Genomic DNA, 217,995 nt, shown 5'->3' with positions numbered 1-217,995 from the left:
ATCTCAAGCAAGCAGAGCTGCCCGTGCGGCATTGCCTAACACAGGCAGGAAAAGGTGACTGTGGGACTGTCGGCATCCTGGGAGGCTCTGTGCCAGTAACATCTTGGTAATGCAGCATTTTTCACAGATCTTAGCCCTTCTGAGGAGCCATTAATTAGCCCTTGCCAGGGAGGATCCGGGACAGTTTTTTCTGCACTGCTTTCCAGGTTCAGTTCAAAGCTCGTTTGAAGTTAAAACCTCCCACAGACTTGGGAACAAGGACCTAAAAACCTGGTGGCAGCTTTACCTGAAACACTGAGCTGAGGGTTTTTCGTCTTTTCCCTCATTTTCTAAACCCGCCTAACAGCCAAGGGCAGGACAGTTGTTCTCAGCGCTTTGCTGAGAGCAGCCATCCCTGCACACCCCCCGCACAGGCAGGTTATCCCCGGGGACCGCGCGGCCCCAGGCTGCCCTGTGCCAGCTCCCGGCCAGCTCCCGCGGTCCCTGATTGCTGCAGGTCCCAACAGGGAAGAGCACGAGCAGAACGTGCTCTCCTGCTCACAGATGGACAACTCTGCACTGCAAGACATCTTCTTGCAGATTGAAACCTTCGAGTCTTTCACTTGGCGCAGATTAGAACAAATTGCAGGCCAGACCCAACTTAAGCTAAGTGCCAAAGGGTAAATACCTGTAAGTTAAATGGATAAATACCTGGATAATACCTGTAAAGTTACCTTTCGGTGAGCAGGCGGAGCGGGAAGGTGCCTGCGCAGATATTTACCCCCAGCATAACACAATGCAGTCTGCACTTTGCCAAAGAAATCACAATGTAGGTGCTTCAGCAAGAGTTCAGTCATGTAGGGAAAGTAACATCACACTTAAATCTTGTTTTCTTCTTTTCCTTTAATCTGCTCTAGGTGTGTCTACATAGGCATGAGATTAAGGAGACCCTCAACAGAGGCAAAATCACCAGGACACGACTGACTTCCCTCAACAGCGTACGTGCCCTCTGGGTGATGTGCCTGCTGCCTGGGAAACCCAGCCCTGCAAGGTACGGTCCCCAGGGCACCAAATCCCCAGCAGAGTTAAGACTAGTTGGCCTCAGCCCCAACTCAAAGCCTTGCTCCTCTGCTCTCTGCAAACACAGATCATGTCCCACTCCTCCTCCTCCTCCTCCGGCGGCAGCGGTCCCAACCCACTGTGCAGCACTTAGCCCAGCACTTGCAGCAGATACTTGCTTGCCTAATAATAAAACTAAACTATGGAAAATGATGCACGTGAACTATGCAGGTTTTCACTACAGTTATTTTCACTAAAATACTATACCAAAAGTATCACAGAGCTGTCCATGGTCTATTGGAGAGGTATAGAAATTAGAAATGGAAAAGGCCTGTTCAATGACAGGCCCAAGAAAAAGACTTGTTAGCTCAGCTCCCTGCTCTGCATACTGGCATAACACCAAAACCTTGTGTCTGATAAAAGAAGGCATGAATGAATGTCTGAAACACATTTAAGCAACTTTCTAGGAAGGATTTTTTTCTCTTTTCCAAAAATATGATTAGGATTCACTACGGTTTTGGGACTCTAGTCCAACATTTTCTCTGCAAATCACTAGCCAAGTGGGAAGCTGATGAATGGAAGTTTTTGGTAGACATGGAGAGAGGCAAAGCGATTTCACCCTTCATTGAACTCTTGCAACTTTCCAAGGTGTCTCTCTCAAAGTCCAGCTTTGTAGAATCTGCTGGAAGTTTTGAATTACAAAATCCCGCTTCTCAGTGCAGGGTACGGGGACAGAGCAGAGCTGGGCATCTCCCAAGGATGCGCAGAGCTGTCCCTTTCAAACTCAGAAGCAAAGAAATCCAGCTGACATGCTGCGGGCTGGCTGTGGCATGTCACACGTAAATAAATACAGCACAGCTGACTGCAAACATAAGAGCAGGCATTTCTAGGTGTGAGGGCAAAACACTGTCTCCCCAGCGAACAGATTTCTGGGTGGTGTAAACCAGCCTGGGTGCTGATTTCAGTGGGGCGACACTGATTTCTATCATTTAAAGGTCTGTCTTGGACTATTTAGAAGTGGGTCTCTGTTAGAGCAACTCCCAGGGTACCTTCATGGCGTAACACACCCTTTCCCAGCAAACCGTCAGCCGGTAGCATGAGTTATTTCAATGGCTACATCACTTCAGACAAAGCCTCCACCATCTGCTCTACCCTCTAATTACAAAGGCAGAAAACATAATTCACAATCAAATCACATAAAAAAAGGAAAGAAAATGAGCAATTAAAATGCACATCCTGCCAGGCAAATCAACCTTCCCTTCCCAGCCACGCTGTACCCACGACTGCTCTTGGATGTAACAGGCAGGGTCAGAATTAGTCCTGGACCACTGGAGACTTCAGCCCTGCTGGTTTCTCTGACAGCAGCCTTCCAGGCTTGATCTCCTCATCTACCAGGGACTCTCTCCAGCTCCAGTCTGCTGCAGTATTTACTAGTGACTTGCTAACCCTCGGGATCATTTTTTCTGAGAGAGCCATTTACCTTTCCAATGTGCAGACATAGCTGTTATTTCCCGCTCCCTGCCTCTCTTCTGGGGTCCTCCTGGCTCACGAGACAACAAAAACTTGAGTGTTTCGGGGGAATAAGCAGGGATTGATGGTCGTGCGTTTGCCAGCAAGCACCCCAGGCTGAATTCATCTTTGGTGCAACATCGCTGCACTTAGTGAAGTTATCATCCACTCCGTAACGTTCATACTGAAATGTACATTAACATTCAGGGATCATTTATACTCTATAAGTAATTCAAGCCTACAGAGGCAAGTTCTTGCATGTTCAAAATTCAAAGTTTCCTTCTCTAAGGAAGGTTCGGAAGGGCTGAAATCCAGCTCTGAGGCCGGAGCGAAGGGGGGTCCTTGGAGAGGGATGCTCTGCTGGGGAGAAGCATTTGACTGCCGTGCCTTACCCCCGCGTACCTGACCCGTGAGACTGGAGGACAGACAGCTCTGTCAGTCAGTCTGTCCATCACTGATGCAAGGGCTTTTAGGAGCAGCCCGAAAGCCCAGCAGGTCCATCCCAGAGGATCAGGGTCAGCGCCCTGCAGTGGTCCAGAGCAGGGGGAAAATGCTCCTCTCTCTTAGCTGAAAGGAAAATGTCACTCCAGGAATTCAAAGCTCTGCATCCGACGTGTCTACAGAGCCTCTTCTCATGGCACATACTCCCACTCCTGCCTGGGTGGAGAAAAACCTCTTTGTAAGCCAGCACTGCAGCCTGCTCTTCCTTCCCTCCCATCCCTGCTCAAAGCCCGCAAAAGGCTCGCTCTCGCTTTTTGGCAACGCTCAGGTTTCCCCGATGGGGTCAAGGCACACACAGCGGATGGTACCTGCTGCGCCCTCACTGTGCAGCTGCTACGTGGCACGGCCAGAGGAGGGGAAAGGGACGGGGCTTGGCTCCACGGCCGCGCTGCCAGCCCCGCTCCCGGGTGGCAGAGCCCCCCGCTGCTGTGGCACTCTGCCACTGCAGGGGCTTCATCTGCACTCGTCTTGTGGAGCAAAACTCCAGCAACAAGCGGGCTGCCACAGACCCAGGCTGAGGGGGGTTCCTGACCAGATCACACTGCTAAATAATTTCTAATTTTCCTTTTAAAAGCCTGCTGCAGTAATCTTCCTCCCCTGCCTGCCTTCAAGGCTGCTCCACGAGATCCTCATTGGCAAGGAGAGCACAAGGCGCTGATATTATTTTGGAAATGTTTCAGTGCTTTACAATAGTTTTACAATATCTTGCAGCAAAGTGGCAGATGGGATTCTGGACTAATCAATAGACAAAGCAAAGCCAAGTGCCGGATCACTGATCTGAACTGAAAGAGTAAATAGTAAATCAAAAGAATACAAAAGTACCATGGGTTCTGTAACACAAGAAGATCTCTAACTTGTTCTGCAAGCAAGTCCGTTCCCAGATTTGCAAGCCCGTACTGTGAGCTCAGTATGATAAAAGGAGGCGGCATTTCTCTTCCTGCACCGGCTGCTGGAGGCAAGGTGGAGAAGGAACCGCAGCCCTGATGGCTGCTGCGGCTGATCGCAACCGCAGCTCCTTGCGAGCTGCCTAGCGTGAGGCTGAACGCGGGCAGCCTGAGCTGAGCGCCGGGCTCGGGCAGCTCGCCCCAGCCCAGTTCCCAACGCTGTGTTCGCCTTCCTTGGCTTGGCTTTGCTCTTCATGAAGCAAAACGGTATGATGTTACATGAGAAGTGCTGGATGCAAGCAGCAACCCCGTTGCAAGCAGCCACCCAGCTGCAGCTGACTGGTGCATCACTTCGGAGGCAGCTCTGTAGCCTCCTCCCTCGGGGAGCAGCAGTTGCCATCAGACGCAGCAGGCTTCTCCGGCAATTAGCAAACGGGGCTGAGACGATTCACAGCTCCCAAGTGCCCTCAGAGCCATGACAAGGCCTCAACCAAAAGCCAAGGGCCACATCGTCGCTGCTGGCCGATGGGAACCGGTGGCCAGGAGGTTGACTGGGCCATTAGGCAGCTTGCCGTTAAGGGACGAGTGACCAGCTGCCTGGCTGTAAAACCTGTGACACGCAGCTCGTGTGTCGGAGACGCGGCACAGGGGAGTCATGGCCGCTCACGCAGCGCAGGGGCACCCGTAACCCCCCCCTTCCCTCTCCTTTACAGCTACAATCTTAATTGAGGACTTGCGTCCTTAATTCAGGACTTGCACCCCCATACCCTGCTGACCCAGGAAAACCAAAGCGCTCCTAGCAGGGCAGACGGGGTCTGTCCTTCCATGTGCTCAACAGCCCCTGTGCCCAGGGATGAGTCAATACCCATCACCTATTATTGCACAAGGATTTTTTTTTTTAATATTTAGAGATTATAAAAGAGATGCAACAGGTTATACATTCAAAGGAGCTCTTTCTAAGTGCCAAACTGCAGCTGAACTGTAGTTATGGTTATTGTACAGAAACAGACATAAAACTATAATGTGGATCAACACATTTTATCACAGTCGTTCAACAAAATACTGAGTCCATGCAGCTTAGCTATTACCTTTCTACAGCTCTGAAAGATTTACCGTAGTTTCAGCTTAATCTGGAATTTTATTATGTAGTTATTTTAATCTCACTTTATTTTATCACTACTTGGAGTCCTATTATCAAAGTAAGATCATGTTTAGATATAGCAATGATGAATAGTGTTAGAAACAGCTAAAACAGAAGCAGAATCCAGCTCTGTTTTGCTATACGCAGTGGAAAAGCATCAAGAGAGCCTTTATGATGCATTACAGAGTGATAAAGGGGTAGTTCCGACTGGGTGGCTGGGATGAGTGTTTAATTGGATGTTCCCTCTCCTCGTTATTTATCTGTATAAGCATCTCTCACCCATCATCAGACTGAAAGCCAGAAGAGACCGTGAGACTATCTTCTCTGAGACCACGGCTGAATCATAGAATCATAGAATCATCAAGGTTGGAAAAGACCCTTAAGATCATCGAGTCCAACCATTAACCTAACGCTGCCAAGTCCATCTATACCATGTCCTCGAGCACCACATCTATCCGTTCTTTAAATACCTCCAGGGATGGAGACTCAACCCCTTCCCTGGGCAGCCTGCTCCAGTGCTTGACCACCCTTTCAGTGAAGAAGTTTTTCCTAATGTCTAACCTAAACCTCCCCTGGAGCAGCTTGAGGCAGTTTCCTCTCATCCAAATATATCAGGCACTAGCCTCGGTTTTACATGCTCTTACACACATTTCGCTGAGATAAAGTACTTGTTCAGCAGAAGAACAAACCCACACCAGAAGATCCTTCTCCCCTCGTTTTCCCCATAACACTGACGTAGGCTGGGACTCTCATCTGCAGCCAGTGACTCCTGCCAATCGACATGAGAACATGACTTTCACAGTACGGTATTGATAGAGGACTAACCATGCCCTAGGCTCAGAGCTGACCGCATAGGCAGGGTCCCAGCACACCAAAACCAGCCCTGTCCCCCGGGGCGGCCCTGGGGATGGAGGAGCTGGTCAGGCACAGCCTCCCTGCCAGCCGGCAGAGCCTCTCCGGCAGCTTGCCTGCAGCGAGTGCTTGGTCCTGCCGCGGGGTGTCTGGAGATGGAGCTGCTGCTTGGCTGAGGGGACCTCTGAGAGCAAGCCTGGCGCCTGGGGCTGCAGCGTTGGTACGTCGTTCAGATGGCCTCTGCTGGGTGCTTTGCCACCCCCTCCCTCAGCAAGGAATTCAGGGGAGCATTAAAGACAGACCAGTACTCTAAAGCACAAATGTACATCTCACCTGCCAAGACATTTAAAGCATGTATTTAAGTGCTATCCTGAATCAGAATCTTTTCCTAAATTGGGACTAAAAGTTTCTAGGACATGGTTTAAAAACATAAGGATGAACTGCCACACGTGGCTACTTTGGGAAGAACCGGGAGAAGGCTGCTCACGCAGCAGAGCGATGTGGCACCGGCAAGCAAAGCGTTCACTGACACAGGCTGCCATTGCAACCGGCGACACACGTGGCACCTGGATCAAAGGAGGCTTGGAGTCTGCCTTATCGCAGCCTGTAAGTGCAATGCTGGGAGAAGAAACCGGCACCATTCATTCCAAGTACGATCATCTCCTTCCCCGACCTCGCACCAGCTGCGGAGCCACCTGTGAGACAGCCGCAGGGAGAGAAAGGGCGGACACCGGCCCGGGCCACCCTGCCATCACCTCGCACCAAAACGCAGCCTGGCACGCTGCGATTTTTATTTCTGCCTCCTCCCTTTTCAGCATCCTCAGTCCCACAGAGCCATCCCCGCCACGGCACAAGGGGATCGCGGCCGGGCGGTTTCTTAAGTGGGCCCACCACAGGTCCCGCTGTCCCCCATCTCTGGCGTGCTGGGGTTTACTCTCCTGCGTGGCTACGCGTGTCGCACGCCGGCGCTGATGCTCCAGCCCGGGTGGGCACCTGCGTTCCCAGGGGAGCGGCAGGAATCGGAGGCTTCGGTTTGATCTCGGCGCAAATGGGACGTGTGTTCCCTTCCCTGCACAGACAGAAGCGCCAGGCAGGAGCCGTGCCTTGGCAGCACGCTGAGCAGAGCCGCCTGGCCCGGTCTGCACCGTCCTCTAGTGGCCACCAGCCCCGATTCACTGGCCCGGCTGTGGTGCCCCAGGGCAGGGGAGCAGGCGAAGCCCCCGGGCAGCGCTGGGCCAGGTCTGCCTGCAGGGCCCTGGCTGCACCCCTTCCGCGCAGCCCGCGCCTTCTCCATCGCGCTGTGCCCTCCCCGCACCGCGTCCCCTCTTTCCCTCGCCTTCCCCCGTTCCGTTGGGCCTGGGACTGCCGTCATTGCAGTAACGGCGACTGCAGCTCTCGTGCTAACCATCAGCAAGGCTCCGGTTTCACCCGTCGCCCCAAGAGCAGAGATGGGGAGAGCACCCGCCGCTATTTCTTCCACCCTTTCCAAAGCTGAGCTCCATCCCAGCAGGCAGCCAGCCCCGCAGTGCGGGAACGGGGTGCTCAGATCTCGGGGGGCACCCGGATGGGAAAGGCCACTGCGATGGCAATGCAGATCCTGGGCCGGTCCTGAGCGTGCTGCTCTGGTCTTCGCGCCCTGCTAACATGACAACGTCTGAAATTACTTCCCACGACTGCTCTCTCACCCCTCCTCGCTCCACGCTGGCTTCAGCGTGGCTCTAGGACAAATAACCAACTCAGCAGGGTCTTCCTACACCAGCGAGTTTCCAAAGATCCAGTTCCCCCGTCCCCCTGCACACATCGGACGTCCTCTGAGACCAAGTGACCTCACCCGTCTCTGCATGGAAACGGTGGGACACCAAACTGATGTTACAAACAGACTCTTAACTTTTCTTTCTGATCCCTGTCTTTTCGTTTCAAACCAGAGATTTTTAATCTGTTTTTCTCCACGATAGCGCACGCTGCCAGCTTCTAAAAGCAGATGCTTTTCCATAGTCTTGTAACAAGGAGATAAGAGACCAGCAGGGGATGGAAGTCCAGCATAGCAATCGCCTGCTTCCCAACTCTGCACAGAACACCCGGGGCGGCATTTCCCTCCAGACAAGGCGATGAGCGTGCGGGAGCGCAGCTGGGAGGCCCCCCCCGGCTGCTCCCCGGGGCCTGGGTGCTGCTGAGGACCACGCAGGATGGCTCCCAGCTTCGCTGGCCTGTGGGACACAGCCCGGCAGGCTCCACACCAGCAACTCAGACTGCCAGGAGCAAAGCCCCCAGGCAGAAGATGCCAGTAACAGCAACAGCCCCCGGGAGGAAGGCGAGGGGCTCCAGCCTGCCACGCCTGGCCACAGAGAACAGGGAGGATTTTTGCTGGGAAAACAATCTCTGCTGCCGAGTGTGAAATAAAGAGAAAGTTTGAAGTAAATCAGGCCATAAATCTCTCGATAAGCTGAAAGAGAATAAAAGCTCCCATCAGTATTTATACTTGGCTCCTCAAAGACAGCAGGAGTTCATTTACTAAATACCTTTGAAAAACTAAGCCTTCGGGCAGACACGGTCCAGAGGAAACATTTCGGCCAGGCAGGATGCTTCAGGAATCATCTTAACAAGGAAAAGCTTCACAGGAGAGGACTGTATCTCTGGAAGGAGCCACGCGCTATAGCTTTAGACACGATGCACTGAGCGCAGGAAGCCAAGCCCTGGGACAGGCTGCAAAAGCGGATCTGTTCCAGCTCCCCTTGGCTCCACCGAGGCTTGGAGCCATCCCACGGAGCGCATGGGGCTGGTGGGTGGGCAGACCCCCTTCAGGCATGTATCAAACGAGATGACTGCCTGCTGGCCTGCGGATCCAGCCAAGCACACAGCTAACGGGAGCCGCTCCGCTGGGCCCCACAGCAGAGCCCCAGGGCACACGCTGGGTAACCCGCAGCGGCTGCGGCGATCCCTGCGGACATCCCTGCTGCCTGCCCACAGCCCCCAGGGCTGGCGCGGGGGTGGGACTTCACTTACTGCCTGCATCCCTCGCCCTGGCCTCCCCCTGTAAGCCTACCGGGGTGACACGGCAGCAGATTTCACCTACAGCTTCTCTCAAGGCTCACTCAGCTCCAGGAGCCATTGCCCAGGTTGCAGGAGGACCTGATCTGGGCAGAGCAGCGCACCCAGCAGAGCCCCATCTCTTCACCAGCAGACGAGACTGAAGGCCTTCCGCTTGGGAATTGCAGTTCTTGGCCATCAAGCCTCTGTTTCGTGCCACAGCACATGGTATCTCCCGTCTCCAGATGAGATAACTAAAATGTAAATCCTCACTCTCCCAATCCGCAGGAAACTGATGTAGGCAAAAGGGATGTGATGATCCATTCACTTCGTATCTCAGAGCCCAACACACTTTCCCCAAGAGCAGCACAAGAACGCACCTTGCCACCCACCTAAATATTTGATAAAAGTTAAATACAACCACTTGTGATTGATGCTTCTCCTCACATAAGCGCTCCAGCCAAAATCTGGATAACGCGTGGTGTTATTAAAGCATCAATTATCTTTAGCGCAAGCGGAGCTACATTAGCAGGACTGCAGTCTGCTCATTTTGATAAGGTTCGCTCTGTTCATTTATCAACAAAATGCGGATACCAGCAGGCCACGGAGTCTGCAGGTTTTAACGCTGTTAGGATGGAGCTGACATTCACATCCTCCGTGCGTGCAGATCAGCCAGAGCATCCTGGCTCTTGGGGCTTACTTCTCAGGAAGGCTGGCACTACGGCCCACGAGGAGCTAGTGGCCACGGCTGGCAGATACCCACCAGCTGTAGGACGCAGGGCGAGTTCCCCGGGTCCCGGCGGCGTGCTCCTGCCTGACAGAGTGCCTCAGGTACCCCAGCAAAGCGGCCGGAGAGCTGAGGCTTGCTGCTGAGCGGGTGATGTTCCCAAACAGCTCAAGTTTTGCTCCTCTCATGTGCATGCAGGATGGCGGCTTAGAAAATCACAGGAGACCAAGACAGTTCTCTCTGAAGCTGGCTGTACGCTAACCCAGCTGCAGGTGCCTTCCACCAGCTCGGAAGAGAAGTTTCCCTCTCTTTTTCTCTCTTTTGGCTCTACCCACATGCTCCAGTTCTCTCTTTTCAGAGATGCAAGCATGGCCCAGGGACAGGGCTAAGAAACTGCAGAAAAGCAATTCTTTTTATTAACAGACCTAAAATTTCCTTCATAAACTACACGAAGATAAACTCTTGGCTTATTAACAGCAGTAAATCTCCAAGTCCAACAGACTTCAGTTAATGAATATTGATTATGATAGTGCTGGAGAAGGCTGCTGTCAGTCAAACGGAGATCCTGTAGCCCTCTTCGCCCGAGCAGGGCTGTAAATTACCCGAAGGCTCAGTTGTTTTTTAAAACTAGGTAGTGGAAAACACAGGGGTTATGGCTGCACTGCAGCTTTCACTGTCTCAGGGCTGGGAAACCACCTTAATGCTAACAGCAGCGGGCCAGCGGGGCTAGGCATTTCTTACTGGGCTTTTTAAGCACTTGGGAGTCTGTGGATCTGGCCCCTTTGGAGCCACAACAGGATTTATCAACTCGGTGTCCAGCTCCTGCACGCTGAGAGGAGCTTACGCACCCACAATTCAGAGGAGCGGAGGCGGACTCCCGGGCGGCTGAGAGGACAGGCAGGGGATGCCGGTTAGGCAGTTCCTAACGTCCACTTGAGATAGCTGAATGTACGCTGTGAAAAGTGAGTTATTTTTGCACACGGAAGCCTAATTTCTTGGAGAACCACTGCCAGCCTGCAACCAGGTGTACCTGTGTCCCACCGTGCTGGAAGAGGACGGGCACTGACTGCCCCAGGGCAGAGATCCCTCTACCTCACTGACTGCCCCAGGCCTCCGGCTGCCATTTGCACTCTTCCATCTACTTAGGGATGCAAAGCACGCTTCCCTCTATCCCCCAATGAGCATCTTAACATTCGAAGCTGATTAACACAAACACCATGGTCACTTGGACCTTTGACTCACAAGGCAAATCTCATCAAGCTCTCTCTTTTACCTTCAGGCTAGGATGACTTTGAACAGCCTTTAAATGAATGAAAGCTGAGGAAAATAAACCAAGGGCAGCCCGCAGACCTCATCACCCTCCTCTGGTGGGGGAACGAGGCAGTGATGGGTGGGGAGGGCGGGGGACTACGTCCATGTTTTCATAAAACTATCTTTTATGCTCACTGAAATAACCCAACAACAACAAACCCCCCCAGAACAGCCCTCTCCCTCCTCCCCGCATCTGATAAAAATCAAATAATAACAGGAGTGACTTATGCACCCTCTGCCTGGTACTTCAGTCTGGCCTTCCAGTTAATAGACACTATGATTAAAGCATCTATAATCTGCAGTCTGGGGAGACCTGTAGAGCAGCAGCGGCAGCGGGTGTGCAGCCTGATAAGGGTTGTTCACTCAGTGCAGATGAAACTTTTAATATTTATAACTGCTGATTTTTTTTCCTGATGCCTCCTATTGAGGGGAGGGGGGTGAAAGTTGAAAGATAAAAGCTTGATGAAAGACCAGGTGGAATGTTTTTCCAAGGACAGGCAGGGGCTTAAAGCTATCTCCACCTAAGAGCTGGTTTAAGAAGGCTGCTTAGGCAAGTGCAGCATCAGAGATGGGGGATGAAGTCTCTGGAAGACCTTCAAGGCTTGTCTAAAGTGCACCCAGGCTTTAAGCCGTAAGCTCCTCTGAGCTGTCTGCATCGGTCTTGTCTGCACCAAGCACAGCGGGGCTGTGTCTGGGACTGCTAGGCATCACCACAAAATAATTAAGTCACACCAGGTCAGCTGCACATACTTTAAGTAAAGTGCTAACAGCATTTCCAGCTCAGCACTGAAATACGCCAAGAGCTGAAAACACACTGTGTCAGCCTAACCTCCGTCTCAACGGCAGCGGGAGCTGCAACGGTCAGCACACAGGGCACCGGGAATGCACTTGAAAAAACAAATTGCATCTTGCTCCTATCAAATCACCGTTAATTGCAGTACAGCACTTAGGATCCCCGGCTGGTGAAACACTGAAGATGCTGGGGCCTTTGCAGTCTTCCTCCTGGGAAAAAGCAAAACCCGCTTCCAGTAGCGTCCCTTTTCCAAGTGTATTGATAATAGTTCAGTCTGTGGTCATCGGGTCCCAGAGACACAAGGCTCTGCCCACGAGGCAGCAGCCGGCCGTATCCGAAGGCAGAAGCTGCCGCTTTCCTCCGCTCCCCCCGGCTCCGGCTGCCCCGCGCGCAGGCTACCCTCGTTCGGTGCCGGGGACGCCGGGCGGCAGAGGGAGGCGCAGAGGCGCGCAGCTCACGCAGCCCGGCAGGCGCCCTGCTGACAGAACGGCTCTGCTTACCCTCCCTCCAGACAGAAGAACCCAACCAACTCCCTCGTTTCCAACACCGCGAGACCTGGACATGCCCCATGCCCAAATGGTTTAACGCTTGTGCATTAAAAAAAGAATCTAACACTCCTGGAGTGTCAATATTACAAAAGATATGAATGACATTGCCCATCAGTAATTTCAGACGGCTATAACTGGGCCAACCTGAGGACAACAAAAAGATGCAGAGAAAGGTATTCAATATATATATTCATTCATTTCACCTGAAAGATGATACTTACATACTTCTTTCAAAGGCAGCTACGTGGTCCTCATTACTATAGCATCAGAGCACTTCAAAACGTTTACCCAACACATACAGACAACGTACATATGATATAGGGAAACACGTTTTAGAGCTGAAATACAAGGCTTGGGTGAACCTGAACGGAGGTCTCTCAAGTTGTAAGTTATCATCTCAGCCACTCTGCCTTCCTACCACAGACACCAGAAGCCAAAGAAAAAAGAAAGGCAGGCTGGCCAGGGAGGAGACAGGATTGCTTTTTCACCAGAGAACAACAGAGAGTGAGACGATTTTTTTTTTAATTTTTTTTTTTTTAAGAAAAAAAAATTGAATCATGAAAAACACCCCACCTGAATTCAAAAGCATCTTGGGGGTGGGGGGGGGAAGGAAGAGATAGAGCTCTATACTCTGAGGACATGTCCATTGTTTGCAAAGCATGAAGAAAACATAACACTGTGTCTCCAACAGAGCTGCAGTTTCCCTTGGCTTAAACAGACTTGTCTGCCAGAAATCACATTTCTTGGCCTCCACTTTGACTGTGTTTTTCTCCTCCACAAAACATGATTTCAAAATATGCAAGCAGAGTTAAAGTCTAGTGAGACAACAAGTTGTTGAAAATGATTACGAAAAAGAAGTTCGTGAGTTTATCTGTCCTTAATAAGGGTTGATCTAAAGTCTGCATGACTTTTGGAACTATATGAAAAAACCAAACTAACAAAACCACCCAGTATCACTGGACTAGTTAAAACTTGATTAGCACCTGGATACCCAGTGGCCAGAGCTCCTACAATGCTTGCAGGCTGCAAGCAAAGCTACGTTAAGCTGTTTATCGTTCTGAAGCAAAAATCAGGGATTAGACATCCCTCCCACTGCACATCAGCTGGCCTCCCGAGCTACAGCAGTCACCAGGATTATGCTCATTTCCAATGCTCATGAGCATTTTGAATCAAGCAACCTTACAGCATGAGATGGATGTACACGAAGGAACATCAGCAACACTTCATAGATGGAATTACTGAGCATCATCTGTGAGTTGGTTTTGACAAACCTGAGCTTTCAATGCCTCAAACGTGAGGCTTAAGACTAGCACATCGAAGCTGAACATCCCTCTGAAGACGTGAGCTCAAAAGTGTATATAAAAATATAATTAGAATATCATCAGGTGTTTACAGCTATGTATTGAAGTCACTTGCTACAAACAGGTTATCAGCTCTAGTATGAAAGTAACACATCTGAAAAATAAGAGTAGTAGTCAGAGACCACGCTTCCCCTCAGTCCCATCAAATGGCAGCCAGATGGTTTGTGGATGCAGTCACTGACCACAGCCAGCACCAGCAGCTTTGGAGAAAAGGGATGGAATCCCAGCAATGAACAAGTCCAGAAAAATTTGCACTGATGGAAAATCCCTCCCAAGTACCAGGCGGCAACGTGCAAGCGTGAGAAACAAGAAGCAACAAAGGAAAGTCCATCCATGGGTAGCGGCAAAGGTCACTGAAGAAGGCTGCACCCTTCTCAAGCAGTCCAGCTCTCATCACATGGAGATACTTCAAAGGCAGAATTGCCGAGCACAACACGTGAGCCTTGTGCGCGTCCCTAAGATCAGTCAGCTGTGCAGGTGTGTTTACAAGAGATCATGTCAATCTAAAGTGAAGTGCTCTGCAAAAATATCATTTTTCTTCCCAAACAAACCTCGTACTTGCTCAAACTCCAGGGGCACATCAACAGCCTTTTTCTTTACTTCTTTATCAAAAAGCTACAAAGAAAAAAATAGAAGACATTGGCAAAACTCAGTACAAGCTCTTCACCCTGGCTGACACCACTGCTCACTCTAACCTCTTAAAAGATCCAGCAATAAACTTTTTATATAAAAGCCATCCCTGTCACCACTGCTGCCTCATGGTCCATCATTTAACAGACATTTTCCCATTCTCCCTGGCTCTGGGTAACCAGAAGCCAGTCTAGCTCCCTCCCCACCAGCAAGGCTGATGAACAGGACACAGCTATTCCGTCCAGGAACCAGTCTCCTTTCCTCTGGTTCCAATCATTCAAAAAGGCAGAGCAACGCTACCTCATAAGCTGAGAGCTCCAGGAGCCCTGATATGTCATCCTCTATTTCAGACAGCGACTGGTTCAGGATAGCAGCTGCCTTGGCCACATCTGGGTGATAATGGTTTTGTAGAGCCTGCAAAGCAAGACAAATAGGAGATGGTCTAATAAGTACAGGGTAACAGACACCCATATGGATTCCCACCCAGGCAGCTGCCCCTTTGTTGGTCAGATCTTCAGTGAACATCAAATTCTGGCAGAGGCAAGTTTGCTGTACTGTGCTACTACAGAGCTTCAAGAAATCCTGATTTCAGCCATCTTTCAAAGACGCCAAAGGCCGCTCTCACCCGGTTCACATCCAGCTCAGGACAGACGGTCTCCTCCACAGGCCATACCTACAATGCATAACCCAATTTTGCTGTCTCCCATAGCCCTGAGGCTTCATCCCAGCCCCCACTCTCTGGCCTTCCTGCTCCTGCACAGCATTCTTCTTGCTGCTTCAGCCCCTTACACAAAACCCTTGTAGCATTTAAATGGAAAGCGATAACCCTGGCATTAAGGTTTTCGAACCATCAGGAGTAATTTAACCAATTTCAACCTTCATACACAATCCTACAAACGATCCAGGTGAAAGGTGAACGTTACAATCTCCCCTAGCATTTTTAAACCCATTTCTGCAGGATGACCTAGCTGTATCCAATTAATTTCCATCAGTGCTCAGCAAGTTCCTCTCTCCCCTCTGAAGCAAATAAAAAGCCTCAAACGTTTGCAGCTATTTAGTCTTTCAGCTGTTAACTGCACACTTTTCAGCCGCACAGTCAGATGTGCGCTCACAAGTCACCTAGTAATTAGCATGAATTTCTCCAGTGTGTGGAATCCTTTGCCTCTTATGCTAGGACAAAAAAGGATGCAGAATAAATCATCAGCCAGAAACTCATCTCATTTGCAAGACGTACGTCAGCAGGTTCTTGTAAGTGGGACTGCCCACTGCCAACATGTGTCAAGGAAGCAGCAAGGGTGAAAGAAGCCCACACCAGATGCAGATGTTCCTTTTTAGCTGACATACCTGAATCTCCCAGAGAGAGCTCTCCAAAGCCCTGCTTTCAGACGGGTCCTCCTCCTCCATAATATATGGATCTTCTGACATATCTAAGGAAACAGAGATACTGAGCTAATACCTTCTGCGTGATGTACATGACCCCAAAGGGAACACAGAAACCCAGAGCAGTGCTGCAGCCAGAGTTGCTCCCTCCCAAGACATTGAGGGCCCAGGAACAACCTGACACATCCCAGCACAACCCAAGAGTTGCTGTTTGCAGCACTACAGAATCATATTACTTTCGAAGAGCACAGGAAGTAGGGCACAAAGAACTGGAATAGTCTGATGCAAAGGGCATCTCAGACAACTTGGAGCGGTCGCTACTGATGTCCAACACTGATCAGTTAAACCACAGGGAGATGAAGTAAAAACTCGGGAGACTGCAGAGGCCCCCGTGGGACCACCTACACAAAATCCCTACAGACTGAAATCAAAGAGGTCTCTGGTTTCTGCATCCATTTTCTTCTCATTTCTTGAGGTGACCAAGACAAGCTCCGTGCCTCCCGGCCCTTTAGCATTTGTAAGCAGCCTGGGTCAGTGTGCCAGGCTCAAAGCAGCCTTCTCCCAGGGAATCACAGAGGCAAGGGAGCCAACTGTGAGGCCTAAGGTCAGAGAGGAGCAATGCAGATGGGTCTTCACAGTCAGAGAACTTGCAGGAGCAGCCTGCTGGCTTTCCACAAACTCAAGGGACAGAGGGATCCTTCTAAACCTCAAAGCTGGGGCTGGGATCTCCCCTCCTCCTCCACAGGAATCCTGCTCTTTATGATATCTACAGGCATAACGCAAAACTCCCCTGCCCACCTCCCCTCTTACCTTCTGGCCCATTAGGTCTGTGTACTAGCACTTTGCACGCCGGGTGCCTCCGAAAGAGATTACAGATGAAGGGAATGACCATGAGCAGAGCCTCGGGAGGAGCGGTGAGGGCCAGCCGGGAGAGGCGCTTTATGAACGCTGCCACCAGGTACGCCGGCAAGTGACTGTTGGAAAGGAGAGAGAAGAAACCAGCACGTCAAAGCCCTAGCGAGTGAGCCAGCAGACTCACCAATCCAAACAGCATGTGAGGTTAAAGATGAGTGGGGCTCTTCAGATTTTTTGGGCTACGGAGTAAAGAGAAGCTATAAGAATCCTGGTTTCAAGCAGTAATAGAGGGGCTTGTGCACTCTCTGGAACAAATCTGGGGCCATTCCCATTCAATGCATGAATAATCTCAAATCACTCTGATTCAATCCAGATGCATGGCACCACTCCAGGCACTCGCCGTAGCCAAGCACAGCTCTTGCACACGGTCATTCACATGGCAGTCTTTATTCAGTCATTTTATAAACTTCCGAGTGCTTGGCCAGGCAACCTTAATTATATTCTTCTAATGCCGTTTTGTGGGTTTAATTAATACAGGGCCCATGGTCCTAAATTTACATAATACTTCCAGGACTAAAGCAAGCAGTGCAGCTGTTAATGGGAACATAAAGCTGCTGTAATGTAAATGTGCAGGACAGTTCTTTTTTTATGGTAAAAATGCAAATTTCTAACAGCAATCAGCTCATCTAGGCACTTTCTTCAGGTCGGAAGAGCCGGGATGAAAGATGACAATTTTCAGCCACTCAGCCTTCAGCCCTAGGGCTTGCTACACCTGCAAGGCTCAGCAAAGCCACCCCACAGGACACCATCTGTCAGATCTTGTTACTCTCTCCAAAGCACGCTATGAATACAAGGGGTTTGATATTAAGTGCCTAGTGCTGAACTGTAAAGCGTTACTCTTCGTTTATTTTATAACATATGACGGCAACTATATGACCAGCTGCTTATCTAGTTTCTTCCCTGCATACAATGAATTGATAGCATCAAGACAGACTGTCAAACACTTTATATTTCAATGTTACGTGTCTGCAAAAGGTCATCAACTTATCAACAGCTTTATGATCTATAAAAAGCCCGCAAATGTCACTTTTCCATATTCACAAAGACAGACAGAAAAATCATCACTTTCAGCCAAAGTGGAATACAGATCAAAATGCATCCATAATCACTTGCAGATTAAACTCAGATAACTAACTGCATTTTTACTTTCTGAAGCTAGATGGCTGTGTGGCAAATCTTCAAAAATAGCACAAGAAAAATTATACAACACTACAATAACACTCTTGGATTCAGTTTTCTCAGTAAAATGAATCTAATCCAGTAGGCACACTGAATTCATTATATCCAGACATGTGGGGGACTGTTCAAGAACAGTTTCGGGCCAACAGAAAAGCAGGAGGAAAATATGTGAACATACATAATAAAGATGCTACTTACGACGAAGACAAAAACAGATCAACCAAGTGGAAAAAGCGGGCTCGGTACTTCACGTGATATATAGAAGGGTCTAAAAGGCTGTACAGCTTTTTGTAAAAGTCAGGGTATTCCCTGTTAAAAAAAGGAAAAAGACAACATCCGTTAGTGATGTACAATGGGACTACAGTGTGCCTAAACGTTTCTGTGCTTGCATTATAGGCCACTGCTGGGCTCTGTTTAGCTTTCTTAGGCTTCTCTCCACAGCCACCACTTGAAAACAAACTGTAAGGTGAATTTATGGCTCTTGCGGTGCCCAGCCATTTTCAGGATGTGAAGCTATGCCCATTGACTGCAAATGGTACGGGATCCAGTGAGAGGCATACCAAAGACTACTGCTTCACTATGTAATCAGATCAATGGAAATTGATTTTCAAGTGCTGAGCAACCACAGTCTGGAGAAGATATTTAAGGCTCAGCTGAAAAAAAGGTCAGACGACCAAAAGAGCTCAGCATCCAAACAGCTGAGCCTCTTGTGCAGAGTTTGGCTTTCTCATGGGGGAATTTTAAAGCCTGAAGATGTATAGAATCCATTTCAGTTCCTTTCTATAAAGATATAAATGCAAAACCCCATGTTCTGTTAAACAAGATGCTCTTTCACTTACAGATTATGCTGATGAATCAGAATAAATAATCCATTTAAGGCTAGAAGACTGATTGCTCCACCTGTAAGAATGCAGGCAGGTATCAACACGATAAGAAAATGAATATCAGCTTCAACTTGTTTCTGTTACAAAACCTTCGCACAAGGAACACAAAACTAAGAGTACCTGAAACCAGAGCCAGCACGATGGCTGTAAGGTAACACAATTTCATCTAAAACCATCCAGAGGCTTGTAAGTTACTTACAAAGATTAAGCTGTAGTTTAGAAGAACAGGCTCTGAAGGACTGAGACACAAACATGCTGCTCTAATCCCCCAAGAAAGCCCCACTGGGGAGACAAAGGTCTCCTCAGAAAGAACATTTCTGTACAAATCTCCACATCCTGCGTCCGGATGCAGGCCAGGTATCGGCATCGCTGGCTGAGCTCTACATTTAAAGGCAATCACTCCAGTACTCTACTCTTCCCAAAGCCTTAAATACGATCTTCCTTACATACAAGGAGCAACAACACTGACAAACACAGGTAAAAACATCTCGCTTTCAGGGACAACGGAGTTCACACTAGTCCCTTAGCTTCATCCCAGCCAAAAGTACATCTATTTCATCACCCAGGCCATGGTGTCCCATCTAGCAGCCCTTCCAAGTCCATACGTACCATCCTGCAGAGCCTCACAAAGGACAAAAAGCCGGTTTTCACTCACCTATGCCATAGGCCACTGTCAAGAAGTCTATCATGAGAGTGGGCTCATTCATGTAAGGCAGGATGGAGTCATGCAGAATGACAAGAACTTTTTTGTAAAGGCCAGTGGGGAGCTGTGAAGGACAAAACAATACAGTGAAACAGTCATTGCAAGGAGAACTCGGAAAGCAACAGCAACCCATGGCTCAAAAAAGCCACACACAAGCAAAAGGGAACGTGCCAGAACAATACAGAATGGCTTGTGGCAACAGTTCCCAAACAGGAGAGTTTACAAGTGACACCTGACAATTACGTTCATTCAAAGAAGCAGGTGCTCACAGCTAAAAGTGTCATCACAGCTCAGATGGGAAAGTCACCAGCAAAAAGGCCTGGGAACCTTCAACTTGTGGACAGGGTTGTTATGCTGCAGATCATTCCTTACAGGCAGACTTGTTTAAGGCAGGGAAAAAAAAGAGTAAGGAGAAGCAGCAGACCGTACAGGAGCTCATGTTTCTTGGCAGGAGAACAATGCAGCAGAAATGGTGACTGGGCTGTTCTCATCTGACACTGAAAGCACAGTGGGGTCCTACCAGGAGCTGCATGCAAGGACAGCCACAGCCTCTAACGATTAGCAACCGCAAAGCAACGCAGATCAGCAGCAGAAGTAGCACTCACCTTGTGCTTCAAAAAACTGAGCCACATTTTTTCAAACGCCTGCTTGTGTGCCTTAAAACAGAATTGCAAGCAGTGAGTTAAACACACTGGTGCAGATAAAGCTCTATTTTAAGCAGATAAAATTTCAACTCTGCAGCACCAAACGAACAGTTACCTGCAGCTTCGACACTTTCAATTCCTCCCAGTTATCTAAGAAGAAAGGGAAATCAGATGTTGAACTTGAAACAGATGTTTAAAAAATTAAGATGGCCCTTTTTTACTTAGTCCCTTGATACCCTAAAAATTTGGGCTGAAGTCCTTGTCTTGACACAAGGCCATGACAGACCCCACTGCAGACTGAGGAATGTGGATTTTGTAATACTGTTTAGAATTACTGCGGTCACAGAAGCAGACATTTTTCATTAGCAAACAATAAAAGAGTCTTTACACAACAGAAATCTTAAACCTGATTTTCCTTTTCATACAGTTCATCATGCGGAGCTTACTAACCTTGCTTCACCATAAATTTGACCATGTCGCATTCTTTGTTTGGCATGTTAATGGGCGAAATGAGGGAAAATACGTTCTGCTGGTAAAATGGCAGCGGCCTCTGAGAAAAAAGCATATAATCAAACATGAAGCAAGTTCCAGAACAGATGGTAAGATGCTGGACTTCAATATTGCCCCATTTCCCCAAGCACTGAATATATTTAGGAAAGAAAAAGGAAAGGAAAAACGCTGATGTCTAAACTACATACTGGTATATTCTCTATGGCTGCCTCATCCTGGAGTACTACTCGTTTGCTTAACAAAAAACCTATCTCTGAACTAATTCTGGTTTAACAAAAGTGGTGGATCCAATTAAAGGAAACAGACTCTTCTTCTGCACCAGAGAGAGAAGAGAATTAAAAGTTCTGTGCGTGCCACCTGAGCTGCAGAGATTTGGGTAAACCAGAACCTAGAGCCCAGACCAGGTTTTGCAAGACCAACAGTATGTGTGTCTTGAACTACTTCCAATTTCAGACTGAAGACAGTCTTAACATAACCGGCATACAGTGTGATCAAGAAAAAAAAAGCCTTCAAGTGACCACACTCATTTCTCTTGCTCCCAAAGTCTTTCCACATACCACTAGTCCCTTGTCCCTCCCTGCTTCACGCACAGGATACACGTTTCAGAGCAGTTTATCCAGACCCACCTCAACAGTAACAATTTGTTACCTCTTTTGTCTTCTGCATGACTCGTCCAATACTCTCAGTGACCGCCTTTATGACAAAGTACCGAATGTCATCATACTCCATATATTCTTGAAAGCGAGAGATCAGGAGTGAAGCGTCCTCATTTAAGGGAAGCAAGCCATCAACAACTACCTAACAAAGGGTTTGTAAAGGAAAGCAACGAGTCATTCTCATACAGTACTGGAGCAGACAGCGAGCTGTGATGGCTGAGGGCACCCTCCTGTCCTTCTGAAAGGCAGCTAGCACGGCTGTGTGCCGCTTGCCCCGGAGCAACGTTCACAAGCCATTTTGACAAGCCCTCCTGACTTCCAGGATGGACCCCTTCTGTCAAGGACAATGTCATTTAGAAATGACACGGTGGCTGAACCAGGGGCAGTACCTTCCCTCTCATCTCCCAGTCCTTACAACTGAGGCCAGGGACTCCAAAAAACCGCCCCAGAACTGGTACCTCATAAACACTCAGGAATCCAGCTCGAACCTGCACCAGGGCAGCTGCTCCCACGCCTGCAGGTGTCACCTCACCAGGGACAGAAGCTCCAGGTCTCGGTGCTCCCTCTGGACCACCACCCTCCCTTCACACTGAAAACCTCCTAGCCTGAAATTTTAGTCCTGGAGAAGGTGAGCACATGAGGTCGTGTGCGCCATCGGGTAAGTGATAGGAAGAACTTTTCAGTTCTGCAGTTTACCTTAAGAAGTTCACGAGGAAAAGTTAAACTCCCCTTCCACTCCACTTTGATCAATGGATATTGCGCCTCCAACTCAACAAACTTCATGAGGGTGCAGAGTGATAATTCCTTTAAAAAACAAACAAAGAAACAAACAAAAACTAGGAAAAACCCCACCTCAACAAGGACACCAGGGGTCAGACCCAAAGGAGGCAACTTCTAAGGGTGGAAGAATGAACTAAGATGTTCTTCACGGAGAAAGCTGCGCCCCTGCTCCTGGCAGGCTGGTGAGCTGAGGTGAGCCAGAGCACCAGCACTGTCTCGCAGCACCGCCTGCCCTCCCACACTGAAATATTACAGTGATAATTGCTTCTGTGTCGCGAGGGACCCCACGTGAACTCGCGTCTCGGCAGCAGGCCCAGGACCTACCTTGACCTGGAAGGCGTCGTGTCCCATCAGCTCGGCCAAGCAACCCACGCAGTCGTTGTAGCGGTGCCTCATCCATATCTTGTATTTGTCCTCAGCGCTGTAGCTATCTGAAGGGTGAAACACGTCTCGAAAGCTCAGAGCGGCCCGGCCGAGCCCCAGGGAGGCGCGACCCAGGCTCGGGGCCCTGCCTCCCCCGGGGCGCCGCCGCAGGAGCCCCCCCCCCCCCCCAGCTCCCCACTCACCGGCCAGGGAGGAATCCTCGGCGGGCAGCTGCCCCACGAACAGCTCCCTCCGCTCCAGCAGCGCCCCGAAGAGCCGGCTGCAGGCCCTGCCGGCGCAGAGGACCTCCTCCTCCTCCTCCTCCTCCCGGCCCTAGGGGAGAGCGCGGCCCTGAGGAGAGGGAGGCGGCGCGGCCCGCCGCGGCCCCGCGCCCTCAGCCCCCCGCGCCGCCCCGCAGGCCGCCCGCCCTCGGCCCCGCTCCCGCCCCCCGGCCCGGCCCGCACCGCCAGCAGCTCCAGGATCTCGAAGACGCGGTTGGCGTTGCTGCGGCTCCCCAGCACGGCCTCCAGGCAGGCGGCCAGCGCGGCGGCCCGCGCCATGCTGCCGGCGGAAGGGGGAGCCGGGGCAGGAGGAGGAGCCGGCGGCCGCTCCGCCCGCAGGCGGGGCCGGGGGCCCGCAGCCCGCAGCCCGCAGCCCGCAGCCCGGGCCCGCTGCAGCCCCGAAAACCGCATCTTTGAAGAAAAACTGCCCGGGTCCCCCCTTCCGCGGGGCGGCGAGCGCGGCCGGCCCCGCGTTACAGAAGCCAGGGCAAGGCGGCGTTATAAAAATGTACACTTTATTACACCTTCAGGTAGGATACATCACTATTCCTTACAATCCTACTGGATCAAGTACAAATGCTTATGTTCATAAGTTATTTACAGGTTGACTTCCTAACACACGCCTGGGAGAAAGACACATCAAAAGGAAAAAAAGAAGGGAAAAGAAAAAAAAAAAAAAAAAAAAAGGTGATTTTTATCTTCATTGACTGACCTAAACAAGAAACAACCACCTCTTCAGACACCACATCAGACCAGCACAATGATGCAGTTCCACCGCTGGAGTGTTCCCCCCCCCCGGACTTTCATGCACATAATAAGAGCTAAACATTTAAAAGTAAAACTGGGGCTAACTAAGCAACATTTCTGGATGAGCAACACTATCAGTGTCAGTTATCCGTTACCACTGCATTTTGCTCTGCATTTTGAACTACTCTGCTGCCACCACTACCAGCTTCGCGGCTAGTGATGAAGTTTAGGTCATGGCACAAACCAGTGGTTCAGTGGGGTCAGGGGAATACTGCTGCATGCACAAACAGCTTAAAAAAACCAAACAATGCCCCCATATTTGCAGACCTGAGGGTCCAAGAAAAAGAGGATGCAGGGGAAAAGAGGTATAAAACTACAAAAAAAAAAAAAAAATCAGGAACACTGCCTGACCCAGTGTTTACATTCGTGACCTTACCAGAACGGGCTGTGCCTATCCTACTTAAAACAGAGGAGCTGCCTGGGTATTCTTTCTTGTTTAAGCCATTTGGACTGCTAGGTACCAATAGGTGTGTACATACAGAGGTAAGAACAAAAGATACGCTTTCCTTGCCTTTAAATGGGCTCCCCTCCTAAAAGAGTAAAAAGATCACAGAATGGAAAAAATAATCTTAAAACCGTCGCAGAAAAGGAATGTTATAATTTTGTCTGAGTTTTACATGTCGCGCAGTTTTATGGCCAAAGTAAAATAAATCCATTCAAGCCACCAAGAGCTTTTTGATTCCTCGCTCAGTGCTGTTTGCAAACAGAGTCTGTCTTTCATTTTATGCAAGAAAAGTAAAGAAAACCCCCACAGTTCTATGCAGCTTTTTGCTTGTTTTTTTTTTTCCCCGTAACAATAAGGCAAACTGATTTGGAGGAAGAGGCCACGCTCTGTTCACATCCAAAATACCCACCTGAAGATACATTCATCATTAGCTTTAGTAAAAGAATAGTACAAAAGTTAGATCTTATTCTTTACACAGTTGAAGAATTAAGTCTTAAATTTAATTTCACTATTCTCCCCTTCCCCCAGCCCCCCACCCCCCGAGCTGAAAGCTGAGTAGAAAGTACTGAACATTTAAACATGTTGCAAGAGCAGAATGAAACTGAGAGATTAAATTTTATCAGTTGGAGAGTTTCCTTGACAGAAGTCCCATAAGAAACAGCTATGGATCATTTGTTTAGCTGTATCCCCCAAACAATTCATTTAAAAAAAAAAAATGGGCTACACTTGAATACACATCTACTATCAACACAGTATTTACTCAGTTCATGCCTAAAATATCCATTATCTTAAAGTGAAATATGAGAATGAGCGCACAGGTTGGGTGATTCAGTAAACTGTACACAAAACTACTAACAAACATTTTAAAAGACTTACAAAAATGGAGAATGAAACCTTTTTTCCTTTTTAATTACATATACTTACAGGATTTCACATTTATTGGCTAAACTTTGCAGGGAGCACTTCAAATATAAGTTAGATCTTCCAGAGGTATTTACCTCAAGCGAGAACAACACGCAGCTTTTATACAGATGGAAAATACTTCGCTATATTAGCCACGCTTGGTGCTTTGAATGGCTTCACCGTGGATATTGAGCGCACATCCAAACTATAGCAAAGAACTGCATACTCCCACGGGCAGTTTATGGTATGCTAACACAGATGAATTTTACTGACATTTATGGCGTATCACCATTTTACTTTTGTGAAGCTGGACAGAATTTAAACGTAAGTAATGTTTGCTCTATCTGGTTTGAATGAGCACAGAGAACACTGGCAGAATGCGTCTTGTACAGATTTTGAGTGCTAAACAGTTGCTAATACGCTGAAGTTATATGAAAGTTTCCATGTTTAAATGTTCACCAGCAAAAAGCCTTGCTGCTAAAAAAAAAAAAAAAAATAGAAGTGGTTTATCTTCCTTTTGATGTTTGGAGTAGCTTCTCACTTGGCTTAGCAAACAAGAAATGCTGTGTTTCCCTGTTATTGCATTTTAATCATTAGTTCAACTTGGTTTAGTAGGTGCCTTTAATCTGACAGTAGGCGTCCTCATTTGTACTTTTGCTTGCTGATTCTGGGCTTCAGATGTTGCTGGTGCCTGGGCTGGATTCTGTACACCTGGAGCCTGAATCTGGGGAGACGCTGTTGTCACGACTTGCTGTTGTATCAGTTTCTGCTGGACAACCTGAGCAGTAGCGGTCGTTGCAGGAATCACCTGAACCTGCTGTTGACCTGCTGTCGTCTGAGAAAGCGTCACAGTTTGGGGTTGAGCCTGTACCTAGACATTAGGATGATGAGGCAATTACAAAAGAACAGTTTGGCATTAACCTGAGCATTCATTACATTACAGAAGGCAGCTTACTTATATAAGCATTTGCTCTCTTGACTGACACCATCTTGGGCAAAGTAGGAAGGCTGGGAGGGATTCTGGGAACACAGGCTCTGTGGTTTTACCGAGAAACACTGTGCTGTCACATTTTCTAGGGCCTTATAAATCAGAACTAAGAGCCAAGATGCCTGTAACGTAGCTCTCTGCAGTGCAAATCAAAGGACATTCCCCCAGATCCTTTACAGAAGATAGACGGAAGGTAAAAACCCCCACTGGATAAACAGGAAAATTCCTGTACTGCAGAAGCAGAAGTGAAGGAACAGAGAAAATAAGAGGGATAGACGGAGGATCAAAGAGGTTAAAACGCCAACTTTGCACCCATACTGTGACAATAAATACAGCCACTGAGGCTTCCTACCAGTCTCTGACATTACCCTTTCAGACTACAGCTGCCAGTTTAGGGCAGGATAGTTTGAACTCCATCCAGAAATCTCACTTTCATAGCTCTACCCTGAGCAAGGGAGGAAAAAAATTCGTCGTCTCCTTGTTCAGAGGACAAGGTAATGAAAACTGAGCAGCTTCGGCTGCCTTTGTCAGCTGCAGAAGCCAAATGCACTTTTCTCCAGGGGAAAGTTAACTCTTGACAGACCCAAGAGGAATCCACTGGGAAGCACTAAAAATGCAGGCAAAAAGAATGCCACATACACATCAAGGCCGCAGTTTTAAAAATACTTAGCATGGCCTAATCCTACTGCCACTGATGTCACTGGCATGTGTGTGAGGGCAGCTGTTTATTTGTCTTTTTACCACAGACTTCAACAGGCCCAGAGTTATGCCAACATCAATGACTTTCAAAAATCTAGCTTTTAATGTCCCCTGAAAAATTATCTAGGAGCTCTTACTGACTACAGAGGACAACTCGTGTTGACTGATGAGGGTTCTACTCCCTGCTGTCTACCTTGCCCTTGAAGCAGTCACATCTGAGGTGGTTATCAGTCAGCTTACACCACTTTATCATCACTTTAAGATAAACAGTCACAGATTTTATTCTGCCCTAAAAACCTGCACTATAAACTGCGACAGATTAAGAGCCGATTGGCTCAGATTTTTGTGCACCGAAGGCAATAACTTCATCCACTGTCCAAAGTTAAATCATTCCTGCCAATCAACTGCCTAAGTTATGCCTGTTGCTAATGGTCTGAATGACATTGTTCTAAACAGTGTTAAATAAACTGCCTGGCAGTTAGGGGAGGGGAAACCAAATCACCTGACCTTCTCTTGCCCTAGGCCCCTCTGTTATCATACCACCTTTAGAAGAGATACCACACCATTCTGACTTCTACAAAGCACTTGGCATAGCTTCATGAACTGGAACAAAACAACTTGTAACCCTCGATCTGTCCCAGGTTTTGTAGAACAAACTCAGATAGCGCTCATTAGTTCAATTAGTTGCTATCTTGACTATACATCGCAAAAAAACGATTTTTAAAAATTCTTTCAGCTCTAGAAAATATTTTTTAAAATCTGTTTTTCAGCTTATCTACAGTGATGAGCAAACATTGCTCCATCTACCAAAGTTTTAGACTAGAGAATATACAGCAGCTGACTCGGTATTCACAACTCATTTTTATAGAAGGGCACCTGCTATATCCTTCAAAAATACTGCCTATGCCACACATAAGGTGAAAAATGCACATATTCCGAATAGATGAGCTTTCAGTAGGATCATGTTTCTAGTGCCATATTTGACAAGCGCAAAACCTACCTGTTGGGAAACTGAAACCATCTGTTGAATGTTGGCAACAGTAGCCTGTTGCTGGACCACTTGTGGAAGTTTTGCAACCTGTAGTGACATGAAATAAAGAAAAATTTGGTCAAAATAAAAAATTGCTAATAGCAGCAAAACACCATACCTATCAAAACTGTTACCAAGTGAAAACCTTTCCAAAGTCCTGTTCATGGTAAGTTGCAGCTTGGCATTCTTGGTGATACTGAACTTTTGTAAAACTTTTTAGATCAGTGTATTGAAGAACTCGGCTAGGACAGGAAGAGGAAAACTCATATTTTCAATTTTAACTGCAACATACTCATTTCCTCCTAACTATATACAAAATTGAAGGAAGCACAGAAGTTCTAATGGGCTACATTATCTTAGATAAATTTTTGGAATTCCTAACCCCCTTTCTTTTTCCTTGGTTAGACTGATCCAGTTATGCAGAAAAGAAGATAACTGAACTGTCACCTACTCTTGGCTGCCAGAGATTAGGCTGGGAGGCAGCACCAGAAAACAGGAAGAACTCTGGCTGAATTTTCCTTAGTAAACACAGTACGGAATCCCTTGCTTAATGAAAAGGAGTGACTATTTATTTAATTATTTATTTCAAAGAGGAAAAGCAAACTTATAGCTCAGATAGTTCCTCTGACCTGCTATAAGGCCACATATTCCGCACTAATGAATTTTATTATAAAGTCAATTTAAACAAATGTGTGACTAGAATTAATATGAGTGGGTGCTAAAATACTACATCACCTGTCACCTTTACAACTCTCCAGTCACAGCAGAGTTTAAAGGTGCAAACCTGTGTTACCTGTACCTGAATCTGGGCCTGCACTTGCTGGGTTCCACCTGGTTTCTGGGTTTGGGAAATTGGAGTTGTTAAGAACTGCGTTTTAATGGCAGGCTGTGTAGTATAAGTTACTTTTTGTTGCTGTGAAGTCTGCTGTTGGGTTTGGACCGTAACCTGTTGAGCATTTATCTGCAGAAGAGAAAAAAAGGCATCAATGACTACAAAATATATATGTATTTTAAAGAATAGGTATGTAGCTAACAAGATTAATTAAATTATTGAAATAACATCATCCCAGGATTACTAACAGCAAAATGAGCACTGGTGAAAGCTTTCATGCATTTATACAAATATTCTGAATCGCTTGAAGTATTTACTGAAAAGGTTCTCTCTTACACATGTGCACACATACGCATACTTCATACGGTAATGCACTTCCAAAAAACCACATTGGTGGCTGATTGACAGCAAAGCCCACGAGAACATGACATTTCAGGAAAAAGTGTATTTTGCACAAATTATATTGTAAACAGTGAACATCTCTGGGAATTTTCCACATTTGGCTATATTAAAAGTGACTAAAGAGAATCTTCATCTTTGTTATTTAAAAAAGAAAACCCAGTTTGGGGCATGAGAAATCACACCAAACAGCTGACTTATTGAAAAAATTATTAAGTACCCAACAAGGCACATGAGAAACGGTCCTCTCTAGATATACTTAAGATTCACCTCTAGAAATCCTGACTGACTCTCTGGGAGTGTCCTCGTAATTCAGAGCTGAAGCTTTACAACCACAGAAGCACTGCATAACTCGATGGGAGAGCAAGCAAACAAGTACCTTTTGCTGCACAGTAGCTTGACCCTGGGCAACCTGAGGCTGGATAGCTTTCTGTTGCTGTGCTGCTTGATGATGCTTGAGTTTTAGAAGCTGCTGGACATGCAGTGGCTGTGCCACTACCGTCTGGCCTCCTGAAAATTACAAAAACAACTAGAACTGGAAGAGTCTTCCTTTTATTGCTTTGTCCCAGTAATCACAGCTTGCAAACATAGATTGCGCTTTTTATAGACTTATACATCTGCATAGCTTTGAGCACTAATAACCCACTGAATAAGACATACTATTTTGACAGTGGAGAAAAAAACATTCTGTTATCTAAGGGCACGAGTAAGCTTTGTGTTCTAACAATCTTCCTACAGGAAAAACTCTGTCCATCCTCCAGGAGACTGTTATGAAATACAAGTCTTCCTATTTCCATTTTGCATTTTAAAAAAAATTATGAAATTACTATGTCTTTATTTTTAAAACTTTATCTGCTCACCTACTCTCATGCACAGATTAAGGAAAAAAAAACCAACAAACCCAAAAACCAACCACATCTGGCTAAAGAATGATGCTAACCTCCAGATTAAACAGAGTAAGTGTAATTCTCTTGCCTCATTTTTGAAACAAATGGGAATGCAACCTCTATCACTTTATTTTTTAAAAAGCATGAGTGTCTCACAGAAGACATTACTTTACATCCTACCTTTAAAAAAGTGGGATTTAAAATTTTATATTTTAGCAAGTCTGTTGACATACCTGCTGCTTTCTGCGGCTGCCCAATGGCAACACTAATGCCTGCAACAGTAACGGGGAGTGTAGTGACTCCTGCAGACGACACAACAGCAGCTGGAACAGACACCACCGGAGGCTTTGCCAAAGCAACCTGCGCTGCTTGCGGAGTTTGGGCCTGGATCTGTCCTTGTGCTTGAAGCTGGGAAGCAGGAACACGAGTCTAAGCAGTAAGGAATGAAGATTATTGTACTGGCACAAAAAATATTTGCTGCATATAACAGGTCATTATAAAGTGATAGTTGTAAATGTTTCTAAAAATAATTGCTCCTTTACTTCAAAGGTGGTGTCAGTGGGTAAGTGCAATTTAACACTACTTTGTTACAGCTGTGTCTTTTGTACTGCCTAAGTAACGCGAAGAAGGGCCCTTGTGTGCGCGAATGACCAGTTTCCAGTTCATTTAAACCAGTAAAGAGAATAAGGTGTTGAAGACTATTTTTGCCAAGTCAAAGACAACTTACAAGACGAGCAACTTGCAGGTTTGTTACAGTAGTGCCTGTGAGAACTGCGCCAGGACGAGGTGCTGTTACAGCAGTCAGTTGTTGAGTTTGCTGTTGCTGCTGCACTTGTACTTGTGCTGTTTGCTGTTGTGCCCCTTGCTGTGTCTGCTGCGCTGCCTGCTGCTGGGGAAGCTGCAGTTTCTGCTTCTGCAACTTGATCAGCTGTTCCTGCAAAAACCAAACACTTCCATCGCTTCTAATCTTTTACATGACTACAGGGGAAAAATGGAGATGAATCTGGAGCTTTTAAAGGAGAAACATTCTATTCTAGACTTCAGGTAAGATCAAAGAGCTAAGAATGCAACTCCTTTATGCAACGGGTTGCCAGTGAATAAGTGCATGCTTTACATCCTGACCTACTGCGATAGTGGTACTGTTTGAAATGGCCATCAGACTCTGCCTTCACGACATTTTAGTCGGATCAAATTTAAGAAAGAGGTGCATTACACTCTAGCCCAAGAAAACAGGATGCAGCACACACTGCTAATGATGCTTACAGTAACAATGAGAGTAACAGGCCACATTACTTCAGAAGCATTTCCTCACCTGTGACAATTTCCCCACAGTTTTTATTTGAGCTGGAGACTGTGCTTGTGCCTGCGCCTGAATCTGCGGGACCTGCACCTGAGCAGCCTGCTGCTGCTGTTGCCTCAGAAGCTGGAAGTGAGCAGGGGTGATTGTTTTGCCGGACAGCTGGACTGTTGGTGTAGCTGTGAATAAAGAAAAAACAAAATGCTCTGAAGAAAGATCTTCAACATCCTCTTTAAATTCATCGATTTCACCTGAAAAGCCAAGATGTTAAATGCATATTTTTCTGCTCCAGCACAGTTTCTGGACTAACTACAAATAACAACACATTAGCATAAACATGATGTAAAAGCAGAGTAAATAATAAAAGATATGCTCCTTTCTTCACAATGTTCTTTAGTTGAGACAGTCAATTCTAACATTTTACTGCTAGATTATTAATAATCTTTTTTTAATTTTAATGCCTAGGGGCCAAGCAGCTCTCTACTGCAACACTCTATCCAGAAATACTGGAGAAAACTGTAATCTGAGCACCAACAATAAAGCAAGTTAAAAATCATAGCACTGTTTAACTGTGCAGCCAACAAATTCAGACTTTCAATATTGTGGGGCTACCGTGGTCAAGCAATCTACAGAAATTCTGGGGCCCTTTATGTATCCTTGGGAAAAATCCCAAGGATAAAAGAAAAAACAGACAATTATTACCTGGTGTAACTTGAGTCACCAAAGACCTTGTCTGGGTCTGCACGGGTGTTAAGTTTGTAGTTACTACGGCTGATGCTGTCACTGATGTTACCGCACGAACTCCCTGGGTAGATGCTATGGTCACCAGTTCTGTGGAAGCAGCAGGTGCTGCCGCAGTTCGCTGCTGGGTATGTACCACTTGTGCAGTTGCAGTGCCTCCCGAAGTCTGAAAAGGAACAAAGTCATTCATTCTCACGGTTTCCATACCTCATATAAAGCTATGGCACCTTCTGGAAATGGACTATATAATTTTAGATACAAACATCAAAAATTGCAAAAGCAAAGAAGGTCCAAATCTTTCTAACACATCTGTCTGTTCAGACATGTCTCATAATCAGCATCTGGTTAAATCTTTTTTCAAACAGGCTGATCACTAAACCCGTAACTACATTACAGAGATTTGATTTTATTACCTTTCAATTTTTTGCTTTATATTCCGTAGTCTTGAACCATTAAAATAATAATAAAGATCATAATTAACAAAGCACAAAACAGTTACAGAGGCTGGAAATGATAACGACATAATACATTGCCTATGACAGCACTTGTCTGAGCTATTTTTAACAGTAGTATCTATAAGGCACTTTTTTCTGATAAACTGTTCCAGTGTGTTCTGATATTTTGACAAGGGAGATGGGTTTGATAAAGAATCACATGATGCACATGGAATTTGCAAGAAGTAGAGTTTCTGATAACATGGAAAGCTCAAGAAGAAAACAGATACGCTGATAAAATACGCAACCAAGATCAGTCTAGGGACATAATTAATGATGTGATCTACTCACAGTCAACGTTCCAGGTATAACAGGTGAAGCCAGACGTTTATTGATGGGCTGAAAGGTAGCAGCAGGGACTCCAGCAACGGTATTCACTATGACGTTTCCACTCACTGTAGCTGAAAGTAAGCCAGGACTAAATGTGAGATTCTAAAAACGAAAATCCGAGTGTCCTATCATCTCCAATGCCTAATCATAAAGTCTTCTTACCAGTCTGTATACTTGTCCCCGTAACTGCTGTTTTGATTGTGCCCGCCTATTTAGAAGACAATTGAGGTAACAGTTCAGAAAAACAATAAAAGAAAACTGAATATAGCTCTTACACTACTATGCTGTTTAACACAATGCTGTATTCCAGAAGTGACAAAATAAGAAAAACGCAGTAAAATGCACAGATACTTCTGCAGTTGTCCGTTCATTTTACGTATCAACAACAACCAACGTACATATTAGGATTCTGCCACACTAACGAGCAATTGGAGATCAGTCAAATGTTTGGTAAATACTGGTCATTTGACATCCTTCTTAGCAGAAGAAGGGAACGATATATTACTCTGAAGTGCCACAGACAACCACTTACACGTGAACATCACTGAGCAGTAGATACACAGCAATACTTATGGGTCAGAACCCATCCTCTGTCTCTTTCTGTAAAAGCTGTATTATTGATCTATCTGCCCTTCAACAAGCCAAATAAAATTACTGATCTATTTGCCCTTCAACAAGCAAATTAAAATCGCCACTGCCTGCACACATTAGTATGCAAACTGGATCGGCTCTAAAAACAAAAGCCCCAGACCTGTCATCAGACTCATTAAAACAGACTCTGGATTTAAGGAAGCCAGGAAAACTTTGCACAGATTTGCAATAAAACCACCATGATAGGTCCTGTAGGATGTAACATTCCAGTTCCCTTGCAAAGGTTAGTAAAGCTTTGGTTTTAAGCTACTTTAACAGAGTAACTCTTACAGCTACTTTCTCTTTATTGTCCAAGTTCTCTGTATAACACTGTTCACTGACTGTGTAAAGGTATTTGCTCAGACTTTGATTAAATTAAATTAAAGTCTAAACTAAAAAAGGCAAAAAATCTTTGCAAAGGATATGGTGTTTTTCCACCTCAGAATGCCAAGACCTATGGCTAGAACGCTATGAACACAGTCTTAATAAATGAGCAAAAAAGAGGTCACCCAGCATACTCAGGAAAAAGAAAGACAGAAGGACAGAAAGAAGGACAGAAAGAGTTTTTACCTCACTACACTGACCTAAAATTCTCACCTTCCAGAGAAAACAGAACACGCAAATACGGCACACACAGAAGAACTGAAGGTACTACATCAGAGGCACCAAGCCCTCCCTTTCTTACCAATACTGCTGTGTTGGCCACAGTAGTTACTGCAGTCTGCACTACTGCCTGCGGCTGCTGAACTACCTGTGCCTGAGCCTGCGGCTGAGGTTGGGCCTGTGCTTGCTGTACAGCCGGTTGCTGAGCTTGCTGCTGGCCAGCTTGCGGCTGCTGCGGCTGTGGACCTGTCTGCTGCTGTGCCCTCTGCTGTTCAGCCAAAGCCTAGGAAATCAAAGCGTCAGCTTCACAGTCTTCAAAACAGCGCATGTAACCATCAGGATGTATTTTTTTAAAAACAAAAAAAAACAACGCAACAAACAAAACTCCTTTAATTCTAAGCATGCAATATGTATTGTGTATGCAGAGACAGCATGCACATCTGTCCTCACTGTAACTCTCTAACTCCAAGTTACGCGACCTAACTAGTGTCAAACTACAAGCTATATTCATGGTTATATGGCTTAGAGCATAGCACAACGAGCAATTGACCATCAACAAGCAAGGACAAGTATCTCCTCCTGAATAATATAAGAAAGGAGGCTATAGAATGGTCAAGAATAAAACAAGATTTTTACATGTTTTTAGTATGCTTTCCAAAAAGATGCTTCTAAACAATGACTTTGAGTGGGACATACAGGCCCAAGGAAAGGTCCCACTTTGGACCTTGGATATCTAAACCCTAGGACATGAACAATTTGCAGCTGCCCATAATATCTACTGTACCGCCAAACTTCTCCCAGGAGGCAGCTTTTCTCATACTTCCTCTGTTATCTAATTTTTTAATTACTGCAATCATATGTATAACTGAGGTGGAGACCATACCTTTTTCTCTTTTGCAATACGTTCTGCTCGGAGGGATGCAACTTGAATTGGAGGAAGAGGCTTATCATAGTTGATTCCACTAGAAATGGATAGACAAAAGCACACAATCGTTAAAAATAAATAACTGAAAGTTAAAAAAGAAAAGAAAAGAAAAAAAGCACTTTTATGCAGTTCATAACTCCTTTAAGACAGAGAGTGCCCACCTTTCTGCAAGCACTGATGCATGCTTTGGATTCTTCTGGAAAGGATTCATGCCAAGTCTGAAATTGAGCAAAACTGTATTACCGGAGACAGAAAAAAACTTTAAAACAATATTTAATTTCACATGTTTTAGTGGATGACACCGCAGTTTTGGCAAAGTTTTCATGATATTCCCACCAGTACTGGAGCCTGCATACAGACAGACATTTTAAGAAAGACTCAGAGTAAATATTAAATGGATACAGAAAAAGTTACTGCAGGAATATACATAGAAAACAATGTACTACTAAACAGCATAGACATCAAAACGTTTACAATTCAGGCAAATGGAAAGTGTAGTTTCTAACGTAGATTAAAAGAAAACAACTGAGTGCTCTTCTGCTCTTAATCACGCAAAACAAATTCATGCAGTGAGTAAAAGCTAACCCAAACACATGAAATATGGAGGTGTTCTAATGACAGAAGGCCAGGACGCAAAAACAGAGAAAAAAACCAGCAGTTTGAAACAGGGCGTAAAATGACTCTCGCTTGAGACAGCAATTCCGAACATGGTTTCCAGGAGATCTGTGGTGACAGGGAGATCGAATGATCCCAGTTAAAACTTACAGAGGTTTGATAGGTGGACTTCTTTTCCCTGCAATCATTTTCATCATCTCAAAATGATTAGTATAAAGTTGTGTGTGGGTGGCACCCTCATCTTGAGCATAGATCTGATTGGTACGCAGTGGGCGACTGTTTTTAGTCTAAAAAATGAAAACAAACCAACTTTCAATTGCGAACACACCCCCATGGCGCTTTGCCTATGTATAAACACATGGTGCGCTTGTAGATTATATAAAAACGTACTCCAACATATCTATCACAGACTGGTTTCTGCCTCGTGTCACTGATAACTTACGGTTACACAAAACTCTATGGGAAATATATAAAGAAAGAGCAAAATAATGAGCAGTTCTCACGGTCACACTGGCATCAGCACTTGGGGACATACAAAATGGCAAACTCTAATTTGAAAAAAAAAAAAAAAAAAAAATCTTTGCTTTAGTTTAGATTTTGCAAGTTTAATTCAGTACCCAAACCAAGAGCCCATTAGTTTATAGTTATGCATAGCGCACGCATAATATAATAAAACCATCACTGCACTGCTCTCCCAACAAAGCTATGTTAAGATCCAACACACCATGCCATTCTAACATTTGGCTTCTCCTAAGCAGAAACTGCCAGTCAGGGACAAACCTGCTTATTAGTCAGAGCATGGGACTACAATCAGAAGTTCTAGATTCGCTACCCAGTTCTGTCACTAAATTGCTGTATGGTTTGGAAGAAGTTGTTTATAATAATGGAATTTGTTTTTATTTCTGTAGCGTACTATCATCCTCATTTACTAAAAGGTGCTTCGAGCATTAAAGTCACTATGTATTTGTAATCCACTTAGACCCTAGCATGAAGTACATTCTTACAGATCTTAAGTACCGTCACAATAATCAGGATAAGTTACATGGTGGTTGTTAGGTGGAAAAATACCCACTACAGTTTAAGTGAAATCACAAACTTCTTGCATGATTTAAAATTTATCTACCAAATCCAAAAGCTGAAGTCTGGTGTCAATCCACTGTATCAACAAAGAAAGGAAAAATAAATTTGGAGTTTTAATTGATGTTTCAGAACTCAAGTAGCACTCAACATGGATCGCATATGAATTATCTGCCCACCTCCATTGCTGCTAAATACCACAGTGTCTAGATTTGATTTTGAAAGAATACCAATGCACACCTTATAAATACTTTTTGTCTTCTTTTTAGGATTAGCTTCGTACATTAGCTGTAAAATAAGAAGGAAAGTTAGATGATCTTTTGTGGAAGATTTTGTTCAGGTGCTTTTTCTTTTCAAAGAAATCACATAAAATAAGTGGAAATCCTGATGAGGATAATTTTATAATCTTTTAAAAGTTATTTATTTACACTGTTGAAACATTTAACAAAAAACAAGCGTTTACGGAGATAAGGAAAAAAAACTCTACAAACTTAAGGTAAAAAAAGACGCATCATTCTATGTAAACTCACCTTTCCTTCTTCCCTTGGAATAATGACATTTTCGTATCTGTTTCGGCATTGTTTTGGTGAGCGATAGACTCTGCTGCATGAGTTAACAACATCACTAACAAGGTCCCAATTGGGAGTGTGTGCTGGCGATACAACAGCAAGATTTAAAGGAAGCTCCAGCAGCTGCTTCACTGCCTACAAGAGATAAAGTACAAAAGCTTCAGATGACAAATCATTCCCATCTTCCAAACCTACCCTTATCTGCATGTGTCCACACACCACTACTACAATGACACAGACAGCTTAGGGCTCAGGCTATGGGTTCACCTACATTGACGGAGAATAAATGAGCATAAAATGCTGCTAGGCAGACTGACGTGCAAGAAAACACTTGGAGATCGGTGTAAGAGGAACAGAGAGCTGCCATTTAAGTGCTGCTCTCTTCTCAAAGGTGGGGAGAACCTTAGCTGCATTATCCAATGTTCTGCCAGCACAACTAATCTGGAACATAATAGTAAGTGGTCTCTACAACAAAAATAGGACTTAATCATCCATTCTGTAGCTTAACCTTTAATTTATCCTTAGAGGAACACAAATGATAGGCAATCTGCTCTGAGTTATGTCAGCAAAATGCCAAACTAACCATTAAGAATTAGAAATAACCTTGAACAGATCAAGTGCAGAAAGAGCCATTTCTGAAATTAGAAGCAAAAATACAATAAATAATAACAGAAGAAAGTGCAGGTATCATCTGACCTGCAGAAGTGCCCAGTCTTCACTGATCAACCACTCTGGATTATCCTGTCCAGCCTCAGCCGCTGGTTTGACAAGAGTCGGCAAAGGCTTTGCAAACTGCGTTTGTTGTTTCAACAAGATGTTCTTCTTTTGCTCTTTGCCCTCTCGGCGCATTTTCAACATTCCTGGAGTTGCTCGATCAAAAAGTGAACGAGGTGGAATAACTGTCTCACCATGACGTTGCTTTTTCTTCCTACCTGCAGCTAAGACAAAAAAAAAAACAAACTTCTTGGTAAATAGTTACTACCATCCCTTGATTCTTCTGCTACTTACAGCCACAAAATGCTCCTACGTGTGTACAGAGTATTCCCCACTGCCTCTTAAAAGCATACTGTCAGTAACTAAACACAGCCTGGTATAAAGTAACATCGGCCTTGTCCTAACCCACATAGTAGAATGCCTGTTTTATAAAATTGTCCTTTTAAAAAACACCTATATGTCTAAGCAGAAAGACACACTATAAGAACTGGGGCTTCCAGTGATTCTATTGCTTCAAGACCATGGTGAGACAGGAATTTTCATCTCTTCAAACCTGCAAATTTGATCTTTACTGGACCAGACTTGTAGGAGGTATGAAAAATCCCCCGATTTTTTTAACTTTCAGCAATAAATCTCAGAACAGTTTTGAACAAACAGTTACCAGATGGATCTGTTTTGTGTCGTTTACGTTCCTTCCTGACATACACTGGAGGCAACTTCGATTCTGGAATAGGGGTGGTATCATACATCAGGCACATAACAGAATCAATGTAGATATCATTGTCATCCTGAGGTGGAGTGGGAGGAGTCCAAAGCTGCACAGAACAAAATTTGTAGTTATTGCAATATTAACTCTCCACTGATCTCTATGTTTCAAAAATAAGCTGCCTGGTGTTACTTTTACTTACAGGCATTATTTCGGTTTGTCCATCTGGACCTTCATAGACATATTCCTAGACAGCAAAAAGAGAATACAGTTCAAATGATCCAACTGAGCCCTGAAGGAAAAGGCATTCTCAGAATAAATGTTAAGAAATACACTATTTAGAAAAACAAGACTAATCAGGAATTACTTTGTTGTATGCATCCTCCCGAGTGTACGTTAGAAGTTCCTCTTCATCCTCCCAAAGCATTTTTTGCTCTTTTTCCTTTAACTCCTTCATATGCTGGACTTCCCACGCTTTCTTTGCAGTTTTCAATTCCATCTAGATGAAAGTCAGACTCCTTATAAACTTTATGCAGTAACAGACACTGGATTAAAAGTTATCGCTTTGTATTTTTATGGACAAACTACTTAAACTTTGACATTTTCAGGCACAGAAATCTTATAGCAATTTCGTAACAGATACTTCCACAATCATTTAGAAGAGATTTTGTAGTCTCTGTTGAGGGTCTTTAAACCCTCAAAATAAAGCAAACTCAGAATTTCAGTTAAACAACCAAGACAAGCAGAACACAGCTCCTTTACCCAAACAAGCAGGCTCATTGAAATTACTGCATTTTTTCCCCCCACTATCAATGCAGTACAACAAATATTTGCTGAGCTCTGATGAAGAATGTCATACCCATTTTACAAAAAAGAATTTAAGAACTGACACCTGCTTAAACCAAGAGAATCCCAAAATAATAAGCTCTCTCTAAGGCATTCTGGTGTTCATGAAGTATAGCAAGAGAAGATCGCAGAAGTGCCTACAATATGTTCCACGCCATTGGAGAAATTGGCACTTCACGTTGAAAATATAACCCTGCTTGTACATACTGTGACAGAACAACATGGAAAAGAAAGATTTGTTGTTTTACCTCGTTCAACCGTGGCTCGTTCTCATCAACTGAAACGTGGAAGAGCTCTAAATAATTCAAAGCATACTTCTCAATTGGAGTCAGCTGAGAGAACATATCAAGGAAAAAAAAGTTAGTATTGAGGCTAGTAAAAGAAATGTTAACTGAAGGAGAGCGTATCAAAGCTGTCCTTAAAACTAATCTCCCTCTCTGATGGCTTAACATCTTAAGTCAGCAGGACATCTCCCATCCATTTAATGGGAACATCAATCCCAAGGACAACAAAGTTGCTTTAAGGCCAAACTGCAAAGAAATTGAAATATTTCAACTAAATATTACTTTTAAACCAAATATTCATGGAAAGTCTCAGTACCTGATCCACAACAGCAACTAACTCCTGCAGCTGTGAGGGCTCATCATTGTATTTTGTCTCGCAGAGCTCTGAGATTAAAGGTTCAATGCTTGACTCGGGTCCTATTTCTTGTATGCGATCATTTGACGCCTCATCCTCTTGTTCAATACTGTTGAGGGCCTTTCAGAAAAACATATTTTAAAAAAAATGAAGACTTCGAAAATATGGAAAGGAACCCCATGAGAAGTTCACTGAAATCCAACATAAATTTCCGGAATAAGTCTCTGCTGAGGCAAGAGAAACAGCCCCCAGAAAATATACAACTCAACTGTGGGCTTTTGCAAGTTTTGTTACGAGGAAAATGACAAAACAACATAAAACTACCAGAAAAAGAGATTGACAGAATTTACCCAAATAAAAAAAGGCATACTAATATAATTAGTATTATAATACTAATACTGCACAGCTGTATTTTTAATGTATGTGTTAATAATTACCTCTATGAATGGTCTTGCAACTTTAGGTGAAATATTTTCTGCTGGAGATGGCTCTTGAGAGAGTACTACAAATTCTTCCGCTTTCACTCTAAATCCAGAATCCTCCATAGGAGAATGAACCTCAAACAATTCCTGAATCGTTTGCTTGGTAGGTAGAAGGAAAAAAAAAAAAAAAAATAATAGTAGTACATTCAGCTTTCGGGACCACTCTATTTTTTTACATAATTTTGAATTAGCTCAGGTTCAAGTGACCTTATAAACTATGGACTGACTAAAGAAAAAAATAAACCTTTATCTATTATTTCTGGAAAATTGTCCATTTTCTCTTCTGTAACTTTCTCCTGTAGGACTACAGAGTAGAATAAATGTTAACAGTTCACTTATAGGCACGTCAGAAATACACACTGCCTCATCCTGCACCGCCATACTGGGAGTGCCAGAAGGGGATGGACTAGCTTCATCAGTGCAGCCACCGCCTTTCTGCATCTTCGGAGCAGCAACTGAGAGCCTATCTCACTAAATACCCAAACTTTATATTTCAAAGTTATTGAAACCTTCATCCTTGCAAGCTCTGCAGAACTTTGCAGCAGGGTGCAAGAAACCAGAATATATTAAGTCACATAGGTGATGCCTGCGCATCACTATGGAAGTAACGGAACAAAATCAGATGGACAGTATGTGGCCCTAACACCTAGAGTTCAAGCAATCATGAAATCTAATGTGTTTACCTATCGATTCTAGCCCAAACAGATTTCTACTAAACTGTTACTAAACACTGCAACACAGATGCTTGAATTTATTAAACACTGCAACACAGGCATTTGAACATATTTTGAATATTAACTTACCTGTGTTAAAAAGGCCATTGAATAGTCATTTCCCTGAGCAGCTACTTCTCTGATCAAGTCCTTTGTGCCATTTTTCAAAAGCTTCTCTTCTACAGAATTACCACTGACAAGCCTGAAAAAAAAAGGGAAAAAGGAAAGAATAGACATCTGATAAGTCATTTCCAAAACAGCTTTCAGAAACAAAAAGAGAAGTTGCCCTTAGAGAATGATTAACACTGAACTCAAAATGTGGTGGTTTGTGGGGTTTTTTTTTAGTTCTGGTACAGGCCCAGAACGAAACACATACTACTGCCTCTACTTCAAAGCTTTGTTTTAACAATGAGTGTAATTTAAAAAAACAAACAAACAAACAATCAAAAAACATCTCATTTTAAAAATTCCATGTAAACTAACAGATGAAAACCACACAGGTACGATTCGTTCATTACATTTGGTGTTAAGAAAGATCACATTTTCATATGATAACCTGGCATCTTTTTTATTGAAGGGAGATGAAGTTTTCAGCAACGTTTCCACTTTATTTCAGATCATACAGAGTAGCACTATCTGAATTAACCTTACATTAAAGCATGTTAAAGAGCGGTCATTGATCTGTAACCATCACCTGTATATATGGATATCTTTACACCTCCCGATTCTGTCACACCATTCCTGAGCTTTTGCATCCATCACTGGGTTTAGATCATTGTCATAGAACACAACGGTGTCTGCCTCAACAAGATTGACTCCAGTGGAACGACTGTGAGAGGAAAGGATGGCACAGAAAATGCGCTTGTCTCTGTTGAAAATTTTCATCAGCTCCTACATAAACGGAATAAAAGTAAGGAGTAAATGAACCATACACCAAAACAAAATACCAAACCAAATTCACTATAGCCTAACAAAAACCAGACAAAAACAAGTGTTTCAAAATGAGTAAGAAACAAGGCAAATTTCCTTCCCCTGCTGTAGCGTGTAAAAGCCTGAGCAGCACAAATTGCTGTACCAGTTGACAACCGTTAGGGCAAGCTTACCTGCCGTTGTTCATGGTTAGCATATTCATCAATCCTCACAAACGTGAGGAAATGGAAATTCAGGAACAATTCCAGTATGTCCAACATCAGAATCATCTGTGACAAAATCAGCACACGGCGCCCTTCAGATTTCAACTTTTGGAGCAAGACAGCAAGAGCTTCTAATTTTCCTATATTTCAAACAAGAAAACCAATAATGGTTTTATATAGAAATTCTATTCCTGTGAAACAGGAAATTACTGAAATATTGTCACCAAATGTCCTCCTTTACCTGAGTCATACTGCACCAGCCGGAGGTCAGGGAACTGCAGCAAGTGAGGAGTTGTAATCTGTTGCAACTGATGCAAGTGTGGAGCTGCCTTCTGCTTGAGACTGTGCTTAAGGAGTTTCAGTCTGTGACTGTATGAAGGGGGAGGATTTGCTACATACAAACATGGGGGAGCAGCAACTGCAGCTGGCAATACAAAGAGAGCCCTGTGAAAAGCATCAAAACAAGAGAATACCAGTTTAAAAAGTTACATACAAAATAATCATCTGCAGCAATAATTTTCAGCCTGTCAACCATGTAATTTTACACTAGTATCTGACCACTTTGTTAAAGTGACTTACTAAGTGCTGCATACCTTCAAAATCTTAATATTCTCTATCTCCCTTTACCTTTTTGTTTTGTTTTGTCTGCTTTGATGATAGCTTCTGTTAAAGTGTTTGCACTGCGACCACTGTATTCAGTCACTGGAGCTCAAACACAAGAAAACACCCCTCATATCAAACTTACTAAAAGCAATTCAAAAAAAGTTTGAGGAGTTCTAATTGCATTTCATGTTTCTAGAAAACTGCAGCTACTGCTCTGCACACAATCTACTAAATGTCAGCTTTAGCTAAACTAGCTTCTGCCTCTGTGTCTTAACTCTTGTTGGTTGGCTCCAAGAGGTACCTACTCAGAAGTAAATCCAAAGCATAAGAATGTCAGCTGAATTTGGGCTTGAAATTAGGAATGAGGAACTGAAAACTCTTATTATAAAGATCCTAAAAGAAACAGAAGTGACTGTTATTTTTTATGTTCATACTGCACATCATCTACTGCTAAATAAATCAGCCTAAACCAAACAAGTGCAGGAACAGAAACAAGGTTTTAAAGCTTTTTTGAAAAGGAGTGTTTAAGCAATAACTAAATGTGGTAAAGGCTTACAAGGCAGAGTCACACATTACCTGTTAACAACATCCTTCAGAGATTCTCGTTGCTGAACCAAAGTCAGGATCATTTCTTGCAATGGGTTACTTGGGCCTCCAGAGGCACTTGAAGAAAGGCAACAGTTCACAAAGCCAGCCCACCTCCAACTGTTGTCTTCACTGGAAGACGGCCGAGAGGGCTTTCTTTCACCAGCCAAAGAACAAACGCTCAGCAAGTCTCTGCCATACATTGGGGCCCGTGAACAACGGCGCTCATTGCCAGAAAATATTCTGTCCAGGCGCTCCTTCAAAAGCCGGTTCTTTTCTTCATATGTTTCCTTTGCCAAGAAAAGTTGAAAAAACATTTGCTGCTCGTCACAATCACTTAGGAATTTGAGTTTCTTTAGAACGAAGCTATCAGGATCAGAGTACTGTGTGCTTTATACCACCCAACATCCTAGATTATAACAACTACTTGGACCAATCACAAAAGGTGTACATTTTGGATAAAATTTGAAGACTACAGCTAAATTTAATTCATATTAAAGAGTCAATTCTATCTTAGTTTAGTGTCGTCTTGCTTTTTTTAAAGTACATTTTCATCATTTTGGAAACAAAACAAAATTTATGATTTATATTTGGGACATTTCAGTTAACACATTAATATTGATAAGGTGCAGGTTCTTGCACAGTTTAACATATACTTGATGTTTCCCTATGCTTTATAGGTTGCTTGAGTATCTCTTCTAAAAACCTGTTGAGATTAGAAATCTACAAAAATCTGCCCAATTGCCTTTGTGTTCTAAACACACAGAAAATCTTATGATTCCTTTATTTATGCATTACTACATAAATTACAATATATTACAGTTATAAAAACCTGTCTGCTATCACAGCACAAGCAAGCTGTTAGCTGCTTTTATACACCAGAATTTATTGTAAACTATGGATTATAAATGAAAATGCATCAGATCTGTCAACCTGAAACATTGACAAAAGTTGGTTTTTTTACCTAATCTGTAATCATCAAAGTTCCTAATTAATTCCAGCTTTGTAAATTATAGCTTCCAACTACTCCCTGGACTTAGTATCTATCCTGAAAAGTTGTGTTTCCATAAGAAAATAAAAATTAAGTACCTGTGACTGTCCATGGGTAGGTGCTGGTTTTAACACTGCTCCCATGTCACCAGATGACAAATTAGTAACTGCAGTTCTACCTGGAATACAAACTGAGGATAAACCTTGTGTTTATATATTTATTCTTCTGAAGATTGGTTTCATTTATTATTTTCAATAAGTAGACATTTCATAGCTGTAACACATCATAATTGCAGACAAATTTTTAGTCTAAATGTCCATTAGGTATTGCAAATTTGTATTTTGTTACACACCAGATATCTGCACCAACTGTTTTCACAAAAATCCAAGACCTATCAATTGAATTTTACTTTGCTTTGCACAAAGACCTGCTGCATTCGTAGTTTATTCAGAATGTCATGTATAGTGCAATAGGTATTAACATTTAGAAGTTATAGTCTAAACTGGGAAAAAAGATTGTTCTAATTTATCTTAAACAAATCATCTAAGATTTTCCAGAAAACATATGAATTCAGTGTATCTACAAATTGATGAAACTATATGATGGAATCCCAGAGTAGCATTCTTGTGAATTCAACTGCTAGCAGATGTTTTCCCAGACTGCTAACCAAACTATGAGAACATTACACACAAGGAAACTAATTGAAACTACAGTAGTACCCTTCACGTACTAGCAGGCTACAGACACTGTCTAGCAGTTATTTTCTTGATAGGATGTATAGGTTTCTATCTCAGCCAGAACGCATTGCTCGTCAGCACTAATTATTTATACTAGAAAAGCAGCACAACCTTCTGCTAGTCACTGTGACACTGTATTTAGTGGCGAGTCAATACATCCATGAAGAATTGCACTCAAGTGAACAAGCAGGTGCTAGCCCTTACATTAAGAATAATAGACTCCAAGGAGTCTGCAGAGGTTTAAGCTTTGCCTTTCTGCATTTTTATTACAAACAAGCTAATACAGATAGCCAGTATAAATCCAATTTTACTACACAGCTATGCATGAGCCCAGCAATTATAGTTTCCAATCACCCACAGCAATGGAATTTATTCGGCATCTTATCCAAAATTCAGAAAGTCAAAAAAAGTATTTTCAATGTGCTTTACATCTTCCTCCAAAGATGAACAGCAAAAATAACGTTTTCTTTTATCAACTGGAAATAGTACTTTAGTTATTACTGCTTTTAATGGAGCTCTCTTTTTACCATCATAAGAGTAGTAACATGCGTGAGTTTTTGTAGAAATCTTACATCAGTGGCCATATTAGGAGTACCTGTAACGTAATCAGAGCTAGAAGGTGAAACATTTGAGCCACAGATCTTCCAAACTATGACAGAAATCCTTTACCTCCCAACAACTGGGAGGCTGTTGAAGCTTCCTCTCCCCTTTTTATGATGAGATGTTTACTCTTCAGAGAGTCAAAATATGTACTTCGAGGGCACATTAATATATCAAAAAGGAGCAGTAAATAGTCTGTTTTGAGGGAATGGTTTATATCCAGAGAAAATTACAGCAGATGGCCATTTCCAGAAACGAACTCCTAGCATTGCATTTATCATCATTTAACAATCTGCTGTTCTGTTGTAAATGCATCCTAGACAGCAATTTCTCTATTGTTTTTTGATTAAGATCTTGATTGTGTTTTTAAGCGAGGACCTGATCACATTTGAAGCAAGGTACCAAACACCTAAGCAGTATTTGCTGAGGGAAAGGGAAAACAGTAGCTTGATTAGATAGAGAAGCAAAGAAAATTAGATAAAAGCAAAATCAGTGTGGAAAAATTGAGAGAATTGCTGGACATTCTCTCTCAGTATAAAAAATAATCACCCTGATCTTTCTTTGAAAAAAGTAAAGTATTCCAAATTCACTTCTTCCCACAAAAATCTGACCTAAGACACAACTGGTAAAAAAAAAACATATATATTTAATACAGTTTCAAGCTCTCCCAAGTTTGTACTAAAAACTTATCTAAAACTCCACTATACATCACACACAAATCAGAAGGATTTGCCTCATAGTCTACCTGCTTCTGAACTCAACTTAGAGAATTACAATCTATAACAATTTGGAGTTATGTATCAATGTGATTTCAGTAATTGAATGTTTTGATAGAGACATTTCCTCAGGCTAGAAAACCTACCTTGCTGGGTCACTGCTGTGGAAGTTGGGACACCTGCTTGATGCTGGTTTCCTAAAGCGTTCAGAGCATTCTGAACAGTTCCCGCTTGGGAAACGGTCTGCATGACAACCGGACCCTGAGGTCTCAAATACTGCTGACCAGGTGCTGAAACAATCTGAAGAACACTTCCTGCAATGGAGGATTTTTAAAAAAATTAGGCTGGATAGAGTGGAAAAGAATAAACGGTGTTCTCTAGCAAAAGATACTACTGTTACAAACTGATCATTACTGTTTCAAACTATGTTAAATTTTCTCAGACAAGTTCATTACACCAACCTGATTTAAAGTTCCATAAAATCCAATAGAAGGAAAACACTTAAGTCTACATAGTTAAAGAGGAGATCCACATTGTTGGGGTATCATTTTACATCTAGGTATTTTATATGGAATTCAGATAAAATGCAATCAACCAAAAAATCCTCACTTAGCATTCCCTCTATTTATTTTGTTGCCCACAGAGAATCAAGATTTCCAGGTTCTCCTGAATTTGGCAACACACATACGACCAGCAAGGGAAATCTGAGGGCAAAATATATTGCAGCATTCAGCTCAGGGTAATAGCTGGGTCAAAATTCAGAGGCACACCAATCCTGAAGTATTATTTACACCATTTCAGAACAAACCAAGAACGTCCTCAGTTTTGTCTGTTTCTGCTCATCAGGGAGCTTAGCTGAAATAATGCCCCACCTTACTTTAGCTGTAGTCCATACATGTGAAAAAAAAATTCAATAACAAAATCTTGAAATACAACACAGAAAAAGAAAGTAACCATGTCTTTCATTTGATAGGCATTTATTTTTCAAAACAGAGCTACCTTGTTATCCCTCACACAGAAAACAGGCAGAGCAGAACAGTACAAGCAATAGGGATGGAAAAAACTCCTCAATATACAGCAACAAGGAACGTGCTGCCCATATCAAAAAATAAGCATTCTAAATCATGGAAAACTCCCTGTTTTGAAATAAGTACCTTGTAACTGCAAGGGTTGCCCTGCAGTGAGCTGGCGAAGTTGACTATGTGATAAAGTGAACTTGTTCCCTTGGAACTGCAGTGTTACAGGGGTCTCTGGCTGAGCAATTCTGCCTTGTGCTCCTGCTATAGAAGCCAGCTGGGCTATTTTTACTACCTCACCACCTGTTAAGGAGGGAAACAGGCATTACAAAAAAAACAAAATGGGAGGCCGGTTGTTCAATATTCACAGTTCTAAGTTTTGGTTAGTAAACTGGTGCTGAAGCGCCTTCCATGCATAATTACACTTAGTGCATCAAAAGTGTCATATAAAAGTTAAGCAGGTATTGCTTTCTATATTTGTTGGACAAACTGGAAAAAAGCTGATTGTTTAAAGGGTAAGAACATCAACATTTTAGAAGTTATCACTTTCATTAGCAAAAAAATTAGGAGCTACCTGAAAACTCATGTGACACTTTGTAACAGAACGAGTATAGACATTAAAGTGATTTTCACTGCCTTTTCAAGAGCACGAACGAAGGTTTAAGGAAGAGACAAAAATATTCACACGTGTGGCACTGTAAATACACATTTGAAATGGCCTGAAATTTGCTGATGAAACATGATTCATATTAAGCGATCTGCACTTAGACAAACCAAAAAGCTTTAAAGTGACAAGGACCAAGCTTTTTGTGATTTAAATGCAGAAGGGTTAGAGGCATTTAAGCATTAAGTTTTACGATACTGAGAAAACATTGGCGTGAAAATTTAGCTTTTGTAAAGGCAGTGCATTACCCCAGAGATAAAATTAATACATCAGTGCTCAGTACTCTATACACATGCTAATAGGCAGTGCACATACAACCTTAAAGCAAAGCCTCATCGCTTTTCTCTGCCTAACGGTTGCAACGTTCCTCTCTGTGAGAGAGGCCTTTAGCAGATGGATTAGTGTTTAACATGAAAGGAATAATTAGGAGAGAGCTAAAACATTTGGTCTGAAGGAAGTCTTGCCAGCAGAAGAAACATGCAGAAATAGGAGATTAAGTTGACACCGCTAATGTATGTCCACAGCAATTCTATTGTTTCTTATCCAATTTTCGATTTTCCTTGGTCATAAGCAACGTACTGAGCAAGGCTAATCAGAAGAGTGAAAAAAAAACAACGATTCTGTACACATTTTAGGGTGCCTAGTAACTTAACCTCATTGTAGTACAAAGGTGGGAGAAACCTTGAAAGGGGAGGCCACTTACTAGGCAACCGTGCCTGGGCCTGAGAGGTCAGTACCAGCCTCTGAGGCAGCACACTCTGTTGGACGGTGTGCGAGGGGGCCTGTGGCTGAGCCTGGCCTAGCTGAGAGGCCTGCGCAGAGGTCTGGCCCCGCGGTTTCACAGGGTTGGCTGTGCTAGTTGCTGTGGTGAAGGTCGCTGCGGGCTGGTGTCTTGGAGCACTGGTGGAAGCCTGAGTTGTCTGAAACTGTGCTGCTGCGGCTGCAATCAATAAGGGTTGTTTGTGCAAGCTGTTAGAGGTTTTAACTCCACTCTTTTAAACAACCTGCATTAAAAAGAAACCTTCCAACAGGATATTAAAATGGCTACAGGAACGGCTTGTCCTTACAGACTGGGATTTCTATCCACACCTACTACTCCATCCTATTTTTACAACATTATATATTTGGAAAGCATTGTTTAAAGGTTAAATAAATACACGAAAGCACTGTAAATTCCCATCTTGGACAGAACATTACACGTCATCAGGGTTTAAATACCAACTGTGCCATATTTACTCCATACACTAACAGTTAGGTTACACAAAGCTTAGTTTTGCATTATACTGGCAGATCGCACTGTAGAAACTAGTGGGGAAATTTACTGGCAATTAGTCTGTTGGTATTTTTAAGCCATTAGTACTCTAGACCATTAAGCTAGAGGGAAAAGGAGTTCTATTAACCACCTAACTTGTACCGTCTACGCAGAGGTTCAAGGTAACGAACCTAGCGCTAACTCTCTTACCTTGATTTGAAGACACCGTAGCTATGGGTGATCTTCCTCGTACTTGTCCCTGTTGAGTTACCGTCGCTGTGGTCACCGTGCGTTGCACTTGAGTGCTTGGGAAAACGACGGTCCTGCCCTCAGGTTTCTGACCATACTGAACAGGTTGAAACAACCTAAAAAGAATACAAAAAGTCAAAGTCTATACAAAGACCACAGTTTGGCCTTTAAAAATAAACTCTATCATCCGAAGAAAGTATAAATTGATCGCATCAGATGCTAATCTCTTTCTCGCAGATGGCTGAAGCTGGCAAGACTCATCATTTCAACAAACTTCACATGGGGACATTCTATAAAGTCATTTTGCTAAGCCTGAGAAAGAAGAAAACTTCCATTGCCATGCATCCAATTTAATGCAGGATGCATCAGAATTACAGCAAACAGCTTAAACAGTCTAGCCCAATATCTGGAAAAAGAATGGGGCTCTCTTATCGTTTCCAGAGAGACAACAACATGCCAGCAGGTCATCAGGCAGCTCCTTTGCATCAGAAAAACAGTTCCACATTGCTTTGAGATCACTACTTCACTAGGAGAGAAATACTCCTAAAAAATTCACTGCTATAAAACTCCACGTGTCTCTTATAACACTGCAAGCACAGCTAACACTGTAGGCCCAGCTTAGTCCTGAAGAATTATTTCCATGCTAATTTTGCAAAACAACACTCCCTTGCCATAAACAAGGACCTCAAGAATAAAATTCAACTGCTGGTGAAGTAAAAACTATGTGAAATCCATAAACAAACTTCAAAAGGAATTGTATGCCTCAAAAAACTATGAATATAGAATTGCTGTTTTCAAGGGTAAACAAGAAGGCAACAGAATAATAAAATGCAAAGTCAAGTCTGAGGTTTTGTGTGACTCACATTACCAGAGATGCAGACAGAAGCCTGTAAACATAGCCACAGAACTACATTTTCCTCTTGTAATTCTAGCTTAAAAGGAGGGCAGTTGTACATACCTGCTTGGTTTGAGCTTCACTGGGTTGGGCCTAGCCGGTGGTGGAGGGGAGCTGTAGATTTCTTCAATCAGCTTTCTAGTAACCTTTTGTTTTGGCAACATTTGTGCTTCATAATGAGTCATTTTGTTTTCCATTCCAATGAGATCAAAAAGAGACAAGTCTGATTCCTAAGGACATTGTAAAATAAGGTTTATTTTATGTGATGACCCAAACAGTTAAGTCCTCTCTATGTTCTATGCTGAGTTCGCTTTCTGTACTTTACTTTTTAACTTGAAATAAATGCTGTAAGTTTAAAAAGTAAACTATTAATTATTAGCCAAAACTGTCTAGAAACCTTGGAAATATGTCTTAAGCCGATAGTCCCGTTTTAAGCATCAGCACTGGCAGAAAAAGAATGGAAATCATTAGCTATTTATGGAAATCAAAGCAAGTCACATTTAACAATACACCATATTCATATACCATCCTTTCCAAAGAATTAAGTAGAACTCTTAGAAGGTGCTTCTTAACTATCAAGCTCAAATGCCAAACTATAAAGGCAAGCATATAATTTAGGAGTAGAAAAATATGAAGGACAGAAGTAAGATCAACCAAAAATATCATCTCATCTGCTCCGTTATACTTCTCTCTAATGAAATTATTCCTTTGATTATCTCAAAGAGCGGGATCGCTTCTTTAATGATAACACAAATAGTAGTACTTCAAATGGATTGACAGAAGTGTACTAATTTAGTCATTGAATCAGAAAAAGAGTAAGTCTTGCTCTCCTTTAGCTACTGAAAGCAGGAAGAAAATGACAGAATGCTGTAAATAAGCTCTGTGCTACCCAGAGTGTTTTCAGTGTCAGAAAATTCCTGCAAACGTGAGTATGATGAAAGCAAAGCTAATTTCTCTTTGACCAAGTAGTTCATGAAAAATTACTGATTACAAACCACTTGAAAAGCTCAAACTACTATTACAAAAAGAGATGCAGCAAGTACATGCTTGGTAGGCACAGCTATGGAATAGTGAATTCCTTCTATTTATAAACTTCAGGTAGACTTATGACATATAAGAAAACAATATTAAGTACTGAAATTCTACAAGGGAACCAAGAGAGAAAAAAACAGTTTACTATTCTACTCACCTTCCAAATATCCCTTTCTAGGGCACTCAGTACCAGAGATGCAGTTCTGTATTCCAGTGTTTCTGATACATAAGAGGTACTCGAAAGCCGGGGATTTATCAGATCAGGGTGATTACAAATCCGTTGCAGCTGCATCAGGACATGCAGGACACTGATGAAGTGTCCACTTTTGAGAGCTTCTTGGGTTCTACCAAATAGTTTATACAGAAATACATTAATTTAAGCACAGCTTTTATGGAGATGTCCCTAAATCAGCAAGGTGAGAATGTGCAATACAGTACATTATGCAGGAGCCTTAAAAGAAGCTTAGAGTTTACCTAGGTCTTTCTAGAGCATTTTAAGTAGCACTGTACCAAATGTGAATTTGGAAACATGAAACTTAAGGACCAGTGCTACCCTACAGTCAACTACAACCTAACCAGCTCCCTACCCTCTGCCTGCTTTGTTTCTGTTTCATCCCTGCACCACTTGATATCACAGCACAGGCAAATGGGTGGGTCCGAGGAGAAACACTTTGGGCTTTAAGAAATAAAGAACCACTCATTAGAGACAAATTTTAAAACAAAATAGCAGCAAACGTGACCATTACAACTTGATTTTTAGGTTCCAGAGGTAAATGCGTGTTTTTCGTCAGGCCCATAGCATCACCTGCCTGCAATTTCAGTTTACAATGTTTAGTTCACATTCTATTCGCTGGTCATAATGGGAAATTTCAGAAAAAAAACCTAAAACACTTCCAACCGTGACAATCATTTATCATCTTGCTTAAGCAGCAAAAATAAAAAAAAATATTTACTGTTTTAACTCCTTACCCTGGTTGTAATATGACATCTTCATACATAGCTTTTTGTCGACTAGAAAGACGACACTTTAGCACGTGTTCATATTTCTTTGTTAGCTGCTTTTCAACGTCTCTCTTTGATCTTCGCAAAATAAATGGCTGAATCATCTGAAACATTTCATAATTGAGGTAAAAAAAAAAATTTCTCACTTCAAAGATGCAGTTTTACAACAGGAAGCTAAACCTATTCACACCTAACACATTTGATGTGATAAACCTCATATGCCATAAATAATCACATTGCTATGCACACAGTTGTATAGGCATTAATTTATTCTTTAATTTCTGCACGTTATGCTTCAAAATCTGAGCCTTGTATTATTTTTTAAAAGAAATCTCCATACTATTCCAGTAGCAGAAACCCCTGCTTTCAGCAGGACTTTCTGTCCAAACTGAACAAAGTGTTAAGAAAGGCCACAGATTTCGAGGTCAACCACGTCTTTTCCTTTCTTCCTTTTTTTTTTTCCCCAACAGCTTAACCACTGCAGTAGGACAGATGAGAAAAAATGACAACATACTCTGTGTAACCTGATGACCAGTTTATGGCAATAATCCTGGTTCTCCTCATTAGCTGCTTTTACCGGAAAATCTAGATAAGGTCTGGAAATTCCCGGAATCAGAAAATGTACCATGGTCCACAACTCCATCAATGTGTTATGCAAAGGAGTGTCTATCAGAAGCAAACGATGCTGGCTGTGAATAATAAAAGAAGCTTTTTAACCGATACAGCATTTAGCTAGCATCATTACGAAAAGGGCACCAACATTCAAACACTTTACTGTAGCTTTAGGTTTGTCAGATACACAGAAGAAATAGTAGTGCTAATAAAATTAAATCTAGGATAAATTATCTTTTTTTATCTTGAATATACCATCAAACTAGCTTCGTCATCGCAAAGTATCAGAACATACAAGGAGATCTGTTTGGGAGCACAAAATATCAGCAAAGAAGAATTACATTGTTATGGTAGGGGCAACAAAAAGATCCTGAGCATGTCTCTGAATCCTGATTGTTTCAACTAAAGGCGTGTCTGTAGGTGCATGCTGCGCAGGAATTTGGGCAAACCAAATCAAGAGGGTTTTTATCAGTTTTCTGTTAGAGAAAGAACTGTGTGACATGAAGAGAGAAAAACCCACTGCCAGCAGGAAAACAACTCTCTGCTCCATACCTGCGGAGACTGAAAAGTGCCTCCCAGTGTTTCTCAGTCATATTCTTTATTTGTTGCATCTCATCTACTATTAAGTATTTCCAGCGCATTTTCATAAATGCTGGGTGGCCTTTGAACAGCTGTTTGTAGGAAGTGATACACACATTGAAGCTGTTGGGTTCTGTCCATTCCTACAGAAAAGGAAAGAGAGGATGAGACAGAAAAGTTACGGCAGAACCCTCAAGTATCTCACAACCAGCTATTTCTTCACTAAGAACAGAAAGATGCTATGACCCAAAGCACGCTAAAAGACAGTCTTGGTCTTTGAATTATAGTCAGTTCAGAAAGCAGGTTAAGTATTGCATGTACTGGCCAATACCAAGGGAGTTCCAAAAATGCCTTTGAAAATCTAGAACTGTTAGGTGTGAAACTCTTTGTAAACCAACTTGTAGTGTTAAAAACTCCTCCTATCCCATCAGGATGTAAGGAACATATAGATAAATGCAGGTTAAAGGAAGAGTCTTGCCATCTAAAATGCTAAATACAACAGTGTAAGAGTTGCAAAATACAGTACCTGTCTTTTTGCCCGAAGTTCCCTTTGGCTGCCAAAGTAGAGAAGTATTTTCAATCCTGGGCACCAGCGTTTCAGTTCCAGCTCCCATTTCAGTATGTTACAGCTCCGTACAACAACAAGGTGAGGGCCCCAATTACCTACGGAAGGGGAAACATAGCAGTTAACAGTAGAGAGAGACTACTGATAATTCATGTGGCTTATTTTCTGCCCTGATTTTTTAAGCGTGGTGCACTAAATTCATCATTAAGAGCGAGATCCAATAACAACAAACAGAGGTATTTTAATGACTCATCTATTCGTTATTATTTTTCAGACCTCAAGCACCCCTCGTGCACCTAATATCTATTTTTCCCTCACCTACATCAACTGCTTGAATAAGAGATACTACCTCCACAAAAAGCTTTGCCCAACTTATATTCTTAAGCCGTCCTGACTACAACACTATTAGCAATATCTGAGATGATATACAAGACACACTTGTCCAACTGTTCATATTTACTCCTTGAATTTAACTATCTGTGGCCATCTGGTCATTAAACAATTTGTAAGGCTTTTTCTACACTAATAAACGAGGCTTCAGGAGAATTTTGCCACCTAGAAGGTAACAACAGATTGACCAAACAGTATACTTGATAAGAAGGCACCCCTATGTCACACAATCTAAGAACTAGTTTTTCTGACATTATCTTACTCTGTGCATTATCTAAAGTCTGATATGGTTCCGCAGAAAAAAATGTGACCCTAGGCTACAATTCACAAAGACAATGCTGGCTCAGTACCCGTCTAAAATTGTTAGGCAAATGAACTTACCTTCATTACAAGCTAAGTGGGCAAAAAAGGCAATAATTTGTACTGTTTTTCCAAGCCCAGCCTCATCTGCCAGAATGCCATTGAGATTCTTCCTGTACAGCTTTGCTAGCCAATCCAGCCCAATCTTTTGATATTCTCTGAGAGGCCCATACAGTAGCGAAGGAGTATTGTATTTTACCTGTAAGGTGAAAGATTTCATACTTTTTTTCCCGAGTTAAATTCACAGACCATGTCATAAAGCATAACCATTCTGTAGTTCAATAACTAGAAAATATTTATTCTAATTTGTTGCTAAAATCTGTGAAATCATGAAAAAAAAACATTCTTTACGTAAAAGTAAGCACACGCAGTAGCAGCAAACAGGGAGTCTTACCGCTGTTGTTATCCTAGAGCTGCCTTTAGGTAACAGCATTTCTGCTGCAGCAGCAACTTCTGATATGTCTCGCATATGCTTCTTTGGAGGACTTGATCTGTCTATGCTCTTGTACTGGTCAATGCTGAGAAGGGAGTCTATGAGAACAACTTCTTTTTGAGGACTTTCCCTATCAGAGATAAGGTCTTCCATTTCTACAAGAGAGAAAAATTACATTGGCATTTAAAATAAACTTAAGTATCGGCTACACAAAGGAATTGAGATGGCTAGAATTCAGACAGGGGTCTAAAAGGAGGCAGCTGACTTTTTAAAACAATTATATGATTTCCAACCTAGTGAAGCTAAAACAAAAATAGCCTAAGCTCAGAATCACGTACATGTTCTGGATGCTCATACTAGCTCGGCTAACACGACCATTAGCTTTTCATGACTTCTAGGGAGGTCCTCTCATAGTACCTAAAACCTATCCTCAAATACGTAATTCTATCGTCACTCCAATACAGAACAGATGGCAACTGTGTAATAATAGCTAGCTATGAAGTGTGCTGTTTAATTCAGCGTAGAGAGGCTCTCCTATGGCTCACTACTGTTCCTGAGAATCTCACGCATCTTGACTTTAAGATAGGCAAACACTACCTTCTTTTCATAAACTGAGAAATGAAAAAAAAAAAAAGGAAGAAATTCTTCACTGACCATTATCCAAAAATATTTAGTAATAACAGGAATAAATCTGATTTTTCTAATGATCATTCCAAATGCTTAGCAAGAAAGCCACTGTACGATCCATTCATTCTTGTATACAACATTCTTCGTACTTACAAAATAAAAAAAAATTTAAATTGATTCACTCTGTACTTGTTTTCCCCTAGTATAAAATGTCTTTTAACAGAGAAGAGCCAATCAATTTATTTCACCTTGTAAGTCAGTACAACTTCTTCTAAACAAAAAGTAACTTACCTTCCTCACTGCTATCCTCTTCGCTGTCAGGCTTCGGCTGGGGCCAGTGAAAATTTTCTACAAAGGCACCTTCGTACATCTTTAGTAAATCTTCCAGAGGCAATTCAGCTGAAAGTCATTAAAGGATGTAAGTTTAAAAATATCAAAACTTGTAACTATCAATACCATTGTTTTTAATCCCATTACGTTCTTCACAATTGTATAAAGCCAGTTCTCTAATCAGAAGTTAACTGAAGAGGTAATTATTAGGTGGATGATGGGCATATTTATTTAATGACCTCGATTACAGAGAACACTTGGCATTACACCAAGCAGTTTGCTCACCCAGCTTGCTTTTTGCTGTATTACAAACCCACCATGCAAACTGACAGTAAACCACTGGTTGGGGAGGTAGGGGCGTCAAATCCAGCCGAGCGGCATAAAGACAATTCATGACTTCAAAGTTTCAAAACTGAGCTGTACCTCAACCCCACTATCTCCATGATCCCTTGTCTGATCTGTTGAAGCAGGAATGTGCATGCTGGCGGTGGCCAATCAATCAGGAAACATCCTCATTAGGAACTTGGCTGACTGGCCAAGAGTTATAATCTCTCCAACTGGCCAGCTGGCTGCAGCCACTAAGCTGCCAAACGGACGGATTTGGAAACTGCATATTAATTGTCGGGCAGGTTTAGCTTAATGGGAAGCTTGCCTCTAAATATCAGCAAGGTTTTTACCATGATAAGTGAAGTGATCCCCACGGGATACCTTGCATACATCAAGCTCAGCACAGCAGTTATTGTTATGTTGCTAATGAAAAGAGAGCTGCAAGCCAGAGCACTGTCCCTAGAAGCCCCTTACCTTCACGTATTTATACCCCCCAAGATCAGCACTTCAGGGCCCTTTCAGACTTATCAGGTGGGTCACAAAACCCTTCGGAGATACTCAAGACAGTTGATGACAGAACGTTCATGTGCAATCTGATACACTTCTGGTTTTAAGTACTTATCATGCATTCCTAGAACTTAGGTTGAGAGTCTTTTGGTGCAAGGTTGTGAAGAAATGCAGTGCTTCAGCAGAGAAATACTTTTTCTCAAGCTATCCTGTGTGATAACTGGTTAAGTATACAGACCGCTTTATAAAGTACAGATGTCCATCATCATCCCATAAACTAATCGCTAGAACTTTCCAAACGCAAAAAAATAAATACAGATTACATATGACTAAACATCTAAATGCATTCAATTTCTCATCTATAACCCCATTTACAAATACAGTAACTCCCGCATGTTTCCACCTGTCGTTTCAGAGCCCACCACAGAGAGGAATCAAGCTACATGCCTACCTTCTTTGGCTAGATTAGACAATTCAGTTTGATGGTTTATGTTTCCTTCTTTAGCTTCTTGTTCTTCAATTGTTTCTTCTTCATCTTCAACTAAAATAAAAGCAAATGCTAACCTTGGCATTCAAATTAGACAATAATTCAGGAAGTGTAATTATATGCCTCTGAAGTGTACTAGCGTAGAATATTATAAGTTAGCAGGATTCAAAAAGAATGAGACATGTACGGAAAACAAGAATATCTGAGAGCAGCTATACGGAGAAATTAAAAGATAAGTGAAAAGGAGAGAAGCACTTCTGCCTCAGGACAAAAGGCAGTCTTGAACTCTTTAGTGTTGGTTGACCAAAGACAGGTTATTCTGCAGCCTTAAACTGGGGATTTTCTTTGTCAGAAACATGACACAGAAGTCATCACAAGAAAGGAACTAAAGTAGACAGGTTATTCAGTCTGAAATCCTCAAAAGAAGTTTAAGACCACTAATAAGGTTTGAGAAACGAAGGAATGAGGACAGAAAGAAATAAAATCCACCAACAATGATGGCAGTGTGTTTCCAGGGAAAATTTTATTTTCAAATTTCCACTGAAGGTCTTCTAAGGAAAATTTACTATCTAATTGACTATGTAATCTCTCTAAGAAATGGATGAGGGTTGGTATTTGGTTTGTGAAAAGCATTGCATCCATGTAGTAACAGACTGAAAAACTGTGGCTTCAGGGTTTTAATATACAACTTATGTGCTACGCTATAGATGCACAATTTTGAAAAGTGACTTACCTTCCTCATCAGTCAAAGATGTGCTTGCCTTTCTTTTCCTTCCAGATGATGAACAACCCTAGCATTAAATAATTAAAATATGTAAAATCATTGAAAACAGAGTTCGGGAGTTTTTTTGTTTGTTTTTTAAAGAAAGCAACAAGTGCCTTGCAATCCCAACAGCATTTGCTAATAGATACTTAACACCTATTAGCACTTTCCTGGTCACGCAAAAACAGATACTCTACTTCTGTATTGAAGGTAGCGCCATGCAATCAGCCGCTTCAAGTGTCTGTGGTTCAAACTACTCGGGTCCGGCTGTGGCACAGAGCCATAGTACGCTCTTTGCCTTAAAAACACTATTGAGGCGCAAAACTCTTATTACCCAGGTTGGAATCAAGGACTAAATTTTCACTAGTCAATAAAAAAGGGATATGGCACAGGCCTACAGCTGTTCACTCTCAGCTGTCCAGCACACTCTGTAGCATGGTTTAGCCTGTGCAAATTAACACTTGCAGCCAGTGCGAGGCCACGGTTTGGCTGACAACACATGCTAAAGCTTGTTCCTAACAGGAAATTCAGATGCGGGCATTCTGCTTGGTGAAAGGGGAGTTCAGCAAGTGGGCATCAGCTGTGCCATGCCAGATGGCTCAGGGCTCAGAGAAATCCCTCGCTCTTTTTTTTCCAATTGCACAGATGTAGCCAAGGAGTCCTAGCACGCATTTCATCTAGGGCAAAAGATACTGTTTCATTCAGTTTGATCCATTCTGTAACGTATACCTACATCTCTAAGCAGATAAATCACAGCTGAAAACATGCTTTCACGCCCCACAAAGTTTACCCCTGGTTACAGTAGATGAAACAAAACAAAGTCTGGCAATTAATTTGTACATTTTTTTGGTATTGCAATCTTAGAATGACTGATTTGAAGCCATTGAGTAAGTATGAATTCTTCCTTTAAAAGACGTTATCAACTGCAATCCACTTCCCCATTAAAAGTTGTGGTTCATAATCAGAAAAAATCGTATTTGTGCTTACAACAATATGTTCAATTGTCAGTAACTGCACAGAAATGTGCTTATCATTAACATTTCATGTTTATCAAAACTTTTCCACACAGGTAGTCATACTTAAACTAATTTGATGGCTTTAAGAAAGACTTACCATTTCACTTTCTCTTTCCAATAAAAGGTCTTCTGCAGGTTTTGTATCCTTTCCTGGAAAATTATTATACTTCATGTATGCATTAGTCACTTAGCAATTCTATATTTCTTATGTGAACTTTTAAATGCATTCAACATAAACCACAAGAAATATTAACAAAATCTAGCACAAAAGCATAAAAAACCCCGTAACTCATAGTTCAGAGCTGTTCACAACCTGTTACTAGCATCTCACAATTCTATCACCAATAAGATTAAACCCCACTGAGTGAAATTATGTAAAACATTAGCATCAGAATTTATACCAGATTTCTTACAAAATGGAATACAATTACCTTTCCTTGAAATTCTCTTTAAATTCAAAGCTTTTTTCCTTTTCTCTTGAAATTCAATTTGCAGTTTTATTTCAACAACCTGAAATGTAAATCAAGTCTAATAAACCACTTAAACTTTAGAAATAAATTAGTGAAGATGAAAAAAACAGTATGACTTGCACGAGTATTAATAAGTCAGTATTTTACCTGTTCAATGTTAGACCAGAAGTATTCTATTTCTCTAGCAATTGATGCAGCAATTCGCCTTAGTTTGTTTTGTTCTTCCCTTTTAGCTCGCTCTTCATTAAGTTTCTTTTCTTCATGATAACGAGCCACAGTTCTTACCATCTAAAATACCATGAGAGATACTGAATTAGGTTACCTCAAAACACACATTATTTTGTTTCTTAAGATTATAGTGGTTAGCAACAGCCAGATGTTGACCATAGCCTTACACACGTAGCACTCACCTCCAATATTTCTAATTCTTACCATGCCAGTAAAACAACAGACATGAAACTCAAAGGAAAAAAGAAAATACAAGAACTATAACTAAGCAATCACGTAGGAAATTTTTAATTCACTACTCTCTCAATACAAAAATTAGGAAAAAATCTACTGAAATTAGCAGCAAACACACGAAAGTATTTTTTTTTTTCAGACAGCACATATGAAGTCATAGAAATCACACCACAAAATGTCAGAGACCAAAGGTAAAACGAGTTCAAAAAGAGTATACATACATGAGTGAAAGATCAGTCAATGGCTGTTAAAGACTGACTTGACTGCAGCCTTTAGCTCAGAAAGTCCCTAAAACATTGACCTCCAGAAGTGTGAAGCATGCTGCCAGGGGAAGGATCATTTCGTATTTGCCCTTCCTGTTTCTCTTATTCTTAAAAACCTACCATTGGCCACAAATGGAGTAAGTGCTCCAAATGCAGATTTAAATTACATTCAAAATGCGGATCTTCATTTTACAAGATGATACACCTATTTCAATACTTTGCATGTAAGGAAGAGAGTTTCCATCATTTCAGAATATACAATAGAAAACAACATGGCAATTTAAACTAATGACCTTCAGTTGCTCTCTTCAGTAGCCCAAACTGGTCATAAATGTAGCAAATGAAGGTGCTACATTGCTAGAATCCACAGAAAACTCTTGCTTATTGTAAATAAACAGTTTTCACATATTTCATCTCACACCACCCTAATTTTCATTCCATCAGTGACTTAATTATGCCCACTGTGCTGCTCTCTTCCCCTATGGAAACAGTTCTCTACCATGTTTCCACTGCTGTCCTTAGAACTCCATGGTTTCTGCTTCATCTTTTTCTGAGATTAAGAAAGAAGAATTAGACAGACAACCACACCCGATGAAATTTATTTACAAAATTCTACATTTACTCTTCATTGAGAAGGAATAACCGATTTGTGAGACAGGCACGATAGCTGTACTTTTAAAATATGACACAGTCAACATATTGACTAGTCCCCTAAACAAGCTATTTGATTTCCAGAGGAATAAAATCCACAAAATCCAAACCTACTATTTGCATCCACAATCAATACAATTATCTAGTCTGTTTCAAATGCTAGAATATCCAAAGCTGACAACATGGCTTCTCATTTAAGTTAGAAATTGGTGCCTTATATTCCCATCACTTCTATCTGTAGAAAAAGAATGTTTGACTAGGTCTGCTACCAAGCTCAGTGATACCAAGAGCAATTGTTCTGAGTCAAAAAAATGTTTTTCAAGTACCTTCTTAGCAGTTGCCATCTTCCACTTTCTCTCTTGGGCAAAATCAGTTGCCATCCACTGCATTTCTTCCAGCAAATAATCCCAGTGAGATTTTGGTCTTGGAGCTTCTTGGAGTTTAGGCAGTCGCCTCAGGGACCACAAGCCTTCCTTTCTCAGTTCTGCTATGCGCTGATGGATTTGATTTTCCTTAAAAAGAAGTACATACAGTTACAATGAAGCTGCAGAATGCACCTAAAACAGTAGCCAAATAGAAAAATAATAATTGTTCCCACTCCATCAAAATAATTGACAGCAAAAAAGATGTAACAGCATGACACATGCATTACAAAACTCAAGTCTGAACACTGAATCCATGAAAAAATTACCAGACTAAATTTGACTTATGCATAAAGAGAATCACAGTACTTCAACCTGTATTACAAGAGGGACTTTGTTAAATAACAGGATAAAAAAGGTTTGCTGGGTAGCACAAAAAACAAGTTACAAGACATATGCAAACTGCAATCAAATAATCCTTTTTTTTCCTCCATAAATTGAAATTGCAGGTGTATTTATCCAAAGAAGATAAATATAACTTCATTATTAATACTGCTTGATTTTGTGAAAAAACAAGTTCTCTGTGATGTTCCTGTTAAATGAGCAAACCATCGAATGAGTAGATAGAATCAATATAATAGAAAGAAGGCAACAACAGTACGTAGACCAGTAAGCCTTCTTCAACTTCTCTGAATGCCCATAAAAGCAAACCTCAGTATGTAAAGCAGACTAAAAAAAAACAAAAACAAAAAAAACCCACCCCACTCCTCCTCCTCCAAAAAACAGCCCACTTTCATAACTCAAACACATCGCTCATGTTAATTGTTATTTGTCTGTTAACTGTTCATAAGTTTCGGGGAAAACCAAAAAAATCTTACCAGCTTTACTTGCTCAGCAAGCTTGTCTTGAGAGTTGTCCTGTGGTACTACTGCTGCGTTCTGAGCTGGACTTTGTGTTTTAGGTGCTGCTGCTGCTACTGCTAAGCCTGGGGGTTTTGATGCAATAGGAGACAGGGACTTGTTCGTTGCTGGAGAAGTCCTGTTTGTTTGTACTGGATATGTAGAAGGCGGTGTTGTGCCCGAGATAGTTGCTGGCGCAACGGATGAGGTAGGCGGTAGCGTATTTGCTGTAAGACGCTGAGAAGTCAGAGCAGGATCTGCAGATGGTCGTGTCAGAGTCACAGTCTGCCCAAGAAACACATTTGTTAGTGATGAGTTTAGGATTCAATACTGTCTTAGTCTACGCTACAGCAGAACATAATGAGGACTTAAATTTAATTTAATAAAAAATTTACACCTGCATTTTTATAGGGAAAGCATTTAAGCGTCCAGTGGAATTGAAAAACGTTAACATATCTCATACATTCCCAAGAAGATAACGTTCTTAGATTTCACTGGGCATTGATACAAACACATTTTCACCCCAATAAAGGTCACATACCTGTTGCTGTATCGTAGCTTGTGGCTGTGAGACCTGGTTTGGCGTCTGTCCTTGCACATGGATTGCTGGTGGCACCTGCTGTTGAAGCGGTGCTGGAAGCGGAGCGGAAGTCAGGGGTACGCTTTGAGGCTGGATCTTCACCTGAATCTGAGGCTGCGCTGGAGATTCCACTATCTGTGGTTGCTGCTGTGAAAGCTGCAGCGCAGCTGGGAGAGACGTCATGGGGACGTTCGCAGGTTGCAGTCTCCCTGGCAGCTGCGGCGGAGGGGTATGCAGGCTGGCTGCGTTCTGCACAGGAGGGCCTTTAGATGGGTCATACTGTTGTTGACTCTGTTTCTGCCCAGTCAGCTGTACAGTTTGAGGAGTGGGAGGCATTCCACCTACAAAGCAAGAGGAAACACGACACAGATGAAATTAAAACGTCCAATGCTCTTTCCTGATATAAAGAGGACATCGACTGCAAATAGACTAATTTGTTACTTACTTTGCCACAAGACACCATCACTTGAAAATACCACATCACAATCACAAAATAAATCACCATTACAATAAACAAAGTATTTCATGCACAGGACTGCAACTAAAATTTGGAGCACAGCAACTATAAAAAACCATGTCATTATATGTCTTCTCAATTTCTTAAACTTAAAAAAAAAAAAAAAAAAAAGGACTGGTGAGCTAATGGAATTTAACCTAAAATAACAGCACCAAGTCTAAATAATATTTAGTTCTTAACACATTCACTCTAACACATATTCTAAAGCTTGGCGTGACTAATGAATAAAAATTTGTCATGATGTTGCAAATTAGGAGGTTTCCTTTTCATAAGTCATTGGCTCAGTTCCAGAATTCTCAGATTAACCATTTTGCATCAGCACCTGTGACGTATTTCCATGCCCACATGCACCTTCGGAGCCCGTCACTCAGCTCCTTAAACAAACCAGGCATTGCATACCAAGTATTAATTTACATGGAGAAGTGCGTGGTGGGACTAGGATCTTGGAAGGCTGGAAGCCCAAGTTTCTAGTCCCATCACTAACATCTCCTTGTTAAATTAATGTGCAATTGGCATGTGGTGACACAGTACCTTGTGCCGTTGGCATTAGCTGTTGAAGAGGAACTCCTGAAGCCACACCCGGGTGCTGAAAAACCATCCCATGACGGCCCACTTCAATTCGTGGTCTCTTAGACGAATCTGTGATATTCAAATTCCATTTATGGCATGGTATAATGGAATGGGTTCAATTTCACAAAGCAAACTACTACACATGATTCCAACATCAGCTCAGAAAGCTACGACTACTATACATGTGTAGCATTTATGAAGAACATGCTCCAAGGGCAGAGTCCCTCTAACTTCAAGTTGGCCATCTCCAATCTTCTTAGCCAGAACAATCAACCTAACAACGTCTCCATGCCTGCCAAATCCAGTCCTATATATTGTGAGTATAGTGCACCCTTCACACAGCACCATTCGCAACAGATAGTCCTAAGGATCTGGCAATTCCCAAGGTGAGGCAAAACTGTATTTCAAGAGTTACAGAACAGTGGGCTCCATTCATTAACTGTTTGGGAAAAAAAAAAAAGAACCAAAGTGAAATTCTGCCCGTGGAACGTACCTGCTGGTGCAAGTGCCTGCTGTCTCTTAAAAGCTTCAATTTCTATGGTGTTCACAGTCGCTGTTACTGGAGTCCCTGTATGCGTTTGCTATTGGAAAAAGAAAACAAATCACAAAAGTTCAATCTGCAGATCGTCTAACACCCAGATGTAATTTACAAACGGATCTAAAGAGGTCAGCGCAGAATGAATCCTTCAGAACAGTTGTACAACAAAGAAACCAAGACTCATTCAACATCTGCTACAAAGTTTTAGATGTCCATAATGCACAGATACTCTTCGTTGAGCTTAAATTTTAAGACAGTAACTAAACTGATGAAGTTGGTTATATATAATACACGTCTACATTTTTTAAAAAGTGATACCAAACCCAGGAAAATGGGATAAGTAAACAATAAACTTGCCCAATATTCTTTTCTTTTTTTTAATAAATGGAAATTTTCATTAATGTATTACCCTTCATCAGTTGCATAATGCTGCAATGAAGTCAAAATGACGCATTCATATAGTATATAGCTGCAATAAAAAGCTGGCATGACAAAAATTAAACATTGTGACTTCATTACAGGATTAATTAGATGGGAAATTAGATGGGGAAAGAGAATTATGCATAAACTGTATCATAACTAACAAGACACGAAAGTAAGAAACGAGAGTCAATACATTTGTGAAAGTTAATCTTTTTCACTCTGTGTGAACCATCGGTAACACACAAATGAACTCTCATCCTGAAGACAGTTTAAGCTTACTTGAGTCTCCAGCACTGTCACTCTCAGGATAGAGCTCCATGAGAGTTAGCCTTGAAATATTTCAGGAAAAACCGCTAAGGCTCAGAAGATGGAATAAAAGAATCTCAGCCAAGTTACACAAGTTCCAATTCCAGTTTTCCAGATGTTAGGCTTGTACTTGTTTGCACAGCTGGCAAAATGAGTACCATGAAGCAACTCGATGGGGAGAAAGACAGTATTGCCATAAGGCTAATGTGACATCAGAGCTCGTCAGAAATTACTAGACATTTTGTCTGAGGAGAAACATCACACAACCATGAATTAACAAGCCTGGAAGAGCACTACTGATATTGAGATGGAAAAGAAATCACAGGGGTTTGATTCAGCAAGTTGGAGTTTAGCTTCAGTGGGATTACACAGTGCAGGACAACTTTATTTTAAAATTACTACAATTAATATTGGCAACAATGGCAGAGAATATATCCTCGATAATCCTTTCAGCATCAAACTCGGATGGCAGACTTACATACAGGATTACTGAAACAAACCCGTTTAGGTAGATGACGATTTCCACGCTCCTTGGGCCCTCAGCACTAATGGCAAGTACCTATGAATGTCCGCCGGCATTTGTGCAAGCCCAGTTCTTTCCAGTGAGTTTCCAAGTCACGTTTTTAAGTTCTCTCGAATATTTAGCCATGCTATACCCAATTTTCTACTATGAAACTTATTATGAGAAAAATAAGGGTCCAAAGAAAGGGCTTAAGGGATTCTATCACAAAATACAAAGGTGGACTTTATGTATGCCTCTATGTCCTGGAAAATGAGCTACTTTAACATTCAAGTTCTCTAAGTGTAATTTGCTATTGGTGAGAGCCTCTGCCACATTGATGCACAGTAAGGGTTTCCAAATGTTGTAAAAATTTATTATGACAACATAGCAAAGACAGCAATTTCCCAAAAGAATCTTCTTGTTTATTCATGCATCTTTTCTTCTCTGATTTTTAGTAGAAATTCTACCAAGGTAAATTAAGCCTAAGGCAGTAAACACCAGTCTACATTGAAATAAACCGTAGCCGTCACAACCCTACATCTTCAGCGCTTCATCGAACGATATTAATGAACATAGCCAACGTCACCTAAAATGACTGGGTTTCAGACACTCCTTTTTGAGCTGAACATACCTCATGCCACTCAGATTCTAGCAATAGCTATGAATTAATAACATTTAATCTCTTTGCTGCTGTGAGGGCATTTGTGGCCACTCTAGTGATACAGCTATAGCCTTCAGATGTGAATTTTGGTTTTAAGAATCTCTGACTCATATTCATCCCTAATGGTCATGGTTCACTGTCTTATCACACTCGATATGGATTAAGTTTTCAAATGTTTGCCTTCTCACAAGGCAGACATGCAGCATATTTCAAGTCCAACAGCCAGCGTCTGGCAGAGCATCATACACTTAGGCATTAACAGAATTTTCAAAATAAGTCACAAAAACTTATTTTCTACAATGCTACTGGATTAACACATTCAGCTTATGCCCCGTTCGCATCAAATGCTTTCTGGGACATCAGTTTAAGAAAGTATGTTCTCCAAGCCCCCGCTTCAAATGCCATTTATTTCACCTGCACTCTTACTCTGAATGATTGCATACTCACGCTTTCAGGCTGCATCCCTGCTTTAGGATTTTTGACTGACATTTTTTTTAAGAGTATGCCTCCCAGCTGTCTGCATTATCACCACGTAATTTAGGCCAGACACTTCAAAGAGCAAAGACGTTATGTCTTTATAAATTGCAGTCACATACCACTAATATTAGACTAAACCTGTCCTAACTTTAATTAAAATAATGTAGTTCTCCGGAGATTGTGATTATGCAGCACACCCACCCACAATAATAATTCTGAGTGCTGCACTTACGCACTCAAATTTGAATGATGATGCTGATCGGGACACATTATTTCTCTATAAACAGTCACAAAGAGAAAAACTGATGGAAAGAGATGATACTTTCTGTTAACAGTTTGTGCTACAAGGTATTATCGCAATTATACAGAGTTTTGTACTTTTTTAGCATGAACCTGCTAGTTTCTCTGAAACAGGTCTGAAACGGTATAATACTTTCAAAAGTACTTCATCACTGCTGTAGCTATAGCTTGATGACAACCCTAATCACGATAATAAATAACCTGATATAGTATTACATATTTTAAACAGCTTAGATGAAGCCTGACTACCTAAGGAGACTTCCAAGACATGTCAGTATTGGCCTTAACAAAGAGCTCTCAGTGCAAGCCTCTTAACTATGCAACTCATTTGTAAAACATCACCGTGAACATCCCATTTGTTATACACAGGAATACAACCCATTTTACATTTCCTTTAACTCTCCGTTTTCCAAAACCTAGACGAAGGCAGCGCAGACTGTACAGCTTCCGTGGCACAGCAGCGTAATTCAGCCTGTCACACCTGCTACTCAAGCGTATATAATTGAGTAAAGGTAAATATTTTAGTTGCAGAGGAATTAGGGTGTATTATTTCTCAGGGTATATAAGCAACGATGTCTGGGTAGCACAGATTTGAAGGTAGCTGCGTAAACCCATACTAGCCTGAATTTAAAAGTTGCGCCATCACTGATCCACAGAAATTTTAACTGATTATCACATTTATTTCTTTACTTTGTTTAGTATTCCCTCATGCAAAAAAAAAAAGAAGATAAAAAAAATGTAAAAACGGACTTATATAATAAAAATAAGCACTTCAGTTTCTTCTTCCCAACATTTATGGTAGAGCTAATGGAAAGCGGTTAGTTTTGAAAAAAAAATGTGTCAGAGGGTTATTATTGTTGTTTAAAACATTTCAGGGGAGGCAAATCCAAAACCTTCTGTAGCCATACTCAAAACCTTTAATAGATAAGGAAAAAAAGAAAAGAAATTTAGAAGAAATCCACAATTACAATGCCACAGACAAAAGAATCCATATTATCACTATGCAGAATGCACAAATGAACCAAATGCATTAGGGAAACAAAAGACAAACAAACTAAAGTGAAAACATTCAAGCTGAAAGTTAATGAAACAAGCCAGCAACCTGAAGACAAAGATTTAATTTCCTCAAGGCTTCATTAATACTGATGCATTTGAAGACTGCAAAGGGGTTTTTTTGTTTCGTTTAGATGATAAGGGATGGGCTCTTGGGAAAATTCTAATTCATCTAAGAAATATTAAATCTGAATGAAGAAAAAAAATCTGGGATGAAACTACATTTTAGAACCATTGAAAAGTACCTGAAATGGTTGCTGCTGGGATGAAAAAGCAGCAGAAACATTTGGAGGAAGCTGGGTTGCTATAGCGACAGGAGTACCAGTCTGCCCATCCTTTCCTGTCACAACCTTTACCTGAGAGAAATATTGGGGGGAAAAAAAAAAAGAAGGGAGAATCATTTTCTTTTTAAAAGTTTTTCTTCTTTTTTTTTTGTACTGTTCAACACACTCATTTTGTACCGATGGTACCTCACTGAAGAGGGGATTATAACTAAACGACCATCGGCACGGCTCGGTTTGAATGCAGGCCATTTTTCAAGAGTTCTGTCTCACTTTTAATAGCAGAACAGAGTACGGCCTTGACTATTTAAAGTGACTTCTCGCCACTGGAAACCTTTTCTTGAATCCAGTTAACATAAAAGCGTGTTTTAAATTTAATGATTGCTGCTCCTAACGGACAACAAATTAGCATGACAGACAGTTTGAACTTAAGAGAGCTCCAACATTTATTTAAGCAATGAGCACAGCCACCATTCGCTCTCCCCTTGAATTCCCAAAGTGATCAACCTTTCCAGGCAAGGGATGAAGTGCATTGCTTTAGCAGAAAGTGATAAAGAGGGGGGAGGGGGAAATAAAAGAGAAGACGACAAAAAAATACAAAGAAAGAACATACTCAAAAGATGCCTTAATCGCCCAAAAGGATCCATCATTTGAAAACATGTAAAGGCTTCTGCTGTTGCACTTTGCAAAATTCCCCAGCAGTTAAACAGACAAGCGGCTTTCACAAACAGATGACAATCCATCACAAGAAGGCAGTGAAGTACAGCAAACTCCAAACCCGACAGACCGAGGGGCAGAGCCTCAACTGACGTAAATTGTCATAGCTCCACTGGCTTCAACGAACCTATATAATTTACACCCGCTCAAGATCTCTCAAAATGTGCATACTGTAGTTAAAAATACCTGGTACGTCAGCTGACAAACACGCAACCCAACAAGAACACCTAAACAACTTGACAAAATACAAACCAAGTGGAAAAAAAAAATATTGAATATCCACTGTCAATAAATTACAATAACAGGCTAGCTTTTACGTTACTATATAAAGAAAGAAACGATTCCTTCAAAAATATCAATAACCATCACAAGCAGAAATATATTTTTCCTCGTCAAGAAGCTTAGACCACAAAGCAATGAACAAATGACTTCAGCTGTTACACTGTTAAAATTTCCCACAAATTCCAACCAAAGAGATGATCACTAATGATTCACACCCGAGAGAGTCACCAATTTTCACTGAAGAAACTAATTTCTAACAGATATTTCAAGGCAACACGAGTTTCTTTACACAACAGGTTTGGTTTCGTTCTTTACAAACTGGCAGCTACCAACCCATACATATTTTTACAAATTTTAAAAGGTATTTGTGAACACCCAGGGATGCAGTGGCACCAGTTTTATCTACCCTGTTGCAACCGCTTGCCATGTAGGCTTGCAGGCAGGCGCTGCACAAGACAGGCGCCGCTCCAGCACCCCCGGGGGGGCTGCAGGTCAAGAGCTACACGAATGGGTACAAACGCGCAGGAGAAGTCGCACAGCATCTGTCCGTGGCAAGCTTATTTTAAGTCCTTTGCCATTAATAAACAGAGAATTCAAGTTAATCATTTTAAACCTTTGCGTAAATAACAAAGTTAACTTCTTACTCTCCAGTCTGTAAGTGCTATTTTTTAATCATCTAGACAGCAATGCAAGCACAGAGCTCTAAGACAGCCTAAATAACCCAATTCATTACTATGGACCCATATATAATACGATTCACGTGTTCTCCCTGAGTAATTAGATAACTTCAACTTCTTGTTGGCCACAGCAACACTGAACTTCAGTAACGTCTATGGTTAGAAGTCACATGAGTCAAATAAAGGTTAACCTCTTATAAGACTTTTTGCTTATTCTTTTTTGGTTTGTGTAAGTCCAGTAAGTGCAATTTAATCTGATTCCTATTCCTATTCATTCTGATAGCTTAAAACAGCTTCCACACCAATGCCGTCTTTATTTATGTGTTGGCTTACGTACTAACCAGGACAGTGAAAGCTCCTTTCACCTCTCCATTTTTCTTTTAACTACATACATCTAACGGCACACTCAAACCGACCTGTCGAACCACACTACCTAGCAGAACTGCACTCTCCCAGACCAACTATATGAAGAAAAATTACCATACTTCATCAAGTAAAAATGATTTTTCAGGTACTGAAAATTACGTTCTGTAATACTTCACAATCCAGGTGCTGCAACTTCATCTCCAATTTTATTCCAAAATGTTAACCAACAGATTTCTTACCTCATCATTGATGACCTCAGATTGTTCTTCCTCCTCTTCCTCCTCCAGATCCAAGTCATTTTGCCTCAGGTACGCTTGCAGCGGAACACAGTGTTTCTTCTTAAAAGCTAAAAAGTCCATCATATTCCCTTGAAGATGTTGCAGGAAAAACAGTTCAATCAAACATTCCTTAAAAGTTTCCTTAAGAATTTCCATCTGCTTGTGGTGATGATCCAAACATTGTTTTCTCATTTGAGCAGTCTCTTGGTTGGCAGGAGGAATCTCCTCCAATTTTTTGGGTTGTTTTTTCACTGCTGTATTAACTGTAGGAGTAAGAGGAAGACTTGACAGCCCCTGTGGTACAGTGGCCCGCGAAGGACTTGTGGGAGGAGGTGGTGATGTCATTCCAAATGCAGTAGGTCCTCCAACTCCCGCTATCAATCCACCAGAAGTCCTGTCATATCCCATGGGTCTACCCAGCTGCTGCCCCTGAAGCACTTGCTGCTGCTGTTGCATAAGTTGTCCTTGGATAATATTGCTGATTTGGGGTGGCAAGCTGGTCGTCGTAATATGGCCCGGGCTAGTCAAAGACTGCATATTCGCCCCGCTAGCCACAGGACTCTGAGGACCGAGATGATGAATGGTGCCACCAGACTGAGAATGAGGTTGCGAAAGCCTGCGTTCCCTTACCGTAGCAGGTGTCCCAGAAGATGGAAGCTGTACTTGTGCGGCAGCTCCTTGAGCAATTTGTGCAATTCCCGGTCCTTCTTGATAGACAAAGTGTCCACCGTTTGAAGGACTCAAGCTGATTTGTCTCACAAGCACACTAGCATCCACAAATCCTCTAGTAGGGCTCTGGCTGCACATACCCAAGCCAGGGCCTGGAGTGCCTGCCCGAACATTTGGTAACGTTTGCACTGGCACGGGGTTAGGCTGCGTAGGGCTTTGAGACTGAACTTGTTGAGGCAGCGGTGATGTGACTTGAATATACGATGGGGATCCATGCTCAAACCGCCTCTGCTGAGGACTGAACTGAAAACTCGGCGATGTTGGGTTCGGAATTGGCAACGGGGTAAGTGTTATCTGCTGGTTTCCTGAAGCCACCGGTCCAACGTTTTGCAGCGTGATGTTCACATTCTGCCCAGCTACCGGACTTCGACTCATTATAAATTGCTGTATTTGGTAACTGGGGGACTGGGGTGCGGATGGACTTGCAGAAGGTGCAAAAGAAGCTGCAGGGGACTGGGGTAAATTTGCCTGTTGCTCTTCCCCCTCACTGCCCGTGAAGGACCTGGACCTCTGGAGCTGGCGCTGGGCATTCTGCGGACCATTACCATGGTGCATTCTCACTGTTCTAGGTTTTTTACAGTATGCTCTAAAGAAATACACAAAAACAGAAATTCAGGGAAGGTAAAAATATTTCTGTAACTAAAACTATTTAGTTCCTATTTGAAAGACTACCTTACAGTAGGAACTTGGTTATTCTGTCTTTGCATTTACTTAAAATGTTTTACGTCATCAGTCATTATCTGAAATCCTCATCACCACAAAAGCTCACTTAAATCTCTCATACACTTCTCTAGCTAAAAAAGTGCTATTGAAAAGTTTTACAAATGATACATTCCTCTTGGCTAGTTAGAATGACTTCAAATAATTTTAAGAAAAATGTTTTTCCCTTTCTGTAAAAATTCAAGAATCAACAGTCTCCAATATCAAAAGTATCTACCCTTTTTTGGGTTCATTACTCCCAGCGTTTCAGTGCTTTTAACACTTTACACGATGTTCTCATAAACGCAAGTTGCTTAAAATCTACAGTACGTTTCTTCAACAATAACTGAAATTATAATAAAGATGGATAGAGACTATTCAACTTTATTGTTCTGGCTACTGAAGAAAAAACGTGTCATGAAAAATCTCCCTACCAAATCATCTAGATGTTTGAAAAAGTATTGTACCTGATACTTAACTCTGCTTTCTCTATCCTTCAGAACACTAACCCCTCAGAGAGATGAAAATTAATCCAAATCTGCATTTCATTTAAAATGCTGTTTATTGAGCCAAGAAATCAAAAAAACGTTCTGTATTTGTATTTCAATCATTGACCAAAAAAAAAACCCATTTCCACCGACAGGTAGGTTCAATGCCAGGTGTCACACAGTAGCGGCAGCAAAAGAAAAATGAAACCTGATTTTTTTTTCCCCGCAAAAATCTCCCTCATATTTTGAAAACAACAGTTTTGGTTTTGGTACTTCGGGCCCAACACACAGACAAGTATGCTGCCCTTCGGCCTCGCTCCGAGCTCTCAAGCTGGTTACAGCGGCAACAGGCAGCAGCACGGCGGCTCCGCCGCTGCCCCGGCGCGGAGCCCAGCGCAACCCCCGCCGCCCCGGCCGGGGCCGCCGGCAGCGGTCTGCTCAGGCCCGGGGACGGAGACATTCCCCTCCCCGCCCCCGGGAACGAGTCGGCTTCCCGGGAGGGTGAGGGAGCCGGGAGCGCCGGCGGCCGGGGAGGGCAGGGGCGGCCGGGGAGCGCCGGAGCTCGCAGCCCGGGGGGGACGCACCGCACCGCACCGCACCCCGCCGGGCCGGGCCGCCTTCGGCTCTCCCGCTCCGCGGAGCTGGGACCCGAGGGGCTCCCTCGGCAGGGCGGGGAGGGGAAGACGATCCACCCCTTACGGGCACCCTTCCCTACCGACCTAACGACACTGCAATACTTCGCGGTATCGTGCCTCTTCCGTGGCGCTGATACAAATAATTAAGATTCAAACGATATCGCCAGCAACAAGGTCTTATTATTTTAATTACCTCTACCTCGCGAACACTTACGGCCCAAGTGAAAACACTTAATTACGCGCTGATAAGGAAGCGCCGCCGCCGGCGCGGGGAGACGGGCTGGCCTTTTGTGTGCCGAGCCCGGGGGGCGAGGGGCCGCACGGCGCGGCGGGCCGGGGCCGGGGCCCAACTCGGCGCGGGGCTGCCCTCCGCAGCGCCAGCGCCACCGCTTCCCCCCCCGGCCCCGCGGCGGGACGCGCCGGCCCTGCCCGCCCCCCCCCAACCCCGGCGCGGGGAAGGCCCGTTCCTCCGCGGCCGCCCCCCCCGCCGCCGGGACCGGTGTCGCCGGGCCTCGGGCCCGAGGCCTAGCGGGGACGGCGGGGGGGGGGGGGGCACACGGGACGGAGCGGGGCCCGGGCGCCCCCGCGGCCCCCCATCCCGGCGGGCCCCACTTACCGCGGGCGCCGGGGCCGGACTTTCCATTCGCTCCCGGCAGGAAGCGGGGGCGGGGGGCGGCCGGAGCGGCAGCCGCTACCAGCGCCGGCAGGAGACAAACCGCGCCTCCTGCGCCGCGCTCCGCGCCTGCGCCGCCGCCCCGCCGCTGCGCCTGCGCCGCCCCCCGCGCATGCGCGCCACGGGCCCGCGGGGAGGCGGCGGGACCCGGTCGCCTCGGCCGCCGGCTCCGGTCGCCCCGGCTTTCTGTCGGGACAGGGAGCGCTGGCCCGGGCGGCAGAACCAGACTCGGGCCAGGACAGGAGATGAACCTTTATTGCGGTGCGGACACGGGAGCGTAACAGCCGTGCGAAGAGCAGTTTCTGTGCGGGCAGGCGACAGGGCTGACCCTTTTCTTCAAGATTTACCGTAAAAATCCACGAAGGAAACGTGCCTGCTTACAGGGTGAACCAGACCCTGCCTGCCTGGGGCACCGGTAGTGAAAGCCCCGCACGATGTGAAGGGAGAAAAAAAAAAAAAAAAAAACCAACTCAGTGAGTGCTACTCTTGATTACAATAAAATACTGCCCAAAAAACCTGGGGAAGAGAAAACAATAACTTCTACCTGCTAAAGAATGACATTCGGTTCTCATCTACAAAGCAGACATTTCACTACTTCTAACATCAGCCACCGAAGAGGTCGCGCAGGCTGCATCCAGGCCGTCCGTGAGCGCGGCCTTCCAGCGGCACACGTACGCCGGCAGCCCGCCGTCGGGGTGACTCCTACGGCGATTTCATCTGGGCCAAGGAAGCCGCTGCGGGCTGATGGTCGGAACTTGGCTCCTGGAACTGTTTGCGACTAAATCTAAAATTAAATTTTAGATGAATATTGGTTAATAGCTAAAAGTATAGAGATAAAACTTTGAGGAAAAAGCTGAAAAGAAGTGACAGAGTGTACAAAGATGACAGGGTTTAAAATTCTATTTAATTAAAATTAATTACACTTAAATAATACAGCATCTGGGGCTATACTGTTTTCTAAAGAGGAAAGGACTGACTGAAAGACTCTTCTCCCATCACTTCCACTTGTCAATAAACTTTAAAGTGAGCAATGCTACCTATTAAAGATGTGAGGATTTATTTTCAATAGCAAAATGTGAACTGGAAATAAAAAGTTAAATGCTACCTGATATAAGCAGAGTCCATCAAAAGCATCTCCATCTGCACAGCTGTCGTCAGAGTGATGGTTACAACCGACACCGTCAAGTAATTCTGCTTGAAAAAACGGGCCGGGGGTTGCGGGCTCCGGCTGTGCCGGTGTGGCGGGTACCACGGACTCCTGCGGCAATACAGCTGCGGCTGGAGGGAGCCTACGCCCTGAAGCCTGAAAGCGTCATAAAATAAACTTGTATTTTTAACATTTACAAGTGTTCTAAAGTGATCGCAAAAGAGGGCGTGAAGTTTTAAGAAATTCTTCCAATGAGGGAGATAAATACATTGAACAAGTACAATTATATTAGTACCATAAAATGACATTTGTTCCTCTCTGTATATGGAGTTCCTTTTTCAGCATCACAAAATCCACTCTCGGATGAAGCCCAAAATTCTGTATCTTTAAGAAGGAGCTTGTCTATAGTTATTTTTTGAATACTATTCTTATATCCTTGAAGAACAAGACTGTATTTCTGGTAATATTTAAGTCCATTCCCCTCAGCTCAGATAAAACGAGATGTGCCTATTACTCAATATCCCAGTTCTCCGAGTCCTACACACAGCCTCAGCGAAGTCAAAACAGATGCCATAAGTGCACGTGAATCTGGGCTTACAGATTCATTCAGCCGGGAGAAACATATTTCTCTGCCTGCAACTGCAGGAGCGAACTGAATTCACCTACCACAAGGCAATTGCGTTTTTGTTTCTCACCTGTGCTTCCCCCTGCGGTCGGCACTGGGTTTGGATTTGCTCCACTGTTTGTTCCTCTTCTTGCTTCCGATGAGGCTGCTGCTCCTGCAGTTGGGGAGCTATTTGTTCTTCAGTCAATGCCTGTGACAACAGAAGCAGAGGAAGGGCAGGGGGCAGATATCACAGCAATAGGTTTCTTTTTAATTTTTTTAATTCTGAATAGAACAAAAACATGACTGTTGCCCATGAAGTCACCTACAGATTTATCCTGAAATGAATTCCTAATTGTCTATACCAATAATTGTGACAGAAAATTCTGACTTGACAAAAAGTTATTATGTATCATGGTTGCCTGCTTCTGACATGGCCAAAATGCCAAAAAATGAGACAACCACAATACGGCAAGGGAATAGATCTGGAATGGACAACTGGTAGCTGATAGCTTTGATGCACTGACAAAGGGGATTAGGCAGTCAAGACCCATACTGGACAATTTTCAGTCTCCAAAAACCCTAGTAATTTTTCCTTATTCCCAGCCTTTCCCATTGTTTTTACAGGAAAAAGTAATTTAAAAGTATTTGAAACTGAGAAGGACTGAAAAGTTCTTGAAAAGAATGTACAGAATGGAATTCACCTGGAAAAACTGAACGGACCTTTTCCAGCATCGTCACAGGCTCTGCACAGATGGAAACAACTTCAGACATAGGCAGTAAATTGTCATAGTTGTCTGCACTGAAAGTAAATGAAGTAGCTTCAGCTAACTTAATTTTATGCAACTATTTTAATATTCATGACATTTTGACACAAAGAATTTTAAAATTCTGTGAGAGGACTCTGCAATTAAGATTTGACAAAGCCGAGGATTAGCAGGGAACTCCAGCCACTTCTTTACCAAGAAATACGACAGCTGTATCGTTACACCTGAGGCAAGAGTTGAGGAAAGCCTGGGCTGACCCTCCTCGTACATCCCATGGAACAATCGTGAAGCACTTCAAGCTTTTCTTTACATCAGCACAAGCACAGGTTTGATTCTTCGACGGTACCTGCGCTACTTTAACTTAAGGCTGAAGGTCATCACAGCACCTCTGATGGGAAATGCCATTGTGAAACACATTTGTGCTTAAGAGAAAAAAATTTCACCGATCAGGCTGCCAAACTGCTTAAATGTTAAATCTGGGAAAAATGATCATTGACAGTAGGAGTAAACTTACAGAAACCTATTTGAGGAACTTCTTTTTCTAGCAGTCATTGTCATCAACTCAAAGCGATTCATATAGATTTGAGTACGCTCAGAATTCTGGTCTTTAGCGTAGGCTTGTCTAACACGAAGAGGATAACCACCTGTGTTCTGGAATAAATAGAAATTGAAGGCTTAGGTACCAAAAATAAGTAGTCATGTGCCCTGTCTCAAAAATCATAGTTTACAGTGGTCTTGACTGAAGACAATTCATGTCCTGCCACTTAAATAAAAGTTAAAATAAATAGCTCCCCTTCCTTATTTTTGATATACTGATAGTGCAAAGTGATACATCCAACGTCATATCTTTGTCACAGCATTAGGGAAATTCATATTCTTAAGTGTATGGAAACTATAATAAATATAACCTATAGTAGTCATACTGACAGGGGAAGATATTTACTAGCATTTGCTTCTGTAACAAGCTATTCAAAATTCTAAGATATAGTTATGATTCTGCTGACTAAACACTCATGTGGTCTACTAACAGCAATGAGGCATTAAAAAAACAAAACAAAACAAAACAAAACAAAACAGTCTTCACAATGTAATGGACATTTCAACTTAAACTCACCTTTCCTTCTGGATCTGCAAATGCTTTTATGTAATGGTTTTGGCATTGCTTTGGGGAGCGATAAACATAGTTACAAGAGTTAACGACCTCGCTGACAAAGTCCCAGTTTGCTGTCTGTGCTGGTGACACAATCGCGAGATTTAAAGGAAGTGCCTGTAACTGTTTCACCGCCTAGGAGGCAGAGAGAAATCAAACCAGGGTAACGTTTCAATTAAACGCCTTTCTTGTGTGCACAAGCATGTATAATCCTGTGTTAATCAAGGTCTACGGATGCTGTAATAAACTTCCAAGTAAAAAGTTTTTGAAGACAATAAAAACGAAGTACCAACGTACTTTTAACAGTGCCAAGTCTTCAGCAATTAGCCATGCAGGGCTATCTTGCCCGCCGTCAGCCGCTGACTTGATGAGAGCTGACGAAGGTCTTGCAAAATAGGTTTGCTGTTTTACCAAGAGGAGGGGCTTCTGAGCTTTGCTCTTCTGTCGTTTTTTCAATATTCTTGGAGTCACTTGGCTGAAAAGTGAAGGTGGAGGAACAGCCATCCTTCTACGGCAATGCTTCTTTCTCTCACCTGAAGCTAATTGACAGGACAAAGTTGTTATCTCCAGTGAGAAAGAAACTTTGTGTGCCAAGATCATGACAGAAAACCAATTGCTGCAAATCATCTGACTAATGAGAAGGCTTTCGCAGTAGTTTTCTGAATGCAGGTACCTTCAACCTATGGTCCCCTAGTACAGTATTTTAACTTGATCAGTCATTTGTGAATAGCTTCTCGCTTCACTAAGAAAATAAGCTTAAAAACAGATTAAATGGACGCACAGGAGTCTCATTGCTTTACTCCTGCTCGTTTAATTCACCCGTATTTCTATGTCTAATTCGTAAGGACAAGAGCAAGTTTTCACAGTGCACTCCCTCTGCTCTCACTCTACATTGAATCATTTTGTTTGGGCGATTTCAAGCTTAACAGAGATAATGGTACATGCATGCCTAAATTTTTAAACACAAACTTAAAGATATTCTTGCAAAAGAGTTTTCATATTGTTTCACACAAAACCATTACCGCACCTTCCCATGCATTTTGAATCCAACTTACACGACAGGTCTGTTCTCTGCCGTTTACACGCCCTCCTGACAAACAGAGGTGGAAGCCTGGACTCTGGAATCGGGGTACTACTATACATCAGACACATAACAGAATCAGTGTAGACGTCGTCATGATTCTCAGGTACAACAGGGGGAATCCAAAGCTTAAAAAAAAAAAAAGCCACCAAAAAACACCACAGAACATCATCAACAACAAAGAACCCATAGTTTGCCATTAATTATTTTAAGTAAGGTTTCCTTCAGATGAAATAAGCGCTACTGACTTACAGGCATTATTTCTATTTCTCCATCCGGGCCTTCACAGACAAATTCCTGTGTGAGAAACAAGGAGTTTTTGATACCTCAATACATCATCCAGCCCAGAACCCAGCACTTAAAAACACGTTTGCAATAACTATAATAAAAAATAGTTAGGAAAAAAATATATTTTAAGGAATTAATCTTAATTTTGAAAAGGCAGCATATTTTTCCTCAGTCTCTTCCTTCAGTTATTATTACCTTGATAGACAGAAACATGTTTGCAATAACTATAATAAAAAATAGTTAAGAAAAAAAATGTATTTTAAGGAATTAATCTTAATTTTGAAAAGGCAGCATATTTTTCTCAGTCTCTTCCTTCAGTTATTATTACCTTGATACATAACTGTGCAATTCCAAGTCAACCTACAAACAGACAGTCCTCCTGCTGGAACAGCAACTTGCTACTCTACAGAATTAAACTGTCCCCAGAGTGACAGCTTCAATTTCAAGAGTACAATACTTGTGCAAGGGCACAAGACCAGCGCAATACAAACCCCACAGACATACTTAAATACATGGTTCACAGTCACAATATCCAATGTTTCAAAAAGCAGGGACTTGGAGATCCCTTGATGTTACCATGTTATAAGCATCCTGTCTGGTGTAAGTTAAGAGTTCCTCCGTCACTTCCTGCTGAAATTTTTTTTCTGCCTTTTCCAGCTCCTTGGCATGCTGGTATTCCCATTTTATATTTGCAGTTTTTAACTCCTTTTAGGAAGAAAATTTGTACACTTTAAAATATTACCACTTTTATGTTAACAGCAGCAAATTGCCACTGATTTGAGTCTCACCTTTTATAGGCAGTCATAGCAAAGTTAGTTAAACCGAGTTTTCATTCTTGGGTAAGGCCCTCATACCAGTAAAGAGAAAGGGAAATATGTGTTCCTGTTAATTAGGAACCAATGTGTTTTTAGACCACGATCATTTTCAGCAAAATTTCAGTGCCCATAAACAGAAAAAAAAAAAAAAAAAAAAACACCCCACCCCACCCCCCAAAAAAAAATATCTGACAACAGTTGGGTTTTTCTATTTTGTTTTTATTAATTGCTCAGAAAATGAAATATAGTCGCTTACCTTGTTGACTTTCTGGCTGGTTTGATCATTCAAAGTATGAAACAATTCCAAGAAATTCAACGCATACTTTTCAATTGGCTTAAGCTGTTCAGAAAAACATTTTGACACACTACTAGTTATTTAGCTTTTGAATTAGAAACACATAAATAACCAGTGATTTAAAAACAAGTAGAAAAACACCCCAACCAATAAATGTATGTATTTTGGTTGCAAATAATGGCACCATAATTAAGGTAGAAAAGAGATCTAAGGACCAAAAATCTGACATTCTGGTCCCCAGCTAGTCTGCTCACGTCCCACCACTGTCACTGAGAACAGGCTCCAACTACTGGCTTCCATTTCCCTAACTGGGAAAAAAAAACAAACCAAAACAAAACGAGAATCCCGTCCAAGTGACTATGCACACTCCTGACTGGGTGTTCATAAGCAGGCTGCTATTTGGGTTCTGCACAAGTAGCCAAAGGGAAAAGGAGACCATCGGGATCTGACAGCACTTAGGGAATGCTAAGAATAGTCATTTCATGGTTAAGAAGAAACAGATCCAAGGACTTTAAGGAAAACACACAAGTATCTGGCAAAGCACAGGACTGTAAAACAGTTTTATATCACAAGATAGAATTTACTCCAACGCACTTCACAATCCTCAGGAGAACATTTGGTGACTTAAATGTTTCAGTACATGAAGAGACCTATCAACAAGCTCAGACTGCCTCCCAGGATTGCTTCAATATTTAAGTTTGCACAGAGCAGTTTCATGTAAATGGAGTGGAAATAAAGTACTTTATGAAAGCCATTTGATTGTTGCACAGGAAGTAAATTTCAAATATTTCTAAAGCTTTACATAAAACAAGAGAAATTATCATACCTCATCCACAAAGCTAGCCAGCTGTTCTAACTGTGAAGGAACTATGGTATTTCTTGAATCATACAACTCTGAATCTATGTCATCTCTTATCTCGGATCGCGTCTCTTCCGTAAACTTTCTGGAATCTTCTTTTCCATATTCAGAGCGAAGAACCTTATGGAAACATGTTTTCAAGTATTCAATAAGATAATGTATGATGTCAAAAGTTCTGTAATCATCCTAAAATTGAGTTTAGAAAAGTCAGATTACAGATATATCTGACACCTTTTGCTGCAGGAAATGTTTTCGTTTGATTAAAACAATGGCAAAAAGAGTGTAAAATTATCATTGGAACAAACACAGTTTTCTTTCTAGATGTATCTTCTGATTTTCTATACGAGCTAACAATTCAGGATTTTTACTGATTTTAACTGTGATCACATACCACTGGCCCCCAAAGAAGTCTGGAAATAAATATAAAACTAGCTGATGTTTAAAATCTGACTCTGATCTAGTAAAGCACTTATTTTTTACATATCATTAAAGAACCCTCACATTCTTAGTGTTACAGTACCTGAGTTAAAAAGTCAGTTGAACAATCATCTCCTTGAGCAGCCACTTCTTGAATCAAATGTTTAATACCTTTTTTCAACAGCCTCTCTTCAACAGAATTACCACTTATAAGCCTGTCAAACAAAGAAACTCATTAAATACTGTCCCCTAGAAAACAGTGACACTTTCTGAAACTCAGCTGTTTCATGTCTAATGTTCCTCGCCTACAGCAGTGAGTACCAACACTAGTTTAGAGTCCATCAGGTATTTTCATAGGAAGTTTTGTATTCTTTTTTAGTTTCTTAGAGGAAAGCTTTCTTTTTACATCTGATTTCATATTTTCAAAACACCAGGTTCTTTTAAGTTCTTAAAAGTTCTTAACTGCACAATAAACAGTATTGTCTTCTATACAATTGGATTTTTTAAAAAAATCCTTACAACAGCAGGGTATTTGCCAACAGACACCACCCACGCGTGCTTGGCCAGCGGTGCAAGGTGAGCAAGAGCTGCCCTCTGCTCTCAGCACATCCCTCCAGGAAAAGAAACAGTCACTTGAGAGAAGCTTTCAAATACATCTTAGAACTACATGAACATCAGCATCTCATCATTAGTCCATTTGAAATCCAATCACAGACCATCAAGACAGACAGTTATTGTTTATCAAGAGCAGGAAACACCCACAGATACTAATGCTTGTTTTGACTGTCCCAACACAGAAATCCAGATGGCTTACAAGAAGAAAGTGGGATGGGAAGACAGGAATAGAGGATACAGTAAAAGAAAGGACAGGACAGGGTTTTCATTTTCCCTTTAGCTTGAAGGGAAGAAGTATGTCTGACTGATCCAATCTTTAAAGGGATCTTAAAAAAAACAAATTACTTAAACTAAAAGGAAGACCTCAACCAAAAATCCTAGTTTCACCTAAAAACATCTTCCCTCTATTTTTCATTTTAAAACACTTAGGCTAAGAAATAGTATAGAAGTCACCTGTATATGTGAATATCTCTGTTTCTTGCAATTTTATCACACCACTCTTTAGCCTTTGTATCCATCAGCGGATCTAAATCAGTGTCATAGAAGACAACAGTATCCGCGTCTACATGGCTGACTCCTGTGGAAGGAGTGTGGGAAGAAAGAATTGCACAGAAGAACCGCTTGTCTTGGTTGAAGTTTTTTATGGATTCCTAAAACGGGGAGACAAGCAACTTAACTACAAATTCACATTAATAAAGCATAAATCTCTAAACAAACTTTTTTACAGAATGAGAAGATCAGAAAAATTGCTTTCTTATTAATCCCCCAACCTACGTTAAGCTTGCACACATTTTAAGTTATCTGACTGCCCACATTACAGATCTACACAATTCAAAATTAATTTATGTACCATTAAAACTATTAACTTATGGTGCAGTCAACCAGATAAAAATCTGAAGATCTATTACAGTAGTCATATTATGTCCTATGACTAGGCACACCTGACTGGGTTATCACATTCTGTGCGTACTTCATCCGTTTTCTTGACTATTGACTAAATTGAATCCCTTCTATTGTGCTGCGCCTTGTGTTGCTTTAAGGCAAAGTATTCCTTTATGTTTTGTGCTGCATCTGACAAAGCATAACAATGCAATTTGAAATAAAAAATAAGAAAAGAATAACTTAACTACATTGTTAATGTTTGCTCAAATTGTAGGCCCCAGAGGATACTGAGAATCTAACTGGGGAGGGAAATGAGCATACGTTCAATTTATCCTCAGGCAATGCCAGGGCACTCTACAAAAACCAAAAGCCCCTGGAGTAAGGCTGAGGAAGTGCCAATGTAAAAACAGCAACTACACTTAAACTACTAACAGTGTAGATAGCTACAGATAATGAAAGCAAAAGCAATTAATCAAAATGCTATTGTGAAATAAAACATCTGTACTTCAAGCATAAATTACTCATAAATGTAGGAAAACTAGTGGCATACCTCTTGGAAACACCCCGGATGCCTCATCAAATAGTAATATGACTGACATATTTCATATATAATTACATATTTTGTGCTACAGCTACATACATAATTTGCTTAAATAACTAATGAAATTATGCAAATGAATTTTGCAAATGTATTAGACTTCCCTCTAGCATTTTCCCTCCCACTATGAGCATCTATTCACTATTATCTTGAATAAGAGATCTTCCTACCAGATAATGCCGACTGTGAGCACCACTCTCATTAACTCTTATGTATGTGAGAAAATGGAAGTTCAAGAAAAGCTCCAGTATATCAAGCATTGGAATCATCTGCGTCAAAATCAACACACGATGTCCTCTTGCTTTCAGCTGCCGAAGCAAGACAGCCAGAGCTTCCATCTTGCCTGTTTATGAAATAAGGACTCGAAGGTTCTGCAGGTAGCATTCAACAATTAGGGAAAGCGCATTCGCACAGCTATAACGGGTGGTGGGTTTTTTAGTACCTGAATCACGCTGCACCAGCCGGGGATCTGGAAACTGTAGAAAACGAGGCCTTGCTATCTGCTGCACTGAACGGAAGCAGGGAAGTATCCGTTCCTTTAGATTAAACTTCAAGACCTTCATTTCATGGGTATAAGTACGAGGAGGATTCGCTACATACAAATACGGAGTAGCAACAGCAACAGCTGGCAATACGCACAGATCTCTATAAAACAAACCAAAACTTTAATATACTAATTTTTAACAGCTTGGGCTATTAACTACTCAAAAACAGTGATAAAGAAGATGTCTGCATGGAAGCATAAAGGACCTGGCTAAAGGTAACAAAGTAAATCAGTAGATGAAGTTTTATGTTAACATCAAGTAAATGCAAAAACACTCAAGATCAGAACAAGAGGAAATTACCACTGTCCGTGAAGCTACCCAGATAAGCTGACTTACAACTCCTGCTTTTTTGGTAAGTATTCACACAAAAAATACAAGATACGTCAAAATAAAGTAGAATTGCTATATAACTAATAACAATTGCCATGGAACTATTGAGAGTCTTAAAATCTTAGAATGATCTAAAATTATACATCAGGGATGCAAATAGATTCTGCATAAAGGAATTTAGCCTGCAATAAGGATTAAACAAGGCAACTCATTTACCACTTTTAGCATTTTACAGTACTTTACATAAATACCCTGGTTTGGATGGTAGCATACACCCATCAAATCTGCGCAAAGACTGCACGTGGATCTGCCTCAATTACCTAGTAACAACATCCTTCAGGGCGGTCTGTTGCTGCTTCAGTGTCAGAAGGAGTTCTTGCAAAGGATCCTTTCGAACCTCTGAAGTTCCACTTGAATATGGAAGGCAATTTGCAAAGCCAGCCCAGCACCATTTGTTAATCCTGGCAGAACAATGCGGAGAGATTTTTCTTTCACTGATCCAAGAGCAAATTTCCAACAAGTCTCTGCCATACAGGGGCTTTCTGGAACAACGACGCTCATTCCCAAAATATATTTTGTCCAGGTGTTCCTTTAGTTGTCTTTTTTCTTCTATGACATCCTTTAAATTCAAAATACTTTTCTGAATGTATTTTGACCAGAAAAAGGTTATGCAAAAAAGAAATTTATGCAAAAGAAAGTTGAAAATAAGGATAATTTAGTTAACGCGAGAATTCTATGAATGGCTATGAAAAGAGAAGTGAGCAGGAGAAAAGCTAACGATTAGAACAGTATTTGTGATACCAAACCTAACATCTGTCCTTGTATTTTAATGAAAAATAAATCTGCTTTCCTACTCTATGTCGACTAGCAAAAATATAATGGGAATTTCAAACTACCATTGGAGAGTCCACTAGTACAGATGGATGAGATTAGTCAATTGCAATATTCTGCATGCTTTAAATATTAAAGCTTTGCTTATTTCAGCAAACAGATATGCACACACAAATCTTATAAACTATACATTGTTCACGATCAAGTATATACGCTATCATATAAAGAGTTAGCATAGTACCTGAGTTGGACACAAAAGTGTAGATACTGATTTAGTTTTAGTACTCAAGTCATCCACTGTCACATCAATAAATTCATTTTTCCAGGAAAGCAGCAAGACAAGAAAAATACTTTAATGAAGAAAAATAATTTCACAGATACATGATATTACAATATGAGGATATTGTAGCTTCTAGAATTTTGATTTCTGAATAGTTAAAAAGAAAAAAAAAGAGGGGGGAGGGGGAAGAAAAGATGTGAATTGTATCATGTAGCACCTTACCTTGATGCTTCAGAGGCTGTCTACCAATAAGCTGACAGAATTGACTGTAAGACAAAGTAAATGTTTTCCTTCTAAACTGTAATGTTACAGGCCTCTCTGGCTGAGCAATTGTCTCTTGTGCTCCAGCTGTGGAAGCCATTGGGCTGAGTACTATCTTGCTGGCTATTAAGACAAAAAAGGTACAAGGTGTAAAAATAAGAATTTCCTCACTGCACGCTGCAGGATTTGAATGCTTATCCCATGCATATAGTGTGCCCTATTTCCAATGTAGGGCAAGCTTACTCCAGACATAACTCTTGGGCTGCACTTAACTGCAAACAGACTAGGTCTCCCTCTAATACTGTGTATTCTTAAACTACACATGAAATGTTCTTCCCCCCAGTACCCCGGTAGATTTATTAAAAAAAAAAAAGGATGATTTCCTAGGTACACTTTGACTGGTATTTCACATGGGTACTCATTTGATTTGACAACGTACAAACTTCGCAAGGGCTTCAAGAGTCTGCATGGGTATATGTTAAGCAACGTTTTTGGGGAAAACCACCACAGAATAAGAGATCTTTTCCTGCACAATTCATTTTTAGCAATGAAAGAAGTTCTTAGAATAGTTAAGATCACAAAAGAATAATTATCAGATATAATTTTCAGTCTCCCTTCATACTGAATGCTTCCCATTCAACCATGCAAAAACTTACACTGTACCCAGCTGAAATCAACATGCAGAGAACTTAAAAATGGCCTGAAAAAGAACGTGCTTGAAATACTGCGCTACGAACCCAATCTTCTGAAAACGGTCTGTTCCAAAGGGCTGTATCATATAAAAAAGACACAGTTAATAATGAGCTTCAGTAGTGGCTCAGCAGAGACCCAGAGAATGGGACGGTGACGATGCCTAAATCTGATCAGTCAGTTACGACTGATGTGTGTGAAAAGCTGTCTCACACCCTGCAGGACAGGTCAGAAGGGAGAGTTTCGTTAAGATGGTACACCTGGAGACCAACACAACTGCCGGCAAAATTTCCAGTATTTGCACAAGAGTATCATTCTGTTTATACAAGACAGACGGATAGATAAAAAGGAATTTTGTTTTGATTTTGTGAGCGAATTCTTGTTAGAAAACTGCTAATGGAACTTGATATTCAAATATGTCATGCACTAACGCATTCAGTACAACCTCATTTCTTCCCCAAATTCAAGCAATATTTAAAAAAAACAGACAGCAAACCAGAAAGCAATGGTTTATTACATGTACAACACACCTCTCCTACGCTGATTTTCTGAAAACATGGCAAGGGGTTGTCGTCTTTGTATTTTCTCATGATGATCTGCCATAACTGTTGCTGTGCCCACTGTCTGCTGCAGCGGAGACCTTGAGAAGTCTCTAGTCCTACCTTTGGGCTTCTGTCCATACTGCACGGGTGTAAATAACCTAAAAATTAACAAATCATCTTTCTACACATACAAAAAAACATACATGAGGAAGTTGTTAATCCCTTCTTCCTAATACAAAATCAAGTTAAAAAGCAAATAGTTATTTTTAGTCAGTAATCTGAGCTAGAAGAGGTACCCAGCTGCAGAGCATACGGCAGGAGGGATTCTGCTTCTCTCAACATGCAGAAGAAACACAATATGCTGTAAAATGCAAGTACACCAAAAGCTCTGAGGCTCCAGCCTTCTCTGAAAGATTACGTGGAGGGGTACAAGCATGACAGACCTCCCATATTCCTTAATCATCTTTGGAGTCTGGAGACAGCAAGAAAACTCCCCAAAAGATGCTAATAAGGATCCAACTTCTTAATGGAGCAAAGTCTTAACTATGGCTAAGTGCAATATAAGTACCAGAAGCAGGGGACCTCTACTTCCATGCATCTTCAGGCAGTCTGGTTTTAAAAACATACTGCAACTGTAAAAACTGACTTCACAATAACTGCTTCATGTATACTACTTCAGGGAAACTAAAGATGTCTTTGGCTTCAGTAACCATGCTCTGCTCTTATCAGGTTAATTTATTGCAAAATGTTTAAGTCTACATTGCTCTACAGCAGAATTACGTTCGCTCCAAGACTCAGAAAGGAACCCTCCCAACCACTCTTCAGAGACAACAGTCAACAGCAAAAACAAAAGGTCAAAATTTAACAGAACACCTTTTTTTCCTCTTCCCCCCCCCCCCCCCCAAACCCCACAAGATTTCTTTAAGTGGTTTGCAAGCACATCTTAGACTTAAAATTAACCAGAAGGAGAAGATTTAATTATTCTGCTTAGGAAAGTCTACTACAGAAGTCACTTCCACTGTTTGATCAAAAACACAACAGACTTCAACTCTGTTGAGTTTGGCAGGAAAGATCACAGCTGAGCCTTCGTAAATGAAAAGAACTATTAAGCGGTGAAAAGCAGTCTGCTTTCCCTCAGAAGACTGGCATACAGTCTTAAGCAGTGATCAGTTTGGAAACAAAAGACAGCAAGAAAAATAAATGCTTCTGAATGAACCCTCTTGGCCCTCACAAATATTACTCATTGCCACCTGTTACTTTAAATAAATCAATCAGTCAGTCACTGGAACACCGCATACCTATTTGGTTTGAGCTTCACCGGCTCAAGTCTGGGTGACGAAGGAGAACAGTAGATCTCTTCAATAAGCTTCCTAGTTACCTTCAGTTTTGGCAGTATTTGTGCTTCGTAGCAAGTCATTTGGTTTTCCATCCCAATCACATCAAAGAGAGACCAGTCTGCATGCTTAAGTTATTAAAAAGAAAAAAACAAACAACATAAAGAAATATTCTACTACCATTCAGCTGCAGTAAAAGAAAATAATAGTAGTAATAATACCACATTATCTGAGAATGATTAAAAAGCTCACAGCTGATGCCAGCATTAAACCAAAACGTGGAGGAGCCAAGTGTCATGTGATTTTGCAGAGAGCAGCTGCCGTTACTTTAAAAGGTTTTAGCAACCCACACCATGGAAATAGAGCATTATGCTCATGTTACCAAGTCAAAAACAGGACAGCACCCTCAAATTACAAGCTCTGCAGTTAATTCAATGCTTGTAATTAAAACATTTGTCTTTGTAGAGCTGGCGCTCCAGACTCATCCATTCCCACCTTGATACATTAACCCCACGTCCTTCACAAGCCTCTGACACTCATCCTGTCCCCCTACCCCAAAATCATTTTTCCAACAGGCTTAAAGGAGCAACTATTTGAATTTTCCAGGACATATAATGCTACTGTTTTAGTTTTTTCCAGTTTTTCCTAAGCCTAGTGTTGCTGAGGTCACTAGAAAAAAACCGGATGAAATCCCTTGCAATATAACTTTGACAAACAGACTATAGTTAAAACTAAACTGTGGAATCTGAGGCAGCTCCTCATCTCCAGAGCCGTATGCAGCTTAACTATGCCCTTACTACTCCTCAGGACAGGTCAAGAATGGCACCTTTCCCTTGCTTCCAAGACCCATCAGTTTCAGTTAAATGGGAACTTTAAGCAAAACCAAAAAATGTTGCAAAATAGTCTGACCTTCTTCGACAAGGACAGCAAATTCCCAGCATACCTACTCAATTCAGTACTACCATAAAGTCAATGGTTATTATTTATAATCTTAGCAGTTGCTTCTAAAAATAAATGAATTAGCAATTCAGATTCTGAAAGTTAATTGGAACCTGAATTACGTGTAAGAAATTTTATGTCCTAAGCCACCTGCTCTCCCAGTCAAATCAAGTCAAGCACAAGAGAATTACTTCCCTACTCACCTTCCAAAGATCCCATCCTAATGCCTTCAGCACTAGAGAAGCAGTTGTAAACTCCAGCCTGGCTAAGACACAGGAAGAACTTGGAAGCCGGGGACTTATCAGATCAGGATGATTACACACGCTTAGCAGCTGCGTCAGAATATGGAGGACACTGACAAAGTGCCCGCTTCTAAGACATTCTTGAGTTCTGTTATTTAAAATGAAAATATAATTTAAATTACCTTTAAAAACCAGTGCTTTTTAGGAGCTTAGGTCTTTCTGCACACTCAAATTGTTTTTCTGAATAAATCTGATAACACCAAGTTATCAAACTTAGAAAAGTATGAGTTTAAAAATGCAGTCATCCATTCCTCCAGCTTCTCTCACATTCACACAAAAACTTTTAATAATTTATAGAATATATTCTGATTTTAAAACTCACATTATCATAAACCTGAATTTCTCAAACAGCCACTCTACTTCAAATGAAAATGACATCGGATAATATATGAAATATATATTGTCAATATTAAGGCCTTTTTTTTTTAATGCCTGAATAAATACCGCTTTAAATTATCAAATTCAGTGGAAAATACAAACTAGACATATCAGAAAAGCAATGTAACATATAACCTAGGATATCCAGTTCCTAAATAACTTAAGAACTAAATTTAGACAAGAACTGTGACACATGGTCAATTGTCTAAGTTATAAATATTTTGTCCCATACTCTGCAAAGACAGTTTATTTTTGCTTCTTTTCACTTTGTAGAACAACTAGAGCTAAATAAACAAACACAAAATGAAGAAAGGGCTGAATGCAATTACCACTAAGTGCAGAACATGATTAGGCTGCATAGCACTATGATTATGCCAATGTGCTTTCATCTTTAGATTTGCCCATGACTCACTTAGAAATAGCACACTAGCAAACAAGCTCTCTTATTGTAACTGGAATGGCTCCTAACATTAATGATGAATGAACAATTAAGAACTACTCAACAGACGTACCTTGGTTGAGACAAGATGTCGTTATACATTGACTTCTGCCGATCAGAAAGACTACATGTAAGCACGTGCTCGTATTTCCTTGGTAACTGCTTCTCAACGTGAATTTTGGACCTCCGCAAAATAAATGACTGCACTACCTAAAAGAACACAAAACAATCATTTCCTAATTCTATTTTCTCAGAGAAAGAGATGCTAGTATTAAGACACTACCCTTAAGGGAGACGTACTCTCTGCAGTCTCACTGCAACTCTCTGGTAACGATCTTCATTCCCCTCCACAGATGCTACCTTCGTAAAATCCAGATAGGACTGGGAAATCCCTGGAATCAGGAAACAGGCAATGGCCCACAGATCTTTTAAAGCAGTAGGCAGAAGCGTATCCATCAAGAGTAAACGATGATGACTGTGAACAACGAAGATAACAATTAAGGTAAGATCTATTTCATAACTTAAACTACATCATAGCAAGAAAATGAAAAAAAAAAAAATGCAATTATAAGTGCTGAAGTTATTTCAGAAAGTAACTGATAGACAAAAGCAAAAAGAAAAATTTGAATGAATGCTTCAGACCTCCGGAGATTCAATAGTGCATCCCAGACCTTCTCTGTCAGATTATTACCATTCTGCCTCTCATCTAAAACTAGGTACCTCCACTGTACTTCCATGAATGCGTCATAGTCTTTAAAGAATTGCTTGCAGGAGGCAATACATACATTGAAGTTGTTGAGGTCAGTCCATTCCTGCAACATAAAACCACAAAAATCCTAAAGGCTTTTTTGATGGCTTTCACAGCAAAGATTATTGTTTCCCCTTCTGGGATTAAAATAGATTATCTTGCACTTTATCCCAGTGCAGTTCTTCAAAGCTTTCAAAATCCCAAAAGGGAAGAGAATGCTCAGTTTAACTCCCTGGTTGTGATGACTGAAACACCATATAAAATATCCTTAACAGAAACTAGCTTTTTAAAGAAGAAAAAACTTTTCCTACAAAACACAGTAGATCAAGTTTCCTAGTCATCCAAAAACAATTGGCAGTGAAAAGCCACCTTTCCTTATACATTTTCAAATTGTTCCTTGAAGAGTTTGGACATGTTTCAGAATACTTACACTTGTTGTTACAGGTTATCAATACTATTCATCCTTAATGGATAAATTCTGATCTCTAAGATTCATATGTGTCAATCTTTAGGTAAATTCCACCCGGAAATATCAAAATTATTATGGACTTGATTGCAAAAGCTGTCAAACGTGTGAATTAACAGCCTAATATTTACTTTCAAAAGGCAAATAAAAAATGAGAAACATGAGACACAAAGTTAAAATTGCAAGAATGAAAGGAAAAGTGACAGAACTAAAGGAATAAATACGCTCAAAGCTATGGCAGTTTTGTTAATTTTCTTCTGCTCTTCTCAGGTAACAAGGCAAGAAAAAAATTATTACATGATTTATATGGCCCAATTCCACAAAGTTAAGAGAGAAGTGAAAAATTGCTAGTAAATCTAAGATGATACGAAGGACTCCAACAAGGAAAAAATTGAAAAGTAACTGGAGAAGACACATCATCCCAAAAGGAGGGATAAAAGTTGTATGTCATAAAAGCATTAATGGAGGAACCCAAGAAGTTCCTTCTAGCTATGGAAGTTGAAAATACAAAAATTAGACTGGGGGGAAAAAAAAGCAGCAGCATATTTTGCAAATAAGTTTAGGGAAGTCTTGAAGCCTGAAAACACATACGTGGCTTCTAAGCTACAAAAAACACACCAAACTTCCTGTTGTTTCTTCTGGATTACGCATCAATTTCTCATCCAAAAAATGGCTAAATTCAACACATTTTCTTAATAAAACTTCTGCAAACACTAAGATGAGGTACAAGTCACAGGAGCAAAGATGTGAGTTTCCCAATACAGAGATTAGGCACTAGTCAAAATTATCTGTGCCAAGGGACATCATGCCAGTAAGTACCGATAGGCAGTACTGAAGGCAGCCAGATATTGCTGGTCATCAAAGCAGATGTTACTGGTAAATATCAAACTCTGCTTATGAACTAGCGTTCATGAAATGAGGAAATATCTTCATTCTCCCAGTATGCTACATAACAAAAGAGAAAAGAACCAGGTTGTGATATCACTATACTGAAGTTTTTAACCACAATGGTATAACTGTGACTCAGGCTGATATTTTCTTTCTGGGTAATGCTTACGTTACGCAGCACATGTGTAGATGAAACACTGTTCCACAATACCTGTCTTTTTTTAAGAAGTTCTCCCGGGTTCCCAAGATACAGAAGAATTTTCAAAGCAGGACACCAGCATTTCAGCTCAATCTCCCACTTCAGCACATTGAAGTTTTGTGAAACAACAAGAATAGGACCCCAGTTACCTATAGAGATAAAAGGGACAGCATGACTGGAAATGACTGCACGCCCCTTCAGGACTTACAAGAAAAGGCAACTGTGTATATACAAACAACATACACATGCACTACCAATGAAAGGAATTGCACATCCTTTTTTATAAAATTCATTCCAGGTACGTTTCTTTAAATGATGCATATTAAAAGCAATTCTTTTTTTCTCTTACTGAAAACACATTCACTAATGAACTGTTAAAAACATAGATTTATAAAATAAAAGATCTACAACATTTCATACCTTCATTACATGCCAGGTGTGCAAAAAAAGCAACAACTTGCACTGTTTTTCCAAGTCCAGCTTCATCAGCCAGAATGCCATTGAGATTCATCTTATACAGCTTTGCCAACCACTCCAGTCCAGTCTTCTGATAATCTCTAAGAGTGCCGCATAGTAAGGACGGAGTATCACTTTTCACTGCTGTTGTGATTTGAGCACTGCCTTTGGGTAACAACGCTTCTGCAGCAGCAGCAATGCCTGCTGAATCTGCCAGGTATTTCTTTACAGTAGATGTGAGAAGATCTGGAAGCACCGCTTCCTTCTGAAGGCTGTTCTTATTCAGAGTCTCTTATTTCTGCACGAAACAATAAAAATCATGGTGCTGCCACATCTGAGGAGAATGATTCATTAACAGATTTGATGCTGTTTACAGCTAAGCCAGGGTCTAAAGAACACAAGAATTCTACACTATAAGAATAATGTAAAATCCAGTTTGTCAAACTTGACTACATAAACAAGGGCAAGCTGCAGCGGGACACAGGTGCACACATGATTGTTTTAGTGAATTCAGTCTCGTGCATGGCCCCCAAGGGACATAAAACTAAACCCTGATACAAACAAGAGCTCGGCAACAAAAGGCCTTCATCAAAGCTTTAGTAAGCTACAGGAAGTCTGTGACCTCAAGAAAGGACATACTTATGGCTCAAAACTAAGACCAAAATACTAGCTCCTAAGCATTTATTTTGGTAAGCTTATACGAATACTAGAAGTACACAAAAGAAAAAAAAAAAAAAAAAAGTCATGCAAAAAAAAAGTCCTATGTTCTTATTACCTTTTTTTGAGATGTTCTGTGAGTTTAATACTTTCTTCTTCCTCTCTTCTAACTGTACTTGCAGCTTTAAATCTACCACCTAAAATGGAGAGATAGTGGGGCGGGGGGAAGAGCAGCAGAAAATGACAAACATGAACGCACTTAGCTTCAAATACAGCTATGAATTACTTAACGTTCCTTCAACAGTAAGACAGGCATCGGACATGGCTACAACGCAGAGCACTCAAAGAAAAGAATAGTGTGTACAAAACTGACCGTGAATAGAAGTCATCCACGTAATAAGTGAGAGCTTCCCAAGAATAACTCACATCAAAACTTAAACGCCCGCAGCAAGCCAGCTGCACTGATGAGGATTAGTGAAGCGCTCTCCTTCATGACATATAAGGCCTGAAATTATTCACGCAACCATAACATGAGCTATCTTTACCAACAGATAATATTCACCACATGGGCTGAGCAAAGCTCAGTTGTAAGACTCTCGCTGCTGTGGTCCAATACGTTTTTATTCAGTATGTCTGTAGATTTTTTTTTTCTTGTTTCACATTTACCTGTTTAATGCTGGACCAGAAATGTTCAATTTCTCTAGCAGTAAAAGCAGCAACAGCCCTCAGTTGCTTCTCTTCTCTTTTCTTGCATGTTTCCTGATGAAGCATCATATCCTCGTGATGGCGAGCCACCCTTAAAATCAGCTGAATAAAACCATAAAATTATTTTAAGTTTTCACTCTGTTCTATCTAACAAGCACATTTCTAAAGAAAAAAAAAAATACAATCCCTTTAGTACTGCCCAAACTTTACAAACACAGTGGAGAGGCAAACCAAAACTCACACATCCTCAGCGATCACATCCTAACCACGAAAAGGCTGCCTATTCTTCCCCCCTTTTTATGGTGGAAAATATCAAATTCATATTACTCTCTTGGCAGTTATCATCTTCCATCTTCTTTCCTGAACAAAATCAGTTGCCATCCACTGCATTTCTTCCAAAAGATAATCATGGTGTGATTTGTGCCGTGGGGCCTCTTGGAGTTTGGGCAGACGTTTCAGAGACCATAAACCTTCTTTCCTCAGTGCTGTTATTTGCTGCAGAATCTCATTTTCCTTCAAGTAAACATAATTAAACTTATGTTTCCTACTGCACAACACAAAAACAAGACAGAGACGCTGTGAAAAATGTCACATGAATAACCAATGGAAATCGTTACTCCGTCCTTGGAAACATTCTACACTGTTTGAAGTTGCACTTTATTAAAAGATAATGAACAACATATCATCTTGTGCAGATTTATGTCAAGTCTCTGAAGGACTTTGTGATGCAGCAGTATTATGTAAAATCAGTAGAGAAATTTGGGATGCAGTGGTACTGAGTCTTTAGAATTTTATTTTTTCCTCCTAAAATATAGTACCTCTGTACCTCATCAGAAGAGCAGGGATGCTTCAGTGAGCATTTTCACAGAATTGAAATGCCCTGCCAAATGGCAGATGGACAGAATTCCCTAAAAATTTCATATACAAATACATTTAGTTTATGGCATTTTTATTAACACATGTAAGTGTCCTGCAACTGCTGGCCAGGAAGCACAAGCAGCACAAATTCTCATTGTGATTTCCCCCGCCTTGTTCTAAATATGCCGCATAAAATGTTAAAATAATTGATTCTATTTAATTAAGTCTCCTTTTAGGATTTCATTAAGAGAACAAATTCTACTTTGCTAGAGAATCTGCCTGATTCCTTCTCATTGCTTTTCTTTCTTCAGGAAAAATCATATGGCACATCTACACCACCAACTAAAACCAAGAGCAAGATACAGCTATCTACAGCCCATTCTAAATTTAAATGAAGACGAAGTTTTATTGTAAAGAAAGATTTGTACCCAGCTGTGCTATACAACAGCTATCTGAAGCAAATTACTAGTGCTTGGTAAAGTCTTTTGCAAAACCTACTGAAATTATTTGCTCCTTTCTCCCCAGGCTGGAGTAATAAATTCTGCCATCCACGAAGTCTCAATACAAAACGCAAAGGACGAGACTGCCAGGACACAGTGAGAGGTTAGCACGCTGTTCCCTCTTGCTGCACCTTGTAACTTACTTACCTTCAACCTTCCACACACGTCTGAAACTTACTTTGAAGCATTAAATGAATTCAATTCAATGAAAATGAAAATCCAGCACAAGAATATTTAAACTGAGAGTTGGGTAGCCATCGCAAATGACATAAATGAAGAGATATGTTCTTCACAGAAGTAAAATTTCCAGAGAAAGTAGCGGTAAAGTGCCAAAAATTAATCTTGTCTAGACTTTCTTAATGAGACAGATGTTACCGCTCTGTTTCTGAGGATGCTCTCTTCCCAGTATTCAGACAGAGTATTTAATGGTGCAGAATAGATGACAACAGCAACTACAGTACACAAAAACCAGCCACTCAAAGCCACATACAATATAATATGCAAATCTGATACCTGTTGCTGTACAGGAACTGGAGTTGGGACCAAAAGCATGTTCTTACTATCACAGCCTGCTGGTTGTACCTGCTGAAGAAAAGCTGGGTTCCTGCTGTGTGGAGCAGGTAAGGAACTATGCAAACTTGGCAAGTTTGGCCCATTTTGCTGTTGGCTTTGCTCCTGGCTAATCTGTTGCGCCACTTGAGGAACAGGAGGCATTCCACCTGCAGCAAAACTTTTAAAAATTGCAATGTCAGTAACTAAAATAGTGGAATATCAAAAAGAACCAAAGAAAGTGGCAATACAGACTGTTACATAGTTGGCCAAATCAGCTTTCTACCACACCACAATACAATTGCATACCTAAAAGCTATGAAAATGCAAATCAATCAGCATGCTAGTCTAGAATGTACTTATCCACTCTTTAACCTGACAACACAAAGATCTTTTTAAACAACATCCACAGAGAGGTGATAGCTAGGCAACCAGTCTCTATCAGGGTATCAAATGACTGAAAAGGAAAAATTTCATGCAACAACATCAATTAAAGAAAACAACAAATTAGGCACAGAGGGTACAAATTTAAGCCCAATGCATGGAAAATGAGATGTGCAGCGCTCACTAAGATTTCTAGGATTTTCTCCAGAGGGTTTTTAAATCGTGTAATAATTGGTATTAGATATAATGTTACAATTACAGAAGATCTCATTAAAGCAATTATCTTTAATTACAACGCTTAAGACTTACATTTGACCATAAATACTTTATCATAAATCATTAATATATGTACTAGATGTACCAGCGTTATTTTAAACATTTTTTTTAAACTGTTATCAAAACTAATTATGATTCTCCATGCGAAGTACTATTTTGGAACTAAAATAAAGTTAACCTAATAAAGTATCTCATTATCAATGAAACGGTGCATTGGTCTACCACTTCCAAAGCTCTACCCACATTTACCTTTGATTTCAGTTTTACATCCTCTTTATTTTGCTATGATATGATTTTGATGGTCACAGAATTGCTTCCTGCCCAACTTCTACAAAGAGAGTTCATCTTAATGGCCACTGACCTTTTAACTGAATTTAACCACTTTTTATCATCCCAGTAGCTTCATCCAGTTATTTCCAGCAGTCAGACAGAGAGGATTCCTGCAGTACATACTGAGCCTTGACTGGGTACACGTGTACTTCGAGGACGACGCAGGACAGTCGACGGGCGCTGCAGGCTCTCCCCAGCGCGACGGCCGACGCCGCAGCCCGCGTGCAGGCTGCGCGGGGCGGATGCCGTCACACGAGGTCCCGCGATGGAAGCTGTGACAACGGGGTGAGCCTGGCGTCACTCGTGCAATTCCCAGATCTCTCGTTTCATGAAGCGCTGCCGTCTGAGGGGCAGAATGATTTATCCTGTAAGTACGCGACAGCCACCTATGCCATTAATACAAACCCAAGCGGGGTTTGAACGCCGCCTTGAAAATGCCATAACGCTTGCAGCGCTACCGGCCAGGCTGCGAAGAGGCTTTAGCGCAAAGATAAAGTTCTCTGAACGTACAAGGGCAACGCATCCAGCCTCCTCTGCTGCAAGATGCAGCAGGAGCCCGCCGGTGCCGAGCGGGGCTCCCCGGCGGCCTCCCCGCCAGCAACCTCCCTCCGCCCGCAATGCAGCGCCCGCCGCTGCACGGCCCCGGGCCGACCCGCACCCCGGCACCGGGGCTGCGAGACCCGAGGGCGGAAGGCGGCAGGTTACTTCACGCCCTCCACCTTCCAGGAAAGAGGGAAAACAGACCCTAACGCCCAGCGCGGCAGCCCTGGCGCGGCGCCGAGGCGGGGGGCGCTCCCTCAGCTGCCTCAGAGCGCCCGCGCCACCGCGACCTCTCCGCCGCCCCTCGCCCATCCCTCACACCAGCCACTCGGTGTCCCATTCCCCCGCCCCGCCACCGCCCCAGCACACACCCGGGCCCCGCCGGGCGCCCACCTCTGACCCCCCCTGGTGTCGCGGTCCCCCGCCCCGCCACCGCCCCGCACACACCTGGGCCGCCGGGCCCCGCCGGGCGGAGCCGCCCGCCGCGCCGCGCTCCCCGGGCCACAGCGACCGCGGCGCCCCCTGGCGGCGGCCCACGGCGGCAGCCGCCCCTCGCCCCGCCCCCTCCGCCGGCCCCGCCCCCTCCGCCGGCCCCTGAGCGCTACCATTGCCCTCTCACCTGGGGGGGGCGCCCCGCCCGCCGGTCCCACCGGCAAGGGGGGGGGGGCGGGGGCAGCCAAACTCGGCGCATGCGCGAAGCCCGGGCGGCGGCGTCAGGCCCGCTCCTCGGCGGCGGCCTCAGGTCAAGTTGGGGCAGCGGCCAAGAGTCTCAATTAAATCCCTTAGAATACAGCCCTGCCCCTCAGGCGGCTCGCAGGCCGCACCCGGGAGCGCCACGCACGGGCACCAGGGGCTGCCCGGGCTCCGGCCTGGAACGCGCCCGTTGCCGGCCGCCTGCAGCCTGGGCCTGGGCCTGGCCCCGGGGCCCCCCCCCCCCCCCAGCGGCCTCTGCCCCCCCCCCCAGCGGCCTCCTGCCCCCCCCCAGCGGCCTCCTGCCCCCCGCCCCCCCCGCCAGCGGCCTCCTGCCCCCAGCACAGCGCTCCATCTTCGTTTTCTACCCCAGAACACAGCTTAGCCTTGCACCCTTTCAAAGAGTCCGTTTTAGAATTTAAACCACCTCTGTATTCTTTACTTTTTTTACTCAGCTCCTGCAGTGAAACAGGAGCTGAAATACCAAATTAATAATCCCCATAAAACAAAACAGCATGCACACCAAGAGGTAAGAAATAACCTTTTTTTATTATTATTATTTTGTTTTCTCCAAAGGCTATAAATAGAAATTCCCATTGATTTCAGCTGAGATACATGTCAGTGTTGGGGCCTTTATTATAAGCAAATAAAGGTTGCGTTTTTTTCCAGATTGAAAGGGATAGAAAGATAGAGCTTTGGCTAGAAGACTAATGCAGATTAGGTCAATAGTATGAACCAGCAAGGGCTATAAATGAAAATCTAGGTCGAGTCCCTCTCCAGAACACTTTTACACACTTGCTCTGATAAAATAGAGCAAGGCCTTCATGGTCAAATAAAAAGCAGTAATTAAAACCCAGCTAAAATAAACAAAGCAAATCCCTTTTTAAGGGACAGCTGCGCTCTGGCAAAAAAAAAAAAAACTAATTCCAGAAGGACCCATAAAATTGGAGGCTTTGGCCAGAAACCACCAATTGAAGGAGCAAAGAGTTCACCCCTCATATGCAATAACCACCGCAGTACAAAGCAAGTCTCCATACAGACCCAGCTAGGGAAGCGTTATCAAGCGCTCATACTAATACCCAAATGCTTGCAGAGTCTTGTTCCACCCCTTCCAGAAGTGTTCTACCGGCAGGGAGGACAGGAAGGCTGCTGCCTTTACCTGTTTTTTCTTCCACCACCTCCACGGAGAGTTGCAAACAAGAACCAGAAGTCAAAGCACAGTTGGGGAAAGGAGAGCAAGAACTCCAGAGTATGCAGATCTCCAAAACACAGAAAATTAAAATCGATTCCCAAAGGAAGACAGTCCTCAGACATGTGCTTCCTGCATCATTGCACACATTCCTCTGTTCCGAGCAGCTTGATGGGAAGTAAGAGTTCACACACACACAAAGTGAAGGCAGACTTGATTAAAGCCCAGAGGAAGTCAGCACCATTCCTTTCACGCATGCTAAATTGATTCAATCCCGAATCTAGCAGATGGCCAGACAGTTTCCACCAAAACCAGAAATACTAAACCAGCAGCAACACATTTAGTGATCCACCACAGGCAACGCTAGAACGTTCATGGCTGCACGCTTTGAACTGCAGTCCTAACAATTAATTTACACCTTCTCCTCACGTCTCAACTACAGGTCTGTGAAACGACACCTCAGGCGGTAAAGGCCCAATTACGCACGTAGCTGCCGATCTATGTTCTTGAGTCTGCCCAAGCCTGCGGGCAATACTGGGAAGATGACAGGTCCCAAATAAAAGGTCTTGTCTTGAAATATGTGGTTCAGTCCACGTCCCAAAGTTAAGACCTCTCACTGAGTAAGGAATCATTTCTTTTAGACTTGCAAAGCTTTAGGCAACACAGAAAGTTTGTTTCAATACCAAAAGAATTCACAGCCGTCAGCATGATAAGGAGTTCCTAACCCATGCATGTTATTCCACAGGAAAGTCACGGATGACATGGAAAATAAAAGCTTAATGGTGTTTAGAGATCGGGTTAAGTAAAGGTGAAGAAAAGAATAATAATAAAGTTCATGGAGACATAACTTCATAATAATAATCAAAAAAAGTATATTAAAATGATTTGCCCCATCTTTATGTAGAGATTATACATACTTAAAATACTATTTTCCAGGTAAACATATAATAAAAACATTATTCAAATAGCAATTAAGATATCCTGCATTACAAGATTCTTTTAGAAAGCTTATTTTACGTTACACTATTTTCAAGTATACCAGTCAGGTGAGTCAGTCAGTGGTATAAAAAGGCTCCTTTACTTTTTCTACTGCACCGTTTTCCCCACCCAGTTTCTCCTGGGCATCCAGTTCTTGTTCTGCAAGCGCACAAACCCCTGCTTTACGGGATTCTTGGATTTAGAAAGGCCACTTTTTTGTAGACAACGGGAATTGCAAGCAGTAAGGGTCCCACGTCCAGCCGCTTACTGGCTCAGTCGGAATCATCCTCACAACCATCGCTGCCTTCGAGATCGCTGCTGTTCTGTACGGTAAAATAGAAAACAGTTTGTCAGTATTTCATTTACATCTAGAGACTGACCTAAATCAAAGACGTTGACTTTAAACTTCTCCAAAAGCATAAGAAAACAAGGCTAGATCCCAACTTCATGTCTTTGACCCATCTATTATAACAAACTTCTGTGATGGTGAACAACGCTTCTTGTAGCAAAAAAATTGTACATTACACCCAACAGCAGAAGAAATTTCTTCTCATTTACATTTACAACTCCATGATTACAACCTACGGTATGTGGGAAACGTAAAGTGGGGTAATAGCATGAAATGTTGTTGTTTAAAACAAATGAAGGTGAGACAAGTTAACAAGTGCGTTTTTCATGCAAGTCCCTCAAAAGTTAAGTTTGTTACATTGTCTAAAGCCAGATTTGAGAATCTTGTTTGCTGCAGAGAATTTATGCTCAAACTGTATTAGAGATATGCAAGGGCTCACTAATACTTGCTTAAAAATGAAGTCAGTTGTGCAGAGTAGCATTAGGGAAATACTACAAATGTTAGCAACTTACAAGGAAACTGAAGTCCGAGTTTTTAACTGGGAGCCACTCCTTCAGGAGTAAGTCAATACGGTGCGATACATTTGGGGGGGGTTACATAATTTTTTGAAGCAAGTGTTTTGACTGATATGATTGGCATAAAAGGATTTTATAAAGAAAGGTTAACATGACAATACGCCTATAGTTACTCCTTCTTTTCCTCACCACCACTTGCTGAAAACACATAAACCCCCAAATCACGTGAATTTAACATTGACAATTTAATATCCTACTACAAAACAAATTCCGAGAGGCTTAGACAGTTTCCTTCGTAACAGCAAGCACAGCTCATTGAAGTGCAAACAGCCTGCAAAATCTCAAAGGAGTCTGTCATATCATCCCTTATTTATCCTTCTCCAGACAGCCTGTGCTAACTATGATGCCAAAACTGTGTTTGGTAGAGTTTATCTAAAGCAAGCAGACCTGCCTCCTGCTAGCAATGAATCAGTGATTTTGAACCCGGCAGCACTAAGTCCTGTCAGCATTATCATCAAGACCCCTGAGCCAGGTAAGGACTCTCTGCACCACGCAGGGTCTTTGGGTCCCATTTAACCAAACTAATGTGGCATTTGTCATAACCTCCTGTCACAAATGTCCTCACACAGCACTACACTTCAGAAAAACAATTACCACAAGTACAAAAATAACCCTGAGAAATTTCTGGTATCTTGCTTGTACTATTCAGCGAGGCAGTAAATTTTATTTTGTATGTTGAAACTCTTTCTCATACTGAAACAAAAAATGGCAGAGACGGGATTAAACCTAACATTCTTCAGAGCAGGATCATTATCTACGCAAAATAAAGCTAATTTTTAAGTGAAAAAAGGTCATTATTTTCTTCTGAGTTGCACTATAGAGAATTTTTAGCCCTGCCCATCGTTCGTCCTTCAAGGATTTGCCAGCCCTGTGACCAAGAAAACTTGAATTACAGAACTGCAAGGTATCTTTAGTTCACCAAGTGCAACCCCCCACTCAAGCAGGGCTTGCTTCAAAGTTAGATCAGGTTTATCAGGGACTTGTCCAATCAAGCACTGTTGTGTTTTAAGTCACTCCAGTGGCTGTCAATTTAAAGAAATACTTCATGAGTTTGACTCAAGATTCCCCATGTGGTTTCCAACCTAATTCTAGCACGTCCCAAACATCTTTCTACTCTTTTCTTGTGAGGCTATTCTACATCTCAACCAGAAAAAAAAAAAAAGTTCTTTAACTTAAAAGCAAAATTTTCTTTTGGTTAAAAATGTATTCTACACCTTTGTTTTATTGCAACTTACAGCTGACAGCAGTTCCTGCTGTCAGAAATCAGATTTCTCAATATCCCGTTTTACTCAGTTGCTCTGATGACCCATTTTGAGCTTATGGCAGATTTACTTTAAAAAGCTGATCCTAAATTTCCCCCTGATTCCAAACCTTATCTAGTGAACAGGGCATTGCACAAAATGAGAATTAGCCCAAAATCAGCGAATACAAAGAGCCAGCAGGTATTTGAAGGGAAACTGTCAACCTGAAAACTAGTCTCTCAAACAGCTTCACAATAGCAAAGGCTGGTAGTATGTCCACAATTTCTGTTGTCAGTTTATGATTCTAGAAATTGGCCTGTGCTTTAAAGCATTCCTTCCTCCCTCCCTCAACTGCCCCATGCAAAACCCTGCAAAAATAACACTTTCTACAGCTCATTCCACTGTCATCAAGTGCACAAAGACGGAAAAAAGATAATAAACATTTCATACTCCAGATGACTGTCATCTTCCGTGGCACATTCATGGAAAACAAAAATGTTACTAAGGGAAGAGCTACCTCAACCTGACAGCTTCCATTTGATAAAATAATGGCTTCAGTCATTACCTTTGAATTTTTGTTGTTAGCTTGCATCCCAACGGCAGAAGAGCTGAAGTCATGAATGGAGAGGGTGTTCAGCCAGTTCACCATGGACTTCTCTTCCCTTTCTGTGTTGATAATGGTAGGATAGATATACTGCTCTTTGAAAACAGCGATCTTCTCCTCCTCCTCTGTCCACTCCAGTGGCTCATGCAGCCCATCATTTCCAAACCGCCTGTTGTACTTCTCAAAGTGTACTCTTTCCAAGACCAGCCCAAGTCCTGGAGCTTTGGGGACATCTACTTTCTCCTCTCCCCAGCTGAGCTCTAGGATAGACTCGGCAGCATAACCTTTCACAATAGCGATCACCAGCCCAATCATCTTCCTTATCTGGTGCATCATGAAACTCTGACCTTTCACTTTGATCACCGCAAATTCTATGTTTTCCCTCACGAATGGCTCTCCGCAGTACATCTCCATTATGTACCGCTTGGCGCTGGGGTCCCTGGGTCCCTTCTGGGATGTGAAGTTGTGGAAGTTGTGCGTTCCTTTATAGCACGCAAGCAGTTTGTTGACTCTTTCAAGGGTCTCTCTGTCCAGTCGGTAAACCTCTTCTTGCACATCCTGGTCTTTGTGGGCAAAGGCAAATGTCGGCAGCATGTAAGAGTAGGTTCTGGCATCACATTTGTTCTTGGAGTTGAATCCCCCAGTGACTCTCTTCAGACCTTATTTTAAAAGTGACATTAGGTTTTTGAATCAGTAGGTTACAATCTGATTGTCATCTCGCTCCTACCAACAAGGATATTTAACTAAAATACAATGAGAAGATAGAAAGGTTTATTTTATCGGACCCTACTTTCAAACTAACAGAAACATACGGATTCATGTTAAAACTAAACCTCTTATGAGTAAAATTATACTCGTAAGGGAGAGACCTTCTGCAGGAGAAACCTCCTCTTTGAAAACATTTTCTCTGCCCATTCCAGTATCCTTACCCAGAATTCTGATGTGAGAAGGAAGATGGTTATTGATCTTTTCCAAGATGTCATCTATGAGCCTGACCTTTAGCGACACAATCTGTCCAGCTGCAGACACGCCCTATAAAATCCGTAAAACACACCAACACGTAATTATGTACCTTGGAAGCCCTGGGATAGCGCTTGCAGAATTGAAATAGCTGAAGAACAAGTTCATTCCTTTTTCTCACTGGTCATTTCAGGCTGAAGCAAGGCAAAGGCAAGGCCACAGGCAGAAACGCAAGTCAGTACTCCTGGAAGACCCGCTGTACGGCTATACAGCACCTTAGCAATCTTAGACAGCAGAACACTGCGCTCCCTTCCATGACACCTCCCTGTATCTGACTGCTATTAAGTAAAGCACCAACTGAAAAGGAATGACTGATACATAAGATCAGCCAGGAACTCCAGCTCAGACTTAAAACCCCGCTGTGGCAGGCTTAAAACCAACTGAGATGCAGCTAAACTCTCAAGCACCACGTCAACCAGGCAGCAACAACCCTGAGGAGCAGCAGCAGCAGGCTGGGAGGCTGAAGCAGATGAACGCAACAGAAGCACAGACAAAGTTTAGGTAGGAAGCACCAGCTTTACAAACACCATCTAATCAATACCCTGCGCTTTCTAAATATTTGCTTGTACTTAAGTTTAGTAGTGGATGAAAGGAGATGTTTCAAGCAACATTCACTGTGAATAGTATTTGCTATTGGGTCTCACCCTAGACATCGCTTTACCAGTCAATCCCAGTACACCATAGTTTATGAGAGCACAGGCCCTCACCAACGTACCTTATCTGTTCGAGCACACCGCTGAAAAGACATTTTCTTCATATCTTCCCCATGGTTTTCTGGGATGCAGCCTGACTGAACAAGGGCAGATACTAAGTCGTCTTCAATTGTCTTGAACTGTGAAGATCCCACGTTTCTCTAAAAGAGGATATATAGCAAAAATAAGAAATAGAACAAATAGTAATAATTAGATAACTGAAGACGGTAACTGAAAAATTTTGTTAATCGAGCATTGTTGTGAAATTCTTTAAAAGTCTTCCCTTCACAGCCCTAAAAGCACTGCCATTCTCTAACAAAACTATCCTTTACCAGAGAGTGTTAATAAAACTTCCACATTCCAATTTACCTTTTATTTGTTATTGCAAGTAAAGGATAATTTCTAATTTCACTGCGCAATACTTCTGCAATGGAGCTTTTTGATGATTCTTTCAACTGCATGAAACAGCACCAATGAACCACTATTCCAGCGCCTGCAAGTTAACAGCTGCTGCTCCAAACCCAGCCAATTCCGCTTCTAGAAATCAGACGGGGTTCTTTTCCTCAGTTCACCGGAGCTGTTGTGTAACGCAGACTGTGGTTTTCTCCAGCGACTCCTGCACTCAGCTCACAGATGAGCTGTAACAGAAACGCGCAGCTCCACTTGCGTGTAAGGCTTCAAAGCGCACACCCTCGATGCGCGCCATTCAATTACGCGAGCAGTATAGCTGACAGGCACTTACACGGATGCGCCCCCAAGCCTAAGGTTTACTGCTGTTGAACAAATCTACTTTGTTGCATAAACATGAGAGACCCTTCCCTCTGCGCAATCTTATCAGTTATCCTGTCGAGCTTTTAAAGTACGCCTCACGAGTGTGCAGGGAGCTTGCAGTATGCTGAAAGGAGCAGCAGATGGAGCGAACTCATCCTCTCGCTGCCAATATCGTGTGCCACACGGCCCTCCCTGCACGGGCAGGGCTGGTGCTGTCGCAAAGCAACATCCCTTTTCTTCCACATCCAGGCATCAAAGCCTTGCAACACTTTTCCTGTTTCTAAACTGCTACAAGCCACCCCATTAGAGTGCACCAGAAAAAGGAGAATTTAAAACGTCTTCAAGTACAGACAATCTTTTTAGAAGTACAAGAGACGGCAACACAGATGCAAATTTGTTTCACTCAAATACGCAGCTCAGTTCTCCGGAATCTGCGTGTAGTGAGACAGCTTGAGGTCTAACCTAGAAGAAACTTAGCCCGACCGCTTTGAAATGTAAAGCTTCACCAGCAGCTGGAGCACTGGTCAGAAGGGGATCACCAGACACCCTTCAGGTTTTGACAGAACTGCAGTGCCTGTGCTTTCAGTCTCCTCAAGAGCCTTGTCTGCAGCAGTTTTTGCAAGATCTTCTGCTGATGCTCTATACTAAAGGCAGACTCACTCACTAGAATCACCAAATATCGGAGATGTACCACTGACTTGTTTTATTCAAGTTACTACCGAGCCATTTCAATCCCGGCACGCACTGTTCCTGCCCCAGCTTTTCAAGCTGCAACTGCTTCCCGACTCGGTCAGTACGACTCCAGCTATAAACCCAACAGACTTCAAAAAAAAAAGCAGGCCACGTTGTTTTGCCAAACCACATACTTGCATCCCATGGTAGCCTTTCCCTGAATACGCCATCAACAACACAATCTTCCTTTTGGGTGACTTTTTATTCTGATCCTCTGCATCTTCCTCATCCGCATTTCTCTTCAACCTTTTATTTTGATGTCCATTTTCTTCCACCCTTTCAACCACCTCGCTGCTGCTGTTCAGTCTCTTCGTCTGGCTGGCAACCGCTGCCCTCAAATCCTCAGCCATTGTCAGAACCTGCAAGGGACAGGACAGCAGACGGGGCTCAGCAAGAAACCGAGGCCAGAGGCGACAGCTCCATCCCCCGGAGCAGCAGAGGGGGCACCCGGAGCTGGGTCACAAGCCGCAGGCTGGAAGGGTGCCCAGCTCCGCTCCACCCCGGGGCCGTGTCACCTCCCCCCCGGGGCCGTGTCACCTCCCCCCCCGAGCCGTGCCACCCCCCCCCCCGAGCCGTGCCACCACGCTGCGCGAGAAGGGCGCAGGGCCCGCACAGCCCGGCCCGCACGGCGGCCCCGACCCCGCAGCCCGGCGGGCCGTGCTGGGAAGCCCGGCAGGGTGAGGAGCGGCCGAGGCGAGGCGAGGCGGTTCGCCCCGCGGCCCACCCGGCCTCCCCCAGGCGAGCGGCAGGGCGCGGCGGCCCGGCGGTACGTACGCTGCGCGCCCGGCGCCAGGGCCCGCCGCACGCCGCGCTCCCCGGGGCGGAGAGGCCGCAGCTCACCACCCTCAGCCCCCACCGCAGCCGCAGCATCGTCCCCGAGCGCCAGGCCGCGACGGGCGGCTCCGCCGGGCGGGAGAGGCCCCGGCCCCGGCCCCGGCCCCGGCCCCGGCCCCGGCCCCGGCCCCGGCCCCGCCGCCGCCTCCCGCCGCCGCCGCCGCCGCCACTTACGCGGGCGCTGCGGAGCGACGCCACCGCGCGGCCGCCGCGCGAGGGAGCCACGTGCCGCCCTACGGCGGCCGCGCGGGGACACGGCGGGGCGGGGCGGTGCTGAGGGGGGCGGTGCTGAGGGGGGCCGGGGGCCGCGGGCGGGGCGCTGGGCCTCCGGGAGCCCAGCTCGGGGGACCCCCGCGGCGCCAGGGGCTCCGGCCGGCCTCGCTGTGCGGGGGGCGCCCGAAGGGCCGCGGGCGGGGCAGAGCGTTCGTACACGGGCGGGACGGAGCCCCCCCCCCCACCGCCGCACCCCCCCCCCCACCCCGGTCGGCCCCTGGCGGCAGCGCCGGCGCTTCCCGGAGCATCGGGCCGGAGAGCGCACCGTCCTCCGGGCCGTGGGCAGGGACGGCAGGGCGATCCGGGGCTGCAGAGCCGGCCTGCGGCCCCGCCGCCTCCTGCCTTTGCAGTCCCTTTGTTTTGCAGCAACGTTTTTGGTTCGGTTTGGTTTTTTTATGTTTTGCAGCAGACTAAGTTTGCTGTAGGGGCATTCCCCCTGCTCAGGCCCACCCGCCGCACGCAGGCTCTCAGGAGCCAACGCATGCAAAAAGCCTGCCAAGTTATTCAGTCAAGTAACAGCGGGGGAAAAGGCAAACTAACAAATACATTCCCGCGGTAAAAGTGAGCTGGCTAAGTAAACCCGTCCACTTTTCCCTTACAAACCCACCTGGGGAAACCAGCGCTGCCAACAGCGGGAGGACGGGAGGGAAATACTGCACAGGACACAGGGGTCTGCCACGGACAGCCGACGGCGGCCCTTCCCGGGGGGACCCGACCCTGGGCCCGTCCCCCTCCCACCCAGCTCCTGCTTGTGCCGGCGCCCAGCCCAGCGCCTACGGACCCGGGTCCCCTCAGGTTTCCCCCAGGCAGCTTCCTCAAGCAGCCGCTGTGCTCATGCCTTCTGCAACAGGTCTGATCTGCAGCGCTGCACTTAGCGGGAAAGCTGAGCGCCACAGGCGCCCTTACCAGGCACCAGCCCGCACCGCCCGGAAAGCCAGCCGCCCCTGGAAGTGGTTTGGTTATGCTGCGAGCTGCAGTGCTTGACAGGATGGAGCTACCTGGAGAGGACGCGGGTTCCCTGGCACGCCGCGAGATGAGCGTACGAGAGCTCCGTTATGCATTCGGGTGGAAAATGGAAGGGCTGACGTTTCCAAGCAGGCCAGATTATCAAACGCAGGCTGGTTATTTCAGCTAATAAGGGGAAGAAATGCAGCACGTCCTTTTTGGAACCGACACTTCTGAGTTATTTCAGTAGCGGCGTGGGGCAAGGGGAAGATTTATCACACGGTCCCAGCTGCAGTTTGTTTAGAGAAGTGATAAACGATCGCCTGTCACAGCGCAGCACTGCCGCCACGGGAACCGGGAATACAGATTTCTCTATCGCTTTGACCAGGGCGCCTGAACCTTTCTTGTGCCTCATTTCCTGAGGAAGCGAAGCCTCTGCGATCGTGCTGCCTGGCTGCCCACCACCACCTCTTCCTCTCCCTCCCTGCCATGATTGCTGAATTTGGCTCATTTCAGCTAAATCTGAGAGAGGGAAGGAGGCCCCAGCCCATACGGAACAACAGCGGTGGGACAGCAGAAAGACACATATGAGGGAAAACTTTGGTATCGCAGCCCCTTACCCAGTCCAAGAGCAGCAAAGGAGCTTCAAAACAGATTCCTTTTAATTTATCCACTTCATCTTTAAACAGATGGCTACCGAAGGCGAGGAGAAATTGAAGTGACTCGCCAGAGTTGCTGCCGTCGGTCAGTTCTGCGGGAGCCGGCACCGGGCAGGCAGAGCCTCGGGGCCGCGTAACGCAGGTGAAACGGCCGCGGAGACGGGGCTGCAGGTTCTGGCGTGGAGCAGGAGGTCCCACTGCAGATCGCTGCGTGCGGCCTGCGAAGCCGGCGCGCTTGCTTGGATTTGGTCCGCAAAGCGCGGCGAGCACCCGGCGTCTTCAGGAATGAGATTAGCAAGGGGGTGGATTCCCCTCGCACCTATGCCCAGGGCTGAATTGGAACCGGAGCAAATGATTTGCGAGGGTCCCTGCTGTTGATGTGAGGAGCAGAACATTTCACACATGTTTAATAGGACTGATAAAATTGAAGTACACTGAACGGCACACCTGCTTGGCCTTAAGCGCGAGCGCTGCCATCGAGTTTACTCAGCAGTGAGATCGGCCTCGTAGAAGCTTTCCCGGTCCAAGCGCAGCCGGGGGCCGGCGGACGATAGCACCGCTGTGGAAGAGGCAGCGGGCGCGGGGCGCGGGGCGGCGGCAGGACGGGGCGTCCAGCGGGGTCGGGTTTTGAGGCGTCTTAATTTCATTTTCCTAACGAGGTGGGTGTCGAGCCTTCCTGGCCCCACACCGGTTTGTAAGGGCGCTCGGGGGGCTCCGAGGCTGTTCCGGGGCAGCCCCTGCCTGCACCCCTCGCCCTCCGGGCCGCGCTGCCCGCGGGCGGGACCCAGGGGCTCCGCAGCGCCTCGGCCGGCCCCGGCCCCGCTCCGGCCCCGCTCCCGCCCCGCTCCCGCCCCCGCTCCGGCCCCGCTCCCGGCCCCGCTCCGGCCCCGCTCCCGCGCAGCTCCGGGCCCGCTCCCGGCCCCGCTCCGGCCCTGCTACCGCCCCGCTCCGGGCCCCGCTCCCGCTCCCGCCCCGCTCCGGCCCCGCTCCCGCTCCCGCCCCCGCTCCCGCGCCGCTCCGGGCCCCGCTCCCGGCTCCGCTCCGGCCCCGCTCCGGGCCGAGGGTGCCGGGCCGGCGGCCGCCTGCAGGTGGGGCTCCGGCAGCGCGGTCCGCCCGCTCCTCCGCCGCCTGCCCCCGCCTTCCCGCGGAACCCAACGAGGCTCCGCCGTGTTTGCAGCCCCGGCTCCGCGGCAGCTCCGCGCCGGGCCCCGCTCCGGCCACCCCGGCGCTCCTCGGCCTTCGCCCCCGGCCGGCTGAGCGGCCCACGGCCACTGGCGGTGCTCAGCCCCCCAGCAGCCCGGTCCTGCGCCGATGTGACCCCGCAGGGTCTCATCCTCCTCCCCAAGGCCTGCTTTGGAAAAGGACGTATTCATTTCAAGAGGATTTGCTTTACGTTTTCAGAGAAATGTAATTTCTTTTAAATCAATTAAAAAAAAAAAAAAGCTGACGAAACGTTGTGGTTTGAACGACGTGTTCTTCAAAATGTTCTCTGTCAAAGGGAAGAAAAAACCTGCCGATGAGTTTAGGGGCGCGGAGCGCAGCGCAGGCCGGCACCGGCTGCAGCGGAGGGCGAGAGCCCGCAGCCCCTCCGTGCCCCGCACCGAGGTCGGGGCCGAGGGCGAGCGCGCACCCCAGCCCCGCAGCGCGAGGGTCTTCATCGCGGCGCCGGGAAGGCGAATCCAGGGCAAACCTGGGGAGACGCGTTCTTCTCCTTTGGGCACGCGCCCTTTGCTGCCTGGCAGTAGGAGCTCTGGAGGTGCCAAACGTTGTAGCTGAAAGCTCTTTACCCCCACGCTGGGAACTGGAGCCGTGCTGCGCTGCACGGGGCGAGGAGGGCCCCGGTCCGCAGCTCCCCGGCAGTCGTGCGCCAGGGCGCTGCCCAGAAACAAGCACACCGAAGAATCCAAGGGAAAAAAGCACTGGAAACTCTTTCAGCGGTGGAGAGTATTCCCGTTGGAGACCAAGGCAAGCGTTCTCCCTCGGCCAGGCGCTCCTGCTGTAACGCAGGCCAGCGCGCTCTCGCTTGGGAGCGACTCCGCTGCCTAAAACAAGACCTAAACTGGGAGAAGTTTAGCAAAGATTTGCTTCTGCGCCTTTCAAGATTACCTGCAGCAGCACCCTGGCAGACGTGCAATTCCCCGCCACAGCGTGTTAACGATCCCTTTGCTACCGAAAGCAAATGCTCGGAGAGAGCCGATGCTGCGAAGCAGCCGAAGCCGCGAGGCCCCGGCGCCGCAGGGTGCACCGCGGGCTCGGGAATGACTTTTTTAGGAGCTGACTCTTCTTGCGCCAGGGCTTTGGGTCCGAGCCGGGTTGCGGCCGCAGCCAGGCGTGTTGAACGCCGGGCCCAGCTGCTGGGGATGGCTGGTGGCAGCATCTGGGGCTCGGGGGGGCTCGGGAAGGACAGCCACCAACATCTGGATGCTCGGTTACCCTCTGTCCACAGCAAGGGAAGACACCTGGGTCTGACATTACTTGCTTAAGCCCGTTCTTAGGAATACGTTATTTAACATGTTTTCTGAAAGCATCCAACTCCCCTGCCAGGTTTCAGCTCCTGGGGCAGGGGGGGTGGTGGTGGTTTTGATTCTATTGTCCCTAAAAATGCTGTTTCTAGAACAGAAATGCCCCAGGGAAGCTTGTACCCCCGCACCACGGGGATACATCCAGGGAATGGCACCCATCATCAGCGCTACGTTTATGGTAATACATTTAAATAAATCCAACGGCTAGGATTTGCCTGGAGAGCGTTAGCTCCTGCCCTGCCGAGCCGCGGGCGCGTGGCCTCCCTGCCGCACGGCCCGTCCCCTCCTTCAGCACAAACCCTCCGGCCCTTCCAGCTTCCACGACTACTCACGGCCGGCAGCCGGCACACAGGATACACACGCTAAAATAGGCCGTGAAGGAGTTAACTCCCCGTGAAACGAAGCCTTAGCGGAATACTTGATCTTCCTATTGCCCTGGTTCAACCCCCCCACACCCATTTCTACTTCCTTGATGTCACTAAGCCACCTCTGATCTTTCCGAGTCGAACGAGCGTGTTTTTGCTGACGTACTGACCAACAACTAAATATAAAATGCGGGAACGAAGCCAAACGCCCTGGAAGAATTGCTCGGGTTTGTTTTCTCCTAGAACCAACAGCAGCGTAACGTCACAGTCAACATCTAGAAGGTTGTGCAATTGTAACCGGTGCTTTTAAACTCTCCAGGCCCCGTGCTTTAGCGCTCATTACAAGAGACCGTTCATTTCTGGCGTTGAAGTCTTCCCAGCCAGCGCTTCCCCCTTTGCTCCCCGCCTACGAGTCCCACGGATTGAGCAGAGTATTCTCTGTCCGCACGGGCGTGCGACACGCGGTGGCCCAGCTTTCGTTTGGCCATAGGTTTCCACCTGAACCTTTACACTTCTTCACAGGCAGCTTCAAAAGAAACCCCCTCCCTTACCCACAGCGTCAGAAACTTGTGTATTCACAGCCTTCCCCACAATCCTGCCGGAACACACACACACACACACACACACACACACGAGGTTTTTCCACCGAAGGGGGCTTTACGTGTTAAAAAACCAAACAGAAAACCCACAAAACCCCCACCAACCCCTCCCAAAACAAAGATCCGAGTCTGCTGAGCTGTCAGACTTTAGGCGACGCCAGCATTCCTCTCTACTTCGCTCTGACCAGCTTTCCCAGGGCTGCCGGAGGGCCTTGCCCAGGTTGTACCACCACGGCGTTTTCACCTCGTGGAAGCGCAGCTTCCCCGCGCTCCCCCCGACCCCGCTGCTGCGTGGGGCAGCTCCGCAGGGAGGAGGGATCGGCTCTCCCCGCGCCCGAGCGACGGCGGACCGGAGCCCGGCGCGTCCAGGCAGGACCGTTCTCACGGTGCCCAGTTCCCCGTGGTGGGAAAGGCAGGGGCAGGAAACAGGAGTTATAAATAGGGCTGAGGAAGAAAAAACAATTCCAGCTCCTGGTAAATTAACATTTTGGAATAGGCTCTTTTCCTACAAAACCAGCACAGTCCGGCAGCTGCACGGGGTGGCGCTGAGTCAGCCAGGGGCTGGTGGGCAGGACTCTCCCCGGGGATGCTCACGGCCAACAGCAATGTGCACGGTCCAGCAAGCGGAGCTTTGGGAAACGTTTGGTGGAATTAGGGTATTTGGCTCCTGCAAGTTCACGCCTCTCTCGCTTAAGTTTCTGTAAGAACGGAAGGACCGATTCATTCAGGACCTCTCTCACGTCCCAGATGCAGAGCTTGGCTTTTCGTCACGGCACATTCTGACTCGGGCGGAGCAGGGGTTACGCCTGCCTGGCGCCCGAAGGCAGGACCAATGCTCACGGCAGCCGCGCTGTACTTCTTGCCATGTTCGGTGACTTTTCTTACAGCCAGGTGGGCAAGAGAAAACTAAGCCATGTGCCGTTCTGTTCCAGTAACAAAGGGCAATGAGTACAAACACGGCAGGAAAATACTGAAGCTTCATTAAAAATACCCAAATCTTATCACTATACTCACACTTCAAGTACCTCTCTTGTACAGCAACGAGCTTCCCGACTCTATTGATTAAAAAAGCTAATATTAGTTTAAAATAACACCTAACTATGAGGTCTGATACAAACAGCACCACGAACCCACGCTGTTCTCACCCCTCCAGACGGCCGTCGGACACCCCGCTCCAGCTTCGTGCTGGGGTGCCAAGTAACGCACGGCTCCGACAGCCTGACCTTGCAAATACTGGGACAGGGGCGAAACCGAAGCACCTGAACCGGACGGGAAGGGCTCCGCCAGTGCCTGCGACGGAGCTCGGACCGCGGCAGCAGGAGGGCACGGCCGGGCACCGAGGCACCACGAACCAGCGCCTGCAGCTCCCACCCCGGCACCCGCTTCAACTGTTCCAGCTTGAAAGGCTTCACGTGGGCTGGAGGCGACGCAGCGTGTTTTGTCCCGAGCTTCGCCCTCTGCGAAAGGGGTGACAGCACTTCCTCACCCGAAGGTCGAAGCTGGTAGAACCAAAGATTCAATCCCTTACTCAGCTACTGCACTACCTGGAATTATGAAATACCGAAAACGGGCCACTAACAATTTCAGATCAATTTTATTTTCTTAAATTGATGCTGTACAATTTAAAGCAAAAAAAAAAAAAAAGTCACACAAAAACACAAATAAAAAATGTTGACAACGTATCAAGCATTACCTTATAAAGAACACCATCATACACTCTCACAAACCTGAAGATACGTGTTCATTAGACTGAGGTTTCTTGAAATCTATTAATGACGCTAGACACCAACGCTGCAACAGTAACAAAGCCATGACGACAGCCGGTGGACTACACTAGCAACTTCAACAATGCTCGGGGGGTTGGTTTTTGGGGCGTTTTCTTTCTTTTTTTTTTTTTGCATACCTTATTGTCTACAAAGCAATAAATATTTTTCACCAAAAAAGTTGGTTTCACGCTACATGCAGTTAGATAAAAAAGAAAATCGCCGAAGTGATGGCAAAATAAATCACCTGTCTGATTTGTTTTTCTTTTTTCTCTTTTTTTTTCCCCCTCCCATTTTTTGGGTGGGCTTTTTTCTGTGTTTTTTTGTGTTTTTTTTTTTTTTTTTTTTTTAATTCAAGCACAGTGGCTAAGTTTCAAGTATTGAGAGAAAACATATATATACACGTTTGTGTTTGTGTGCGTATCTACACACACACACACAGCCTGGTATGTATATACACAAACACATACATATGCATCGGTTGTAGGCCTGTAAACCACGATTTTTTGGAGCAATATCTACTTGTATACATTGAATGTGGACAATTTTGATACATTCAAGTAATTAAGTACAGCTGGAGGGTTAGCGCTGAGCTCTCCGCGCAGAGGGGCCGCTGGGCACAGGCGCGGCCGCCGGTGCTCGCCAGGGGCGCGGGGGCCGGCGTCGCAGTCGCCTGCGTCGCGGTCGGCCCTGGCTCCCCGCTCTGCCGGCGCGCCGCTCCTGCCCGCAGCGCGGCCCTTCGCACAGCTGGTGAAACCCTTTCGGAAGCGGCCTGGGTCTCCTCGGCATTTCTGGCCACAGGCTGGGGGAAGTTGGTTGCTTGGGTTTGTCTTTTTTCTTCTCTTTTTTTCCCAGGCACGAGCACAAACGGCCACAGAAGCAGCAGGCTGTGAACGTACGGCACAACAGCGGCCCAATACTGAAGCATTTGTGAAAGCTACGCTTAAACTTCCCTGGTCGGGCCAATCTGAAATATTTTTACATTTCTTTATTGGCATTTCTGCTCTGTGATCAGAAACACCCATGTTGCCAAAGATGATGCCAGCTCCAAAGTCGATTAAGTTGCTCCTGAAACCCTTGTAAAGTATCCCACTGAACGTGCCAATATTGAGAGAAAAAAAGCAAGGAGGACTTAACCACCACGTGCAAAATATTTTTAGATCCCCAAAAACAAAGCCTGAGGTTTCGAGTTGCTTTCAAAGATACGTTTCTGCCCAGCGCTAACAAAATACTGCCACGACTCTGATAAGTTAAGACACACACGCGCGCACGCAGACGGACGGACAGGCAGCCAGCGATCCTCTCACGCACATGCTCACAGCATCCCAAGCCGCAACCAGAACTCGAGCCACTCGCACCCGCAGTCTCATTTGGCTAGAGTCTCCTTAAAAGAAATGCTGAACATAAAACTGAACACTACACGACTTCTTTATAAAAAAATGAAGCAGCAAATAAAACTTCTTAAAAAATGCATTTCCACTTGTAAGTGTGTAGGATCTTAACGCCTGTTCTTGAGCTCTTAAAAAGCACGGAGCTTTATACTGACTGTCCTTAAAAGAACATTTAAATAAAAAAAAAACCAAAACCCAAAACAAAATAAATCGTGGTACTGCCAAACTGCAAGTCAGCTTCGCCTGGTGTGGAGGAGGAACAGCACGGACTCTGCAGTGCTTTTTGCCTCGCACTCACAAGATACAGTACAGTTAAATACGTACAGTTACACACAAACCATATATATATCAATATATATTCGCCCTTAGGAATACATATTAATATACGCACACACGTAGTGCAATAAACAACCAGGAAGCAAGGAAAGGAATAAGAGGAACAGCATTCCTAACAGTCGTGATGTTCCTGGGTTGTTGTGTGACGCAAAGTCCACTTCTCCAAGTTCCCATAGTGTGTAAAGTGCTCCTTTGATTCACAAAGCTAGTGTTTTCAGTTTGGGGGTGAGGGCTCCAGGAAAGGGGTGATCGAGCCAACAGCCGAAAGCAGGACGGCGCTAGTGCTTCCTCCTGGCAGATATGCACTGACAAGGCCGAGTGAACAGCCAGGAGTCTGTCACGTTGATCCCGCTGAGCTTGGGGACCAAGGGAGGAACGGATTCCTTTTGGCTTCTTACAAACACAGGAGCGTTACACTTTCTGTCGTCCTCCCATTTCCTGCGCGGTCTCTCCCCGCGTCGCCTGCCCGTCCGGGCAGGGGCCGTCCGCCCGGCAGCCGCGGGAGATGCAAACGTCCCCCGCAGCAGCCCGGTGTGTCTGCGGGAGGTGGGAGCTCCTCCAGCAACACGCGGGCAGGAGGAGCCGACTCCCTCCTCTCTGCCGTTCAGCCAGCACTCCAAGGCATAAACACGTAGGAGAAGGGACGGGGGAGAAAGGAGGGGAGGCTCGGGGTGCCAGGAAGCTTGAAGATGCCTGGCTCTCAGCTGGGTAGGGAAAAGTACACAAACTGGCCGTGATTTCTGAATGACGCCCTCCAACGTGAACTGAAGCCAGCAGTTTCCGCACATCCATTGCCTGCAATGGACACAGCACTGGAATACCCTGTTCTTAAGCAAGAGGGATAGGCAGCAGTCTTATCCTTCAAAGTGCTGGGAAGAAGCAAACTTCTATCCTTCATCCCCTCCGCCAACGAGGGAAACCTTTCCACATCAGCTACGTGCCCAAGCATTTGGGCAGGGAAGTATTTGTGCTTGCTGCAGTCACACATCCCCGCGGAGGAATCCGAGTCTGTGGAACAACTTCCCAAACGGTCAAAATACAAAAAAATCGAGCAGTTCATCCTCCAGGTCTCCTGCCGCCAAAATCGTTTCCCACCACAGCAGCAGGCCGTTGGAAACAAAGTGATCAGCTGGGGCGAGGTGCGCGAAGAACAACACTGAAATCAGGCGCAGAACCCCGACAGCAGAGCTGACAGCCTGCGCTCGATGCACAGTTTACCTGGGAGAGGAAAAAAACAAGAAAAGAAATCAACTTCCCGTTTTCCTGGCAATATAAAGACTACCAAAACATGCTGGAGATTGGGGGGGGGGGGCGGCGGGCGGGAAGAGGCAGAACCTCAGCAAATCTAAGCAGCCCTTCGAGAATCCTCACCACGTACTGATTTAGACGAGGCGAGGACCTGACCACAAACACCATGCTGGAGAGGGTCAGGTCAAAGGGTTGAATAATTGGAGATCCAACAACAAAAGCCAGGAGGCAGCGGTTCTGACAGAGGTATCAAGGTGTTGTAAAGAACGACCGTCCACCAGGAATAATGTATTTACTTTTAGTTATCGGAGTGGCTTTTGCCAGCAGGCAAGATGACTCGAGGTCTCCAGTGCCATTTGTCACGGCTGACAACTGAGAGACTGAGCCCAGCCCGGCACGGCCAGTGCCAGATTCTCAATGCCTGATCCCAAGACTCTCTCGAGAGCTAAACGTTTGGTGGAATTCATTCCTCTCGCAGGAAGACCTGCGGTATTTCTAGGTTCATCACTTTACTTTTCAGAAATAAGCGATCATATACCTGAGATCTAAAATGAAATGTGTACCCACTGCAGCCTACCACGGAACAGCTCAATCAGGAAGCTGGAACATAGGGTAAAACAGGGAATACCAGGATATCAGCTGGGAAAAGTAATCTATTAGATGCATTAACTGTATCTCTGGACAAAAGATGTGATTTAGGTTTGGTAAGAAATGGTACAATAGAAACTACTGAGTATTCCCTATTCACTTCGCCCTCCAGTACAGCACACCACCTGCCAATCTCCCTTTGCTCTCCTTCAGTGAGCGCATGTCAACTGTGAAAGCTGGTGATAATTAACTGACTGATTGCCTGTGAGCCAGAAACCTCTCCTCTCATTAGCCATCCGAGAGCTCTGCCTACACGGCCGACTAGAGCAGCACTCTGGACGCCAGCCCAAGAAACGCATTCGGTAGCCAGCAGAGAGGAGAGGCCTGGTTTGCCGGCTGTGCCCGTTCCCTTCAGCCGCCGGGGACCGCTGCGGACGGGCTGGCTTAGCTGTGATGGAGCAGAGCCGAGGCCAAGGCAAGCTGCTCTAACAGACAACGGCTATCCCCCATCCCCTGCGCCTGCCTCCCGCAGAGAGAGACGACAGAGGTGATTAAACCGCAGCCGTAAGGGCAGGGAAAGCGTGCTCAGAGCAAGTCAGGTCAGTCCTTTCCACTCCATGTGTGCTAGCTGCGGAGCCTGCAGCAGCGGAGAATAACACCCCTCGGGAGAAAGGGAGAGCGCCCGAGGTGACCGCTCGGAGTGGCAGAGAGGGGACCAGCTGTCCCTGGGAGAGGAAGCCAGCGGACAGCAAGTAGGTAAGAGTCCAGCTTTCGCTGCTACAACCAGCACTTGCTGATGAGAAAAATATTTGTTTGCTGCCTTCTCAGCCAGGCCTGGGGCTGGGGAACCGAGACAGGAGAGCAGTCCTGTTTCAGCCGATGTGTGGGAAGGAGCCCTGGCTGTGCTGATCGGCCATCTCTGCCCGACAGCCGCTGCAGGTTCGCATTCCCGAGTGCTCTGTGCAATCAGAGGGATGGTTCCAGCTGGAAACCCAACCCAGGCCCCTGCTGTTGCCAAACCACTTCCTTCAGCAAGTTCTTTCGCACATCAAAAGCTCCAACAAAGCCCTGGCAATCACTCCGCATGGGAAGCTCTCAAAATACGGCTCAGAACAGGGACCTGCATTTCTAGCAGTTCTGCCGCTGGGAAAGCAGGAGGCCAGGCTGCGAGAAGCTCTAACAAGCCAAGAGATCTCTGCTATGTCCACCAAAATGTAGCCAAAGGAAAAAAGGATGCTGGGTACTGAAATTTCTGATCCATGCAGCTAGAAAACCACATGTTCTAGTGGGAGAAAAAAAAGTCCCTGAACACTCACATTTATTGATGTTTTCTATGTCCCCCTGTTCAGTGATGATGTTCAGGAGCCCCTCCATCAGCAGCAGAGCCTTGTGGTACCTCTGGGCGCAGTCCTCTCTGTGGTGGAACATCTCATCCAGGGCTGCAGACTGCACCTGCAGGCAACAACCCCGTGCCAAGAGGTTACTCCCAGGCCAGACTCAGCTTTCCCAGCATGGCCCCTCAGCTGCATCAACACCTCCCGTGCCCAGCCTCCAGAGGCTGCACAGAGTCAAACCACCCGCTAAGGCCCCTGGCAGGGACCGCCAATGCCCGACCCCGGCTCTGTGCTAACCCTGCTCCCAGGCACTGCATGGTTATTACCATTTGCACAGCATAGCTGAAGATGAGCTTCTCTGCGGTGATGCTGTTGATCCGATCCATGAGTTTCTGTTTGTCCAAGAAGAACCTCTGGAGTCTCATGTTGAGGCAGTGGCAGGATGATACACTGGATTTATAAAGTTCATTCAGCTTCTTCACAACTAGAGTAAAGGAAAGAAATGCTTTAGGCGCTACTTCCAGTTCTCCCTGTGCCTCCCAATCTCCACGCACAGGACCCCAAATGAGTAACTTCAAGACAACAGGGTTATCTTAAAGCCAAAAGACTGGCAGGAAAAGTAGTTGCTGCACCAACAGGGTCTTTTTCTTCTCCTCTGTCACCTTCACCAGTTATAAGCCTGCACGTGGCAGCACCTACACATATGCCTAGTTCACCTGAGGCCAGGTCTATTTTGGTTTCCTTCAGCTGCCACGAGGCAGAGAGCAGTTTGCACCGTGCAAGGTGTCTCATGCACCCCCAGAAGCAGCAGACGTGCCAGATACAAAGCTTCTGCTACTTGCTGGGTGATGACGTGCCGTGAAGAAGTACGTGACTTGTATGTGGAAGCCGTTGGAGCGGAGTGTGGATGAGCAGCACTGACTAAGCAAGGGAATCTCTCTCAGGACTCTGCTGTTCCAGAAAGAAAAGACACTGATGCCTGTGAAAGGCCACCTCCTTTCCTGAACCACAGCAGCTCGTACGGGAAGGTTACGGGGACAGAGAATCGGGAATCAAATATGATTCTGAGGAATTAAATAACAATCCAAAACAGCAAGCAATGCCACAGGCTTGAGGCTCCCTAGCTGCGTGGCATGATCTACACAAAGTACCGAATACAAACTCCCACCAACATCTGATGAGTATTAACTGCTATGTGCACATTTGAAAATCCCCACGCTGCACGATTTGCTCCTGGGGGAGGCAAATTAACCCACGCCATGAACCAGCCTCTCCCAGCTACGATGCAGAGGGGCAACCTCACATGACAGCCAGGCCTCGCGACTAAATCTAGCCTTACCGGGCAGAGATAAGAGAGCAGAGAGCCAGAGAAGAGACGGCCTCCAGGAAGAAAGGCTGCTGTAACTCTTCATCAGAGGCACAAAAACACAACCCTGTCAGGGCCAGGCTGTCAGAGCACCCTTGCTCAGAAGGAATTTGAGAGGGAGTGAGAACCCCAAAGTTCGTGGGTGACATCAGGAGGGCGAAATGAAAGACTCCATGAGAAGAGAGTCAAGAGAGACTATTTAAAACCAAAGCAAGACACAAATACAGCAATATCCTCCTCCACGGAATTCAGTCAGAGCTCTGAGCTGTGCCCAAATTATCAGGAAAAAGAGGATGTCTGTGGGTAGGGACCCTGCCTGGCACACACTGCCCAAGGACACTCCAGGGCAGTGTCTTGTCATAATTCCCTGCTTTTTCCATATACATGGGACACAAGTACCTTGAAAACTCTCTTGTCCTCGCTGTGCCCTGAAAAACCTCGAGGGAGCAGCCTTTTGTGGTGAGAGAAACAAGAAAAGACAGCCTTGCCCAGTTCCCACATGCTGAAGGACAAATTACACTACGAATCTAGAAGGCGCAATCTGCCCTGAAAAGGGATAATTTATTTGGGTTATGACAACCTTCCTGCTAGCCTGAACTTGTGGAAGATGCGTAGCTAAACCTGTGTATCTTGCTCCATACTGCCTGCTACAACGTATGTGTGCTCATCGTATTTAACTTTTTTTTTTTTTATACCCCATCCCAAGGCAGCATGAGTACTTTCAAAGACTAAGCTCTTGGGGAAGGTGGCTGATGGGTCAAGTGCTTCAAAAAGCTCCCTCAGTACAATGGTAGTTTCAAAATTATTTTTTCTAATCACTGAATCACAGCCAGCTCACATCACAAGCCAGCCAGTCAGATGCAAATGCACGGCTGTAACACTAGCAAAGCAGTGACTCTGGCATTACCAGTATTTTACTTCCTGTGTTTTTGTTTCACTTGAAAAATCATCACTGCCACAACAGGTCTCCATTTGCCAAGTAAGCACCTCCTAGGACAGGCACTGTGTAATTAAATTGGACTTACGTCAAGTACAAATAAGCACCTGAGACAGCGATGTACAAGGAATCAGATAAGATACATTCCCCTCTCGCTAATTAGTGCTGAAGGTTCTCACAGGGGCATGAGCAGGAGTTTTGAGACCTAAAGTCAATGTGAAGAGAGGAACATTCCCCTCAGTGCGAATAAACAAAAACAAAAACAAAAAAAAAACCCCAAAAACCTGGCTGTGCAAGGGGACAATAAGAAATAAGCCCCTGGGCATACTGGTGGGGGTTCACACCCTCTCAATCCCCTCCACACCCTTTGCGACACTTTTAATACTTTCATTCCAGGCGAGTCCTTTGTGCCACGTGCCCAGCGGCCCCGTACCTTGCTTGACGGTGGAGGAGAGGCACAGCTTGCCAGCTTTGATCTGCTCTATGGCCATCTGCAGCCCCGAGGACAGAAGCTCCGCTACTTTCAGATACAGCACGAGCTGCTCTGCATAGCTGCAAAGAAAGCACATTGCGATGCAAACAGATTGATGGGACAGCGGTAAGTGTCCCGAAGGTAAGGATATGTGGGGTGGGAGGAGTGACAGAAGACCTGGGAGCTGGGCGGCTCTCTCCTCGGTCCTTACCTCCACTCCCGGCTGAGGAGGCTGATCTGGTCGGCCACCACGCTCTCCTGGAGCTGGTACTCCGATGTCACTGAACTGCTCATCTCGCCGGAGCTGCCCTTCAGGGCGGCAATTTCCATCACGTAGTGGACAAAGGCCAGTGTGAAGCGGAGGCTGCGCAGGATGTCGGTGTGCTCTTGCTGTTGAAGGGACGCCAAGGTGGGAATTACAGAGGGAAAGCTGGCATGCCAGGGAGGGCTGCTCACCTAGAGCTGGGTCCACAACTCATCCCAGCCTACAGAAATAACACCTGAGCCCCAAACCCCCCTACACCTCTGCTTTGGGCAGGGACAGCCAAACTCGGCCTCGAGCCCAGCTCCTCCTCCACAGTAACAGCAGCAAGAGACAGCTGCAGGCCAGAAATTTCCAGGCAGCTCCCTGGAGAAGCTGGTGAGACTTGCTCCAAAATTACATGCCCCCTTCCCAAGGAGGATCCCAGCTCTGTGGGACTCTTCCAGAAGCCAGCCAGGAAGGGGGAGAGACCATCTGCACCACAGGCCCAGCTCTGGCTCCCACCACAGCAATGCTGGTACAAAACTGAAAGCAGGTGTGGATTTCATGAGAGTGACAACCTCCTATGCCACAGAAAACCGCAAAGTCTGTCCCACCCTACAGCCCGGCCGTCACTTAGCCCTCGGCCTTCATATCCTCCCAGGTCAGTGCAGTGAGCCCTGGGTGAGGTCCTCTGAAGGGACAGCAAGGACAACCTTTTATCTGCAACTCCTGCCCAGCTAGCGAGGGAAGAGAGCCTCTCCACTAAGTGCCACGTTCATTTCAAAGCAGTTTTGCCTCTGCTATTACAGATCCAAGGGGATTATCCCATTTATGGGAAGCTGCGTTGCTTAAGTCACTGCAAGCATTTGTGGGAAGTTAGCATTTGCGGAAAAACTGAATGCTTGTGGGTCTGCAAAAGGAATTGCTGCCTGGATCAGACGCAACTCCATTGTTCATACTCTCTCTGTAGAGAAGTGGCTAACCTGCTTGATCTTCAAATACTCAGTGGCTCAGTTCATTCAAAGGGGGCCGGTAAGGATGTTTCCTACATGAATTTATCAAAAAAACCCCATACTCAAGTTGTGCAAGCTTTTGTTTGCTAAGGCAGCGTTGACTATCTGAAATATGAATCTCTGCTCCCGCGACCTTGCCACCTGGACAGTCCAGTATGGGTAGGAAGTGTTATCTCCATCTTCCTCTATTTTCTTTAAAAGCAGAGGAGGAACTTGGAGATTAAGTAATTGCCAAGTCATACAAGAAGTTTGTGGCAGAGCAGGAAACTGCTGAGATCTCGCAGCCTGGTATCTCTAACCAATGCCCAGTCCTTCCTCTCTGCTTACACAGTCAGCTTCTAGTAATTACGCTGGCATTTGTGGCCTCATTTGGCATCGCAAGAGTCTTTCCTTCCGTAGCCATCTCTGTATTGTGCTTTTAAAGCACTGCAAAGAAACTAAAACCTAGCCTTCAACAGAAGCTGAGCCGAGTGCTATTAACAAGATCAAGCTGATACTTCCTTAGGACACTTCTCTTCAGACCAGTATGTGAAGTGGTGGCAGCTGGGACCTCACCAGGTAGGATGCTCAGTTAAACTCACTACTACCGCCATCACATCAATGCTGAAAGCCCTAACCCCGTGGCTCTGCAGGTAATTAAGCAAATGAATGCAAGTCAATGCATAACTGACCAAAAAAAAAAAAAAAAAAAAAGAGCTAAATAAAATCTGAAGTAGAAGAGCAAACCCACATCCTTAAAACAATGTATGCATATCTCTGCGGGTATCTAGGGGTTTTTAGCAACAACAGCAAAATTCAGATACCAAGAGCCTTCCCCAGTCCCAGATGGCCCAAGGAGGCACCACGAGCAGAGCTGAAACCGTGACTGAATCTGCTTCCCACCTCTACTGCAAGTGGGCAGCCTGACCTACATTTCAAATGCATCTCAGTTACAAAAGCATTTGCTCTGCTTCAGCCTGCAGCGAAGGGGAGCCTGGCAGCCTTTCAGCTCGACAGCCTGGTTCAGCAGTTTTGGTGCAGAACGTGGTGTCCCCCCACCCCTGTTAGTAACAGAAGTGTCAGGTTTACTTTTTTCAGCTCCTTTCAGCAGAGGCTGTATCACTGCCTGACTCCCCAGCTGCATGCAGCAGGCAGTCCTTTGACACACTAAGCTACTCACGCTCTCAAGTCAGCTATTATTGGTGTTGAGCCTTTTAAAAGGGAAAAGGCACAGTTTCTTCAGAAACTGTTAATATAGAATGCATCAGATAACTTATGTTTCCAACCTGCAATTTCAGCTTTGGAAATGGTGAATTTTAACCTCGGTCATGCGCTGTTTCATGGGCTAAACAGCTTGGTAGCAGGCTCAAAAGTCACTGCTAAATATGCCCTGGGCTTTCTAAGCATGGCACTGGCCTAGCTTTTTTGAAGCCAGTCTGCTCCATCTTTGGAAGCAATTCCCTTGGCTGGAGTCATCTGACCTCTGGATTGGCTTTACTTTTCTTCCCCGTTGTCCTTTGCCCCTAACATTGTCCCTGGGATATACCCACCTCCATGAGCGTCTCTTCGGGCAACTCTGGTGCCTCAAACGTAACAGCACCTTCCAGGTTGGCTGTGATGGGATCAGCAAAAGCGTACCGGAGATTTGAGGGGCCTTCCACAGCATCCCCGCCAGTTCCCACTGCCAAGTGCCTGCCGGTGAATGAGCCTCCAGAACTGAGAGAGCTGGAAGACCCCACTGAGAAGAAAAATAGGCAAAGGAATTAGTGAAGATATTAATAGTAGGTCAGGTACTGTTTATCCAGCAGAGGGGACAAGCCTGTAGGATCCGGGATCCTGGCTCCGATAGGAGCCAGCAACAGGTACTTTGGAGGAAGCTACAAGGACTCTTGATGCGGAACAACCACTCCCCAACACAAGCTCCTTAGCGACTCAGGTAGACCAGCTAACAAGCTCAAGCAGATTTAACGCACCTTCCAGAATGTCTGTCATTTATGGAGACTATTCAGAAGCACTCTTTTTTTTCTTTTTTGTCCAAACACTTTCTGAATCCTGCCATGATATCTTGGGCTGATTTTTATCATACACCAGCACAGCCAGCTTCCCAATCATGAATCAGTGTGGTTTGAGCCCTGGTTCCCTACCTTTTACACCACCACTGAAGGAGCACCTCTGATAAGCGAGGTTTTTATCATGGTTTTAAAACAACGACCATTTACATGCAAACCAGGAGAGCTTTCCATTACATGCCCTGCACTTCTGCTTCCCCCTCTTTACAAACAGGAGGCTGGGCAGAGAATAAGTGACTTCAGTTGAGTCAAGACCCTAACCTCAGGATTCAGGAGACCATGTAAGTACGGTGTCCATCAGACAATTCCCTCACCATCATCTTTTCCCTAAATCCACCCTGAGAGCGCATTGCATATAAGTGACGGACGCTTCAAAAGGAATTTGTGTCTCAGACTATTCATAATACATTCACCACTTGCAGAGGGCTTCATATCCCACTGACACAGGAGGATATATTCTGTCTGACAGGGGGATGCCAATACCAGCTACAATACTCTGCTAATTCTACCAACGCGATATTCTCCACTGTCACTGATCCTTTGGAGGGAGATGTTTCTCTTCTACCCATGAATTTAATTTGCTGCCCTACCCTGCCTTCAAAAGGTTCAGCAATACAATGCACAACTGATCCACAGAGAGGCACAGTCTCCTCTCCTCCCAGAGCTCTCTCCCTGTTGGCAGCTATGCTTCAAAGCTAAGTGGATCATCAAAGACTGGCAGAGTATTTCCAGATCTTTCAGAGAGAGGAAAGGACCAACAACATCACCTTCTGGATAGCTTGTAATTCCAAGAGGCTGTTTGCAGAAATTGTTATGATGACTGATGAGAAGGCTCTGCCTTTATATCTGTCAAGTGATCTTACTTACGGCTTGTCCAAGCACTTGGGGTGCAGAGTTTCAGCTGGCAAAGCACCCCTTTTCACCACTCACTTTGTGCGTTAACTATAACATAAGGAGTTACTGCACAGACCTAACAAACAAAGCTTGTCAAGCAGCATTGCTTTGACCACCTTGACCCAACGCTGCGTACGTGTTGTAGGTTCACTATTCAACAGCCTTCTCTTCCAGGGATTCCATCTGAGATCTTGACTATTTGGCAGACCCTTAAGCATCCCAATATCAACCTGCTAAAAAGTGGTGCTTGGATCTGCTTCCAAATTGCTATTATCCCCGCAAAAGCAATACAGCAAGTCTGAATTCTCTATTCATAACATTGCAGTAGTAGGCTGTAGCCAGTATAGTAACCCCATTGTGCCACAGGCCTGTCAGACACTTTGTAAGAGTCTCTGCCCTACAGAGCTTACCCTCTAAACAGACAAGACAAAGAAAGGATTATGGTCCCAACTTTCCAGACTATCAAGGATGTGAGTGGTTTTAGTTATGATGGAAATCCAAGCCATACCCAGGAACTGAGCCCATGTGTCCCCCCATCCCAGTCAAGCAGCTTATTCGTGGCTACATCCAAACCTTCCCTGCAGTAATTAAGAACAACAGTCGACTACATTCAGATGAGGAACAGCCAAGATGAGAAACCAAACAAGCCAAAAATGCAAATAAATGTGTCCAAGTATTTTCTTAAACTGAACAGAGACTCCAACTTCCAGACACACTGTCCCAAAAGGGCCAATTACCACAGCCTCAACCGTTGGCTGATGAGGCCAGAGCACTGGTGTCTTAAAAGAAGTATCTGTCAAGCAGGAGTGCATTTCCCCATTTCCTACTTAGGCAGCTCAAAGCGTAACACCACTAATAATTTTGCATACAGAGCCATCCTGGCCCTTTCCTAACGGTACTCGTACACTGAAATTGTTGGGCACGGATGGTCACACTTGTCTTTTATAGCTCATCCAAAACCCACAGGGAAAACGATCAGAACACAAGACAATCTTTACGTTTGTTGACCTGTCAGCAACAGTGGGTCTATGAACAGCTGCAGCGTAATTCCTGAGCAGAGAGAAATGAAGTAAAAGAATAGTTTGCCTCTCTCTTCCAGTACTGGAAAACCACTATATGGCATTAGCCCTTGTGCCAGTGCCAACAGTTATCAGCAATAACCGGGGTTGGCAGGAGCCAGCATGAGAACCTCAAAGGCATTTAGACCAGCTGAGCTCTACGGACTGTGCTCTGAGCAGCCCTCTGCCACCACCAGTGTTCAGCAGCAAGGAATTCAACACATCGCTCTGCCCCCAGGCATTCCCACTGGAACAGGCAGGTAGGTATCAGCCCTTTACCTGAAAACATCCTGGTCCTCGTGGTCTGTGGGGGGGTTGTTCCACTGGGAGGGGATCCGACAGTAAAAATCACTGGGGATGGGCTGGCAGAGCCCCCAGCCCGGGCACCAGAGTGCAGGGTCCCTCCGTAAGCACCTGAGGGAGCTGGGGAGACAGTTGAAAGGTGCAGACTGGCATCACAGGAAAGTTACTCAGAGCATGGTGTGCCTCACCCAGCAGTTTTACGTTCCTGCAGACTCTCTTGGGAGACAGTGGTTACCAGCACAGGCCAGCGCTCCCTTTGGAGGCATCCCCCGAGAACACGACCGGGCCAGGCTGGCGTGGACTACAGGACACGAGCCTGGACAGCATCACACATTGCTGCAGCTGTTCTCCCCTCCTCGCTTCCCGACCTGCAAGCCCAGGAAGACCCACCCTTGCAGAGCCATTCATATTTGAACCGCCTGGCAGAAAGTCTCCACTTTCACATGTTATCACACTCAGAAGGGGCCAGAAGAGGAAGCCCTGCCTACAAAAATCACACCACTAGCCAGCAGTTACACAGCACGCGTGGCCCACAGACCTTTGAGCGCTCCGCAAAAGAAAGCAAACATCATTACACTCCTCACACACGGCAGTCACTTCCTTTGCCAAAAGCCATCAGAAAAGCAGCCTCCCATTTGTAGGAGGCATGCAGGCAAACTGTTCGCCCCAACCAAGGACATCCTGCCAGATCTGCCTGGCCTCCCCACCTACCTGCAATTTCCATTGGCTTCTCGTTGTTCAGGCTGTCATTGCTGCCAGCTTCTGAGATCTGTGCCCCAAAGGCTGCCTTCAGAAGCAGGTCAGTGAGCCTGCCTGTGCTCAGAGATCTAAAAAGAGGACATACAACATGATGCAGAAAGTCAACAGGTGCAAGGTTTCGGCTAACTTCCACTCCAGTTTGTGCCATTCCTGGTCCACAGCCACTTCACGCTACACAGCAAACAGCCCGGAGCTGAAATAACCACTCTTCCTCTTTCAACAGAGCATCTGAAGCACCTCCTGCTACTTGCAGAAAGCATACAACTACCGTGACTGCCTGCAGTAATGCAAGTACTGACTACAGCATTATTACAACACAATTTTTCTTTGATGGAAGATACAGAAATTCATCTCAGAGGACTCCTCCAGATCACTGGAGAAAGCTGCAGACTGCAGCGGCATGTAAGAAAAACTTAAGACTAACACCTGCGTGACTTTGTATCCTGCAATGCTCATGACAGTCAGCATATGGCTTTCAAACAGACCTCTGATCTGAAGACCCGTGCCCACTGGTCGATGGCCAAGAAACACCCGTTAACACCCTCTCATCCATGACAGGCACAGGCTCCTCAAAGAGCAAGGCATGCATCTGCATAATTGTGGGGAGTCTGGTCTAATAACAAAATCCTGCCTCCCCACTTGATGAAACCTTGGACGCTAAACACAGTGTGAAGCTGCAGACAATCTTTCATTTTATAAAATCTAGGCCACGGCCTGCCCCTGTAGAGGAAGACTTTAAAAATCCGCATCGTATCTGCTTGCAACCCAAGACTGCTAGCAGATAACTACAGAATGTGTACAGATGCTACGTTACAACTTCAGTGTTAGCTGGGGTTTGAAATTTGCCCCATCCGTCCTGTATTAGGGAACGAAGCATCACTGTATAAAGCAGACTACAGCTCACCTGCCCTTCATCTCTTCCACAGGCCTCAATCCCAAGCCAGTTTGCTGGCAGTGGAAATGACCCATCTCCTTCAGATCTGGCAAGGTCTTGTTCCGTGTTGGAGCCATCATGACCCCCTGATGGGCCAAGAGGGTGAGGAGATTCTGGGAACTTGGGGTTTTGGGAAACTCAAACGGGGACACAGCCTAAGAACAGAAAAAACAGAGATCTGCCTTTAAAACAAAGAAGGAAGGTTCCCCTTGCCCCCTCGTTTATCAAAATTAAATTGTATGCTTAACAGCCTGCCTGAAATAAAGAGGTAGAAATCCCACCCACGCAGTTACTTGTCCTCAATCCCAGAAAGACTAAAATGAAAGGACAACAAACTGCTGAAAATGTGTAGCAGCCTAACACAAGCACAGAGAAAATGCTGTCATAGTGCCAGCTTCGCGTGAGACACCAGGGCTGTCACCTCCTTAACCGTCTGCTGTCTCTGCTGGGGATTCCTACCGGACACACGCTTGTGTTGCAAGCCGAGTCGCTGTCTGCAAACCAGCCCAGGCACCGCGGTTCACTAATGTGCTTCTGCCTAATCCAGGCAGCTCCTTTTCATTGCTCGTTTCAAACCCTGGACTCTGCTCAGATGGTTAGCACTGCTGCCAAGTGAGACCCGTCCACTAAGAACTAGGACACTGCCCCATTTCACACAGATCACTAAACAGCCCTTGAAGAAAAGCTAACGAGTGGTGATAAAGCCAGGTCAAAGTTATCTGATCATGCAGTGGTTCACCCTCAAATAACCTAACAGATCAAGCTGTGAGAAACCCAAAAGCAGACTCCTTGACATACCTTTGTGGGGGAGCCCATTATAGTTGGCAAAGGGCTTCTCTGCATGAATTCAGACAGCTTTGGTGAGGATCTGAGCTGCCGGCAGTGCTGCAAGCCATGAATCTGCAGAGGCTGGCTGACTGGGCTATGACCGAAGTGAGCAACGAGAGGATCAGAGTGCTGCTTGGTTATCTTCTGCCTGCAGGAATGCAAATCCGACAGGTTGGGAGCGCTGTGGAGCCGGGAGCCCATCCCTCGAGGAGAGTGTTCGGCCGAGGAACCTGGAGGGCCCAAACACAGCGACAAACCACATCATCTTCTGGTTCTAACATGAAAAGCCAGCCTGATCCCAGGATCCACTGCGAAAACATCTACAGATCAAAACCTTCAGTGGATGGCTAAGGATGGCACTCTGATCAGTGCCACAATGTGCTAGGCCTGATCAGGGTTTGACTCTCCAGGAGGAAGAGACAACAGGGACACAGAAGCGTAGCTTCTTTCCTTTGCTGCAGCCCTTACAGAGAAACAGACCCTGACTGTCAGAGCTCAGCAGCAAGGCAATTACACATCAAGCGGGCCACTTGGCAGAGGGGGAGTTGGGGGGTTTGAGATGTGTTTCCTTCACTCAATCCGTTGACTTCAAAATCACAAATTTGAATTTCTGTGACACAGGGTCTGTCAGCACTGGAAGAGGCTGGCTGATGGGACGTGAATGGATCAACTCCTACCAGCACACAGAAATCCTGGCTGGCCAAGCATCCAGAGAAGCTGCTGAAGGACCATACCTGACCTTGAACGCCCTGAGACTACAGTTCTGGCCTTATCCATAGGAATAATGAAGGAAGGCAAGGACCAACGCACCGGCAACAGGGACCCGGCTTCTCACTTCTGCTCCAAGAGAAGAGGGGATAACAGTCTGGCTGGGCTGCTCTGGGATTGTTCCGACTTTGAGGGAACACAATAAAAAAAAGTTTATTCAGTATTAAGTTTCCATAGGCAATAACAACACTATGCATCATCTATTTTATAGAAAGATACTAGTTATCTCTCCCACCTTCTCAGCCCTAGCTGTGTAGTGAAAAGATCAACAACTCCTGTAAAAGGATGAAAAACAGCTCTGTCTGGTATTAGTTTAGCCAGTTTTAGTCTGACTTTGTAGTGATATTAATTCAGAGGAATAGAATATGAATATTTAGCATTTCCCCGCCAGCAGAGACTACTAAATACAGGATCGGAGACACTAGGGATATAGAATAGCTAGTTACATCAGTCTGTTCTTTTACAGAAAATAGCAAATTGCATCAGTTGTACACCGGGGTTTTTCTTATCCCTTCTCCACGTGAATTGCTTGTTAGCATCTGTGTCAGGCTACCAGATATTCAGACAGCTACTTTTCAGTCTGAACAGTGAAGTTCAAGCCCCCCCAAAGCTGGTCAGAATTCTGCTCTGACAACAATTGGCTTACATTTTTTCTCACCCCAGCCTGAGCCAGTAAACAGATACTTTGCACTTACAGAAGTCCTCTTCAGAGGGCAGCAAAACGTTTGATGCAGACACCAAAACAAAGCTTGCCTCTCCTGAGGCTAACAGGAATTTTCCTCTCCATTCTACTGAGGCCAAACCACTTGTCAAATAATCTATTGAGAAGAGCCATGGGAGAACACAACAATCTGAATTCCCTATTACCTGGCAGCTACAGCTGGTCATAACCTCCCTCTTTACAGGAAAGAGGCACGTGTTTTACTAAGGCAGCAAAATGCCAGCTGACATCTTACCTTGCGGTGATGGCATAAACGGCTTGGCACCACCAAAGGAGAGCTTTCTAGAGCTGGGCACAGGTCCATGCTCTCCAGGATAAGGAGGGGAAGCACCAGTTTTCGGAAAACCAAGAGGACTTGTACTGCTAGACCTCCGGACCGTACCAGACCTTACAGGAAACAACAGCAGCACAGACGTTACTCCAGATGCCAGTATAGAAGAGTAAGGAGAACAGTATCACCAGACACACACACACACACAGAGCTACTTCCACAGAAGCTGAGCTTCATGACTGTTTATCCTGGCTCAAAATCCTACTGTTCTAGGACTACACCAATACAGATTACGACGATAATCCTTGTTCCCAAGAGTTTCAATCCAAACAAAATTTTGCAAAACAAATGAAAAGAAAGAATGAGATTAGCTTAGCTGTAAGCAAGAAAGCCTGTCATTTTTCAATAAGTCACTTTTAGATGCTTTCAGGGATCTACACCAATCCTGAACAAGACAAGAGTTTCATATCTTGCCATGTCTTGTTTATTTTAAGGGCTTATTCAAGTGTCCCTCTTGTGCTGAGCCACTTGCTCTTTTGTCAGAGCAGCCGTTTAGGTGGAAAGCTCTGCGAGTGCAGGTCGTACGATGTGGAGGTAAGCTGTGCCAAAGGCACTCCTCCGCAACAGAGCTTTGACTCGAATCAGAAGCTACAGAGCAAAACAGAGCAGTGTGTGGCTGTCACATCTGAAACAGTTCAGTACTACCCAGAGGAATTTCTTTTTGGGCTGGACAGTCAGAATTGCCTGGTCTCCAAACTCCTTTATCTTCTTGTGAAGCCTCACCTTAGGGAGTTAAAATTAATTTGTACAGCCCACACACGCAGGAACCTCAAGCGTTACCCAGCTGCTGAAATGAAACAAAAGAGGAAACGAGACTAGTGGGAAAGTGAGTACAGCCACACCATCACTCTGGAGAGAGATGGGATTATTGTACATTAATTATTTCTTAATATTTTAATGTTTTCACCCCTCGTTAAGAACACACAACCTAAACTCTATTTACTGAAATGCCATTTATCCTCTGCAGGCTCCTTCACCAAGATTCCCATTACACTCCTCTATATGAGAAAACAGTTTTTTCATCCAATCCTTCATTCTACTCTCAATTTGTAAACATTTTTTCCCTCGTTAAAAGAACACCAGTCTCAGCCAGTAGGTGGTTTTATGGACAGGAATCAGTGAATATGCTGAAAAAACCCCTCTGTGCTCAAGTCACTGAAAGATGCTATCACCAAGATATGCTGCCTCCTCTCCCAGTGACGCTGCATTAAGCGGTATCTGCATTAATAGGATCTGCATTAATAGGTATCTGAACAGAAGGTACAAAGGCACAGGGCTTTCAGCAGCGCAAGCAGGGCTAGCTACATTACCCACGAATGGCAAAGTCATCCTGATGAAGTGTCAGGACATCTACTCAACAACACTACTAGGTATATGCTTTACTTTATGCCACATTTCAGAAAAGAAAATACATTAAATAAAAAAATTTCTCTATTTCAGTCGTTGAGATACAAGAGTTTGATCCACCACCACACCCATTTTCAATGCGTAACTACGTTTCTCAGCCAAATGAATCCACACTATATTTACACGCTTGGAAAAAAAGGAAATCCTTTGACATTTTAACCTAAAAATCACTTCTGTTCAGGTTGCTCCAGATTCAGAGGCCTAACGCTCATCAAGTGCCTGGCCCTGAAGCTAAATGAATACACAAGAAGGAAATGGACACCTGGCAAGGTGAAAAGATACCTAGATGTTCAGTGGCAGAAAGCATTGCTCCCCCATGTTTTTAACTCTCCAGAACAGGAGTCATCCAGAAGGCTGAATATTATCTATCGGGAACTTGCAGAAAAAAACACCAGCTGACTGCCACTGCTGAAAGATGTGGAACGTCAAATGCCACCCTACAAGACATGGGATAAGCAAGCAAGCAGATGAGCAGGACAGGTGATGCGGCCAAAAGTATGCACACATAATTACCACCTCGACAAGCAACATATCCATCCACAGACAAGCTACATTACACAGGCATACACCAGCCAGTCAGATGACAGTGGTCGATTTTTCAGAAACAAGAGTGTACGTCAAGGTTTGCCAAGTCATTTGACTACAAACATGACGAGGCACTTGGCTGTAATGGCTTATTCGATACACCTGATGGAAAAGTGGAACCAAATTCTAAATGCTTGATGAAGATCTCTCCTTCCATTCCTGAAGGGCGTCTACTGAATTTGCTGATTAGAGGAAGTGATGGTGAGAGATAAATATGGCTTCCTGGGGCAGGAAAAAAACATGACGCCAGAGATTTTGAGAAGATGCTAAAAGCAGAGCGTGAATCATCTGATTGCGTCCATTCCTCGAGTTCCTCTGCAGGGACAATGCTAATCTCATCATTACACAGTGCTGACTAAAAGGAGCAAAACATGACAATTTGATCCCCGACCGGTAGCTGCAGGCCGTGAACCTGAACTCAGCAGCCCGTCACCAGGCCTGGGGTAGGCACGGTGTGCCCGGGTGCACCTTCTCCAGAGCTCTCGCTTTATACGCCACATGGATAACCAGGACTCTTCTGTGAGTTCCAGCACTAACAGGGTCCACGAGTTTTGCTGTAAAAAATACACGGCACATAGGAAACAGGAAGGAGCTTATCACAAAACTTGCCACGCACTCAAAGAAGTGAACATGAAATAGTATTAAAGTAACACTGGCACAAAACAATCTCTCTGCTGATCCCTGATGAATATCAGCATATCCTGTCTCTACTTTGGGGTTCACTCTGCATAAGCCTTATCCTGAATTAGGCTGGCTGAAGCCCAAACTTAGGCTGACAAAGGTATTACCCTACTTCTGAAATCTAAACTTTAACTAATCCAGATACCAAAGCAACTCATCCAAAAAAAGACGTGACACCTCATAGACACCTCTGTTTGAACACCCCTGCTGTACAAACTCTTTAAGATCCTGCACGAGTCTCCTTCCAACCAGTCTACGACCTGGGCTGCCACTGTCAACCCAGATTTCAAACCTGTAAGAACCAGAAATTACACATGAGAAGAGAGAGAGACCCCACATGTCTTGGATGTACAAGGCATTACCACTGAACTCAGAAGGTCAGCTCTACAGCTGAAGGTTGGCAGCTGGGTCTCCCTGACGGCCTTCAGAAAACATGCTCTGCCTCACAGGCCAAAATTGCTCATGACTTCATCAGTCCTGGCTGCATAACCACATTAACATGTAACTCGTGTAAGACACATCATCTATGGTGTGACTAGCTACAGGAACCAATTAAGGTAAAGTCAGGTAAGTTTTGCAGCCTCATCCTTTTAGTTGTTTAGCTCAACCTTTTATAAAGGCATCCGCCAGACAGATGGGTCTCTCTGCTTGGACATCCAACTCACAGCTGGCATGGGAAAAGCTGGCAGACCCAAAGGGGCCCAGCCTGCACTGAAAGTTGATGGGAGCTGTCTCACATACATGCACACAGACAAAATTTACAATATGCGGTAACAAATAAATCTCAACGCTGCTACAAAAATATCCCAGAACTATGTTACCACCTAACACACACCACATTGGCTACCTACAGCAAGGGGGAGAGCCCATCACACAGGGAAATTTTCAGAGGTACAGAGAACAAGCTGTGAAACAACCCCCAAGAGCCCCTGCACTGACATTACCCCCGCCTCCCAGCCCCAGCACTTACCGCGGAGAGGCGTATTGATTGGGAGACTGCAGGTTCTGCTCAATCCGCCGGTAGTTATGAATTTGCGTTGGGACCGGAATGGGCACGGAGTGTCCGTACTTGCTGCTAGAAAACTGACCTGGCCGGCTGTTGAAAGGAGACACACAAAGAAAGCTTCTTGTAAGGCGTGGGCCTTCAGCCAGGTCATCGGCGGTTTTATCTTCATAAAGCAACTGTACACGGGGAGCGTCCTCTTGGCTGCTCTCGGGTTGTGGGTTTATACTGGGAGGTAGTTCAAAGTCATATCAAAGGGAAGTGGCACCACGCATCTCCTGAAAACAGGCACCTTCCTTCCAGCACGATTCCCACCCACAGACTGGAGTTAAAACATACACCCAAGCGCACCACTCCCTCCAGGAAAATTGGAGCCCTGCTATTTCAGGCCACAACTGGCCTAGTTTCCAACAGCTCAGATCCGCGGCCAAAGAGCACATCATTGAACAGGGGCTAAACATTCGTGGCTCACAAAGGACACCAGAAAAGATTTTGCTGCCAAGAGCTACTTGCAATTCATGCAGAGGCACTGCTGCAGCAATGGCATCTCCATGAAAGTCGCAGCACGCCATGAAGAGAATACAAACTTGTGGTGTATATCAGAGTATTTACAAGTGAACTACAGGATGGAGAAGGCAACTGAGGAGCGAATAAATCGAGGGCACAGGAGCTAGTATCTATATACCCATCAAGGTCAGCTAGAATTTCACACACAAAATGGGACAGGTCCGTTCTGCAAACTTCAGACTTCTTTCTAGTTCCATCCAAGCAGGTTGATCAGCTCACGTCTGATATCTGTTCCCCCATGTGACAGTTTCCCCCGTTACTCTTGGCCTGTACACCACACTATACACATATCATGCTATACAAAAACCATGCAAAACTGCATTTAACTAAGGAGACTAAAGTCTTTTCCCAAAGGCTCCAGAATTCTAGGATTAATTGCCATGGCAATGCTATTTACAACTGCCAACACCAATTGCAAGGATGTTGCACAATTACAGAAAGATCTTATTGGTAATGAAGGCTTCTGCAGTCATCCTTGTTGTCAATCGAGGACACGCGCCCAGGTCTGCCCCTGGGAAGCAGTAAGTATCACTTCTTTGGGTCTAACACTCGGAGTGGAAGCGTTTTGCATAAGATGAAAGGAGATATTTAATTCAGCAAGAACATACATGTGTGCACAGGGGAAGAGAGAAGAGGTTGTGACTTATTTGGCAGTTCAAAGCATGTCATTACCAGAATTTATTTTTTGGGGAAGGTCAGTAGTACTCTGTTGTTTATGGTGACGGTGTTGAACAAAGCTGACCTGCAGGAACGTGTCTGCAGATCTCCACACTGTGCACATGAAGATGCTCCTCCATCACAAAATAGTAACTGGAAGACATCTTTCAGCCTTGCTGAAAGTGATTCAGATTTCTTCGTTCCTCTCTTCATATGTCTACTAATTTTTTGAGTTCTATATATTCTTCTCTGTGTGCTCTTGTTTCTTCCATCAAGAGAACAGACTCTTAATCTGATGTTTGTCTCAGCAAAGGCAGCATGGAAGCCTTGATTCTCCATTGACATACAATAAAATAAAGGCATTCAAGGTTTCTGATTGCTCAGCGGAAAGGTGAGGCTTTGGTGTCTCTGCCTTCCATCAGTGTAAGACATGGCGTCAGACAGATATAAAGCGAACAGACCTTTAACCAAGAAATCTGAGTGTTAATGTCAAACTTTGTACATATCCTGACTTCCAACATACATTTCAAATGCTATCTTTTCCATCTGGTCAAAATGCTTTGGAGGAAAAGAAGTTCTCGGATGAAAGGATCCTCTCTCTCCCCAAGAGTTTTATCAAGCCAGGTTTCTCCACAAGGTGCAAGTTGCAAAAGAAAGCATCCAAGTGAGCTAACATATACTAAACCTACTAATTGGCTTCAAGCCTTAAAGAATGCAATTGACCATAAATTTGCAAAGACCAAGAGATAAAGCAGGGACAGGGAGTTTAATTACTTGGCAGTAATTAAAAACTCTTTGAAAATGGTATTAAATCCATTGCTGTGCGACACATCCAAGGAATTACCTTTTGTTAGACTTATTAAGCATTTTCAACAAGGAAGTGTTTTAAAGAAAAAAGAAAAAATCAACTGTCAGCGTATTTTAATTCTACCTAGTCCTCACACTCTTAGTTAACAAGGAGAACGGCTCTAGAGTGTACCGTAATATCCTGAGGAAAACCCAGTGCTGGCCACTCTAAAATAGCCTTTGCTTTCCGTCCTAGTTGGACTGCATCCAGCACTGCTCGCTAGCCTAGAGCCACACATGAAAGGGAGAACTGCTGCTTGCAAGTGAGCAAAGACCGAGAGAAAAATCAGGAGTCCCCTGTGCCAGTGAAGGCAAGCGCTGAGCCAATGGGCCTCACAACATCAACGGGCACTGAAACCCATGTTAATAGTAAGGGCACACCTGGCTGGCACCAGTTCAAAGCACTTTCAGATCAAAGATCATGCTTTACACTCTGGATTCAGAGTGACTGCTCCAATCTTTCATTATTTATGTCTTATTCCCCATCCTGGACAGGGTAGGAAGTTTTCAGTGTTTCTTTAAAGCAGATAGAAAAGTGGGAAGTAGCACTAGAGGGTTTGGTATCTGCTCCACAGAAGCTGATGGGAATGAGTAGGAAAGACAGCGAGAGCAGAAACATGTTTAGATCACAGCCACTGGCATTGACTTGCCACCTTGTGATTCAGCAGAATACGATGGGGCCAGTTTGGTGAAGACAGTGACGAACAGTGAAAAGTAGGCAGCATTTGTAGTCAGCGTCCATGAATTTCCACTCACTGCTGTCCAGAAACAAGGCCAAATCCTTTAATAAAGGCTGATCCCCAGAATGCAAAGGAATCAGTTAAGGAATAAGCTGTTAAAAAGCTTAGCAGGCGATGGCATAAGAAGCCTCGTGCAATTAAACTCCACACTGTGGTACGTGCTTGCCAATTAATCTGATCACGTCAGCAAGGCTTTGAGCTATATTCTTCTCCTTTAACTTTGTATGCTTTGAGGCTATGTTTTGTCATTTTCTGGGCTCCGTTTATGTGACAAGTGTGTTCAACACATAGCCTGGGACTGCATTTTCTTCTTAAGAAGGATTTTAGGGTCATCCATCTCCCAGTGTGAAATCCCCTTCAACTGTCCTCCTCCAACAGGTGCCATATTGACAGAATAGAAGATGAAAGCTGTCCTGCTTCCCCAGTAGGCAAGAACAAGATGGGAAGCAACACCAGCAGTTCCCTGTAAGCTAAGCACATACCCTAAAGCTTCAAGCACCAGAGTCAATGGGATCACCTTCCACAGACCACTAACGTCTTCTGAACCCAAATGCATCTGGACCCGCTGGCGGCGCTGGGCAGCTAGTGCTGTTGTGTGTGGGCAGCTCTCACCTACAACATTTCTAAAGGCCAAAGCTGAGTTTATAGCAACTGGTTTAGTTGGAACTAACCCTATGACTGCACCTGTTTGCACTTGTTACTCCTGCTCCCGCATCCTCCATTAGTAAACAAGGCCCATGTAGCAGCATTACTTTATACAGATATAGTACAAGAAGCTTCTCGGATCTTCAAGCAAACTACCAACAACTAAGTAGGCCCAGATCTGTCCTGCAAGGGGAGAGGAGCAACACTCCTCCACATCTGCCCAGTAATTCAAGCCTATCATAATTTCAGCCTTGGCTAAAGTGTTGTGCTCTAATTCACTGCATGAATTGAGAAACAAGGGTCTTTAGCTGGAATACTCACCGCCTCTGCAGGCTGAGCACAGAGGGGATGAGTAGCACACATGTGCCAGTGGAGCACATTTACCTTCTCCTTGAGAATAATCCCTGGCCCCGCAGGGAACAGAGTTAATTCCAGCTCTACTGCATTCTCTCCTAGCCCCTCCTGAGGGCCAGAAGAGGGAGAGACAGGCTCTGTAGTCGGGACTGATCAGTGCCCGAGGCTGGGGAGTTTCTCATTACCCTTTAATTAAAGGAGAGATGTGGATCTCGCCCAGCACAACATCTGTAAAATCCCCTCCTGGCAGCCAATGGGTGTTCAATTAACCAATGTCGCATAGTCACCACTGAACAGTCTTTCCTACCTGGACGGGCTAGGAGAACTGCTGTATGGGGGTGAAGGAGATGGTGTCCTTCCCTGGCTTTCCAAGCCTGCTGAAGTCACCAGAGAACTCCTGAAGAATGACAGAAAAAAACCCCAGCTGTTAGAGCCTGGGAACCAACCCTGCTCCCCCGCTACAAAGAACAGCAACAGAGCTGTGTCTGCCCAGCACCCTCTGCTCAGTCTAGTCGTAGGAGCCCTGGGGACTGTCACGCTGCCCCGCATACACTCTAGTAATTTGGGTGCCACATGCTGACGATCAAACTGAAAATGGTCAGCACCAGGCAGGTGACAGTCATCCCTGAAACACGAGGTAACTCGGCAACATCTTCCCTCCCATCCACCAGAACCCAAAAGTCCCTAATGCACAGTACGCTCCAGCGGCTGAACAATTTCAGTTGCCTTGGTGGTCTTACCCGCTGTACATCAGGCTGTCTTGGATTGGTTTCCCCCCTGCAGCCTCAACAGTTAAGTCACCTGAGGAACGAGTTAAGTGTAGAAACAGATTAATTCGAGATAATTTTCTTAAAAATCTTTACATCTTCAGAGAAACTGAGATTTTGGGTAGAATTTCCTGCTCCCCCAAGACCTGCTGAGCTGCTTCTGAAGACAGCATTTTGCAAAACACATGTGGGCTGAAGCTGATGTGGATGCTGCTGATCCTTATACCCTGAAGTTTTGGAAAATTTAGGCTGAAAGAAAGTCCTTTTGGAAGGGGGCCCAAACCTGACAGAATCATTTGGGGCAATAGGTATATGCCCACTTGGTGCAAACAATTAGCTGCTGTGTAAAAAGACAGCAGTGTATGCTGCACACAGGGCTTTGAAACATCTGTGTCCTCCTAAGTGGCAAAAATGCAGGGCAGCCAAATGAGCTGGCAGCTGGATACACAACATAGGGGAGTTTGTACCTTTGCCAAAACATCTGAACACTGGAAACATGACTAGCACAAGACAAGTGTATACTGGTCCCACGGCTATTCCCAGGAAGAATACAAGTAACACTCAGCTCTTCCTTATCATAAGGATTGCACAGCAGAGACCTTTCACAGATGCCAGTTCTACCCCTCCAAATTCCTGTTTTAATGCAAGTAGTGCAACTGTGAAAGGAGGAATCACAGCATTTATCACCAAGTCCCAACTCAGCACAGGATCATACACACGGTCAAGGTTGAACAATAGCCTTCTGCTGGTTAAGTAAGGACCGGTGCATGGACGTATTTAGGCATGTGGCTGAACTGGGGCCCTGGCCTCTATGTACATATATATTTTCAAGCAATTTCTATCAAAGTATAAACACATAGAAGTGCTAAAATGAAAGTTGAAGTGTTTGAAGAAAAATCCGACTTATTTTAGTTTTTCTCAGGGATTTTTTCAAGTGTAAAATCCAGCTTGCTAGCTGAAATCCTGTTGTGGACTGTGATGCTGAGTGAAACTGAAGGTAGGATGACATGGGAATAGCTTCTGTGAGAGAAAGACATTTCCCTGGGAGCCTACTTGTTGTCTTTTCCAGTTGGATTTCCAGGTTCAGTCTCTTATTGAGGTCCTTGAGTAATCTTTACTCTCAAATCCTATCTTTGAAGGTAATTACAAAATATCCTATGAAACTAGCCAGCGAGACAGATGTCTCTTCCAGCTTAAGAACAAAAACATTCCTGTTATTGTCAAAACAGACAGGTTTAATCCCTGTTTCAACTTTCTAGTAACTATCCTTATATCCACATCCCCCTCTGCTTAGAACATCTGCATTTCCAGAAACCACCTTACTTGAGAACTGTGCTGGGACCATAACGAAGTCATCTGTGTCACAGGACGAATTCTTACTGCTGCTTCCAGCAGAGTCCTTAGATCCATGCAGAAAGCCGGGGGAATCCTGGGTAGGAGATGCCAGCGCCTTCTCCTGCAGCTGCTGCTGCATCTCTCCAAGGGACTGCTAATTCAAGAAGAAAACAAACACTGGCCTCAGCACAGCTACTTCATCATTCTGCTCGATCCTTTAAACTGAGCTGTACAAGGCTACAAACAACATTTTGCTGATAAACCAGGGCTGATAGTTTGCCAGAAGCAGCTGTTTAGTTTACTAAAAAGGAACAGCCTTTCATGTCTGTGTCAGAACAGCGCATCTTTTGTTACACAAAACATACTACCAGCATGTCTGATGCTCCCCAGATAAGAAAAAAAATCACTTGAGGCATTGCTAAGGCTTTCTGGATCAACCACACATTTTCTACCAACTCAATTCAGTATGGCTGTGGAACAGAGAAGAGCTTCCAGAGATAATTTTGGTCGTTCTTCTGGGTTATGTTTTTTTGTTTTGTTCTTATATATTAAACACCCAGTCTCTACTCACGCTTTTGCAGTAAGCAGTACACGGGAACATGTACCTAAGTGTCCCTGCACTTTCTGGACAACCCTGTTTTGCTGTGGTGCTGATAAGGAGTTAAAGGCAGGCCTGAGGAAGGCATTCAATAGATGAACACCTCACAGCCATCAGAGGCAGGACAGACCCTAAGAAGTCCCATTTTTTTGCTTCCTTCAGCCAAATGATGAATAGCCCCACAATCCTCATGTTTTGCAGACAGATGGAAGAGTTTAAGAAAGCTTTAAGACGGCTAAGACAGCTGAACTGCCCACAGAGTAGATCACAATCTTTATCCTCCTGCATTTTTAGGCTGAGAAAGACCTGAATCAGCTTTCACTTTGGCTCTATTAAGACCCTGTTCACCCTCCAAAGACTCTCCTGCTGTACCAGTGGAGACTCCCTCTCAGTGTACAGGCAGTACATACAAGCAGAAGAAATTTTCCAGCTGCCAAAGTTGTCTCTTTTCGACCCGACCTGCTAGCTCTGCCCTGCAGACGTGGCATTTTTCACATGCTGAGCCAGCACACCTCCATCAGCAAAACTTCAAAATGCAGAGCGGGACCAGTGCAGTACACCTCAGACCCTCTGGGTCTGGCAGTGAGTCTGTATCATCTCTGAGCTTCCCAAACCAGGAAAGCTCGGGGGAAGAGTCTGTTTTTCACACCATCTACCTATTCCTTAGTCTTACGGTCAGGAGGGCCTCAGCCAACAACCCTCTACTTGGAGCTGCAGCGGGGAAGAAGCTCTCGGGAATGCAGTTATGTGACATTCAGCGGAAAGCAGACCTCTCCTTTCTGTCCAGCTCACATCATGAGCACCTACATTAACTTCAGATGGTGCCTCAGCCTTTCCCACACCAGGTTGGGACACCTTGGCCCAGGGAAACTCAGAGAACAAAGCAAAAAAGTAGTAATGCCAGGGAGGAAGAAATTCAATCCTCCTCCCTTCCCCTACCCATCGTACCACCAGCATTCCTGAGTTCAAAGTCAAAAGGCAGCTTTCACCAAGAGCCTCTGGAAACAAGCTTTCAGTTCAGTGAGCTGGAGGAATGTCAGTTCACTGGCCAGCTAATATTCTGCCCTCCAGGAAAGTTTTCATCATTTCAGGTAACCAGAGAGAAAAACCGTCAGTTCAGATCATCTCTCACAAGACCACCAGACTGTGGCAGGCCTGGTCTGAGCACAGAGCTTTGCTGAATGTCCCTCTGTGGTGCCTGGGAACGCTGCTCAGAAAGGAGGAGGGTCACCTTACAAAGAAGGGTGGATACGCTGTCAAGCTGCAGAGACTTCGCGTGAGAAGAGAGAACTTGCAGCCAAGAAAGCAGTGCCATGCCCTGAATTAGCGACTGTTTTCTGGTTCCAAGCAGCTTTCCGTCTCTGCCAAGACAAGCTAGTGCCATTAATACCAACTTCTTTCATAACGGTTTTTCATATAATAGGCAACAGCGAATTGAAATATTTCTTGTGGAGAGAAAGACAACCTTCAGGACCCAAACTCTAAACAGACTGGGGAGGACACCGAACCAAAACCAGGCAGAACTAAGGTGCTCAGCGGCTTGCATCAGAAGACAGCAAAAGCAGAGACCTTGTTTCAAAGAAGCAAGCAGGGAGACCGTTAACACAAGCAGTGCATCCTCTGAGCTGTACTTACGGGAGGTGATGCCAGGTGGGAAGTAGAAGAGCTGCTAGAGGAACTGCCGGAGCCTGAACTGGGGTAAGAAGGCATTGGCACGGAAGCAGCTGTAAACAGCAAAAGACAAAAACAAAAGAAGCTGTCAAACTTAAGATCAATCAATAATAAAAGGTCTTTTTCATCTTTTCCCATCAGGTTTATCTCATGTGCCATCATGTATCAGATGTGGCCAATTAAAAGAGAACAAAAGAAAAATCAGCATTCTGTTCAGTTATGTGATTCACATCCATCCACTCCTCCATGCACTATTTCACAGCTATAACTCTTGGGGAGGGAGGTCTCAGAACACACTGACCAAGGTCAGGGTCCACTCAACAGCTGGTCTACACAGGTAGCAAGATGGTTTCTGCCCTAAAGAGCCTCCAAAGCATCTTTGCAAATGAAGGGAGAGATAAACAGAGAAGTGGACTGAGTTACCCATGTCAGGGGCAGAGGTTAGAAGCCAGACCATACCCTTACAGTTTCTTTTTCATCAGACCTTGTGGCTTAGCGCGCACACATCAGATGTTGGGAGGTCTGTGCTAAGTTAAACACATGCCTACTCAAGCCCTATGTGCTTGCTGCCCAAGCAGTCACTTGGGCATCCCAGGCCACATGCTATAGAAAAGCCCCCCCCAGAACTAATCATTCCAAAAGGAAATAGTTCATTGCTTCCTATACCTTAACACCTTCTCCCTCGGCCACTTCTGCAAGTTAAAGAGGTTTTGCTTCTTTAATCTCTTTGTACAGAAATTGTTCCACAGCACGGGCTATTCTTGCATCCCTTCCTTTTATGTTTTATTGTTCAATATCAGAACTGCCCATGTTATTTATCTCGTTGTTGAACTGGCTTTTGTAACTCTCACAGAGGCATAAAGCTCACGCTGAAGGGACTAGTTAGCATTGACCTTCAGGCAGAAAAGATGATTAAGGCATCACAGGAGAAAAGAATATTCAACTCCAATGACTTATGCAAGCGAGGTTCAGTCAGTAACTTAGAAGAGCTCGGCTCAGCTGAGGAGGGAGACAAGTCCAAGGTAACACTGGCTCTTTAACAGACTTTGAAGCATTTAGTGGTTCAAATTCCCTAGTCCACTCACACAAGACTGAACAGCACAGAAGCTGTAGGAGAGTCCCAACATCCCCACTTCAAGGCAGTCTGAAGTCAGATTTTACTCTGCAACCATTTCGGTATTTGAATGACTTAAGATAGAGATCAGAGGCAATGCTTAAGCGAGGAGAGGAACACTGCTTCTCTTCCATTGTGCTGGCAGAGAATTAGCACCTTGTATCGTATTTCTGCCTTTACAGGATCTGTGCTAATGACTCCATACTTAATACAAGGAAGGTTAATAACACCTAGAAGAAGAATGCTTCTGTTTGAAGTAAAGCTACCTCTGTCATTAATCACATTAGATACTATAAAGCACTTACTCTATTCAACCGGCTAGAAAAATAAAAGTAAAGTACATCTCTCTGCAATGAACTGTTGAAACAGTGTTCTAATGATAAAAGAATGGGAAAATATGCCTTTTAATACAAGGCTTTAAGAAGTCTTTCCATGTAGCCTATCAAAGAAGGTTAAAGGACGACTGGACCAGTGTCTCCCAGCACAAAGAGAGCAATCACTTAGATGCTGAATTCCTCAGTCTGACAGAGATGTAACAAGATCCAGCAACAGGAAAATGAAGCCAAAGAAGGGTAGACTTAAAATACACATTTTAACATAAGTAATCAATCACTGTAACAGTTTAACCAGGGTCATAGCGATCCCCTCTACCCTTTGCTGATGTTAACAAAACCCAAATGTTTTTCTAAGGAGGTTAAGTTATACTGCAAAGGGAGATTGATTCGGCGGGGTCCCGGGGCTTGCGCAATAGGAAGCCAGGGCGGGATGGCTGCGTGGGGCCTGCGCGCAGCGACACACGCGCACGCCTTTCCCTCCTCTGTCGGGCCAGCCTGCAGCGCTCACCCCGCCAGCATTTTGAGGGTTAGGTCCATAATGAAATAAATCTTTCCAAAGTTTTGCGAGAGGCTACTTTTTAGCCTCTGCATCTGTTCTACGCTTGATTTTGTGCCCCTGATGGACTGTGCTGTTAAAACGCACTGCCCTGGCTCCGGTGAAGGAACAGGGACGGCGGTACCCTGATGAGGGGTATTCCGGGAGGTCGGTCAGGGGCTTGGCACGGGGAGCTACGCCGCCCACGCCCCACACACCCGTCCAGCACAGCCGGTTCCCGCTCCCCACGCTCAGGAACACACACAGAGGCCTGAGAACTTGCCTGTGAAATGGAGAGCTCTGTCCTGCCTATACCACACAGCTTTTGATCTCCGCGGTCTTCCCACAGAGCCTGCAGGGCAATCCCTACCACCTTCCCTATATATTTAATACCAGAAATCTGAGGGGGGGGGGGGGGGAGAAGTCTTCTCATTTTTATCCTGCCAACTGTTACAGAACAATTCACCCTTGCACAGAGACCTTCTTATTATGGAAAGGTGCTCTGAAGGGAAGGTAAGTGATTTCTGAACTGTATCCACACATGCCTGCTGCAAGACTTGCATCACCATTCATTTTTCCTGGAATTAGTATTTTTGTTAGAGTCATTTCAGTTCTCTCTCAAGGGCCCCTCCACTCTATTTTCGTTCTGTGCTTATTATTGATTTAAACCTGGCTGGAATTGAGACTTTTCTATTTCTGTCTATTTGCTTTGGACAGCTTTCCATTAATCTAGGAACGAAGACAAGCAGGCGGACTTTGCCACTATCATCTGAAACTCAAGTTAAAACTATCTGCATGAAGCACACCTCTAGATACAGCCTCTTTTAATCACTGCTCTTATTTAAGCCCCTGCAAATCTCCCAAATTCACACTGTAATGCTGCGAGGTCCAACTCAAAAGGTCCTGACACTAAAAACAGACTTTCATACACGTAGAACCACAAGGTTTGGCACTGGCAAACTCCCTCTGACCACCGTATCCCTGTTGGTGCATTTTTCAGCATCAGCCACGTAGGACAGCTTGAAAGCAAGACGCTTCCATCTCCTCCACACACCCAGGCACTCCCAGTTTGAAATTAAAAAGGGTGCTAACACTTGGCTCATGTTTTCAGCTTAAGTCTGAATGCAGGGAATGTTAACGTGAATTGTAGGCCCCCACCCAAATCCAAAAATTGCTGGATTGTAATTGTAATGTAAGTAAGTCTGTTTTCATAATTGTCCTCTCCAACTTGTTCCAGCAACAGAACAGTCATCCTGTACGTTGTGTAACCAATACCAACTGGTTTCAAAATGGGAGAGCTGGGAGCCATAAAGGCAAGCCTCTGCTCCAGCTATGTGGATCTTGACACTGGATCCTACACCTGCAAAAATCACTGCTGACAAATCATCCTACCAGGGCCTCAGTTGTCCTAAAAATATCCGAGCCACAAGCTTTATATAAAAGCTTTATTTGGAATCAGAGTTTCACACACACTAGAGAGATGCATTTTTGTGATTATCTGGATTCAATCAAAACCAGTCATCAAGAAGTTACTTAATTGCAGTCTCTGACATGGCAATAGTTTGAGTGCAAAAACTGAAAGGGCTTGCCCAAAGAATAAGCTGCTTTTTGGAGTTCAGAAATTTGCACCATTAAAATCTTTTATATGCAGAAGTCATGTTGATTTTTTGCTAGTTTTTACCTATTTTATGTACAATAAGATTATAAAGATGGCAAAAGTCAAGTTAAGCCTGACAGATATTCCAGACATTGAACCACCTATACACTTCTGAACCATAACCGCTCCCGTTTCATGCTTTCTTAACTCAGAGTAAAGGAGGTACCAGCTTACCGCTCATTAAAGGCAGGAGCAAAAAAACCTCCAAAATATTCTGCATGGGTACCAATTACAACGTGTTTACTGAGAGAAGACTTGCACAAGTGTCTAATTATGCCTTCTCATGCATTATTACTGTAACACACTGCCCCATACCATATGTTGATCAGACCTGGCTACAGACAGACAACATTCTGACTAGACACGGTATTTTAAAGACTTTTATTAATAAAATTTTTACACATCTAAAGTACATGCTTAGTCACAGGTACAAACCCCACAATATAAAATAAAATATAAGTAAATAAACAAAAAAAATAAAGTACACGTTTCAGTTAACAAAGCCCAAGGCCCTGAACCCACTCTCTAGGCTAAAGCCTGTGGCAAAGGGAGCTCTGCGGTACGCCCTGGATGGCAGCAGACTTAGGTCCTTGCTTCACTAACGGAGTGAGATGAGGAGGGATGCGAGAACAACCAATTCTCAAAACCACAGTGGAGAGGACGGGCTTGTCAGAAATGTCGTATTTAAACATTCTTGACAGAAATGTTGGTTTTGCTGAAGTGTCTTGAAAAACATGCAAATTTACTTAAATGAGGGGGACTCCCTGCCTGAGCAACTTCACAATTATCCACTTACAGAATTATCCACTTTGGAGAATTCCCCAGTTTTCCAGAATTCCAAAATCACGTTATATTAAAAAAAAATTTCTTTATCATTCCATGAGATGGTGTACTAACACACACCCACACAGAATGAACAGCCGATGGCTCTCACTTTATTCTTAATCATTGTGTGACCAGACCTGGACCAGCCTTGACAGGGTTCAGGAGCCCGGGTGATGGGCTCAGCTCTGCAGGCTGCTGGCAACTCTCTCCCGTTCTGACCTTGCCACCTGAGGGCAGACTTGCCTGCAGGGGTATGGAGACCACCACGCTCTGCTCAGACTGCAAAACGTTCTCATATAGAAGTGTCTCACCTTAAAATTGTTTTGGGACCCAAATGGTTGCCTGCATCTGCAGTGCAGGTGCCCCTGAACTGGAAGGTCCTTTAGGCAAAGGCTGCACAGTGCGTCCCTGAGCTTAGCTGAGGTCTCAGTGTGTCCATCACACAGCAGCTACTACTCCAAAACACAGATGCTGGTACAGATCATCCAACAAACTCTACGAGAAACTTGCGCACTCAAATGTGAATCACTTAGTCATTAGCTTCCACCAAAGTCAGTGGTAGCCCAATTATCAGCTCCCAAGGAGAACAAAAACACGAGAGCACGCTGTTCCTCCCCCCCCAGTTCTCCACTGCAGGCCTGAGGACTCTAATTCAGTCTGAGCACGACCATCATGATTCAGATGCAGCTGCATCTCTTTTCCTCTTTGATACTTCCTACACTCGTGATGCTGGGCCACATGTTGAGATGAAGTAGCACAACAAACTTTTGGACTCATCTTAGTTCTGCACACAAAGCCAGGGGAGTTAGCCCCTGAGCAACTGCAGCCTTGCTAAGTCATCTACTTCAGCTAGAACTGTGCAAATGTTAAGCATGCTACCACATTAAGCAGCATTCCATACACCTCAGGCGAGTTTTTCTTATCGAGATCACCGTAACCCAGACCTTTGCTGACATACTGGCTCTTCTCTCACCTGTTTGGAAATCAAAAGGACCACCGTCCCCATATGCAGCCTTTCCTTTCACTGCACTTCCCAGAGGCCTTCATCCATCCCTGCCATCTGGCAGCAGCAAAGACCTCCACAGCAGACTACAAGAACCATCTTCTCCGCTAGCAGTTTTCTGTGCACAAAAACTTGAAGGCCTCCAGCAACAGGGAGCTATTTCTCCCCTCATCTTTTCAAAGCCAGTAGTGGTCTCTCCGGCCTGGAGAGGACTCCAGGCTGTGGACATGTGCCCAGAGGTGAGGACCAGCCAGGCAGCAGAGAGGTCTGGAGTTTGTATTGTCCTTACCTACCTGTAATGGTGCTCTTTTTATTGGGCCCTGACCCCACACCACTAACTCTGGTGCAGCTGGGGGCAAAGGCTGAGCTACAGTCCCCTGCTCATAATGGTGCCTCTGGTTTCTGCACAGCAAATGTGCACAAGTTGGAAACTGAGGCCAAGTCAGGAGAACCCTCTCCTGTTTGCAGGGGGTTTTCTGTTCCGCGGGCCAATGAAGCAACGGAACTGCTGGAGATAAGCGACAAGCTGGTGGGCATGCAAGAACACCCCAAGGGAGTCCTCCTCTGCCCACGGGGGGATCAGACTTTGAAGGGCTTTTCCCACACGGCAGTGGTATAGCAGGTGCTGAGAGCTGAGCTGGCTTAGGAGCAGTCCTACGCAGGCAGAGTCCTTTCCTGCCTGCAGAGCAGTCCTGTTTTACAGGACCTGCCCCACATCTTGCTGGCGCAGATGGAGATAGGGGCTTGGCTGGCTTGCGACCTCCCCTAAACCAGAAGCGTCTTTTCTTGCCCGCAGGACGGTCACCTAAGTACACAGTTAAAATCTGTATCAGGAACAACTGAAAAGTCCTGCTCTGGAACCAGGAAAGCAAGAGACTGTCAGGAGTGACGAGGACATCAGACAAGGGGTGTCCACCCACAGCGTACATCCAAGAGGGGCTCCATGTTCAGAAAGCGTTGGACATGTGTCCTCCAAAACTTCCAGCCCTTGCACTGGGCACCCCAAATCAGTCACTGATGAAAATTCTTGGCTCTGTCATTTATTCGGGAGGTTAAGGGCCCAGGAAGAAGGACCAGAAGATGACAACCATACACAATTCCACTAAACCAAGTCTCTCAGCCAGAGGAATATTATATCCCATACAGTAGAAGCAATTCGGAATCGTTTTCCACTGGAAAACAAACCTCTGAATCATAGCACATGTGGCTGGAAATTTTCAAAAGTTTCGAATCAAAAGAGGAAAGAAAGAACTTTCAATGGAAATCTGTCTTTGTTTTGACCAGTTCTCACAGAGCACCCAAATTTAACCCTTCTAAAACAAGATTCATCAAGAATTTGGAGGTAAATGCTGAAATAAGATTTGGTAACCAGAGCCTGCCACTTGGCACAGCCAACCTAAGGTACCACCTGGCAAGCAGGGACAAAAGTGCCAGTTTCCACTGTTCGCTACCCTGAATTGTCCTACAGATATGGATGAAAAGTGAGATCATGCTGCATAATCCCGTTTACCTACAAGCATCCCCACTGGCCAAGCACTTCATACAAAGCAGCTGAATATGTCGCAAAGCTACATTTACTTCTACTTCACGTTTCTAAACAGCCCCCTAATCATCCCTTTGAAGGTAACTCAGCAAAATTAAGTACATTTTGATGGCAAAACCTGGACATGACACAGTAACAAACGTTGAATCCCTGCCTAAATAACTATGAAAATATAAAGCAGTCTTTTTCTTTCCTTTTGAACTAGCAGCAAAGGAAGTCATGTCATGGTTCAAAAAGAGTTATAATCAAAAATGCAACACTTACATTTTTTCATAGAGGCACTTGCATCCAAGAACGGGTGATGGAAAAATTCATCTGAAAAAAAATCAAGAACAATGACTCAGTGAAAGGAAATGACGGCAAGAAGTTTACAAAGCAGCTAAAGCATAGTAAGTTACAGTATTTCACAGTGATTTTTTCCATGCAGTCTAGTCAACCATGGAAGTTGACTGACTGCGGTTGCATGTAGTAGTGGTTAAGAATGCCGACTGGGGACTGGATGCAGGACCTACTCACAAAAACACAATCGGAAGTTATTTGGACACAGGGATTGCTATGTGTATTAAAAAAAAAGTGGCTTCTCTGGTACCAGCCACCTCTGCAAAATCAGCTGGGGGAGGGCAGAGAAGGGAAATCAGCTGGGGCAATTACATGAATGAAGAACAGGAGGAAAAAAAAAAAATCTTTGCCAAAAGCATGGCCAAAGGACATGAGGATTTGTACCTTGGGACTCACCACCAGTACTAATGGATTTTCCTTCCCCACAGGGCATTAAAGAACTTAGTGAGGTTTTGCTGCAAGCTACAACCCTGGGCTGCCGGGGAGAATACGTTAAATTAATTGTTAATGCTCCTCTGTTTTGCAACTGCTCTTACACTTGTAGGAACGGGAATCAGTTTTTGAGGGCCAGATAGCGTGACTACACGAGACCCGGCATGGCCGCGTCTGTGCATGTGCATCAAAACCTCCCATCAGCAAGAAGGGAGAAATCCTAAGGCACAAAGTAGCAGTAAAAGACAAAGTCCCTGGCTGATCAGGATGGCAAGTCACCCTAATTATAGGGATCCAGGGGAGCTATGTTTATCACACTGCGCTGCCACTCATTCCACAGAAGAGGAGTGATGGACAAAGGGACTTCCACTGAATGATCTTCCATCACACCCAGACCCAAACCCATCATTCACTGAAGGCAGAAACACGTTTTGTGAAAGGCCACCACAGACCTACAGCCCAGAACACCCTTCCTTTCACACCAGACACAACTGCTGCTTTCTTCACTCATTACGGGAGGATAATCTACAGATCCAGGCCAAGAAAAGCTTCTGTCCTGGCTTGCTGGAGACCTTCTACATGTTTGCCTGTCCTCACAAGTAGCCACACCCCTCCTGACTCCTCCATCTCTGATCCACGGCAGCTCTACGTCGAGTCCTCTCCTACCACAATCAGCAACGCAGCCCTCCAGGAGCCTCAGGCACGGATCCACGCCGATTCCTTGGCTAGCTGCAGGCAGTTCAACTTGTTTTCCCAGCACGGATTTCCTGTTGCAACACCCAAGGTTTACAAACTTCTGCTTTCTGTAAACAGCTCCTCTTTGGCCAGTGAGCTTTCCAGAAAGTAGCAACTGGGCTTTTTGTTTGCTTTTTAAACTTAAGCAATCCCTCTCTCCCCAGCTCCTCCTTGCCACTGCCATGCCGGGGTCCTGCAGCCAGAGTGCACTGGTCCAGAGCTCAGCACAAGTGATGGAAATCTCTGGCAATGAAAGCTGGAATCTCACAGATTACATCTGCTCTGGATGGAGAACATCCCTATCCTGCCGGGAGCTGCTCGAGTTTCCTGCTGCTTCTTCAGCCTGCTCCTCTCAAGGGTACCATCCCTCAGCTGAGCTGATTCAACCTGAGGGGGTGGAAATGACCATTTCTTTTACTTTTCCCTCTCCACCCTCCAAACTGCTTATTAGTTGTGCTTGCAAAGCAAAATTTAAACAACCCTGCTTGTAATCATCAGCAGGAAACTTGCAACTTGAAACCCTCCTGGCTTTCCTCTAGATAATCTTGAGATTGCAAAGACCATCAGTTCCTGGTAGAAGAGCAGCTGAGACACACAACAAGTACATGAAGTTTTACGCTTACGTGTTGCGGTTGTGTGAATCGACTAAACTCTGGGGGAGCTCCATGGAGGGCACTGTGCAGACCTCCGGGGGACTACAGAGGGCCTCAGGGACCAAGGAGCAGCAGGACACCCCGCTCCTCTGGGGAGCGTGGCTCAGGAATCATCCCTGACCTAGCAGCACACGAGTCTTCACCTTACAGAGCACAGGAGGGTAAAGGAGCAGTGAACAAAGGCACTGACCATCAGCCAAAGCAGGCCTTTTATAAATAGTGTGGGTGAAGAGAGCAGCCTACGGTTAGTTTGCCAGTAGGAGGACAAAGCACCTACCTACTGGGAGCCATCTAAGGTAAGGGGAAGATCTGCCTCAGACAGGATCTGGAGCTGCGGGACATGAACAATTTGTGCAGAGCTGGCCACAGACAGCAGCTGAAAACATGACAAGAGTTGGGCACAAGTGCTCTCATTTCAGTATTGCTACTATTTTGGCAAGGGGCATCATCTGGAGCTCTTCCTTCCCTTGGAGTGTCAGCTCAGGAGAAGGGTCCGTTCCGTAGGTGTAGGTCAGAGTCTCCAAGCCCTCAGGAACATAGAGAAGCTGAAGATCAAGCACCAGCAGACATCAGGGAAAAGAAAACAGTTGTGTCTCAAAGCAGGGAGGAAGCTCAGATGCTTTGGCAGAGAGTCACAGGAGAGGAGGCAGAGGTGGATGAGACCAAAAATACAACTGGATGCTGAGGGAGTGTATTAGTCTAAATAAATCATGGCTCTGGCACTTGCTTTCCTCTCAACTGACAGGAGATATTAGAATATGGCATGGGATGCCACACAGCCATTGAGATCTGCCTTCTATAAAGCACCAGGAATATCTCAAATGTAGGCTTCTGTACAGAATATATTCACAAACCCTCCCTGAGAAACAATTACATCTTACGAGGACGTGCCAATTTGTAGAGAAAAGGATTCGGCATGTGATTAAGGGCAGGCAACAATCTCAATGCAGCAAGATGTGCTGTAACTGTTGTCCTGAGTGAAATCAAAGTATATTATCTCAAATTTCCAAGTGTTAGACACTGACGCATGCAGTCTACTCCCAAGAGGTACAAAACCAGCTTATAGGGGGCTAAAAAGGTTTACCAGGCTCAATTTCTGACAGCAGGGAAACAGGAACCTCAAAGATATTTTCTTTTGAAAGGCACAGCAGCAGGATAGCAGAGGCAGAGATCCACAGCCCAGATAGAAGATCTGCAGGGAATAATACTGAGGGGTGCTTATATCCAAGTCAGTCTGTCAAGTAGCTTCAACAACTCCCTTTTCAAAAGGCTTGTTTTCTCACTTCTGCAGCCTAGTAACCAGTAGTCCTTTACACTCAGCACTGGATAATTATGATCAGCCTCAGTTAATCCACACACTTGCTTCACCCAGGTGACACTATCGCCAGAAAGGCTTTCCCAGTATCTTTAATCCAAAAGAATAACAGGCTGTAAAACAATTTCTCTTCATCAACTCGCATATGCTGCCCAGCAGGAAACAATCCACCCGAGCAGGGAAGCAACAAAAAAAACCAACAGAAAACCAACCCCCAAAGGACAGTAATATCAAACCCTTTTACCCCAAGACTGAATAAAAAGCAATATCCTGAAAACACACAGCAGCACACTTTCGGGTAAAAAAGGTAATGTCTGTGCGAAAGGCAGAAAGCTCTATGACTTGCTGTGATATTGCCCATCTGATACTTAACACAAATCCATGGGCTTTGGCCCTGCAGCCTTGTTTCAGAAAACCACTTGAACAGGCTTGCCCAGCACCAAACCTTATTCAAACACAGAGGCTGAGGGGCGAACTTACCCTTTCCACCAGCAGCACGGGCCCGTGGAAGCAAAGCTGCTCCTTGCCATTCTCCTCTGCTCTCAGAGGAGACACACCACCAGGACCAACTTCCTTGGTAAGAGCGAGTATTCACATCCTGATTTTTACCTGAGACAGGTCTAGACTATCTTTGCCCAAGGAGAAGGGAGAGGTGGGGGGAAGAATAAAAGACCACAGAGTTGCCTTCAGGTGACCTGGTCCTTTCAGGGGCTCTAGGAAAGGTTCCACCTCTGCCTGCTTTCCTCTAGGGCATGGCTTCACTAGAGGTTCTTCAGACCTTTTGGCTCAGCTAGACACACCTGGAAGAGGCTGCCAAACCCAGAACCACCTGGCACATAATGATTGTTCTCAGTTTAGAAGGAATTAAGACATCAAAAAAAAAAAAGAAAAAAGGAAATCTTCATGCCAACCAAGTCAGGAGACTGAGACACAGGTCTACAGGGAGAGCCAAGAGACTGCCAGCTTGAGCCCTGATGAGAACCAAGGCATCCTTCCACAGAAACCTCGAGAAGGTGTGAAGGGTCTGCAAGCAGCTATGGTCTCCTGACTCAGATCACCGCAGACGCTAAGAAAGGGAGGGTATTGACTGAATTGTTCATTAAATGGATGCAGCTTGAAGCTTTGGGAGGGAACTAATCACAGAGAAAGAACACAGATACACAAGATACACATCTCACCTGGTAGCATACTTAACACAACAGAAGTTCAGAGAGATTATAAAAGCAGAAGCGAGAAGAGGGAATGCAAGTAAGAAACATTTGCTGAAGGTATGCCAAATCTCTGGGTTTACAAAACTGCACTGGAATTGGCATGGACCTTTCCAGCACATATACTGAAAAACCCAAGATTATGCACTCTTCCAGGCACAGGTGAAACCCAGGTGTCTGGATGCTTCTCCTAGCACCAGCCAAAAGTATGGAGGTTTGTGCAATGCCATGGCACAAAAGATGACATAGACAGGCAGCAGAACTAAAACTGGAAGGAGGTCTTACCAAAGTCCATGCGGTCCTTATGATTACGCTGCAAAAGGCCCAGCAGCAGCTGCCTCAGGTGGCTTGATGTCTCCCTGGGGATGCTAGGATTGAAAACAAAAGCAAAATAAGACAGACTTGCAGTCTACTTAAACTGCTTTTACATATTCAGCAAGGCAACCTGCAAATGCAAACTCCCTTTGTGCCTGCTGGGCTAGGAACATAAGATGAGCTCACTGGAGAGAGGCTGAACAGGAACATCTCTATTTGCATCTCTGTTTGGCTTTTACTCCCCATTGTCATTGTTAAGGCTACAGCTAATCTGGCTTTAGTGGCCTCTCCCAAGAGCACCTGCAGATCCTTCCCTTCCACAGCAGGGCCAATGTCAACCTTCTGGTTCTCACTTAAGTCCATTCAACATGCAATATTTTGCACATGATAAATAAAAATCTCTTCTACTTGCTCTACTGGGAATAAGGAGGTCATGAAAGTGAAGCAGTTACCAAGGGGAAGCTTCCAATTAAGACATGGGTGGTGAAACGTATTACCAATTACTACCATTTTATTAAGGCTTTTCTTTTCAATGCAGCTTATGTAAGACTAGCAAGTGACCTTTGTCTATTTGCTTCTTTGATACACAGCATTTATTAATCGAAGGTCACTAAGATGCGAGCAACTGCCACCCAAGCAAGCTAAAATTCATGCAGCTATTACCCCACTTTCCAGTATAACTAGGAAGAAAATACTCTTTTCAATGGCCATTGCAGCACAAAAGAGCTAGTAAATCATTGAGCTCTCCCTCACTCCACAAGCAGATGGGGGAGAGGCCAGGGCAGCTCTTCACAACCCCAGTAGATTGTGAGAAGCAGGGAATAAATGAACGGATTAAGGCAGGGAAAGCAGAGTTCAGGCCTTGCGTAAGTGGATTCAGCTCTGCTGACTTTCCTCTGTAACCAGAAGCACTGTTAGGGGCCGTAGCAGCCCGGGCCTGCCCGCAGCCAGAGCAGAGCTCTCCAAATTAAGTGTAGGTGGCTCCAGGTCCTTTCAGTATTGACTCTGTTTATCGTGGCTGTGACCAGCACGGCCCCCACGGTCTGCCAGGCGTTCCCCGCTCCCCATGCGTGGGTCAGCTGAGGTGATGGCATGTGTGCTCAGCACGGTAATTTTAACCGCGCGGAGCCCAAGCCTGCCCGGTAGCACAGCACGCGGCTCGCTCGGGCAGGGCTCCGCTTCGCTGGGCTGGCATCGCTCACTGCCCTGAAGCCAAGCCCGACTGATGCTGGGAGAAACAATCCTCCTGCACCATTTCTACCACTTCTACCCCTGACACAGGATAGAAAAAGAAGCTGGGACAAAAATACTGGGGGGAAAAGAGGTGCTAACTAGCACTAACAGACTGTTATTCAGTGAAACTAGAGATGTGAGGCAAGGTCTCTATTTATAGGTTTCAGTACTACCCAGTTATTTTTCAGCGAAGCCCTAGGCCTTGCTGGCACAGGAATCTGAGCCCAGCGATTCCTAGAACAGGGAATGATGGCAAGCATCCCTCATCCTTGTTTGTACTGGAGGAGTTGCTTTTCCATCCCTGACACTAGAATGGTTTCGTGCGCCTCCAGGCCACCAGGACTCCAGAAGGGATGCAGTTAAACTGAGAGTCAGTTTGAGCCAAGAAAAAAAAAACACCCTCTTGTCAGAAAAGGTGTGCCTTAAAAGCACACTGTGTAACGGAGTAACCCAAGACACCACAGCTAGCAGAGTCTCCTGAAAAATACATTAGTGCTGGAGACCTGCAGTCCTCCAGCGTTATCGTCATAATTTATTTATCCATGACACATAAAGCTCTCATCCAAAATGAGTCCATTTCCCAGCAATGACTTTAGCTCTTGTATGGTTTTAAAGCCAAGAAACAGGAAGGTCAAGTAGTAGACCTCAGATGTCACAACACAGACTGAAGATGGTGCAGATGAACAGCCTGTTTGCCTCCTCTTACCTCTCACGTCTAAAACGTCAAGCTTTGCTACGCTACCCCACAGCATTATTTTCCAAGGCCATCTTTTTAAACATAAGGAACAAAACTGCCTTCTTCCCCCCATGATCTAGAATACACTTTACCATGCAAATCAGCAAAATGAATGTTAGCTATTTACATCAGCGCTATTAAAATTGTGAGACCTTTGGGCTTGTTCCTCCGGACATGGGCTCCCCACCTCAGAATGGCATTTCACCTGTCAGCAACAGCACCAGCCCGGCAGGCAGAGACCGCTGGCGAGCATTTAATGAATTTAATGAGCTTTTTCTGCCCCACCCCGCTCCCGAGCCAAAACACACCGCTTGCCATGGTGATGGCAGGGAGGTGGGTGCCAGCCTGCCTAGCCCCAAGGAGAATGAAACCAAATCCTGGCACTGCTGCAGTCTGAGAAGCAGGTCTCTGGGGTGGTTTTGTGTTTCATCCTCTGTTGGCAGGGCTGGCGGAGGCCGTTTATTCATGTTTACTCAGGAAATAGCACAGATTGCGGCTCATGTTAAAGAGACAAACGGACTTTGGAAAGCAGGGAACCAGCATTTACGCAAAGGCTGCTTCGGACCAGACTTCTACAGTGAAAGAAAACAATGGGCTCGGATCTAAATTTTGGAGGAATTTGGTAGTTAAGAAGCAGAGATGAGTGAAAAGGGTAGACGCAGAGCGCGTACCAAGGACTCACAACACAGGAGAAGGACTAATCCCTGCAAGAACAGACATGCTCTTAGAGCTGAGTTTTATTTATCCCCTCGCCTGCCTCCTACTGCATGCAGCACGAGCTGAAGCGGCAGCAGGGCAGCGTGATCAACACAAGGAAGCTTATTAATAGTCGGGATTAATTTCTCTCTTAGTAAGAGGGACTACCTCAAAGGTGAGCAGACATGTTCTAGGCTGTGTAGTGGAAACAGCAGCTCTACATTCTGCTCACACAGACTATTTGGCTCCAACTATGTGGCAGTGGTTTTCCTTTGAAATGTTTTGTTTGGGTGTTTTACTCCATCGTGCCCTCTGGTTCAATCCAGAAGAGCATCCAGATGCCCCAAATTTTATCCTGGTAAAAATTTGCCCCTTCTCCCCAAATCAAAAAAGGAAGCACTTGAAGGGAAATTAAATGCATAGCGCAAGTCATTGGTAAGAGCTCTAGCTTCTTGACAGCTCTCCTTCCACTATCTCTTGGAGCTGTCTAAACTGATAAGGGGAAAAAAAAAAAAAAAAAGAAATCCATATACAGCAACTCAATGAGCTTCCTGCGTATGGGGCTGCATTAGCAGCTCTGCCAAATGGAAACTAACTTTCTGGTTAAAACACACCTTCCAATTTTTTGATGTATAAACTTGGAACTTCAGTCCTGTCTCTATACCAAGCTGAGGTTTTAAGAGAAGGCATGAGGTTCTGCTTTAAGAGCTCAGAGATCAAAAGGAAAGACCACAGCAACAAAACCAAAATACGCTGACAAATCACAGAGCTGAGTGGCAGCTAGGTGCTTCACTAGGTAACATACACCCCGGTGGGACGAAAGCAGTTATCTTCCCCTTGGAAACTGCAGCAGTGTCCGTTTCCATCAAGGTTATATTTCCTCCTATTAGCAGGATGGACACGAGCAGTTGCTGTCCTGACACGTGAGAAATGGGAATGTGATCTGCAGTCAGGTATGGCAGGTTACAGGACAGACTGCAGTTTGGCTGCTCGCATGATTCAAGCATTGCCGTGATTTCTTCCCAAGGCTCCAGCCTCAGGGAAGCCATATGTGGGACAGGACCACTAGCTGGCTCTTGAAATCACTAATGATCCTGAATTTTTGCAATGTAGGAGAGAAGTGGTATCTGCAGAAAGAGAGAACACCAGCTCTGGCAATCCGCTGCTGTCTGACTTTCTCTGGGCCACATCACTGCTGGTTTAAGGAATGGGGGAAGGCAGGTGGCCAAATACTTTACAGTCACCTCCCTGAGTGACAAGCCAGGAGCAGGCAAGGACAGGTGTCAATATGGAGTAAACAAGTGCATACAAACAGTGACACTGGAAAAATGCTTACTTTGGCATCAGCATCTTGTTTTTCTCATAGAAGAGACGAAGATCCTGTGGGCTGCTGGCCTGTAGAAGAGAAAGAAAACCAGCACGTGAAACAGTTGACAATGAAGGAAGGGGATTAACATTTCTATTTCACAGTTATTCTGAAGAGCAAAGATGCACTTTTCAATTGCTGAACCAGCACAGACAATGAGAACCTGCAGCTTGCTTTAGATTGAAAAGCCAGCACTGTGCCAGAGTGAAAATACAGTATTTCAGCCTGCTGTCTTTTTGTCCCTGACCTGGTTCTCTCCTGCTCTCCCCTTCCAAGGGCTGAGCTTCATTGCAGCGGGCTCTGATGCTCAGGTCTGAGCTGGCCTAATAGCCTCACCCAGGAGGCTAAATAATTGCAGACGTGAGGAGTCCCAAATGATGAATGGCAGCTCCCGCTGAGAACATGGATTAGTGCCGCAGGGCATTTAGAAAAGGGGCAGGGAGCCTGTGGATGGGCAAGGGATCTGTGAAGAGACCAGGAACATGGGGAAACAGCAACTGAATTAGGATTTTCTACTTTAATTCCAGGAAGCCAGAAGGTCTCAAGCCACAGCTCCTATTTGTGCAGTAATATACACAACTGCTGGGGATGTTGACTACAAGATCCCAAATTCTCAGAGATGGGATAAAAAAAAAAAAAAGGCTAGGCACAAGAGATTTATGGCCGAGGTTAAAAATAAAATCGCCAGTATAGAAGCTCAGACACACAAAAATCTCCTAATGTCATTTCTCCATTTGTTTTTATGCAATGAATAATACAGGCCAGTAAATTAACCCTAGTGTCTCAAGCTTTTCTGCCTAGGCAAAGTCTCTATCAAAGGCAGAGCAGGCTGGCTGGCGTGACACAGACATGAAGGCACATATAAACAGGGAAGGAAGATCAGAGAGATTAATCTGCAATCAATTATTGGTGCAGCAGAGTGTGTAGGAAAGTGTGAACAAGGAGGCAACAGGCAGATTCTCCTGACGTTCAGGGAAGGCTCAAAAAACCCTCGAGCCTTCCACCTACTTCCATTTCTAAATTCGAAGCATTTAAGGTCAATTAAAATGCTTAAAATGGCAAATCAGACAAGCCAATCTGCAGATGGCCATCAAAATACCACTAACACAGCATGGCTGGAAAAGCAGCCACATAAGATGCTGTTTCAGCATTGCCTACTCCCTCTGGCTGAAGACGAAAATTAAGGATAACAGAGCTCAGTACAAACCCTGAAGAGAAACCAAAGGGAGAGTCTCAAAAGCTGCTAATTATCAATAGACTCGTGTAGTACTGATGAGGACAGTATTTCTTGCACAGTCTTAGCAACCCAAGCTTCACAGCTCTCCTGTGAATTTGTATCAATAAGAGCTACTGGATTCCTAAAAGATGGAAATAAATCCCAGTTCTCCTTTCTGCAATAACATATCTTTTGCTGTTCGCAGACACAGAAGGGACCCAAACAGGAGGTGCAAAAATACTTTCTTCACAAACCATTAAAATGAATGTTATGCAGCAAAGCACCTTGTTACATAGGTGCCAAACTGCATCAAAATTTCCAATCACTGCCACTCAATTTGATTTGGTTCAGTAAAACTCCATTTTACACCCTTCCTCCTGCAGATCTTGCCCTGTAATTAGATTCTTAATATTTGGAAAACTTTAACGAGGCAAGCGTACGCACTGCACCAAATGGCTTGGCCACAACACTCTGTGTGACGAAAAATATGCCTGACAGACATAGCCTACAAGGAGGACCTGAACCCCGCGGCAGGGAAGCGAAGTGCTTGCTCCCAGCAGAGATGCACGCCTTGGCTGTTTGCTCTGTTCATTTCCTGCCGCAACAACTCAATTGTTTCACAAATACAATGAAGCTCTGATCTATTTCAAACACTGTTTTGTCAGAAGTTTTCCCGGCAATAAAGACAGTATATTAAAAGCAGCACACATGCAAAGCCCAGTTCATTAGAGAGGGTTTCTAAGCACTAGCTTGGATAGAAACAAAATCCTCAGTAAAGTTCCCCTTCTCTTTGTACAAATTAAAGAGAGATCCCTGTAGGGATGTTGTTTCTCCGTGTTCTGCTGTCTCTGTACAATTCCCACTCGTTCTGACAGGGTGTCAGGCTCCTACCCACCCAGACCACCCTTCCTCACCAGGGCTGCCCTCAATTCAAGGCTGGTCTCTGATATAGGTAGCTGCCTGCTGGGGAACAGAGTCATTTTAGTGAGTGCCCAGCACAGACAACTGTGGATCACCATTAATTTGGTAATACCAACTGCATCTTCACATAACTTCATTATTAATTAACTGAGTCATACTGTTCTGCTCCTAGCAGCAGGCTCCCGGGCTCGCAGTAACATGCCCGCTGCTCTCCTGCTGTTAGCGTCCATTTCATAAAGCACTGGTACCTTCAGCCACTTTGCTCACCTCTCTTCTTTCAATAAACAGTGCTTCTCTGGGAATCATGGAAAAAGATGCAGAAATGTTTGTAAGATGCTAAAAATGCCATTTGAATTCCTTGTTCTAGGAAGCTAAGGACTTCATTTGAAATCTGCCTTCCAGGCAGATACACCCTACCCAAGAAAAACACCAGAAAAGCACATTTTAGGCACCTAACAACTAGGCTATTCAAGGTACACAGAGCCAGCTACTACCTGTAGGACAGCATCCATCTGTCAGAAACAGGGACGCGGAACGGACAGCTCAGTTTTCCCCAAGAACGGGAGACCCACCAGCAGGCCAATTCACGCCCTTGTTCCCCCTCTCACGTTACTATGGAGCAGCTGCTTTAGTGTAACTGGCTCTGGGTTTGTCTGTCCTTTCTATATATAAAGACAATTGGACAAATTCAATCCTGCCACTCTGTTACTTTGTCCCGAGCAGCAGTGGAAATATGTTGAGCCAACAAAGGCATTCAGCATAACTCTGCCAAATCCCACTCGGTGCTGGCTGCCTGCAAGTGAATTGCACGCGAAAAGCACGCAGGGTGGCGTTTCCAAAAGCACTCAGCGCTGGATTTGTTGCGCTTGGGGAAAGGCTGGATGCAAAAGCCCAGCGATCAGTCAGAAGAGGGCCAGGGACATTCACACCCTCGGTGAACAGCGCTGCCTCGTCAACACCTCATAGCAGGTGTATGGTATCTGCTCTTCTGTTTGAATCCTTTCCTTTGGGATTCCTGGGGATTTAGAGGTGCAGAGAAGGGATTCAGATACATTAGAAAGAAAAAAAAGAAATAAGTAATGATGTTTCTAGCTCAATAGTTCTAGGGAAAAGCTTGAAAACCTGCTGCAAATACCTTCTGCTTGTGCAGTCTTAACAGCTTTTAAGACTCCCACAACTAAGTGGTTGGCATTCAGGGGATCCTGAAAGCACCAGGACCAGAAAACAAACAAACAAACAAAAAACCCCCCTAAACCTTTCTCTTTAGCTGCCCATGGATGTTTTTTTCTCTGCTCCCAACAGAGCAGGATCAGACCCACAAACACCGTGCCCAATTCCAGCAGAGTAACCTACCACCGCCAGGAATACCTGTCCCCACTGACACAGGACAGTCCAGAGGGAGAGCTTTGGGAACAGAAGAGCAGCCTGCCTAACAAATAAATCAGCAGTTCAAATTCTGGGTATAAAATCCTCCCTTCCCTAGTCTTCCTCCAGGCCTATTTCACAACATAGCAGTTGTTGTAAGTGATACATAATCCTAGTACTTATGCAGGCAGAATTAACCTAGAAATAAAGCAGTGGACTGGGTATACCAGGCTTAGAAATTAAATTTTTCACCTAGCAGCTAGCTGGGATGAGAACATACGCAGGCAGGTTAACTCCTTCAGAGCTGCCAGACCAGGCAGCAAAACTTGCATTACCTCTCTTGCCACCTCCCTGCTCCCTGGCTCGCTCTCCCACAGACACAGCGCACCACGTCCGTAACGCAGCTAGGAGAAGTTTCACACAAAGGCTCAGACAGCAGACAACCAGGTTTCGCGGTCCTTAGCGGGATCTGATGTCCAAGCAGACCCGTCCCGCTGCCAGAGACAGCTCTGACAAAGGGAACGTGCTTGGCTGCATGTCTCCTTGCCAAGAGCTGCCCAGTTTTTAAAGGGGTCACACAAGAGAAACCACCAGGAACATCAGCGAGATTCCTCTCCCCCCACCCCCAAAAAAGAGACTAAGGTTATTTAACACATCATCTGACAAGGATTAGATTGTTTTTGGAAGGTATTTTAGACCTTGTGTAAATCTTTTCCTTCTCTGCCTCCAGTTTCGCTTCTGGTTGTCACTTGTCTACACAGGCTACATCACCTCATCGTGGGGACTAGGTCCCAATCTTTTCAGCTCGGGTAAGGACAAGAAAAAAACCAGTATACTCTCGGGACACTTCTCAGTACTGGTCAGCAAGACCTGGAACCGCACTGTTCAAGTCCTGTCCTCAGCGACAGAAATGAAGAGATGCAAGTGCAGACTACTTATTAGGCAAGGCAAATTAACAATTCCACATTAATACAGTGCTCAGAAAATCTGTTTATAGGGATTCATAATCCCATTAATCTCATCCCTATGGCAATCTCACCGTTTTGTTTATGGGCACGTTTAATACAAAAAGCTCCTTAAGACAGCTTCACCAGCCATAGTACCAACTGTTCGCATCTGAGCATCAGCAGCTTCTTTCTTGCCTGTGTGCAGGGAGGCAAGGAAAGGGACAGGAATGGCTCTGGGAAGTTGCCTTGGGTGACCCAGCTACAGTTAATTTTAACTTAGAGACAGCCAAAAATCACATTCACGCACATACACACATCTCTGTCTTGATTTACACACTTTCTGGATTGACAGCTGCCTCAGCCTTTCCACACATTTGATCTTTTCTCCATCTAACCCAGCCCCCCAAAGCCCTATTTTATTTTTAGACAGCTCATTCCTCCTCACTACAGATAACACTGGAGTCCTTTTGGCTTGCATCCCCGTGAAGGTGCCAAACTGGCTCATGCGGTGAACAGCTAGAGCGCCCAAATGCAGCATGTTTCACGCCACCGTGCTCCAGATTCCCATGGGAATCTCAGCTCCTCCTCAGAGGTGAGGAGCTGTCCTTGCCGGTCTGGAAGGGAAAGCACGGTGAGGATTTAGCCTGAAGAGGTTAACATCAGAAATGCAGTTCCTGGCTGCCCTGTACGACTGGGTCTGCTGGTGGCACTCTGTGGAATCAGCCTGTTATCTCCCCACCCATTTGTAGATGTCCCTCCCAAAAGCACTCATCCCTATTCATGATCTCCCCATCCCCTCCATCCACTACCCCTCTCTCCTCCTGTAAACAATAGCTTCTTGCCTGCTCAGTGACCATCAGCAAATTCTTACAACACAGTCATGCCAACAAAGAAATAAAGGCAGTTAACCTTTAACTACCTTTCCAACATCTGCCCTAGACAGGCTTCTTTCACCTGAAACTCGCAGCTAGGAGAAGGCAATTTGTGACACACATGGTCAAAACAAATAGATGGTGCACAGAGAACCATCTGGGCTGAGCTTTTCTCTCTCCCTGATCAAACAAATCCACAGCTGCTACTGCAGCAGCAAATGGGGCCTGGCATTTTGCTTTAAAATACAAACCCCAAAAGAGGAAAGGGCAGGGGGAAAAATTAAAATAGAGAAACAAATGACCTCCAGCCCCAGCCCAACAAATGTTGGATGTACATGGGAAAGAAAGAAGTTGTCCAGCCAGGCAAGCACAAAGCAAGGATCAGGACCTGCTGGCAGGTACAGAGATGTCCCCTCATTGCCCACAGCAAGGCAAGGTATCGCCATGTCTCAGCCGGAGGCACAGAGGCACACAGGACTGCTCTCGCCTCTGTGCGAGCCTGAGGACACACGTACAGGCTGAGCCGATGGTTTTCTGACCGCCTGCCCTTTCAAAACTTTGGCTGGAGAGCCAAATAAAGCTGACTAGTATTCAATTTTATTTCCTGCAAAAAATCTTCTCTCTAAGAACAAATGTTTTCAGAAGAACATTTCTGTGACATGCTTCAATGACCAATGATAAAGCCACCTAATTCTTTTCAAAGAAATCAGATGCCCCAAGGTTGCGTGCGAGCTACTAAGCGAAGAACACCTATGATAAAGTCACCATGTTGAATAACTAAATTATTTCAATGAATACAGTATCAAGGTGCCTTTAGAGACTAAAGGGCACCAAGTTACAAGACAGAACAAGTGCAAGGCTCTCCTATGCATGCAGAGTCAAAGCTTGCTTTTTCCACCCCCAGTTTTTTCTTAATGCACAAATATTTATTTTCTTTTATCCTAACAGTCATTTTCTCCTCTCAAACAAAGATACCAACACCGACAACAAGTGGATGCAGCCAGCAAACAGGAGCCATTCAGGAGTTTCAGTGTGCTTTGTAGGGGTGTTTATAAAAAAAGAAATATGCAAAGGAAATGAAGTCTTGCTCTAAATACAGAGCAAGCTGGTGGACAGAATAAAAAGCACTGGAATGGAGGATTCTTACAGGAGCAGGGAAAAAATTACCCTGAAGGAGAAAAGTGTTCTTGGCTCTAGACAAAACCAAAACAAACCATTAGTTTACTTCTGTATTTGCCCACTCTTTCCTGCAACAGATTCGGAATTCACTTTATCCTTCCTGGTGATGTAACTGCATAAACATTCAAGGTCTTGTGTGAAATTCTAAAGAGCTGTGGAACTAAAGCTCAGAAAGTCCTGCAGTTCATAAAATTTGCCTTATTACATGAGCACAGATTTCCCCCTCAACTTTTTTTTATTTGTTTTTTTGGGATTTTTTTTTTTGGTTGTTTGATTTTGCCTTTTTTTTTGTTATTAGGGAGTCAGGATAAAGAGATGTCAGGACATGAGAAAAGAGGGCCAACAGTTCATGTTTGCCCTAACTGACCTAAGAACTTGAAGAGCTGGCATCAGCTGATACATCAGCATGCAAATTTGAGGTTTGGTCTTTTTCCATGGATTAGAGACAAGCTCTACAGAGCTCACACATTAGAGAAGCAAAGAACTACCAGCAACTCAAGCATCTCTCTGCTAAGCTATAAGACAGCAAGGACAAAAACCTGACAAGTACAGTACTTTAAAATAGTGGTTGCAAAGGAGAGTCTGCAGATCTCATTCAGCAAGGAAGAAGAAAAGTAACGAGAAATGCACTGAGCCTAGATGAACTCCAGCTATATATAAGACTAAAAATACATTAAGTAATCCTGAAGCAACTTGCATAAGGCTGGGATGAATTCTCCATCATTTGGAAATTTAAAATCAGAGAATGCCTTTCACAAAAGATATGCTCGAGCTCATCCAGAACTATAAATTACAGGGTGGAGTTTTACTGGACTGTGTTATATTTGGAAGAGTCTGGACTTGAACATAAACATTTCAGGCTGGAAGGGATTGCTGTGGCATGACAGATAAGTACGATCTTATCAAAGGATCTAACTGGTCTAAAACCAAAGTCAATTTAGCTGCAATACACCAGTTACCACCAAAATCATCCCGAACATTAACTTGCAATTACAATCTTCCTTATTGTCCTTTCATACCCAACAGAGTTATAATTATAAATTACACACGGAATACAGCTGTAAATAGAAACTGATTTAAGTGTGGGCCTGGAAAAAACCCACTGCTTTAACTGATTCATGATAATTGTCTGAAGAGATGACCCTTTCTAAGGTTTTATAACCAGGAAATACATTTCACCGAGATAGAGCCCAGAGGGGGAGAGTCATATTCTAGTAACACATCCAGCATTACAACATATAAAGCACCACACTGTCGAGGTGTTGGACAGCCAGACCTCCATGAGGCTGGATCTACGGGAGTTAATATTCTAAATGAGAGAAGGCTTAGAGTAAGTGGATTAAAAGGAAAAAAAGAAAAAAGCAAGAGAGTCAGAAACATTAGATCTAAGCAACTCACCTGAAAAGGAGCCTTTCCTGTCAAACACTGATAAATGATGGTTCCTATACTCCAGAGGTCAGCTTTGGCATCGTAGTGTTGAGACATAATGACTTCTGGTGCCTTTTTGGGGAGAGAACAGAAATCTGTGTTATAGAAGACGTAGCTTTTTTTTTTTTTGGCAGCTGCAAGAAAGAAACAGCAGTCACTATTATGCTTTAAAACCCCCTGAGCTAGATTCCCCAATAACCATGAAAGACTTGCTCCCAAGACAACTGTTGTGCTACCTTGAAAGGGCCAACTCCCTATCTAAGTGGGGGAAGCACAGACTTTTGCTCAGACAAAAAATACCAGAGGCTGTTTTGCTACTTCAGGCAAACTCAGTACTTTCCCTTCTCAGCATACCATTTTCTGCTGAATCCACCTGTGCTCAGAAGAAGCCTCACTGAAATCGCACAGCCAGATCTTCTAAACCAAAGCAAGTAACAGGTAAATGATTAAGAAAAGCAAAGGCTCACACTGCACAGGTAAGCTTCAGCCTCCATCCTGATCTGCATCACTTATGCACTTTCCTTATTTAGCCCGAGATGGCAGCATATTAATTATGCTCCAGAGCTTGCTGCCAAGGTCACAGTTTGGGTTCAAAGGCAGATCTGTGCATTTCAGTCCAACAGCTTGAGCCCTGCTGTGCCTCGGACTCTGGTTTCTAATCTCACACCATGCCCTTGGTTGCTCCCTCCCAGACTTGTTCCAGAAGCTGGAGATGGTACAGGTCCACAAAGCCCCGTGGCTCAGGAGGCAGCATGCCTTAGGAGCAGTGGCAGCAGAGGAGGGACAGAAGGGCAGGCTTGCTAATCCCACGTGTTTATAACAACAGATCTCATCGCAGTGCTGCCAGCATGGAATGGGATCAATTTTCTAGCTCTGTTAGAAGTAAAGGCCACATGCAACAGAAAAAAAATGGCAGCAAACAAGTTGTGGACAGGGGCTCAGTCTGTCCCTAAGGGAAGCAGGTGAACAAAAGCCAAGGAAGCAGGAGAAGAACTCCACAAGAAGGTCTGAAGTCTCAGATGACATGGATCATACCAGGGTTCAGACAGAAAGCTCATTCTGGTGTGGGTAAAATACCTTTCTTTTCTAAAAGAGCAAAATGAAAAGAGCAGCAATGGGCTACGAGCTAAAGCAGGGAATAAGGGCCTGCCTTGCCAGCAGGTGTTCCCAGGGCTGCTGCACAAGATGCACAATGGTAGTAGGGACAGACTTCAAACACCCCCTAAATCCCAAGTTGAACCCCCCTCCCCATCTTTTTTCAAACCCATCAGTAAGAGAACAATATGAAACATTTTGAGATTCCCTGTAATGTCCAGAGTTGTTTAAAATAAAAAAATAAACTAGAAAAAGGTCATCACTACCTTCCCCCCAGCCCTTTCAAAAAATAAGCTGGGTGTTTTCATTTACTTTCACAGGAGACTAAAAGAAAAAGTATCACTAAAAACAGACAATTCAGGAAGCTCTCACAGGAGAAAAAAATTACATCATCTTCACATACAGTCTAGTTCAAATAAACATCAGGCTTCAAAAAAAAAAGGGAGGGAAAGAGAGGAAGTCTGTTTTGCCTGAGTTAGTACTGTGGAACAGACTACCAGACACGCTACCCCTGTGCAGCGCAGCACAGTCCAGCCTAACTCTGCCCGAAGAGTACAGACAAGAAAAACTCAGAGTGGATTAGATCATGTTCAAAATCAGGTCCTTACTGCCCCCAGGACACTTGCAAAAAATTCAACCTAAATTGATCCACATCATCTTTTTACTTTGAGCTCAGACACACATATCCCCAGGAACTATTACATGGCTGGCTTTCACTTTTTTATTTCTGGCCTGGTTTTGTCATTTTTAATTTCACTGACTTGATGTGACACTGAGATCCTGACTGCTGCCATGAGCACAAACAAGAGATCACCTCCTCACATCCTGGTCCCAGAGTGGAATGTACGGAGGGAGTGAAAGGGATCACTTTGGGTTTTTTTAAACACATCTGTTTCACAAGCTAAGAAGTCACCCTGGAAGCAGCTGATTTGGGGAAAGAATTAGTGGGGGAGGAGGGTTAGGGAGCAGGAACACAGGGAACATAAATTGTAAACAGAAGCAGGTGAGCTCCATTTACACTCATCTGCTAAGCTGCACAGCAAAGTATACTTAGGAGTAAGTTAGCCAGAATGGCAAAATCTCTGCCTGCATAGGTCCATAAATCTGAAGGGATGTTGCAAGACCCAAGAGCTAAAAACAGTTGGGAGATTTTACAAAACTGCTGTTAAACAGGGACCTTGCTCCTGATGCTGTGGCCTTAGCAAAAACAACTGCAAAGCCCGAGGTGACAGCAGGCTCGTGGAACCACTCTGGCTCAAAAGGGCCTGCTGAAGCAGTGATTTACTGAGGGTCCTCTCCAAGGAAGCAACACCTCAAATATAGCCAGATGTGTGAAATATCACCCCAGCCCGCTCTTTTGCTGTTGCTTTGCTCACAGCAGAGAAAACAGATTTCATTTCACAATGCCTTCAGTGGAGAGGCCCTGGTTCCCTCTGGAAGATGCAGTTTCTGGGACCAGACAGCGATCAATACCCTGTTTTGTCCCGTTTTATTTATCGACAGCTCACCTGAAAGTTAGATGACAACACAGGCACCTGTTGTCCAACATTACCAGCAGCTAGAACTTTATGAAGTCTCCCTGTGTAATAGTTGGTTTCTGACAGGTAAATAAAATTTCACCTTAGGGGGAAAGACTAGCGAAAAACAAAGCCTTGCTTCTGGGGGGGGCAAAGCAAGAACAATACAGAAAAACCCGTAGACAAAACACACTTACCATGTACATTGGTGAACCACACAATGTTGCTGCCATCATATTATTCTGCAGATACCGGGCAAACCCAAAGTCAGCTACAAAGAGAAACATAGAGGTAGGTCAGGATCAGACACCAGTTCTGGAGAGCCTGCACCTTCCCCAGCTGACTCTCCCCCTACTTTCCTTTCACTTCCCATGCATCTTCACAGCAAGTGAAGTACCCATCTTAACAAGACTTTGAAAGCTCTCTTCTCAAGCAGTAACAACCTCGTGCTAGTTATTAATGCACACTACAGATACTAGAACAGACCAAGCCACAAAAAGTATTCAGAAGCACAAACTCCCATCCATTTTTCAAAGATCAACAGTCACTTCTTCCTGTACCCATTTGCCTGCACACTGAAATGTCAGCTGCTGGAAGCTGGTAAAGCTCTCTTGACTTCATTGAGAGCACGGCAGTTCATACTAGCTAGTTCATCTGCTGCTATCTCAACTTATAATTTTGGGAACTGAAAGTTCCCCTCCATTGAAAAGGCTGCAATGTAACAGACATCCAAGAGAAACCACTACTCACCACCACCCACATTTCTAGACTAGCCCTACTGAAAACAGTCTTCTCTGTTCCTTTAAAAGAGTTTCAAGAGTGCTAACCCCAGCACGAGGACAGAAAGCTGAGCCGTAGTTCACCTGGTGGCTAGAAAAGCCAGGGACAAGGAATACCAAGATGAATTACCTCTGCAGGTTACTCAGCATCTGATCATGATACTTAAAGGTTCCCTCAAGGTTACCAGATATTTCAAGCTAGGAGATTGACACAGCTGTTTACACTGTCATCTGTCACTAATGAATGGGTATGGCTAGCTCTTCCCTGGACCATGCACACCCAAGGGCAGCCGTGCCTGCAGCCCTTCTGCCTACATCTGCGGCTCCCAGTCACTTCCATCTTCCAGATAACTGCACTTCACAAAAAATGCTTCACGCAAAAGGGCAGCAATACTTCAAACTTTTCCACTGGACCTCATTTCTCAGCTGAATGGAATCACTAGCACTTTCTCCACAGCGCAGGGTTCAGGCGAGGAACAGTTTTATCCAGTTGGTGTCAGCTTCAGCTCGTGAACTATAACATAATCAAAAGTCCACGTGCTGAGGGTGATATCATCCAGCACTCATTTCTGAGGGACCACAGGGGATACGTGTGCTCTATAACTGGATTTCTGGAGCATTTCTCCCAACTACTGGTCCATCTGTGCCACTTGCCTAATATGCAAAAAGTGAATTTCTTCAAGACACAGCTGAAAGGCCTGCCTCTAATTCAGACCGTGGAAACACCTGCTTTTAGGTGTGCCTGACTCCCACAGGGCTCTCTGAGGCCAGCCAGGAGAACAGCTAGTTTCAGGCCTTAAGAGACCAACATTTGTCTTCAGCTTTTAACAGAATTGAGGTAAAGTCACAACGGCTGCTCATTTCTTGGTAAACTGGAGATTACAAGCCAATTAAGGCAGGCTGGTATTTGTTTTTACTGAGGGAGGCACCATTCAGCTGGAAGTGGAGCAAGGCCTGCCCAATTCTTTTGTGTTAAGTCTGTGTCCTGGCAGAGCAGAAAGCTCTTGCTCTACTGCCTGGAGCCAGCTGAAGGTTATGTCTAGCAGAGGACCTTGCAAGGAAGATGAAAACCATTAGGGCATTTTAAAAAGTGCAGCAATTCTTTCCTTCTCCTAGACAGCTCCCCAAAGAAAGATTGAGGCTTGCTGTTTATCTGTCACCAAACTCTCCTGAGAGTGCTTAGGGAGACGTTTGTAATGGGGTCTTACCGATCTTTATGCGAATGTTGTTGGGATTTGATTTCCTGCCTCCAGCGTAGGAAAGGAGGATATTCTGCGGTTTCAGGTCCCGATGGATGATGCCTTTGCTGTGCAGCATTTTCATGGCACCTGCTATCTGCTGGAGAAAGATCCTGATGGTGTCTTCACTAAGTGTCCGCATGGCTAGGAAGGAAGAAAGAAAAAAAAAAAATAACCACAGATGAAAAAATTACAATGCCAGCTCTCTGAAGAGCCCAGAGGGCAGATTCTCCACAGCAATTAGCCATAATTTGTCATTTTTATTTCCACGTATGGTGTTTTTTCTCCACAAACCGTTTCTGAATGATTCCTACAGGCAACAAAGGAGAGCATTTACATTCCCAGCTTATTCTGTGGTCAGGGCTGTTTTCAGCCCTGAGTCTCTTACGGTGAACTTAGGCCAGTGGCAGGTGCTGAATTAGGTTATCAACCGAGTTCAAAAGTGACATTTGGTGGGGTGTAGGGCTTCCCTCAGCCAGATCCAGGCAAGCACTAGGCAGGGCCTGTGGCCCAAGGACTGAGAGAGTCGCTACCTTTGAGCTATGGTTGATAGCGGTTGGATACCTAAGGTCAGAACTTTACTACAAAGACTATGTCTAAAGGTGGAGCTAAGAGGAAAGGCAGTTAGGATTAGGATTTATGCCTACAAGAATCATTAAGGCTCATGCTGGGCCTGGGAAGGGTTGGCAGGTTAAATTCAGATAGTCAGTTAGGGTACATGGCCAGCAGGGATCTGTAACTTCGAAGTACGAGTCCAAGTCTAGGCTGAACACTTGTGCAACACCACCTGCTAGACGAAACCATAATCCTAATCCCAAACCTGGTGCGAGGGTGAACCACGGTCCAGTACTTAAACAACATATCCCTACCAAATGGCCCCTGCAAACTGCCACCTGACACCCTCCAGCTTGCATTCATAGAAGCAGCAAGGACATCTCAGAATGCTTTCATAGGCAATTTTTTTAAAAAAACTGTATCAGTAATCAAAATCTGCAAATATGGAAGCTCTGAACTGCACTCTCCTGAGATTTGGGCTTCCCAGGAACTGTGGTGTGAAAATAACCATTGAAAGGATTAAAATAATGCTCGACTGGCTCTTCTCATCAGAGCGACGCGACATTAGCTCTCGTTATTTTAAGAACTATATGTATGAAACTCTTGCCAAAGCTGGGAGCAGCCTGCTGAACGAACCCCAGGATCAACAGCTACCAGCCTGCCTCCTTGTCAGTCACTGAGCAAGTCAGGCTTAAAGCAAGCACCATTCCACTTCAACAAAATAATTTCTTTTGTAAAAAGTCCCTGTAAATTACTTGGGACTTCATTAGTGTTTTCCCAGCTGTTCTCTAGAAAGACATTAAAACAAGCTGGCAGGAGCTTCAAAATGCTACTCTACCTCGTCAGCTAGAAGGGAAGAATCCTTATGAAAACACAGACGAGGTTGCACACAGCTTTAACACAACACAGGAAATTAAAAATCTAACTTTTAAAATACATGCATGGGAAACAGCAAGGGACACAGATAAGTTAAACAGCACTCAGAATAGAAAATCCCAAACCTCACTGTTCTAGAAGGAGGCACAAGCAGAGCTAAAATGTCACTACGGCTATCAGCTGGTCCTGGACTCATACACGTGAGACCAGTGCACATGTATATAGAGTTTCTCTCCCCTCACTGGGCCTTTTTGCTCATGAACTGGCACTCAGCTGGAATTCAAGAGACTCCTCTGCAAGAAAGGGAGCTTCTGTGAAGGGATTTTAAGGATATTAAAAGGCAGCTCAGATGCAAGCCTACCAAACCCACTTGCATCTTCTGAAAAAAGGGCTGCCTCACCTTTAACAAGGCTTTCCCCGACCTCCTGCTGAAGTGTATCAGTGTACTCAATCCTGTACCATTCTCTGTCTATTAAAGGTCCAGCATCTTAGCTGTGCTCAACCTTCTCTCCAAAGAGAGACAAAATGTCTCTGCAATATTTCTGCGATTCCTATTCAAGGAAATCTATTTAGGAATGGTTAAAACACCACCTTTAAACAAAATAGGGAGAATGCCCACGTTTTTTTGCCCAATTCAGCTCAGGCCCAGGAAAGGACAGGCTGTCTCATCTTCCCCCAAACATGAAGCAAGACTTGAAACTTGGCAGTTCTTAACATTATTAAGCTGGCAGGCAATTACCAACTCCTGGCTAAATACACTCTGCCTCTAGCGCAGAAACGGTGTTGTTGAGTCTTGTTCTCACCTGCAGTTCCAACAGCACACCACATCTTTAAGGTGTTACCCTCTCCTTTATATAATTTGGTGGCTATAAGGCTAACACAGCACTAGCCACTATCCCTCAGCAAACCAGTTAAGCCTCCTTAATGTGAATCTTAACTCTTTATATTGAAAAAAAACACTGCTACCAAGATCAGAAAAATCCATTCACCCACAGAAAACAGGGCCTCTAAGCTACTAATTCCTGCAGAATTTAAGCTTTTGCACTTCACAGAAGTCTGTACGAAGCTCTCAGCCCTGCAGAGGTGCTGTTTTCCAGACATGGGCAGAATCTAAGCTGGTGTCTTGAGCCTGCAGACAGATTCCCCCGGTGCATCTGCTGTGGCATAATGGAGCTACCACCGTGCAGTGCAGCAAAATTAGACAGAGGTCTGCTGGATCCTCTGGCAGCATTAAATATCCCAAATCCAGGTAGTGCAGCAAGGTAGGACTGTGAAATGGAGATGCTGCCATCAGTAACAGAGAAGGGACAGTCAGTTACTTGAGGAGCGTAGGGGCACACCCTCTTACCTCCCTCCATTAACAGACATGCTGTAACACAGAAAAACAAGAGTCCTTATCTCTCATACTTGGCCCATCAGTCCACTGAGTGACAGCAGCAATCTCCAACTGAAGGACAGAGACATAAATACAACTGACACTTTCAGCAACTTCAGATTATTGGTCCACAAATGATCTTCTAGACCAGCTACCATCGACAGGGAAGGGAGGAGATACAGAAGATTCATTCAATTCATGTGCCACCAAAAATAAAAAAAAGTGTGGAGAATGAAACAACTCACTTTCTTTGCTACATCCCAATAGGGAACTTTTACTTCTGTCCCTGTATAAAGGGGACATTCTCATCTTCAGCAGAAAACTGCTGGCAAAACACTAAGCCCACACTGAAGTCTGGGCATCCCCATGGATGTCTGTGGTCAGCAACACGTTCTTGCAGAGAACGCTGTTTCACAAGCCTTACTTTGCCATTACTGAGAAGTAATAATATCCCTGTGTTTATTTTCATGGGCTCCACTTCAGTGATGAGGCACTCAGCTTACTGCCTTGGGAACGGCGGCTACACAGGTCAGTAGATCAGAGCAAATATTTACTGCAGGTCAGCGCAGGGCCCGTGTGCCTCGTAGCTCTTGAGGCGTAGGAAAAGGATGAAACCACCTAAAAACGTACCCTGGTCAGCCTGTGCTGAGATGTTCAACCTGCCAAGCGGCTGCCAGGTAAACTGTAGTAAACAGCCCTTGTCAGCTGATCCAAGGGTAGATGCATTGGAGTACACCCGCTGATGTTACATGACAACACCATTTTGGAAAAGTTATTTAGGAAAAAGAACTTCTCTTACCCACAGGTGCCACAAGTATCTCTTTAACATGGGCCCAATCCAAATCATGCTGAAGTCTGAGAGACCAAGCTGATTTATTCGGGGCCTGTCTTGTAACTCCCCCAGCTCCACCCGTGCAGAGCGTGGCCACTGGGACTCCTGTGAAGTCTTCTGTACAAGCCAGCAGACTTATTCCAGATAGGTCTAGTCTTATCACAGATATTCTTAATTACCTAGCTGTAGAGGGTGAAAAGTTACACAGCAGTGCCTCTCACCTCTTGTTTACAAAGGGGTCCCCACACCACCTAGGATGAATTAGAAGGTCACAGCTCCTTGCACGTGTCGTGGTCAAACCAAGAAATGCCCTGCTCTGACATGAAGTTTCCTTCAGAGATGTGCTCTCCAAGAAGCGGCTTTAAGGAAGGTCATGAATGTGCACTCGTGAACTGTCCGTAACAGCCTGTGCCAATGCCAATTCACAGAATTTAAGAAGACATTTTAGATCAGCCTGCTCTGACCTCCTGAGTACCCGACGCCACAGAATTCCAGTTATTCCTGTACAGAGGATGGTCACTTCTGTAACGCTTCCCACAGCTCTACCACGCACAGCGGCTATCTGCCACTCTCGGCTCAAGACATACCTTATGGTGGGCTTTAAATGAAAGCAACACCCACAGAGATCTATCAGAAGGGAAATTGCATTGTACCATTAAACAACAACAACACAGAAGTTGTACTTAGCACAACACACACGACCTTGGGTTGTATGGAAGAGATGGGGCTGACCAACAGCGTAACCCAGCTGAAACGCATACTGCGTTGAAACATGCACATACGCACGTCTTCCAGTTATGAAGACAAGGAAAATTAGAGTGCCTTTGGATTCAACACAGAATTACCATATTGCCTAATGCTTGTAATTAGAGGGCAGAATGGATTGGGAAGCTTACAAGCATCTTGTTCAATGAGAAACGGGGGATTTGCATGCACAGCTTGCATAAGTGTTACAGGAACTACCAGCAAAAACGTCTGAGGAGTCAGTGGGAAAGTAGATGTTGCAATTAAATACCATCACACAATTATTAAAACAACTGAAGCAGCACAGTAACTGCTCAATAGAGGTGAGCCTCCTGCGCACCAGTGAAACGCCCTGGAAGAAATCCGAACTTTCCAACATGAGCTTTCAGGGGGGAAAAAAAAAAAATAAAAAAATCATTATCATCGAAAGCACCCTGAGCACCTGCAGAAGCTGGGAGAGGAGATACCCCAAAGGAGCATGTGGTGGAACAGAAAAAGGCACCTGATGCAAAAGCTGACACTTGTATCCAGGCTCTGGGATCTGGAAGACCCAGATCTCTGCTGCTGCAGCGATGGGAGCAACTAACTTTCTTGCGGCAGTCCCTTACTGACTGCTCCCTCTGGAAATCTGAGCCTGCTGGGTTTTCTTTACTGGCAACCGCCACACAGATGTTAAGAGTTAAAATAAAAGTAAGCACCAATTTCCCAGTCACAACAGCTACTCTTTACAGTTGTCAAGGTAAAATATTTTATTGGTAAAAACAGAGCTAAAGGTAACTTTCTCAAATTAACTCAGCCAAAGAAGGATCAAACCTTACCCCAGGCAACACTCAAACAAACCAAACTGGGGTAAAACTGAATTTTATTTGGAAAACACAATTCATCGTCACTTTCTCAAACTAGCCACCGACTTCCTGAGTAGTCTCATTTGATACACAAGGAAGTGCGCTGTATTAATAGCCTAGCTAATTGCACACTATGCTTCACTTTTTTTTTTTTAGTGGGGTGGTGGGAGGTGGTTGAAGGGAGAAGATGACAATGGGCACATAGAAGCAGCAGTATGAACAGGAAGATTTTCTATAAACCCATGTTTCTATAAATTGTTTGGCCAGAAGCTGTGTCACATTGTTTACACGTGCAACTTTGCCAACAAGAGTGCACAGTCCAGTGCTTTAACATCAAGGTTCATTTCATGTGCATGAAAGCTAAAAACTTCAGCTTTCAAAGCCCACACGCTGGTAAAACTGAAGTTTGACTATTTTTTAAAAGCGTTTCATTATTAATATTTGCACTTGTATTCAAGGAGAAAAAGAGGGTATCAAATACAAAACCATTTTCACTTGGTATTCACAACAGCATTTCACCACCACCAAAGATGCTCCTTCTAAAGCACGGCAATACCGAACAGAGGCAAAACACCATCACTTATCTAAGACAAAGCATACTAAACCTGGATTTTAAAAAACGAATGCCTGTCACTTCTATCTCACCCACATTTTAAACAAACAAAACACATGAAAGGCAGGCTATTCCTTCATTTTCCTTCAAGTACTAAATCCTTTCTGAAAATTAAAGTCCACAAACACAATTCATTACCCTGTATGAACAGAGTGCAACATACTAGCATCAAGCCCCAAATAATCATTCTAGGGATACCAACACTAGCTGTAGGGCAAATGTAAATTTAGCTTTTAATCCTTCAATTTTTGCCATTTCCAGGCATAATTTATCTCAAATAAGGAGCCTGAAGTATTATCCAGCTGACTAGCTTTTAATTTGAACAATATAAAAAAATTTTGTTTAACCATGACCTAGAGCCACACCAGAAATGAGATTAAAGTTGTCTCTTCACATTTAGTAATCTTCTAGTTAACATGCAAAACAACAAGAAAGCTACTTTAAAGGAAAAAAAAAAAAATACAGTCAGGCCAACAGAAAATAAGGGCTGTGTCTGACTGCAGCTAAGCAACTTGTTCAGCATGTTATCCTCCTACCGCTTCGGCACTCAGGTGCAATGTGGTTTTCACACAGGTCAGGATCCTGTACCTGCGCAGTGGGCTGCACTGAAAATTACCTTGGGAGATTGAAGCCCGAGTCCCAGCATACAGCTGGGTAACGCGCAAAGCATGTTTCTTTCCATCTGATGGCAAAGACACACTTCAGTCTCACCAAAAGGTTCTTCAAGGCACCACAGTCACAGATACCTGTGCTATATTCTCCAAGAGACCCTCAAGTTCATAGTTTTCATCACCCTCACAACACTACTGGTGACACTAGTCACCCTCAATACGCTGAAGTAGGAAATGCGTTCTGTCCTAGATGTGTTAGGGGTTACCCTTAGGGGTAAACTTAAAAGAAAGTGAAATATACTCTTGGGATCTTATTTTAATCCAACCCTACAGAACTGCAAAGCTTCAGTATAAATAGCTTTTTTGTACTGACCAAGACAAAGACAAACCGTGTCCCTAGCAGTGTTAAAGTATGTTTAATCTATAAGGCCATTGTAACTAAAATACATAACTACTGAAAACAGTCACCACTGACCTACATAGGAAAGACTACAAGACTAGCTTTTATTGTCACGGATTCGCAGTTTTCAAATTATTATCAAGGGTGAACCTCTTAGAAGAAACCTCTTAGAAGAAGAGCAGTGATACTCTGTTTATTTTGCAGGAATTAAAAAAAGATATACAATCTGCTTACTTAGATCTTCCACAAACCCCAGCAACTTTAATGAGCTAAACCAGTCAGTGTTTTCTTCTGAATACAGAGGATATTCTCCATATTGTTCTACTTACTGTGAAGATAGTCTGCCAGGTCACCACCATTACAGTACTGCAAACAGAACAGAAAGCTTAGTTAATGCAAGGCAAGTCCAAGATTAAAAACAGTAGACTTCACCAGGATGGCAGGCTTATCATAGTATTTAAACATAAACAAACACACGTGTCAAAATATGTATTCAGAAGTTGGCAGGGAAAACCCCATTCCTGTAGGTTCCTCTTCTGTCCCATTTCCCCTAAACTTTATTTTGCATTATGATAGACCAGCATTAACTAGCTTTTGTGCACGTGCACATCCCTGTGCGTGCACATCAGAGAGAAAGATAAAACCAGAACAAAGCAGAAGGGCCACCACTGGAGACGCCACCAGAGAGCTGGTTGAGGAAAGCCTGGGAGCAGCCACAGCTGAAAACTGAAGTTCCCCACATCGTGTTCCGTATCATTAAGGAAAGTCAACAAGACCTCGCGGTGAAGACTGCGGAGGAAGGAAAGCATTCACAAGCTTTGCAGGTAGGCTGCGTTGACAAAATTCTCTTTCCGTGTATCTTTGAAGCAGATACTACCCAGTAACACCCATTTGACCCTTGCGATATCTCAAGACGTCCGACTGATTAAACCTGTGCCAGCACAACCTTCTGACAGCAGCAGTACAAAAAATCCCCCTGGCCGCTGTCTGCACCCACACTGCTCCAGTTCTCAAAGGCATGCAGCTACAGATCAGATTAGCAAAAGCATCACAGGAGACTGCGAGCAGAAAGCACTACTTGTGTAACAAGCTGGTCTGCTTAAAACAAGTTTAAGAAAAACTGGGGGGGGGGGGGGGGGGGGGGGAACTTTTTAAAAAAAAAAAAAAGAAAAAAATAAAAAGGACAGGAAAGAGGAAAAAAAGGAAGAAAAAAAAAAAAGACAGACACACGCACTCACCTCCATAACCAAGTAGACAGAGTTTGCCAGTTCCTGGGGAAACAGAAAAGGGAAAACAAAAGATTTATGCATTGAAATATTTCACACACTTTACAACTGCTGCATTTCCTTTTAAACGGGTAAACTGTGCTCTGTTATGATTCAGACTGAAGAAAGAGTAAAATCTTCACTACAGGTTAATTCCTGGAAGACTGCTTACTTTGAAAGCGCCAGGTATTTAAGCATGTTATTCCTTTCCAAGTGTGCATCTGTTTAACCAAGCAGATCTCCTGTATTGTGGCTCGGGTCTTCATGTTCCTTTCAGGCTCTTGGGATTAACAGCGGCACGCAACGCAGATGCTGGCACACTGCCATCTTAGGGCCTTAATCATTTCCACATTTAACTTGGCCCTTTATAGCAGCTATGCCCACATGAACAGAGCTAGTCTGAACTGAGAGATAAGAGCAACACAACTTTGGGATGTGCAATTCAACCCCACGGCTGCAAAGTGTCTAAGAGATTCACCTCTGATTTGAGGGCAAAGAGGATCTCAGGTCAAAAATGCAACATCAGCCAACCAATTTCTACGCGTGCATTAACAGAGTGCTATTAATGGGTGGCTAAAGCTTTCTGGATTACCATGGGGGTCCAACACCAGCAAAGTCCAGGCCAAATGCTCATCTTCCTAAGTTTGCTACAGGTGTGATGCCTCTTAGTCTTAAGAGTTTACCTCCAGCCTTGGCTGATCTTCTCCACTGGCTCCCTGGCCTCAGGAAGCATCTACGAGGCGATATATCCATGGTGCCAGCACGGGATACTGCAGAGCAGTGCCCCACAAACGTGCAGCACCACGGAGCCGCATTAGGAACTTTGGTGGCTGTGCTGACACCAGTGGCTGCCTGGCACTTGTTTAGCAGAGCTGCCAAACCACTAGCAGAGAACAAACATGAAAACAGCCAGATGTTTCAGCCCTGGGTAGACTCAGAAGGGCGAACGACTCTAAATCCTCTTGTTGAAAAAGCAATCAGACAGCAGCAGACCTACGACATAAAAGCCTGTACGCTAGAAGTCACTGCTAAACTCAAGGCCCAGTCCTGGTCAAGGGCAGGCAGCAATGACCTGGGTGAGTGGGGAAGCTCTGAAAGCAGCGGCAGAGCAAGAGACTTCCCTCCATTTCCACAGCTCCAGGGAAGCATGCCTTTACTTACAGGCTGTCTAGACACCTGCCTGCCCGATTCCTCTTCCGAGCCCGACTACAGTTTCAAAAAGCCCCAGCATCCACCCTACCAGCCTTTTAGTTTCCAAACAGTCTCCACTGTCTGCTCTCAGCCCCTTTCATCTTGGTCTGCCCACAGGACTCTACCTCCTGCCAAGCCTGTACCAAATTGACTGCCTTTGTCAACGCCTCGAGTCCTCAGCACCTCCCGTCATTTCTCTCGCAGTCCTCTTTTAACCTCGCCACGTGAAATCTGAGTTTCCAGATGCTTGCTTGAAGGCTGGTTGGAGGAAGAGGGGGAGAGGGGAGGAAGCTGAACGACCTGCAATTTGAGAGACTTGAGCCACAGCTGCACGCAGCACGGGCCGCTGTCCCTGGAGGGGCACGAGGCACTGGGCAGCCCAGCAGCCTCGGTGGCTTCCCTGGTTCCAGCGTTCACCAGACCCCCGGGCTGGCCATCCCCAGCTCTTACAGCTGTTCTCACTGCCAAGCCCAGCTGAGCTTTTTGAAGGTCCCCCTGTTTGTCCAAAAAGCAATTTTCTGTAATACTTGAAGGCGGTGTTGGTTGCATTTCCTTGCGTGACAAGTACTGCTTTAAACAGACCTTGTTTTCCAATCTCTGCGTTTAAAAGCAGCACACGTTAAGTCATCCACTTTCACACACGCTTCAGATGAAGGGGGAAACCAGTCTGTGGTTAGAAGCACTAGCCCAGGGAAGCAGTGCAAGAAGAAAACCCCAGGCATCGTCACAAACTTTGCACGTGACAAAGTGCTGGGGAAAAATTTTCAGAAACGTTCAAAGCCCACCAGCTCCTGCTGTCCTTCGCAGGAACAGCGGAAAGTCAAGGTTTATGAAAGACACCCGGGCCTTTGACTCCAGCCATGGACACACCAGAAGGCACGAGGACACACCAGAAGCGCGGTGCAGCCGGTCAGGGAACGACTGCGGGGCTGCAGGCCAGAGAGCTCGCTACAGGGCAACTGCTGGCCATGGAGGAAGTCTCTGAAGTGGTTTTTGCGGCCCACACTGAGTTCATCACTGCCACAGCAAGATTTTTCATAGACACTTGTTGTTTAAACATTCTGTGATCACTGCAGTGCAGTAACTCTACACTTTAATATGTATAGTGCCAGCAGGGCTTGGGGAAGCTTAATATATTATTACTTATACAGAAAATGAAAAGGAGGTTTAGCTTGCACAGGCTGAGTCCAAAAGATATTTGTAATAAGTTACCAGCCCACAGCTAATGTACACTGTACAGTTTGGTTGTTTTTCCACTGTATGTTATTTAAAGACTCTGCAAACAAACATCATCAAGCAAGCCATTGATTTTTGGCAGCCAGCGGGTACAGTGACTAGGGTTAAATAAGGACCTACACAGGCAAGGAAGATGCTCTGCTCGACTTCCCCAGCAACAAAGTGACCTTGGTGGTTGGTGGTTTTATCCCGCCAACACGGGGTGAAGAGATAAGAGGGCAATGCCTGAAAGGCTTCTAGGAGAGAAGTAGGCGGCCCCCCCAACCACCCACGGGCAACAGCACCCTCTGAACACCCAGGCCTTACTAGGAAGCGCTCTCCAGCCGGCTGCACGCACGCCCACCGCAGCACAATGTTTAGCAAGTGTATTTTCAGATCGCAGACGCCTGTAGCGGGGATGACACAACTTCCACATTTGCAACTTCAGTATTTCAAGACCCACTCACCAGAAAGAGATCTGTAGGAATTTTGCCACCAAAACTAAACATTTATTTCAGGAACGGCCCCGGAAACAAGCTCTTGTTTGGAAAAAGCCTTCAGCCGGAGCTTACTGTGGTTACAACGGATACAACTGCCTAAAGAGACTTCTGGTTTCTCCAACGGGCTGATAGACTTCCCTCAAGCTGATTCAGCAGCAGAAACTATTTCTTTTCCATTTCTATCTTTCCACAGTATTTATGATTTGTTCATTAGCAAAACAAGGAAAAAACACTGCAAGCCAAATTTTGCAGGCTACCAGTCTCTCTGAAAAGAAACAAAATGCCCAACCCACTCATTTCCACATCAGTAACAAGAATAACAATACAGTTTGTTGTATTTCTGCAGAGGCTTATGTCCAAGAAGCGCTACAGATCATTTACTCCGGACCTCTTACTCACATGTGCCAGTCCGTGCAGCCAAGGCTAATCCTGTCACTAAACGAGCTCGACGAAGGGAGCAGCACAGAGGCAACCCCCTAACTTTTCCGCTCATCACAAAGCGCAGCAGTACCCTGACCGTGCTCCACAACAGCACCAAAAGGCCTCTGCCAAAGACAGTAAGCTGATAATTAATCAGTCTGGATCACTGCCTGACTCTCAGTTCTTGCAGCAGAGGCCCCAGCGATGAGGTTACAATTTAATTGAGTGTAAAAATAGGCAACAGCCTCTACTGTCTACAAATAACGCACATCTGCTGACAGAGGACAAAGAAATGAAGAAACTTCATTTAGCAGTACAACATAAATCATCCCAGGCCAGCGCTGCGTTAAAATTCCTCACTGGGACACTAGGAAGGATGGCATTACGGACATCAGGACCCAGCCGTCCTGTCTCCCTTTAAATTTTCTCTCCACTCATACTGGAAGGTGGCATGATCCTCTTCTTGGAAAGTGTATGTTTAGGTGTGTCCAAAGGGAAATGTCTGGGTGTACCCACAGTTAGTCATCCTCCTACCACAGCTTAAAAAGTCTGCGAGAGGAAATTTCCTTAGAGAAACCCTCCTCTGCACAATACCCCAGCACCTAGCCTGCCACCAGGTTTAGAAAGATGTTTAGGAAGGAAAAAAAGTTGAAGTTTAATTACACAACACTCCAAAACTCTCTCAGCAATGCAGTGTTCTCACCAATCTGTGTGGGACCAGTGTTGTAATAGACACTGGGGTAAAACCAGCGAAGAATGGCTTCCACCTCACACAAACCCTCCTGTCTGGGAAGACTGGGGATGCAGGAGGAACACCTGGGAGATGAACATAGTTCCATTATTATGCCCATGTGCTGAGCACCGCATGGCTGACGAGGCTCCTACTGCCCACAGGAGAGGAGCCGTACGGACTCAAAGTCCTCAAAACTGGTTTTGTTACTCTCCTGAAGAGCAGCGTACCATCGCCTGTTTGCTGGCCTCCCTCCGATGGCAAAGGTTCCTGTTTTGTACCTCTCGGAAGATATCTACCATGTGCGACTGAACACTGCCTCTCCAACAGCACCCGGAGCAGCTGCCAAGCGAAGATAATTGCTGGATCTCTGTAAACAGGGCTAGGACTCATCAATTGTACCAACACAACAGAAGCATAAAATAAAGCTGAGAGTCTGACAGCGGAAGATAAACTCGACACCAAATGAAAGCCAAGCTTTTCCACTCTTTTTTTTTTTTTTATGCTACTTCCCCCGCTCGCTGCGGCCGAACCACAGCACACCGCATCCTCCCGTTTTGCCAGTACGATCTCACAGAGCCAGCGCCCTTGTGGCCTATGGTCTCTCTGTAGTCATGACTTGTCTGACAGCAGCACCGGAGTCACGAACACCGGCTATAACAAACACTGTTTTGCTTTACAGAAACCAACTCCTAGGCCAGTGGCACCTGGACAGCCTCTAGCTAAGGCAGGGGCTCCCAGGCCCGCTGGGCTCGGGAAACAGAACCCACCGTTCAAGAGAGGGAAGACACTTTCCAAACAGCAAAATCTCATGGTATTATTTCACTCTGACTCACAGCTTGGCTTGAGCAGGCTAACCTCTGAAGAGGGAAAGGAAAACCGTCATGCTATGCAAGGATTATCTCTTGACGCAACGATCTGAACAGAAGCAAGATAAAAGACAACATTAATCTGAATTGTGGGAGCACCTACCAATACTCACCCTTTGGAAAATAGATCTAAAGCAAATAGATAGAAGATATTCACATGCCTTTTGACCTCATGCAGAAAGAAAAAAAAAACCTCAGAGCCTACTGTGTTTCTCTGTTCTCTGGCCCTGCTCCCTTTCTTCACTCCTCTGAACCTTACCAATAAGGAACTCGGGAACGTTTCAAGCAGGTTTCCAATTCAAGACACAACAATTAGCTCAGATGAAGGAAGAAAAGGAAGAAAGAAGAGGAAAGTATTCATTTGCTGCAGTATAATCTCCTCTCTGCACAGACACACAATACCACAAAATGTTTCTCAAACCCAGACACAGCTTCACAGCCAGACAAAAGCACATTTTAGGACAGACTTTGGGGATTCAAGTTGTGCAGCCGGTGAGGTCCTGAACCAAGAGAGTTAGCACGTTATAAGGAACCAGCAGCCACTTTCCTCTTGCGTATGGGCTACACTGGAAGTGATAAATCTTGGGCTGCGGTAGCAGTCACACATAAGCATGGTCCAGGAGATGGTATGCAAGCAACAAATACCATCAACCAACAGTCTACTCAATATCTTTGCCCATTTTGGCACATCCAGGTCCAGCAATAAAACTTACTGCTACTGACTGGAAAGCAGTATTACCACAGTCAGCAGATCTTCAACTTCCCAAAAGAATGAGGGCTTCTAATTTCTTCGCGTAGATCCCAGGGAATAAGCATAAGAGGCAAGACCCAGAGAGGCCCACAGACTTCTGCATTGGCTCTTGACTGCATTCTGCCTCCTGCAGACCTGTCAGCTTGCTCCAGGATGCGGAGCACCAGCAGAGGCACACGGCCAGCAGAAGGGAGGCCCTGCAGCATGGAAGTGACTTAGGCCCAGCCTTGCAGCAGGTGGATTTCTGTAGGACCAGGAGAACAACGATGCAAAGGGCCAGCGTTACCCCGTTCTAGGCACCATGGTATTCTCTGCTTATGAAAGAGATGAGTTGTTTCATGACAGGTTGTACTTCAGGGCAGATTAAAAACAGCAGGAAAGCTATCCTCTGGTCCTACATAGGCTTCAGGAAGGGAGGGACAGTACTTCCCATCCCCCTGGCCACAGTCCTAAAGTCTGACTGCATAACATTAAAAAAATAAATAAACAAGACAGCATCATGTCCGCAGAGCTACTGTTTGCCAGGCAGCTAACACCACACAGACAAATGGTGGGACAGCTGGTAAGGCAGCTCAGTCTTCAAGTGACCTGAAGAAACTTCGCCATCCCTTCCACTGGACACAAGCTTTCTGCAGCTTCCTGCAAACCAGCCCCAGCTCTCTCCTCCTCACCTCCACCTGCAGGCAGCAGCAGGCTGCAGCGCCAGGCACGGCCCCACTGACCGCGCAGTCTGCGGTTGGCTTCACGCAAGTTCACTGCAGGCCTTGATCACAGCCCTGAGATTCAACGCGCCTGCTGGATGACTGATAGCTGCAGCGCTCGCAGAGAGCTCGAGCGGGCAAACGTGACTGTCCTCCTGAAGCAGACTGGGCCTCTGCAGAGCAACACGCTACAGCAAGTCAAAGCTGAGAGCTGCATCTGAGCCTAACCACAGAAACCAAAATATAGGATGAATGCCATAATAAGAGTATAGGCACAAAGCGGCAGGTTTCACAAGTCACAGAGCTTCAAGGCGAGACCAAAACATGCATCAGAGCAAATTGAAGACTCATGCTGCTGGTACACTGAAAAGCAATCACTTCTTACAGCAGTCATGTTCATCTGGGGGTAATGCTGCACCACCTACACCAGTTTGTGTCCCCAGCTGGCCAGCTGCTAGGGAGGCATTACTGCTGGAGAGCATGCAGCGCAGGTCACATCTGTACGCAGCAGCTGCAGCAGCCCAGCAAGGAGACGAGGTTGCAGAGGAAAAAAGCAGCAGAATCCTGAAAAGTTTGGACTTTCTGACATGGAGTGGAAAGTAGTTATTACCCCTTTGCCAACAGGCAGAATAAGACCTAGAAGCTTCTTTAAAGAAAAGCAAGCTCCTTTTTGCAAGTGACAATGCATTATGTCAATGCTATCAAGAGAGGAGACTTCAGAATTCTAAAAATGACGATAAAACCATTGAAGATCTGATTCGCTTTTCTATGTTTATTCTCATCTCCTTTCTGTATCACAGTCGTATTATAAAACGAACATTTAAGGTTGAATTCCCCATTACCTTAAGCTCAGTCACACGTACGGGAATGAAATCCCCGCACACCATAAGGTTGCATTTTACGAGCCTACCCACAGCGCGGGAGCAGTGGGGGAGCGCTGTGGGTCGAGGCAGACAATAAGGCAGGCTGCAAGAGGGAACGTTTCGGTTTTCATCACACACTCACCGAGACATATTCACTTATGAGACATGTTCAAATACAAGCAAAGCCACTCAATCTGGAAGTTTGATTTTAGAACCAATAACGCAGTTCTACTAATAAAGTTGGGAACGGCGTGGTTTTTTAATGGCATATGCCAAACAAGCTGATATCCTGCAGGAGATTTTTTTTATGCAACTCTGGGAATTAGAGGCCCAGCCCCCACAGGGTTTTCTATGGCAGCTGCATGACTGACTGGCCTTTGCAAGTCTCTTTTACATCCACTTACTTCATACTTCATTTACCAGATTTAAGAAAACAAACACACATTGTCACAGCACAAAGGTGTTTACAGAAAAAAGCATAGGTTTTCAAATAAACTGTCTTACTTAAGAGGGGGGGGAAAAATTCCCATTACATGAGCTTGAATCTGCAGCATTTAGAAAACGAAGAGAACTGAATATCTTTTAACGTATTTAATGGGTTGGCTACAATTGCCAACTAGATGAAAAAAAAAAATATCAGTCAAACAAATGAAAAATCCTGCAAAGAGAAAGCCGCCCCGCTGCCCAGTGGCGTGCACAGTGACATTAAGCAGCACAGCACAGACGCGTAGGAAACGCGCGACCTACGCGCTCCAAACCCACCCAGCCCTGCCCGACCCCAGCTCAGCCTCCGCTGCGATTCCCGGGGTTTCCCATCGCCCCAGCCGCTCTTGTGCTCCAGGCCACCAGCGCGTACCGAGCCGGCTGGGAGGCCTTCCCTCCCTGGAGATGTAAGACGCTTTGCTAAATAGGATCTCTAATGACTTAAAATTCTGCATCTTTCATTCCCCCTGCCGGAACCACGTTGTCTGGTTGATCTCCAGTATGCCAGCTCAGCTGACCTAATTCCTCCTGTTATCCTGATGCTAGGAGACAAGCCAGGTGCTCCTGCAGCCAGACAGAACATTACTGCCCTAAGCAACCAGCGATGCAGAATTTGATTCATTTCTATCAGCCCCTCTTGAAATGACCTTGCTTATTAAAAAAATGCAACTTTGAGATCCTCGCTTTGCATTTCGAGAGCATCTCTTTATGTTTATGGTGGTATTTAAGGCCTGCACATCATAAAGCAGGAGACATCACAGAGTTAAAGCACCTCTCACTATACACTAAACACAAAAGAGGCTCTAAAGCTATCTGTTGGCAGGGCTTTTCCCTTGATTCTGCTGTGGACATTTACTATTAAATTTCTCAGACAGGAACCATAACATCCGAAGACAATTAAGATGGCTTCTCTTAAGCAAAGTATGTTTAGGCCTGTACCTGAGAAACACCGCCTTGGAAGACCACATCACTCGTATTCCCTTTTCATGAAGTTTGCCATTTACTGTTGCTACATGAACATGAGTAACAGGAAAAAGAAACCAAACAACAACAAGCAAAAAAAGTACATACTTATTTTGAAAACAACACCAAACCAAACTCATTCTCTCCTTGACATTGCAGATCAAAGACCACCACCTCTGCTGACCACCCCTGTGCTCAGCTTCTCATTTTATCTGGCTGCGTGCCACGTGATGAAGGCAGTCTGCCTCATGGAAGAGACACGTCCAACTCCAGAGGATGAGAGCTTCTCCAAGAGCTTCCCCAAAACAAACCAGAGCCATCCAGCTCAGATTCCTACCACCAACACCAACTCTATGTTTGCCGTTTGCTAGCTTGCCTGTTGTGCAAAAGCTTTTTAGTTGGTATCCACAGGTGGGAAGGCAGGGGTGCAGGAAAGGGAGAGGAAAAAGGAAGACACAAAGTGAACTGTATCCTCAATTCTTTACACATGCTTCAGCATTAAGGTGAGCTTTTGAAACACAGAGTTTTATTACAGTTTCACAGTTTAGTGTCAAGTCCAGTCCAGCCACAAAATTAAACCTTTTAATTGGACTTTGGTCTGGACCTATAAATATTTTAAAGAAATTCAAACAGTGGTTCTCCATCTGAATTCAATCCCACCCAGCCGCTGATTAGGAGGCACTTCTTCCCATCCATCTTCCAAATCTCCACTGCCTTGCTTTGCCCACTCCAACCAAATCCATTCAATCATCACAAAGATTTAAACGGTGGAAATTTTCATAATAGAAACACTGATGGAGCTTCATGAAGAGCAGCACGAATAGCACCTCAGCCGTTACCAGAGCTTTGCTGTCAAACTGTGAAGACAACAGCCTACCAGTTTCCGATTACTCCTGGGAAACATTCCTTAATCTGTCATTATAGTCTGAGTAATGCTACCTTCCACAGGAGCTTTAGAAGCTATTAACTTCTACGTCGCTGGCTCTTCCATGACATCTTAATCATGTGAGAGGAACACAGGTATGTGCTTTACACACAGGATGAGTAAAACAGTGATCATAACTTCAGAAATGCAACAAGACCACTCCCTCTAAAAAAAGCCCATGACTCCTCTAAGGTCTATATTTAGTGGTCAACATTTGCTAGACGTTTCTGTGACCTGCACAGTGGGGTGCCCAGCTAGCAAAGCCAGCGTAAAACAAATGTTCAAGATTATAAAACCCTCCGCTCTCCGTAAACATAGCCATTTTGGTCCACTAAACTCTCAAGCCTCATCCTACAAAACTACTGGCAGACGATGGTTGGATTTTCCGTCCTTTTCCCCTTCTAGCTCTAAATTAAGCCAGATCCAATCTTCAGTAACAGAGCGATTCCCTTCAACAGATGCGAGGATGCTGACAGAGCAGGATAGCAGACACCCCATTCTTGTCTGCAGTGCAAACAGAAGGAGGATTGCTTGGCAGTTCAGAGAAGCCTGCACTTTACACCCACTCACCAGGAAATCTGCCAGCTTTGCTCAGGGATGGAATTAAAACAGGATTTAACCAGGCAGGCAGCCTGACCTCAGGAGGGTGATCTCCCAGACACAGAGTGTCTCCTTAGTCATTCCAAGTGTCACAGCGGAGCCCTGTCTCCTGAGCCGGGGCACCTGAACAGCAGTGCCCGAGGAACAGAAGATCCTGCATTAGGTGGCACGGCAAAGAGGTGACACTGCAGCAGCACTGATTCATCCCACGTCGTGCTCATCAGTGAAGCGCTGCAGCAGAAGCAAGCGGTGCTGGAGGGCATGCCGAAAGGACACTGCCGTGCACGGAGCTCCAGAGGTCCCGGGGGACAGCAGGAGGCACGTACACAAGGTGTGGGCTAGCAGCTAAAGGCTCCATATCCAAAAAGGGTGATGGTGCAGACAGCACAACAGAACCTCACAGCCCAACAGCCCTGATCCTGTTGGTCACGAGGACTTTCTATACAGCAACACCAGAAGAAGCCTATTATTACTTGGCTCTCAAGACCAGCCCAGGGTGACTGATCATTCAGCCGAGAAGTGTTTGTTCTGCCACCCATTCCTTAATCCATGTGCGCAAGAAAAACTGCACTGCAAGGACTCCGTGTTCTTTGTCTCCAGGAACTCCAGGTGATTCAGTCACCCCAGCAGAAATATTTTTGATGAGTCTGTACTGCACGAGTGAGTTAAGCGTTACTCTCAGCTCATCCCGAGCGGGTGAGTACAATAAACCAGCTTGACACAAAATTATGGAAAGCAGACCCTCAGGTAACCTAGGCTAAACCAGAAACTCAGCAGCGCAGGGCCCTGCGTGACATGCAGCATGCACAAAACAGCTATGTTTCTACAACCAGTCCATCCCACCTGTGCAAAAATTAGAAAAAAACCCAAAACCAACACACCACCACCCAATACCCACACAAGCAGAGTCATAGCTAGGCTGCTTTAAGAAGTGAGCTCAGATCATAGCACAGAACAAGGGAAAACGTGCCAGTAAAATAATCCTTCTTCCTATTTCATGCAGGAAAACGCTTTCTAATATCCAAAGCATGATTCATGTCCAGGAACAGCAGATTTTCTGCCCTAGCACCAACACAGCCACATGCAAGATCTTCAGTTGACACGTATTCAACCAACCTCCCTGGGGCAGCTGGCACAGCACAGGGAAGAAAACATACCCAGGACCTCCAACTGCCCCAGAGATCTTGGTTACATGCAAGAACCTACTTCTTACTAGTGCTGGAAGAAGCTGTCTAGCGCACAGTGCTCCCAGCATCTGGTACGTTCAAGAGTTACCTTCCTACCACTGAATCCCCTTAGCTAATCAAGTGGTCTCTGATCACAGATTTAGATTCAATGTCCTGAGTCATAAAAGAAACGAAAGCAAGTCCCGTACACCAGACCACACGCTGCTAAGCTTTCAGCGTCAACATGTGTGAAGAGTTGAGCTGATCCTCAGAGTTCTGGAAATCCATTTGCTAAGAAACCTCATTTCCAGACCAAGTCCTCATGCGGTAGAAACCATCATTTGTATCCTCGTTGTCACTAGTTTCCACCTTAAGGAACAAGAGCTCATTTGGCTGTCTTTAAAAAGAGTAAGACAACCTCTGGTCTCCAGATGTCTCTCTAGACTGCTGTACTCCCCTCGACGGCTGCAGTCTGGACACCCCAATTCCAGCCCCTCTGCAATCCAGCTGCAGAGTCGGGCAGGGATCGCTCAGTAGCGGCTAACGCACCCTGCATAGGGAGGAATCCGGTTTTCACTTTATACCAAACATCTCCTCTGCCTAGGAAAGATCTCCACCACAACTCCCTACAGACACGCAACAGACAGCACTTTTAGAAACACAATACAATATGATTTATCCTCTTTTTGAGCAAGGGTTCTCGCATTAGGCTCCTAGACTATTAGTGGGAGCACCTCTCACTAATACATGAGCACATAATAATGGGAATATGCATATTTCATTTCGTGAGCCGTTCTCATGTAATGATGCTGCTCTTAGGACTCCAGTAAGGGGATCTATAAAAGTCCAGACACTGAACTTTTATGCATTAAACATTCACCGGTATCATTTATTCCTAGGAAGCTTCTTATTTTGTCATTATTTATGAACCAGTATCACAAAGATCTATGACACGAAGGAACACAGCAATTTTCCTGGATTTGAGGATAAAACAAGTGTGCCAGGGTAAGAGCTTCTGTCAATATTAAGTATCAGCACTGCAAGTGTCTGTCTGGGACAAATCTGGCATTACATCAAAAATCTTTGAGTTGTATGAGGCCTGGTTAGCATTAGCTTTTAACCAGGAAAACGCAAACGAAAGCATCATTGGGTGTAATCACTTGCTTACAGCTGCTGTGGTTTTGGCAACCATTTCCTTGTGTGTAAGGAACACACGAGTAAAAGCTAAAGTCAGTGTCGACAGGAGGTGCAGAGGAAGGGACAACACAAAATGCAACAACAGACAAAGCGACAGGGCAACACGAAGATTCACAGGAAATATTTTTTCCTTTTTGCTCTATGATGTTGTAATACAAGAATAACCCTCCTCAGTTTTAGAAACCCCAAAAGTCATGGCTCCATTAGCTGCAACTATGACATTTTCAAGGGTAAATATATATGCAGCTATGAATGAAGCAACCAATCTTGTATCAGAGGAACAACGTGAGTAGTAAGTAGTCTTTTCCACAAAGTAAGGAAAGGTGGGCAGAAGCCAGCCTTCCACAGAACTGCACTTTTATCTTTGCAGATCATTTACTCTCATACAACTCCTAAGCAGACACAGAGCAAGGCCAAACACTCAGACACATTACACACAGAACGTAGGCAGTCAGACCACATCAGACTGTGTCTGATGACCGATCACCTTACACCAGGGGAGACTCCACACCAATGCCACCTAAGCCATCTCATTTTGTCCAAGAAATCAAATTACCCAGGTCATACAAGGAGTCTCTGACAAAGCTGGTAACTAAACATATACCTGGGCATGCCTTGAGCCCAGGACCATTCTCAAGGTCTTGTTTTGTGGTATCTTACACAGCTTCTTGCTAATATCTCACCAGGCTACACTGCTACACACAGAATTTAAAGCTCATTTGCCATCACATAAGGAGAAAAATGCATTGCTGCAGTTCTAACAGTGACGAAATCACTCCTTTTGCAGGAAATGTCTTTGAGCTGCTTCCTACCCAGCAGTTATTTGAAGCAGGGCAAGGAACAGAACATAACATGAACAAAGGTTTTGAAAGAGCTGCAGTAAGCAAATCCAGCAGCATAATGCTTCATACAAATGCAAACTATAGAGGAAGCACAGAAGAAGGCACTCACTCCCTCAACTGAAAAGTCAGTAAGTAAACTTAAAAGGTAGAGAGGAGAACAAAAAAAACACGAGACCTAATGCCCCAAGCAGCCTGTGCCAAGGAAATTTCCCCAGCTCTCTGAGCTGCTCTGCAGCATGCAGCAGGCCAAAGGCGGTCACTGCTTTGCAAGACCAGCCTGCAAATGATCTTGCTTGAACGGTGGTTCAGGAGCAACGCACAGCCAGCCTCTCACTCAAAGGATATTTCCAAGAAGCAATCCCGTTCCCAGCAGCCCTGCCTCCCTCCCAGAGCAGCCCGAAATCCCCCACATCCACCTCTCTCCAGAACAACGCCAGGCATTAAACGCTTTCCAAGGACCTGGCCCCTTGGAGCACCTCGCCATAACCCCCTACCCCGGCAGAGAGGGATGCGGTGGGTGACACAGCCCCGGGGGGCCGGGGTGACACAGGCAGACTACAGCACCCAGAAGGCATTGCAAATAGGCTGTACCAACCGGCTGGGACTCGTGTTTGGGGTGACGCAGAGCCCACCGGAGCCAATCCACGGGAGGAGGAGGAATGTCAACAAACACGGCGGCCTGCGGGACATGTGATATCAGGGACAGGGCAGGCAGCTCCAGATAAGCCACCCCAGGGCCACCCGGGGGGTCCGGCGGTCACGCAGCCGTCACTTGCAAATATCAGACCTTGGGGTGGCACAGGCTGCACCCACAGCCCGCACGCCAGCCCCGCCATCCAGAAGCAGAAGGGTTCCATTTTAGGCTTTTAGATCCCGCAGCGTTTTTTAAAAAAGCATCACAAATGTCAGCGAAAACTCGCCCCATAACGCAGCAGGATTTTTTAAACTAAAAATTCAAGGAAAAAAAAAAAAAAACATCATTGGATAACTTGGGTTTCAGAGCAGATCGGTTTTAGCCCCTTATATTAGATCTTCAGAGCTGACTTTGAGGGAAAAAGCAACTGCGGGAAACCACAATAATCTAAAAACATCTAGTGCAATTTTTAACGCTTAGCGACTGCCACAGGGACAACAGAAAAATGCAAATGAAAATCCTCTGGAACTGAAGACAATCATATGCTACAATGTCACACTCACACTATTTTTACATTGCTTAGGAAAAAGGAATTTTCTTAGGGAGTATATCCAGACCAGAGAAGGAAAATAAAAGGTAGGCATGCCAAGAATAACTACTGTAATTTTATTTCTAACATTCTGAGAACTTACGAGCTTCCAACACAGACATATTCATCACACACTGCATAACATCCTGGGAGCAGGAGCTCCCGCCTCAACTCCCAACTGCATCAGAGTTCTTCGGTCCAGACAACAATTAATACATGATCTGCTCAGCTGTGTTTGTTTATCTCTCCCTAACTTATCAGGACACTTCCCTCCACCCCCTCCGAGAATACACATTTGATTACAAACATCTGTTAATAACTGAAATTCCACAAACTCCATTCAACCTCTCCCAAATCCAGAATGCTTTGCCATAATTGAATGTATTTACCTGGAAGTCATACAAGGCAACGATGTTTTCGTGTTTCAATTCCTAGAAGAAGTAAAACAAACACCATAAGCTAGGGGCAACAAAAGACATACAGAACAAAGACTGAAGAAAACAAGTCAGTCTACTTTTACCTTAAGTATTTTTATTTCCTTGCCCAGCAGAGTTTGAGATTTTGCAAGGTTCTTCTTGTTAATGCATTTCACAGCTACTTCCAGCTCAGGTTTCTGAAAGAGTGAATATGTAATTCAATAATAAATGTAAATTTCACCATTAATTTACATTAGGATAAGCAGCCTCTTAACAGATTACAAATACTACTGAAAGAAGTGTCTTGCAGCACCGGTAAAGGCCTCTCACTTTATATCCTAATGCCTATCCCTCACTTGTTCAGACTTGCCCCTTCCCAAATTATGCTTGTCAGCCCAAGGAGAAAAGCCCAAGGTTTGGGTTTTTGTTACTACTTTATACGATGATTATCCTCTTATTTAATCACTAGAAATAAACGCACCGTGGGAGCCATGGCTTATCCCAAGCCCTAATGATGGAAAATCCACTGCTGGATTGGTTTCCTTTTATTTACCAGTGAGCGATTTCCCCTCCTCTTGGAAAAATTAAGTGGAGAAAGACAAAACTTCAGACACACAAAAAAAAACAAAAACAAAGCAAGAGCCATCTACACACTTCACAGACGGCGTGCGGGGATTTTTGTTCGCTTGATTTCAAGGTGAGGGCCAGTTTTGGCGAGCAGGACGCCTCTGCGGACCCCTCAGCCCCGCTCCGGCCAGCCCCAAGGTGAAGCCACCTGCCCGGGTCCTGCTGGGGCGCACCCTTGCCTCCCAAATAAACTCTAGAATAACAATAATAAATAATAATAAACACGTCTACCATCACCAGAGCTGCCCCAGAGCCCGGGGCTGATGCCCAGGCTAAGAATAGCCGCCGCAGCCCAGCAGGGACGGGGCGACCGGGACGCGGTGCCCATCTCGGCCCAGACCAATAAATAAATAAATAAGCGGGGTGGGGGGAAGAAAATAAGAGATAGTTCACCTCTTTGTGCCTGCCTTTGAAGACGACGGCGAAGGCTCCGTGCCCGATCAGGTCTTTCCTGCTGAACTCAAACTTTCCCACCGTCTCCATGGCGCTGCGCCGGGGGGTCCCCGGGGCCGGCGGGGAGACTGCGGCCGGGAGGGCTTCAGAGCTGCAAAGGGACGGGGAGGAGGAGGATGGCGGTGATGAAGGAGCTCCCTTTAAAGAAAATTAAACCTCTCCCAATCCAGAAACGACGGGGCACCCCAACCACCGCCCCCCCAGGAGCGTTCAGGCGCCGGGGAGTCGCTGACGGGGGGAAGCCTCTCTCCTGTCAGCCCCCCGGCAGCTCAGCGCCGGGCTCCTCTCTCCCACCTCGCCCTCGTCCATGGGCTGCCTCTTCCTGCAGAGCGGCCGGGAGCTGGTCATTGTTAGAGGCCGGGGAGAAGTTGGCTCCTCAGCAGCGGGCCTTCCCCATCTCCTCCTCAGGACGGACCGGCGCGGCTCCTGCGGCGGCCGCTTCAGGCGGGGCTCCCCATGCCGAGCCCCGGCCCTCCCCGCCTCGCAGGCGCGGCTTCGCCGAGAGTCCACCTTAAGCGCGATCCACCTTAACGCCCAGTCCACCTTACGGGAGCGGTCCACCTTAAGCGCCAGTCCACCTTAAGGGCCGCCTGCGCCCCTCGACTGCCTGCAGACGGCGGGGCCGGGGTCACCCCGAGGGTCCCGCCGCCCGCTCAGCCCAGACAAAGCTCCGCGGAGCGCGGCGCGGACGGGGGGAGAGTGCCGGCCCCGGCGGCCGCGGCGCAAGCGCGGTGCGCGGCAGTGGGGGAGGCAGGCGCGGAGGCGGCGGCGGCGGCGGCCACCTGAGGCGGAGGGGCCGAGCCCGGCGCATTTAAAGGCGCCGCCCGCGGGTGGCCCTGAGTCAGCGGCGCGGCACGGTCCCTCGTGGCCCCCCGCACCGCCGGCCGCCGCTCCTGTCAGCCCCCCCCCCCGCCCCGAGCCTTTGAGGAACGCTCCCAACAACTAAATAAACGGGCCCGTTTGGGTCAGTTTTTAAAAATTCACCACAAGATCCGTGACAGGGCCCGGGTGAGACCTGAGGGGCACAGGTGGCCCCAGTCCCACCACCTGCAGCGCCCCTTCTTCTCCCACAGCGGGGCCTGTCTCCTTCACACGCTCTGGCCCTTCTCCGCAGGCCGAGTGCTGGGGGCCCATGGCCGCTCCCTCCCCTGCCCCGTCCTCCGCTCCGCTGAGGGGAGCAACCCAGGCCTCCAGCACACGCTGAGGGGCGACGGAGGGTGCCTCCATCAAGCTCTCCTCTGAGAACCCTTGCTGGACGCCCTGCTCCGGAGCTCACCGTCAGAAACCTCCGCTCGGCCATCCTCGGTCTCTCGCTGCGCAGTACCCCACCAGCTTCGCCCTGGTTGTTCCCTCCGTTGCAGGAACCCCTCACACGTTTGGCCCATCCCCTGCTCCAGGCTGCCCAAACCCGCTCCCGCCAGCTGGGGTGGTATCTGGACCACTTGCACGCTCACTCCATTTTGTCTGCATCCTTATCAAAATACCCAAAGCCGAACATCATATTCCAGCAGCAGAGAAAATAACACGCCTCATGGGCAGCACCTCTGCTCACACGTTCCAGTCGAAGGTTTGCTTTTTACACAATTCGGCAGTATCAACTCGTATGTCGACCTGTATCGGCACTGCAACACCAAACACGCGCTGCCCTCACGATGCCGGCGGCTCTGCAGATAGGTGATGGGTGCTCGGTATTGTGACGCTGAGCATCTGCACTTATTGCTGTTTTCAGCAAAAATTCGGAACAAGCAGCACCTCGCAGCATCAGGCCTTGCTTTCTACACAAAAGCAGTGGCTGACCGATAACGACGTCTGGCCTGTGGTCCATTGCCCTTGGTTGCTAGATAACTCACATTCAGGCACCATCCTGCGCTTACAATTTTGGTGGAAAAATGACAGCATATCCCAAACGCTGATATAAAAGTCTCAGTGCCTGACCGGTGGTAATTTGCATCTCAAATCCCAGCAGTTATTTAGTGCTTAGTGAGAACTGTAGAAGTGATAAGGGTATTCTTCAGTGGGAATTTGATAACAAGGTCTGTCGAAGTAACCTTTAAACCAAAGCAAGGCTAGAGTACATTTGTGATTTCAGCACAAATTAATTATAAAATTACTTTTTAAAAAAATACAATATACTTAGCTACTTGTTTTTGTTCTCACTGCCAGGCCTGTGCTGTCCACGAGTTCTACAATTTCAGGCTTTTGTCAATGATCACAAGAGGTTAATTCAGAAATTAACACGGCAACCGGTAAAAATGGCAAACATCATCAAACTTGCAAAAAAAAAAAAAAAAAAATCAAGGTACTTGGCAAATGACAGACACAGGAATTTATTTTACCGGTTGTTAAAAGCCGCTGTCTCTAATGCAGAACACAACAGTTGCAGAAGTTTAAGGCAGGAAGTGAAGAAAATGTTTTGAAACCTCGGAGATGCTCGCTAGGCAGGCACAATCGTGTACCCCCCTTCGCTGGAAAACAGCCAGGGCACCATGGTTAGCAAGCAAGGACCGCGGTAAAACCTCTGGTGACCACAGGTGTTTGTGCCTTTACTCTCCTGGCACATCAAAGACACGCAGTCCTAGCGCAGGGCGAAGGAGGAAGGCGGTATGAATGCTGTTCAATGAGAGGCCAAAATATCACAGTGGTGAATGTTCTTTGTTCTGTACTGCCTGTGCTTATTTGTTCCTTCACGTGCTGATGGTGGTGGGAAAAAAAAAGTTTAACTTAAAGTGGTTTTGATTAAACGTGGGTTCTAAGGTAGCTTTCTGCAAGCAGCTACGTACAGAGCAGGGCGGTAAAGTCAGGCTCATCTCTATTGACATTTTATTTTTATTCTAAGCAAACCGGGCTTGTTTTTAAACAGACTCACTGGGTAGCTTTCTAGTGAATAAGCGGAACTTCAGAGTAACATAAGAATTGTGAAGGTACTCAGAGGTCTCTACAAGGATGAGGACCAAGTTGTACTGGATGCCATGCGCACACATGAGGCACGTCACTTTCTCTGAACTGACAGTTTAACATTTGTGGCAGTTAAATGTCTCTCAAATGTGTCTTCCAAAAATAGGCTAGTGGAAAGATTTCAAACTTCTACAGAGATTTAAAAACTTACCCAAGGACAACTAATAAATGTAATGCCGCTTGACAGCAAATAGAGTTTCGAGAAATTTGGAGTGCAGTCTGCAGACACATGGTATTAGCAAAACATTTGTTCGTTTTGGAACAAAGGCGGCTGAAAAGCTTTTTAATTAAAAGTAGGATTCCTCAAATTTTTTTTTTCTGTGGTTTGCTGATTAAATACTTATGCTCTATCAATTGTTCCCTGATGTCCAGAATTCAGTGAGAGTATGTTTAGGCCAGCATCCAACGCATGCAAATTCTGTTCTCCTCCCACAGCCTCCCCTTTGCTAATGATGAAAGTACTACCACCAGCACGTATTCAACTACTTCTGCAGATGGAGGCATTAATCTTTGAGGGGACAGAGTATATAGTTCAATTTACTAATGCAAAACACGAGGGGGGGAAGATCTACTGCTGTGATTTACAATGGGTAAAGAAAAATGTAAGCATACACCCAACTGTGGGAAGCCTTTGAATATTTTATTGAAATTCTTTTTTTAATTTAATGCAACTTTATTCTTTTTTCTAATTCACACGTGAAGGAAAGCAACAGACAACTGATATCCTGATGACTCAGATGATCCTCTTTTCCAATACCATGTTTTAATCAGTAGTCATAAATGTGGGTGTTTCTACCTACGGGAATCCAAGAGTGCCCTCCTTACCTCTGGGCTGCAGCGGTACGGTGTAATTGTCTCTGACACCACCTCTGTGCTGTGGAATTGGCTGAAGCTACAGAAGTATGAGGGGATTACGCAAGAACAAGCAAACTCAGAATAAAGATTTAGAATAAAGATTTCCATCTAGGGCTAAATTGTTCTCATCATAGTCCAGCCTTTGGAATAAATTGTGTCTGTACCTAGCCAGTAGCTCAAGGTGTGACTGAAGCTCATGTAGGTACAACTACACTAGTTTTAAACAAGTTAACTCTTTTACCGGTAACCTGGAGCAACACAGACTTAATTTTGGACTGCAAAGCCTAACTTAGAAGCTGGGTGAATGCTACGGAGACCTGGTGTGTACTCAGCTGCTTGCTGTTGTGTGTACTTTGCTGTAGGTACCAGAGCTTCCGTGAACACTTACATGAGACTTCAGTCCCATCCTGACATACCCACAGAACAAGATGCATCCATTTGACTACGTCTTCCAGGACAAGTGACATTTTACATTTGCTCCTGTATAGCAAAGACCTGCATTCACATACCCCAGAGAACCTGTGCCAGATGTGTGACGTATTTCTTGTTGCTGTTCTAGACAGTTCTGGCTACCACAAGCATCCTCTGTGGGCCAGACAGCCATCTTTCCCCAAATCCTAATGTTTTTGCTTTTCTAGTTCAGCAACTCCATCCCAGCATTCCCCACACTGTCCCACGAGAGACCAGAAGCCTCACAGCAGCCACCCACGGAGCTGAAGCACTGTATCTGGAAGGCGTGGGGAATCCCTGGCCAGATGCTATCACAAATAACAAGTGCTTTCCCTCACGCTGTATCTCTGGGAAATCGGAGTTCTGCTCAATGCAGAGGGAACCTCCAAGGTACTCCCGTGTAACATTTTTATTACTGCAATCGCCTCACAGACAGATGCACTAAGGGTCAGGAAAACAAATCCGTGTTTCTGGAGGAAGGGAAATGCCGAGCTATGAGGCTTGGGCACATGAGCAAGATGTGACTGCACAAGTTATGGGCCTGTTAACTGGCCACACCTCCTCTTTGCATGAAATGAAAGCTTAAGCCTGGAGATGAGCTTTAACATGAGCTGTAGCGCAGTCATAGGCATATACAGAGGTAGTGCTGCTGCGGGGCAATTCATTTTCCTCACAGAAATGGGTGCTTGAAGCTTATTCTGAGAATTTCATAGCCAAAAAAGATGGACAGAGTAGCACAAGAGGAATGATCCGGTATGGCTTAGTTTCAGAGTACATCTGGATGAAAAGCAGACACTTTATTCATGCGGATTCAAAATCCGATTCAAGTTCAGACATGGTAAAACAGTTAAACATCCGCTTTCCACAAACATCCTAATAGCTGAGCGTAATCGCCAGTATCTGGGCAGAGCCAACACTAACCTGAATGCTGGAATTTTTGCCAGATTCATCAGGAAGGAGGGAAGGAACTGAATATGCACTGCTTGGCTGAAAACCAGTTTGGTGGAAGAAATATGTGGAAGGTCCACAAATATCTGGAAATGGTGAAAGTAAATATTAGCCTAGCGTTAATGGAATAGAAGGCAAGCTACAGCTGAATTTAATGAAAAATTAAAATGACATTTTTTAATCGTAGCCATTTCAGATGTCTGTTAGTACATTAGGTTCTGGCTCGCTTACAGTAAGGATAAGACACAGACTACAGTAGAATTGCACCAGTCACACCAGGATAAGTGAGTTTTGAACACAGCCACGTTGTGTTGCATTCCTGGAGAGGCTGAATGAGTAGATTAATTTGGAGCCCTGAAAACAGCTGTAAATTTACAGCAGCGGTGTAAGTTATGTCGAGAGTATTTGTTCATACCTCACCAGGGTTCTGCAGAAACAATGCTCCAACTCTGCTAAAACGCTTTTATCTTAGAAAGGGAGTGATCCCCCACTCGCGACATCAGCCCTTGATCGGTGAAACTAGAGGCACGAAATGAAGTGACAGAGTTTACAACCTGCTCCCTACCTTTCACAGCCAACTGCTCCCCCCATCACCCGAACAGCTGAATCGAAGACATTTAGGTGACATCTAAACATGGACTAACACAGCTGGAAAGACTAGATGTTTGAACTAGCAGAGCATCGAGGTTATTCAAATACCAGTTGCTTGAGCAGTATGGCACATAGCATCACGCACCGGAGAGGAAGAATTGCTTTCCATGCACTTCCATAGCCCTGTCCTATTACATTCTGGATTTATTTACGCTGTGGGCCCCTTTATTGATTAATACTGTTGAGAGATTTAACTAGCCACTCAATTATCCTGGCAGGCCAGGTCTGAGATGTTTTATTACCCCCCGCCCCACACACATACACCAGCTCACTGAACAGATTTTATGAATTATTGGAGGCGGCGTTTTAATGTACTCAGCAAGGTGCTCTGGCAAGGGGCTTCCTAGGTTCCCCTTGCATTTTAATATCGGATGCATTTCAGCTACTGGCAGAGGGCTCTGGGCACTGAAGGCTGTATGCAGTGTTCAAATCTGTTAGTGCTCACATCAAGGACCATTACCTAACCTGCCTGTCAAGCAGCTGATTATATTAAAATGAGGTTTGCCAATAAATAAGACAGACTCTGCAAATCCTCCACCCAGAGCAGTCTGTTTTCAGGCTAATTGGAAGCTATTTCTTGTCAGGACACTGCTTGCCCATAAATCAGCAGGTATCATCGTGCGGTTCCTTACATGACCTCGTCTCCGTCCTGGATGAGAACAGACCCACCCTCAGCCTCTCTCTGCATCTGCACGCACAGTTTGGTCTGTGCCATCCATAGGCCCCTCACATCAGTCCTGGGGAAGCCAAGGTATGTTGGGAGGGGACACAGGCCACTCTTCAGCCAGCACCCTGGTCCTCTGCTCACTCAAGTCACCAGGATCCTCTGCAGCAGCTCCAACAGGCTTCAGCACTAGCCCTTGCTTTGGGGACCGCTGTGTTAAAAATAACCGCTCACCTCATATGGGGAGGAGGAGCAGGAGTGTCACATCCCTTATCTTTTGCATCTATGGAGTCATACGTTTAGGAAGCCAGAAGAAGGTTGTTCAGCCTGGGCTTCGCTCCAGATAGGGCAGGGCCAACGTGGGGTGAGGAGGGGGCGATTCACACAGGGGAAACCTCCAGGTTTAAGGACCACCTCCTTCTGCAGGAGAGAGCTGAAAACCATGGCCAGAGAGAACCTCTTGGCTCAAGAATGTCTTTCCACAGCAGTCCAAGTGGACAGAGAAGTCACATTTATCACCTCAGCTGTCTTAGACCTTCTCAAAAGCAGCCTTAAGACAAAAATCACCTATGAAAGCTAAAATATTAGGAGCCAGCAGTGACTTCCCAGAGAAGCCTGTATCTGTCCTTTTATGAATCAGAGGCCTCCTTGTTTTTCCTGCTCCAAAACCTGCCCATCTGAGAGCAGGTTTAACACCCTTTCCCTGCTGGCTTACAGCAAAAAGCCACAGAAGTGTGCAGGCTTATAGAAACAGTCACCTCTTGCTCTCAGTCATGAGCCTGGGAAGTCCAAGACCTGCAACAGCTTAAAAATGGGCTTTTTTTGGCAGCTGGGCTCTCTCTGGGGTTTGGTGGATCAGCACCGCTGCCCCTGGGGAGGGGAGGCATGGCCAGGAGCACCCCGCGCCTGGGACCAGCTCACTCGGGATGGCTGACTGCTTCCAGCAAGCTTCCAGCTTCACCTTGGGAAGGGACTGTTAATGAAACTTTCCTCTTTATGACTAACTGGCTTGGAGGTGTCTATGTTTTCAAGTAGACCAGGAGCGTGTACAATTTCAGGTAGGCATTGGTCCAGCCTAGGCCTTACTCATCCCATGTAAAGCCAGAGCAGAAACGATAGCTTCCTTCATTTACAGACATAGGTAAATAACAGCTGTAAGAGTGAGGAATATCGACAGGCAATAGGACAAGACATAACGAGCTTCAGCAGCAATGAAGGAGATCTCTCCCCCTGCTGATGGGTTCAGGAGGGGAGCAAGCTGCCCGGGCAGCAGAGCACAGTCTCTGCTGGAGCCTTTCTGGGACAGGTTGGGCAAACGTCTGGCAGGAACAACACAGGCAAGGTCAAACCGTGGCCTTGGACGAGCAAGCAACGTCATGCCCAGCTCTCTCCCCCTTTGTGATTTGCCTTCAGCATTCTGGTTTGGGCAGAGGCTGAGAGTTTTTTCCCTAAAAGCCCAAGATGAGCAGTTACTCCTAACTCAGACCTTGGAAGTTATCAGCCTAGTCGCACTCCTACAGATACAAAGAAAGAGCACTTGGGGAAAAAAAACCTTCTTCCTCTGGATCTGTTATCAGCCAGCTTTTTCAACTGACAAGGACAGGCTGCCTTGCAGAAATGTAAAATTTGGCACAGATGCAGCCTGCCGTGAGTTTGGACACTGCTGTTCGCAGCAGCAGGCAGCTGGGATCTGCACCCACGTTGCAGCTCCCCAAAGCAATGATCCCTCAGCCCTGCACGTTTCTAGGAAACCAGAGGGACAATTCTTCAGCACGGAAGCCTGAAGCAACGAGTGATGGGGAAGAAATGTTTTCAGTGGAGCATCAGAAAAGTTTCTTTAATGTTTAGTGCATTCAAACTAATTTTATTAATTAAAAAAAAAAAAATCACTGATCTGCTAAGATGTCACCCATATCTGTACCCCAGCACTTATTGCCCCACAGCAAAGAGGAAGATCTAAGGGCAAGGAGATAATGAAATTAAAAAAAAAAAAATCAGGTTAAAATAACTCTTATTTCTTTCCCTCTTTTTTGCACATCTGAGCTCTCTGCTCCATGAATTCACATAGCAATTGCCCAGAAATGCAGTTTAGCTGAAGCATTTGACTGGGACTGAAGGTATCTAGCTGCTGACTTCTGCCTGGCAAAGCAGAGGTGCATTTCCAAGAGGTATTTAGGTACTTAACTCCCCTAGATTGCTGTCTTTTCCTTTCCCTCATCTGTGTAAATGGTAAGGTCTTTGAAGACCTAATTTCTCATCGTTATTTCTGTACTACTTTGATTTTGGTAGCGACTGTAATGCAGTAATGATTACGTCCAATTAAAGATCAGAAACGTACACATCTCGGCATTTGTCATTTGCCCTTTGTCCAATGCAAGGAGGTACAATCACTAATAAAAACAAACGTCTGAATGAAAGCAAGAGGAAAAAGGCTAGCCCTGATTTGGGAATTCCCTGTCCATAGCTAATGCTCTCCCCAGGGCTAGGGACAAGCTGTGAGAGTTCTTCTGCTAATACGCCAGGTTAACTCTGATGTTTCCCAGTAGAGGATTTTGGTTTTATTGACGCTATAAAATGTTGCAGGATGCATTCGCCATGTGTATGCAGGCATTGGGAAGGCACCTGACCTGGCAGTACCGGAGAGCAAGATCATCCAGAACTATGAGGGCTGTGGAGCTTTCCCATGACTCATGAAATTGTAGTCCAATATTCCATGACTCATGGAGTAACCTAACAAAACCCAGAGGGAAGAAAAGCTATGGGTTGTTGGTTGACAAGAGCCTTTTAAAATTAACATGGCATAATAGGATAGCAACATCCTCTTTCTGACTCTTGAGAAACTCGTAAGGAAGAGTTTTATCCACTCCCTTATTACCAAGGGACCTCAGCTGAGGTTATGTAATTAGGATGGGACACTTTTTGGAGCTTCGAGGCTTGAATAGCAATATTAATAAAATCCAGTTACAGAAAGCGCGACCACATGCAACAAGCTATTAATACTAGCTTATATTTAAATGCTGTTCCCTTCCATTCTACTGCAAATAAACAAAATTTATCAGACAAATACCTAGAAACCAGAATGGAGCCTTAAATGAGCCACATGATAAAATACGGTAAACGAGGTTAACTGTCTCCCCTTCAACCAAAATGTTATATACTTGCTTAACCCTGTAACGCAAATAGTCTGGCCCCATGGAAGGAGAGTCTGAACATGCGTTTCCAGAGTCCTGGGTGCATTCGTGCTCCCTGCTTTGCAATGAATTTCCTGGGAAGCTCCGGGCACCTCTGCAACAAGATAATCATGCTGGTAAATTAAATACCGTAGACAAACCTCTCTAATCCCTCTATGCCTCCGTTCTCTCTGTAAAATAGGGCGAGCGGAATTGCAGAGTAGAGAGGATGAAATACATTAAGTGTTGTGGGGGCCGGTGATCGATGGCAGTAACGGAGGCCAGAGAAAGGCCGGGGTGCTGCTGGTTGAAGAGGTATAAATTCCAGAGGAGCCCAAAGGGATTGGCAGCGGAAAGCTTGTCCACTGTGGGACTTACAGGGGATAGAAAGTGCCTCATTATTTTTAATTTGGCATTCAGTCTCTGCCTGACCCTTAACAGATCTGGGATCCTAATGGCTTGTTTGAATTCTCTTGTCTAGACAAAATAATACAGACCTAAGCCTAGGGAGCAATACAATGCATTTTACATTTAAAACATCACAGTCAGTTTGGTTTAAATAACATATATCGTATCATTCTAACAATACCGATTACAAGCTAAGAGATTTTCTCCTTCAGAAACTATATATGATGAATAAAGAGAAAAAAATAGGCAGAAGAATAGAGTTTAAATGGCATCTAGGGGAAGAGAGGAACACTGGAACTATTTGTTTTAAAAGAACTTGTTTATTTTTTTATGACACTATCCTGTAGTTTATAAGACTAGGATTTGTTTGGCATAACTTCCTTCAGATCTCAAGGTTTATACTCAGAATCAGATTTTTCTGTCAACAGTCTTAATCTTTTAACTAATATAGCATCCTTCATGAAAAACTCCAAGCACTTTGTAGTCCTCAGGTCATACATTTTAAGACTATACTCAACCATTCTCAATTTAATGTCACACTCCTCGAGGAGCCTAAAGCCTCAGCCTGATGAAACAATTTAATTATATCGACTTGCACCAGCAGAGGACCTGGCTAATGCCAGCCAACATGCTTCGAAAGAGAATCAACTTGAAAGACGTGTAACCACTGTGGCATCAGTTTAATGTGTCACAGGACACCAAATCAAGGCCATGATTAAAAAAAAAAAAAAAATCTGTTAATAGCTGTATGGGTGCAGACTGGTGTGTAAGGCACAGAAGGGCTGTCCCTGTGACTCTGACACAGAAAGCCATTGTACACGAGTAGGAGGAACAGCCATAGCAAGATGCACGCTCATTTTCTCTCATGTGTGCATATTTGTTCAGATCATTGCATACGGGTGCGAGCTGGAAGGATTATGGCTTTGTAGACAGGAGGTTTAGTTCTTCTTACAGTGAGCTTCAGAGGAAGGGTCCCCCATATCCAAATAGGAAACCCCAACAGCATTTAAAGAAATATAAAAAAAGTAAAATATACCAGAAACAAAACATAAACGTCATCAGGCACTGCAGGTCAGCACTGTCCAAGAGGACAAGAGACCAACAAGGACCAACAGACCCACCCACATCAAACCAACCTGCCTAATTTGATCAGAGAAATTCTTTGTGGTTGGATTCAGTTAGAAAGACCGTGCACAAATAGGCCCTGGAGCAAATTATACCATTTTAACGACATAAGTATAATCTTATCTGAATCATAGAGGATCTGTTGTTACGCAATGAATCAAGTGTCCTCCTCATAATCGTTTAGCCAGTTCCCTCATGATACAGAGGCGGCACACGCCGTCTGCATCACAGGGGGAACGTCCTGCCTGCCCCTGGTTATCAGCACAGCGCCGGCCATGGGAAGGCATCACTATGCATCGCAGCAGCAAATTATTTAGCGTCCCTGCTGATAGGTCCTGAATAGAGCGCCGTATTCTGGATTTAGGCTAGCCATTCATTGCTTTTCTTCAGCAAAGCCCTTGCCAACTCTTTAGCTTTTAAGAGCAGACTTGCCAACGTTAGGCTATTTCAATACAAATGCCTCCTCACGGGAGCACCAGAGGTTGCAAGTGGGACTGAAGAACCAGTGGGCTGCTAGGCTACAAGGCTGCCAGAATACCTGCCCGATTACTTCTAGCCGGTGAGAAAAGATGAAAAATTTCAGGAGAACATAAGTAATGAAGATGTTCCAGGTTCACAATCTGCGATGATTAAAGCCAGCATTAAACCTATTCTGTAACTACACAAAATGACTGGCTTACACATTGCTGACTTACGTAACATCTGCTTTTTTAATTCTATTATCCCAAAACCCAAGACCTCTTTGCTCTTTACCCACTAACTTCATTAAAGCGTAATACCTCTTCTCGCGCAGCTCATTGCAACAGGTTTGCTGTGTACGTGGGTTTTCCAGGAGGTCTCCAACAGTACTCCTTGCGCCGATTGCAAGAACTGTTATCAATCAACTGTTTTTAAATAGACAGTGATGCATACATAGCCTCTGCAAAGGGTTTGTTTTAAACCTCTATTTCATTTATCTTGAAAAAGGAAATATGTTTAGCAGTTATCTCCTTGTACCCTTGTGTCTGACCTTTACCCAGTGCTACAGACTCAAGGGCAATAAAGGATTTAGCCCCCTGCTACCCACTTCTCAAAGGTGTCTGTCAGCGAACGTTAGGGTCAGGCTATGCTAATAAATGGAATTTAAGCATTCCTAATGTGGACCGTATAGTGTCTACCCACCTTCTCTGCCTGGAACATCTACATTTTAGTACATGCTTTTATTACAGACGCAATAGGTGTGACTGTCAAGTGTCAGGCTGAGCCTAGAAGCAAAACAGGACAGAGCACTTAGAGAAGCAGCCTACTGGGAGATTCCTCAGCTCTTACACCATCTCAGAAGTGACCTAAGGAGGAGGGAGCTTAAAGAGCCTCCCAAAATGGATCCTTTTTGGAAATACAGACAGCAGCTGAAGCAGACTCAAACCGTGCTCCTTGTCCCTGTTGCCTGTAATGAACAGGACAAAAAAGGAAGCCAGAAAAAGCTTCATCTCTGACACTAGTTTTTTTCTGAAGCTCTTGAGGTTTTTTTATAGTTTTTCAGTTACCTGAGGTAGAGATGATTTCACATCATGTTATAATATTAGGGGACTACTGCCTGCTGTGTAAAATGAAACACTAGAGATATCTTCCGAAGTACAGCACAAAGAGAAGGTAATTATAGACAGTATTTAAGCCTGAAGAGTCAGTCCTTTAAGTTTCAGGGCTAATGAATTCCTGATAAGAAATTTCTGAGCCAGAAAATTCATGGTGGGACTAATGGAAAATACCAAATTAACCTGAGAAGGCAATCAGAACTTGTCAAGCACAGGTAGTTATCCGGTCCAGACTGATGCTAGGAAAGGCTGGCAGCACTGTGACTTTCTGGGCACGATGGAAGATCCAAAGTAATACAGAGAAAGAGACCAAAGAGGGTGGGGAGAAAAAAAAAAAAAGTAGAATTCACAAAGAAGAGCACATGGAAATCTCCAAATCTGGGCTTCTGAGACATGCCATCTGGTTAGAGATCAAGCCTTGCCACAGATTACATCATTTTTTGCAAGAATTGGCAAAAACTGCTTGCATATCCTACCAAAAAAACAAAACAAAACAAACAAAAACCAAACAAAAAAACCCCAAAAAAACAAAACCCAAAAAACACCAAATGGAGACATTCTTCGGTCATTTTACAGCCCAAGTACCGTCAGCACATCGTGTCTATCCCTCTGAACAGAGCCAGGTGGAGCACGAATCCACTATTGCTTCCTTTGTCCCGGGTCCCTGCTCCTGAACAAACACCACGCGTTGCACAGAGCCAAGCAAGCTCCACAAGACAGAGCCGCATGGCCCATGGCCTTCCTTGGGATATATATTTTTTTTTTAACTGCAGACATTCAACTCATGAGTACCTTGTGCAACATCTATTTTAGTATGACAACAGAACTGAACCTACATGACATTTCTGTGTTGCTGTAGCCAGAGCACAGGATGGTTCCACTCCCTGCATGGCTTTGCTGCTGATCTGGCATCTTGGCATGTGAAATCCCATAAGGCTAGATTACACCTTTCCTTTCTTTATCCCCCAAGTTTTGAACAGCCCCAGTGACACCAAACCAGCTCCTTTTCTGAGCTAATTCATACCTGGGGCTGGTTCATCATTCTGTTCCTGGGTTTACCAAGTGCTGAAGCTCAGCAGCTTCCCGGATACCAAGACGTAGAGATCTGAAATTCATTAATTAATTTGATAGCAAATATCTTTGGCTCCTCGATCAGCTCAAGCCAAATGGAAATAAGAGCTCCAGTCCCAGAGAAACTCAGGCCTCTGCATGGCTTTGAGCTTGGGACTTTCCAAAGAAAGTCAGCTCTGAAATATTTGCCTGCAGACTGACCGTTTGCATCCCAGACACTAGGACAGAAATCAGTAACAGAGCTCCAGAGTTCATCGTGAAAATGCTGTTCTGCATGAAACTGCACACAAAGACCAGACACTTCCCATCTGACGCAGGGCAAGTCTGATGATTTTTTTCAATTTTTTTTTTTTTCTTAAAGGCCATATTTCAAACACCCTCAGTCCTTTTCCCCCCCAAGTTAAAACCCAACTGTTAATTGTAGGTGTTGCATCTTGGTGAGGTTGTGAAGCTGGAGCCAGTATGGTGGAAATCCTGTACTCAGCACCAATAAACTCTGCTGAAGCCTGTCATTTATCGCCTGAATGGAAAGAGTAACAACCCAACGCAAATATTTGAACTTCTCTTTGTTCCTGGCAAGCTCTTGCAGCATACACGCGAGCAGATTGCATTTGTTTTTGCTAGGGTGGGAGAAGCAACAGAGACAGAGCTGGGTATGAGCCGAATCCAGCATACAGGGGAGGCAGATGCTGTTCCCAAGGCCATGCACATGTGCGCAGGGCTGGAGCACCAGCACAGGTAGATTTATCAAGGCAGGGTGAGTTGGTTCCTGGAGCCTTGTCAGGATATGGATCAAAGATGGATGTTGATCATGAAGAGCAGCACAGGGCAGAAACTCCAGTGGGTAAATCCTCCGCCTGTGAGGTTATGGACAGAACTGAATCAACCACCAAAAGACTCCAAATCTGAGCAAAAATCCAGGTGGTCCAAACCTGGACCTTCCTCAAAACTGCTCCAGCCTGGTCACATCCCACTTGACCAGAGCAAAGCATCAACCAGACAAACAGCACCCTTCAAAATAATGGCATTTTCCTGTCCTTATTTCAGAGCGAGGGCAGGAGCATGGGGAAGCTCTGTGACCCCAGCTGCATGACCACACAGTTGGTCCCCCCACCATTTTTACATCTGCTACAAGTCCAAGTACACAGCACTGCTGTTGTAGGGCTAGTTTGTCTTTACAAGCAGTTACAGTGTGGTCACCTTGTGTTTGGTGCTGTGGAAACCCATGCAAGATGTTCCCCCATCCTCAAAAAGCACAGAAGCAGGAGACCAGAGGCCTCCACCACCTGCAAGCCAAGAGCAGACTTGGTTTCACCGATAGCGCTGGTGCAATTTAGAGAGCTTGTGGAAAAACAAACAGCCCGTCAGCCGAGAGGCCCGATTCCCTGGCTCACGGCCCAAGGAGGGAAGCTCAGGAGCACTGGGCGAAGGGTTCAGAAGAAAGCCCTCCAGTCAAAGACCCCCCCAGAGGTTAGTGACCAGCGACCTGCACAGGGGGCGAGCACTGAGCCCAGGAGCAGCAGCGAAGGCACCGGCTGCTGCTCCACTCTCCCTCCTGGCGCGGGATTTCACCAGCGATCACAAGGGGCTGCTAAGCTGGAGAGGAGAATGTGAGCCCTTCCTGCCATAACTTGCAATCAATATAAAAGTCAAGATTAGTGTTAACTTCTAATTTTTTTTTCTATTGCTCACCCTGCCCTAATTCAGCATGGTTTCCTAACTACTGCATTTAGGCTTTTGTTCCGACATTAAAAAAGAAGAATCTGCTCTGCAGTCATGGCTTCAAGAGGAAAGAAGTGAAGGCAAAAGTCCAATAGCAACATTGTCTTTGCTGCTCTGCCCATAAAGGTGGGCTCAACCAGACACAGCAGCTGCCCAAGCCAGTCTTCTGCTGCGGCTCAGCTTCTTCTGCAGCGCTGCAAACAGCAACCCGAAATATCAGCCTTCAAAAGTCTGGTGCTATGATGGATATTCACCGATACGCGTTTGAATTATTTCTTAACATTTATCGGAGCTCTTCACATCCATCTACGCCAACACGCTTCAGAAGCCGGGTTCAAGTGAGGCCAGAGCCCCGATGCCAGACTGGGAACAATACTGCACTTTCTCTCTGCTATCTGCAACACGATTACAGCCCCAGGAGCTGCCCCGGGCACACCTGCCCGGTCCAAACAAGGCTGGAGATAGCGTGCACATAAACACAAGCACGTCACAAGGACAGGCAGGCAGTCTCACGCTACGCCTTTTGGTAGAGTCTGCTGGCAAGTATTTGTTTGCTCACCCTCAGTGACACGGACCAGCAAGTAGGAAGCAGAGCTGAATTAAAACTCAACACCTTAATTGGGTTTGCAAGGCTCAGGATAGCATTAGAGGACTTCCTTTGCTTTGGGAGCGCAGCAGAGAGGGCTACTTCTTAGGAGCTGGTGAAGCAGCCCCTTCAGATGTTGGTCAAGCCCATTTCTCTTGGCAGCCTCCTGTTGGGACCCAAGGACACAGGAATTACTAAGGGATCACCATCTCCTGGCAAGCACTTGCCAAGTCAGCCCTTATTAGCCTTCAGATACTTATGGAAGGAGAGAAGCTATCCCTGAACGGCTTTGCCCAGGATCTGTAGAGGTGCCAGCTTACACGGCTACAGTCACCTCGCCCTGCCCACCCCAGAGGGGCTATAGCACAGGGCAAAGCACGAAGCCCTGCGCTTATGGTAACGTGGGAGGCAAGGAAGCCTGCACTGGCTCCCAGCAGGGTGGACAGCAGTAAATAAACAGATTGCCCTTGGTAGCGTAGAGAAGAGCATTTCACTTTGCTAATGAGAAACGGCTTATGCCAGCAGAAGACCAGTGGAAGAGAAGCACTGGGGCCATCTCCCTTTGCAGCAACAAACAGACCACCACAAGTTTCAGTGCAGATAACAGCAGAGCAGTTGGTGGATGAGCCACACTTCAGAGCTGCCGTGACAGAGCGTGCAGAGCAAAGTTCTTCCATTACATCACTGCTACCTTGCTTGACCCAAGATTAAGAATAACAATCAGGCTGCGCTGCCTCATGCTGCCAGAATGAAACTATTTAGACAGGCTTCCTAGGGCAGCCACGAGCTTGTTCCCCTGGCAGGCTTGCAGGGAGAAGCGCTTTGGGAGGTAGGGCCCATCAGTACCCCCGAAAGAGGTGGAGGCCAGTAGGGACATGACTTCATTCCTATAAGCGCAAGAGGTGCCAAGTGTTTGGCATGTGCTTTGCAGAATAGGATTAGCGTGGGCCCTGCAAAGCTCTACTCGCCTGAGCATGGCTTTTGCTTAGGGGTTTTCTGATCTCACTTGTTTATCCTGGTTTTACATGATCATGAAAGCCTTCCAGAGCCAACAGAGATGAAGGAAGTACATTCCTGATGAGCTGCTCCCTCCCAGGTCAGTCCCCCCTCTTTCAGGAGAAGACCCAGCAGCCTATACAAGGCATTGTGTTTATTATGAGACTGGAATAGGATCAGTCTCCTGTTTCTGGACAAGACCTACTGCAAGCTGCACTCGCGTGACGAGGACGCTACTCAGAGTCCCCCTCTCGCATTCCCCATGACAGAAGGGAGGATACAAGGGAGACTGGGCATGGAAGCGCTGTACAACTTCTTCCTGAGCTCTAGAAATGCTCTCTCATCCCTGGGAAGTCATACATCTGCACTCCTCTGACGCACAGGGCTGGGAAAAGCAGGAATTCGCCCATGTGTAGGGGTACCTCAGGAGAAAGAGCCGGCTGAGCATCCAGAATTAGAGCCAAATTGCTCCACTCTTCTTCATGGTTTCCTTACACACATTTTTATTGCAGCCTGGGAACTCTGCTGCTGCCCAGCAGGCACATCTGGACAGATGTTTTAAAGCGGCACCACAGACATCTGTCAAATCCCATCACGCAAACATCCCTTCCGTAAGTGTTCCCAGGTCACTCCAGTCCTGCTCTCTCCCAGCCTCATATTCCCAGGTCAGACTATCAGAGATTCACCAAATATGATGTGGGATTGATGATCCTCATGACCTGCTGTCCTCTAATGGGTGGTGGTCATCCATTACACAGAGGTGCAAGGAGCTTTCTAACCACAGGGACATGCAGAGCTCCAGGATCTTCTTTCCTAAGAGACCATCATCTCCAGCCTGACCTGTGCATTTTTGTGATGGAGAGGCAGAACTTCATGGCAGCAGATGAGGAAAAAGGAAGGATGAACACAGCAGTGGAAAAAGGGAGGGTTAAAGCAGGTAATTGCTGTAAAACACTGAACCCTTTGCTTCTGCATGCTCAGAAAGTTAGAGCAGTTAAGAGCCTGGGTTGAGCACTAATGATGACATTTCAGATAAGTTCAAGCACAGCAATGCAAATAAGCGGGGCAAAGAGTTACCACCGCTTGGGTGGAAACCCTTCCCCGTGAGCTCTGCTCAGAGGCAGGAGTGTGGCCTCGCCACATCAAGCCCTCGTTGGCCACAGTTACTTCATTATCTGGCAACTTCAGAAAGAAGCAAACCCATCCCATGGCACTGCCTCCTCACCGACGTGCAAGAGCTGATGCGTGCAGTGTATAGCTGTCATCCAGGTAAACATGGAGTAGCAGGGTGAGTCCTCAGGAGTGGAGGAGTTGCAGGGTTTGAGATGCCTGTGGTCCTTTACGACAACTGACGATCTTCACATGAAGACCACCTAACACCATAATTTTCTATGCCCTGGACAAAATTAGCTTCAGATCCAGAATAACCAGCACTTTCTCAGGCTGGGAAGAGGAAGAAGATGCTATCCCTGCATTGCCCTGTAACCACCAAGCTCCCTGCTCTTCTCCACAGGGAGAACACGCCAGGGGCCATCCTGGCTTGGCTATTTCTGCAATACAGCTGGGGTGGGAAGCAAAATAGGGCATTTCCACCCTTTAAAATTTAGTGGAGGGGCCTTGCATACAAACAGGCTTCTGCAATCATCACCTGTGCTCCCCCAAAACCCTTCTCTTGTTTCAACAGAGAAGAACAGACCAAATGCCTGATCCGGAGCAAGAGACCTGCTTGCTCCCGATGTTTCCAGCTGCACAACACATTGGCTCAGTTTGGCTTGTCAGATGTGGGGTGGGAATGCCTCTCCCCAGGACGTGCATTTCCTCACATGAAGCCCAAAGAGGAGTTGCCACAACCCAAGCAGCACAGCCCATAAATCTTGACGCAGTTCCTTGGGAAGCTTGTGAAGTCTCGTCCTCACCGCAACAAAGCGGCCCTGTTGTCAGAGCAGCTCATGCCCTGCCAAGCCGCGCTTGCTGAAAGCTGCTCGGAGCAGACTGACCCCTGTCCTAGCAAAAGCCAGGCCTAGGTCTCATTTTATTTGACTGGTTTGGGTGTGCAGTCAAGCTCAAAGGCCCCCCCCCCCCCTTTTTTTTTTAAAAAAAAAAAAAAAAAAAAAAAGGGAAACCCAGATCCTTCCATACCATTGAGAAATAAGCCCACCAGAGCTGGCAACCTAGTGCTGAGTTGGGGTTTCACTGCTGACAGGATCATAAATCCCAGAGGTTTGGGATTTGCTTTTTAAACCAGGGACCAGAAATTTGGGTGGAGGACAGGGAACTGCTCTGGCAGCCCTTGTAGTAATTTTGTTAGTGCCACGAGGTCAGTAATCGCTTGTACTGCAGAAGATCCAGAGACAGCCCCTCTGCTTCCCCGTTTACGGCCCTAGCACATGCCTACAGAAATCCTCCTCATACCATCCAGCTTTAATACCCTCGCCTATTCTTAGCCCAAGCTGGTCTTCTTATAGACTATTACTCAGCTACGTACTCCCTGTTTTTGGCTGTCCTATATCCCTCCCCCAGCCTGTTCCAGCCCCACAAGGCCAGCCAGCTCCCCCTGTCTAGAAATTTCAGGGAAAAGCAAGTGATCCACAACATCAGGCTTACCAGGAACTGCTGGGACATAGAGAACCAGGACAAGCCCCCTTCCCCTGGACAAAACACCCCTTGGGCTTGCTTCTGCTGCTTACAGCAGCATCAGGCTCAGCCCCAGCTTGTACACCACACTCACCTGGCAGAGGGAGTGGAAAAAGCAAGGTGGCAGGGCTGGAGCCAGCTCTGGTATTTGTCCTCTCCCAAACTGCCATCTGAGAAGCAAACAACAGCTCCATCTCCAGGAGCTGCAGCAAGGCAGGCAGGCTCCAGGAGCAGGTACCTGCTGATACAGGGCATCAGCCCAGGTAGCTCCACCTGAGCTGTGGGGCTGATCCCCCCACCTGCTCTCCTGGCCCACAGCTGTGCAAGGGCATTTTCTGGTTAAATTGGGAGAGAAATGTCATTCTTAATAAACCAGAAAGTCCCATTTTAGAAAAGCCTTTCGGTGTAAGGGCTGAGAGTCTTCCCCTCAACTATAAGGGGGCTATAGGAGGCAGGAACCTTTTGTAACACACATGCCTGCTTTATGATTTTATCAATGAGTAAAGACGAGTCTCCTCAATAACTTATTGTATTCTCAAGCTGTTAAATCCCAGGTCTTGTCTGGGATGACTTGTTATTATTTTTTTAAATCCAGGCATTGCCATGGCTTTGTCCTTTGAAAACTGCTCCTGCCCACCTTACTCTTTTTGGTTTTCCTTCTGCTTTTCTTTATGGTAGCAAAACAGAAAAGGCCTCGAGGGCTGGCAGAGCCTGGGGATGGGTGAGAGTGAGAGCCAGGAGAAACCTTGACTGGGGCCCTGGAGCGAGCCCCAGCAGGCATAGCTGCTGTAAACTCAGGTTTTCAGCTTTAAATGCTCAGGAGTTCAGATGGCCAGTCCCCCCTG

General features: G+C 45.1%; 5 protein-coding genes and 1 non-coding gene across 36 annotated transcripts; all 6 read right to left on the bottom strand.

Moving 5' to 3' along the window:
- Nucleotides 1-12,509: 12,509 nt before the first annotated feature.
- NOC4L (nucleolar complex associated 4 homolog) lies at nucleotides 12,510-24,386 on the bottom strand. 2 transcript variants are annotated; one of them, XM_087754317.1, is made up of 15 exons: nucleotides 22,801-24,385; nucleotides 22,540-22,669; nucleotides 22,298-22,404; nucleotides 21,890-21,997; nucleotides 21,186-21,335; nucleotides 20,478-20,577; nucleotides 20,143-20,177; nucleotides 19,989-20,039; nucleotides 19,336-19,447; nucleotides 18,636-18,696; nucleotides 17,995-18,105; nucleotides 16,513-16,676; nucleotides 15,667-15,749; nucleotides 14,623-14,736; nucleotides 12,511-14,307 (listed from the first exon to the last, which is right to left on the bottom strand). In XM_087754317.1, exons 1-15 carry the CDS (start codon nucleotides 23,026-23,028, stop codon nucleotides 14,191-14,193), a joined length of 1,671 nt encoding a protein of 556 aa, XP_087610443.1. In that variant the 5' UTR covers nucleotides 23,029-24,385; the 3' UTR covers nucleotides 12,511-14,190. The 2 variants fall into 2 exon arrangements, with proteins under 2 accessions (XP_087610444.1, XP_087610443.1); XM_087754318.1 differs by lacking the exon at nucleotides 19,989-20,039 and having other exon boundaries at nucleotides 12,510-14,307; nucleotides 22,801-24,386.
- Nucleotides 24,387-24,750: 364 nt separating this feature from the next.
- Nucleotides 24,751-74,395, bottom strand: LOC104019907 (E1A-binding protein p400). 18 transcript variants are annotated; one of them, XM_087754299.1, is made up of 54 exons: nucleotides 74,262-74,395; nucleotides 71,056-72,409; nucleotides 64,727-64,814; nucleotides 64,195-64,302; nucleotides 63,108-63,487; nucleotides 62,546-62,851; nucleotides 61,632-61,817; nucleotides 60,077-60,217; nucleotides 59,891-59,969; nucleotides 59,557-59,609; nucleotides 58,414-58,471; nucleotides 57,645-57,734; nucleotides 56,321-56,428; nucleotides 55,364-55,557; nucleotides 54,991-55,168; nucleotides 54,181-54,317; nucleotides 53,628-53,797; nucleotides 52,978-53,152; nucleotides 52,431-52,567; nucleotides 51,619-51,805; nucleotides 50,493-50,659; nucleotides 49,496-49,650; nucleotides 48,737-48,973; nucleotides 47,508-47,672; nucleotides 46,500-46,667; nucleotides 44,399-44,490; nucleotides 43,301-43,599; nucleotides 42,363-42,565; nucleotides 42,092-42,261; nucleotides 41,683-41,879; nucleotides 41,079-41,190; nucleotides 40,231-40,374; nucleotides 39,755-39,913; nucleotides 39,403-39,486; nucleotides 38,676-38,807; nucleotides 38,511-38,555; nucleotides 38,264-38,417; nucleotides 37,585-37,826; nucleotides 36,850-37,023; nucleotides 36,560-36,607; nucleotides 35,393-35,529; nucleotides 34,789-34,845; nucleotides 34,586-34,664; nucleotides 33,785-33,985; nucleotides 32,632-32,677; nucleotides 32,431-32,540; nucleotides 31,607-31,811; nucleotides 30,920-31,083; nucleotides 30,335-30,541; nucleotides 29,841-30,036; nucleotides 29,100-29,230; nucleotides 28,283-28,450; nucleotides 27,460-27,537; nucleotides 24,751-25,643 (listed from the first exon to the last, which is right to left on the bottom strand). In XM_087754299.1, exons 2-54 carry the CDS (start codon nucleotides 72,376-72,378, stop codon nucleotides 25,371-25,373), a joined length of 9,297 nt encoding a protein of 3,098 aa, XP_087610425.1. In that variant the 5' UTR covers nucleotides 72,379-72,409; nucleotides 74,262-74,395; the 3' UTR covers nucleotides 24,751-25,370. The 18 variants fall into 18 exon arrangements, 16 of the variants coding, with proteins under 16 accessions (XP_087610425.1, XP_087610426.1, XP_087610433.1 ...); XM_087754300.1 differs by having other exon boundaries at nucleotides 28,289-28,450; XM_087754307.1 differs by having other exon boundaries at nucleotides 28,394-28,450.
- Nucleotides 74,396-74,555: 160 nt separating this feature from the next.
- LOC148056084 (E1A-binding protein p400-like) lies at nucleotides 74,556-98,790 on the bottom strand. 3 transcript variants are annotated; one of them, XM_087754550.1, is made up of 33 exons: nucleotides 98,711-98,790; nucleotides 97,755-98,066; nucleotides 96,698-96,914; nucleotides 95,154-95,339; nucleotides 94,788-94,928; nucleotides 94,240-94,318; nucleotides 93,429-93,762; nucleotides 93,021-93,157; nucleotides 91,428-91,519; nucleotides 91,008-91,182; nucleotides 90,781-90,917; nucleotides 89,792-89,978; nucleotides 88,614-88,777; nucleotides 87,304-87,473; nucleotides 86,045-86,206; nucleotides 85,784-85,839; nucleotides 85,032-85,330; nucleotides 84,279-84,481; nucleotides 84,007-84,179; nucleotides 82,810-83,006; nucleotides 81,845-81,956; nucleotides 81,292-81,444; nucleotides 80,427-80,510; nucleotides 79,932-80,060; nucleotides 79,320-79,364; nucleotides 79,042-79,195; nucleotides 78,284-78,525; nucleotides 77,951-78,121; nucleotides 77,351-77,487; nucleotides 76,793-76,871; nucleotides 76,161-76,280; nucleotides 75,424-75,621; nucleotides 74,556-75,102 (listed from the first exon to the last, which is right to left on the bottom strand). In XM_087754550.1, exons 7-33 carry the CDS (start codon nucleotides 93,517-93,519, stop codon nucleotides 75,097-75,099), a joined length of 3,873 nt encoding a protein of 1,290 aa, XP_087610676.1. In that variant the 5' UTR covers nucleotides 93,520-93,762; nucleotides 94,240-94,318; nucleotides 94,788-94,928; nucleotides 95,154-95,339; nucleotides 96,698-96,914; nucleotides 97,755-98,066; nucleotides 98,711-98,790; the 3' UTR covers nucleotides 74,556-75,096. The 3 variants fall into 3 exon arrangements, with proteins under 3 accessions (XP_087610676.1, XP_087610679.1, XP_087610677.1); XM_087754553.1 differs by lacking the exons at nucleotides 91,428-91,519; nucleotides 93,429-93,762; nucleotides 94,240-94,318; ... (3 more) ...; nucleotides 97,755-98,066; nucleotides 98,711-98,790 and having other exon boundaries at nucleotides 91,008-91,099; nucleotides 93,021-93,148; XM_087754551.1 differs by lacking the exons at nucleotides 91,428-91,519; nucleotides 93,429-93,762; nucleotides 94,240-94,318; ... (3 more) ...; nucleotides 97,755-98,066; nucleotides 98,711-98,790 and having other exon boundaries at nucleotides 93,021-93,120.
- Nucleotides 83,493-83,631, bottom strand: LOC148056085 (small nucleolar RNA SNORA49). The gene has a single exon (XR_015704190.1). It is a non-coding gene; the product is annotated as a small nucleolar RNA SNORA49 (small nucleolar RNA).
- A 693-nt stretch (nucleotides 98,791-99,483) lies between the features above and the next one.
- Nucleotides 99,484-109,418, bottom strand: PUS1 (pseudouridine synthase 1). 4 transcript variants are annotated; one of them, XM_087754845.1, is made up of 6 exons: nucleotides 109,210-109,418; nucleotides 107,239-107,463; nucleotides 105,625-105,762; nucleotides 104,819-104,921; nucleotides 103,851-104,548; nucleotides 99,484-101,443 (listed from the first exon to the last, which is right to left on the bottom strand). In XM_087754845.1, exons 1-6 carry the CDS (start codon nucleotides 109,270-109,272, stop codon nucleotides 101,393-101,395), a joined length of 1,278 nt encoding a protein of 425 aa, XP_087610971.1. In that variant the 5' UTR covers nucleotides 109,273-109,418; the 3' UTR covers nucleotides 99,484-101,392. The 4 variants fall into 4 exon arrangements, with proteins under 4 accessions (XP_087610971.1, XP_087610974.1, XP_087610970.1 ...); XM_087754848.1 differs by lacking the exon at nucleotides 109,210-109,418 and adding an exon at nucleotides 108,113-108,176; XM_087754844.1 differs by lacking the exon at nucleotides 109,210-109,418 and adding an exon at nucleotides 107,879-108,060.
- Nucleotides 109,419-115,176: 5,758 nt separating this feature from the next.
- ULK1 (unc-51 like autophagy activating kinase 1) lies at nucleotides 115,177-198,072 on the bottom strand. 8 transcript variants are annotated; one of them, XM_087754262.1, is made up of 30 exons: nucleotides 197,636-198,072; nucleotides 197,282-197,479; nucleotides 196,366-196,458; nucleotides 196,235-196,276; nucleotides 181,180-181,212; nucleotides 180,271-180,307; nucleotides 173,061-173,234; nucleotides 171,271-171,344; nucleotides 168,432-168,533; nucleotides 160,504-160,562; nucleotides 156,473-156,555; nucleotides 151,770-151,820; nucleotides 144,458-144,546; nucleotides 142,213-142,375; nucleotides 140,863-140,923; nucleotides 140,430-140,519; nucleotides 136,281-136,406; nucleotides 132,542-132,693; nucleotides 132,281-132,403; nucleotides 131,628-131,711; nucleotides 130,788-131,047; nucleotides 129,960-130,144; nucleotides 129,008-129,123; nucleotides 128,273-128,416; nucleotides 125,523-125,710; nucleotides 122,948-123,126; nucleotides 122,698-122,816; nucleotides 120,288-120,445; nucleotides 119,944-120,079; nucleotides 115,177-118,009 (listed from the first exon to the last, which is right to left on the bottom strand). In XM_087754262.1, exons 1-30 carry the CDS (start codon nucleotides 197,687-197,689, stop codon nucleotides 117,954-117,956), a joined length of 3,429 nt encoding a protein of 1,142 aa, XP_087610388.1. In that variant the 5' UTR covers nucleotides 197,690-198,072; the 3' UTR covers nucleotides 115,177-117,953. The 8 variants fall into 8 exon arrangements, with proteins under 8 accessions (XP_087610388.1, XP_087610387.1, XP_087610392.1 ...); XM_087754261.1 differs by having other exon boundaries at nucleotides 142,213-142,378; nucleotides 197,636-198,071; XM_087754266.1 differs by having other exon boundaries at nucleotides 142,213-142,378; nucleotides 197,282-197,432; nucleotides 197,636-198,070.
- Between the last annotated feature and the right edge of the window lie 19,923 nt (nucleotides 198,073-217,995).

This window comes from Nipponia nippon, unplaced genomic scaffold, assembly GCF_047370975.1.
Source record: "Nipponia nippon isolate SJK-2023a ecotype South Korea unplaced genomic scaffold, ASM4737097v1 scaffold_18, whole genome shotgun sequence".
NCBI classification, from domain to species: Eukaryota; Metazoa; Chordata; class Aves; order Pelecaniformes; family Threskiornithidae; genus Nipponia; species Nipponia nippon.
Note: the sequence above shows the minus strand (reverse complement) of the source record. Positions and strands in the feature narration are given on the sequence as shown.

Bases quoted from the DNA above. Each gene is read 5' to 3' on its own strand.
- LOC104019907 (XM_087754299.1), bottom strand. From the start codon at position 72,378: ATGCACCATGGTAATGGTCCGCAGAATGCCCAGCGCCAGCTCCAGAGG. The intron at 49,651-50,492 runs GTATGTACAACT...TATTCTTTTTAG, and splicing joins GTGAAGCTCAAACCAAGCAG to GTTGTTTCAACCTGTTCAGT. The intron at 40,375-41,078 runs GTAAGTTAATAT...CTACCTACCAAG, and splicing joins CAATGGCCTTTTTAACACAG to CAAACGATTCAGGAATTGTT.
- LOC148056084 (XM_087754550.1), bottom strand. From the start codon at position 93,519: ATGAATCTCAATGGCATTCTGGCTGATGAAGCTGGACTTGGAAAAACA. The intron at 93,158-93,428 runs GTATGAAATGTT...TTATCTCTATAG, and splicing joins ACACCTGGCATGTAATGAAG to GTAACTGGGGTCCTATTCTT. The intron at 86,207-87,303 runs GTGTGTTGTACA...TTGTCTTAATAG, and splicing joins AGAAAATCAGCGTAGGAGAG to CCAGCAAGATAGTACTCAGC.
- NOC4L (XM_087754317.1), bottom strand. From the start codon at position 23,028: ATGCGGTTTTCGGGGCTGCAGCGGGCCCGGGCTGCGGGCTGCGGGCTG. The intron at 22,405-22,539 runs GTGAGTGGGGAG...TTCACCCTTCAG, and splicing joins CGAGGATTCCTCCCTGGCCG to ATAGCTACAGCGCTGAGGAC. The intron at 20,578-21,185 runs GTAACAAATTGT...CTTTTTTCTCAG, and splicing joins TCATGCAGAAGACAAAAGAG to AGGCCGCTGCCATTTTACCA.
- ULK1 (XM_087754261.1), bottom strand. From the start codon at position 197,689: ATGACCAGCTCCCGGCCGCTCTGCAGGAAGAGGCAGCCCATGGACGAG. The intron at 173,235-180,270 runs GTAAGTAGAACA...CTTCCTTCCTAG, and splicing joins CCTGGCAGACTATCTTCACA to CCATGCGGACACTTAGTGAA. The intron at 156,556-160,503 runs GTAAGCATTTTT...TTTCAATCCTAG, and splicing joins AACAAGATGCTGATGCCAAA to CATCCCCAGGGAGACATCAA.
- PUS1 (XM_087754844.1), bottom strand. From the start codon at position 107,974: ATGCTGCGGCTGCGGTGGGGGCTGAGGGTGGTGAGCTGCGGCCTCTCC. The intron at 104,549-104,818 runs GTAAGGATACTG...TTTTAAAATAAG, and splicing joins TTCTCACATCAGAATTCTGG to GTCTGAAGAGAGTCACTGGG. The intron at 101,444-103,850 runs GTAATGACTGAA...TTTACCGTACAG, and splicing joins CTAACAACAAAAATTCAAAG to AACAGCAGCGATCTCGAAGG.